General features: G+C 44.3%; 1 protein-coding gene and 1 long non-coding RNA gene across 3 annotated transcripts; one reads left to right on the top strand and one right to left on the bottom strand.

Annotated features, from left to right (window-relative positions):
* Positions 1–18,550: 18,550 nt before the first annotated feature.
* On the bottom strand, positions 18,551–19,215 carry LOC124007146. Its single transcript, XR_006833879.1, has 3 exons — positions 19,104–19,215; positions 18,872–18,979; positions 18,551–18,596 (listed from the first exon to the last, which is right to left on the bottom strand). It is a non-coding gene; the product is annotated as an uncharacterized LOC124007146 (long non-coding RNA).
* A 112,101-nt stretch (positions 19,216–131,316) lies between these two features.
* Positions 131,317–282,095, top strand: LOC124006840 (splicing factor, suppressor of white-apricot homolog). 2 transcript variants are annotated; one of them, XM_046317029.1, is made up of 18 exons: positions 131,317–131,706; positions 133,321–133,484; positions 138,264–138,395; positions 140,163–140,236; positions 144,829–145,048; positions 145,270–145,364; positions 151,177–151,342; positions 170,577–170,913; positions 171,045–171,212; positions 171,351–171,444; positions 202,333–202,438; positions 202,936–203,169; positions 229,092–229,285; positions 263,432–263,736; positions 266,860–267,000; positions 267,493–267,639; positions 269,597–269,669; positions 281,236–282,095. In XM_046317029.1, the coding sequence occupies exons 1-18, from the start codon at positions 131,507–131,509 to the stop codon at positions 281,299–281,301; spliced, it is 2,916 nt and encodes a 971-aa protein (XP_046172985.1). In that variant the 5' UTR covers positions 131,317–131,506; the 3' UTR covers positions 281,302–282,095. The 2 variants fall into 2 exon arrangements, with proteins under 2 accessions (XP_046172985.1, XP_046172984.1); XM_046317028.1 differs by having other exon boundaries at positions 140,160–140,236.
* Positions 282,096–288,358: the final 6,263 nt, after the last annotated feature.

Genomic DNA, 288,358 nt, shown 5'->3' with positions numbered 1-288,358 from the left:
GATGGCCTTGTGGAGCGCTTCAACAAAACGCTTGGACAGCAGCTGGCCATCGTCTCTTCCAAACACCAGCGTGACTGGGACAAGCACCTGCCTATGGTCCTCATGGCATGCCGCTCCGCTGTCCAAGACTCCACTTCCTGCACGCCTGCCCTCCTCATGCTGGGGAGAGAGATCCGCACCCCTGCGGAGATGGCGTTTGGTCGGCCCCTGGATAGCCCTCATGTTCCTCCGGGGCCGGAGTATGCCCGGAGACTCCAGGACCGCCTGGAGACAGCCCACACCTTCGCCAGAGAGCAGCTGGTGAATGCAGGTGTGAGGCAGAAAAGGAACTATGACGTGCACACCCGGGGAAGGCACTTTGTGGCTGGGGAGCTGGTCTGGGTCTACAGCCCCCTAAGGAAAAAAGGCAGATGCCCCAAGTTGGACAGTCACTGGGTGGGACCCTGCAGTGTCCTGGAGAGGGTAGGGGAGGTTGTGTACCGGGTGCAGCTTCCTCCCAGGGGGAGAAAGGTGGCACTGCACCGGGACAGGTTAGCCCCATACAGAGGGGCCTCTTCTCCCCAAACCCCAGGAACCCCCACAATTCCCCTCTCTGGCAATGACATTCTCCAGGCACCCACCCTCAGGTGCCGCAGACAAGGCTCCAGACAGCCCACTCCCCCTGTCTCCCCCCCTGTGTCACCGCGTGGTTCCCCAGAGCCACGGACTGTATTACCCGTTCCCGCTTCCTTGTCACCCATATCCCTGCCTTCATCCCCTGGGTCCCAGAGGGGCACTCTGCGACCATCACGACCACGCAGGCAAAGGAGACCTCCGGGTCGCTTCAGAGACTTTGTTTGTTCCCTCGGGGACGAGGGACTTTGTGGTGGGGGGGCTGTGTAGCGACCCGCACAGACAGCTGTGTGTTATGTGTTAGGCTAGGAGGTGGTTGTGTTGTACTGACCAGTACCCGGTGTTCGCGGGGTCCAACCTGTCAATCAACCTGCTATCTGCCAATCACGGGAATGCCTGGAATGTTCTGATGCCGGGCATCCTGGTGGTTGGTGGAGTGGCGTGGAGGGGGGTTGGGCAGGGGGGTGGAGCATTGGAAGTTAAGACCAGGTTCAGCTTTTGTTCTCTCTCTCTTACGTCTGGGCTTCACAAGAGAAGGTCACGATTGGCTTGTGTCATCTATTTGGCGTGTGCTACGGCCCAAACAGTAGCCTGTGTAAAGTTGGTGTAATAAACCGTCAATTCGTGAACTCAAGCCTCTGTCTGGACAATTGTTCCTTTATGATCCTTGTTTCTTAGGCTACATATGTTGAACTTTTCTAGGATGCTTGATTGTTTTTACTGCGTTACTGGGAAGCTTATCAGAAGTAGACATACTCATGTTATTTATATTTGACATGAAAGTGCAGGGTGAGCTGCAGACAGTGGACTTCCTACTAGGGCACATCGCCTCAGTGGTAACACTACAACTCTGGTTCATAGACACATGGTGTCTGCATACAATAGCTCTAGGATCAACAGAGGCATTCAGGGCAGTAAAATAAGTTACTTACATTGTGTCTGCCAACACCCCTGGGATAATGTACATTTGCTGCAGCATTATGATAACTCAGAGACACAATGGTGGGGATTAACTGAGCTTGTCTTGGGCCATTGATAAGCCATTGTCTCGGGGTCCAGGAACCAAGATGATTTGGATGGACTCGTCATTCCTGTAGAGCATCTTCTGTTTCCAGAAGGTGTCAAAGTTATCTATAAAAGTGATTCCAGCAGAGCTACAGTAATCTTTTAGCCAGGTGAGTAATGCCAGTAGACTGCTGAATCTTTCACACCGGCAGCCTAACGGTGGTAACGGACCTGAAATAATTGGAAGCTTTTTGGAATCTTTCAGACCCTATGATCTGTGAACTGTACATTATATAGACAATGTCTTTGTTTATGAGCAATGAAAAGTGAAAACAACTGGCCCGAATGAGAGAACTATTGGCCCTGACCAAGATCACAGGAAAGCACGCAGAATTTCCATTGTGGGTGATTTCATGTTACCCTTGCAGTCTGAGCAAGTACCTTTTATTATAGCCAACCTTACTGTAATATTCCCCCCCCTCACAATTATCATATACAATGGGCCAAAAAAGTATTTAGTCAGCCACCAATTGTGCAAGTTCTCCCACTTACATAGATGAGAGAGGCCTGTAATTTTCATCATAGGTACACTTCAACTATGACAGACAAAATTAGATTTTTTTTAAATCCAGAAATCACATTGTAGGATTTTTTATGAATTTATTTGCAAATTATGCTGAAAATAAGTATTTGCTCAATAACAAAAGTTCATCTCAATACTTGGTTATATACCCTTTGTTGTCAAAGAAAGAGGCCAAAAGTCTTCACAAGGTTTTCACACACTGTTGCTGGTATTTTGGCCCATTCCTCCATGCAAATCTCCTCTAAAGCAGTGATGTTTTGGGGCTGTTGCTGGGCAACACGGATTTTCAACTCCCTCCAAAGATTGTCTACGGGGTTGAGATCTGGAGACTGGCTAGGCCACTCCAGGACCTTGAAATGCTTCTTACGAAGCCACTCCTTCGTTGCTTGGGCAGTGTGTTTGGGATCATTGTCATGCTGAAAGACCCAGCCACGTTTCATCTTCAATGCCCTTGCTGATGGAAGGAGGTTTTCACTCAATCTCACGATACATGGCCCCATTCATTCTTTCCTTTACATGGATCAGTCGTCCTGGTCCCTTTGCAGAAAAACAGCCCCAAAGCATGATGTTTCCACCCCCATGCTTCACAGTAGGTATGTTGTTCTTTGGATGCAACTCAGCATTCTTTGTCCTCCAAACACAACGAGTTGAGTTTTTACCAAAAATATTTATTTTGGTTTCATCTAACCATATGACATTCTCCCAATCTTCTTCTGGATCATCCAAATGCTCTCTAGCAAACTTCAGACGGGCCTGCACATGTACTGGCTTAAGCAGGGGGACACGTCTGGCATTGCAGGATTTGAGTCCCTGGCGGCGTAGTGTGTTACTGATGGTAGGCTTTGTTACTTTGGTCCCAGCTCTCTGCAGGTCATTCACTAGGTCCCCCGTGTGGTTCTGGGATTTCTGCTCACCGTTCTTGTGATCATTTTGACCCCACGGGTGAGATCGAGGGAGCTTATCAGTGGTCTTGTATGTCTTCCATTTCCTAATAATTGCTCCCACAGTTGATTTCTTCAAACCAAGCTGCTTACCTATTGCAGATTCAGTCTTCCCAGCCTGGTGGAGGTCTACAATTATGTTTCTGGTGTCCTTTGACAGCTCTTTGGTCTTGACCATAGTGGAGCTTGGAGTGTGACTGTTTGAGGTTGTGGACAGGTGTCTTTTATACTGATAACAAGTTCAAACAGGTGCCATTAATACAGGTAACGAGTGGAGGACAGAGGAGCCTCTTAAAGAAGAAGGTCTGTGAGAGCCAGAGATCTTGCTTGTTTGTAGATGACCAAATACTTATTTTCCACCATAATTTGCAAATAAATTCATTAGTAATCCTACAATGTGATTTTCTGGATTTTTTTTCTCATTTTGTCTATCATAGTTGAAGTGTACCTATGATGAAAATTACAGGCCTCTCATCTTTTTAACTGGGAGAACTTGCACAATTGGTGGCTGACTAAATACTTTTTTGCCCCACTGTAGATGTCACTCGGAGCGGAACAGGTGAACCCAAGAGCAGACTCAGATGAGGAGACTGGGATGAGGTAACCAAGGTATTTATTGAAACACAGGGGTACGATTGAGTGCAGGCCAGGGGAAGCTCGGGCGGGGCTGCCAGAAACCAGGTGTGGAGGCTGAGGCTGGAGACAGAGGTGTTGGGACAGGGTAAGCAGGTCTGGAGGGGAATCCAAGGGAGCATAGAGTGGGGAATCCAGGACAGAGTAGCAGGACTGACGAGAAGTCAGACTGGAGACAGGGACCAGAGTGGGCAGAACTGTAGCGTAGAGGAAAACAGCATCAGGCAAGAGAAAACAGGCACAACAGGAACAAACGGCCAGAAACATGGACCGACTGAGCAAAGATTATGATCTGCCAGTGTGGAAGTGGCCCGGACTAAGTATTTGTAGAGGTCTTGATTATGGAACAGGTTGCAGCTGGTGGGGATCTGCTCTGACTCCAGCACACCTGTCTCCACCCACACAATCACACACACACACTGAGAGAGAGGGAGAGAGCACTGGGGGAGTGGTGGCAGGTCAAGGAGATACAGGATGAGCACTAGAGGGCGTGGCAGGAGCAGATGTGACAATAGAGCCTATTTTAAACGGTTTTAAATGTAATATTCCCCTACAGAAATGAGCCCAATAATCTTGTTGCTTGTTTAATGTCCTAAAAAAAACTTCCACTGGCACTAATAAAATCATGCGATTTTTACAGTATTTATAAATACAGTGTAATTGTGTGAATTCTACAGTGAATATAAGCCTACCGTTCATGCATTCAAATGGCCAACGAGCTTCCCACAGTTACTTTTTCTATTGTCATGTCAGACATTCAAGATTGTAAAACACTGCGAAATGTGCAAAAATTGGAGTGGAGAAATATATCATACAGCACTGAAAAGCTGGGACCCAGTTCTTTTCAATAATTGCCATCAACACTGTTGTATTTTCCTGAGATTACATTTAGGAATGTTGCAGTGTGACTGGGCATATTAGAACACATGTATTTCTGCATAGCAATCAGCTGTGTGAGGAGTTGTGTTCTCTCTCAACCTGACAGTTGATATTCAGCTGATAAATAAACAACATAGCTCATTAACAGCTTCTGGAATTATACTGGCTTTTCATCAATTATATAGGTCTAGACTACGGAATAGCATTATTACAATATATTTGTTTTATTTGTGACCCATTTCAGTAAGTCACTACTTCACAGGAGAGGCATTTGAAGGTAAAACATTTTATTTTATCAAAATGGGTTTTTGGCAGAAATACTTTCTGGAACATGGGAACTTTCTTGTGCCTTAATAACAAACTTGTATGCCATCTGTAAATACAATTGTTCAATTACGAGCCTGGTTGGTTTAGCCACGGAAAACGTCATGAACCTTCCCGCTAGCCATGATAGGCTGAGATAATAGATTGGCTGGACATAATGAGAGATGAATTCTGATTGGTCTGCCATGTAGCATGCTTCTGTCTATAACGAGCTGCTCTGTATGTGTCACAGCTTTTTTTAAAGATATAACGTTGACCATGGAGAACTGCAAAAGTGTTGCTACTCCTCTCAATAACATTGCTGCCCTGAATTTAGCAGGCGCTATCGACAAAGATTAGTGGGAAAAAGTTGTGATGGACTAGTTTCTGCACAGGGTCCATGTAAATCGGAGTGAGTTGACACAATGGGCCAAACAAGCATTCATTCATGTGTCCAGGTAAGAGTCTAGCTACATTTTCAGATATTATACTTTACTAATTTGTCAGTAAGTCGTTTACATTGCAAGTTAAAGCATACTGTTCGCTAGCTAGCGAACATTAGCTTGCTTGCTCGCTAGCTAATGTTACATGTATGATCTGTGTGGTAATATTATTTGTATCTCAGGAAGCCATTTGCATTTATGTTATAGCCTAATGTTAGCTAGCTACTTAACATTTAACCTGATTGGTTAGCTTTAGCTAACTATAGATTCACAATACAGCATGTCATGCATGGTGGCTAGCTATGGCAATCTGTTTGTACTGTATTTTGGGGGATTATGGTTCATTGTTTAGCTAGCTAGCTACATGTCTAAACAAAAGACTCCACATCGCCAGATGATTACATGAACCATCAAGTTATCCAGGTGTGTCTGGGGTTGATTACGGCTATCTATTGTATTTCATGAACTTGTGTACATGTCTTGACAATAGTGACCCATCCACTTAGCTAGATGTGGCTGGGGGTGGTTATAGAATTGATTTCACATGACCCATCAATTTAGACAAGTGTGTCTGGGTAAGCATCACATAAAAATAACTTTTGCGGTTAAATTCCCATGTACCGAATAAAAAAAGACAAGTTAAATGGGTTTCCGTTGCATTTTCAGCTCTTCTGATGGTTTTCTCACATTGTTTTTCCTTATATGGCAAAATGTTGCATTTATATAGCATGTGTTCCCACTTCATTCTAAAATATTATACAATATTTTTATCTGGACGCTTTCTACTTTTTTAATATTGGTACCTTGGAAATATGCAAGTAGCCATTTCACTGTACTGTTTACAACTTCTGTATCCTGTGATAAATAAACATTGATTTTATTTTATATAGTATGTGTTTACTAGAGATAATGTGATAATGTGACGAACAACATGACCTGCACCAAAATCAGATTAGGATATAGGACTAGATCAAGTGTATTTTTACTACAACTCTTTTCTACTACTTTCACCACTTTTAGTCTTGCAATCTTTTGTTGTTTACTGCACTACCTTACTCACGCTGCTTAGCACATGGCCTCACATGTCAATACTTAAATAGATGGGGCTAAGGCTTAAGAGGGTGTGAACAATGCTGAATGGGTGTAGACATAGAAGAGCTCTCCAATAGGAGTACCAAAACATGCAAGGGCCATTTGCTCAAAAGTGGGGTGACAAGTTTAACAACTTTCTAAGCAGAATTTCTTTCCCATTGTTCTTCAACTCCAGTTGATATACCATTTTTAGCTCCGAGTCTATAATTGTATCCATCGTTAAAGACACAATTTTATATATTGCTACATAGACCAAATTGAGGTGGTGGGTCACATTGATCCAACAAGGGATTTGTGTAAATAACGTTCATGTCTTGACAAGCAAGCAGCTCCATAGTGTAGGACTACATAAATAGTGTAGGACTACCTTTCTTTATGAATAATGACATCACTGTATATGATATGATGTGAAAAAAAGACTGAAAAGCAGGTGGAGGACTTTTGAATGTGTGTGCCGATATTCAACTCTGAGTTGATGAGCGTCTCACCTCTGCTGAGATCGGTATGGTGTGAGTACTCCTTGTGAAGGATTAAATACAAATATTATTATAATTTTTGTGTTTAGAGTTTGAAAATCTACTGGCCTAAGCGGACCGTATGAAAGCTTGATTAACTTGCCCGGTGAGCTCGGCAGATGTTGCTGGGCCAGCGGGCAGCCCTGAATGTGGAGCCCTGCAGTCTCTTTAGCTAATCCCCTCCTTGTACTCCTGTGTCATGTGCCAAAAAAAAACGGCACCTGCTGGAGAAGACAGATTTAGGGCCCAGTTTGCCCTCTCGCTGTGCCTCTTCCTCTCTGGTGTGACTCACAAATTTCAGTTAATTACAATAGCTCCCGCCCTTGGGCCAATCAGTGTAATTTTGTAAATTCCGGATCAGCAAGACGCATAATTTACCCAAGTGAAAATTGGGCCAGTGCTGTCTGAGAGAGCGCATCCGACTAACATACAGTACATACAAACACATGGATGGACAAAGACCGATCCAAAGTCGCCTCCCTGATTTTATCGTGGGAGACAAATAGGGACACAAAGGAATAAATACACAGTGAATAACGAATAATAATAACGAGTAAAAATAACATGGCTACATACAGGGAGTACCAGTACCGAGTCGATGTGCAGGGGTACGAGGTAATTAAGGTGACTATGTACATATAGGTAAAGTGACTAGGCAACAGGATAGATAATAGACTGAGCTCTAGCAGCAGTGTATGCACAGCAGTAGTAGCAGAAATGTGGTGAAAAGTGTGTGTGTGTGTGTGTGTGTGTGTGTGTGTGTGTGTGTGTGTGTGTGTGTGTGTGTGTGTGTGTGTGTGTGTGTGTGTGTGTGTGTGTGTGTGTGTGTGTGTGTGTGTGTGTGTGTGTGATGTCAGTATGCATACATTTGTGCCAGTGGTGGAAAAAGTACCCATTTGTCCTATTTGAGTAAACGTACAGATACCTTAATAATAATTAAAAGTGAAAGTCACCCAGTAAAATACAACTTGAGTAAAAATATAAAAGTATTTGGTTTTAAATATACTTAAATATCTAAATGAAATTTAATTGTTAAAATATACTTAAGTAAATCATTTAAAATTCCTTATATTAAGCAAACCAGACGGCCACATTTTGTAGTTTAAAAAAAATGTACAGATAGCCATGGGCTCAATCCAACACTGAAATCCTTAAGAAACAAAGCATGTGTTTAGTGAGACCGCCAGATCAGAGGAAGTAGGGATGACCAGGGATGTTCTGTTGAGTGTGTGAATTAGACCATTTTCCTGTCCTGCTAAGCATTCAAAATGTAACAACTTATTTTTTGGGTGTCAGGGAAAATGTATGGAGTAAAAAGTACATAATTTTCTTTAGGAATGTAATGAAGTAAAAGTAAAAGTTGTAAAAAATATAAATAGTAAAGTAAAATACAGATACCCCCAAAAAACACTTAAGTAGAACTTGAAAGTAGTTTTACCTAAGTACTTTACACCCCTGATGTTGTGTGTGTGTGTGTGTGTGTGTGTGTGTGTGTGTGTGTGTGTGTGTGTGTGTGTGTGTGTGTGTGTGTGTGTGTGTGTGTGTGTGTGTGTGTGTGTGTGTGTGTGTGTGTGTGTGTGTGTGTGTGTGTGTGTGTGTGTGTGTGTGTGTGTTGGGGTGTCAGTGTAAGTACAATGCCTTCAGAGAGTAATTCTAGACTTATTCCACATTTTGTTGTGTTACAGCCTGAATTCAAAATTGACAAAATATTCCACCCATCTACACATAATACCCCATAATGACAAAGTGAAAACATATTTTTAGAAAGGTTTGCAAATGTATAAAAAATGTCATACAGAAATATTTTATTTACATAATATTCGCATCCATGAGTCAATACATCTTAGAATCACCTTGGCAGCGATTACAGCTGTGAGTCATTCTGGGTAAATCACTAAGAGCTTTGCACACCTGGATTAGACAATATTTGCACATTATTATTTTTGAATTATTCAAGCTCTGTGAAGTTGGTTGTTGATCATTGCTAAACACCCATTTTAAAGTCTTTCCATACATTTTCAAGCTGATTTAAGTCAAAACTGTAACTAGGCCACTCAAGAACATTCAATGTAATCTTGGTAAGCAACTCCAGTGTATATTTGTCCTTGTGTTTTAGGTGATTGTCCTGCTGAAAGGTGAATTTGTCTCCCAGTGTCTTTTGGAAGGCAGACTGAACAATGTTTTCCCCTATGATTTGGCCTGTGCTTAGCTCTATTACATTTATTTTTATCCTGAAAACTCTCAATTCCCATAACATGATGCAGCCACCACCATGCTTGACAATATAAAGAGTAGTACTCAGTGATGTGCTGTGTTGATTTTGCCCCAAACATTTTGCCCCAAACATAAGTCTTGCAGAATTTTTGGCAAGATGATGCATGCTTTGAACTATTTGAATTCTGTACATGCTTCCTTCTTTTCACTTTGTCATTTAGGTTTGTATTGTGGAGTAACTAAACTAAACTCTTCATTGTAAAAGTGTTTAAACACTGTTTCCCATGCTTAAACAATAAACGATTAATAAACAATTAATGACCATGCACCTGTGGAACAGGTGACACTATAACAGCTTACAGACGGTAGGCAATTAAGGTCACAGTTATGAAAACTTAGGACACTAAAAAGGTCTTTCTACTGACTCTGAAAAACACCAAAAGAAAGATGCCCAGGTCCCTGCTCATCTGCGTGAACGTGTCTTAGGCATGCTGCAAGGAGGCATGAGGACTGCAGATGTGGTCAGGGCAAGAAATTGCAATGTCCATACTGTGAGACACCTAAGACAGTGCTGCAGGGAGACAAGACGGACAGCTGATCATCCTCGCATTGGCAGACCATGTGTAACAACACCTGCACAGGATCGAACATCCGAACATCACATCTGCGGGACAGGTACAGGATGGCAACAACAACAGCCCGAGTTACACCAGGAACCCACAATCCCTCCATCAGTGCTCAGACTGTCCGCAATAGGCTGAGAGAGGCTGGACTGAGGGCTTGTAGGTCTGTTGTAAGGCAGGTCCTCACCAAACATCACCGGCAACAACGTCGCCTATGGGCACAAAAAGTGCTCTTCACAGACGAGTCGCGGTTTTGTCACACCAGGGGTGATGGTCGGATTCGGGTTTATCGTCGAAGGAATGAGCGTTACACCGAGGCCTGTACTCTGGAGCGGGATCGATTTGGAGGTGGAGGGTCCGTCATGGTCTGGGGCGGTGTGTCATAGCATCATCAGACTGAGCTTGTGGTCATTGCAGGCAATCTCAGGGAAGACATCCTCCTCCCTCAAGTGGTACCCTTCCTGCAGGCTCATCCTGACATGACCCTCCAGCATGACAATGCCACCAGCCATACTTCTTGTTCTGTGCGTGATTTTCTGCAGACAGGAATGTCAGTGTTCTGCCATGGCCAACGAAGAGCCTGGATCTCAATCCCATTGAGCACATCTGGGACCTGTTGGATCTGTTGGGTGAGGGCTAGGGCTATTCCCCCCAGAAATATCCGGGAACTTTCAGGTTCCTTGGTAGAAGAGTGGGGTACCATCTCACAGCAAGATCTGGCAAATCTGGTGCAGTCTATGAGGAGGAAATGCAGTACTTAATTTAGCTGGTAGCCACACCAGATACTGACTGCTACTTTTGATTTTGACCCCTTTCCCCCCCCCCACACACACACACACACACACACACTTTGTTAAAGGACACATTATTCCATTTCAGTTATTCGAATGTCTGTGGAAATTGTTCAGTTTGTCTCACTTGTTAAATCTTATGTCCATACAAATATTTCCACACGTTAAGTTTAAGTTCGCTGAAAATAAACACAGTTGACAGTGAGAGGACGTTTATTTTCAGTTTACAACGAGTAATGATAACTTGGCTATATACACAGGGTACCAGTACCGAGTCGATGTGCAGGGGTACGAGGTAATTGAGATAGATATGTACATATAGGTAGGGATAAAGTGACTAGGAAACATTGTAGATAAACAGTAACAGCAGAGTCAATGTGGATAGTCCGGGTAGCTATTGGTTATCTATTTAACTAACTAATTATTAGTCTTATGGCTTAAGCTTAAGGCTTAAGCTGTTTAGGGTCCTCTATGTTCCAGACTGGTGCATCGGTACAACTTGCTGTGTGGTAGCAGAGAGAACAGTCTATGACTTGGGTGGCTGGAGTCTGACAATTTTTAGGGCTTTCCTCTTATACTGCCTGCTATCGAGGTCCTGGATGGTAGGGAACTCGGCCCCAGTGATGTATTGAGTCACCAACTTCAAACATCAGCTATCCGAGCAGCTAACCGATCGCTGCAGCTGTACATAGTCTATTGGTAAATAGCCCACCCATTTTCACCTACCTCATTCCCATACTGTTTTTATACTGTTTTTTATTTATTTACTTTTCTGCTCTTTTGCACACCAATATCTCTACCTGTACATGACCATCTGATCATTTATCACTCCAGTGTTAATCTGCAAAATTGTATTATTCGCCTACCTCCTCATGCCTTTTGCGCACATTGTATATAGACTGCCCATTTTTTTCTACTGTGTTATTGACTTGTTAATTGTTTACTCCATGTGTAACTCTGTTCACACTGCTATGCTTTATTTTGGCCAGGTCGCAGTTGCAAATGAGAACTTGTTCTCAACTAGCCTACCTGGTTAAATAAAGGTGAAATAAATAACTAAAAAAATGAAATGAAAACATTAATTTGAACTACATTTGGATATGATAACATTGCATCATGAAATCCATGTCTTAAACATTGCTACGTTTCGGAACTGTCAAAGAAAATGTGTAATCTGCTTGACACGTTGTAGTTACTTACCTGAAAGATCACAAAGTCAGATCATTTCCACTAAATTCATATGCAAAGCCGTTTGATTCATACACTGGATTGTGTGGCTGTCATGCTATTTTAACCTAACCTACACTGAATTTTTGATAATGCATCAACTTTTATATTTTTGAGATACAGGTGTCATTCATTTTCACAGATAATTTTTTACGGCAGTCACATGACAGAAATACTTAGTAATTATTGTGTCTGGAATAGAGAGGTGGGTGTTGTGTAGATGGGAGGTTCTGCCTGTCACTTGTTCACAGCCAGCATCGTAAGGGGGACTTGAAGAGGGACACTGCGAAGTCCAGGCACTGCTGCTCTCTGTGCTGAGTGTTTGCAATGCTAATGTTTAGTTAATCTGTGTATCTCACATATTATGTGCCCAGTATGATTTGTCTAGCAAACTTTATTAGCAGATAATGACAATAGCAGTAGCCTTAGATGATGTAATGAGTTGGAGGAAGGGATGGGATGAGTGGGCAATCAGACTTCACTTGCTGACAAATTTTGTCTGCAGGGAGAGAAAGAGTTAAAGGTTGAGGAGAGAGGAAAACGGTAGAATCAAGAGACCGGTGCTGCGACTAGTTCTTCCTGACTAGTTCTTCCTGTCATTTGTCCTCGACAGGTATCCAGTCTCAGTCAAGGATTCAATAACATGGGCCTGGTTTAGTTGGAAGCCTTCTCACCACATTAAGGTAATGGCCGAGAGAAGGTCTTTAATTTATTACCCAGTTTAATTAAGGCCTTTAATCCCCCACGCCATCTTTGTGTTTTGGCATGATAGGTGTAGCAATATGGTGATGACTCAACCCTGTTTTGTAATGGACTCCGGGACATTTCTGCAATATTACGGATGTCACGAATATTACCGAAGGTGACTCCCCTTCTTGTTCGGGTGGCGCTCGGCGGTCGTCGTCGCCGGTCTACTAGCTATCGCCGATCCGTTGTTCTGTGTTCGTTTAGTTTTGTCTAATTGGTAGCACCTGTTTCTAGTTTGGTTGTTAGGATAGGGTATATATAGTCTGTTTAGCCCGCTTCTGTTTCGTGCGGGCTTGTTCGTCTGTTTTGTTGGTTGAGTGTATTTTGTTTTATTTTTGGGTTACACGCTGTCCGGTTATATTTCTGTTCATTTGTGTTTTCACTTTGTACATGTTGTGTTTCGGGACATTAAAGCGTGTTGTTTTTCCCACATCTTTGCTCTCTGCGCCTAACTCCACACCTCTTCACTCATAATTGTGACAGAAGCCCGCACCACGATATGGAGTCAGCAGGAGCAGCGACCACTCCTCTTCCCACTATGGAGGAGAGAGTCCAACATCACACATCCATCCTCCATCGCCTAGGATCAGCGATGGAACGGATGATGGAGAGGATGGATCGTTGGGAGAGGAATGGTTTCCCTACTACTCCACCGACCCTCCCACCAGCAACTCTACCATCTGCCCCATCTGGATCCGGTTCCAGCGCTCTGCTCATGACGCCTCCGAGGAAATACGATGGAACAGCGACAGGGTGCCAGGGATTCCTGCTGCAATTAGACCTCTACCTGTCCACCGTTCGACCGGCCCCCTCAGAGGAGGAGAGAGTAGGGGTCCTCATCACCTGCCTGTCTGGTAGAGCACTGGAGTGGGCTAATGCGGTCTGGAACGGGCTCGACTCGGCAAGAGACAACTACTCAGAGTTCATCCGCCGTTTCAGGGCCGTGTTCGATCACCCTCCAGAGGGTCGTGCGGCAGGTGAGAGATTGTTCCATCTGAGACAGGGGAAGAGGAGCGCGCAGGACTTTGCGCTGGAGTTCCGGACCTTGGCTGCGGGAGCAGGGTGGAACGACAGGGCCCTGATAGACCATTACAGGTGTAGCCTGAGAGAGGACGTCCGTAGGGAGCTGGCCTGTCGTGATACTACACTTGGCCTGGATGGACTGATAGACCTGTCGATCCGGTTGGACCATCTGCTAGCTGCTCGTGGACGTTCTGAAAGGGTCTTGTCAGTTCTACCTCCTGATCCTCCTGCCCCTATTCCGATGGAGTTAGGAGGTACCGCATCAAGGGAGATCGGAGGAGGAAGCTCCTCCTGTACCAGTTGTGGCCGGAGAGGGCACATGTCTGGTCGGTGCTGGAGGAATTCATCTGGGAATCATGAGGGCAGGCAGAATACTCATCGGTCACCCCAGGTGAGTAAGCACCACACTCTCCCAGAGTTTCCTGTTGGTCACAGGTTTCTATTAATTTGTTTCCTAAATTATTCTCCTTCTCTCCAGCATAAGGCACTGGTAGATTCAGGCGCAGCTGGAAACTTTATAGATCGCGGACTCGCTCAGAGGTTGAGGATTCCGTTAGTTAAAGTAAACCCCCCTTTTCCCGTGCACTCTTTAGATAGTCGACCATTAGGGTCAGGGCTGGTGAAGAAAGCCACAATTTCGTTGGAGATGATTACGCAGGGGAATCACAAGGAGCGAATTAGTTTGTTCCTTATCGATTCACCTGCGTTTCCAGTTGTTCTGGGGATTCCCTGGTTGGCTATTCATAATCCTACGATTTCGTGGAAACAGGGAACTCTACAGGGGTGGTCTGATGAGTGTTCAGGCAGGTGTGTAGGGGTTTCCATCGGTGCTACAACGGTGGAGAGTCCAGACCAGGTTTCCACCGTGCGCATTCCAGCTGAGTATGATGATTTGGCTATCGTTTTCAGTAAAAAGAAAGCAACCCAATTACCACCCCATAGGCAGGGGGATTGCGTGATAAATCTCCAGGTTAACGCTGCACTTCCCAGGAGTCATGTGTATCCTTTGTCTCAGGAGGAGAAGGTGGCTATGGAAAATTATATCACCGAGGCTCTGGGACAGGGGTACATTTGGCCCTCCATGTCACCTGTCTCTTCGAGTTTCTTTTTTTGTGAAGAAAAAGATGGTGGTTTGCGTCCGTGTATTGATTATAGAGGTCTAAATTCCATCACAGTGGGTTTTAGTTACCCACTACCTCTCATTGCTACGGTAGTGGAATCATTTCACGGAGCGCAGTTCTTCACTAAACTGGATCTCAGGAGTGCTTATAATTTGGTGCGTATTCGGAAGGGAGATGAGTGGAAAACTGCATTTAGCACTACGTCGGGCCATTATGAGTATCGCGTCATGCCATACGGTTTAAAGAATGCTCCAGCTATATTTCAATCCTTCGTGGATGAAATGCTCAGAGACCTGCACGGACAGGGTGTAGTGGTTTATATTGACGATATTTTGATCTACGCCGCTACACGCACTGCGCATGTATCTCTTGTGCGTAAAGTTCTTAGACGACTGCTGGAGCATGACCTGTATGTGAAGGCGGAGAAATGTGAGTTTTTCAAACAATCAGTTTCCTTCCTGGGTTATCGTATTTCTAGCTCTGGTTTGGTAATGGAGGGTGATCACATTAAGGCCGTGCGTAATTGGCCGACTCCGACCACGGTAAAGGAGGTGCAGCGGTTCTTGGGATTTGCCAATTACTACCGGAGGTTTATCCGGTGTTTTGGTCAGATAGCTGCCCCTATTACCTCACTGCTGAAGGGGGGACCGGTGCGTTTACAGTGGTCAGCAGAGGCGAACGGAGCTTTTCATAAATTGAAGGCGATGTTTACTAAGGCGCCGGTGTTGGCACATCCGGACCCTTCTTTGGCGTTTATAGTAGAGGTGGACGCATCCGAGGCTGGGGTTGGAGCTGTGCTCTCACAGCGTTCGGGTGTGCCACCGAAGCTCCGCCCCTGTGCCTTTTTTTCTAAGAAACTCGGGCCAGCGGAGCGGAATTATGATGTGGGGGATAGGGAGTTGTTGGCTATGGTTAAGGCCCTGAAGGTGTGGAGACACTGGCTTGAGGGGGCTAAGCACCCTTTCCTTATCTGGACTGACCATCGTAACCTGGAGTATATCCGATCAGCTAGGAGAATGAATCCTCGTCAGGCAAGGTTGGCCATGTTTTTCACCAGATTTCATTTCACTGTCTCATATAGACCAGGTTCCCTCAACACTAAGGCTGACGCGCTGTCAAGACTCTATGACACTGAAGACAGGTCCATCGATCCTACTCCCATCATTCCGGCAGCTAAGCTGTTGGCACCGGTAGTATGGGATGTGGACGCGGACATCGAGCGGGCACTAAGGGGGGAACCTAAGCCTCCAGTGTCCGGAGGGTCGTAGGTACGTGCCGCTGGCTGTTCGTGATCAATTGATTCGATGGGCTCATTGTCTACCCTCGTCGGGTCACCCAGGTGTTTATAGGACCGTGAGAGGTCTTGAGAGGAAGTACTGGTGGCCCACTTTGAGGAGGGATGTGCGATTCTATGTTTCCTCCTGTTCGGTGTGCGCCCAGAGTAAGGCTCCTAGACACCTGCCAAGAGGTAAATTACAACCTCTTCCCGTTCCACAACGGCCGTGGACCCATCTTTCGGTGGATTTTCTTACTGACCTTCGCCCCTCTCAGGGTAACACTACTATCCTGGTCGTTGTGGATCGGTTCTCTAAGTCCTGCCATCTTATCCCATTGCCCGGTCTCCCTACGGCCCTACAGACTGCGGAAGCTCTTTTCACCCATGTCTTCCGGCACTACAGGGTGCCCGAGGATATAGTTTCTGATCGGGGCCCCCAATTTATCTCCCGTGTTTGGAGAGCGTTTATGGAACGTCTGGGGGTCTCGGTTAGCCTTACCTCAGGGTATCACCCGGAGAGTAATGGTCAGGTGGAGAGAGTTAACCAGGAGGTGGGTAGGTTTCTGCGGTTGTATTGCCAGGACCGGCCAGGCAAGTGGGCGAGATATATTCCCTGGGCAGAAATAGCCCAGAATTCACTAAGCCACTCTTCTACCAACATGTCACCATTTGAGTGCGTGTTGGGGTACCAGCCGGTCTTGGCACCTTGGCATCAGAGCCAGACTGAGGCTCCTGCGGTGGAGTAGTGGGTATAGCGCTCTAAGGAGACCTGGAGGGCAGTCCAGGAGTCATTACGCCAAGCTAGTATAAGGCAGAAGAAGAGCGCTGACCGTCACCACAGTGAGGCCCCCGTGTTTGCACCTGGGGACAGGGTCTGGCTCTCGACCCGTAACCTGCCTCTCCACTTGCCCTGCCGGAAGCTGGGTCCGCAGTGTATAGGGCCATTTAAAGTCCTGAGGAGAATAAATTAGGTTTGTTATCGATTATCACTTCCTTCGTATTATCGTATTAACCCCTCATTTCATGTGTCTCTTCTCAGGCCGGTGGTAGCTGGTCCCATGCAGGAGAATGAGGTACCGGAGGTTCCTCCACCCCCTCTGGACATCGAGGGGTCCCCGTCGTACAAGATACGAGCTATTCTGGACTCGAGACGCCGGGTGAGAGGCTTGCAGTACCTCGTCGACTGGAGGGGTACGGTCCGGAGGAGAGGTGCTGGGTTCCGGCGAGGGATATTCTAGACCCATCCATGTTGAGTGAATTTCATCGCCTCCGCCCGGATCGCCCAGCGCCTCGGCCTCCGGGTCGTCCGAGGCCGACGTCGGCGCGCTGCGGGAGCTGCGCGTCAGGAGGGGGGTACTGTCACGAATATTACCGAAGGTGACTCCCCTTCTTGTTCGGGTGGCGCTCGGCGGTCGTCGTCGCCGGTCTACTAGCTATCGCCGATCCGTTGTTCTGTGTTCGTTTAGTTTAGTCTAATTGGTAGCACCTGTTTCTAGTTTGGTTGTTAGGATAGGGTATATATAGTCTGTTTAGCCCGCTTCTGTTTCGTGCGGGCTTGTTCGTCTGTTTTGTTGGTTGAGTGTATTTTGTTGTATTTTTGGGTTACACGCTGTCCGGTTATATTTCTGTTCATTTGTGTTTTCACTTTGTACATGTTGTGTTTCGGGACATTAAAGCGTGTTGTTTTTCCCACATCTTTGCTCTCTGCGCCTGACTCCACACCTCTTCACTCATAATTGTGACAACGGACACAAATCTAGAACCTTCAGATATGCAAACACCAACTAGAAACGCATGTCTAATTCCATACCAACACTGGCCTAAAATTTTATTTGGAATTGGGCACAGAAGAATGGCAACTGAACAGATCATTTCAGTCAATTGAATGTTTTACTTGCAATGAAGACATTTACAGGCAATTCAAGCAAAGTTTCAAATATTTTTACCAGCAAACATATGGAAAAATACACAAACATTTACATGATTGGAAACATTAATTGGAATACAAGACAGATAGATGTGCTATATACACTGCAACCAACTTCACAGCCAATGTCTGCAAGAAAACACATCTCTATACAAAAAAAAATTACAACAGGTTATTAACAATAACATAACATTTACAACAAGATACAATGTTGTAAAATATCTACCGTCTTGAGGTTGGGAGCCGGCGAAGCAGTGAAAACAAGGGTGGGGAAAACAGATGGACGATGGACAGACAAATTCACGCACAATGACGACAAGAGACAAACTAGACACATGAAAATGCTTTCCACATCTCCTGCACCGGGCCACCTTACCTTCTCTCACGTATTTCTGACAGAAGCAGTGGACACTGACCTCTGATATGTAGGGTGTGGACACATTGGGAGGCCTGGAATTGGGACTGGGAAATGGTGCCAAGTGCCCAGCGTGGAAACAAGAGAAAATATGTGTTTCTGATGGTATCGTGCCATAGAGGGTTCCTCACCTCTGCAGAGTGTAAGGCTGTTTGCATTAGCAAACAGCCCACAATCTGTGGCCCCTTTCTGCTGCTGGACTGCCGGCCACTCCAGTCAGAGGTCCCTGGAAAAGATTGAGGTGAGTTGTGAGAGAAACTCTGGGGTGGTGCCATGGCCACTGGAGTCAGACATCTTAACCTTAACCCAGTGGTTAGCCTTAAGATTGACTATCTGGACAAACCCCTGGGCCAGTGTTGTTACTGCTGCCACCCACCTTGCTGCATTCTGCATCTACAAAAGAGCTTGAGCATGATCAATTGTAAAATTGTCTAACCAGGAGTGTGATGGAAGAATGAGCCCCCCCCCCCCCCGAAGGTCCTCCAAAAACTAAATTTTTACCTGGTAAAAAACCTCCACGTCCTTCTCAGCCCGTGCCTGAAGGTGGTCCTTGAAGGCATTCTGATCTGGTTCGACAACTTCCACCACATCAGGTGGAGTTTCAGTGATCTGAAAGTATGTCATTCAAAAATAGCAAAATAAAAACAATAACACATTAAGTCAATCACAAATTTTAATGACTGCATTATATGCAATCGTTTGATATAATTGTATATACAATTGCATTGTTTACCTCAGTAAACAGCTGCGGCTCCCGTCCGTACAGCAGGCGATAGGGCAAGTAATTGGTGGAGGCCTGTTGTGTGCAAAGAGAATTACTTTCAGGTTGTCCTCCCACCATTCCTGGTACCCGTCAAGATACTTGCCCATAGCAGCCTTGAGGATCTGGTTGGTCCGTTCATCCAAACCTGGAGAAGGGGTTAGGAAAGGGATATCTATTGACAATATAAGATATATTGAAATATGTTTGATTATGTACCATGGAAAAACAATAAAAACTCATTGTAATGTAACAAAAACAAACCGTTGGTGTGTGGATGATATGGAAAAGAGACCCAGTGCTTCCCCCCCAGTCCTCGAACATCAGTAAACAAACTTGGCTATTTAGATAGTTGACAGAATATAGCCTATAATGTTATTACCTTGTTCCAGAGTTCACGACCTTGGTCACTCAAGATGACCTCAGGAACGCCGTGGGTGTTGAAGATGTCCATCATCGCCTTGGAGGTGACCTCGCCAGTCTTGTCCTTGATGGGTATCATACAACATTTAAGTTTTAAAAAATGGTTCCAAGCACCCTTTTTAATGGGTTACAGAAGGGAATTTAGAGTTAAGCACATTCTCTTCCTTTACTGACCTTAATGGGTATTGCCTCCGCCCATTTGGTGAAGTAATCGGTCGCCGTCAGACACCAACGGTTGCCATTCCTGGATTTCGTGAAGGGTCCGATGAGGTCCACCCCTAACATTTAAAATGTTAGAGAGAATATGACTTTATTCTTACCCGTATCTGTGTTATACAGTAAGCAGTTTTCATATTTGTAAGGATATTGACACAAACATTTGATAATATTGAACTCATTTCCTAAAAAGGTCCATATAGCATGCACAATCAATTTTGTATTTCCACTCGTTCAATTTGCAAAGAAAGGAATCTGTGAAAATCTCACCCTAAACGTTGTTTCAACGAGTCAAATCACTTCATATCTATTCCTCAGATCCTAAAAGGTAACAAGACTTCACTATTTCATTAGGGGTGTAGTATATCCTGTAGGACACCATATTTGGTCAGAGAGCGACACCTTCATGGCACGCCGACAGCTTGTCTATTGAAATGTTGGTTATTTGGTTATTAAATTATTGCATCTATAAATTATTGCAAAAATCATTTTGCGCGAAGTGAGCGTGCGATTCTGAGGTGAAATAGAACTAGAACTGCCGGCGTCCTCCTTCCTTTGCGACATCTACGAGGTAAAATAAAGCCAAGCAACCCAGCATAGCAACGGAAGCTTTGGTTCATTATGTAATCCGGTCAGAATTTTGCAAGTTCTAGCGAAAGCCCTAGCAACAGGAGCTTGAAATCATCGAATCCCATTGTGACGTAGAGGGGGACACTATTTGGCCAGGAACACCGCTTGGCATGACAGGTCTGTGCCATATCCTTTCAGCCTCCTGAGGGGGAAGAGGCATTGCCGTGCCCTCTTCATGACTGTGTTGGTGTGTGTGGGCCATGATAATTCATTAGTGATGTGGACATCGAGGAACTTGAAGCACTCTGCCTGCTCCACTACAGCCTTGTCGATATGGATGGATTTTATGTGTGGTATGATTGTTAGCTAACCTATTGCAGATCTGGACAAACAATCCACCTTCCACTATTGTCACTATGGATAGAGGGCAGAATAGAGTTGACTCTATAGCAGCGTTTCCCAAACTTAGTCCTCGAGGCCCCATGTTTTTTTTTACCCTAACTGCTGACTCAAATTTTCAAAGCTTGATGATTAGTTGATTATTTGAATAAGCTGTGTAGTGCTAGAGCAAAAACCAAAATGTGCACCCCATGGGCTCCCGAGGACCGAGTTTGGGAAATCCTGCTGCATAGTAAGCTGCAGAAAAGCGTATGGCTATATGGAAGAAATTATATTGTAAAACCTGCAAAATGGGAAATGTAAACCACCAAAAAAATGCACTACCCTCACCTCTGCCCAATAAAAAAATCACACAACCCTCCACAAGACAAAAAAACTTACACAACCCCTGTTTTTAACCCCCCCAAACTAGTAAATAGCGAACTGTCCCTTAAAATGCTTATCAAGGCAAGTTACCAAAATGAAACGACTCAGGTATACGGGTACATGTAAAATGTTTAAATATGTCTGAAATCCTCCAATGGATCAGTGGTTGTTGGTGTGAAGGAAAATGTGGGTTAACAACCTTAATACCATCACACACAGTATCATTCAGCAGAACACTGCAGTGCTTTCTGAATGCATGTTAATCACCATAACATCCCATAATCACTCAGTGTCAATGAAGCTCACTTACCAGTGTTTGAGCTGTAGTGTATTCCTATGGTAGACAAACTTCTGTATTTATGAGAAAATTCACCAGTCAACTCCAACCATAAATGCTATTGATCAAACCACAGTACTGGGGTGACGTGAGAGAGACAGAGCATTTCCGGGTGTTTGGTCTCAGTGTGAATCAGTCACCTTCACAGCGTCTTCCCATGTCTCCTCTTTTAGCCCATGTTAATGTTCAATACGGCCCTGACAAATATGGGAGGACTCGCACTGCTTCACAGTAAGCATCTGGAGCCTCTTTTACAGTCTTTGACTCCACGGTGAGGCAGGAATCAAAGGCCTTTTAAAGGAATACATGAGATGTCTTTGTGGGCCCAAAATCCTCTGACTGGAGCCTATAGCTGTGCATCACCCCTGGTATGTGTCCCTCTCTTTCTCTCACTGTTATGAAGAGAAAATGTTTTCAGTGTTCACTGTGGAGGTTGTAAGCCAGAGATAAATTTATGCATTGTGTCAATTAGGTCCACCCCCATGTGGCTCATGGGAATTCTTACCATTCATATAGTCATGTTAGGTACATTTTATTGATGGGCTGCCTCCTCAAAAATGTGTTAACCGTAAAATCGTACATAGATATCTAAACAGCGGTTACTACTGCCCATTTAGTTCCATTTTCTACAGTAAATAAGAATAGTGTCTCTCTCATCAGCTAGTTGCATTATCTATTATGTGCATTTCCTATTTAAAATGAAATTGCTAGACCTTTGCTAGACATGAGGGAACTGAACTGTAAATTCACGGTCTTCTTTTCCCCCCCATGGTGAACAGTTTTCTGAGAGGATTAGACTATCTTTTAGATAGATTTGCCTCCAGAGGGAATTATATAAATCCTAGGAGTCCTAGAGGTGCTATCTTTAACCTTTATTTGTATCCTGCTGATTTGACTTCTATACTGCAACTTGAGTGAAAATGCAAATCTCTCCCATTTATCCTGTTTGTTTAGGCTTGTCATGGATGGGACAACATGCTAGATTTCATTTCTTATAACAGAGGAGATTGATTGCCAGCAGTGGCTTTGTTACAGTGCCTTAATAAAAAAATGAAAAATACATTTGCCTTTAGACAGATACGTAAGATGGGTGTATTTGTCCTTTGAATATTTTACTTATGTACCACATCTATATTCATGCACCTAGACAGCTTGACTCGGGTCTATCTATCTGGCTGTCAGAAATATCTGAATATTTACCACAAGTCCTGCTACCCAAACTGCACCATTGCACACACACAAGTGAGGCGGACTCCTCCCTTTCTAATTCTCAGACAAAAACAGACATGGTCCATCCACTCCCAGTCACAGGAGCCTTGTCCACACAACAGATTATCTTGGATAATTGGCAGCTTGTGTAGGATAGGAGGGGGGGGAAAGGACAAATGCTCTAGAGCTCCGGCTGACATTGATGTTTGAAGATGAGACGTGTCAGTTTGAATGTGCGTGTGAGATGAGTGGATTTATCCAAATTATTCATTGGCATAATGTGCTTCTTGGGAACATCTGGTGTTTGGGTTATAGATAAGATGTGCCCTGGCAATTAGGATATCAGGGCCTGCATAAAGCAATTTGAAGCAAAGCCTCAGTAGAGTAAAGACTTAGGTTGAGCTCCATATGCTAACGGTTCAAGAGATTCAAGATTACGGAGGTGAAAACTATAGTTGAAGCTTTAGCTGGAGGAAACTGATGTATGGCCCCTGTTCATTTTATAGCCTCCACCCCAGTGTGACTCTGTTAATTTTTAAAACCTTTCTAGCGCTAGCGGAACCCCTCGACAACATTCCGCTGAAAAGGCAGCGCGCAAAATTCAAAAATATTTTGAAATATGTAACTTTCAAGTCCAATACAGCAAATGAAAGATAATCTTCTTGTTAATTTACCCATCATGTCCGATTTCAAAAAGGATTTACAGCGAAAGCACAACATATGATTATGTTAAGTCAGAGCCAAGTCACAAAGCCAAAGATAGGAGTCACAAAAAGCAGAAATATAGCTAAAATTAATCACTAAGCTTTGATGATCTTCATCAGATGACACTCATAGGACATCATGTTACACAATACATTATATCCAAAAATCTCTGTTTACACTGGCGCGTTACGTGCAGTAATATTTTGATTCCAAAACATCCACTGATTTTGCATATAGCCACATCAAATCCCAGAAATCCCACTCATAATAAACATTGACAAAAGATACAAGTGTTATTCACAGAATTAAAGATAGACTTGTCCTTAATGAAACCTCTGTGTCAGATTTTTTTTTTACTTTACGAAAAAAGCATAATCTGAGTAGGGCACTCAGAGCCCAATCCAGCCAAAGAAATATCTACCATGTTGGAGTCAACAGAGGTTAGAAATAACATTATAAATATTCACTTACCTTTGATGATCTTCATCATAATCACTCCCAGGAATCCCAGTTCGACAATAAATGACTTATTCATGAGGCGCGAACACTACCTCCAGACAAAAACTTGAAAAGTTCCATTACAGGTCGTAGAAACATGTCAAACGATCTATGGAATCAATCTTTAGGATGTTTTTAACATAAAACTTCAATAATGTTCCAACCGGGGAATTCCATTGCCTGTAGAAAAGCACTGGAACGAGAGCTAACTCTGTCGGGACCGCGCATCATGAGCCTGAGCCTCTCTGCCAGACCACTGACTCATTCAGCTCCCATTCTCCCCTCCTTTATAGCAGAAGCCTGAAACAAGTTTCTAAAGACGGTTGACATCTAGTGGAAGCCTTAGGAAGTGCAACTTGACCCCATAGACATTGTGTATTCGGTAGGCCATGCTTTGAAAAACTACAAACCTCAGATTTCCCACTTCCTGGTTGGATTTTTCTCAGGTTTTCGCCTGCCATACGAGTTCTGTTATACTCACAGACATCATTCAAACAGTTTTAGAAACGTCAGCATGTTTTCTATCCAATACTGGGGATGAAGGATTTGGTTAAGGCACATCTGATGAATTGTTCTAATCATTTATGAACTGAACAGTAGTGAAGAACCTTGGTAAAACTGAGTCTGATGCACTTTTTTTTGTTTATTTCATATAAGCAGGATAGTGAAAGCAATGGTTGAAACCGGTTCAGGGAACATAACAGAAAACATTGAAATTATTTGAGGAGCAGAACCTGAAACAAACGTGATCTACACTGTTCTGGAACAGAACCGTTATTTTAAAAGCATGGGAACAGGTTAATAACGTTATTTTACGTTCCGGCATTTTTTTCCCAGTCCCACAAAAATCATAACAAAGCGCCTATGCAAAGCCTTCACTTTGTCATTCAGAAATGTATTTCTGGAAATTGGAAATCTTTGCCAGTGTCACATGGAATGGTGCTGGACGCTGGAGAGACAAAGCAGGTACTGGGAGTAAAATGGTTAATAAATAACAGACATGGAATGAGACAGGAACAGCGTCAGCATACAAGAAAACAAAGACAAAAAAAACATCAATGCAGCAGTGGGGAACAGAGCAGGGATCTGACAAATATAGTGGCGGAAATAAACAGGTGATGAATGAGTCCAGTTGAGTCCAATATCCCTGATGTGCATGACGAAGGTAGGCGGGTGTGCATAATATATGATAGGAATGAGTGATGCAGGGCAGCCTGGCGCCCTCAAGCACCAGGGGGGAGAGCAGGAGCAGACGTGACAGTACTCCCCCCCCCCCTCTTGGGGCGCCACCCGACGTCCCACCTGGGCGAACCGGCCGAGACATGGGCTCTGGGCAAGCCGTTTTGGGCAAGGAAGCCCGATAAACTGGCAGGAGCGTGAGAGTCTGGTGAGCCGGCTGACTCATGGGAGCCTGACGATCCGGCAGAGGCAAGACCTCTGATGATCCGGCTGAGGCAAGATACCTGTCGATCCCGCTGCAGAGAGGGAGCCTGATGATCCAGTGGAGAGTGACATGGGATGGGAAGCCGCCGAGCCAACCGAGGCAAGGAAACCTCTTGAGCCAGCCATGGCGTGGAAGCCCGACAGGCTGGCTTAGGCACCCCCGTGTTCCATTGGCGACGGAATCCACCCCGACGTCACCAACAAAACAAACAAGACAAAAACTCCTGGACCGGCTGGGCGAACAAGAACTGATGACCCAGCTGAGGCCCGATGTCGGATGGGCACCACCTGAGCAAGGAAAGGCGTGGCTAAGGCGTGGAAGCCCGACGAGCTGGCCTAGGCAACCCCGGTTCCATCGGTGGCGACCCAGAGCCGATGCCACCATACCAACCGGAACGCCACTACTCCCCGAAGCTTTGTATGTTGGCTGCTGCATTCTGTCACATGGAATGACGCTGGAGAGACGAAGCAGGTACAGGGAGTAAAACATTTAATAAATAACGGACATGGAACGAGACAGGAACAGCGTCAGCATATAAGAAAATAAAGACAAAACTAAATTGGGGAACAGAGCAAGGGAACTGACAAATATAGGAGAGGAAATAAATAGGTGATGAATGAGTCCAGTTGAGTCCAATAACGCTGATGCGCGTGATGAGAGAAGGCAGGTGTGCGTAATAGATGATAGGAGTGAGTGGTGCAGGGCAGCCTGGAGCCCTCAAGCGCGGGGGGTGGGGGTGGGGGGGGAGTGGTTGCAGACGTGGCAGTCAGTGGGAGTGGATGTATGTGTAGGCTGCCAGCTCCTCCCCTCTGAATCATAGGTTACTGTAGTCTACTGATGACGTTACAAGCATGGTTCAGAAATTAGGGAGAGATGTTTAAAATAATGAATAAAGGAATAGATAGAAATGTACAGAATGGGTACCTGGAGGAAAATGGGGGAGGGTCATGCTTTTTCAATTTCAGTCAAAGGGAGGGTTTACTATTTTTTTCCAGGGGAGGATAATTTAATTTGTAATTGAGTGTTCGAATTAGTTGCTTATTAGGGTATATATTGATGTGTGCCCTTTATCTCTAATTCTCTGCTAGGCTCACACTATCATTGGTTTGTTCATTGTTCCTCTCTAATCAGGGACTGATTTAGACCTGCGACATCAGGTGGGTTCAATTAATTATCAGGTCGAACAGAAAAGCAGCAGGCTCCGGACCTCGTAGGGTAAGAGTTGAATACCCCTGCTATGGGCTATTGGATACTGGCATTATTGGAATGCAGTTATATTTCTAAGATAGCTGCTGGGATGGTGTAAATAAAACTAGGCTACATTACACACTGCAATGGATATTCCAACCCTGAGCCCCGGGCCTGCTCTGCTCTTGCTGATCAACAAAAAAAATGTGCTGCCTATCCAATGTCTGTGCTGTGTAGGCCTGCAGTGGCAGTTCAGGAGAGTCAAAGGATTCTTCCAAAAACCTTTTTTGATGAGGCCTAGTCCAAAAAATGCAATATATTGCGTGTGGACTAGCCTATAGCCTATGTTCTGTTCAGTTTGAGAAGGAAGGTGTGAAGATGAGAAGGAGGACTGCTGAAAGTAGGCAAATTCCAGTAGGCATAATTCCTTTCAGCATCTTCATTTGAATTAGACTTTATTAACAACAACAGGGCTTTGTGTTGGAGACTATTTCTTCCTATTTAAGAAATAAGAGGTAGACCTACCTGTTTGAAAGACGAAATTAGGCTACAGGCTGCTATATACAGTTGAAGCCGGAAGTTTACATACACTTAAGTTGGAGTCATTAAAACTAGTTTTTCAACCACTCCACAAATTTCTTGTTAACAAACTATAGTTTTCGCAAGTTGGTTAGGACATCTACTTTTAGCATGACACAAGTCATTTTCCAACAATTGTTTACAGACAGATTATTTCACTTATAATTCACAATATCACATTTCCAGCTTACATGCACTAAATTGACTGTGTCTTGAAACAGCTTGGGAAAATCCAGAAAATTACATCATGGCTTAAGAAGCTTCTGATAGGCCAATTGAGTTCATTTGAGTCAATTGGAGGTGTACCTGTGGATGTATTTCAAGGCTTACCTTCAAACTCAGTGCATCTTTGCTTGACATCATGGGAAAATCAAAAGAAATCAAGACCTCAGAAAAAAAATTGTAGACCTCCACAAGTCTGGTTCATCCTTGGGAGCAATTTACAAGAGCCTGAAGGTACCACGTTCATCTGTAAAAACAATAGTATACAAGTATAGACACCATGGGACCCTGAAGCCATCATACCGCCCAGGAAGGAGATGCATTCTGTCTCCTAGAGATGAACGCACTTTGGTGCAAAAAGTGCAAATCAATCCCAGAACAAAAGCAAAGGACCTTGTGAAGACGCTGGAGGAAACAGGTACAAAAGTATCTATATCCACAGTAAAATGAGTCCTGTATTTACATAACCTGAAAGGCCATTCAGCAAGGAAGAAGCCACTGCTCCAAAACCGCCACAAAAAAAAGCCAGTCTATGGTTTGCAACTGCACATGGGGACAAAGATCATACTTTTTGGAGAAATGTCCTTTGGTCTGATGAAACAAAGTATAACTGTTTGGCCATAATGACCATCGTTATGTTTGGAGGAAAAAGGGGGAGGCTTGCAAGCCGAAGAACACCATACCAACCGTGAAGCACAGGGGTGATAGCATCATGTTGTGGGGGTGCTTTGCTGCAGGAGGGACTGGTGCACTTCACAAAATAGATGCCATCATGAGGAATTAAAATGATTTTGATATATTGAAGCAACACCTCAAGACACCAGTTACAAGTTAAAGCTTAGTCGCAAATGGGTCTTCCAAATGGACAATGACCCCAAGCATACTTCCAAAGTTGTGGCAAAATGGTTTAAGGACAACAGTCAAGGTATTGGAGTGGCCATCACAAAGCCCTGACCTCAATCCTATAGAAGATTTGTGGACATAACTAAAAAAGCATGTGCGAGCAAGGAGGCCTACAAACCTGACTCAGTTACACCAACTCTGTCAGAAGGAATGGGCCAAAATTCACCCAACTTATTGTGGGAAGCTTGTGGAAGGCAACATTTGACCCAAGTTAAACAATTTAAAAGCAATGCTACCAAATACTAATTGAGTGTATGTAAACTTTTGACCCACTGGGAATGTGATGAAAGAAATAAAAGCTGAAAGAAATCATTCTCTACTATTATTCTGACATTTCACATTCTTAAAATAAAGTGGTGATCCTAACTGACCTAAGTTTAAATGTAAGGTGTATGTAAACTTCCGACTTCAACTGTACATAGATTTTTCACCCAATTCCTCCACCCACCATGCACTCTTTAACCTCTTCGAGATAGGGGCGCTCTTTTAATTTTTGGATAAAAAACGTTCCCGTTTTAAACAAGATATTTTGTCACGAAAAGATGCTAGACTATGCATGGAATTGACAGCCTTGGGAAGACAATACTCTGACGTTTCCAAAACTGCAAAGATATCATCTGTGAGTGCCCCAGAACTAATGCTACAGTCGAAACCAAGCTTTCTGTAGTTTCCCCCCCATTGTCTGCAGCATTGTGACGTATTTGTAGGCATATCATTGGAAGATTGACCATAAGAGACTACATTTAGTCCCGCCCGGTGTCCTGTGTTGAAATTATTGCGTAATCTGTAGGTCCATGCGCGTTCCATTTCTTCAGAAGAGAAAGTCAACTGCCACGATGCATTTTATCGTCGATAGATATGTGAAAAACACCTTGAGGATTGATTCTAAACATCGGTTTGCCATGTTTCTGTCGATATTATAGAGTTCATTTGGAAAAAAGTTTGTTTTAATGACTTTCCCAAACGTGATGAACAAAACGGAGCAATTAGTCGACACAAAGAATATTTTTTGTAAAAACGGAACATTTGCTATCTAACAGAGTCTACTCATTGAAAACATCTGAAGTTCTTCAAAGGTAAATGATTTTATTTGAATTCTTTTCCGGATTTGTGGAAAATGTTGCATGGTGAAAGAGAGGCATAATACTATGCTAGGCTATCAATACTGTTACACAAATGCTTGTTTAGCTGTGGTTCAAAAGCATATTTTGAAAATCTGAGATGACAGTGCTGTTAACAAAAGGCTAAGCTTGAGAGCAAATAGATTAATTTCATTTCATTTGCGATTTTCATGAATAGTTAACGTTGTGTTATGCTAATGAGCTTGCGGATAGATTTACACAATCCTGGATACAGGTTTTTTTTCGTAGCTAAATGTGACGCAGAAAACGGAGCGATTGAGCGAGTCTCATCATTGAAAACATCTGAAGTTCTTCAAAGGTAAATTATTTTACTTGAATGTTTTTCTGGTTTTTGTGGAAAATGTTGCATGGTGAAAGAGAGGCATGCTAGGCTATCAATACTGTGTGGCAAACCTCTTCAAGGTTAGGAGCGTTTGTCACAAACTAAGTGGTAAACTGTCACCAAATCACCCAAGAATGAGAGTTCTTTCGAACAGGACAGTACCTGTGTGTTTGTTTCTCTGTCCTGGTCCACCCAGGCCTTAGGCGAGGTCAAGGATAGCAGGGTTCGGTACACGAATCGGGTTCTCGGTAGGTCCAGGTCCAAACGCCAACAGGTAAGTCCAAACAATCCAGCTCATACACGGTAAATCCAGCCAATCTCTATAGTCTCTTTCTCTATTGTTCATAGCTCCTTCCAGCCCTCTCTCTTCCTCTTCCTGGTTTCTCTTGACCCTTTATCTGTGAGTCGGCTCCACCTTCTGAGGGTTCCCCTTGCTTCTGGGACTTGTAGTTTTGGCGGTCGGCCATTTTGTGATCTGTAGTTCTGACAGGGGTGGCCATTTTAGTGATCGGGCAGAGCCCGTTTACTAGCTCTGCTCTCACATATCTGCCACTTATCACTCGACCCCCTTCTTTGTCACAACTGTTACACAAATGCTTGTTTAGCTATGGTTCAAAAGCATATTTTGAAAATCTGAGATGACAGTGTTAACAAAAGGCTAAACTTGAGAGCAAATAGATTAATTTCATTTCATTTGCGATTTTCATGAATAGTTAACGTTGTGTTATGCTAATGAGCTTGCGGATAGATTTACATAATCCTGGATACAGGTTTTTTTTCGTAGCTAAACGTGACGCAGAAAACGGAGCGATTTGTCCTAAAAAAATCATCTTTCAGGAAAAACTGAACATTTGCTATCTGAGAGTCTCATTGAAAACATCTGAAGTTCTTCAAAGGTAAATGATTTTATCTGAATGCTTTTCTGGTTTTTGTGAAAATGTTGCCTGCTGAAGGCTAACGCTAAATGCTACGTTAGCTATAAATACTGTTACACAAATGCTTGTTTTGCAATGGTTGAGAAGCATATTTTGAAAATCTGAGATGACAGTATTGTTAACAAAAGGCTAAGCTTGAGAGCAAATAGATTAATTTGATTTCATTTGCGATTTTCATGAATAGTTAACGTTGCGTTATGGTAATGAGCTTGAGGCTGTAGTCACGATACCGGATCCGGGATGGCTCGACGCAAGAAGTTAAATAGCCTGCCTCAGTGTTAGTGAATAGCTGTTACCCATGACAGGGAATGGTATACAAATGAGCGGGTATGCCATAGGCCTACCTGTTATTAAAGAAAATGTCAAAAATAATAGGTCTGCCCTTTGTTAGCTTAAGATTTTGATGAAAATAAAACAGATCTGATTACATCAAGTTTGTTTGGTCCATGATGCTTTAAGCTAGAAACAACCTGTAATATAATCGGGAAAGACATGACTCAAAAATTGAGCTACAACTTTCTCTTGCCAATGACACAAAAATGTACTTTGCTTCGGAAGTAATCTAATTCTGTTGCTATCAATTGATTACGATCTTCACTTCCATTACAATAGAAAATATTCAAAACTAGACAGCTTTTAGGGAAAAACTTGTGACCTTCTCTTGTTGGGTTAAGCCACGGAAGAAGATTAAAGTTAAAGCTTACATTTTTCTGCGTCGGTAGGCCTACTGTCTGGGGTGGGCCTAACATTTGAGAGTACAATGTTCAGATTCCTAATGACGTCTTAGATTTCATTATTTGCAAACAGCGACTGTTTCATGCAAACAAGACACCTTTGGCATTGGAGAAATATGAGTAGAACTAGGGTTGCACATTTTGGGGAATATTCAGAGGTGGAAACTTTTCGTGGGAATTAACAGGAATAAATTAGATTTAACAGAAATATATGCAAATTAATATTAATACCATGTAGATACTTTTTGCGTTGGATATATTTACCATATCATATGGAGACAGAAACATAAACATTTTACCTTATCATAAGTAGACATAATTGCAAATGATTAAATCCTTCCAATATAACTTTTTTTAACTATTTAGTTATGAATTGAACTTTAATTTAAATGTGTTGACTCTTCACATGGGATGATTTCACTGAACAACAAAATAAAGGGAATATTGAATGAACCCCAATGATCCATCGCATCTCCCAAAAATATTTTCAACATATATCTGTGAAATGATAGTCTAGAAACTAAAACTTTGGTTGTCTTCCTCTCAGGCTTCCATGTCTTCTCCCTGGACCTCTTCAATGTCCACCTCTTGAACATCAGACGCTGAGGCCTCATCTTCAATGTCAGTTTCCAACCCTGTTGAGGGTGGCTCATTGTCAGGCTCAAAAAGCCTCAAATTTGCTCAGATGACCACCAATATTTTAACCATTGTATTGGTCAGCCTGCTGCATGCTTTGGTGTGTGTGTTACCAAACAAGGACCATTTGAGCACTGAGGTGGCTGATGTTGGTGGGATTTGGAGGATGATGGAGGCAACAAGGGAAAGAGCCACAAAGTCCCTTCCACCAGGTGGCTTATGTTGGCACGACTGCCATGTTGCATCTCCATCCCGAAGCCCTTGCTTGGAACTATACTTCGCCAGACTGCCAAGAACCTTGCCCTCATTCAGGCCAAGGTGGTGAGACACGGTGTGATGACAGCATAGGCTTTGTTGATCTCTGTACCAGACAAGCATACTTGGTGTCCAACCATATGCGGCGTGTATGGGCTTCATGCAAAAGTCTTCATGCTTTTTGATGTATTTCAGAACTGCAGTTTCCTCTTCTTTGAGCAACAGTGAAGTAGGCAGGGCAGTACGGATTTCTTCTCTTACATCTGCAAGCAAAGTCTGAACATCAGACAGGGTGGCATTGTCTCCCTCAATCCATGCAATGGCTACTGCTATAGGTTTCAGGAATTTCAGGCTGCTTACCACTCTCTCAAAAAATCATAATCCAGGAGGATCCTCTTGATGGGCAGATGGATTCAATGCATGAACAGCACAGCCAATGGGTGCGATTGTGAGGGTAGGACTCCTCCACTTTAGACCAAGCAGCCATCATGTTCGCAGCATTGTTTGTCACCAGTTCAAATACCTTCTGTGGCCCAAGGTCATTGATGACTTCCATCAGCTCATCTGCAATGTAGAGACCGGTGTGTCTGTTGTCCCTTGTGTCTGTGCTCAAGTAGAATACTGGTTGAGGGGTGGAGATGATGTAGTTAATTATTCCTTTCCCATGCAACTTTGACCACCCATCAGAGATGATTACAATGCAGTCTACTTTCTCTATGATTTGCTTGACCTTTGAACTCTGTTGAACTCTGCATCCAGAAAATGATTAGATAAATCACGTCTCGTTCGAGGGGTGTATGCTGGGTGAAGAACATTCAGAAATCTCTTCCAATACACATTGCCTGTGAGCATCAGAGGTGAACCAGTTGCATACACAGCTCGAGCAAGATATTCATCAGTATTTCTCTAACTACATTCCTCTATTGAGCTGTTGTTATTGATAAGGTGTAGGCACTTTGATGTAGGCTACTATTTACTAGTTAACAAAAATAAAATTATGTCATATAAAATATATTCACCCCATCCAGTATTGTAATCAAAATTTACCAGAAAGCGTGTAATCCTTGGCTCAGACAGTGTAGTATTGTGAGCTCAATAGCATCTCATTAGTGTGCAAGATCTTGAGAATCAGCTGTACATGTGATGGAAGAGTGCACTGCACATGTGATAGAAGAATGCACTGTGAATGCAGAGGGTTGCAATTCCATTGAATTCGGGATAGTTTAACCAAAATATGCCACAAGACCTAGACATTCCTTATTTGCATCCCACAAAAAAAGGTTCACAGCCAACTTTTTTGATGAATTTAAGCAAAATTCCCCAAATCCCCGGGCTTAATCCCATGGAAAATGACTGGAAAAATTGTGGAAGTTTCCAACCCTTTGCAACCCTAAGTAGAACACATAGGCCTATCACTCTGTCCCTTCTTAGCCTGTAATTTTGCTAATTTGTATGGTATTAAAAAAAGACCACTAATATATAAAATGACGTAGAATAGCATGACATTTTTATAAATGGGAATTTTTTAGCGCACCTAAAAATACGATGATAGATTCATGCATTCACTCTGGTCAGTGAACCCACAACCTTCTGGCCCGCAGCCCTGTGCACTATCAAAATTCCTGTGTTATCGTGTAATGCTTACAGGACGAAGAACAATTTCTAAAATCCCATATCTACAGCTCTGGACTGTCCAAGAAATTATGGTAAAACAGTAAATTCTCTTCTATATTTTCATTGTTATTTTGGGTATAAGGGAGGGTCTTTTTTGTCATCAAGGATCTCTCTGTACTTTGCTCCGTTCATCTTTCTCTTGATCCTGACTAGTCTCCCAGTTGCTGCCGCTGAAAAACATCCTCACAGCATGATGCTGCCACCACCATGCTTCACCGTAGGGATGGTGCCAGGTTTCCTCCAGACGTGATGCTTGGAATTCAAGCCAAAGAGTTCTATCTTGGTTTCATCAGACCAGAGAATCTTGTTTCTCATGGTCTGAGAGTTTTTAGTTGCCTTTTGGCAAACTCCAAGTGGGCTGTCATATGCCTTTTACTCCGTCTGGCCACTCTACCATAAAGGCCTGATTGATGGAGTGCTGCAGAGATGGTTGTCCTTCTGGAAGGTTCTCCTATCTCCACAGAGGAACTAGAGCTCTGTCAGAGTGACCATCATGTTATTGACCACCTCCCTAACCAAGACCCTTCTCCCCCGATTGCTCAGTTTGGTCCGGGCGGCCAGCTCTTGGAAGAGTCTTGGTGGTTCCAAACTTCTTCCATTTAAGAATGATGGAGGCCACTGTGCTCTTGGGGATCTTCAATGCTGCAGACATTTTTTTGGTACCCTTCCCCAGATCTGTGCCTCGGCACAATCCTGTTTCAGAGCTGTACGGACAATTCCTTCAACCTCGTGGCTTGGTTTTTGCTCTTACATGCACTGTCAACTGCGTGACCTTATATAGACAGGTGTGTGCCTTTTCAAATCATGTCCAATCGATTTAATTTACCACAGGTGCACTCAGTCAAGTTGTGTTGTCAAGTTGTGGAAACATCTCAAGAATGATCAATGGAAACAGGATGCACCTGAGCTCAATTTTGAGTCTCATAGCAAAGGGTCTGAATACTTATGTAAATAAGGTATTTCTGTATTTAATTTTTATACATTTGCTAAAAAAAATCAAACCTGTTTTCACTTTGTCATTATGGGGTATTGTGTGTAGATTGCTGAAGTTTTTTATTAATTTAATGCATTTTATAATAAGGCTGTAACATAACAATATTTGGGTTTTGTTTGGGTTTCTATGGGTTTTGAACACTTTCTGAAGGCACAGTATAACTACTGCTAATCATCTTAGGCTTGAAGTTACCGTTTCAATTCATAACATAGATTTTGGGGGAAAGTTTGCAGCAGGTCCCGTGGGCTGTTTGTCAGGGTTTTAACTGGACATGAGCGATCGATAGAGTGATTCATTTGTACCTCATACTGATCTGCCCTTTTCACTTTTGCTCTTATCACTACCATCAAGCTCTCAGCATCTCTTTGTAAAGCAGTTAGTGCCATTATAGCCTGACCAAGAGTTATGTCTGGGAGAAAATACATTTCTAACAAATGCACGGACTGTGAGGAAACTACCTCCCTACTCGATATCCCAAATAATGTGTTTAGAATGGGTTTCAGGGCCCAGCATGTGACAACGACGTGTGTGTCTGGCTCCTATCAAACTAATTATTCAGAACAAATTTGATTTGATATTATAGAGAAGCCATAACCAAGTAGATTGGCTGAAGGTAAATGATACAAGCAAACAGTTTCAGGAAAATATACTCAAACTTCTTTCATTTTGGCACGGCTTTCACACCAATCTAAAGGTGACAATTTTAATAATCAATACAAGTAAATTGACCTTTCCCTGTGGCCTTTTCCAGGAAGGACGCAGCATTGTGAGACGCCCAGCTATTAGCAGGATTAAATTACTGCAGAGTAAACCCTGTCTCATCCGGACCGCCTCCTCTCAGTATGCTGGCCTTGCCATGGAGCCCAGACATGACATTTCACTCTCTGAGTCGCGACTCCAATATACATGAGATCTGTGGCCACATCAGAGGGATGTGGGGGAACCGACCTGGGCGCCTGCAGCTGATACACATCTCAGATGGAGAAGAAGCTACAGCACAAGTATATATTTCAGACTTTCTAAATAAAACATGACTCTTCTGTACCGAACGAAAAAATAAGAGCTATATGTAAAGTTTGTGTTCCATGTTTCATTAGCTGAAAAAAAAGATCCCAGGAATGTTCCATTAACAGAAAAAGTTTATTTCTCGACAAATGTTGTTCAAAAATGTCTTTACATCCCTGTTAGTGAGCATTTCTCATTTGCTAAAATAATCCATCCACCTGACAGGTTTAGCATATCAAGAAGCTGATTAAACTGACTGATCATTAAACAGGTGCAACTTGTGCCGGGGACAATAAAAGGCCACTCTAAAATTATTTTGTCACACAACACAAAGCCACAGATGTCTCATGTTTTGAGGGAGTGTACAATTAGCATGGTAATGTTAATTTCTGTAACATAAGCTGCCTCCAATGTTGTTTAAGAGAATTTGGCAGTACGTTCAACAGGCCTCACAACCGCAGACCACGTGTAACCACGCCAGTCCAGGACTTCCACATTTGGCTTCTTCACCTGCGGGATCGTCTGAGATCAGCCACCCAGACAGCTGCACACACTGTCAGAGAACGTCTCAGGGAAGCTCCGTGCTTATCGTCCTTGCAAGGGTCTTGACCTGACTGCAGTTCGATGTCATAACTGACTTCAGTGGGCAAATGCACACCTTCTGGAGAAGTGTGCTTTTCACGGATGAATCCCGGTTTCAACTGTAATGGGTAGATGATAGACAGTGTGTATGGCGTCGTGTGGGCAAGAGGTTTTTTGATGTCAACGTTGTGAACAGAGTGCCCCATGGTGGCGGTGGGGTTATGGCTGGAGCAGGCATAAGCTACGGACAACAAACACAATTGCATTTTATCGATGGCAATATGAATGCACAGAGATACCGTTACGAGGCCCATTGTCGTGCAGTTCATCTGCCTGTTTCAGCATGATAATGCACAGCCCCATATCGCAAGTATCTGTACACAATTCCTGGAAGCTGAAAATGTCCCAGTTTTTCCATGTGCTGCATACTCACCAGCCATGTTACCCATAGGGCATGTTTGGGATGCTATGGGTCGATGTGTACGACAGCATGTTCCAGTTCCCACCAATATCCAGAAATGTGGCTTATTGAAGAGGAGTGGGACAACATTCCACAGACCATAGCCTGATCAACTCTATACGAGATGTGTCGCACTGCATGAGGCAAAATGGTGGTCACACCAGATACTGACTGGTTTTCTGATCCACGCCCCTACTTTTTTTCAGGTATATGTGACTGACAGATGCAAATCTGTATGAGAAATTCATAGATTAGGGCCTAATGGATTAATTTCAATTGACTGATTTCCTTATATGAACTGTAACTCAGTAAAAAAAAATGAAATTGTTGCGTTTACATTTTTGTTCCGGGTAGAAAGTCTTACTTAACTTAACGAGGGGGAGCCTCATTTAGGAGAGGGTTAAAATACCTAGGATTCCATGGGAAATTCCATGAAAAATGGCCATCCAAAAATTCCAGTTATTTTGAGAGAGAGATCAAAAGAAAGAAGAAGAAGAAGAAGAAGAAGAAGAAGAAGAAGAAGAAGAAGAAACAGAAACGTCATGGGGCACTCTCCAGGATCCTAACCTAAAATATGCTACTGGCTTTTTCAGGGGAAAGGCAATGATTGCGGTTCCATGTGCAGATGATAGATGGGGCAATTTGGTGCCGGTGGCTGAACCGCAGTTAGTGTGCAGCTAAGGGCACATTCTTTATGCTGCTGCCCCAGAACGTTGATGGAAAGCTGGCCTAAAGCTCGTCGACAGAGAGAAAGCCTGAGGCCACTGAGAGGAGCCCTGTGTAAAGTGGAGGAGAGGATTAGAAGCTGCAGGACAGGGCCTTCACCTGTGGGGACCAGTGGATTAGTGGATCTAACAGATACATCATGCAGACATTAAAACAATGATTAAGTGGCCTTTTATTTGTGTAATCGCCTCGTGTAATATCTAACCCAGTAAAAGAGATTGATATGTAATGTGCCAGGAAGGTTTAACAGCTATAAGTGCAAACACATCTGTCAATACTTGACATCTACACCACTCCTCCCCACCACTGCTCAGCCCCCCAACAGAGAATGACATTATTCTCACTACAGTCGGCCCTCATATGTGTTTCCATCAGAGTAAATGTATTCTTATTATATATCACTAGAACAAAAGCATGCGGCAGAGGTGAGAGATTTCCAATCATACAGCAACCCATGCATGAGACTTGTACCCCTAAGGGGATGAACGTGGCATACGCTTACTGTTAAATACAAATCATTTGGAATTAATCTAATGACATTTTACAAAGATGAGGATCATTACTGATAGTGGTATTACTGGCACACGCACTTATTCACACTTAAATGTACACACACATGCACTTATTAACACCTAAATGTACACACACATGCACTCACACATTCCTCATGCTGCATGTTGTCTTATCTTGCCCAAATGATCCTTTCCACTATCTCACATAATAGTTTTTGCTGTAATGACGTCAAAATACCTCTCTCTCTCTCTCTCTCTCTCTCTCTCTCTCTCTCTCTCTCTCTCTCTCTCTCTCTCTCAAACAAAAGCTTACAGAAAAGAGGTTCCTGAGATCGCACAAATTACCAGTGGTGGAAAAAGTACCCAATTGTCATACTTGAGTAAAAGTATAGACACCTTAGTAGAACGTTCAAATCAAAGTTTATTTGTCACGTCCTCCGAATACAACAGGTGTAGACCTTACAGTGAAATGCTTACTTAAAAATTTCACTGTTAGTGCTTGTAAGTAAAAAAATACGTATTAGGTAAACAACAGATAAGTAAAGAAATAAAAAATAAAAATAAAAATGACAGTGAAAATAACAGTAGCGAGGCTATATACAGGTGGTACCGGTTCAGAGTCAATGTGCAGGGACACCGGTTTGTCGGGCTAATTGAGGTAGTATGTACATGTAGGTATAGTTAAAGTGACTATGCATAGATGATAAACAGAGAGTAGCAGCAGCGTAAAATAAGTTACTCAAGTAAAAGTGAGTCAGCCAGTAAAATACTACTTGAGTAAATGTTAAATCAAAATTAAAAGTAAAAGTATAAATCATTTAAAATTCCTTATATTAATCTAATTGAATAAAATCAGCACAGACTAGAATATGTTCCGGGATTTATCCAATGGCATTGAGGAGTATACCACCTCAGTCATCGGCCTCAGTCATCGGTCGTCCCCACAGTGATACGTACATATCCCAACAGAAGCCATGGATTACAGGCAACATCCGCATCGAGCTAAAGGCTAGAGCTGACACTTTCAAGGAGTGGGACACTAATCCGGACGCTTACAAGAAATGCCCTCAGACAAACCATCAAACAAGCAAAGCACCATTACAGGATTAAGATTGAATCCTACTACACCGGCTCTGACGCTCGTTGGATGTGGCAGGGCTTGAAATCTATTACGGACTACAAAACAAAACCCAGATGCGAGCTGCCCAGTGAAGTGAGCCTACCAGACGAGCTAAATGCCTTTTATGCTCGCTTCGAGACAAGAAACACTGAAGCATGCACGAGAGTACCAGCTGTTCTGGATGACTGTGCGATGCTGTGTGATGCTTTTGGTAGCCGATGTGAGCAAGAGCTTTAAACAGGTCAATATTCACAAAGCCGCGGGGCCAGATGGAATACCAGGACGTGTACTCAAAGCATGTGCGGACCAACTGGCAAGTATCTTCACTGACATTTTCAACCTCTCCCTAACCGAGTCTGTAATACCAACATGTTTCAAGCAGACCACCATTGTCCCTGTGCCCAAGGAAAAGAAGGTAACCTGCCTAAATGATTACTGCCCCATAGCACTCACGTCGGTAGACATGAAGTGCTTTGAAAGGCTAGTCATGGCTCACATCAACATCATCCTCTCGGATATTCTAGACCCACTCCAACTCGCATACTGCCACAACAGATCCACAGATGACGCAATCTCAATCGCACTTCACACTGCCCTTTCCCACCTGGACAAAATGCTGTTCATTGACTACAGCTCAGTGTTCAACACCATAGTGCCCACGTAGTTCATCATCAAGAAAAGGACCCTGGGACTAAACACTCCCCTCTGCAACTGGATCCTGGACTTCCTTACGGGCCGCTCCCAGGTGGTAAGAATAGGCAACAACTCGTCTGCCACGCTGATCCTCAACACTGGGGCCCCTCAGGAGTCTGTACTTAGTCCCCTCCTGTACTCCCTGTTAACCCAGGACTGCATGGCCAAACACGACTCCAACACCATCATTAAGTTTGCTGACGACACAACAGTGGTAGGCCTGATCACCTGCAACGATGAGACAGCCTATAGGGAGGTGGTGCCAAGACAACAACCTCTCCCTTAATGTGAGCAAGACAAAGGAGATGATCGTGGACTACAGGAAAAGGCGGGCCGAACAGGCCCCCATTAACATCGACGGGGCTGTAGTGGAGTGGGTCTAGAGTTTCACGGACTGTTTTCTCTGCTACCGCACGGCAAGCGGTACCGGAGCGCCAAGTCTAGGACCAAAAGACTCCTTAACATCCACCCCCATCCATAAGACTCCTGAACAATTGATCAAATGGCCACCGGACTATTTACATCCCCCCCTCACCTTTGTTTTGTACACTGCTGCTACTCGCTGTTATTATGTTTTACTTTAGTTTATTTGGTAAATATTTTCTTATCTCTTCTTGAGCTGCACTGTTGATTAAGGGCTTGTAAGTAAGCATTTCACGGTAAGGTCTACACTTGTTGTATTCGGCGCATGTGACAAATAAAGTTTGATTTGATTTGAAATCAAAATGTATTTGTCGCATGCGCCAAATAACACAGGTACCGTGAAATGCTTACTGTTAAATAAGAACAATAGAGTTATGAAAATATTTACTAAATAAACTAAAGTAAAAAAATCATAATAATAATGAGTCTACAATATATACAAGGGGTACGGGTACCGAGTCAATGTGCGGGGGTACAGGTTAGGTAATTTAGGTAATATGTACATGTAGGAAGGTGAAAAGCAGACAGCTTTGTTTTTTAAATGTATGGATTGTCAGGCACACTCAAACACTCAGACATTATTTACAAAAGATGCATTTGTGTTTAGTGAGTCCACCAGAGGCAGTAGGGATGACCATGTGCTCTCTTGATAAGTGCATGAATTTGACCATTCTCCTGTCCTGCTAAGCATTCAAAATACATCGAGTACTTTTGCCGGGCCAGGAAAATGTATTAAGTAAAAGTACAATATTTTCTTTAGGAATGTAGTGAAGTAAAAGTAAAAGTTGTCAAAAATATAAATAGTAAAGTACTGATACCCCAAGAAAAGCATTGCCCTTAATTGAACCTTTATTTAAGCAGGGAATCATGCTGAGACCATGGTCTCTTTTACAGATGAGCCCTGTATGTATACACCAATAAAAAAAATCATATCTATTTTACAATACATTAGAACCAAACACAAAACACAAAAAGCAAAACACAATAATAAGAAACAAACATTCTTCAGTAAAAAGGCCCTCTACCCTCTGCCTGTATTGCCCTGGAGGCACCAACTCCACCAGTTTTAAGGACTTTTGGAGATCATTCAACCTGAAAGCCGTAAAGTCCGGGTCTGGTACATTCACTACATTCCCTACATTCACATACACGTCTGAAGGTTAATAATAAGGTATGGCAGAAGTTAATGCAAGAGGGCTTCATAGACACAAATAGTGCAATGCATTAATCTATGGGACAATAAGGAGGGTCAGCTTACTTTCTGATACAACATGCAATGAATGCGCTATGATATACTGAGTCCAATTGTCAGGACCCGGTTACGAACCCGGGTCTCCGGAGTGAGAAACAGTCACTTAACCTCTTAAGACTCTAGGGGCAGTATTGCATTTTTGGATAAAAAGACGTGCCCGTTTTAAGCGCGATATTTTGTCACGAAAAGATGCTCGACTATGCATGGAATTGATAGCTTTGGAAAGAAAACACTCTGACGTTTCCAGAACTGCAAAGATTTTCACTGTGAGTGCCCTAGAACACAAACTTTAGGCAAAACCAAGATGTTACTGCAACCAGGAAAGCTACGTTTTGCATTGTCTCCTTATATGGCTGTGAATGCCCCAGGAATGAGCCTACCCTTTCTATCGTTTCCCCAAGGGGTCTGCAGCATTGTGACGTATTTGCAGGCATATCATTGGAAGATTGACCATAAGAGACTACATTTGCCAAGTGTCCGCCCGGTGTCCTGCGTGGAAATTGGTGCGCAAAACTCAGCTGCTGGTATTTTTCCATGGGATTCAGAGAAAAACCATGCTTCCACGAACGGCATATCAATGAAAAGATATTTGACAAAACACCTTGAGGATTGATTCAAACAACGTTTGCCATTGTTTCGGTCGATATTATGGCGTTAATTTGGAAAAAAAGTTCGACGTGCAGGTGACCGAATTTTCGGTTCGTTTCGGTAGCCAAATGTGATGTACAAAACAGAGCGATTTGTCCTACACAAAGAATCTTTCAGGAAAAACTGGACATCTGCTATGTAACTGAGAGTCTCCACATTGAAACATCTGAAGTTCTTCAAAGGTAAATTATTTTATTTGATTGCTTTGCTGGTTTTTGTGAATATGTTGCGTGCTAAATGCTACGCTAAATGCTAAGCTAGCTATCAACACTCTTACACAAATTATTGATTTTCTATGGTTCAAAAGCATATTTTGAAAATCTGAGAAGACAGTGTTGTTAAGAAAAGGCTAAGCTTGAGAACAGGCACTTCATTTATTTCATTTCATTTGCGATTTTCAGAAATCGTTAACGTTGCGTTATGGTAATAAGCTTGAGCAGTAGTCACGATACCGGATCCGGGATGGGTCGGACTATGAGGTTAACCAACTGAGCCACGAATAGTCGGCAGAACCCAGAAGATGAGGCAGACACAGCAGTACTTGAGACGGTGTATTTAATGAAGTAAAAAGTGAAGTTCTTCAGGAAAACATGTAACTCCACAACCTCAAAAGGAATTCCACAAGAACAAAGGTAATCCTCCAAGACAAAAAGGTAAATCCACAAGGTGGAAGGTAAAGCACAAAAAGCCTCAAAAGATACTCAAAAACAAACAAACAAACAAGAACAAAAAACAGAATTCCACAAGAGAGTCCACCGGGATCAACAAGAGTTCACAGAGTACTAGGGCTGGGTGCTAACATACAAACACAGAGCAAAGAACTGAGGAAAACAAAGGGTTTAAATACAATCAGGGGAAACGAGGCACAGGTGCAAATAATAATGGGGATCAAGGGAAAACAAAAGGTCAAAAGGCACAATGGAGGCATCTAGTGACCAAAAACCAGAACAACCCTGGCCAAATCCTGACACCAATGGCTTCAATACAGTGGCAGCTACATTCACATAGACAATACATTCACATAGACGATACTGCTATAGTCAATAACCAAAATGAATGTTGACTGAATTATTTATTTTCTGCTCTTTAATGAAAGACAGGACCTGTTCTAAGAGAAGAAGCCTATTTGAATTCTTAATTTCTTAACTAACTCATCAACCTCATGGAAAATGATTTATCTCTGAGCCATTTTCACACTATTGGTGTGGCTTGGATCGTTTATACGAAGCAGTCGGTGAAGTACAAGGGGACTCAAACATCTGCTGCAGCTGAAAGGGATATTTTGCATCAGAATTTATCTATTTCCCTTTGGCTTCATCTGACAGGCATAAACACTTGTTTCCCACCAGACTTTAGTTAAACTGCTATACCTTATAAGAATGATTGCATACAGTACCGTGTATTTATGGATGTCAGGCTTCCCCCCCAAAGATTACAAGAAAAACATAAAAATACAAATAAATAATGCATCTTTCGCCTCTGTGTTTCATAATTTCCCCTAAATTCTCAAGAGGCTGAATGTTCTCACCGGGGAAAGCATCCAAGCAAACGAAACAGCACCCCACTGTCACTGTATGTGTAGCCCATCTATCTGATGCTGTCTGGTCAAAAAGAGTATGACTTTGTTGCAAGGGAAGCCAGCGTGCATTTTGCCTCCCTTGATAATATAATTTTTTTTAAATAACCAATTAACATTGAGCTAAACTGAGTGAGCTCAACTGTGAATGATCCTGGCTCACCAAGTAAAAGGGCCAAGGGAAGCCAAATTGGATTTGGCTTCACACCAATCACATCATATCAAAAGCTAAACGTCATTGACAAAAGAAAATTTAATTGCTGGGTCACTTTGTGTCGTTGTCCTCTGGTAGCTAGATAGATAGCAAAAAATGTGCCCTTTTCTAAATTAGTCATGGATGGGGATAGGGATTGGGACTGGTTTTACTTAATTTCCTGTACTGGTCAATGATTATAACAGCAATTCCAATCCAACCATAAATTCATACATTGTAACCCTGGCCTGAGAGGATGGAAGTTAAATATGTAGCTAGATGTAGAAGACTAATGTTAACATGTTTTTCTAATTGCACGCACGCACACACACAAACACAAACAGAAATCAGTACCATGGATAGCCACATCATATTTAGCTTATATTGATTGAATGAAATAGTTTGTCACTATATTAGACTAATATAGGTGATTTGCTGAAGTTGAAATGGTGCTGGAAAAATGGAGGCAGCTCCTATTTTCTTTTGGACTTGCGGTAACTCTCCGTGGTTCTTAATCAATAGTACAAAAATGCCGGAAACATGAACTTGCTTGACCATGCTGTAGGTCATGTAACTGTTTTTTCTCATGCAATATTCTTTGTGGACTTCACTGGACAGATGTCGCTCTCTGGTTTTATGATGAGACAAAGATGTAGTTGAATTTATTCTGCCACTGTCTCTTCTTATTGTCTCAGCATTTACATGCTGACCAGACCGGACACGTCGCAAAATACATTTAGAAATCCATGTTATTGAATTATGGCACCCACACTGCTCGCGCGCGCCAACGACCGTCTGCGTTGCCAAGGGCTAAAATAGAACTCCCTTCTATTTCTGACGCAGATCGCGCTGCAAGTCCTGCTTCTCCAATCTCCTCATTGGTTTATAGAGGCAGGTACCCATGTGCCAACTACTCATTGGTTATACCCACATGGGTGATTGAAAGACGATCCGGTTGACCGTTTTATGTGTGGATTAATTGTCAGAGTAGAGAACATTGTGCATTTCAGGTACAATAGCAACTCAATGTTTATATCCCAAGACAAATTAGATAGCAACAGCAAGCTATCTAAATAGAACAAATTAGCTAGCAAGTGCACGCTAACTAGCTAAATTGCCATACATGTTTAATGCTTTTTGACCTGTCTCCAAATTAATGTCATTGGTTCAGAGGTTGTTTTGATATTTTAACCTGCGTGTCGTGATCACGTTTGGTGTAGGGGGACAAAATACATTTATGCACGATAGCGCACGATGGCGCACACGCGCAGCCGGTTTGGGTTCCGTGTTAGGCCTATATATCACAATGGCTAGGCATATGAACTAACAGGTTATAGAGCAAACAACACAATTACAACCACACATACTAGGTTGTAATGTGGCTTTTTCCCCCTGGTTTGGCTTCCCCAGTGATTTCCCCCATGCACCACTACTGATTGCATATGAGTTGAAATGAGAACCTATCAATAGACAGCAATTATGCTGTTTTGAAAGGTGAGCATTCTGTTAAGATGGATTGACAAATGTCAATGAGTCAGAGACTTCCAATAGATCTCGAGCTGAGCTTCTCTGGCAACAAAGGTGAGCGGACACCCAACTCCTGCCCTCAGGGTAGATAACACTTGAGTATAAGCAAAAACTTGTGAAATTGTAGTGGTCCCCATAAAGTTAAGCGAGAAGATTTTCCTCCCACTGGTATCTCTTCTCTTTGTTCTCCTTCTGCTTAGCAGATTGTAACCTGGCCTCTGGATAATTTGTTATTTGACAGAAGCTTCTTTCCACGTTGCGTTGAGTTACCCAATCTGTTTTGCAAACACACGTTGTCATACAAAATAATGTCACCGACTGTTTCTTGTAATTTGTTTGTTTCTCCTCCAGTTTTTCAAAATGCGTTATGCACATGAACTCCCCCTCGTATCCTACTCCTGACGAGGACAGATGTGAAATATATGCACGGGTTTAGTTTTAACCCCCCCCCCCTTTCTGCTTACAAGGTTGGTAAGAATGATGACTTCTGTGAATTGTTGTGGCGTATGGAGGGAGCAGCAGCTTGGCTCTGTACCCACAAGCCAATAAAGAGCATATGATGTGGGCCGCAGGGCCACAGAAAGGAGAGCAGGAGATGATGGAGCGGATTGTGTGGAGCTCCACTCTCCCAGCCTCCCAAGGGCCTGTCTGGATCCACAGGCAGAAGGTGGAGCATCTAGAGAGAGAGAGAGAGAGAGAGAGAGAGAGAGAGAGAGAGAGAGAGAGAGAGAGAGAGAGAGAGAGAGAGAGAGAGAGAGAGAGAGAGAGAGAGAGAGAGAGAGAGAGAGAGAGAGAGAGAGAGAGAGAGAGAGAGAGAGAGGGGCAACAATTTCAAGGATTTTACTGAGTTACAGTTCATATAAGGAAATCAGTCAATTGAAATAAATGAATTAGGCCTTAATCTATGGATTTCTTGTGACTGGGCAGGGGTGCAGCCATGGGTGGGCCTGGGAGGGCATGGGCCCACCTACTTGAGTGCCAGGCCAGCTAATCAGAATGAGGCCTTTATTAGACAGAATTACTCCTCAGCATCCCCCTCAGATAATCATGCAGGCGAAGAAGCCTGATGTGGAGGTCCTGGGCTGGCGTGGTTACACGTGGTCTGCGGTTGGACGTGCTGCCAAATTCACTAAAATTACATTGTAGTCAGATTTTGGTAGAGAAATCAACATTACATTCTCTGTCAACAGCTCTGGTGGACATTCCTGCATTTTACTGGTCAAAAAATTTGCTTTTCTTTCAAAAAGGAGGACATTTCTAAGTGACCCCAAACTTTTGAACGGTAGTGTATGTGAATGGTATGTATGGACAGTATGTGAATAGAAAAGGTGTGTATAGCAGTAGTTATATAGGATGAGCCATGACTAGAATACAGTATATACATATACAGTGGGTAAAACAGTATGTAAATATTATTTTCCCTTTGACACATGCGAACACACAGGTTTAATCATTCTACAGTGGTCCCTGCAGCGCACAACATTTGAGAAAAAATATGCTTTTTGTGCATATGGAACATTTTGTATCTTTTATTTCAGCTCATGCAACATGGGACCAACACTTTAGTTGTTGCGTCTATATTTTTGTTCAGTATAGTTCGTCAGAAGCTTCATGAAAAGCGTTTCCATGGCCGAGCAATCTGGGGCTGTTTTCCATGGTTCGGGCTAGGCCGCTTAGTTCCAGTGAAGATAAATCTTAATGCTATCAATCAATCGAATGTATTTATAAAGCCCTTCTTACATCAGCTGATGTCACAAAGTTCTGTACAGAAACCCAGCCTAAAACCCCAAACAGCAAGCAATGCAGGTGTAGAAGCACGGTGGCTAGGAAAAACTCCCTAGAAAGGCCAGAACCTAGGAAGAAACCTAGAGAGGAACCAGGCTATGAGGGGTGGCCAGTCCTCTTCTGGCTGTGCCAGGTGGAGATTATAACAGAACATGGCCAAGATATTCAAATGTTCATAAATGACCAGCATGGTCAAATAATAATAATCACAGTGGTTGTTGAGGGTGCAACAGGTCGGCACCTCAGGAGTAAATGTCAGTTGGCTTTTCATAGCCGATCATTCAGAGTATCTCTACTGCTCCTGCTGTCTCTGGAGAGTTGAAAGCAACAGGTCTGGGACAGGTAGCAATGCTACAGCATACAATGATATTCTAGATAATTCTGTACTTACAACTTTGTGGCCACAGTTTTGAAAAGGCCCTTTCCTGTTTCAGCATGACAATGCCCCCGTGCACAAAAACTTTTTTGAGATCGTTGTGGAAGAACTTGACTGGCCTGAGCAGAGCCCTGACGTCAAGCCCAGTGAACACCTTTGGGATGAATTGGAACGCTGACTGCGAGCCAGGGCTTTTCGCCCAACATCAGTGCCCGACATCACTAATGCTCTTGTGGCTGAATGGAAGCAAGTCCCCGCAGCAATTTTCCAACATCTAGTGGAAAGCCTTCCAGTGGGTGGACCAGGAGTGGAGGGGGGGACCAACTCCATATTAATGCCCATGATTTTGGAATGAGATGTTCGACGAGCAGGTGTCCACATACATTTGGTCATGTAGTGTAGATAGATCTATAGCTCGATCGATAGATAGATAGAAAGAAAATAGTGTGTGTGTGTGGGGGGGGGGGTATGGTTGTGTGTGAGAGAAAGGGAAAGAGAGATAAATAAGAGTGATAGATAGGAAGTGTGTGAGAGAAGGGGAAAGAGAAGGTCCTGTATCCTGTCCCAAATAAGTTATTTTAAATCCCCGGACTCTATAAATGTCTGTAACAGATCTAAAGTATATAGACAAAGAGAATTTACATGCACACCCATCTACATTTTTTGTCATTTAAACAGCCATCTGACTTTCTATCTACAACATACATCTTCTTTCAGTCTGTGTAAAACCTGGCAGTGCGCACTTGTAATTCCATTCCATTCCTAGCCACCATGATGAACTGGATTGATATGGCATGCGTCACATGATAGAGTGAACAAAGAGAAAATCAGAAATACTTCAGATTACTTCCGCCCACAATGAGTCAATCAGTCACCATGTCCAGAACACAAATAAATAGCAGCGGCTGAATGAATCACCTGGAGTAAACTAGAGGCTGTATTTCTGCCTCCATTGCTCAAGATGACATCCAGGAAAACAGCCTGACTCTGATGATAAAGCACACTTGATTTGACACTTAGTAAGTCTGTGGGATCGATGGCATGGCGAGAGGGCAGACTGGTCACAGAGAGAAACTACTTTGTGCCATATTTTCAGTTCCTTTAATAACCGTTTCCTGCTGGCGGAGTCCAACCCAATGAGCCCTCTGGCTGATCATAGGAAGCAGGAGAAAGGATAGCATGGCTGTCTCTTGCACAGTTCACAAATGATGTGCAAACAAAGCTGTTTTTCGGCTGCTTGTACTTGTCTATGTTGTCTCTGCTATTGTCTCCATTCTGCTGTGCACAGATGTAACTTATTATCTGGCCTCTCAGTAGATATAGCTGCCCAGTCGGGCCTTGATTTATGACTTCATTCAGCCCCCCTGTTATCACTGACACATTCTTCAAAAGTTCACCTCTCATTATGTGGGAATGGGAGACTGAATTTGAATTACATTTGATGGTGGATGGTGTAATTAACTCACTGATTGGTTTGCAAATTGCAAAATGTTAATATTCACGAAGGAATGTGATACGAAGCCGCACTCTGACCAATTAGTGTCCATCGCTGTGTAGCTAGCTCTCTCTTTCCCCTGGCCATGGAGCATTATTTTCTAACTTCTATTATAGAACACACACTCTTTCTCGCGCTCTCTCTCGCACACACCCAAACACAAACACACACACAAGCCCTCTACTTAAATCACATTTGAGCTGAGGTATAGGAAGTTTAGGGCAGCAAATCGATTGAGACCGAGACACGAAACAGAGCATTCAAGACGTAATCAGACACCCACTTTCTTCTTTATTTGTCTCTTAAGGTTCATGTCACAGTGCTCAATGTAGCAACAGTGATCAAAATTGTTAAAAGGCTTAAAAAAATAATTATATGCAACAGTGGACAAATAACTTCTCAACATTATGCACATTAATCCTCTTTACAAGGGATGTAGAGTCTAACTGGCATACATAAGCAGCGTGTGAGTTTCAAGTTTGGGGAAGATCATTTTCACCATAAAAACAGCACTTTTATAATAAAATCATTACATGCATAATCTCATTTGCAGTCACTTTTGATAATGGTGTTTTCCCACTAATGGAACATTCAAGCTTATAGCCTACTGCAGTGTGCACATTACGGTGCTTATAATGTGAATAAATAGCCTAATAGTTTATCAACATTTACAGCTAAATGTTCTGTTCTGTTGCGTCAGCCACATTGCATAACAACGTTTTTGGGATGATAGTGGTTGTATTAATTTGAGATCCATCACATCCCACAACTGTCCCAGACTGTTTGGAAAATGTATTTCTCGCACAGAATAGAATAGGTCAAATTTTGTACTATGGAGGATAGTAGATTGACACTAAAGGCTAGTGCTTTTGCTATTTGTTCGGCGCTACTCATTTTGTTGGCCGACAAAAAGTAAATGTTGACAGTTCTTACAAAATCGTCAATATGCACCTCGGAATTGGATAAGGACGTACGCAGTTGCGTCCTGGATGTGTTTAAGCCTGTGAGAAAGACCTGATCACGTGATGAAGAGCCATGTGAGTGAGAGGTGCTTCAGACGGTGCAGCACTCATGGAGTAGGGCACAATAGTAGCATTCTGGTTCAACTGGCCCCAAAAGGCATGAATATTTTTAGGGAGCATTACAGCCACTCAAAGGGGGGTGCCGCAGAGAAATTCTAGGCATTATCAAGTGCCTGTAAAATTGTGAATGAGAGACTGATAGTGTACAGCCTGCGCAAAACACTAAGCAGAGCTCATCCCTTTCAAGTTAATTCTTTCAAATCATCATTAGAGTCGCATCATGCATTCCTACAATGTATTCAAAATCAAAACATATAGCCTATCATTTGTGGAACAACTAAAGTTACATTAATAACTCTAAATTAAGCATGTTGGAGTACCTATTTCTTAGTTAACCTCTCAACGCAGAATAGCGTTGAGAGGAATGTGCGCACTCCTTCAAATCGTTTGGAGAAAAAATGCTTTCTGATTTATTCAGCTTTGTTCAATTGTATTCTTCGTACTATAAAATATGTGCCCTTTGGCATAGCCAGATCAGGACATAACATAAGGACAACTCAGAGTATACTATTCTGTTCTTCTGAAATATACTAAATTTTCTTCACATCAATGTTTCTTTAGACCTGTCTAAAATAATCATAGATTTATTGTGAAGGTGTAGGCTATATTACATGGATGTATTAGACTTTTTAAAATGTAGATGTGTGGAAGCTAGGAGATACTAAATGTGTTTATGTTAATTATCGTCAGTTACCACTGACATTCACCTACTGACAAAATTTAATGAACGCCACAGCCCTACGCCTGGCACCTACTACCATACCCTGTTCAAAGGCACTTAAAACTTTTATCTTGCCCATTCACCTTCTCAATGACACACATACAGAAGCCATGTCTCAATTGTCTCAAGGCTTAAAAATCCTTCTTTAACCTGTCTCCTCCCTTTCATCGACACAGATTGAAGTGGATTTAACTAGTGTAAGGATCATAGCTTTCACCTGGATTCACCTGGTCAGTCTGTCGTGGAAAGAGCAGGTGTTCTTAATGTATTGTATACTTGGTGTACACTGGGTATACTAGCATACTTTAATAAATGTATATAAAGGGATGGAACAGACTGCAATTGATTAATACAAATTATTATTGAATGATCAATGGACACAGCTTTGTAGAAACAGAACATACAGCCTGCCTCTGCTCAACAAGCTCAAACTCTAGAACGAATCGTATGGGGGGCTGCTGCAGGCAGTGTTGCCAACTTAGTGACTTTGTTGCTATATTTAGCGAGTATTCAGACCCCTCTAGCAAAACATTTTCAAAAAAGCGACTAGTGACAAATCTAGCAACTTTTTCTGGTGTTATTGGAGACTTTTGGAGACTCTGACATGAAAGCACATATCGTTCTTACTCTTCTCAACGAGTAGCGGGTGCTGCCGTGGGCCCCACCCCTGTCCCAAAGCAATCAAAGGTAGCTCAGTCCTCGCGCAGTAGTCACTCCCAGCTGCAGTCAGAGCAGGAGATGTTCACCTCTCCCTGTCCAGGCTGCAAATGAATCATGCCCTTGCTTACATAAACTTTTTTTTTTACCTGAATTAGGGCCAGGCTGGATACCATGATTTTCTCACACGGCCATGACAGTTTTTCTATTGTCTCTTTTTGGTCCATACATTTACATTTACATTTAAGTCATTTAGCAGACGCTCTTATCCAGAGCGACTTACAAATTGGTGCATTCACCTTATGACATCCAGTGGAACAGTCACTTTACAATAGTGCATCTAAATCTTAAAGGGGGGGGGGGAATACTTATCCTATCCTAGGTATTCCTTAAAGAGGTGGGGTTTCAGGTGTCTCCGGAAGGTGGTGATTGACTCCGCTGTCCTGGCGTCGTGAGGGAGTTTGTTCCACCATTGGGGGGGCCAGAGCAGCGAACAGTTTTGACTGGGCTGAGCGGGAGCTGTACTTCCTCAGTGGTAGGGAGGCGAGCAGGCCAGAGGTGGATGAACGCAGTGCCCTTGTTTGGGTGTAGGGCCTGATCAGAGCCTGGAGGTACTGAGGTGCCGTTCCCCTCAAAGCTCCGTAGGCAAGCACCGTGGTCTTGTAGCGGATGCGAGCTTCAACTGGAAGCCAGTGGAGAGAACGGAGGAGCGGGGTGACGTGAGAGAACTTGGGAAGGTTGAACACCAGACGGGCTGCGGCGTTCTGGATGAGTTGAAGGGGTTTAATGGCACAGGCAGGGAGCCCAGCCAACAGCGAGTTGCAGTAATCCAGACGGGAGATGACAAGTGCCTGGATTAGGACCTGCGCCGCTTCCTGTGTGAGGCAGGGTCGTACTCTGCGGATGTTGTAGAGCATTAACCTACAGGAACGGGCCACCGCCTTGATGTTGGTTGAGAACGACAGGGTGTTGTCCAGGATCACACCAAGGTTCTTAGCGCTCTGGGAGGAGGACACAATGGAGTTGTCAACCGTGATGGCGAGATCATGGAACGGGCAGTCCTTCCCCGGGAGGAAGAGCAGCTCCGTCTTGCCGAGGTTCAGCTTGAGGTGGTGATCCGTCATCCACACTGATATGTCTGCCAGACATGCAGAGATGCGATTCGCCACCTGGTCATCAGAAGGGGGAAAGGAGAAGATTAGTTGTGTGTCGTCTGCATAGCAATGATAGGAGAGACCATGTGAGGTTATGACAGAGCCAAGTGACTTGGTGTATAGCGAGAATAGGAGAGGGCCTAGAACAGAGCCCTGGGGGACACCAGTGGTGAGAGCGCGTGGTGAGGAGACAGATTCTCGCCACGCCACCTGGTAGGAGCGACCTGTCAGGTAGGACGCAATCCAAGCGTGGGCCGCGCCGGAGATGCCCAACTCGGAGAGGGTGGAGAGGAGGATCTGATGGTTCAGATGGTCCATTTAGATTGTATACAAAAAAATGATGGTTACTGTGACTTGTTGTAGGCTCCTAAGTGGACCAAAAACCAAGCCAAATTAAGGAAGCTAAACAAAAAAAACAAAAAATAAAAATAAAACTAAGTAACTCTGCCAGTGTCTCTTTTGGGTCACTTTTTCCGGTCCCAAGCCCGGATAAAGGAGGAGAGTTAGAATTATGACATTTAAAAAAACAAGAATCGACAGAAGAAAGTTCATTTGTAGTTCTAAACATATTTAGGGTGTTTTTTACTCACTTTTTGTCTCTCCCATGACGTTATTCCTCTCTCCTACAGCATCCATCACAATTACGTTCACATGGCCAATTATGCGAATGAGGTGATGCAGTCATTTAGCGACTTTTACGACAGCCAATAACTACTTTCCTTACTGAGGAGTTGGCAACACTGGTGCAGGTCGAGAGCCGTATTGTGCTTATCCCTCGCGGGAAGTCAAGCAATTGCTTTCCTCCATGAGTCGTTCACAATCTAGTCCGGTTGCTGCCTCAACTAGACCTCATTTCAAAGGTATCAATAAATAATCGTATTTGTATGCCTAGCAATCACAAATGTACATTGTTTGAAGGACGCTTTTAGAAGTCTCTAAGCAACCTATGATGAACGAGATGGTTGTCGACTTATGATTCTTTACCGTTTTTAGGTCATCGTCCAGCGTTAGGGGTTCCCAGCCTGCTCTGGGCACCACTGCATCAAATGAATGGAATTAGTCAAAATATTAGTTATTTTGACTGAATGAGTTAAAAGAGATCAGTCAGTAAAAAGATCCAAACTTCCCATCACTAGTCGAGACCGTGTATTAAATCACAGACCAAGCGTTAGCGTTCCTATTGATGCAACAGAAAGCCAATGTATATCATTGAGCCCATTTCAGCCTTTGCCAGTGTTTATTTGACAGGTCATTACAAACGTTTCCATAATAGGATACAGCAACAGGAAAAAAATGCATGATTACAAGCAAGGGTGAGAAAGAGTAGCCAGTGTAAAATGAAAGCAATCAAACCAGATTTGAGTAACAACTAGATTTTACGCCCATCAAACTTTGGAAATCGATGGCTGAATAGGAGGATTTGCATATTGCTTGCATAATGGAGTTCATTTAAGCACACCTGAATAACAAATGAATCTATAAAACATGATATGGTTGTTTGTTTTGAATCAGACTTTTATATGATAAAAAAGTGAACTGTGCTGAAATGGTCCTGCACCTTTCTGTGCAATATGCTATGTACCTTGGTATCATCTGTGGTGGTGTGTTGTTGAACATAAGTATTTGAGGGCTGGATCCACATAGACATGTTTGTCCCAAAACCATGCTGCTGCTTAAGTTTCTCTCAAGCTGGGTTCTCACTATGATAGAAGTCTGGTCACATTAGCTAAGAGTGTAGGCATCCTTCCACACAACCAGTCCGAAGGCTCACACACACATGCGCACACAGAGCATGGCACTGCACGGCATGACACACACACACACACACACAAACATACACACAGTTACAATCACCAGCCTAGCCTATACATACACCACCTCTGGCCCTTAGCTCTACAAACACAGTCCTGCCACAGACACACATATCCCAAATCCAATCCAGAAGAAGGCAACACAATCCAAAGCGCTCAAGGGATGACAGATCCCCACTGCTCCTGTGGCGTGACGAGTCGTGAGCAGGCTGCTGCTGCTTGAAACTCTTTCAGGAAGAGTCAGATTGGCCATCCTCCTCTCTCCCTGCTGGCAGGAAGATGGCCGCCCTATCTCACTAGATCCACTCTCCAGAGGTGTTATGGTGAGATGTGAAATGTCCATTCCACACGCATGTGGCAGAGATAAGAGAGAGGCTAAAAAAATATTTCTGCCCAAGCATGTTTCAGACAACACAACAACACATCAGTCAAAAATGGTCAATCTTATCCTCATTATCGTGTGCTTTCTCTCCCATGCCCAGCCAATTTAGTCATGGGTAAAAAAAAGAAGCATGGTTTACTTTGCAGTGCTCATGGGTGTTAGAAATAATTCATTATCAGAAGATAGATAGGAGTTACATAGTTCGGAATACAAAAGTTCAAGCCCACACAAAATTACCGTTATTTGTTTTTTTGTTTTGTACGTTATCTTTCATTAACAAGCTATAAGTGAATTATTGATGACCAGAGCTGGAAACACATCAGATGGCTTCCACAACAGGTGAACAATATCAGAAAAAATTGAATTGATAGACAGAACAACTAGAAATGGGCTGATGTTTTAGTAAAAGGTGTCAGATGTGGTCACATGACAATTCCAAGTGTCCCTAAATCTCTCCAATGTGGCATATGTCTGTAAATTAGATAATTCCAGTGCTATTACATATTTGCAATCACTAAATGCTATGTGTTCTGTCATGCAGGTGAAAGAGGACCCAAAAGCGACTTGGCGAAAACAGAGTCTTTAATCCAGTAAAGTAAATACAATCAAAAAACACAACTTTCACTCGAAATGACGAGGACAAACTGGAGACTCGATCTTGAACAGCAGGTGAACAGCAGGTTGCCTCGGGAAGGCACTTGAACCAAACAGACTCAGACACCTGCTCACCACGCAGCATCTGAGGAAAACACGACACGACAGGGCGATACACAAACACAGCACGGTGAATTCTAGACAAGGAACCGACAGGGCAGAAACGAATAACAAGGAGAGAAATAGGGACTCTAATCAGGGAAAAGGATCGGGAACAGGTGTGGGAAGGCTAAATGATGATTAGGGGAATAGGAACAGCTGGGAGCAGGAACGGAACGACAGAGAGAAGAGAGAGCGAGAGAGTGAGAGAGGGAGGGGAGAGAGAGGGATAGAAAGAGGGAAAGAACCCAACAAGACCAGCAGAGGGAAACGAATAGAATGGGGAGCACAGGGACAAGACATGATAATAAATGACAAAACATGACAGTACCCCCCCACTCACCGAGCGCCTCCTGGCGCACTCGAGGAGGAATCCTGGCGGCAACGGAGGAAATCATCAATGAGTGAACGGTCCAGCACGTCCCGAGACGGAACCCAACTCCTCTCCTCAGGACCGTAACCCTCCCAATCCACTAAGTATTGGTGACCCCGTCCCCGAGAACGCATGTCCATGATCTTATGTACCTTGTAAATAGGTGCGCTCTCGACAAGGACGGGAGGGGGGAGGGAAGACGAACGGGGTGCGAAGAAAGGGCTTAACACAGGAGACATGGAACACAGGATGGACGCGACGAAGATGTCGCGGAAGAAGCAGTCGCACAGCGACAGGATTGACGACCTGGGAGACACGGAACGGACCAATGAACCGCGGAGTCAACTTACGAGAAGCTGTCGTAAGAGGAAGGTTGCGAGTGGAAAGCCACACTCTCTGGCCGCAACAATACCTTGGACTCTTAATCCTGCGTTTATTGGCGGCTCTCACAGTCTGTGCCCTGTAACGGCAAAGTGCAGACCTCACCCTCCTCCAGGTGCGCTCACAACGTTGGACAAACGCTTGAGCGGAGGGAACGCTGGACTCGGCAAGCTGGGATGAGAACAGAGGAGGCTGGTAACCCAGACTACTCTGAAACGGAGATAACCCGGTAGCAGACGAAGGAAGCGAATTGTGAGCGTATTCTGCCCAGGGGAGCTGTTCTGCCCAAGACGCAGGGTTTCTGAAAGAAAGGCTGCGTAGTATGCGACCAATCGTCTGATTGGCCCTCTCTGCTTGACCGTTAGACTGGGGATGAAACCCGGAAGAGAGACTGACGGACGCACCAATCAAACGACAGAACTCCCTCCAAAACTGTGACGTGAATTGCGGGCCTCTGTCTGAAACGGCGTCTAACGGGAGGCCATGAATTCTGAATACATTCTCGATAATGATTTGTGCCGTCTCCTTAGCGGAAGGAAGTTTAGCGAGGGAATGAAATGTGCCGCCTTAGAGAACCTATCGACAACCGTAAGAATCACAGTCTTCCCCGCAGACAAAGGCAGACCGGTAATGAAGTCTAGGGCGATGTGAGACCATGGTCGAGAAGGAATGGGGAGCGGTCTGAGACGACCGGCAGGAGGAGAGTTACCCGACTTAGTCTGCGCGCAGTCCGAACAAGCAGCCACGAAACGGCGCGTGTCACGCTCCTGAGTCGGCCACCAAAAGCGCTGGCGAATAGACGCAAGAGTGCCTCGAACACCGGGATGACCAGCTAACTTGGCAGAGTGAGCCCACTGAAGAACAGCCAGACGAGTGGAAACAGGAACGAAAAGGAGGTTACTAGGACAAGCGCGCGCGACGCAGTGTGCGTGAGTGCTTGCTTAACCTGTCTTTCAATTCCCAGACTGTTAACCCGACAACACGCCCATCAGGAAGAATCCCCTCGGGATCAGTAGAAACCACAGAAGAACTAAACAGACGGGATAAGGCATCAGGCTTGGTGTTCTTGCTACCCGGACGGTAAGAAATCACAAACTCGAAACGAGCGAAAAACAACGCCCAACGAGCTTGACGGGCATTAAGTCGTTTGGCAGAACGGATGTACTCAAGGTTCTTATGGTCTGTCCAAACGACAAAGGAACGGTCGCCCCCTCCAACCACTGTCGCCATTCGCCTAGGGCTAAGCGGATGGCGAGCAGTTCACGGTTACCCACATCATAGTTGCGCTCAGATGGCGACAGGCGATGAGAAAAATAAGCGCAAGGATGAACCTTATCGTCAGACTGGAAGCGCTGGGATAGAATGGCTCCCACGCCTACCTCTGAAGCGTCAACCTCGACAATGAATTGTCTAGTGACGTCAGGAGTAACGAGGATAGGAGCGGACGTAAAACGTTCTTTTAGAAGATCAAAAGCTCCCTGGGCGGAACCGGACCACTTAAAACACGTCTTGACAGAAGTAAGAGCTGTGAGAGGGGCAGCAACTTGACCGAAATTACGAATGAAACGCCGATAGAAATTAGCGAAACCTAAAAAGCGCTGCAACTCGACACGTGACCTTGGAACGGGCCACTCACTGACAGCTTGGACCTTAGCGGAATCCATCTGAATGCCTTCAGCGGAAATAACGGAACCGAGAAAAGTAACGGAGGAGACATGAAAAGAGCACTTCTCAGCCTTTACGTAGAGACAATTCTCTAAAAGGCGCTGTAGAACACGTCGAACGTGCTGAACATGAATCTCGAGTGACGGAGAAAAAATCAGGATATCGTCAAGATAGACAAAAACAAAGATGTTCAGCATGTCTCTCAGAACATCATTAACTAATGCCTGAAAAACAGCTGGCGCATTGGCGAGACCAAACGGCAGAACCCGGTACTCAAAATGCCCTAACGGAGTGTTAAACGCCGTTTTCCACTCGTCCCCCTCTCTGATGCGCACGAGATGGTAAGCGTTACGAAGGTCCAACTTAGTAAAGCACCTGGCTCCCTGCAGAATCTCGAAGGCTGATGACATAAGGGGAAGCGGATAACGATTCTTAACCGTTATGTCATTCAGCCCTCGATAATCCACGCAGGGGCGCAGAGTACCGTCCTTCTTCTTAACAAAAAGAACCCCGCCCCGGCCGGAGAGGAAGAAGGCACTATGGTACCGGCGTCAAGAGACACAGACAAATAATCCTCGAGAGCCTTACGTTCGGGAGCCGACAGAGAGTATAGTCTACCCCGAGGAGGAGTGGTCCCCGGAAGGAGATCAATACTACAATCATACGACCGGTGAGGAGGAAGGGAGTTGGCTCGGGACCGACTGAAGACCGTGCGCAGATCATGATATTCCTCCGGCACTCCTGTCAAATCGCCAGGTTCCTCCTGAGAAGTAGGGACAGAAGAAACGGGAGGGATGGCAGACATTAAACACTTCACATGACAAGAAACGTTCCAGGATAGGATAGAATTACTAGACCAATTAATAGAAGGATTATGACATACTAGCCAGGGATGACCCAAAACAACAGGTGTAAACGGTGAACGAAAAATCAAAAAAGAAATAGTCTCACTGTGGTTACCAGATACTGTGAGGGTTAAAGGTAGTGTCTCAAATCTGATACTGGGAAGATGACTACCATCTAAGGCGAACATGGGCGTAGGCTTCTCTAACTCTCTGAAAGGAATGTCATGTTTCCGAACCCATGCTTCGTCCATGAAACAACCCTCAGCCCCAGAGTCTATCAAGGCACTACATGTAGCACCCGAACCGGTCCAGCGTAGATGGACCGACAAAGTAGTACAGGACTTTGATGGAGAGACTTGAGTAGTTGCGCTCACCTGTAGCCCTCCGCTTACAGATGAGCTCTGGCTTTTACTGGACATGAATTAACAAAATGTCCAGCAACTCCGCAATAGAGGCACAGGCGGTTGGTGATCCTCCGTTCCCTCTCCTTAGTCGAGATGCGAATCCCTCCCAGCTGCATGGGCTCAGTCTCTGAGCCAGAGGAGGGAGATGGTTGCGATGCGGAGCAGGGAAACACCGTTGATGCGAGCTCTCTTCCACGAGCCCGGTGACGAAGATCTACCCGTCGTTCTATGCGGATGGCGAGAGCAATCAAAGAGTCCACATCTGAAGGAACCTCCCGGGAGAGAATCTCATCCTTAACCACTGCGTGGAGTCCCTCCAGAAAACGAGCGAGCAGCGCCGGCTCGTTCCACTCACTAGAGGCAACAAAAGTGCGAAACTCAATAGAATAATCCGTTATGGACCGTTCACCTTGGCATAGGGAAGCCAGGGCCCTAGAAGCCTCCCTACCAAAAACTGAACGGTCAAAAACCCGAATCATCTCCTCTTTAAAGTTCTGGTACTTGTTAGAGCAATCAGCCCTTGCCTCCCAGATAGCTGTGCCCCATTCTCGAGCCCGGCCAGTAAGGAGTGAAATGACGTAAGCAACCCGAGCTCTCTCTCTAGAGTATGTGTTGGGTTGGAGAGAGAACACAATCTCACACTGCGTGAGAAAGGAGCGGCACTCAGTGGGCTGCCCGGAGTAGCAAGGTGGGTTATTAACCCTAGGTTCTGGAGGCTCGGCAGGCCAGGAAGTAACAGGTGGCACGAGACGAAGACTCTGGAACTGTCCAGAGAGGTCGGAAACCTGAGCGGCCAGGTTCTCCACGGCATGGCGAGCAGCAGACAATTCCTGCTCGTGTCTGCCGAGCATGGCTCCTTGGATCTCGACGGCAGTGTAACGAGCGTCTGAAGTCGCTGGGTCCATTCCTTGGTCGGTTCCTTCTGTCATGCAGGTGAAAGAGGACCCAAAAGCGACTTGGCGAAAACAGAGTCTTTAATCCAGTAAAGTAAATACAATCAAAAAACACAACTTTCACTCGAAATGACGAGGACAAACTTGCACTGATTTTGCACACTGGATGTGCCTAAAAGTAATTTTTCCATACAAAAACGAGATTTCTACAAAACCAACCTCTCTCAAACATTGTGGTGGTGTCGTGGGTCATACAGGGGATATCCAAGTGTTTTTTCATCCTCTCCAAAGTGCCTGAATGTTTAGCCTAGGCCTATCCAATGTATAAAAACAATATAAAAGCAACAGATATACACTATCGTTCAAACGTTTGGGGTCGTAGAAATTTAGAAATGTCCTTGGTTTTTAAAGAAAATGACATTTTTTGTCCATCAAAATAACATAAAATTGATCAGAAATACAGTGTAGACATTGTTAATGTTGTAAATTTATTTCTGTTGACTCCAACATGACGGAGAAATATATTTACGTCTGAGCGCCGTCTCAGATTATGGCATGGTATGCTTTTTCCGTATTTAAAAAAAAAATCCGACACAGCGGTTGCATTAACCTCTTAGGTCGACCCGACACGCAGGCGTCCCATCTAGACATCTGGAAATGCAAATGTGCTACGCTAAATGCTAATCGCACTCGTTAAAACTCAAACGTTCATTAAAACACACATGCAGGGTACTGAATTAAAGCTACACTCATTGTGAATCCAGCCAAAAAGTCAGATTTTTAAAATGCTTTTTGGCAAAAGCATGAGAAGCTATTATCTGATAGCATGCAACACCCCGAAATACCCACAGGGGACGTAAACAAAATAAGTAGCATAGTCAGCGCTACACAGAATGCAGAAAATGCAGAAATAAAATATAAAACATTCATTACCTTTGACGATTTTCTTTGTTGGCACTCCTAGATGTCCCATAAACATCACTATTGGTCTCTAAATCGGTCCATATATAGCCTAGATATCGATCTATGAAGACTGTGTGATCAAGGAAAAAAACAGCGTTTTATAACGCAACGTCATTTTTTTAAATTAAAAAAGTTGACTATAAACTTTCACAAAACACTTTGAAATACTTTTGTAATGCAACTTTAGGTATTAGTAAACGTTAATAATCGATCAAATTGATCACGGGGCGATGTATATTCTATAGCTCTACGTCTTGAAATAATGTCCGGATAAATCTCAACCAAAATATTCCAGTCGGAGACCGGAAGAAATGGGCTGTCTCTTGTTCGTTTGACCAAGAAACAAAGCCTAGGCAATTGACAAGACTGGTGACATCGTGTGGAAGCTGTAGGAATTGCAATCTCGGCTCCAGGTAATGTGGTTTCCATTCAACAATACATTCAAGTGGCGCATTGATATATTTTCCAATTTTCAGTGATCAGATTTTCCTGCGCTTTTCGATGAAACGCACGTTCTGTTATAGTCATAGCCGTGATTTAACCAGTTTTTGTCACGCCTTGGTCATTGTATCTTGTGTTTTTGTTATATGTTTGGGTAGGCCAGGGTGTGACATGGGTTTATATGTTGTATTTCGTATTGGGGTTTGTATTAATTAGGAGTGTGTATTAGTAGGGGTGTGTCTAGTTAGGCTTGGCTGCCTGAGGCGATTCCTAATTGGAGTCAGCTGATTCTAGTTGTTTCGGATTGGGAACCGTATTTAGGCAGCCTGAGTGCGCGTTGTATTTCGTGGGCGATTGTACCTGTCTTTGTGTTAGTCACCAGATAGGCTGTAATTTGTTTCACTTGTTTGTTGTTTTTGTATTTTCAATTATTTCATGTACCGCTTTATCTTTATTAAAGGTCATGAGTAACCTACACGCTGCATTTCGGTCTGCCTCTCTTCTAACAACAGACGAAGATCATTACAGAATCACCCACCACGATTCACAGACCGAGCAGCGTGTGAACTGGCAGGAGCTAAAGGAGGACGATATGGACGGCAGAAGCAGGGATTATACGACGTGGGAAGAAATCGACAGGTGGACAGCCGACCCAGAGCGAGTGCAAGAGCCCGCCTGGGATTCCCTACAGCACATATGTCAGAGTCAAGGCCCGCGGGCCACATCCGGCCCGCGAGAAGGTTTTTTACGGCCCCTGGGATGATCTTGATTTATTATTAGAACCGGCCCGCAGACCGCAGCAAGCCGGCAGCCCGCAGATCTTTTACACGCACCAATACTACATTTCCCACAATGCAACGGTGACGCACCGAGCAGTAGGCTGCTTCATTTCAATATTTATTGGCACAGCAGTTGTCAGCATCACAGTAAAATTAACATTCAGATACCCATCAAAAATGGCAAAACGGAAGGTGGACACTGAGAACCGGGGGTTTCAAACAAGGTGGGAGTCGGAGTATTTGTTCACGGAGGTAGCTGGAAAACCTGTGTGTCTTCTGTGTGGAGAAAGTGTGGCGGTACTGAAAGAGTATAATCTGAGACGACATTATGAAACGAAACACGCGGACAAAAACAAGAATATGGACATGGAACAAAGGCTACAAAAGGCAGAGGAATTAAAACGAGGCCTCAAATCTCGACAGGCTCTGTTCAAAAAAGCCAAATCACAAGGCCAGGCTGCTGTCAAGGCCAGTTTTATTTTGGCAGAAGAGATCGCTAAATCAGCCCGGCCATTTACGGAGGGGGATTTCATCAAAAACTGCATGATTAAAGTTTGTGACGAAGTTTGCCCAGAAAAAAGGCAACTCTTTTTAAATGTGAGTCTGAGCAGAAACACCATTGCCGAGAGAGTAGACCAGTTGTCCATCAATCTAAAAGAGCAGCTTGTGAAAAAGGGAAAAGATTTCATTGCATATTCCTTGGCTGTGGATGAGAGCACCGACATTTCTGACATTGCCCAGTTGTCAATTTTCATCCGCGGAGTGGACTCCAGCCTAAGCGTGACAGAGGAGTTTTTGGCTTTACGTCCTATGCATGGCACAACTACGGGGCATGATTTGTATGAAGAGGTGTCAAGATGTGTAAATGAGATGGAGCTGCCTTGGGAAAAACTTGTGGGTTTTACAACCGACGGAGCACCTGCGATGTGTGGACACAGGAGCGGACTGGTGGAGAAGATACGGGAAAAGTTGCAAGAGGAAAACGCGACAGGTGAGCTGACAGCTTATCATTGTATCATACACCAGGAAGCGTTGTGCGGTAAAGCCTTGAAAATGGAGCATGTAATGAGCATCATCACGCGCACAGTTAACTTTATCAGAGCCAAAGGTTTGAATCACCGCCAGTTCAAGGCATTTCTGACGGAGTTAGAAACGGAGCATGGTGATTTGCCTTATCACACAGAGGTGCGATGGCTAAGCCAGGGAAAGGTGCTTCAAAGATGTTTCGAGCTTCGTGAGGAGATTTGTCTGTTCTTGGACAGCAAAGGGAAAGACACAACACAACTCCGAGACGAAATGTTTCTGTGTGAAATGGCTTTTCTGTGTGACATTACGAGTCATCTGAATGCAATGAACTTGCAGCTGCAGGGTCGGGATCGTGTCATCTCTGATATGTACAGTACAGTGAAGGCATTTAAAACCAAACTGACTCTGTGGGAGACGCGGATGCGGAAAGAAAATTTGAGCCACTTTCCCAGCTGCCAGACCATGAAAGAGAAGCTCTCTACCAGTGCGTTCCCGAGCGCACAGTTGGCTGATAAAATAGGTATGCTTGCCGCTGACTTTCGACGCCGATTTGCTGACTTTGAAGCACAAAAAAGCAGGTTGGAACTGCTCGGTAACCCATTTGCTGTTGACGTGGAAAGCTCACCACCAAACCTCCAAATGGAGTTGATTGACCTCCAATGCAATGATGCACTGAGGGCAAAATATGCGGCAGTGGGTGCTGCGGAATTCGCCCATTTCCTCCCCGACACAATGCCCCAGCTGCGCATCCAGGCTGCTCAAACGTTATCTATGTTTGGCAGCACATACCTGTGTGAACAACTGTTTTCTTTGATGAACTTGAACAAAACATCACACAGAAGTCGACTTACTGCTGAACACCTCCACTCAATTCTGAGGATTTCCTCAGCTCAGAGCCTTACCCCGAACATTGATGAACTTGTGGAAAAGATGGGACACCACCAAGTATCACCCTCAACCTCAAACAAGTGAACATTACTGTGCAATCACATATTTAGAGTTTTTACTCAGTTCAAGTTTAAAAGTTAAAGTTTAATATTTGTTTTCACTGCATGTTACTTCTCCTTAAACAAAGTGTTGTTTTTGATTAATAGATTTTTGCACTTTATTTTATTGTATTTCAATCCAATTATATTTTAAAAATATTTCAGTTGAGTGGATGATAGAAAATTGCTATTATTGTTTTTTTCTTTGAAGTAAATTTAGCCCACTTTTGCTAAAATAGAAAATATAGGCTACTGATGGTGCCTTGAATACCGGTTTCTTTCATTTAATGTTCATGTTATGGGGATTTTTATATAAAGGAAATTTGTCTTTTGTGTCTGTTGAAAATTAAAGATTACTGACAGAGCCATAAGAAAATATTGCTTTATTTATCTGATCATATTGGAATATATTTGTTAGGTTTTCAGTAGGTTCAATTAGGTTCACTAGACTATATGCGTCATTTAAAAAATTTTCAATGAACATTCGAACAGTCCGGCCCTCGGCTTGTAGCTAAATTTTTTATTTGGCCCTCCGTCCATTTGACTTTGACACCCCTGCCCTACAGCAATGCGAAGAGGGCTATACACGGATGGAATCGAGAAGGAAAGCATTGCTATACAGAGCGAAAACTGAAGGTAACAGGGGAAAGCGCAGAGAGAGAGTGGCTGAGTCAGGAAACAGACCTGAGCCTACTCTCCCTGTTAATCGTGAAGAGCAGTTGCAATGGGAGAGAATGCATCATTTGGAGATTTGGACATGGGAGGAGGAATTAGACGGTCAAGGACCCTGGGAGCAGCCGGGAGAATATCGCTGTCCCAAGGAGGAAATAGAGGCAGCTAAAGCGGAGAGGCGTATGTATGAGGAGGCAGCACGGCGATGCGGTTGGAAACCGGAAAGTCACCCCCAAAAAAATATTGAGGGGGGCTAAAAGGGAGAATAGTTATGCCAGGTAGGAAACCTGCGCATACTCCCTGTGCTCACCGTTGGGCTAGAGAGACCGGGCAGGCACCTTGTTATGCTATGGAGCGCACGGTGTTTCCAGTGCGGGTGCAGAGCCAGCTGCGACTCATACCAGCCCTTCCTATTGGCCGGGCTAGAGTGGGCATCGAGCCAGGTAAGCTTGGGCAGGCTCGGTGCTCAAGAGCTCCAGTGCGCCTGCACGGTCCGGTCTATCCAGAGCCACCTCTACACACCAGTCCTCCGGTAGCAGCTCCCCGCACCAGGCTTCCTGTGCGTGTCCTCGCGCCAGTACCACCAGTTCCAGCACCACGCACCAGGCCTCCAGTGCGCCTCGCCTGTTCAGCGCAGCCAGTGCTTTTCTCCCCTCCTGCGCTGCCGGAGTCTCCCGCCTGTTCAGCTCAGCCAGAGCTTTTCTCCTCTCCTGCGCTGCCGGAGTCTCCTGTCTGTCCAGCGCCACCAGTGCTCCCAGTCGGCCCAGCGCGTCCAGTGCGCATCGCCTGTTCAGCACAGCCAGTGCTTTTCTCCCCTCCTGCGCTATCGGAGTCTCCCGCTTGTTTAGTGCAAACAGAGCTGTTCTCCTCTCCTGCGCTGCCGGAGTCTCCTGTCTGTCCAGCGCCACCAGTGCTCCCAGTCGGCCCAGCGCGTCCAGTGCGCCTCGCCTGTTCAGCGCAGCCAGAGCCTTTCTCCTCTCCTGCGCTGCCGGAGTCTCCTGTCTGCCCAGCGCCGCCAGTTGGCCCAGCGTCACCAGTCTGCCAGGATCCGCCAGAAGTGCCAGTCTGCCAGGATCCGCCAGAAGTGCCAGTCTACCAAGATCTTCTAGATTGGCCAGACAACCTTAATCATCCAGGTCCACCAGCCAGCCAGGATTTAACGGAGCCTACTACCTGCCTGAGCTTCCTCTCAGTACTGAGCTTCCTCTCAGTACTAGGCTCCCTCTCTGTACTGGGCTCCCTCTCAGTACCGGGCTCCCTCTCAGTACCGGGCTTCCCCTCAGTACCGGGCTTCCCCTCAGTACCGGGCTTCCCCTCAGTACCGGGCTGCTTCGGTCCCGGGCTGCCCCTCTGTCCCGGGCTGCCCCTCTGTCCCGGGCTGCCCCTCTGTCCCGGGCTGCCCCGCTGTCCCGAGTTGCCCCTCTATCCTGAGTTGCCCCACTATCCTGAGTTGCCCCTCTATCCTGAGTTGCCCCTCTATCCTGAGTTGCCCCTCTATCCTGAGTTGCCCCTCTGTCCCGAGCTGCCCCTCTGTCCCGAGCTGCCCCTCTGTCCCGAGCTGCCCCTCTGTCCCAAGCTGCCCCTCTGTCCCGAGCTGCCCCTCGGTCCCGAGCTGCCCCTCAGTTATGTGGGGATCAGGGTGAGGACTATTAGGCCATGGTCGGCGGAGAAAGTGGATTATCCTAGGACGCGAAGGGGAGGAACTAGGACATTGATGGAATGGGGTCCACGTCCCGAGCCAGAACCGCCACCATGGACAGACGCCCACCCGGACCCTCCCTATGCTCTTGAGGTGCGTCCCGGAGTCCGCACCTTAGGGGGGGGGGTTCTGTCACGCCTTGGTCATTGTATCTTGTGTTTTTGTTATATGTTTGGGTAGGCCAGGGTGTGACATGGGTTTATATGTTGTATTTCGTATTGGGGTTTGTATTAATTAGGAGTGTGTATTAGTAGGGGTGTGTCTAGTTAGGCTTGGCTGCCTGAGGCGATTCCTAATTGGAGTCAGCTGATTCTAGTTGTTTCGGATTGGGAACAGTATTTAGGCAGCCTGAGTGCGCGTTGTATTTCGTGGGCGATTGTACCTGTCTTTGTGTTAGTCACCAGATAGGCTGTAATTAGTTTCACTCGTTTGTTGTTTTCGTATTTTCCGTTATTTCATGTACCGTATTCTTCATTAAATGTCATGAGTAACCTACACGCTGCATTTCGGTCTGAATCTCTTCAAACAACAGACGAAGTTCATTACAGTTTTAGAAACGTCTGAGTGTTTTCTATCCACATACTAATCATATGCATATACTATATTCTTGGCATGAGTAGCAGGGCGCTGAAATGTTGCGCGATTTTTAACAGAATGTTAGAAAAAGTAAGGGGTAGGATCAACAGGTTAAGAACCAGTGTATCTTTAATTATACGTAAAACATGTATCTTTCGTCAAAGTTTATGGTGAGTATTTCTGTTATCTGACGTAGCTCTCTGTAATTATTCTGGATATTTTGGAGGCATTTCTGAACATGGCGTCAATGTAAACCGAGATTTGTGGATATAAATATGCATATTTTCGAACAAAAATAAATGTATTGTGTAACATGATGTCATATGAGTGTCATCTGATGAAGATTATCAAAGGTTAGTGATTTTTTTATTCTATTCTAATTCTGCATATGTGACTCAATATTTGTCTGGGAAAAATGGCTGTGTGTTTTTTTGGATTTGGTAGTGATCTAACATAAATATAAGTTGTGTTTTCGCTGTAAAACATTTCAAAAATCGGACATGATGGGTAGATTAACAAGATGTTTATCTTCCATTTGCTGTATTGGACTTGTTAATGTGTGAAAGTTAAATATTTCCCCAAAATGTTTTTGAATTTCCCGCGCTACCTTTTCAGCAGAATGTTGGGGGGGGATTCTGTTAGCAGAACCTGTCTCCTAGACAGGTTAATAACTTAAAAACAGCTCCAAAACCATGACAATAATCAAAACAAAGTGGGTACGAGGACCAGTCACGCACCAATCCAAACAACACGACAAATGAACAACACACAATCTCTGACAAGGACATGTGGGGAAATAGAGGGTTAAATACACAGCAGGTAATGAATGGGATTGGAACCAGGTGTGTAGGAAGACAAGACAAAACAAATGGAGAATGAACAATGGATCAATGATGGCTAGAAGACCGGTGACTTCGACCGGCGAGCACCGCCCAAACAAGGAGACACTACACTGTATTTCTGATCAATTTGATGTTATTTTAATGACCAAAATGTTTTACTTTTCTTTCAAAAACAAGGACATTTCTATGTGACCCCAAACTTTTGAACAGTAGCGTAAAGTAATGATGGTCTGTCATTTGTCTTTGCTTATTTGAGCTAGTTTTAGAAATTGCAGCCCAAATAACTGCTTCACGGAGTTCAAGTAACAGACACATCTCAACATCAACTGTTCAGAGGAGACTGTGTGAATCAGACCTTCATGGTCAAATTGCTGCCAAGAAACCACTACTAAAGGACTCCAATAAGAAGAAGAGACTTTCTTAGACCGGTGGAAATCTGTCAATTGGTGTGATGAGTCCAAATTTGAGATTTCTGGTTCCAACCGCCATGTCTTTGTGAGACGCAAGTAGGAACGGATGATCTCCGCATGTGTAGTTCCCAGCGTGAAGAATGTAGAAGGAGGTGTGATGGTGTGTGGTTGCTTTACTGGTGACACTGTCTGTGATTTATTTCGAATCCAAGGTACACTTAAACAACATGGCTACCACAGCATTCTGCAGCGATACACCATTACATCCGATTTGCACTTACTGGGAATATAATTTGTGGGACTGTCATTTGCCTGTGTTAGGGCTATTTGACCAATAATGATGGAGTGCTGCATCTGATGACCTGGCCTCCACAACCACCTAACCTCAACCCAATTGAGATGGTTTGGGATGAGTTGGACCACGGAGTGAAGGAAAAGCAACCAACAAGCATATGTTGGAACGCCTTCAAGACTGTTGGAAAAGCATTCCAGGTGAAGCTGGTTGAGTGAATGCCACGAGTGTGCCCTGCTGTCATCAAGGTGGCTACTTTGAAGATTCTCAAATATAAAATAGATATTGATTTGTTTAACATTACTTTGGTTACTATACATGATTCCATATGTTTTATTTAATTGTAACGGCCGTTGGTGGATGAAGGTGAGGACCAAGGTGCAGCGTGGTACGTGCTCATATTGTTTAATAGGAATAGAATACTGAAAATAAAAAACAAAGTGAACGAATGAAACAGTTCTGTCTGGTGCAGAAGGAGGGAGGCTCTGGCAGCTCCGGACTGGAGGGAGGCTCTGGCAGCTCCGGACTGGAGGGAAGCTCTGGCAGATCCGGACTGGAGGGAGGCTCTGGCAGATCCGGACTGGATGGAGGCTCTGGCAGATCAGGACTGGAGGGAGACTTGGTTTTGGGAACAGACATACAGGCGGCCTCTTCCTTGGCCGAGGCACCGGATACAAAGGGCCGTGGAGGCGCACTGGCGGTCTCGACCGCATAGCTGCCCCCCCCCCGTTCTGGCTGGATGCCAGCTTCCACCCGGCAAATGCGGGAGGCTGGCACCGAGCACACCGGCCTGTGAATACTCGGCCGAGACACAGTGCGCATCACCCCATAGCACCGGGCCTGACCTGTCACCTGCTTGTCCCAGTAAGCACGGGGAGTGGGCTCAGGTCTCCAAATAAAACATTTTGCCTCTCGGGCTCCCTTGCCAGCGGTGTTCCCTCGTACCGCTGGTTCTCTTCTCCTGCTGCCTCCACCTGTTCCCATGGGAGGCGATCCCTTCCAACCAGGATCTCCTCCCATGTCCATTCCTCCTTTTTACCACACTGCTTGGTCCTTTGGTGGTGGGTAGTTCAGTAACGGCCATTGGTGGAAAAGGTGAGGACCAAGGTGCAGTGTGGTACGTGTTCATATTGTTTAATAGGAATAGAACACTGAAAATACACCAAAAAAACAAAGTGAACGAACAAAACCGAAACAGTTCTGTCTGGTGCAGATACAAACGTTCAACAGAAAACAACTTCCCACAAAACCCATGTGGGCAAGAGCTACCTAAGTATGGTTCTCAATCAGAGACAACGATAGACAGCTGTCCCTGATTGAGAACCATACCCGGCCAAAAACAAAGAAATACAAAAACATAGAAAAAGGAACATAGAATGCCCACCCTAGTCACACCATGGCTTAACCAAAATAGAGAATAAAAGCCTCTCTATGGCCAGGGCGTGACATTAATAGTTCTGATGTCTTCACTATTATTCTACAATGTAGAAAATAGTCAAAAATAAGAAAAACCCTTGAATGAGTTTGTGTATCCAAACTTTTGATTGGTAGTGTATATTTCCAATATCACACACTGAGCAAGTGTTCACCATTTTAACCATATGTGTATAATAACATGCTTCTTATCTCTCAAACACTACAGAGAGGATTAGGGCTCAATGCACTTCTTGGATGGAGGATGGTCTATTATGGAAAAGCCTTTCAAAGGAAAGGGTTAGACATAACCATAGGATTGCTCTCCCCAGGCTTGTGCATGGAGAACATGTCTGGCAATGGATTAAATAAATACAAATCCTCAGCAATCTACACACAATACCCCATAAGCAAAAATATATATGTATATATTTCTCATTATGGGGTATTGTGTAGATTGATGAGGGGGAAAAATTATTTCATCAATTTTAGAATAAGGCACTGTACACTGTAGGCTAGAGATGTGTCAGAGTTTGAGTGACTTGACCCTGAATTATGTTTCCACTGGTGTGTGTGTGTGTGTGTGTGTGTGTGTGTGTGTGTGTGTGTGTGTGTGTGTGTGTGTGTGTGTGTGTGTGTGTGTGTGTGTGTGTGTGTGTGTGTGTGTGTGTGTGTGTGTGTGTGTGTGTGTGTGTGTGTGTGTGTGTGTGTGTGTGTTGAATGGTAATCTGTTTCCATAGTAACAGAGCTGGCAAAGCTTATGACATTTCAGTACTGCCACTCTCTATGTTGTAGTTGCTTGGACTTGGTTTTATTTATGTAACACCAATATTCACATTGACATTCACTGACATTCCACTGCCTGATACAGCCAATTCTGATTAGCTTGCAGAAACACATATTTCCCTGCAAAGATTAAGCTCATATTGCCAGACTGTGTGATCGTAGCAAAGATGCACTTCAGCAATGTGTCATTACACCATGAATGATAATAAAGCTGTTTATCAACCTTTTTCAGCTGTGAAAAACTAAATTGTTCACAGGCGTGTTTGTGAGTCTCTGTACGCGCCATCCTGAACCCCTGAAGTGATGTGATTCTCTATGGGACTGAGCTGGTCCCAGACTAAGCCTGCATCCCAGGTACCAAACAAGACCTCAGTCCTGCTCCTCTGCAGCTCCTTCGATCCCTCCATGCTCCCTCTTTAACAGGGAGCACAAAAACACAGGGAGCCAGCATGAGCAGATGCCTCAGTGTTATGGCTGCTGCTGGTGAAAAGTACCAAGTCCCTCCGATCTCCTATGTGTGTGATCTCAGAGCTGTCTGAAAGCCATGTGAGCTAATTAGCACTGCTGGATCTTTCCTGTGTCGGCCCCCACACAACCACAAATGTCAAACAGACTAGGGACCCCATTTTAGAGGTCCCAGAGGAGGGTAAATCACAGTCAAACACGGGCTAAAGCAAACACACACACACACACATGCCACAAAAAAAACACAATGAAGAGATTCCATAGCGTTGGGCTCTTGACAGCAACTTTCCCCAAAGACTTAAATGTTTTATTGGTACCCACTGGACGACATTTTAATTCTGCATTTACCAGGCCAGACTCCAATGTGAAATCTACCCTCTTTCTATTACATCTGGGGCTGTTCTGGGAAAACAGGTTTTCCTGAATCCCTTTATCTTCCTCTCCATGTAGGATCCATCACTGTGTTTCTTAATGCTCCTTATACTTACAACAGGAGCAAGTCAGCCCACCCTTTCCTTGCCTTGACAGAGGGAACATCTATTGCTTTAACTTGTACAGGATTGTCAAAGCATGCTATTGACCGCTAATAAGTATAATAAGGCCATGACTTTGAATGATCAGAGGGTTTGATATTCTATACAACACCTTGTGTGCATAGCAATTGTCCATTTTTGCACAGAAAAGTGTCGTACCCAACTAGGTGTTGAACCTGAGGTGTTAGCCAGACCATGTTAGCCTGCTGAGCTAAAGCCAAGGTGCTTCCTCTGGGAGAAATCACACGACTTCAGGTCTCAAACGAGACCTGGTTTTCACTTGCTTTAATGTGTGATCAGATAGAAGGTGGTTAAAGATCTATTTACTGGGTGGTTACTAGAATGAAAGATTGTGTGTAATGCAGTTTGGCAGCAAGACATGCATGGTTTAATGGTTAGTTCAGGGGCTTGAGTAGCCCTTTTACTGTTGAGTCTAATTTAAGAGCACAGGTCTAGTGCTCAAATTTGGAATAAACACTAAAAGCCTGGCACCAATGAAAAGAGTGATAGAAAATGGAACTTAATGTGATGACACATGATACAGGAGATTCAGCTTTCATTAGGAAATAAATGAAAGCTTGGCCCACAAGTACATGGATTCAAAGAGTGAAAAGAAAAGGAGTCTGTCAAAAAGTTACCATTCACTCCATATAAGCAAAGTCTTCAGAGATATATAGCTCCTTCTTACATTATAGGTGAGCCAGCTTCTTCCCTCCTTAATTTAAACAGAATTTCTAAGAACCTCTGACTTGTTCGGTCTTGTCTTATATGAAAAATCCCTGCAGATCAGGGCGCAGTTCCACCCACCGATGCCTCTCCAACCAGGTGCTCACAGACATGCCGATAAAATATGATTATCTCCGGCATCAAGATTCTACCACCCCTCCCCTCCCCTCCAACCCCCTCACCCCTGCCAATTTACACCAGGCAGATTTGTTTCAAGTGAAATCGGCACCTTACACAGAAAAGGCAAGGGGGATCTAGAGAACGGGGTGAGAGACACAGCTAGGGCACTGGACCTGAAAGGTTCTACATCCCAGAAAGCTCTGAAAACAAATGAAACATCAACTTAATATGAAATGATATTGGGACAACGTCCCCACTGAGTCAAGCATGGTGAGCAACAGCCCCCAGTGAGAAAGCTTTGTGAGCCATAAGCCCACAGCGCAGAGTAATTAGAGTTAGAGCACATGTGTACAGGGACGCAAATGACACTTTATGTAGGAACTGTGCATCATTTGTTGCAACATAATTTTACTGGATAAACAATGCATTATGCCAAGAGAGTTGTTATCAATCCCATTAAACTTGAGAGATGAAGGACAAATAATGGACTGAGATGTCATTAAAGTATGCCATGTCTCCAAGTGTCTTTTTATGTTGATGTCAAGTGTACTATATAATAATAACTGAAAAGAACATTATTCAGTTCAATGTGAGCCCCCATCAGAATTCACTCAGTCTCAGCTAGTCACTTACAGATGTTCATGTAAACAACCCTTAAAAAGATTCATGAATATGTATATCTGTGGAGTCTCAAGGCTCAAACAGCCATTGCGTTATTCTCAAGGCGAAGAATAATTTTTAATTGTCACATTAGACATTCATCCTCATCCACATAGAGATTCAGGCGCTGACAAATATAATAACCCTACGAAATGAGTAATACCCTCACTTGTACGTCCTCCAAAATTCTCAACAAACAGCCAACTCAGAAATGTCTCAGAGAAGACAAGCAGGTCGCTGCATTGTTTACTTTCAGAGTTTTCTCCAACGCAAATAAACAACACCTCCTTCAAAGCTATAACAATGTATAACAGTGGCCATTGTTCTCATTTCATAAAACTTTCCTAAATTGCACAATTACTACGCCCCCGGTCCACCTGCTGTCAGTCAGAGAGGTGCATCTCAGGGTCTCTGAACTCCCACGGTATCACGACACTCACAACGACAACGAACACATCTTCCTCCCGGCTGTCACAGCTGCCAGGCGACAGCGAGGAGATGGCCACGATGACGTCTGGAGGAGGGCCATCAAACAGGTGATTGGCACAAGCTCCAGTGTACAGAGGAACGGGAAGAAGCTGTGCACCAGGAGTTGTATAGACTCAAAACACTGCATGTAGGTGTTATAGGCGATAGGGGACATGAGGGTTTTGAATGCAGAAACATGTTGGCGGCACTGGTCAATATGTAATATTTTATTGCACTGCTAAATCGATGCGCTTTGTAAAAGTTATGTGCATAGATATCAATTAGAGACAGTTTTAAAGCATACCTCACATTGTGATGTACAGTGTAGTGTTAGTCTTGTTGGAATATAGGATGTGTGCTATGATTTCCACACAGAAAAAAATTACTCTCATTGCCATCTGTCAGTGGTCAGTGAGTTGTTTGTGTGTTTGATCCAGACTATTGATCTGATCTCTCTCTCTCTCCCAGTGGGGGTGTAAGTGCCTTAGGATGAAAATGGTGACTGTATCAGCATTCAAACCCTGTCTGACTGCTCTTTGTGGACTATTTAAAAGAAGACTCTTCTCCAAAGCATTGCGGGCCACTCTGCAAGGCATGGAAGTCAATAGTTATTTTAGAAAAAGTTCAAAGAAGTTCAACTTTTAGTTGAAAAAATATCAACTTCATCAAAAATACATGGCAGGTATTTGGTTTAAATCAATGCTGTGAATCTTAATGCTTGAACTCATTCAACTCTCAAATGATTCCTGTGGAAAGTTGAGAGTAACTAACACCTAGAAGGGAGTAACAAAAAAATCCCTTCCTTTGGTCATATTCTTGTAGAATTAATTGGGGAAGTTTTGGCCTGGCGCAGACTTGTCTGATAGTAGATGTTCATTTTCCTCTCTACTGCTCCACTGCTTCCTCATTCTCCCCTGATATTGTACCTGTCCTTATATGGTCAGACAGACCTTTGTTTCCAGGATAGACTCTTGGAATGCCATCAACAGCAACAATACCAGCAGCAGAAAAAACAACACATGGCCACAATAATCAGCAGGCATTTGTCTATCACACCTACCTACAGTATGTCATTATCAGTGCTATATTTTGTATTTTTTAATAACCTGGAGAGTATAGGAATAAAAGATTTATGTACAACCTATTATGGAAACTAGATCAAAGGAGTCCTTCAAACATGGTCAATAGCATGCCTACGTGTTACGCAACACAACTGTCATGACTGTCCTCTGAGGATCCAAATATATTAGATCAGGTTTGCAATGAATAACTTCAACCAGACCCCCTCACACCCCCAGAGAGGGGGAGGAGGGAACTGGTGGGCGTTAACAACTCACGTCCTGTTGTAAATCAAGGACAGAACATTAAGCTCTCCCTCTCCAATGTTCACCAGAGAAATGTCTTTTGTGTCCCCGCCAAAATTCGAACAGGTTCTAAAGTGAATACTGGAACAATATTTCTAACATAGAACGTGGGGAATGGTCAGAGGCGATCTATAGAACACTAATGTCATTTTGTTTGTTATTTTGTGATGTCATGAAAAATGTTATAAAGGAAATACTCTAACTTGGAAAGTATACCCACTACATGTGTCCATCCTATGCATTGTGCATGAAATATGAAAAATGATGAAAGTGTTTTTGTTAAGAGAGGGACATGATTTTAGGAGCCATAACAGATAATTGTGTTACATAAACTTTGCACAGTGACAAAGAGTGTAAACCTGACGGATTCACCCTTTTGAACAAACTGTATAAAATGATGGGTAAATAATTAACATGTCAGACCAGTTTAAAGTGGTTTGAAGTCACCTCCCGGACAATCACTTGTATGACTGATTAGCTGTCCTGAGTAAAGTATCTTCAAAGAGGCAGTTTCAGGAGCGAATGGAAGGCGGCTCAACTCTGTAGTTCTGTTCAGGACTACACGAGAAGTCACCGGATAACTACAGAGAAGAACACAACAGTAGAACCATTTTGGAACCATTTTTGAACATCAGAGACTTACAAGCGCACTGCGAAAAGGGCCAACCCCTTTTCCAAGGTGGCCCGGTTCCCCAAAGAGATACACGATGAACCAAGGCATTTCACGTAAATACAATCATGAATTCTTACTCCAAGAGGGCAGCAGTTCGTGTGCACAAAGTATTGGAGTACTATAAGTGAGTGTCACGTCTGCTCCCGCTTCCCCTCTCTGCCCTTCATTATGCACACCGTCACCATCATTATGGGCATCAGCGCTCATTGGACTCACCTGGACTCCTTTACGTTGTTGATTGCCCCCTCTATATCTGTTTGTTCCTCAGTTTTGTTCCCCGTGTCAGCATTATTGCCATCATGTCGTTTTGTTCCCCCTGTACAGATGCTGTTCTTGTTTTATTTGATGTCCATTTACCATTAAATGGTCACTCCCTGTACTTGCTTCTTGTCTAAAGCGTCGGTCCTTACAGAATGCTGCCACCACTATTTTGAAACATCAGGGAGTTTTTTTTTTTGGTGGTGACGTCAGGTCCGGGTGCCGCAGACGATGGACCCAAGGGTGCCTCAGCTGGCTTGTCTGGCTTCCATGTCTTGGCTGGCTCGAGAGGTTTCCTTGCCTTGGTTGGCTCTGCAGGCTCCTATCCCACGCCTCAGCCGTAGTTATGCTCCTACACCTCAGCCAGTTCATCAGGCTCAGCCAGTTCATCAAAAAAAGGAACTTTGAACATCCCACTAAGCACCATTAAAACCATTGTTAAAAAATCCCACGTCATGCCTCAGCCGGCCCATTTGGCTCCCACTCCTTAGCGGGATCTTCAGGCTTTCACGCCTCAGCCCCTCGTCGGGCTTCTATACCTCAGCTGGCCATTCCGGCGCCCATGCCCCGGACAGCCCATCAGGCTCACCCAGGTGGGAGACCGGGTGGCGCCCTAAAGTGGGGAGGTACTGTCACGCCTGCTCCCGCTTCCCATCTTTGGCGCTCGAGGGCGACAAGCTGCCCTTCATTACGCACACCTGCTACCATCATTACAGTGCCTTGCAAAAGTATTCATCGCCCTTGGCATTTTTCCTATTACAACCTGATTTTTATTTGGATTTCATGTAATGGACATACAGAAATTAGTCCAAATTGGTGAAGTGAAATTTTTTTAATTACTTGTTAAGACTAGGGCTGCCCCCTTTGGAGGAAGTGCGTGCCCATAGTAAACTGAAAATATTTTTTCCCAAAATTGCTAATATATGCATATAATAATTATTCTTGAATAGAAAACACTCTAAAGTTTATAAAAACCGTTTAAATTATGTCTGTATGTAAAGCAGAACTCTCAGGGCAGCCTTTCTCCCAAACTCTCTCTTGTCAAGAGAAAAGTTGGGTCAACTTTGACATCATCGCCCCCACCCTTCCCAGGCAGCTACCGATCTGGGAACAGTATGTATTTGTTCAGCGCGATGTCTGCTTTCAAATGGCGCGTTCATTGTGAGAATCTCGCGAGCCCTCGTCCTTTGGCGGGCTAAAATGTTCGGGTCACTCTCAAATACATGCACTCTATTGCGCGCGGCCGATTTGGGGCACTTTCTTTTCCAAGAAACACCAATTGAAGGCGGTTTGTCTGTTCGCGCTGATCATTGTTTTACATGTTAAAAACATCATAAAGCTTGATTCTGCACATAGTTTGACCAGTTTAGTCGAAATATATTATATGTAATTTTGAAGTTTTGATGCGCAAGAGTGCGGGACCAGAAGTCATTTTGGGTGCATTTCAGCTGAAGCTGTTAGCATATGCTAATACAGAGACACACAACTTGAAACCAAACGATGTATTGGGTAAGTATGACTCCTTCTACGTCTTCTGATTGAAGAACATCAAAGGTAAGGGAATATTTATGTGGTTATTTTGGGTTTCTGTGGACTCCAAACGTAGAGGAGTCATACTGCTAATATCTGAGTGCCGTCTCATTGTATAGCCCAGTGAACGAATTCTGTAACGTTAAAAATAAATGTAATACAGCGGTTGCAATTAAGAAGAAGTGTATCTTTGTAACTATATGTAGAACATGTATATTTAGTCATGTTTATTGCTTGTTATCTGACGTTATCTGTCGGAGCTATCATCATTTCTCCGGACATTTGAGTAGCATTTTTTGAAATGTCGTCATTGTAAACAGAGATTTATGGATATAAATGGCATATTATTGAAAAAAACATAAATGTACTGTGTAACATGTCATATTACTGTCATAAGGTGAATGCACCAATTTGTAAGTCGCTCTGGATAAGAACGTCTGCTAAATGACTTAAATGTAAATGTAAATGATCTGATGAAGATTTTCAAAAGGTTAGTGAATTATTTATTTTTTAATCCTACTTTTAAATTTTATATTTTCTGGGACAAAATGGCTGCCTCTTGTCTTTTGTTTCGGTGGTGATCTAATATAAATATGTGCTATGTTTTCGCCGTAAAACATTTTAGAAATCTGACTTGCTGGGTAGATGAACAAGGTGTTTATCTTTCATTTGAGCTATTGGACTTGTTAATGTGTGGAGGTTAAATATTTCTAAGAATATTTTTTTGCATTTTGCGTTATGGTAATGAGCTTGAGCCGTAGTCACGATCCTGGATCCGGGATGGGTCGCATCAAGAGGTTAAAAAATAATTACAAAAAAAATATGGAAAAGTGGTGCGTGCATATGTATTCACCCCCTTTGCTTCACCCATAAATAAGATCTGGTGCAACCAATTACCTTCAGAAGTCACATAATTAGTTAAATAAAGCCCGCCTGTGCGCAATCTAAGTGTCACATGACCTTAGTATATATATACACCTGTTCTGAAATGCCTCAGAGTCTGTAACACCACTAAGCAAGGGGCACCACCAAGCAAGCGGCACCAACAAGGAGCTCTCCAAACAGGTCAGGGACAAAGTTGTGCAGAAGTACAGATCAGGGTTGGGTTATAAAAAAAATAAACTTTGAACATCCCACTGAGCACCATTACAACCATTTTTTTAATTGAAAGAATATGGCACCACAACAAACCTGACAAGAGAGGGCCTCCCACTAAAACTCATGGACCAGGCAAGAAGGGCATTAATCAGAGAGGCAACAAAGACACACACCACTTCAATCCGTACACTCCACAGAGCTGAGCTTTATGGAAGAGTGTCCTCAGTTGGTAGAGCATGGCGCTTGTAACGCCAGGGTAGTGGGTTCGATTCCCGGGACCACCCATACGTAGAATGTATGCACACATGACTGTAAGTCGCTTTGGATAAAAGCGTCTGCTAAATGGCATATATTATTATATATATTATTTATATTAAAACGCCATTGCTTAATTATTAAAGAAAAAAATAAGCATACACATTTGCTGTTCTCTAAAAGGTGTGTGGGAGACTCCCCAAACATATGTAAGAAGGTACTCTGGTCAGATGACACTAAAATGTAGCTTTTTGGTATTCATGGAAACGCTATGTCTGGTGCTAACCCAACACCTTTCATCACCCCGAGAACATCATCAGGCAGCATCATGCTGTGGGGATGTTTTTCATCGGCAGGGACTGGGAAACTGGTCAGAATTGAAGGAATGATGGATGGTGCTAAATACAGGGAAATTCTTGAGGGAAACCTGTTTCAGTCCTCCGGAGATTTGAGACTTTGACAGAGATTCACATTCCAGCAGGACAATTACCCTAAGCATACTGCTAAAGCAATACTTGAGTGGTTTAAGGGAAAACATGTAAATGCCTTGGAATTGCCTAGTCAAAGCCCAGACCTCAATCCAATTTAGAATCTGTGGTATGACTTAAGATTGCTGTACACCAGCGGAACTCATCCAACTTGAAGGAGCTGGAGCAATTTTGCCTTGAAGAATTGGAAAAAATCCCAGTGGTTAGGTGGGCCAAGCTTATAGAGACATACCCCAAGAGACAGCAAGCTGTAATTGCTGTAAAAGGTGGCTCTACAAAGTATTGACTTTGGGGGGTAGAATAGTTACTTTGTCTTATTTCTTTATCTTATTTTTGATTTATTTAACCTTTATTTAATCAGGAAAACCCCATTGAGACCCAGAATATCTTTTTCAAGGGAGACCTGGCCAAGAATGTAGCAACAATCAATATATTACATATTAAAACATACAACAATACAATACAACACAACTTGATCCACCCTAAAAGAAAGCATTTTACACTCCTCCTTAACAGAGTCTCCAATCAATATTTTAAATTCATTCGGTGGCACTAACATATATACTGTAGATGGATTGTAGACTATTCCATGCCTCTGGTGCACAAGAAGAGAAGGCAGTCTTGCCTAATATTGTGAATGTCCTGGGGATTTCAAGTAGCAACCACCTAGCAGACCGGGTATGGTAACTGCTGGTGGTGAAGGAGACCAGACTACAGAGATAAAGAGGGAATTTACCTAAAAGGGCTTTGTAGATGAATACATACAAATGTATCTGTCATGCAGGTGATAGAGGACCCAAAAGCGACTTAACAGAAACAGAGTTTATTCAAGTCCAAACAGGGAATAACAGAAATCCTCTAGTCTGTAGAGGGGAATAACAAGAGAAGCGGCCACAGACTGCAGGTCGCTTCGGGTAGGCGCAGGCCGTAGTAGACAGAGACACCTGCTCACACGCAGCATCTGATGAAGGCAAAAAACACGACAGGACAGGGCGAAACACAATCACAGCATGGTGAATACAAAACAAGGAACCGACGGGACAGGAACGGAACACAAAGGAATAAATAGGGACTCCAATCAGGGGAAAGGATCGGGAACAGGTGTGGGAAGACTAAATGATGATTAGGGGAATAGGAACAGCTGGGAGCAGGAACGGAACGATAGAGAGAAGAGAGAGCGAGAGAGTGAGAGAGGGAGGGGGAGAGAGAGGGATAGAAGGAGGGAAAGAACCAAATAAGACCAGCAGAGGGAAACGAATAGAATGGGGAGCACAGGGACAAGACATGATAATAAATGACAAACATGACAGTACCCCCACTCACCGAGCGCCTCCTGGCGCACTCGAGGAGGAATCCTGGCGGCAACGGAGGAAATCATCGATGAGTGAACGGTCCAGCACGTCCCGAGACGGAACCCAACTCCTCTCCTCAGGACCGTAACCCTCCCAATCCACTAAGTATTGGTGACCCCGTCCCCGAGAACGCATGTCCATGATCTTATGTACCTTGTAAATAGGTGCGCTCTCGACAAGGACGGGAGGGGGAGGGAAGACGAACGGGGTGCGAAGAAAGGGCTTAACACAGGAGACATGGAAGACAGGATGGACGCGACGAAGATGTCGCGGAAGAAGCAGTCGCACAGCGACAGGATTGACGACCTGGGAGACACGGAACGGACCAATGAACCGCGGAGTCAACTTACGAGAAGCTGTCGTAAGAGGAAGGTTGCGAGTGGAAAGCCACACTCTCTGGCCGCAACAATACCTTGGACTCTTAATCCTGCGTTTATTGGCGGCTCTCACCGTCTGTGCCCTGTAACGGCAAAGTGCAGACCTCACCCTCCTCCAGGTGCGCTCACAACGTTGGACAAACGCTTGAGCGGAGGGAACGCTGGACTCGGCAAGCTGGGATGAGAACAGAGGAGGCTGGTAACCCAGACTACTCTGAAACGGAGATAACCCGGTAGCAGACGAAGGAAGCGAATTGTGAGCGTATTCTGCCCAGGGGAGCTGTTCTGCCCAAGACGCAGGGTTTCTGAAAGAAAGGCTGCGTAGTATGCGACCAATCGTCTGATTGGCCCTCTCTGCTTGACCGTTAGACTGGGGATGAAACCCGGAAGAGAGACTGACGGACGCACCAATCAAACGACAGAACTCCCTCCAAAACTGTGACGTGAATTGCGGGCCTCTGTCTGAAACGGCGTCTAACGGGAGGCCATGAATTCTGAATACATTCTCAATAATGATTTGTGCCGTCTCCTTAGCGGAAGGAAGTTTAGCGAGGGGAATGAAATGTGCCGCCTTAGAGAACCTATCGACAACCGTCAGAATCACAGTCTTCCCCGCAGACAAAGGCAGACCGGTAATGAAGTCTAAGGCAATGTGAGACCATGGTCGAGAAGGAATGGGGAGCGGTCTGAGACGACCGGCAGGAGGAGAGTTACCCGACTTAGTCTGCGCGCAGTCCGAACAAGCAGCCACGAAACGGCGCGTGTCACGCTCCTGAGTCGGCCACCAAAAGCGCTGGCGAATAGACGCAAGAGTGCCTCGAACACCGGGATGACCAGCTAACTTGGCAGAGTGAGCCCACTGAAGAACAGCCAGACGAGTGGAAACAGGAACGAAAAGGAGGTTACTAGGACAAGCGCGCGGCGACGCAGTGTGCGTGAGTGCTTGCTTAACCTGTCTTTCAATTCCCCAGACTGTTAACCCGACAACACGCCCATAAGGAAGAATCCCCTCGGGATCAGTAGAAGCCACAGAAGAACTAAACAGACGGGATAAGGCATCAGGCTTGGTGTTCTTGCTACCCGGACGGTAAGAAATCACAAACTCGAAACGAGCGAAAAACAACGCCCAACGAGCTTGACGGGCATTAAGTCGTTTGGCAGAACGGATGTACTCAAGGTTCTTATGGTCTGTCCAAACGACAAAAGGAACGGTCGCCCCCTCCAACCACTGTCGCCATTCGCCTAGGGCTAAGCGGATGGCGAGCAGTTCACGGTTACCCACATCATAGTTGCGCTCAGATGGCGACAGGCGATGAGAAAAATAAGCGCAAGGATGAACCTTATCGTCAGACTGGAAGCGCTGGGATAGAATGGCTCCCACGCCTACCTCTGAAGCGTCAACCTCGACAATGAATTGTCTAGTGACGTCAGGAGTAACGAGGATAGGAGCGGACGTAAAACGTTCTTTAAGAAGATCAAAAGCTCCCTGGGCGGAACCGGACCACTTAAAACACGTCTTGACAGAAGTAAGAGCTGTGAGAGGGGCAGCAACTTGACCGAAATTACGAATGAAACGCCGATAGAAATTAGCGAAACCTAAAAAGCGCTGCAACTCGACACGTGACCTTGGAACGGGCCAATCACTGACAGCTTGGACCTTAGCGGAATCCATCTGAATGCCTTCAGCGGAAATAACGGAACCGAGAAAAGTAACGGAGGAGACATGAAAAGAGCACTTCTCAGCCTTTACGTAGAGACAATTCTCTAAAAGGCGCTGTAGAACACGTCGAACGTGCTGAACATGAATCTCGAGTGACGGAGAAAAAATCAGGATATCGTCAAGATAGACAAAAACAAAGATGTTCAGCATGTCTCTCAGAACATCATTAACTAATGCCTGAAAAACAGCTGGCGCATTGGCGAGACCGAACGGCAGAACCCGGTACTCAAAATGCCCTAACGGAGTGTTAAACGCCGTTTTCCACTCGTCCCCCTCTCTGATGCGCACGAGATGGTAAGCGTTACGAAGGTCCAACTTAGTAAAGCACCTGGCTCCCTGCAGAATCTCGAAGGCTGATGACATAAGGGGAAGCGGATAACGATTCTTAACCGTTATGTCATTCAGCCCTCGATAATCCACGCAGGGGCGCAGAGTACCGTCCTTCTTCTTAACAAAAAGAACCCCGCCCCGGCCGGAGAAGAAGAAGGCACTATGGTACCGGCGTCAAGAGACACAGACAAATAATCCTCGAGAGCCTTACGTTCGGGAGCCGACAGAGAGTATAGTCTACCTCGAGGAGGAGTGGTCCCCGGAAGGAGATCAATACTACAATCATACGACCGGTGAGGAGGAAGGGAGTTGGCTCGGGACCGACTGAAGACCGTGCGCAGATCATGATATTCCTCCGGCACTCCTGTCAAATCGCCAGGTTCCTCCTGAGAAGTAGGGACAGAAGAAACGGGAGGGATGGCAGACATTAAACACTTCACATGACAAGAAACGTTCCAGGATAGGATAGAATTACTAGACCAATTAATAGAAGGATTATGACATACTAGCCAGGGATGACCCAAAACAACAGGTGTAAACGGTGAACGGAAAATCAAAAAGAAATAGTCTCACTGTGGTTACCAGATACTGTGAGAGTTAAAGGTAGTGTCTCAAATTTGATACTGGGAAGATGACTACCATCTAAGGCAAACATGGGCGTAGGCCTGTCTAACGGTCTGAAAGGAATGTTATGTTTCCGAACCCATGCTTCGTCCATGAAACAACCCTCAGCCCCAGAGTCAATCAAGGCACTGCATGTAGCACCCGAACCGGTCCAGCGTAGATGGACCGACATAGTAGTACAAGATCTAGATGAAGGGACCTGAGTAGTAGCGCTCACCAGTAGCCCTCCGCTTACTGATGGGCTCTGGCCTCTTACTGGACATGAATTAACAAAATGTCCAGCAACTCCGCAATAGAGGCACAGGCGGTTGGTGATCCTCCGTTCCCTCTCCTTAGTCGAGATGCGAATCCCTCCCAGCTGCATGGGCTCAGTCTCAAAGCCAGAGGAGGGAGATGGTTGCGATGCGGAGCAGGGAAACACCGTTGATGCGAGCTCTCTTCCACGAGCCCGGTGACGAAGATCTACCCGTCGTTCTATGCGGATGGCGAGAGCAATCAAAGAGTCCACATCTGATGGAACCTCCCGGGAGAGAATCTCATCCTTAACCACTGCGTGGAGTCCCTCCAGAAAACGAGCGAGCAGCGCCGGCTCGTTCCACTCACTAGAGGCAGCAAGAGTGCGAAACTCAATAGAATAATCCGTTATGGACCGTTCACCTTGGCATAAGGAAGCCAGGGCCCTAGAAGCCTCCCTACCAAAAACTGAACGGTCAAAAACCCGAATCATCTCCTCTTTAAAGTTCTGGAACTTGTTAGAGCAATCAGCCCTTGCCTCCCAGATAGCTGTGCCCCATTCTCGAGCCCGGCCAGTAAGGAGTGAAATGACGTAAGCAACCCGAGCTCTCTCTCTAGAGTATGTGTTGGGTTGGAGAGAGAACACAATCTCACACTGCGTGAGAAAGGAGCGGCACTCAGTGGGCTGCCCGGAGTAGCAAGGTGGGTTATTAACCCTAGGTTCTGGAGGCTCGGCAGGCCAGGAAGTAACAGGTGGCACGAGACGTAGACTCTGGAACTGTCCAGAGAGGTCGGAAACCTGAGCGGCCAGGTTCTCCACGGCATGGCGAGCAGCAGACAATTCCTGCTCGTGTCTGCCGAGCATGGCTCCTTGGATCTCGACGGCAGTGTAACGAGCGTCTGAAGTCGCTGGGTCCATTCCTTGGTCGGTTCCTTCTGTCATGCAGGTGATAGAGGACCCAAAAGCGACTTAACAGAAACAGAGTTTATTCAAGTCCAAACAGGGAATAACAGAAATCCTCTAGTCTGTAGAGGGAATAACAAGAGAAGCGGCCACAGACTGCAGGTCGCTTCGGGTAGGCGCAGGCCGTAGTAGACAGAGACACCTGCTCACACGCAGCATCTGATGAAGGCAAAAAACACGACAGGACAGGGCGAAACACAATCACAGCATGGTGAATACAAAACAAGGAACCGACGGGACAGGAACGGAACACAAAGGAATAAATAGGGACTCCAATCAGGGGAAAGGATCGGGAACAGGTGTGGGAAGACTAAATGATGATTAGGGGAATAGGAACAGCTGGGAGCAGGAACGGAACGATAGAGAGAAGAGAGAGCGAGAGAGTGAGAGAGGGAGGGGGAGAGAGAGGGATAGAAGGAGGGAAAGAACCAAATAAGACCAGCAGAGGGAAACGAATAGAATGGGGAGCACAGGGACAAGACATGATAATAAATGACAAACATGACAGTATCTTTCTGCGCATATAAAGTGAGGTCCAACCTACCATTTGGTACAAGGTGCAATGGTGGGTGAGTGACTTGGAATTTGTAATAAAGCGCAAGGATGCATGATAAATAGAGTCCAGACTCTGTAAGACAGAGGAGGCTGCATGCATAATCAATTACAGAGAGAAAAGTGACCTGAACAAGCTTCTTTCTAGCCATAAGCGGGAAGCAAGCCTTATTACGAAAATAAAAACTCAATTTCAGTGTAATTTTTGTCAGAAGACTATCCACATGAGCTTTAAAGGACAACTTGTCATCCAACCAAATACCTAGGTATTTGTAGGATGACACTTTTTCAATGTATAAGCCACCAGATGTGACAATGCTAACCTTCTCTGGCAGAGTTCTAGCTCTGGTAAAGGTGATGAATTTAGTTTTTTGTACATTCAAGACCAGTTTGAGACCATAAAGGGAGGCCTGCAGTGTCTGAAAAGCAGTCTCGAGCTCTTCAACGGCCTGAACCAGAGAAGGAGCACATGAATATATTACTTTATCATCTGCATATAGATGTAACTTTGCTGGTTGCATCCCATTTCCCAAATCATTAATACAAATTGAGAACACCACTGGAGCTAAAATGGAACCCTGGGGCACACCTATATTAACAGAGCAGCACAATGTTGCTTTTTATAAAGTGCATTAATGATGTCATTTGTCACTGCCATAGCTGCAGTTGTGCTGCTGTGCCCCGATTTAAAGCCAGACTGAACCCCATTTTTTAACCCTGAGTTCACTAGAGATTCATAGACTTTGGCCAGAATAGGGAGTTTGGAGATAGGATGAGAGATCTCCACCCTTTAGCAGTGGGAGGACAAGCTGATTTCCAAATGCTGGGTATGGAATTGGTCAAGAGATTCAAGTTGAAAATGTGAGCCACAGGTTCAGTAATAATAGCAGCTGCTATCTGGGGTAGGGGTCCAGGTTGTCTGGACCTGCAGACTTTTTAGTGTCTTTCTGTTTAGTGTTTATAGACATCAGTATAAGAAACAGGCTCAAAGTTTAAATGGTTCACATGAGGGCCTACATCATTGTTGACTGTAACAGGGCTTACATTAGAGGCCTGGGCCCTACCATTATTAAAAACTGAACCAACAGATATAAAGTGCTTGTGAAATATGAAGTGTTTGTTTCACAATAAAAAATATGTTGCATCTTCAGTGTTAGGCATTTCAATTCCAGGTTGTAAGAAAACAAAATAGGTCAAATGCCATGGGGGTGAATACTTTCGCAAGGCACTGTACGCACATCAGCGCTCATTGGACTCACCTGGACTCCTTCACGTTGTTGATTGCTTCTTCTATATCGGTTTGTTCCTCAGTTTTGTTGGACAGTTTTATCCATTAAATGTTCACTCCCTGTACTTGCTTCTTGTCTCCAGCGCCGGTCCGTACAGTGAAAGAAGTTTCTAAATGTACCAATGTTAAGTGTCTTCTCTTGCCCTCTCCATTTAGGGTTCCAGAGTGGCACTCCATTTAGGGTTCTGGTCTATGGCACTGCATCTCAATGCAAGAGATATCACTACAGTCCCTGGTTAAAATTCAGGCTGCATCACATCTGTCATTCGGGTTTGGCTGGGGTAGGTTGTCATTGTAAATAATAATTTGCTCTTAACTGACTTACCTAGTTAAATAAAGTTTTGTTTAAATAAAACATATTTGATGTATTTTGTAACAAGCAGCAATATTTGTAACGGTCTGAGTGTAGTGGGTGAGGAGTCAGGCGCAGGAAGCAGAGAGTTCAGGGGAGTGCTATTTTAATGCACTGAGAAACGCTGAACATAAGCCAACCCTCACAAAAACACAGGGCGTACTGAACGAACAAATGCCCCAAACAGAGGGGCTAAACTGTCCAGGAAGAACCCACAAAATGGGGAAACACAAAACCCATAGACATGCACACAAGTACACCAAACAGACGATCACAATAATTAATCCCGCACAAGGAACCCTGCGGGCCGGCTGACTAATAAAGCCTTACTACCTAACTCAAAACAGGTGCACTCAATCAACACATAAGGAGGGGGAGGAAATAATCAGTAGCAGCTAGTAGGCCGGCGACGACAACCGCCAAGCGCCACCCGAACGGGAAGGGGAGTGTCCTTCGGTCGGAGTCGTGACAATATTGTTGTCTGTCCGCTAGGGACCTGTTTTAACGTATTGTGTATGTTTATCCTGTGTTACCATTTAATTAGCTAGTAAATGAATAATTAAACCAATTTGTGTAGTACTGAATCATAAGTAAGGTTGTGGTTTTTGCAGCTACAAGGAGGTTACAACTGTTCAGAATGATGATATGATACGAGGTTATGGTTAATAAGTTGACTGTTTATATATGTGATAGGTAAAGACCCTTAGAGTTTCATTCGGGAGATAGTACATCTTTAAAGAACTGCTCTTGTGGTGCCCCAGATCCAAATGAGTTAATTGTTACCTGATTACAGTGTTTTTCAATTGATCACATGCATTGGTCAAGACTGAAGTTTCATTGACAATTCTCTTCACACAGTCAGCAAAACAGAAGCGTATGTGGACCAAACTGTGAATCATTTTTCAATGCATTCTCTGAAATCCATGAACTCTTTCCCCATTCATACTCCACCACCTGCAAAACTATATATTTGCAGCACATGTTTTCAAATGCTAACACACTGTTTCCAAAACTGTTAAAAACACATTCAAAACAGAATGATGGCAAATGTCGTGCATTTCTGCAGTAACCAGATTGAAACATAAAAAATCTCAGCAGAATATTTTGTCATTCCAAAGACAGCTGGTTGCAATTTCAGCTGAAAGTCTACCCAAGTGTCCTGTTTTTAGTCTCGTTACCAATCATACAAAAGAGAACGGCTTCAGAATGATTTAGTTTGGAAACATCAAGGAAGAAAGGTTGGTGGGGAAAGAAGACTGGCAGGGAAAGGGAGAATGCCTGAGACAAACTAGAGGAAGACCAAGAGCGGTGGTCTCTGATGAGATAAAGGGGCACAATTATTGACCATGTTGTAAACCATGGTCTCTCTTTGAGAGAGGCCAGTTTAAGGGTGCAACCATATCTACAGCGTTCAACAGTTGCATCAATTGTAATGGATGTCGTTTGGAGATAGAGAGGAGGACCAAAGCGCAGCGTGGTAAGTGTTCATGATGATTTTAATTAAAGAAAGCACTGAACACTGAATAAAGTGAATTTATAAAACCAAAACAGTACCGTGTGGCCCAAACACTCACATGGAAACAAACACCCACAAACCAAAAGTGAAACCCAGGCTACCTAAGTATGATTCTCAATCAGAGACAACTAACGACACCTACCTCTGATTGAGAACCATACTAGGCCGAACACAAAAACCAACATAGAAAAACAAACATAGACTGCCCACCCCAACTCACGCCCTGACCTTACTAAAACAAAGAATAAAATAACAGAATTATGGTCAGAACGTGACATCAATAGTAAGAATTTTCCTTCTATTGATCAAGGGGGGGATGTGTATCCTTCAATTGTGTTTTTCAGTAGGATCCAAAGGTTATCTCCCACAGGAGGGAGAGGCAGAATATTATCAGATGCGCAGGAAATTGCTGACATGGTAATTGGCAACAATGCAATAAAACTGCAGGAAATTCAGGACAGAGTGCTGGCAGACAATATCACTGTTGGGAATGTGAATACGGTCAGCACAACGACAATTGCCAGAGTCCTAGAGAAACATTAAATAAGCATTAAACAGTTGTACACTGTACCGTTCAAAGAAACAGTGAACGTGTGAAAGAACTCTGGTATCAATATGTCCAGGTAAGATGTCTGTTCAGTAACCAAACAGGGTAACTACACAGCTATGCATGATGTAAAGTACTGTAAAACTGTGGATGTACTGTATTTTAGAGAGTAATGGAGATGGAAGCAAGGCAAACTGCACATACATTCATCTTTGTGGATGAAACTGGATTCAACCTGGCAAAAACACGCCGCGGGGGAAGAAATGTGATTGGACAGAGAGCAACCGTGGATGTCCCAGCCCAGAGAGGAGCTAACATCGCAATGTGTGCAGCACTGTCCAATGATGGTTTACTGTTACACAAACCACTAATTTGGCCCCTTTGCTGCTCATCCCATGATGTCAGTAGTATTCCTGCCTCCATACTCCCCCTTCCTAAACCCCATAGAGGAGTTTGTCTCTGCATGGAGGTGGAAGGTTTATGACCACCATCCACATGACCAGATGTCCTTACTGGATGCCATGAATGCAGGGTGTGGAAACACTGCAGGAAGACTGTCCGTGTTGGATTAGACATTCCAGTAATACTTTCCAAGATGCATCGCCAGAGAAGACATAAGATGTGATTCTGATGAGAACTTGTGGCCAACTGCAGGACGGAGAACTAGAACCCTCACGGTACTGCACAGTAATGGTGATTATACTATACATGTTGATGAGAACTAGAACCCTGTCACGACTTCTACCGAAGTCGTTGCCTCTCCTTGTTCGGGCGGTGCTCGGCGTTCGACGTCACCGGTCTTCTAGCCATCATTGATCCTTTTTTCATTTTCCATTGGTTTTGTCTTGTCTTCCCACACACCTGTTTTCAATCCCATTCATTACCTGTTGTGTATTTAACCCTCTGTTTCCCCTCATGTCTTTGTCAGAGATTGATTTGTTGTCAGTGTAGTGTAATTGTTTGTATAGGTGCGCGTCGGGTCTTCGTACCCATGTTTTGTTTGTACATTTATTGTTATGGAGCATACTCGTGGAACTTTATTAAAAGACTCCATATTTAAACTCTATTTGACTCTCCTGTGCCTGACTTCCCTGCCACCTATTACACCTATGCCTGACAGAATCTCTGAACCAATATATATGAAGTCAGCAGGAGAAGACACTATACCCATGGACCTGGAGGAACGCGTTCAGGAACAAGCGAGGGAGCTTAACTCTATCAGCTCCGTCATGGAGCACATTGTCCAGAAAATGGATCGCTGGGAGAGACAGGGAGTTTCTCCAGCGCCTGTCATGTTTTGTCTTATATTGTCTTGTCATTTTGCTTTTCCTTCTGTTCGTTTTCCCCCTGCTGGTCTTTTTAGGTTCGTTCCCCTTTTTCTCTCTCCCTCCCTCTCTCTCTTCTCTCTATCGTTCCGTTCCTGCTCCCAGCTGTTCCTATTCCCCTAATCAATCATTTAGTCTTCCCACACCTGTTCCCTATCTTTTCCCCTGATTAGAGTCCCTATTTCTCCCCTTGTTTTCCGTTTCTGCCCTGTCGGATCCTTGTATATTGTTCACCGTGCTGTGTCTTTGTATCGCCCTGTCGTGTCGTGTTTCCCTCAGATGCTGCGTGGTGAGCAGGTGTCTGAGTCTGCTACGGTCAAGTGCCTTCCCGAGGCAACCTGCAGTTTATTATCGAGTCTCCAGTCAGTTCTCGTGATTACGAGTGGAATTGTTTTTTATGCTTTATTTACCGCTCCGATTTGTCTAGGAGTATTGCTATTTCCTTTAACTGGATTAAAGACTCTGTTTTCGCCAAGTCGCTTTTGGGTCCTCATTCACCTGCATAACAGAAGGATCCGACCAAAGAATGGACCCAGCGACTACAGACGCTCGTAACACTGCCGTCGAGATCCAAGGAGCCATGCTCGGCAGACACGAGCAGGAATTGTCTGCTGCTCGTCATGCCATGGAGAACCTGGCCGCTCAGGTTTCCGACCTCTCTGGACAGTTCCAGAGTCTTCGTCTCGTGCCACCTGTTACTTCCTGGTCTGCCGAGCCTCCGGAACCTAGGGTTAATAACCCACCTTGCTACTCCGGGCAGCCCAAGGAGTGCCGCTCCTTTCTCACCCAGTGTGATATTGTGTTCTCTCTCCAACCCAACACATACTCTAGAGAGAGAGCTCGGGTTGCTTACGTCATTTCACTCCTTACTGGCCGGGCTCGAGAGTGGGGCACAGCTATCTGGGAGGCAAGGGCTGATTGTTCAAACAATTACCAGAACTTTAAAGAGGAGATGATTCGGGTTTTTGACCGTTCAGTTTTTGGTAGGGAGGCTTCTAGGGCCCTGGCTTCCCTATGCCAAGGTGATCGATCCATAACGGATTACTCTATAGAGTTTCGCACTCTTGCTGTCTCTAGTGACTGGAACGAGCCGGCGCTGCTCGCTCGTTTTCTGGAGGGACTCCACGCAGTGGTTAAAGATGAGATTCTCTCCCGGGAGGTTCCTTCCAGTGTGGACTCTTTGATTGCTCTCGCCATCCGCATAGAACGACGGGTAGATCTTCGTCACCAAGCTCGTGGAAGAGAGCTCGCGTCAACGGTGTTTCCCTGCTCCGCATCGCAACCATCTCCCTCCTCTGGCTCAGAGACTGAGCCCATGCAGCTGGGAGGTATTCGCATCTCGACTAAGGAGAGGGAACGGAGGATCACCAACCGCCTGTGCCTCTATTGCGGATTTGATGGACATTTTGTCAATTCATGTCCAGTAAAAGCCAGAGCTCATCAGTAAGCGGAGGGCTACTGGTGAGCGCTACAACTCAGGTCTCTCCATCTAGATCCTGTACTACTATGTCGGTCCATCTACGCTGGACCGGTTCGGGTGCTACATGCAGTGCCTTGATAGACTCTGGGGCTGAGGGTTGTTTCATGGACGAAGCATGGGCTCGGAAACATGACATTCCTTTCAGACAGTTAGACAAGCCTACGCCCATGTTCGCCTTAGATGGTAGTCATCTTCCCTGTATCAGATTTGAGACACTACCTTTAACCCTCACAGTATCTGGTAACCACAGTGAGACTATTTCTTTTTGATTTTCCGTTCACCTTTTACACCTGTTGTTTTGGGTCATCCCTGGCTAGTATGTCATAATCCTTCTATTAATTGGTCTAGTAATTCTATCCTATCCTGGAACGTTTCTTGTCATGTGAAGTGTTTAATGTCTGCCATCCCTCCCATTTCTTCTGTCCCCACTTCCCAGGAGGAACCTGGCGATTTGACAGGAGTGCCGGAGGAATATCATGATCTGCGCACGGTCTTCAGTCGGTCCCGAGCCAACTCCCTTCCTCCTCACCGGTCGTATGATTGTAGTATTGATCTCCTTCCGGGGACCACTCCTCCTCGGGGTAGACTATACTCTCTGTCGGCTCCCGAACGTAAGGCTCTCGAGGATTATTTGTCTGTGTCTCTTGACGCCGGTACCATAGTGCCTTCTTCCTCTCCGGCCGGGGCGGGGTTTTTTTTGTTAAGAAAAAGGACGGTACTCTGCGCCCCTGCGTGGATTATCGAGGGCTGAATGACATAACGGTTAAGAATCGTTATCCGCTTCCCCTTATGTCATCAGCCTTCGAGATTCTGCAGGGAGCCAGGTGCTTTACTAAGTTGGACCTTCGTAACGCTTACCATCTCGTGCGCATCAGAGAGGGGGACGAGTGGAAAACGGCGTTTAACACTCCGTTAGGGCATTTTGAGTACCGGGTTCTGCCGTTTGGTCTCGCCAATGCGCCAGCTGTTTTTCAGGCATTAGTTAATGATGTTCTGAGAGACATGCTGAACATCTTTGTTTTTGTCTACCTTGACGATATCCTGATTTTTTCACCGTCACTCGAGATTCATGTTCAGCACGTTCGACGTGTTCTCCAGCGCCTTTTAGAGAATTGTCTCTACGTGAAGGCTGAGAAGTGCTCTTTTCATGTCTCCTCCGTTACTTTTCTCGGTTCCGTTATTTCCGCTGAAGGCATTCAGATGGATTCCGCTAAGGTCCAAGCTGTCAGTGAGTGGCCCGTTCCAAGGTCACGTGTCGAGTTGCAGCGCTTTCTAGGTTTCGCTAATTTCTATCGGCGTTTCATTCGTAATTTCGGTCAAGTTGCTGCCCCTCTCACAGCTCTTACTTCTGTCAAGACGTGTTTTAAGTGGTCCGGTTCCGCCCAGGGAGCTTTTGATCTTCTAAAAGAACGTTTTACGTCCGCTCCTATCCTCGTTACTCCTGACGTCACTAGACAATTCATTGTCGAGGTTGACGCTTCAGAGGTAGGCGTGGGAGCCATTCTATCCCAGCGCTTCCAGTCTGACGATAAGGTTCATCCTTGCGCTTATTTTTCTCATCGCCTGTCGCCATCTGAACGCAACTATGATGTGGGTAACCGCAAACTGCTCGCCATCCGCTTAGCCCTAGGCGAATGGCGACAGTGGTTGGAGGGGGCGACCGTTCCTTTGTCGTTTGGACAGACCATAAGAACCTTGAGTACATCCGTTCTGCCAAACGACTTAATGCTCGTCAAGCTCGTTGGGCGTTGTTTTTCGCTCGTTTCGAGTTTGTGATTTCTTACCGTCCGGGTAGCAAGAACACCAAGCCTGATGCCTTATCCCGTCTTTTTAGTTCTTCTGTGGCTTCTACTGATCCCGAGGGGATTCTTCCTTATGGGCGTGTTGTCGGGTTGACAGTCTGGGGAATTGAAAGACAGGTTAAGCAAGCACTCACGCACACTGCGTCGCCGCGCGCTTGTCCTAGTAACCTTCTTTTCGTTCCTGTTTCCACTCGTCTGGCTGTTCTTCAGTGGGCTCACTCTGCCAAGTTAGCTGGTCATCCCGGTGTTCGAGGCACTCTTGCTTCTATTCGCCAGCGCTTTTGGTGGCCGACTCAGGAGCGTGACACGCGCCGTTTCGTGGCTGCTTGCCTTTCTTTCAGAAACCCTGCGTCTTGGGCAGAACAGCTCCCCTGGGCAGAATACGCTCACAACTCGCTTCCTTCGTCTGCTACCGGGTTATCTCCGTTTCAGAGTAGTCTGGGTTACCAGCCTCCTCTGTTCTCATCCCAGCTTGCCGAGTCCAGCGTTCCCTCCGCTCAAGCGTTTGTCCAACGTTGTGAGCGCACCTGGAGGAGGGTGAGGTCTGCACTTTGCCGTTACAGGGCACAGACTGTGAGAGCCGCCAATAAACGTAGGATTAAGAGTCCAAGGTATTGTTGCGGCCAGAGAGTGTGGCTTTCCACTCGCAACCTTCCTCTTACGACAGCTTCTCGTAAGTTGACTCCGCGGTTCATTGGTCCGTTCCGTGTCTCCCAGGTCGTCAATCCTGTCGCTGTGCGACTGCTTCTTCCGCGACATCTTCGTCGCGTCCATCCTGTCTTCCATGTCTCCTGTGTCAAGCCCTTTCTTCGCACCCCGTTCGTCTTCCCTCCCCCTCCCGTCCTTGTCGAGAGCGCACCTATTTACAAGGTACGTAGGATCATGGACATGCGTTCTCGGGGACGGGGTCACCAATACTTAGTGGATTGGGAGGGTTACGGTCCTGAGGAGAGGAGTTGGGTTCCGTCTCGGGACGTGCTGGACCGTTCACTGATTGATGATTTCCTCCGTTGCCGCCAGGATTCCTCCTCGAGTGCGCCAGGAGGCGCTCGGTGAGTGGGGGTACTGTCATGTTTTGTCTTATATTGTCTTGTCATTTTGCTTTTCCTTCTGTTCGTTTTCCCCCTGCTGGTCTTTTTAGGTTCGTTCCCCTTTTTCTCTCTCCCTCCCTCTCTCTCTTCTCTCTATCGTTCCGTTCCTGCTCCCAGCTGTTCCTATTCCCCTAATCAATCATTTAGTCTTCCCACACCTGTTCCCTATCTTTTCCCCTGATTAGAGTCCCTATTTCTCCCCTTGTTTTCCATTTCTGCCCTGTCGGATCCTTGTATATTGTTCACCGTGCTGTGTCTTTGTATCGCCCTGTCGTGTCGTGTTTCCCTCAGATGCTGCGTGGTGAGCAGGTGTCTGAGTCTGCTACGGTCAAGTGCCTTCCCGAGGCAACCTGCAGTTTATTATCGAGTCTCCAGTCAGTTCTCGTGATTACGAGTGGAATTGTTTTTTATGCTTTATTTACCGCTCCGATTTGTCTAGGAGTATTGCTATTTCCTTTAACTGGATTAAAGACTCTGTTTTCGCCAAGTCGCTTTTGGGTCCTCATTCACCTGCATAACAGCGCCACCACCACCACAACCGGAATCTCCCGTGAACGTTTTTTCCTCTCCGGAATCGAGGATCCATTTATCCCTACCCACGGGATACAACGGAGATACTGCCGGCTGCCAGGGTTTCCTCCTCAAGCTAAACTTATATCTAGCCACGGCCTCCCCAGTACCATCTGACCGTGAGAAGAGTTACGCCCTCGTCTCATGCCTCACCGGGAGAGCCCTGGAATGGGCCAGCGCTGTGTGTAGAAGGGAGGATGCGGCGTTGGACCATTTTGAGGAGTTCACCTGCCAATTCCGGCTAGTATTCGATCACCCACCCGAAGGCAAAGCAGCGGGTGAGCTTCTCTATCATCTGAGGCAGGAGACGAAGAGTGCACAGGATTTTGCTTTGGAGTTTTAGGACCTTGGCTGCCGGCGCTGGATGGAGCGACAGAGCCCTGATCGACCATTACCGTTGTAGTCTACGCGAGGACGTCCGTCGAGAGCTGGCCTGTAGAGACACCACCCTCACCTTCGACCAGCTGGTGGACATGTCCATCAAGCTGGACAACATGCTGGCTACTCGTGGACGTCTAGATCAGGGTCTGGTTGTTCCATCCTCGCGCACCCTCTCTCCCAACGCTATGGAATTGGTGCGCAGGGAGACCGGAGGGGGTTCCCACTTGAGCACCATTCATGGTCGCAGAGGGCACACTGCTGGTCGGTGCCGGGTTGGTTCCTCTGGGAATAGAGAGGGCAGGCAGGGCATTCTGGCGTCACCCCAGGTGAGTAGGCACCATTCTCATCCAGAGCCCTCTGCTGCACTAATGTTTGTCTCTGTCTTTTTTCCTGATTTTTCACTGCATTCCCAGTATAAGGCACTAGTTGATTCAGGTGCGGCTGGGAATTTCATTAATAAAAATCTAGCTCATAGTTTAGGGATCCCTATTGTTCCTGTGGATATGCCTATCCCTATTCATGCCTTAGATAGTCGACCATTAGGGTCAGGGTTTATCAGGGAGGTTACCGCACCTTTGTGTATGATAACGCAGGAGGGTCACAAGGAGAAGATTAGTCTTTTCCTTATTGATTCTCCTGCGTATTCTGTGGTGCTAGGCCTACCCTGGTTAGTTTATCATAACCCCACTGTTTCTTGGCCACAGAGGGCTCTCACGGGGTGGTCGCAAGAATGCTCAGGTAGGTGTTTAGGGGTTTCCGTTGGTGCTACTACGGTGGAAAGTCCAGACCAGGTCTCCACCGTGCGCATTCCCCCCGAATATGCCGATTTGGCTCTCGCCTTCTGTAAAAAGAAGGCGACTCAATTACCACCCCATCGATGGGGGGATTGTGCGATAGATCTCCTGGTAGACGCTGCATATCCCAAGAGTCACGTGTATCCCCTGTCGCAAGCGGAGACAGAGGCTATGGAGACATATGTCTCTGAATCCCTGCATCAGGGGTTCATTCAGCCATCCATTTCACCCGTCTCCTCGAGTTTCTTTTTTGTGAAGAAAAAGGATGGCGGTTTACGCCCGTGCATTGATTATCGAGGTCTTAATAAAATCACAGTGAAATATAGCTACCCGCTACCTCTGATCAATACGGTTATTGAATTAATGCACGGGGCACGTTTTTTCACAAAATTGGATCTCAGGAGTGCGTACAATCTGGTGCGTATTAAGAAGGGTGATGAGTGGAAGACGGCATTTAGCACTACCTCAGGTCATTATGAGTACCTGGTCATCCCATATGGGTTGATGAATGCTCCATCAGTTTTCCAATCATTTGTAGATGAGATCTTCAGGGACCTGCACGGGCAGGGTGTAGTGGTGTATATTGATGATATTCTGATATACTCTGCTACACGCGCCGAGCATGTGTCCCTGGTGCGCAGGGTGCTTGGTCGCCTGTTGGAGCATGATCTATATGTCAAGGCTGAGAAATGCTTGTTTTTCCAACAATCCATCTCCTTCCTAGGGCATCGGATTTCTACTTCAGGAGTGGAGATGGAGAGCGACAGCATTACAGCCGTGCGTAATTGGCCGACTCCATCCACGGTAAAGGAGTTGCAGCGTTTTTTGGGGTTTTCCAATTACTACCGGAGGTTTATCCGGGGTTTTGGTCAGGTGGCAGCTCCCATTACCTCACTGCTAAAGGGGGGCCCGGTGCGCTTGCAGTGGTCGGCTGAGGCGAACAGGGCTTTTGAGCACCTGAAGACTCTGTTTACCTCGGTGCCTGTGCTGGCTCATCCGGATCCCTCTTTGCCATTCATAGTGGAGGTGGACGCATCCGAAGCTGGGATAGGAGCAGTGCTATCTCAGTGTTCGGGTACACCACTGAAGCTTCGCCCCTGTGCTTTCTTTTCGAAGAAGCTCAGCCCAGCGGAGTGAAACTATGATGTGGGGAACCGAGAGCTGTTAGCTGTCGTAGAAGCCTTGAAGGTGTGGAGGCATTGGCTTGATGGGGCTAAACACCCTTTTCTCATCTGGACTGACCACCGCAATCTGGAGTACATCCGGCAGGCGAAGAGATTGAATCCTCGCCAGGCAAGGTGGGCTATGTTTTTCACTCGTTTTGTGTTTACTCTTTCTTACAGACCAGGCTCCCAGAACGTTAAGGCAGACGCATTGTCTCGGCTGTATGACACAGAGGAGCGGTCCATTGATCCCACTCCCATACTCCCAGCTTCGTGTCTGGTGGCGCCGGTAGTGTGGGAGCTGGACGCGGACATTGAGCGGGCGTCACGTGCAGAGTCTTCTCCCCCTGAGTGTCCAGCTGGTCGTCTGTACGTTCCGTCTGCTGTGCCTGAGGATATAGTGTCTGATCGGGGTCCCCAGTTCACATCAAGGGTCTGGAAGGCGTTTATGGAGCGTCTGGGGATCTCGGTTAGTCTTACCTCAGGTTTTCACCCCGAGAGTAATGGGCAGGTGGAGAGAGTTAACCAGGATGTGGGTAGGTTTCTGCGGTCTTATTGCCATGATTGGCCGGGAGAGTGGGCGAAGTTCGTGCCCTGGGCAGAGATGGCTCAGAACTCGCTACGTCACTTCTCCACTAACCTTACTCCCTTTCAATGTGTATTAGGGTATCAGCCGGTTCTGGCTCCTTGGCATCAGAGCCAGACCGAGGCCCCTGCGGTGGACAATTGGTTTCAGCACGCTGAGGAAACCTGGGAGGCAGCCCACGTCCACCTTCAGCGCCAGAAAATTGGCGCAGACCGTCGCCGCAGTGAGGCCCCAGTGTTCGCACCAGGGGACAAGGTCTGGCTCTCGACCCGAAACCTGCCCCTTCGCCTGCTCTGCCGGAAGCTGGGTCCGCGGTTTGTGGTGCCGTTTAAAGTCCTGAGGAGAGTGAACGAGGTATGTTATAGGTTACAACTACCCACTCATTACCGTATTAATCCCTCGTTCCATGTGTCTCTCCTCAGGCCGATGGTGGCTGGCCCGCTCCAGGAGGCTGAAGTGCGTGATGTTCCTCCGCCTCCTCTAGACATCGAGAGGGTTCCGGCGTACTCTGTTCGATCCATTTTGGATTCGAGACGTCGGGCGAGGGGCCTTCAGTACCTCGTGGACTGGGAGGGGTACAGGCCGGAGGACGTGTTAGATCCTTCCATGTTATCAGAATTCCACCGTCTCCGTCCGGATCGCCCTGCACCTCGCCCTCCGGGTCGTCCCTGAGGCCGGTGTCGACGCGCAGCTGGAGCCGCGCGTCAGGGGGGGGTACTGTCACGACTTCTGCCGAAGTCGTTGCCTCTCCTTGTTCGGGCGGTCCTCGGCGTTCGACGTCACCAGTCTTCTAGCCATCATTGATCCTTTTTTCATTTTCCATTGGTTTTGTCTTGTCTTCCCACACACCTGTTTTCAATCCCATTCATTACCTGTTGTGTATTTAACCCTCTGTTTCCCCTCATGTCTTTGTCAGAGATTTATTTGTTGTCAGTGTAGTGTAATTGTTTGTATAGGTGCGCGTCGGGTCTTCGTACCCATGTTTTGTTTGTACATTTATTGTTATGGAGCATACTCGTGGAACTTTATTAAAAGACTCCATATTTAAACTCCATTTGACTCTCCTGCGCCTGACATCCCTGCCACCTATTACACCTATGCCTGACAAACCCTCACAGTACTGTACAGTATGAGTGTTATACTATATATGTTGTTTCCCCCTTCTGATGACCAGGTGGCGAATCGCATCTCTGCATGTCTGGCAGACATATCAGTGTGGATGACGGATCACCACCTCAAGCTGAACTTCGGCAAGACGGAGCTGCTCTTCCTCCCGGGGAAGGACTGCCCGTTCCATGATCTCGCCATCACGGTTGACAACTCCATTGTGTCCTCCTCCCAGAGCGCTAAGAACCTTGGCGTGATCCTGGACAACACCCTGTCGTTCTCAACTAACATCAAGGCGGTGGCCCGTTCCTGTAGGTTCATGCTCTACAACATCCGCAGAGTACGACCCTGCCTCACACAGGAAGCGGCGCAGGTCCTAATCCAGGCACTTGTCATCTCCCGTCTGGATTACTGCAACTCGCTGTTGGCTGGGCTCCCTACCTGTGCCATTAAACCCCTACAACTCATCCAGAACGCCGCAGCCCGTCTAGTGTTCAACCTTCCCAAGTTCTCTCACGTCACCCCGCTCCTCCGCTCTCTCCACTGGCTTCCAGTTGAAGCTCGCATCCGCTACAAGACCATGGTGCTTGCCTACGGAGCTGTGAGGGGAACGGCACCTCAGTACCTCCAGGCTCTGATCAGGCCCTACACCCAAATAAGGGCACTGCGTTCATCCACCTCTGGCCTGCTCGCCTCCCTACCACTGAGGAAGTACAGTTCCCGCTCAGCCCAGTCAAAACTGTTCGCTGCTCTGGCTCCCCAATGGTGGAACAAACTCCCTCACGACGCCAGGACAGCGGAGTCAATCACCACCTTCCGGAGACACCTGAAACCCCACCTCTTTAAGGAATACCTAGGATAGGATAAAGTAATCATTCTCACCCCCCCCTCCCCCCTTAAAATATTTAGATGCACTATTGTAAAGTGGCTGTTCCACTGGATGTCATAAGGTGAATGCACCAATTTGTAAGTCGCTCTGGATAAGAGCGTCTGCTAAATGACTTAAATGTAAATGTAACAGTACTCTACAGTAATGGTGATTATACTATACATGTAGATGAGAACTAGAACTCTCACAGTACTGTACAGTATGAGTGATTATACTATACATGTTGATGAGAACTAGAACCCTCACAGTACTTTACAGTAATGGTGATTATACTATACATGTTGATGAGAACTAGAACCCTCACAGTACTGTACAGTAATGGTGATTATACTATACATGTTGATGAGAACTAGAACCCTCACAGTACTCTACAGTATGAGTGATTATACTATACATATTGATGAGAACTAGAACCCTCACAGTACTGTACAGTATGAGTAATTATACTATACATGTTGATGAGAACTAGAACCCTCACAATACTCTACAGTATGAGTGATTATACTATACATGTTGATGAGAACTAGAACCCTCACAGTACTGTACAGTAATGGTGATTATACTATACATGTTGATGAGAACTAGAACTCTCACAGTACTTTACAGTAATGGTGATTATACTATACATGTTGATGAGAACTATAACCCTCACAGTACTGTATAGTAATGGTGATTATATTATACATGTTGATGAGAACTAGAACCCTCACAGTACTGTACAGTAATGGTGATTATATTATACATGTTGATGAGAACTAGAACTCTCACAGTACTTTACAGTAATGGTGATTATACTATACATGTTGATGAGAACTAGAACCCTCACAGTACTGTACAGTAATGGTGATTATATTATACATGTTGATGAGAACTAGAACCCTCACAGTACTGTACAGTAATGGTGATTATATTATACATGTTGATGAGAACTAGAACCCTCACAGTACTGTACAGTAATGGTGATTATACTATACATGTTGATGAGAACTAGAACCCTCACAGTACTGTACAGTAATGGTGATTATACTATACATGTTGATGAGAACTAGAACTCTCACAGTACTTTACAGTAATGGTGATTATACTATACATGTTGATGAGAACTATAACCCTCACAGTACTGTATAGTAATGGTGATTATATTATACATGTTGATGAGAACTAGAATCCTCACAGTACTGTACAGTAATGGTGATTATATTATACATGTTGATGAGAACTAGAACTCTCACAGTACTTTACAGTAATGGTGATTATACTATACATGTTGATGAGAACTAGAACCCTCACAGTACTGTACAGTAATGGTGATTATATTATACATGTTGATGAGAACTAGAACCCTCACAGTACTGTACAGTAATGGTGATTATATTATACATGTTGATGAGAACTAGAACCCTCACAGTACTGTACAGTAATGGTGATTATACTATACATGTTGATGAGAACTAGAACCCTCACAGTACTGTACAGTAATGGTGATTATACTATACATGTTGATGAGAACTAGAACTCTCACAGTACTTTACAGTAATGGTGATTATACTATACATGTTGATGAGAACTATAACCCTCACAGTACTGTATAGTAATGGTGATTATATTATACATGTTGATGAGAACTAGAATCCTCACAGTACTGTACAGTAATGGTGATTATATTATACATGTTGATGAGAACTAGAACTCTCACAGTACTTTACAGTAATGGTGATTATACTATACATGTTGATGAGAACTATAACCCTCACAGTACTGTATAGTAATGGTGATTATATTATACATGTTGATGAGAACTAGAATCCTCACAGTACTGTACAGTAATGGTGATTATATTATACATGTTGATGAGAACTAGAACTCTCACAGTACTTTACAGTAATGGTGATTATACTATACATGTTGATGAGAACTAGAACCCTCACAGTACTGTACAGTAATGGTGATTATATTATACATGTTGATGAGAACTAGAACCCTCACAGTACTGTACAGTAATGGTGATTATATTATACATGTTGATGAGAACTAGAACCCTCACAGTACTGTACAGTAATGGTGATTATACTATACATGTTGATGAGAACTAGAACCCTCACAGTACTGTACAGTAATGGTGATTATACTATACATGTTGATGAGAACTAGAACCCTCACAGTACTCTACAGTATGAGTGATTATACTTTACATGTTGATGAGAGCTAGAACCCTCACAGTACTCTACAGTATGAGTGATTATACTTTACATGTTGATGAGAACTAGAACCCTCACAGTACTGTAGAGTAATGGTGATTATATTATACATGTTGATGTTTTTGTAATTCATTTTGCAGCCATGGAATTTCAGGAATGTGTTTTTTGTTTAAACTTTTTATTCTTCAAGTAAATTACTATATGCAAAGATATAGAAAAAAATACTATTGAATAACATTTCTGCATTTCTGATTAATTCTTGTTATATATACTTCAGTACAGTCAAAATTAGTAGGTGTTATTCTATAATGAAATACTGATTTATGTGAAGAATTTTTCAAACTTCAAAGAGAAGTTCATAATTTATGTAATGCTCCCTGTTTGTGTGTTTTAGGTCAGTGTGTTATGAATGACAATGTATGCTTTCTGAGTGAAAATTGGTGCCAGTGTTATAGTCGAACAAGCTTATTTTGAGACATCTTTGAAGTGTTTTGGTGGTTTGAGTGAGTTTTGGAGGTGAGATTAACTGTTTGGTCTTATTAAATTTTTCAGCTTTTATCTCGCTTGCTCAATCTGTCTCTGTCTGTCTCTGTCTGTGATATTAACTAACATCATAGAGAAGAAGTGTTGGGGGGTGATTAACTGTAACTCATATGGTAGCTGAGTCTAACCTGCTGCATCAGTCCAGCGCCTCCACGGTCATGATTCATCTGTGGCTCACTACTGGGTCTGAGTAAACATTGAGCAATGACATTAAAGATATAATCCGTGGTTGCTACATACATTTTTTTTAAACTTTTAATGATTCATGATATATACCCATTGATTCTTGACTAATATAACGTATAAATGCCTCTTGAGCTTAGGTCAGCTGTTCTACCCCATCAGCACACAACATATTAGTAAACGATGTCAAAGTTAACACACTGTACAGCCTCAAAACACAATAATTTTGATATCATGGATGGTCAGTCCTTTCATCCATAGCTCTGTCTATAAATTTGAGAGTAGTTACATTTCACTAGACCCATCTCTCAGCTTTTTACTCAAACTGGGGCAGGTGACCGCTTTGTTATTGTTTCAATTAAGGATTCTTGCTTTAAGACGAGAGCATTCTCTACCTGCCTTCCCCTGGGAACATGACGTCAAAGGTATTACAGGCACACAGAGGAGAATACATTGTACAGCCGCTCATGCAGCCGGCAGCCACATCATCATCACATTGTATAAAAGAGCTTTGACTTATTTGATTTATTTCCTATTCCACGGCGTTTTGACTTGCAGGTAACATTTCAAAAGGCTATTAGAAAAGTTTACCTGGCAAGACTGCCAAATGAAAGTAAAGCGCAATTTCAGAGTCTGTATGATCCCCCCCCCCCTCCCAGCTCTCTGATTGTTGCTTATCACTGACTGAGCCTTTGGAACAGGGTTTAGAAAGAGCCTCTCATGAAACCTAGTTTACATCAACTGGGAACCCTGCTCCTTTCTCGTCTTTGGTTTTTCTTTCACAGTTTTACTTCCTTTTTTGGTGTCTGGCAAAAGCCTCTCTACTTTATTTTATGTAATTCAACAATGACACTTCCTGAGCTTTGAAAGGTTGTAAGGCTACACAGTTTAGTTTCACATCTGATTTGGTCATGGACTGTGTTTTTTTTCCCTGATCAAGGCCTTACGCTTCAAGCACTCCTTTAATAAACACTTGAAAAGAAAGAAAATCGAATGAGCCAATAGAAGGGATGAATGAGTGTGTAGTGAGGGATTTTTGATGGGACTGGGAGGAAAAAGAGGAGAGACATAGTCCAGATGTGAGTACTTGAAGAAGTGGAGGAGAAGAGGAGTATCCAAGGCTATCTGTTTCCATGTGAGAATCAGAAGGCGGCACTTGAAGGTGGTACATCATGGTGGTGCATCTTGAATCCATGCATCTTGAATCCATGCACCACCATGGACAACCTTTGCTAGTGTTATGGAAGAATGAGTTGATTTGAGACATGTTGTCATGTTTGTCATTTATTATCATGTCTTGTCCCTGTGCTCCCCATTCTGTTCGTTTCCCTCTGCTGGTCTTATTGGGTTCTTTCCCTCTTTCTATCCCTCTCTCTCCCCCTCTCCCCCTCTCACTCTCTCGCTCTCTCTTCTCTCTATCGTTCCGTTCCTGCTCCCAGCTGTTCCTATTCCCCTAATCATCATTTAGTCTTCCCACACCTGTTCCCGATCCTTTCCCCTGATTAGAGTCCCTATTTATTCCTTTGTGTTCCGTTCCTGTCCCGTCGGTTCCTTGTTTAGTATTCACCATGCTGTGATTGCGTTTCGCCCTGTCCTGTCGTGTTTTTGCTGTGATTGTGTATCGCCCTGTCCTGTCGTGTTTTTTGCCTTCATCAGATGCTGCGTGTGAGCAGGTGTCTCTGTCTACTACGGCCTGCGCCTACCCGAAGCGACCTGCAGTCTGTGGCCGCTTCTCCAGTTATTCCCCTCTACAGACTAGAGGATTTCTGTTATTCCCTGTTTGGACTTAAATAAACTCTGTTTCTGTTAAGTCGCTTTTGGGTCCTCTTTCACCTGCATGACAGAAGGAACCGACCAAGGAATGGACCCAGCGACTTCAGACGCTCGTTACACTGCCGTCGAGATCCAAGGAGCCATGCTCGGCAGACACGAGCAGGAATTGTCTGCTGCTCGCCATGCCGTGGAGAACCTGGCCGCTCAGGTTTCCGACCTCTCTGGACAGTTCCAGAGTCTACGTCTCGTGCCACCTGTTACTTCCTGGCCTGCCGAGCCTCCAGAACCTAGGGTTAATAACCCACCTTGCTACTCCGGGCAGCCCACTGAGTGCCGCTCCTTTCTCACGCAGTGTGAGATTGTGTTCTCTCTCCAACCCAACACATACTCTAGAGAGAGAGCTCGGGTTGCTTACGTCATTTCACTCCTTACTGGCCGGGCTCGAGAATGGGGCACAGCTATCTGGGAGGCAAGGGCTGATTGCTCTAACAAATTCCAGAACTTTAAAGAGGAGATGATTCGGGTTTTTGACCGTTCAGTTTTTGGTGGGGAGGCTTCTAGGGCCCTGGCTTCCTTATGCCAAGGTGAACGGTCCATAACGGATTATTCTATTGAGTTTCGCACTCTTGCTGCCTCTAGTGAGTGGAACGAGCCGGCGCTGCTCGCTCGTTTTCTGGAGGGACTCCACGCAGTGGTTAAGGATGAGATTCTCTCCCGGGAGGTTCCTTCAGATGTGGACTCTTTGATTGCTCTCGCCATCCGCATAGAACGACGGGTAACCGTGAACTGCTCGCCATCCGCTTAGCCCTAGGCGAATGGCGACAGTGGTTGGAGGGGGCGACCGTTCCTTTTGTCGTTTGGACAGACCATAAGAACCTTGAGTACATCCGTTCTGCCAAACGACTTAATGCCCGTCAAGCTCGTTGGGCGTTGTTTTTCGCTCGTTTCGAGTTTGTGATTTCTTACCGTCCGGGTAGCAAGAACACCAAGCCTGATGCCTTATCCCGTCTGTTTAGTTCTTCTGTGGCTTCTACTGATCCCGAGGGGATTCTTCCTTATGGGCGTGTTGTCGGGTTAACAGTCTGGGGAATTGAAAGACAGGTTAAGCAAGCACTCACGCACACTGCGTCGCCGCGCGCTTGTCCTAGTAACCTCCTTTTCGTTCCTGTTTCCACTCGTCTGGCTGTTCTTCAGTGGGCTCACTCTGCCAAGTTAGCTGGTCATCCCGGTGTTCGAGGCACTCTTGCGTCTATTCGCCAGCGCTTTTGGTGGCCGACTCAGGAGCGTGACACGCGCCGTTTCGTGGCTGCTTGTTCGGACTGCGCGCAGACTAAGTCGGGTAACTCTCCTCCTGCCGGTCGTCTCAGACCGCTCCCCATTCCTTCTCGACCATGGTCTCACATTGCCTTAGACTTCATTACCGGTCTGCCTTTGTCTGCGGGGAAGACTGTGATTCTGACGGTTGTCGATAGGTTCTCTAAGGCGGCACATTTCATTCCCCTCGCTAAACTTCCTTCCGCTAAGGAGACGGCACAAATCATTATTGAGAATGTATTCAGAATTCATGGCCTCCCGTTAGACGCCGTTTCAGACAGAGGCCCGCAATTCACGTCACAGTTTTGGAGGGAGTTCTGTCGTTTGATTGGTGCGTCCGTCAGTCTCTCTTCCGGGTTTCATCCCCAGTCTAACGGTCAAGCAGAGAGGGCCAATCAGACGATTGTCGCATACTACGCAGCCTTTCTTTCAGAAACCCTGCGTCTTGGGCAGAACAGCTCCCCTGGGCAGAATACGCTCACAATTCGCTTCCTTCGTCTGCTACCGGGTTATCTCCGTTTCAGAGTAGTCTGGGTTACCAGCCTCCTCTGTTCTCATCCCAGCTTGCCGAGTCCAGCGTTCCCTCCGCTCAAGCGTTTGTCCAACGTTGTGAGCGCACCTGGAGGAGGGTGAGGTCTGCACTTTGCCGTTACAGGGCACAGACGGTGAGAGCCGCCAATAAACGCAGGATTAAGAGTCCAAGGTATTGTTGCGGCCAGAGAGTGTGGCTTTCCACTCGCAACCTTCCTCTTACGACAGCTTCTCATAAGTTGACTCCGCGGTTCATTGGTCCGTTCCGTGTCTCCCAGGTCGTCAATCCTGTCGCTGTGCGACTGCTTCTTCCGCGACATCTTCGTCGCGTCCATCCTGTCTTCCATGTCTCCTGTGTTAAGCCCTTTCTTCGCACCCCGTTCGTCTTCCCTCCCCCCTCCCGTCCTTGTCGAGAGCGCACCTATTTACAAGGTACATAAGATCATGGACATGCGTTCTCGGGGACGGGGTCACCAATACTTAGTGGATTGGGAGGGTTACGGTCCTGAGGAGAGGAGTTGGGTTCCGTCTCGGGACGTGCTGGACCGTTCACTCATCGATGATTTCCTCCGTTGCCGCCAGGATTCCTCCTCGAGTGCGCCAGGAGGCGCTCGGTGAGTGGGGGGTACTGTCATGTTTGTCATTTATTATCATGTCTTGTCCCTGTGCTCCCCATTCTGTTCGTTTCCCTCTGCTGGTCTTATTGGGTTCTTTCCCTCTTTCTATCCCTCTCTCTCCCCTCCCCCTCTCACTCTCTCGCTCTCTCTTCTCTCTATCGTTCCGTTCCTGCTCCCAGCTGTTCCTATTCCCCTAATCATCATTTAGTCTTCCCACACCTGTTCCCGATCCTTTCCCCTGATTAGAGTCCCTATTTATTCCTTTGTGTTCCGTTCCTGTCCCGTCGGTTCCTTGTTTAGTATTCACCATGCTGTGATTGCGTTTCGCCCTGTCCTGTCGTGTTTTTGCTGTGATTGTGTATCGCCCTGTCCTGTCGTGTTTTTTGCCTTCATCAGATGCTGCATGTGAGCAGGTGTCTCTGTCTACTACGGCCTGCGCCTACCCGAAGCGACCTGCAGTCTGTGGCCGCTTCTCCAGTTATTCCCCTCTACAGACTAGAGGATTTCTGTTATTCCCTGTTTGGACTTAAATAAACTCTGTTTCTGTTAAGTCGCTTTTGGGTCCTCTTTCACCTGCATGACACATGTACCATGTCTCAAGTTGATGAGTTGATCTTGAATCCATGCACCACCATGGCACTGTCTGTCTGTCACCATGGGAAATGTCTGTCTGTGGCATTAGCCACAGACAGACAGTGCCATGGTGGTGCATGGATTCAAGATGCATGGATTCAAGATGCACCACCATGGCACTGTCTGTCTGTGGCATTATCCTGTATTGCATTAAAATAATAATATCTCTATGGTGGAGCCTGCATTCTGCATTCTTCACCTTTGAACTCTATAATGGAAGAGAAAGGCTGTCACACATATGGAACACTGATTTATAAAGAGAATGAGGGGGTGATTGAGTTTGTGTCTACTTGTGTGGAGAGAGGGGGAGTTAGTTTCCGGCATCTGTGTATTTATGCCATAACGGTATTTTATGAGCTGTTCAGACAAAAAAACATCTTAATTAAAACAGAAACCATTGTATTATTTGGCGAATTTACAACAAAAATCTAAATTACAATCTTTTTACAATTGCGAGGACCCATTTCTCAATACTTTCAAAACTCTTCACACAGTTCTCCTAACCAACTTTCAGCTTGGCACAGCAGTTAATTTCACATCCAAAATGCACTAAAACTACCAAAATACTTTATACATGTCTCAAATCAACTCATTCTTCCATAACACTAGCAAAGGTTGTCACCCAACAAGCACACGTTGTCACTCATAAGACAATGACCTAAAAAACACAACAAGTAGCGTTACACAATGTTGTCTTTTGTAAAATGTTAAAAAAACAAGAATGACACCTCTCTACTGTTTAGAATTCACTGCAGTATATGTTACAGGAATGAATTAGACATGATGCAATACGCTTCAATATGTTTTCTGTCATTTTTTGGCTTTGAGTGATTCTAAAATAAAATCATTTGTTTATACGCCATCTACCGATACAGATACAGTAGCAATTGCTAGTCAACCCTGTTTTCTGCATTTGGCCACAGGTTCTCATCTACATCACATCTTAAGTCATCTTGGGCAATACACCTAGGAAAAAGTATTTTGGCATGCCTGGTCAGTCCCTGGCAATCTTCTGCAGATTTGTCCAGGCATCCAGCATTCATTGCATCTAGGAGGGACATTTGATCATAAACCTTCCACCTCCATGAGGAAAATAATTCCTCTATAGGGTTGAGGAATGTAGAGTAAGGTGGGAGGAAAATGACACCATCCTGGGATGGGCTGCAAACCACTCTATGGCTGCACGGGAGTGAGGAAATGGCACATTTCGCCTCACTGCAACCCTTTCCTCACCTGGCACAGCCCTTCCATAGAGGTCATCCAGGAATTAAATGAGACGCTCTGTGTTGTACGGCCCAATTAGCGGTTTGTGTAACAGCAATCCATCAGAGGATATTGCTGCACACATTGTGATGTTGGCACCCCTCTGGCCCGGGATATCTACTGTGGCTCTTTTCCCAATCACATTCCTTCCTCGCCGCCGTGTTTTGGCTAAGTTGAAACCAGCCTCATCCACAAAGATGAATATGTGGGGTGTTTGCCTGGCTTCAATCTCCATGACTCTCTAAAATAAATCCACAAGGCAACATAAGAGTTAGGCTATTACAAGAGTTTACATTATAACTAAAAACAGGCCATTGTGTGCCTCTGCTCTGCTTGGTTTTGTTCAAAACCAGTTCTGTATTTTATAGTCATCTTACCTGACATATTGGTTTCTGAGTTGCTTGACTCATTCAGAGTTCCTCTCAAAGGGGACAGTGTACAACTGCTTCATCCTGACTTGATGTTTTTTCAGGACTCTAGAAATAGTTATGCTTACATTGTGAATATTTCCAAATGTAATGTTGTCTGCCAACACTCTGCTGTTTCCTGCACAGCAGTGAAAATCCTACCTCTCCCGCCTGTGGGAGGTAACCATCGGGTCCTAAGCAGAAATCCCAAAACAATTACACACAAGTGGGTTTGGAGGCTTTGCTCAATTTACTTCTGTAATGTGCAGTTCAGTCAGATGCCCTTGCAGAATGCACATCTTACCTGTTGTTTTGCCGGAAATGTCTTACAATAGATGCCACTGTTAAGCGTTGCGGATTTGGTTGCACTCTCAGACCAGCCTCTCTTATTGATAGACCATGATTTATTTTGATCAATTATAGTAGCCCTAATCTCATCTGAGACTACAGTTTTTGATCTTCCTCTCAGTATTCTTCCACCACGCATACGTACTGCTCTCAGACTCCCAGAATAACACCTGGGTAGGTGTTCAGCTACAATGGGAAAGAGCTGTGGTTGGTCTAATTGTTTTGACAGTATTTCATTTTTTAGATTTGAAATATATTTCATTACGGTATTACTGTAGAAACGTAGCAAATTGCTGTCTTATTCAATTTTGTGTTAAATTAGGTTTTGAACTTAAGTTTAACAGTTTTGAAAAGAGTATGTAAACATGTGCAAATTGACCTGTAGGTACATAGAGTTTTGCTGGTGGTTGTGTCTGTTTGAGAAAATAATTCATGACATTTGAAAGATGTAGTCGTTGAATGCATTTTGTGCCAAAGCAATGAAAAATGGTCCACGGTTTGGCCCACATAGACTGCTGTTGTGCTCACTGTGTGAAGAGTTTTGAAAAAGTGACCTAAGAATTGAGAAATGGGTCCTAGCAATTGTAAAAAACGATAATGTGCAAATTCTGAGCAGCGATGGGAGTAGCAGGCATGGTGGCATAATCAGTTTCACTGTGCAGCGACAGGGAAAGAAGAGAGAGAGAGAAAGAGAGACAGAGAGAGAGAGAGAGAGAGAGAGAGAGAGAGAGAGAGAGAGAGAGAGAGAGAGAGAGAGAGAGAGAGAGAGAGAGAGAGAGAATGAGAGAATGAGAGAATGAGAGAAAGAGAGAAAGAAAGAGTGAAAAGGAGTGAGAAAGAGATAGAAGATGGGTGTGTGTTGCTGTGTGTGTGTAAGTTAGCAAGGATGTGTAGAGTGTGTGTCAAGTATATGTTTTAGCCGAGGGACAGGGAGACCTGCCTGCCTCTAGAACACCCCAGGCATGGGTTTCAGTGAGCGGTTTCAGTGAGCGGTTCCAGAGAACGGCTGAAGTGAGCGATTATTTATCATCCCAGCACCCAGGCCTTATCGTTCGTATCTTGGACGGCTTAATCTGGTTTCCAGTCACAGCATTTAACGCCCTTGGGAGGTAAGAGCATGTCACCTGTCAGGAATCATTGTTCCAGCAACCAAGAGGAAGAGAAGCCAGACTCACAGAGGTGCAGAGGGGTCAGGGTCGGATGGGCCCTGGCAACAATCAAAATCAAAATAATAAAATAGGAAAATAACAAATAATTAAAGAGCAACAATAAAATAACAGTAGTGAGGCTGTATACAGGGGGTACCGGTACAGAGTCAATGTGCGGGGGGCACAGGTTAGTCGAGGTAATTAAGGTAATATCTACATGTAGGTAGAGTGACTATGCATAGATAATAAACAGAGAGTAGCAGCAGCATAAAAATGGGTGTTGGAGGCCATTGCAAATAGTACGGGTAGCCATTTTGATTAGATGTTCAGGAATCTTATGGCTTGGGGGTAGAAGCTGTTAACAAGTCTTTTGGACCTAGACTTGGTTGGCGCTCCGGCAGTGCTTGCCGTATGTTAGTAGAGAGAACAGCCTATGACTAGGGTGGCTGGAGTCTTTGGCAATTTTTAGGGCCTTCCTCTGACACCACCTGGTATAGAGGTCATGGTTGCAGGAAGCTTGGCCCCAATAAAGTACTGGCCTGTACGCACTACCCTCTGTAGTGCCTTGCAGTTGGAGGCCGAGCTGTTGCCATACCAGGCAATGATGCAACCAGCCAGGATGCTCTCGATGGTGCAGCTGTAGAACCTTTTGAGGATCTGAGGACCCATGCCAAATCTTTTCAGTCTCCTGAGGGGGAATAGGCGTTGTCGTGCCCTCTATTCACGACTGTCTTGGTGTCTTTAGACCATGATAGTTCGTTGGTGATGTGGACACCAAGGAACTTGAAGCTCTTAACCTGCTCCTGCTCCCTGTCGATGAGAATGGGGGCATGCTCGGCCCTCCTTTTCCTATAGTCCACGATAATCTCCTCTGTCTTAATCACGTTGAGGGAGAGGTTATTATCCTGGCACCGCACTAAATAGAAAGGAGTGTGTGTGAGAGGAAGGTAAAGAGAGAGATAAGATTGATAGATAGGAAGTGTGCGGGAGAAGGTGAAAGAGAACGATGAAGAAAGTGAATTGTGAGAATGACGATGCAATAAATTGGCATTGTGTGTGTGTTTGTATGCATACATAAACCTGTGTGTGTGCTTGTACTGTATGCATTGCTTACATGTGAGTGTGCTTTAATGTGTATGTGTTAGTACTTCTATGCATGTATAACCATGTGTGTGTGTGAGTGATGGTGCGTGTGCGTGTGTGTGAGCGAGAGAGAGAGAGAGAGAGAGAGAGAGAGAGAGAGAGAGAGAGAGAGAGAGAGAGAGAGAGAGAGAGAGAGAGAGAGAGAGAGAGAGAGAGACGGTGGAGACAATTAAAGACTAATAAGAAAGGGGGAATGATGAAGATGAAGATGTGATTGGGCAGATATCAATTGAAATAGAATAGAGGAATATCAACAAGACAAAAGGTAGGGGGGTGAAAGTAGGGGTTGAAAATAATGAGCTGAATGAGAAAAGAAAAAGTGTACCTGGATATGAAGCTGGATCAGACAGGCCCCTGAGGGCTGCTGGTAGGCTCAATGTGATGCTAGCTTCCATAACTAACCTCTGACAGATTAGCATTTACTGTATTTCTGCCCAGCTGACACCGCTGTTGTAAATCAGTGGAAATCAAGCCCCACAAGGTAGTAATGTTTCATTGGTTTTTGTCGGGTGAGGTTTATCATCTACCCCACTCTCTCTGTTCCCTCAAGGGGATCATTGTGTTTTCCTTGATAAACACCATAAGGTAAATTGGCCTGCCGGAGAGAAAGAGCGATCCCAGTGGTCCACTCTCTCTCCCTACTGTTGAAAACTTTGTTCCAAACTTCAAATTAAGCCTCCTTCCATTTAAGGAGTTGGCAATGTTGGGTTAGTTTGCAGAACATGCTGTAATCGTTATTATATATACACCTCCTTCTAACAGTAGGACATGTACAGTTCAAGTCAAAAGTTTGGACACACATTAAAGGTTTTTTATTTATTCTTACTATTTTCTACATAGTATATATTGTAAATATTGTAAATATTAAATAACACACATGGAATCATGAAGTAACCAAAAAAGTGTTTAACAAATCAAAATATATTTTATATTTGAGATACTTCAAAGTAGCCACCCTTTGCATTGACGACAGCTTTGCACACTCTTGGCATTTCTCTCAACCAGCTTCGTGAGGTAGTCACCTGGAATGGATTTCAATTAACAGGTGTGCCATGTTAAAAGTTAATTTGTGGAATTTCTTACCTTAATGCATTTGTGTGAGGATTGACGCTGGAGACGAGAAGCAGGCACAGGGCGAACATTTAATGAACAACGGACATGAAACAGAACAGGAACAGCGTCTGGACAGGGGAAAAATAACAACATCAATGCTGACACGGGGAACAAACTGAGGTGCAGACAGATATAGAGGGGATCATCAACAAATTAATGGAGTCTAGGTGAGTCCAAAATTGCGCAGCTGTGCAAAATGGTGACAGTTGTGTGTAATGAAAGGCAGCCTAGCGCACTCAAGCACCAGAGAGGGAGAACGGGAGCAGATGTGACAGTATCCCCCCCCTCAATGGCACCACCAGGCGTCCCACCTGGGTGAGCCTGACGGGCCAATCAAGGCATGGGCGCTGGACAAGCAGGTTGGGACATAGAAGCCCGGCGAGCCAACTGAGGTTTGGGAGCCTAACGATCCAGACAATCCCATTGAGGCGTGGGAGCCCGACGAGCTGGCTGAGACGTGGGAGACTGATGGGCCTGCTGAGGCATGACGTGGGATGGGAGCCGGATGAGCCAGCTGAGGAGTAGGAGCATGACGAGCAGCGGAGGCATGATGTGGGATGGGAGCCTGCGGACCCAACCAGGGTAAGGAAACGTCTCGAGCCAGGTAAGGCTTGAAAGCCCATGGAGCCAGCTGAGGCACCCCCGGTTCCATCGGCGGCAGCACCTGGACCCGATGTTACCAACAAAACAAAAAACAAAAACCTCCCTTATGCTTCATATAGTGGTGTTAGCATTCTGTAAGGCTTGACGCTGGAGACGAGGAGCAGGTACAGGGAGAAAATTCAATGAACAACGGAGAGCAACATCGTCTGGATGGGGGAAAATAATGACATCCATGACACAGGGAACAAGCTGAGGAGCAGACAGATATAGAGGGGGTAATCAACAAAGTAATGGAGTCCAGGTTAGTCCAATATTGTGCAGCTACACGTAATGATGATGACAAGTGTGCGTAATTAAAGTCAGCCTGGCTCCCTCGAACGCCAGAGAGGGAGTGCGGAAGCAGACGTGATGGTTTGAGCCAATCAGTTGTGTTGTGACAAGGTACGGGTGGTATACAGAAGATAGTCCTATTTGGTAAAAGACCAAGCTCATATTATGGCAAAACAACTCAAATAAGCAAAGAGAAAAGACAGTCCATCATTTCTTGAAGACATGAAGGCCAGTCAATCTCAAAAAAATATTTGCCCTAACCACGCTGGGCCAATTGTGCGTCGCCCTATGGGACTCCCAATCACGCCTTAGACCACTGCGCCACTCGGGAGCCCCAAGTGTTATGATAAAACTGGCTCTCATGAGGACCGCCACACGAAAGGAAGACCCAGAGTTACCTCTACTGCAGAGGATAAGTTCCTGGGTGAGGACCGGAAGAGGAGATGAGAGAGGGTACGATGAGAAATTAATGGAGGAGACGAGGGCCTACTTAAAGACATCAACCTCTACTAAAGGACACCAATGAGAAAAAGAGACTTGCTTCGCCCAAGAAACACGAGCAATGGAAATCAGACCGGTGGAAATCTGTCCTTTGGTCTGATGAGTCCAAATTTTTGATTTTGGATTCCAACCGCTGTGTCTTTGTGAGACGCAGAGTAGGTGGATGGATGATCTCTGCATGTGTGGTTCCCACCGTGAAGCATAGAGGAGGAGGTGTGATGGTGTGGTTTGTGCTTTGCTGGTGACACTGTCAGTGATTTATTTAAAATTCAATACACACTTAACCAGCATGGCTACCACAGCATTCTGCAGCAATACACCATCCCATCTGGTTTGCGCTTAGTGGGACTATCATTTGTTTTTCAACAGGACAATGACCCAACACACCTCCAGGCTGTGTAAGGGCTATTTGACGAAGAAGGAGAGTGATGGAGTGCTGCATCAGATGACCTGGCCTCCACAATCATCTGACCTCAACCCAATTGAGATGGTTTGGGTTGAGTTGGACCGCAGAGTGAAGGAAAAGCAACCAACAGGTGCTCAGCATATGCGGGAAATCCTTCAAGACTGTTGAAAAAGCATTCCAGGTGATGCTGGTTGCCAAGAGTGAGCAAAGTCGTCATCAAGGCAAAGGGCGATTACTTGTCATGTTTTGTCTTAGATTGTCTTGTCATTTTGGCTTTTTCCCTCTGTTCATTTTCCCCCTGCTGGTCTTTTTAGGTTCGTTCCCCTTTTTCTCTCTCCCTTCCTCTCTCTCTTCTCTCTATCGTTCCGTTCCTGCTCCCAGCTGTTCCTATTCCCCTAATCAATCATTTAGTCTTCCCACACCTGTTCCCTATTCTTTTCCCTGATTAGAGTCCCTATTTCTCTCCTTGTTTTCCGTTCCTGCCCTGTCGGATCCTTGTCTATTGTTCACCGTGCTGTGTCTATGTATTGCCCTGTCGTGTCGTGTTTCCCTCAGATGCTGCGTGGTGAGCAGGTGTCTGAGTCTGCTACGTTCAAGTGCCTTCCCGAGGCAACCTGCAGTTCTTGATCAAGTCTCCAGTCTGTTCTCGTCATTACGAGTAGTATTATGCCTTTTGTTTGTAAAGTAACTTTACTGGATTAAAAACTCTGTTTTCGCCAAGTCGCTTTTGGGTCCTCATTCACCTGCATAACAGAAGGATCCGACCAAGGAATGGACCCAGCGACTACAGATGCTCGTAACACTGCCGTCGAGATCCAAGGAGCCATGCTCGGCAGACACGAGCAGGAATTGTCTGCTGCTCGCCATGCCGTGGAGAACCTGGCCGCTCAGGTTTCCGACCTCTCTGGACAGTTCCAGAGTCTTCGTCTCGTGCCACCTGTTACTTCCTGGCCTGCCGAGCCTCCGGAACCTAGGGTTAATAACCCACCTTGCTAGTCCGGGCAGCCCACGGAGTGCCGCTCCTTTCTCACCCAGTGTGATATTGTGTTCTCTCTCCAACCCAACACATACTCTAGCGAGAGAGCTCGGGTTGCTTACGTCATTTCACTCCTTACTGGCCGGGCTCGAGAGTGGGGCACAGCTATCTGGGAGGCAAGGGCTGATTGTTCTAACAATTACCAGAACTTTAAAGAGGAGATGATTCGGGTTTTTGACCGTTCAGTTTTTGGTAGGGAGGCTTCTAGGGCCCTGGCTTCCCTATGCCAAGGTGATCGATCCATAACGGATTACTCTATAGAGTTTCGCACTCTTGCTGCCTCTAGTGACTGGAACGAGCCGGCGCTGCTCGCTCGTTTTCTGGAGGGACTCCACGCAGTGGTCAAAGATGAGATTCTCTCTCGGGAGGTTCCTTCCAGTGTGGACTCTTTGATTGCTCTCGCCATCCGCATAGAACGACGGGTAGATCTTCGTCACCAAGCTCGTGGAAGAGAGCTCGCGTCAACGGTGTTTCCCTGCTCCGCATCGCAACCATCTCCCTCCTCTGGCTCAGAGACTGAGCCCATGCAGCTGGGAGGTATTCGCATCTCGACCAAGGAGAGGGAACGGAGGATCACCAACCGCCTGTGCCTCTATTGCGGATTTGATGGACATTTTGTCAATTCATGTCCAGTAAAGGCCAGAGCTCATCAGTAAGCGGAGGGCTACTGGTGAGCGCTACTACTCAGGTCTCTTCATCTAGATCCTGTACTACTATGTCGGTCCATCTACGCTGGACCGGTTCGGGTGCTACATGCAGTGCCTTGATTGACTCTGGGGCTGAGGGTTGTTTCATGGACGAAGCATGGGTTCGGAAACATGACATTCCTTTCAGACAGTTAGACAAGCCTACGCCCATGTTTGCCTTAGATGGTAGTCATCTTCCCAGTATCAGATTTGAGACACTACCTTTAACTCTCACAGTATCTGGTAACCACAGTGAGACTATTTCTTTTTTGATTTTTCGTTCACCTTTTACACCTGTTGTTTTGGGTCATCCCTGGCTAGTATGTCATAATCCTTCTATTAATTGGTCTAGTAATTCTATCCTATCCTGGAACGTTTCTTGTCATGTGAAGTGTTTAATGTCTGCCATCCCTCCCATTTCTTCTGTCCCTACTTCTCAGGAGGAACCTGGCGATTTGACAGGAGTGCCGGAGGAATATCATGATCTGCGCACGGTCTTCAGTCGGTCCCGAGCCAACTCCCTTCCTCCTCACCGGTCGTATGATTGTAGTATTGATCTCCTTCCGGGGTCCACTCCTCCTCGGGGTAGACTATACTCTCTGTCGGCTCCCGAACGTAAGGCTCTCGAGGATTATTTATCTGTGTCTCTTGACGCCGGTACCATAGTGCCTTCTTCCTCTCCGGCCGGGGCGGGGTTCTTTTTTGTTAAGAAGAAGGACGGTACTCTGCGCCCCTGCGTGGATTATCGAGGGCTGAATGACATAACGGTTAAGAATCGTTATCCGCTTCCCCTTATGTCATCAGCCTTCGAGATTCTGCAGGGAGCCAGGTGCTTTACTAAGTTGGACCTTCGTAACGCTTACCATCTCGTGCGCATCAGAGAGGGGGGACGAGTGGAAAACGGCGTTTAACACTCCGTTAGGGCATTTTGAGTACCGGGTTCTGCCGTTTGGTCTCGCCAATGCGCCAGCTGTTTTTCAGGCATTAGTTAATGATGTTCTGAGAGACATGCTGAACATCTTTGTTTTTGTCTATCTTGACGATATCCTGATTTTTTCACCGTCACTCGAGATTCATGTTCAGCACGTTCGACGTGTTCTACAACGCCTTTTAGAGAATTGTCTCTACGTAAAGGCTGAGAAGTGCTCTTTTCATGTCTCCTCCGTTACTTTTCTCGGTTCCGTTATTTCCGCTGAAGGCATTCAGATGGATTCCGCTAAGGTCCAAGCTGTCAGTGATTGGCCCGTTCCAAGGTCACGTGTCGAGTTGCAGCGCTTTTTAGGTTTCGCTAATTTCTATCGGCGTTTCATTCGTAATTTCGGTCAAGTTGCTGCCCCTCTCACAGCTCTTACTTCTGTCAAGACGTGTTTTAAGTGGTCCGGTTCCGCCCAGGGAGCTTTTGATCTTCTAAAAGAACGTTTTACGTCCGCTCCTATCCTCGTTACTCCTGACGTCACTAGACAATTCATTGTTGAGGTTGACGCTTCAGAGGTAGGCGTGGGAGCCATTCTATCCCAGCGCTTCCAGTCTGACGATAAGGTTCATCCTTGCGCTTATTTTTCTCATCGCCTGTCGCCATCTGAGCGCAACTATGATGTGGGTAACCGTGAACTGCTCGCCATCCGCTTAGCCCTAGGCGAATGGCGACAGTGGTTGGAGGGGGCGACCGTTCCTTTTGTCGTTTGGACAGACCATAAGAACCTTGAGTACATCCGTTCTGCCAAACGACTTAATGCCCGTCAAGCTCGTTGGGCGTTGTTTTTCGCTCGTTTCGAGTTTGTGATTTCTTACCGTCCGGGTAGCAAAAACACCAAGCCTGATGCCTTATCCCGTCTGTTTAGTTCTTCTGTGGCTTCTACTGATCCCGAGGGATTCTTCCTTATGGGCGTGTTGTCGGGTTGACAGTCTGGGGAATTGAAAGACAGGTTAAGCAAGCACTCACGCACACTGCGTCGCTGCGCGCTTGTCCTAGTAACCTCCTTTTCGTTCCTGTTTCCACTCGTCTGGCTGTTCTTCAGTGGGCTCACTCTGCCAAGTTAGCTGGTCATCCCGGTGTTCGAGGCACTCTTGCGTCTATTCGCCAGCGCTTTTGGTGGCCGACTCAGGAGCGTGACACGCGCCGTTTCGTGGCTGCTTGTTCGGACTGCGCGCAGACTAAGTCGGGTAACTCTCCTCCTGCCGGTCGTCTCAGACCGCTCCCCATTCCTTCTCGACCATGGTCTCACATCGCCCTAGACTTCATTACCGGTCTGCCTTTGTCTGCGGGGAAGACTGTGATTCTTACGGTTGTCGATAGGTTCTCTAAGGCGGCACATTTCATTCCCCTCGCTAAACTTCCTTCCGCTAAGGAGACGGCACAAATCATCATCGAGAATGTGTTCAGAATTCATGGCCTCCCGTTAGACGCCGTTTCAGACAGAGGCCCGCAAATTCACGTCACAGTTTTGGAGGGAGTTCTGTCGTTTGATTGGTGCGTCCGTCAGTCTCTCTTCCGGGTTTCATCCCCAGTCTAACGGTCAAGCAGAAAGGGCCAAAGACGATTGGTCGCATACTACGCAGCCTTTCTTTCAGAAACCCTGCGTCTTGGGCAGAACAGCTCCCCTGGGCAGAATACGCTCACAACTCGCTTCCTTCGTCTGCTACCGGGTTATCTCCGTTTCAGAGTAGTCTGGGTTACCAGCCTCCTCTGTTCTCATCCCAGCTTGCCGAGTCCAGCGTTCCCTCCGCTCAAGCGTTTGTCCAACGTTGTGAGCGCACCTGGAGGAGGGTGAGGTCTGCACTTTGCCGTTACAGGGCACAGACTGTGAGAGCCGCCAATAAACGCAGGATTAAGAGTCCAAGGTATTGTTGCGGCCAGAGAGTGTGGCTTTCCACTCGCAACCTTCCTCTTACGACAGCTTCTCGTAAGTTGACTCCGCGGTTCATTGGTCCGTTCCGTGTCTCCCAGGTCGTCAATCCTGTCGCTGTGCGACTGCTTCTTCCGCGACATCTTCGTCGCGTCCATCCTGTCTTCCATGTCTCCTGTGTCAAGCCCTTTCTTCGCACCCCGTTCGTCTTCCCTCCCCCTCCCGTCCTTGTCGAGAGCGCACCTATTTACAAGGTACGTAAAATCATGGACATGCGTTCTCGGGGACGGGGTCACCAATACTTAGTGGATTGGGAGGGTTACGGTCCTGAGGAGAGGAGTTGGGTTCCGTCTCGGGACGTGCTGGACCGTTCACTCATTGATGATTTCCTCCGTTGCCGCCAGGATTCCTCCTCGAGTGCGCCAGGAGGCGCTCGGTGAGTGGGGGGGTACTGTCATGTTTTGTCTTAGATTGTCTTGTCATTTTGGCTTTTTCCCTCTGTTCATTTTCCCCTGCTGGTCTTTTTAGGTTCGTTCCCCTTTTTCTCTCTCCCTTCCTCTCTCTTCTCTCTATCGTTCCGTTCCTGCTCCCAGCTGTTCCTATTCCCCTAATCAATCATTTAGTCTTCCCACACCTGTTCCCTATTCTTTTCCCTGATTAGAGTCCCTATTTCTCTCCTTGTTTTCCGTTCCTGCCCTGTCGGATCCTTGTCTATTGTTCACCGTGCTGTGTCTATGTATTGCCCTGTCGTGTCGTGTTTCCCTCAGATGCTGCGTGGTGAGCAGGTGTCTGAGTCTGCTACGTTCAAGTGCCTTCCCGAGGCAACCTGCAGTTCTTGATCAAGTCTCCAGTCTGTTCTCGTCATTACGAGTTGTATTATGCCTTTTGTTTGTAAAGTAACTTTACTGGATTAAAAACTCTGTTTTCGCCAAGTCGCTTTTGGGTCCTCATTCACCTGCATAACATTACTTTGAAGAATATAACATTTTAAATTTATTTAGATTTGTTCAGCACTTTTTTGTTTACTACATGATTCCATATGTGTTATTTCATAGTTTTAATGTCTTCACTACAATTCTACAATATAGTAAATAGTAAAATAAAGAAAAACCCTTGAATAACCCCTAAATAAAGAAAAACCCTGTCCAATCTTTTGACTGGTACTCTAAATTTACAAACAGGAATTAACTGAACCTCAAGAGGAAAATGATTTAGCCTTGAACTCAATAACAGGTATATTTGGGATTATAAATAACCCAACTCAAAATCACTCAAACAAAAATTATCGCTGATGAAACACTATAGTGGTCACAAAGACAACACACGATTGCATATTTAGGCACATTATCTCAGACTTACATTGTGACACTAAAGAGGCCAATTGGGTCCCTTTACTCAGTCTGTCTTACTGTAATGTGCACCGGGTGTTTTTGCTGCTATGTTATAAGTCATGGTGATAGTATTTACAATATACAGAGGGAAGTGGATCTACACCTTTGCAAGTGAGACAGTTCTCCATGTCCCCTTAGAGGTGCAGTTTGTGTTTGTGTATGTGTGTGTGAGCGTGCATGTGTGTGTGTGCGTTCGTGCTTGGTGGCGACTTCATGTGAGATTGCTCCCCCTCTATAACAATATCTTGTCTACCTCTGTTTTAGAATGACCAGACCTACAGCAGGTTGCAGAGTGATGGGGATAAAACTGACATTAAGTATAACACATACTGTATGACACAATGATGAGCTTGCGTAATGAAATAAATTTGCCCAATGCTGGGGCAAGGAGGAGTGTGTAGATTTAATTTCCTTTCTAAGCAAGAAACTACATTTCACTTGACATTTCCTATTGCATCCTCAGCAGTCTGTCATTTTGACCTTTCTGTCCAATTGTCACACATAATTCTAATCCGACGAAGTGGAAAGACAGCAATATAACTATGTCAGAAATGCCAAGCAGATGTATTTTTTAACGCTGGGCTGAAGTGCATTTGGGTGTACCTTTTTTTCCAGTTGTATTAATAATTTTACATGCTGGCAGATCCCAATGAAAATGTTCTATAGAAGACCCAAGCTACGCATGGACAGAATACCAACAGTTTCATGGGAGAACATCTCAAACTGACTGTCCTTAAATGGATGTAGCCCACAGGAGGTTGTTGGCAAATTATTTGGGGCGGACAGGCACGTGTTAATGGCTGGAGTGGAATCAGTGGAAAGGTAGTATTGTCATGTCCTGACCTTAGTTCCTTTTTTATGTCTCTATTTTAGTTTGGTCAGGGTGTGAGTTGGGGTGGGCATTCTATGTTTTGTTCTGTGTGCTATATTTCTATGTGTTTGGCCTGGTATGGTTCCCAATCAGAGGCAGCTGTCAATTGTTGTCTGATTGAGAACCATACTTAGGTAGCCTGTTTTCCCACTTTTGTTTGTGGGTGGTTATTTTCTGTTTAGTGTGTGTTGCACCTGATGGAGCTGTTTCGGTTGTTCTCTTTTGTTACTTTGTATTTAGTGTTCAGTTTATTAAAATTATGAACAAATTACCACGCTGCACCTTGGTCCTCACCTTCTTCTCCCGACATCAGCCGTTACAGGTATCAACAACATCAAACACATGCATTATGCATAGGCTACATCAGCAGCCTCCACTGATATAGCCTATGCATAATGCACATCCCTTCCTGAAATCATTCACATTTTATTTACTGAAATGAAAGTTAGTTATCCTCCCACAGTGACAAGTTGTGTATCATTATATTTAATTTAAATTATTACAAGATTAAGGGTATACTGGGCAACTTTCATAGGTCTGGTCTTACATAAGGTCTATAACCCCATAGCACTCACTTCTGTAATAATGAAGTGCTTTGGCAGACCAGTCAAAGATCATATCACCTCCACCTTATCTGTCACCCTAGACCCACTTAAATTTGCGTACAGCCCCAATAGGTCCACAGACGATGCAATCGCCATCACACTGCACAATCCCATCTGAACAAGAAGAATACCTATTTAAGAATGCTGTTCATTGACTACAGCTCAGCATTCAACACCATAGTACCCTCCAAGCTCATATATATGCCATTTAGCAGACGCTTTTATCCAAAGCGACTTACAGTCATGTGTGCATACATTCTACGTATGGGTGGTCCCGGGAATCGAACCCACTACCCTGGCGTTACAAGCGCCATGCTCTACCAACTGAGCTACAGAAGGACCACTAAGCTTGAGGCCCTGGGTCTCAACCCCACCCTGTGCAATTGGGTCCTCCTCCCTATGTTTGTTTTATTCACTGCTTTAGCACACTCTGTCAACCCGGATGTTCTAGCTGTGTCTGAATCCTGGCTTAGGAAGACCACCAAAAATTCTGAGATTTTCATCCCAAACTACATTTTCAGACAAGATAGAACTGCCAAAGGGGGCGGTGTTGCAATCTACTGCAAAGATAGCCTGCAGAGTTCTGTCCTACTATCCAGGTCTGTACCCAAACAATTTGAACTTCTACTTTTAAAAATCCACCTCTCTAAAAACAAGTCTCTCACCGTTGCCACCTGCTATAGACCACCCTCTGCCCCCAGCTGTGCTCTGGACACCATATGTGAACTGATTGCCCCCCCATCTATCTTCAGAGCTCGTGCTGCTAGGCGACCTAAACTGGAACATGCTTAACACCCCAGCCATCCTATAATCTAAGCTTGATGCCCTCAATCTCTGTAACGTGTTTTTTTTTTAGTTGAAGGAGAGGCGGACCCAAATGCAACGGGGTTACTTGTATACATCTTTAATAAAGATGAAAACACAAACAGTATACAAAGAAAATAAACCTTAAAAAAAAACCTAAACAGCCTATCTGGTGCAAACAAACACAGAGGCAGGAACAATCACCCACAAAACCCAAAACCAAACAGGCTAACTAAATATGTTTCCCAATCAGAGACAATGACTAACACCTGCCTCTGATTGAGAACCATATCAGGCCAAACATAGAAATAGACAAACTAGACATGTAACATAGAATGCCCACGCAGATCACACCCTGACCAAACTAAACATAGAAACATACAAAGCAAACTATGGGTGTGACAATCTCACACAAATTATCAATGAACCTACCAGGTACCTCCCCAAAGCCTTAAACACGGGCACCCTCATAGATATCATCCTAACCAACTTGCCCTCTAAATACACCTCTGCTGTCTTCAACCAAGATCTCAGCGATCACTGCCTCATTGCCTGCATCCGTAATGGGTCAGCAGTCAAACGACCTCCACTCATCACTGTCAAATGCTCTTTTAAACACTTCAGCGAGCAGGCCTTTCTAATCGACCTGGCCGGGGTATCCTGGAAGGATATTGATCTCATCCCGTCAGTAGAGGATACCTGGTTATTTTTTTTAAAGGCCTTCCTAACCATCTTAAATAAGCATGCCCCATTCAATAAATTTAGAACAAGGAACAGATATAGCCCTTGGTTCTCCCCAGACCTGACGCCCTTAACCAACACAAAAACATCCTATGTTCTGCATTAGGATCGAACAGCCCCCGTGATATGCAGCTGTTCAGGGAAGCTAGAAACCATTACACACAGGCAGTTAGAAAAGCCAAGGCTAGCTTTTTCAAGCAGAAATTTGCTTCCTGCAACACTAACTCAAAAAAGTTCTGGGACACTGTAAAGTCCATGGAGAATAAAAACACCTCCTCCCAGCTGCCCTCTGCACTGAAGATAGGAAACACTGTCACCACTGATAAATCCACTATTATTGAGAATTTCAATAAGCATTTTTCTACGGCTGACCATGCTTTCCACCTGGCTACTCCTACCCCGGTCAACAGCACTGCACCCCCCACATGAACTCGCCCAAGCCTTCCCCATTTCTCCTTCTCCCAAAGCTGATGTCCTGAAAGAGCTGAAAAATCTGGACCCCTACAAATCAGTCGGGTTAGACAATCTGGACCCTTTCTTTCTAAAATTATCTGCCGAAATTGTTGCCACCCTTATTACTAGCTTGTTCAACCTCTCTTTTTTGTCATCTGAGATTCCCAAAGATTGGAAAGTAGCTTCGATCATCCCCCGCTTCAAAGGGGGGGACACTCTTGACCGAAACTGCTACAGACCTATATCTATCCTACCTTGCCTTTCTAAGGTCTTCGAAAGCCAAGTCAACAAACAGATTACCGACCATTTTGAATCTCACCATACCTTCTCTGCTATGCAATCTGGTTTCAGAGCTGGTCATGGGTGCACCTCAGCCACGCTCAAGGTCCTAAACGATATCTTAACCGCCATCGATAAGAAACATTACTGTGCAGCCGTATTCATTGATCTGGCCAAGGCTTTCGACTCTGTCAATCACCACATCCTCATCGGCAGACTCGACAGCCTTGGTTTCTCAAATGATTGCCTCACCTGGTTCACCAACTACTTCTATGATATAGTTCAGTGTGTCAAATCAGAGGGTCTGCTGTCCGAACCTCTGGCAGTCTCTATTGGGGTGCCACAGGTTTAAATTCTTGGACCGACTCTCTTCTCTGTATACATCAATGATGTCGCTCTTGCTGCTGGTGAGTCTCTGATCCACCTCTACGCAGACGACACCGTTCTGTATACTTCTGGCCCTTCTTTGGACACTGTGTTAACAACCCTCCAGGCAAGCTTCAATACCATACAACTCTCCTTCCGTGGCCTCCAATTGCTCTTAAATACAAGTAAAACTAAATGCATGCTCTTAAACCGATCGCTGCCTGCACCTGCCCGCCTGTCCAACATCACTACTCTGGACGGCTCTGACTTAGAATACGTGGACAACTACAAATACCTAGGTGTCTGGTTAGACTGTAAACTCTCCTTCCAGACCCACATCAAACATCTCAAATCCAAAGATAAATCTAGAATTGGCTTCCTATTTCGCAACAAAGCATCCTTCACTCATGCTGTCAAACATACCCTTGTAAAACTGACCATCCTACCAATCCTCGACTTCGGCGATGTCATTTACAAAATAGCCTCCAATACCCTACTCAACAAACTGGATGCAGTCTATCACAGTGCAATCCGTTTTGTCACCAAAGCCCCATATACTACCCACCATTGCGACCTGTATGCTCTCGTTGGCTGGCCAAACCCACTGGGTCCATGTCATCTACAAGACCCTGCTAGGTAAAGTCCCCCCTTATCTCAGCTCGCTGGTCATCATAGCATCACCCACCTGTAGCACGCGCTCCAGCAGGTATATCTCTCTGGTCACCCCCAAAACCTGCTGCCAATGACTGGAACGAACTACAAAAATATCTGAAACTGGAAACACTTATCTCCCTCACTAGCTTTAAGCACCAACTGTCAGAGCAGCTCACAGATTGCTGCACCTGTACATAGCCCACCTATAATTTAGCCCAAACAATTACCTCTTACTCTACTGTATTTATTTGATTTATTTATTTATTTATGCTCCTTTGTACCCCATTATTTTTATTTCTACTGTGTTGTTGTATGTCGAACTTCTTTGCTTTATCTTGGCCAGGTCGCAATTGTAAATGATAACTTGTTCTCAACTTGCCTACCTGGTTAAATAAAGCTTAAATAAATCAAATAACACCCGATGTCACAGAAAGGTCAAAAAGATCATCAAGGACAACAACCACCAGAGCCACTGCCTGTTCACCCCGCTTACCATCCAGAAGGCGAAGTCAGTACAGGTGCATCAAAGTTGGGACCGACTGAAAAATTGCTTCTATGTCAAGGCCATCAGTTAAACAGCCATCACTAACAGAGAGGCTGATACCTACATACAGACTTGAAATAATTGGCCACTTCAATAAATGGATCACAAGTCAATCAATCAATCAAATGTATTTATAAAGCTCTTCTTATCAGCTTATGTCAGAAAGTGCTGTACAGAAACCTAGCCTAAAACCCCAAACAGCAAGCAATACAGGTGTAGAAGCACGGTGGCTAGGAAAAACTCCCTAGAAAGGCCAGAACCTAGGAAGAAACCTAGAGAGGATCCAGGCTAGGAGGGGTGGCCAGTCCTCTTCTGGCTGTGCCGGGTGGAGATTATAACAGAACATGGCCAAGATGTTCAAATGTTCATAAATGACCAGCATGGTCAAATAATAGTAAGGCAGAACAGTTGAAACTGGAGCAGCAGCATGGACAGGTGGACTGGGGACAGCAAGGAGTCATCATGTCAGGTAGTCCTGGGGCATGGTCCTAGGGCTCAGGTCAGTTGAAACTGGAGCAGCAGCATGGCCAATTGAGTGTATGTAAAGTGGTGATCCTAACTGACCGAAGACAGGGATTTTTTACTTGGATTAAATGTCAGGAATTGTGGAAGACTGAGGTTAAATGTATTTGGCAAAGGGGTATGTAATTCTTCCGACTTCAACTGTATATATTCTTATTCCATTCCTTTACGTAGATTTGTGTGTATTCGGTAGTTGTGGAATTGTTCCATTAGTTGTTAGATATTGCTGCACTGTCAGAACTAGAAGCACAAGCATTTTGCTACACTCGCAATAACATCTGCTAACCATTTGTATGTGATAAATAAAATGTAATTGGATTTGATTTACAGTGAAATACTTACTTACAAGCCATTAACCAACAATTAATTCCGTTTTAAGAAAAAGTGTTAAGTAAAAAATAGATAAGTTAAAAGTAACAAATTATTAAAGAGCATGCAGTAAAATAACAGTTGAGTTAAAGCGACTATGCATAGAAAATAAACAGAGAGTAGCAGCAGCTTAACAGAGTGTGCATGTGTGGGGGTATAGAGGTTTAGAGGTCCTGGATGGCAGGACGCTTGGCCCCAGTGATGTACTGGGCCATACACACTACCCTCTTTAGTGCCTTGCGGTCAGAGGCCGAGCAGTTTCCATACGCTCTCGATGGTGCATCTACAGAACTTTTTGAGGATCTGAGGACTCACGCCAAATATTTTCCGTCTCCTGGGGGGGAATAGGCTTTGTCATGCCCTCTTCACTACTGTCTTGGTGTGTTTGGACCATGATAGGTGTGTTTGGACCATGATAGTTTGTTGGTGATGTGGACACCATGGAACTTGAAGATCTCAACCTTCTCCAACGCAGCCCCGTCGATGAAAATGAGTGAGTGCTCGGTCCTCCTTTTCCTGTAGTCTACATCATCTCCTTTGTCTTGATCACGTTGAGGGAGAGGTTATTATCCTGCCACCACACTGCCAGGTCTCTAATCTGCTCCCCTATAGGATGCCTCATCGTTGTCGGAGATCAGGCCTACCTCTGTTGTGTTCTCGGCAAACATAATGATGGTGTTGGAGTCGTGCCTGGCCATGCAGTCATGGATGAACAGAGAGTACAGCAGGGGACTGAGCATGCACCCCTGAAGGGCCCCCTTGTTGAGGATCATTGTGGCAGATGTGTTGTTACCTACCCTTACCACCTGGGGGTGGCCCGTCAGAAAGTCCAGGATCCAGTTGCAGAGGGAGGTGTTTAGTTCCAGGGTCCTTAGTTTAGATGAGCTTTGATGGCACTATGGTGTTGAACGCTGAGCTGTAGTCAATGAATAACATTCTCATGTAGGTGTTCCTTTTGTCCAGGTGGGAATGGGCAGTGTGGAGTGTAATAGAGGTTGCATCATCTGTGGATCTGTTGGGGCGGTATGAAAATTGGAGTGGGTCTAGGGTTTCTGGGATAATGGTGTTGATGTGAGCCACGACCAGCCTTTCAAAGCACTCCATTAATACAGACGAGAGTGCTACAGGGCAGTACATTTACATTTAAGTCATTTAGCAGGGCAGATTACCTTAGGGTTCTTGGGCACAGGGACTATGGTGGTCTGCTTGAAACATGTTGGTATCACAGACCCAGTCCGGGACAGGATGAAAATGTGATGAAACTGGCTCTCATGAGGACTGCCACAGGAAAGGCAGACACAGAGTGACCTCTGCTGCAGAGGACAAGTTCATTAGAGTTACCAAATAAATGCTGCACAGAGTTCGAGTGACAGACACACCTCAACATCAACTGTTCAGAGTAGACCTGCATCAGTCCTTCACGTCGAATTGCTGCAAAGAAACCAGTACTGTAGGACACCAAATAGAAAAAGAGACTTGCTTGGGATAATAAACACAAGCAATGGATATTAGACTGGTGGAAATCTGTCCTTTGGTCTGATGAGTCCAAATGTTTTTGATTTTTGATTCCAACTGCCTTGTCTTTGTGAGACGCAGAGTAGATGAATAGAAGATCTTTGCATGTGTGGTTCCCACCATTAAGCATTGAGGAGGTATTATGGTGTGGGGGTACATTGGTGGTGACACTGTCTGTGATTTATTCAAGGCACACTTAACCAGCATTTCTACCACAGCATTCTGCAGCGACAGGACCAAGCTGTCATCAAGGCAATTTTTATTTTTTATATTTTTTTGAGAACAAGTTCTCATTTACAACTGCGACCTGGCCAAGTTAAAGCATAGCAGTGCGACACAAACAACAGCACAACACACATGGAATCAACAAACGTACAGTCAATAACACAATAGAAATTAAATCTATATACAGTGTGTTCAAATGAGGTAAGATTAGGGAGGTAAGGCAATAAATAGGCCGTAGTTGCGAAGTAAATACAATTTAGCAATTAAACACTGGAGTGATAGATGTGCAGAAGATGAATGTGCAAGTAGTGATACTGGGGTGCAAACAAAGGAGCAAAATTAAAATAAAACAATATGGGGGTTGAGGTAGTTGGATGGCTATTTACAAAGGGTGGCTATTTGAAGAATTTCAAATATAAAATATATTTTGATTTGTTTAACACTTTTTTGGTTTCTACATGATTCCATATGTGTTATGTCATCATTTTGAAGTCTTCACAATTATTCTACTATGTAGAAAATAGTAAAAATAAAGACCCTTGAATGAGTAGGCATTCTAAAACTTTTGACCGGTAGTGTAAATAATTACATTTGAATAGTAATAATAATACTACTAAATATATATTGTATTATTATTCAAATGTAACTGACAATACAAAAACAGAGAATATCAACACAAAATATTTTCAAAATGTAAACGTGAAATAAATAAATAAAATAAAACTAAATAGATAAATAATAATCACTACACATGAGTACTTGAAGATGTCAGAAACATTATACATGTATTTTGATAAAAATGTAAAAGGATAAGGGGTTACATTTGTTTAAAATTGTTATAATGTTGTAAGAATATATTGTTCATCTTGTCATTGACTAATTCTAGATATTTTAATAAATATTGCATTTTAGGCACAGATGTCAAATAGGCTATTTGTGTTTGTGTATGAATAATTTACCAGATGGTACAAAGAGCAAACAATTAACTCAGTAGCTATGTTGTCATTCGAAAAAATAACATATTACATCCTTCACTGTAAATATATGGGCCTTATCAATGAAATAAAACACGCAATTACTTAGCTGCTGGCTCTAAAATAACTTCACAAGATAAACAGAGATAAACAGAGGAGAAAACTCAGGCTGGACGAGGGGTTCTGAAGTATACATGTCTCTGTCGAAAGTTATTTCACAATCACATGGTAGCGCAATCAACATACAAAAAGAGAACGTAGTAGCTAATAAAATGACAGATTATGTGTTATTTATTATCAACATCAATAAATAATTAATCCAGTTTTTTCTCATCAGAATATCGGGGGAATGAAAGATTTGATTTACGTGTGGTGTTTTCCATCTTGAAGTTGAATGAACGAATCTGCAGACATGAACCATAAAGCATATTTACTAACTTTTCCAACATGGCTGCACATGTTAGATCTGTTTTTTGTGAGTATGTTTATTGTGGCATTTCGCACCTCTTTTTTTAAAGAAGAAAGAAAGACTTTGTAGTACGACAATAATTAAACAGTAGTGATATATCCTATCTAACGTTAGTTATCGCACTAGCTTTCTTTTTCGTGTTTTCACGTGCTAATTTGGAATGTATCGGCGCGGCGGGGGCAAGAGGGACCACAACAACAAGACGGTGAAGAAGAATGAGAGTGACAGCAAAAAATATGCCGAGCTTTTGGTGTTCGGCTATGCCTGCAAGCTGTTCCGGGACGACGAGAGGGCTCACTTCCACGAGCAGGGCAAACAGCTCATACCATGGATGGGGGACAAGAACATCCTGATTGATAGGTCGGTTGAACAAACCTAGACGGAATTGTTATCCTAACCAACTTTCCTAATCAGATCTGTCTTTCGAAGGGACCGATCGGATTATTGTTTTGCTGAAGGCGTAGTTTTCCAAATATAACTGTCACATGAAAGTACAATTGTGTGTAAACCATTTTATCTAGCTTCCTTGATAAATGTCAGTTTTGGCCTCATGAAAACGAAGACACATTAGCTATTAACAAAAGGAAGCAGAGGCTTCCTCCACTATTTGGGTCATATTTCAACAGTGAACAAGCTCTACATGAGACTGAAAGATGTCTAAAATTGCCCCTTATAAAATTGCCTCATATTTACGGATACATCAATGTACTTGTTTACAGGGTTTTGGACTATAGATCGTCTACATGTTATATTGTATTCAACTTTGTATTACTTAACTGCCCATTGCCCTTTTTAAGGGAGGCTTATGCGTCTTGGTGTATTTGTATTTGCTCTGGTAGCTTCAACATGAGAATATTAAGTTAAGTATGGTATTCAGTTCAGTTAATTCCAAGACAATTTGGATGTTAACAACCTAACATATCTAAATGCCTTTCACTAAAACTGAATTCAAATGAAAACTTCAAACATTACCAACAAGTCACCAAGAAATCGAATTGGTTGATAATACCACGGCAAATTCAACCCAAACTACTACTGTATGTCAAATATGTGAATTAAGGTGGTTCACAGTAATTAATGTCAAAATGTAGGGTCTTATACTGTTGACTAATGCCTGCCAAGTATCCCAGCTCAGTTGTTTCCCTTTTGCTTTCAGTTGTTCATTTCTAATAACATTTTCTTGCAGGCTGTAGAGCATGTTGGCAATGATGACCTGTAAAAGTAGTTGTTTGTTTATTTGGAAATAAACCCACTTGAACCATGAAGGGGGGGACATTATGTTGGCCCTTCATGGTCTCGTTGAGCCACCTTAATCTTTTTGGGCCTGTCTCTTGTTTCCAATGTATGTGTGTGTCTCTATCACATAACCAGCCCTTATTTCCCCAGCTAGTAGCCTAAGGCTAAGGGGTCCTGCCTGACCCCCCAATGCCAACCCCAGTGCCCACTTCTCTCTTTCGACGAAGGAACTCTGGAGAGGTGGAAGAGGGGAGCGAACGCAGGAAAATATCGTCCGTTTGGGTTCTTACGGATAGGTATTTATGTGCTCGGGTTTGTGTGGATGTACCTTTTTTACAGATATAGGAGGATTGGTGAGTGTTATAGGGGGGAAACTTGAACCTTGTAAGGTAAGAGGCGAGTTGTTTTCTTTTGGTTTGTTTCTGTGTTCGTGCAGGGATGTTGCTCCGTAGCAATTTGTTGAGAGAGGAATGAGATTCACAGAGTAAGTTTGCCAGAAAACTGCACTAGAGAGCCTATGTCGGGAGTTGTTCAGGTTATTGTGTCTGTATTGTGACGAGATTGCTCAGTTCCAGTACCATACACTCCCTCATGAAAGACTTGTGACTGAGGTAGTACTTTTTGTTGTTAAAAACTCTTTGTTTTAGGGTCCAACCTGTGTTGGTAAGTAGGTCAATGTGTTGTCTTTTCTCTCAATTGGCTTGCTCCATGTCTCTAACCCCTCTCTTCACCCTACAGGTATGATGGGCGTGGTCACTTACATGACCTCTCGGAGTACGACGCGGGCTCGTGGAACAGAGACTACCAACTGTCTGAGGAGGAGGCCAGGATCGAGGCCCTGTGTGATGAAGAGCGGTACCTGGCCATGCACACAGACCTGCTGGAGGAAGAAGCCAGACAAGGTAAGCCTATCAGATTCACAGCTGGGGGCATCATACTCTGTCTGTGGTGTCTGAACTGCTGTGCAATGCCTCGGCTCATCTGGATAAGCTGTGGAAGACAGTGGTGAATTCATTATTTCACGAAGTGCTCATGCATTTCAATAGCACATTTGTGGGGACATTCAGCCTCTGCATTTGGCATCAGTTTCAGATGACTGGAAGTTCTAACTGAAAGGAAAACAAAAACACTATGCAACAATTAGGTTCTACATAAGGTGCCAAAGTGAATAATGGAAGGAATCCCCTTATGTTCACCGGGCAGAATGAGCTTTCAAAAGGCTGTAGTTTCAGTGATGTATTCTGCAACACCTCCATCAACAGAATGTTTTCAGGCACTGGAAGGTTGTTCTGATTACAGTATGCTAATGTGCCCTTCTCTCTGTACTGGCAACAGAAAGGCCATGTTATCCTAGGTAATAACCTCCATTCAATTTCCACATTCTGATCTGATTCCTATTTGGATGGCAAAGAAAAGTATGGTAGTGAAGCTATGTCAAAGATGATGAGAGAGTTTGAGAGGGTAGATTCTATGTAGCCTAAAGTACGGGGGTCATTTCAGTGCATGCAGACCCTCTAGTAAGTAGGTTTGTATGGTCCATGATAGGGCTGGGCGATATGGCCAAAATGTCATATGGTATTTGATGTTTTTGATTAATAAAAGTTCTAAATTTGCTTTGAGTAGTGTGTAACCCTAGGGTGGAAACATATATTCTAAATGATTTCAATGGGTCTTTCTCCATTCGTATCGTTTTATACTGTTCAATTCAACTTCAACCTAAAATAATTTCCTGCATATTCATACATTTCTGCTTTTCCTGCACTCATTTGAGATCATTTCCACACTGCCTTGATATGGGCAAAATACCAGGCCTTATTTTTAACCAAATCTTGCAATTGCGATTTCGATCAAAACACTTGGGTGAACTTTTGCAATCATGGACATAGAATATTTATTATAATTCTATAGTTATAAGTAATAGTGGGAACTTTGAATACAGTTTTGTTTGACATGACAACGAATGAAAATACCATTGATGGGTTATTGGGACAGTGAAGGAACCAAATTGATGGTCCGTGTTTCCTAGGGGACCCTATAATCTTTGGCTACATTAAATCTTTATTCGTATAGCCAACATATTCATGCTTTGCCTATTCCTCTTTGATTTAGAAGACACTGTTGCACAAATAACATGCTGATTTAAGCCTCCACCAGCACTGGTATCAGGCTGTATTGGCTACCCACGTCTGCTCTGAGTCAGTACTTTTATTAGCTAGCCAGCTAACTAGCGGTTAGCATTAGTGGCTAACACGATTTAGCATAACATGCTAAGATAATACAAACTAGCTGTTCGCAGATGTAGAAACATAAACTAATATTGTAATCATAGAACGCTTGTGGATTTATATTAAGATACAATTGGAAACATTGTTGCATGTGCAGGGAAGGCAAGTAGCCTAGTGGTTAGAGCGTTGGACTTGTAACCGAAAGTTTTCTCGATCGAATCCCCGAGCTGACAGGGTAAAATGACGGCCTCGTTAACCCACTAGGCCGTCATTCCAAATAAGAATATGACTTGCCTAGTTAAGTGAAGGTTAAATAAAAAAATGTGCTGCATTGACCATGCAGACTGAACAAAAGTGTCTTGTGGTCAAGCAACAACAAATGCGCTCCTTGAGTGACAGGGGGTGGGACTGGGTCTGTGTGAAGATTAGTAGCGGAGTAAACTATAAAAATGGACGTTACGTTAGGAATACCTAGGATAGGATAAAGTAATCCTTCTCACCCCCCCCCCCTTAAAATATTTAGATGCACTATTGTAAAGTGGTTGTTCCACTGGATGTCATAAGGTGAATGCACCAATTTGTAAGTCGCTCTGGATAAGAGCGTCTGCTAAATGACTTAAATGTAAATGTTACACACGCCTACTCACATTCAACAAACCAAACATTCAAATACCATTATAGAAGGTCGATATATAATATATCATAAAATACGGTGTACCGCCCAGCCTGGACAAGGGCTATGGTCCCCGACAGCCGCTGTCTGGTTGAATGACTGATTATAGACTATTGTTGAGACTGACTATGTCATGTAATTTTCGATAATCGGCATCAGTTGTACTGCCTTGTTATGAACATGCAGTCAAGTTGAACTTTTTAAATGAACTTTTAACAACCCTTTGTGTCGTTGTCTGATTTTCATACAGAAGTACCCCTCCTGTCCAAAGATGTATATTTTATTGCATTGAGTTTTAACACATTGAGTTTTAACACATTACATTTACATTTACATTTAAGTCATTTAGCAGACGCTCTTATCCAGAGCGACTTACAAATTGGTGCATTCACCTTATGACATCCAGTGGAACAGTCACTTTACAATAGTGCATCTAAATCTTAAAGGGGGGGGTGAGAAGGATTACTTATCCTATCCTAGGTATTCCTTAAAGAGGTGGGGTTTCAGGTGTCTCCGGAAGGTGGTGATTGACTCCGCTGTCCTGGCGTCGTGAGGGAGTTTGTTCCACCATTGGGGGGCCAGAGCAGCGAACAGTTTTGACTGGGCTGAGCGGGAACTGTACTTCCTCAGTGGTAGGGAGGCGAGCAGGCCAGAGGTGGATGAACGCAGTGCCCTTGTTTGGGTGTAGGGCCTGATCAGAGCCTGGAGGTACTGAGGTGCCGTTCCCCTCACAGCTCCGTAGGCAAGCACCATGGTCTTGTAGCGGATGCGAGCTTCAACTGGAAGCCAGTGGAGAGAGCGGAGGAGCGGGGTGACGTGAGAGAACTTGGGAAGGTTGAACACCAGACGGGCTGCGGCGTTCTGGATGAGTTGTAGGGGTTTAATGGCACAGGCAGGGAGCCCAGCCAACAGCGAGTTGCAGTAATCCAGACGGGAGATGACAAGTGCCTGGAGTAGGACCTGCGCCGCTTCCTGTGTGAGGCAGGGTCGTACTCTGCGGATGTTGTAGAGCATGAACCTACAGGAACGGGCCACCGCCTTGATGTTAGTTGAGAACGACAGGGTGTTGTCCAGGATCACGCCAAGGTTCTTAGCGCTCTGGGAGGAGGACACAATGGAGTTGTCAACCGTGATGGCGAGATCATGGAACGGGCAGTCCTTCCCCGGGAGGAAGAGCATTATAACACTACATCCACTGGGCATCGAAAGACAACCCCCCCCCCCCCCCCTTCAAGCTAATGAGCTTGACACACGTTGACGTACCTGTGTTTGGTTGTAGTGCGTAATAGTGTCCGGTTTTCTCTTGATTGTGTCCTGTTGTCATTTTTCAGCACCGTTGTGGAGTACAACGCCTGTGCAGGTGCCTTACTTTGTTCAGGGGGGGGGGAATTCCCGTCTCACTTTGTTCATGGTGTCGGCCAGACTTGTTTTCTTTGTATGCATCTTGTTCACCAATGACAATGAGGTAAAGAGATTGTCCATGGTGACATTGCACTCATTGCCAACATAAGGTTCCACAAGCCGCATCACTTTCTCTGACACTCACGCCTGCTGCTCGATGTGGATATTTTCCCAGAGCTCGAAATCAGTTCGTCATGTACAATTACGCACACGCTCGCTGTTTAGCCTACTCAAAGTAGGCCAGAGTAGACTGGATTTGGTGAACTGATATTGGGTACATACCATTTTAAAATTAGGCATATAATTAGAATGGATCATTACAGTAGAATGGCCCACCATGTTCTTCATTCACCACTGGTGATTATATCATTATGCTTCTTTCGTTTCCCCTCGCTCATCAACTCACCCATTCTCCTCATCATACTAATTGATTTAATCTGTTATATGTGTGAAATTAGTATCGGTATAGTAGGTTCAGTTTCGAGGCAATTATCAGGGTGAGTATCAGCTATGCATTGCACTTTCAACTGTCGGAAAGAAGGAGCGGAGCAGGCCCTACTGTTGGGTGGAGGAGGAGCAGCAGGAGAACCATTTAAAAAGCAATTACACAACCAGTTTTATGAGGGCAACTCCAGTTTTGTTTGTGATATAAGATTCAAACAACAGCAGTGTGTTATATATACTTATTTAGGAAAAGTCAAGGATGGAAGGGGGCATGAGTAAATAAATGGGAGAGTAAAAAAATGGCAGAGTAATAAAAAATAAATAAGTCCTGATCGGTCAAACTGGCTGCTTTAGCAGTTGAAGTGTTAAGCTACAAACACAGACTAGCCTAAGGTTATTTTAGCAATGCTGCAAACTTTATAACAAGGAGTTTGTCACTTATAATGAAATGGCACTGACGATTAGATAAGTGACTGTTTAAGGGAAATATGGTGTTTAATTCCCAAACTGACAGGATTGCATGAGTCATCATGTAATTTGTGTTACTTTTGTCCCCTCATGCTGTTTGCCCTTGGGTAGTGGGGCTTAAGCAATTATCCATCTGTCCACTGTGGGAACACGAGACACATAAAAAATATTGATCATGTTAGATGTGATTTTGTCTTTCATTCCTCACCGTCCTTTACTATGAGATGAATTGCAACAGAAAAGGGGTAAGACAAAATTCCATCTGGTTTAGTTTCTGTTATCTCAACTCACGACACTGTTCACATCCTTGAAACTAGCTAGGATGGATGGAATGATAATTTTGAATCAATCCACTTCTTTTGTCTCATGCTAGAGGCAATCCGTACAGTAGCCTTCTATGACTGTGCTTTCCAATAAATTAACCGTACCATTCTCATGACTCTTTTAATGTGTATGTTTGTCCCACACAGAGGAAGAATACAAGCGTTTGAGTGAAGCTCTGGCAGATGAAGGCACCTATAACTCTGTGGGCTTCCGCTACAGTGCAGACTACTACGACCCTTCTCAACCCACTGAGGAAGAGGAGGCCAACAGGGAGACTGGTGAACACACACAATGATTTATTTAATCCCAAATCGCATTACAGTCCAAAAGGATTTAAGCACTTCACGCACACATATTCACAGTTCCTCACCACATTCAACCACTGAACATTTCTCCTCTGACCTGCCCATAGAGGATGAGAGGAGAAAGCGAGAAAGCATCTGAACTTTTACACACACACACACACACACACACACACACACACACACACACACACACACACACACACACACACACACACACACACACACACACACACACACACACACACACACACACGACAAATCAATCCGCTGGTGGAGAGGCTCACACATTAGCTTCAATGAAAATCCTATGATACATTTTTTATCATGGCAGGCTCCCCGGAGACCCAAACCACTATTTGAAGCCCTGGAGCTATAAAAAAGAAAGCTTTTCAAGATTCAGCTCTGAATGTGAAATAGTCTTACTGGCTTGCAACTGTACTGACTGTTAATCACCTGTGAGGTCCAGTACTGGGCTCCAACCCCTCCACTAGGCTCTGTTTTGGCCCACTCTAACCACATGAATACTAAAGCCCGGATCCTGTTTGGTATCCCAGAGACAGCCTGCACTAGCCAGTCCAAGTATCCACACATATTGAGGGTAAACCGATTCCAAAATGTGGACATTGTCTCAAAGCCTGAGGCACTTAGCTAGAAAGTCTGTTATCTCATTGGCGCTAAAGTATCTTTGCTTTGGACTTGACAGTCAATGTCAAGTCGTGACGGTCAGTCCAACATCTTGACTGACAACCTAACACTGGGGGAGGGAGTGTTAATGATGAGAGTGTCTGTCAGGACACTCTACTTCACGCCGGGCCTGGCTCTATCCTCTAATTAGACAGTCGTTCATAACACAGCTAACAGCAAACTGTTCTGCAGCTTGAAGTCTGTTGACAAAAGCCTAAATACCAGGCTTATTTATCAGCCAGGCCACTGCTATTATCAAGACCTAATGTCTCTGACAGCCCAACCATGCTAGCCCACACATTGTCAACGTGGAAATGAACCGTGTACCTATATCCTTAAATAAGAGATGTAGGGAAAGCTGTCAGCACTTGTGCGCCTCCCTTCCCCCTCTAGCCAGCACCCAGGTGCCCCTTCCTCAGTAGATGGTACAGTACTATTGCTATGTATCTGAGTGCTGTCAACAGTATCGTGTAACCTGGCCTAGCGCTGCCTGGGATTACTCAGCAGTATAAAACCCTGTGTGTGTGTGTGTGTGTGGGGGAGGGGGGATTTGATTTAGTCAGGGATGGAGTTCTCAGCATGAACCAATCATTTGGCTCTGTTGTGGTGCCGGCGCCGGGGCACACCTCGGGCGTTTGGCGGAGTGCTTGATTAAATCTGCACAGTGGCGTCCATTAACCGTAGAAAGGTCTAGGCTGGGCTCCTTGGCTGCCATTTTTGGCATTAAATGTGCTTACCGCTACATCCATCTGCAGCCTCCCCACAGTGAACCAAAGCATAAAATTGTAATCTAATTTCCAGCTGACTTGTCCTCCTATTATTTCACACTGGGGGGGATGGGGTTGGATGTTGTAAATAATTGTGACAGAGACCGCGCCCTCCCAGAAAGTTAAGATTAAGTAAAGCTGTAACTTTGAGTGCCTCGGGCAATGTGGCCGGATGAGAGTGGGTAGAGGAAGGAGAGGAGGAAACGTTGAGTGGCTGTGTTTCACAGTGAATTCTAATCTATTTTCCTCTCTTCTCTCTCTGACCTTATGGGTTGTTCCCCATCAGAAGAAGCAGAGCCGCAGGAGAGCGAGGAACCCTACGTGGCACCCCCGGGCCTGGCAATCCCCCCCGATGTTGAGCTGGTGAGTGCCCTACACAATGTCCCACTGCTTCATGCTTAAATCTACAGGACGGACCATAGGGGTGCAGAATGGGTTTTGGGCAGATCAGAGTCATAACTTCATTTTAAAATGGTGGGTCAGGTGGTCAACGGTTCCTTTTCTACAACAATTCCTATTATGGAGCCACAGAGAGAGAATAGGAAGGGAACAGAGCAGAGATACCAGCAGAACTTAGTCCCAGCTGGTGAGGACTGTGTGTGAGGTAGTATTGATGTTGTGAGGCCCATCAGACTGCCAACAGACAGGGGGTGAGGCCAGAGACTAGGCGAACGATAAGGTGTCTGATCTAGAGGTTATTGAGGTCATCACTCACATCCTGCAGCCTGGGAGGAGTCTGAGAAGAGGAGTCTGTGCTGCCTTGGTTTGCATCAGCCAGTATCAGGGGGCCTGCATCCTGACTGTCTCTCTCCATCTCAGTCCACCAGGACAGGCTGTCCACTCTTCTTCTGCTGCTGCTTCCCCCATTGACTGCTGCTCGCCTTTCATCTGCAGGCTTCTTTTTATTGTAGACTGGGAGGCTTTCATCTCAGCATGGCCTTGATTCACACACACACACACACACACACACACACACACACACACACACACACACACACACACACACACACACACACACACACACACACACACACACACACACACACACACACACACACACACACACACACACACACACACACACACTCTACCCAACTTCAGACTTACGCAAACACACACACACACACGAAGTGATTCAATAAAATGCATGTGACAGATAGTTCTCCCTCGCTCTGGCTGTCAAAGCATCCTCTGTGATGTCCAGAGTAGACACACACTGAGACAATGGGCCCACCCACGCCACAGAATCCTTACCTGCTGATTTCTTTCTACGTGTCCTTGTAATGAGATTTCGATTGGGGACCCAGCAAAGCCCTTCCAATTGCTCTGCCTTGAAACGGTCAATTAGTCAAAGCCAGCACCATTCTCAGAATATATGATCTGAATTATTAATCTGTGGATGTGGCTGTATTTCCCCCACATTATCACAAGTCTGAGTGCTCAGGCAGCACGAGCAGACGGTCTGACATCCTGGGGGTTGGGGAGAAGGAATCAGCTCTCGCTCTGCCTCTCTGTATCATGACTCCATAAGAAGTTCCTTGTTCCTCATTTATCTTCATAATTGCAAGGTTATTTGCCGCTACGGAGCTTTCTACTCTCGCAAGCGCTCTGAGGCTCTGAATGCATTAGGAGTTTATGTGTAGAGGGACGCTCCTACAGAGTGCAGGCCTAAGCGTCTCCTCTCCAAAGGTCTTCATTTATTATTCATTATTTTAGATTAATGAGAAATTTTATTTTCACGATTTGTCGCTCTCTTTTTTTGGTACTCTGAGGGTACCTAACGAAAATGATTCACTGAAAGTACACAGCCTCAGTGATATTTAATAATGTATCACATCAAATCCAAATGATTTCTATTTTATAAATGTATGTTAAAGTCAAGAAGCCATGGGATAGCCCCTTTTTTCAATTTTCGTCTAAAATTACATACCGAATATAACTGCCTGTAGCTCAGGCCCTGAAGCAAGGATATGCATATTCTTGGTACCATTTGAAAGGAAACACTTTGAAGTTTGGACTTTGAATGTAGGAGAATATAACACAATAGATCTGGTAGAAGAAAATACAAAGAAAAAAACATTATTTTTTTCTACAAATATCTTTGAAATGCAATAGAAAGGTCCCAGTTCTAGCCACCACTCTGGTTGTAATTGCGATGGTGTCCACAAGATGGCAGCAGTGTATGTGCAAAGTTTTAGTAAGGATAACTTAAAGTATGAGCGTTCTCCATGACATTTATTGTGAAGTCAACCAGAACCATTTGGAAAAATCGTGAAGGAGACAGTTGCATTCATATACAATTTTTTATGCAAGAATATCATCAAATCTGTATACTTGGACTTTGATTTACTTTTACAGTATTAGTAGCCATATTACAAGTTCAACATTTGCAAAACAACCAGTTTTCATAACTTCATAACTTATAATTTTTGTCCAAAAGGAAAAGGCATACTGTCGCAAAAGGTTAGCCCCTACATTTTGCAACAGACACAGGATTTCGGGATACTCCCGTAAAGCCCAGCTCATTGGCTATTTAGCTAGCTTTGTTTGACCCCGATTGGTGCTTATTTGACAAAGATACAGTCGTTCAAGTGAAGACATCCTGCATCATCGGCGTGCCATGAAGGTGTCGCTCTCTGACCAATTATGGTGTCCTATAGGATATACTACACCCCTAATATATAGTGAAGTCTTGTTACGTTCTAGGATCTCTGAGGAATGCGTACAAATGTGATTTGGCAATGTTTATGGTGAGATTTTCAGATTCCTTTCTTTGCAAATTGGAAGTGGAAATACAAAATCGATCGTGCATGCTATATGGAGCTTTTATAGTAGAGGCCGACCGACTAATCGGAATGGCTGATTAATTAGGGCCGATTTCAAGTTTTCATAACAATCGGTATTCTGCATTTTTAGACACTGATTGTGGCCAAATACATTGCACTCCACGAAGAGCCTGCATGGCTGACTAACTGTTAAGTGAGTGCAGCAAGAAGCCAAGGTAAGGTGCTAGCTAGCATTAAACTTATCTTATAAAAACAATCAATCTTAACATAATCACTAGTTAACTACACATGGTTGATGATATTACTAGATTATCTAGCTTGTCCTCCGTTGCATATAATTTTTGTGGTGCCTGTTAATTTCTCATTGAATCACAGCCTACTTCGCCAAACGGGTGATGATTTAACAAGCGGATTTGCGAAATAAGCACTGTCGTTGCACCAATGTGTACCTAACTATAAACATCAATGCCTTTCTTTAAAATCATTACACAAGTATATATTTTTAAACCTGCATATTTAGTTAATATTGCCTTCTAACATGAATTTCTTTTTAACAAAGAAAATTGTGTCACTTCTCTTGCGTTCCGTGCAAGCAGTCAGGGTATATGCAGCAGTTTGGGCCGCCTGGCTCGTTACGAACTGTGTGAAGACCATTTACTCATAACAAAGACCGTAATTAATTTGCCAGAATTGTACATAATTATGACATAACATTGAAGGTTGTTCAATGTAACAGCAACATTTAGACTTAGGGATGCCACCCGTTAGATAAAATACGGAACGGTTCCGTATTTCACTGAGAGAAATGTTTTGTTTTCGAAATGATAGTTTCTGGATTTGACCATATTAATGACCTAAGGCTTGTATTTCTGTGTGTTATTATGTTATAATTAAGTTTATGATTTGATAGAGCAGTCTGACTGAGCGGTGGTAGGCAGCAGCAGGCTTGTAAGCATTAATTCAAACAGCACTTTCATGCGTTTGCCTGCAGCTCTTCGCTGTGCTTCAAGCATTGAGCTGTTTATGACTTCAAGCCTATCAACACCCGAGATTAGGCTGGTGTAACCGATTTGAAATGGCTTAGCGGGGTGCGCGCTACTAGCGTTTCAATCGGTGATGTCACTCACTCTGAGACCGTGAAGTAGTTGTTCCCCTCTACAAGGGCGGCGGCTTTTGTGGAGTGATGGGTAACGATGCTTCGAGGGTGGCTATTGTCGATGTGTTCCTGGTTCGAACCCAAGTAGGGGCGAGAAGAGGGACGGAAGCTATACTGTTACACTGTCAATACTAAAGTGCCTATAAGAACATCCAATAGTCAAAAGGTATATGAAATACAAATGGTATAGATAGAAATAGTCCTAGAATTCCTATAATAACTACAACCTAAAACTTCTTACCTGGGAATATTGAAGACTCATGTTAAAAGGAACCACCAGCTTTCATATGTTCTGAGCAAGGAACTTAAATGTTAGCTTTTTTTTTTTACATGGCAAATATTGCACTTTTACTTTCTTCTCCAACACTTTGTTTTTGCATTATTTAATCCAAATTGAACATGTTTCATTATTTATTTGAGGCTAATTGAAATCAATTGATTGTATTGATGTATTATGTTAAGTATTCATTCAGTTGTTGTAATTGTCATTATTACAAATATATAAATAAAATCGGCCAATTTAATCGGTATCAGCTTTTTTTGGTCCTCCATTAATCGGTATTGTCGTTGAAAAATCATAATCATAACCTCTACTTTATAGGATATGAAAAACGACACTTCATGATAAATCAGAACAAGATTTCAGAATTTAAGTACATATTTCACCTTCAGAGGTGAATTTATTAAACCTATTGCAGTGATAAGTGTTTTGTTGTTAGGAGCTCTCCTGAAACAATAGCATGGAATTTATTCACAGTAATAGCTACTGTAATTTTTCAGTTTTTGATTTGTTAAAAAAAGTTTGAAATATCCAATAAATGTCGTTCCACTTCATGATTGTGTCCCACTTGTTGTTGATTCTTCACAAAAAAATACAGTTTTATATCTTTATGTTTGAAGCCTGAAATGTGGCAAAAGGTCGCAAAGTTCAAGGGGGCCGAATACTTTCGCAAGGCACTGTAACTTTCCTGTCTGCTAACTTAGTGCGTGTGCTCTTCCGTTCTCCTCTCCAGCCAGCGACCACCAAAACCCATGCCATCATTGAGAGGACCGCCAACTTTGTGTGCCAGCAGGGGGCCCAGTTTGAGATTGTTTTGAAAGCCAAACAGTCTGGCAACTCCCAATTTGACTTCCTGAACTTCGAACACTACCTGAACCCCTACTACAAACACATCCTGAAGGCCATGAAGGAGGGCCGCTACACCCCTGCATCCGACAAGCAGGACTCACAGGGTAAGCCACGGGGGTCAAAGAGGTTAACAAAAAGAGTTCATATAGAAAGTGTTGGAAATAATGTATGGGATACATAGTTTTATACTATAATGCATGTGAAATCTTTGAGAACGGGGGCAGAAAATGTATGTTAAAAACACAATACATAAACCGAATTCAGAATGCAAGTACTTGAGACATGAACCATTATTCTTTATTCATACTTTAATGTCTTTTTATAGACTCTGATGATTCTGACGATGATGGGGATGGGAACTACCTCCACCCCAGCCTGTTTGCTCCTAAGAAGAGTTCTCGCCTTGAGGAGCTGATGAAGGTAAGGACCAGATCTGTGACTGTCATGGAACTTTGGATCACAGTTATTGGTCAGCCAAATGACTGCGGTCAATGTAATAACCATTCGAATAGCAAAAATATATAATAATAATAATATTTTTAAGACAAACATTTTATCCTCTCCTCCACTCCTGACCGCATGTGCTGCCATAGAAATAGAATGAATAGAACGGGTTCCCTATTCAAGTCAATGATGGCGTAATAGGTGGATTGGTGCCCATAAGAGCAAAGCAAGAAGGAAAAGCAGGAAGTGTAACCATCAATATGTGCTGTTATTTGTTCATTCAACTGACATGACAAAAAATACATTCCATTGCATGAGCCATTTTAGTTAAACCCCCTAGAGTCGATGTCCGCTTCCCCACAAAAATCAAATTAGCATAATACAAAAAGCCCCATCAAAATCCATCTGTTTAAGCTAGAGATATCTTTTTTGTTGTTGTTGCATGGGCTGCGTCTCAATCCACGTTCGTAAGTGTCTCACCTTTCCATAGTGGGGTCATATTAGCTACGGATGTTTTACTTGAGAAGACCATTTTTGGGTTGTCTCATGGTCTGACAAACAACCCTTTAGCTTGGCCACCTTCCAACGCATAAGTAAAAGGCCGCCATTGGCGGTACAATGCTTTCGGGAAGTATTCTGACCCTTTACTTTTTCCACATTTAATTATGTTACAGCCTTATTCTAGAATGGATGAAATAGTTTTTCCCCCTCGTCAATCTACACACAATACCCCATAATGACAAAGCAAAAAAAAGAACGGGCCTCCCGAGTGGCGCGCTGGTCTAAGTCACTGCATTGCAGTGCTAGATGTGCTGTCGCACTGGGCGTGACCGGGAGACCCATGGGGCAGCGCACAATTTGGCTCAGCGTTGTCCGGGTTAGGGGAGGGTTTGGCTGGCTTGGATGTTCTTGTCCCATCGTACACTAGCCACTCCTGTGGCGGCCCGGGCGCAATGCACGATGACACGGTCGCCAGGTATGCCGTGTTTCCTCCGACACATTGGTGCGGCTGGCCTCCGGGCCTAGTAGGCGTTGTGTCAAGAAGCCGTGCGGGTTGGGTTTCGGAGGCCGCACTTCGCCTCCCCGAGTCTCTATGGGAGTTGCAGTGATGGGACAAGACTGTAACTTCCAATTGGATACCACTAAATTGGGGAGAAAAAGGTGTTCAATCTTGGTCCTCAGACTGGGGCGAAGGTTCACCTTCCAATGACATGAAACATACAGCCAAGACAACGCAGGAGTGGCTTTGGGACAAATCTCTGAATGTCCTTGATTGGCCCAGCCTGAGGCTGGACATGAACCTGATCGAACATTTCTGGAGAGACTTTGGATGGGGAGCGTCGCTGCACAGCTATTTTCAATCTGACAGAGTTTGAGAGAATCTGCAGGGAAGAATGGGAGAAACTACCAAATACAGGTATGCCAAGCTTGTAGCGTCATACCCAAGAAGACCCGAGGCTATAATCACTGCCAAGGGTGCTTCAACAAAGTACTGAGTATAGGATCTAAATACTTATGTAAATGTGATATTTACGTGTTTTTATTAAAATACATTTTCAAAAATTAACTGTTTTTGCTTTGTCAGTATGGGGTATTGTGTGTAGATTGAAGATAAAAAAAAAGTCTAAAATTGATTAAATACAAACGTAACAAAATGTGGAAATAGTCAAGGGAACTGAATATTTTACAAATGCACTGTATATTAGACAAGATAGTTAAGGAGTGTCCAACTATAAAATATAAAAATTCCCCTCTCTCTCTTGTTGATAGGCTAAGAATATGATTGGGCTTTCATCATTTTATGCTTGCATGGCTTTCTCCTGATCAAACAATTAATTAAACTAATGAGTTCCATCTCAAAAAGTAGTTTGAATAACCCTAAAACGTATGGTAGCCAGGGGACTAATAATTATAGATTAAAAAATGTCAATAGCCAATAGAAAAATCTAATGACAAGTTTAAGCTTATTAAGAAAGAAATTATCCCTCCATGCGATACGGAAAACCAAATGTCCAAGTTAAAGCTATGAACCGTAGCCTATTTCCCAAATATTCCAATAGCCTAAAGGTGTTGCTGCTTTCAAAAAGAACAAGAATGAAAGTCTGGAGTTTATAGGCATAGGCTATTCTCAATCACAGCCTTATAAATGATTGAACAAACAATATTAAGAGAGGACGATGAGGCAATTATTAGTTAGTTCTGAAAACGGTGGTTAAAAAATAATACAAAAATGTGTTTCACGTTTTATGAGTAAATAATCACGGTTGGACAGGCCTGGGCAAAGGCCGGCCCTGGGGCCGCATGCGGCTCGGGACCTGATTCAATACGGCCCGCGGAATCATGCTCAGATTACATAAAGAATTTGCTATAGTAAAGTTTTGAAAAACGTATTTGTTTTTCAAATTAAAAGCCCAATGAATACTCGCCTTTGTATAATGATTTAACTAACTCCCACCGCTTTTGGGACATTTATTTTGAAGGCACATATAAATAACATCTGCACGAGGACAGACCGTGACTGACAGGCTGACACACGTCACAGTTACAAATAGTAGCTAGCTAGAAATTGCGCAAAAATGTGTTTTTCAAAGAAAAGGAAATTAGACCATGAAAGTAGGGTGTTCGAGCAAGAGTGGACATCGAAATATTTATTGAGGTATCAGGGAAAGCTTAGTGTGCAAAAAGAGGGCATCTCTGTCTTTGACTACAACTTGTCCCGACACGTCCAGACGAAGCGTGCAGAGAAATATAGGAATGTATTCTAAAGCAGAGGGCCAATGCATCGAAAGAATTGCTTTCTCAGTTGCAAAAGCAGCAAGGACTTTACACAAAACTGCATTCAGCAAACGACAGAATTACGAGAGCTAGCTATGTACTGTCCCTCAAAATTGCTAAACATAGCAAGCCATTCGCTGAAGGGTGAATTCATTAAATAATGTTTTTTAAATCTTACTAGGCAAGTCCGTTACGAACAAATTCTTATTTACGATGACGGCCTAGGAACAGTGGGTTAACTGCCTTGTTCAGGGGCAGAACGACAGATTTTTACCTTGTCAGCTCGGGATTCGATCGAGCAACATTGCGGTTACAAGTCCAACGCTCTAACCACTAGGCTACCTGCCGCCCCAGTTTAATTGACTCTGCAGTAATACCTTGCCCCGTCAAGAAAGAACTGTTTGAAAATGTTTCCCTGTCAAGACGAACAGTGACACGGCGTGTTGAAGCCATCGTAATGAATATGGAACAACAGTTGAAAGACATATGATAAAGGATTTCACCTATTTCTCGTTGGCCCTGGATGAGAGCAGTTTTGGACGTGTCGCGGCGCAGTTGTTGATATTCTTACGAGGCATACCCCCAGACACTGAAATTATGGAGGAGCTTGCATCAGTGCAGTCGATGAAGAGCACAACCACAGGGAAATATTTATTGGAGGTTAATAAGTGTGTGGCAAAGCTGGGACTGAGTTTTGAAAAGTTAACCAGTGTGACCACTGATGGGTGACCAAACTTGGCAGGAAAAAATGTTGGCCTTTTGGAAAGGATGCAAGATCAAGTAGCTGAGCTGAACCCAGATCAGAATTATTTTCCTGCATTGCATTATTCATCAGGAGGTGCTCTGTAATTTTGTTCTGAAAATGAGCCATGTTGTGGATATAGTCACTAAAGTGGTAAACTTCATAAGATAAATTTTTTTAAACCACAGGTAGTTTGTCTCACTGTTGGAAGAGACCGAGTCAGGTCATGCAGATCTCCCCTACCACACAAACGTGAGATGGCTGAGGTTGGGGAATGTGCTTAAAAGGGTGTGGGACCTGAAATCGGAGATTGCTGAGTTTTTGCAAATTAAAGGAAAATGTGTATTTCCCTCAACTGCAAGATAACGAATTGTTGACTGATTTTTGCCTTCACCGTGGACATCATGGCACTCATGAATTAACTGAATTCCAGTCTGATGCAGTGATTGGAGAACTATTCAAAACAATGTCACCGACGAGGTTTTAAGCATCTCTCGATGAACAAAACTTTCCAAAGATTAGGAGTCGTGCTCAGATGTTTACTGTTTGGGTCAACGTATGTATGTGAACAGGCATTTTCAGTGATGAAATATAGCAAGTCAAGGCACAGATCATCTCTTACTGACTCACCTCTCAGCAATTCTGTGCATTGCGACTATACTATACCAGACTACACTGATGTAGTCAATGCCCATCAGAGGCTTCACTCCTCACACTGATTGAGTTGTTTAAATGTAATGTTGAGCACTCTCTCTTTCATGTGTTTTTGTGCATACCTGTTGACAAGAGTTCTGTCCGTGGTGCTGAATGCACAGTGTTCTTTGCCCTCTGTGTAGTTCATTGCATGTTGAATAATGAAAATACCTACCAAAAGGAGAACATGGATGTGGTTTATTTCTGTTCATGTTAAAATTTTTAAATAAGTAGCATATCTGGATGTGATTTACAGTAGATATCTGTCAACACAGTCATACACATGATGTATAATCCTGTAATATGATTCCAGCCTGCAATGGCAAAAATATATTCTAATATGGCCCACCATGAAAATAATTGCCCAGGCCTGCGATAGGACAAAGGTTGACATCCCCCAGCCTTAGCTGAGATAATTGGATATGAGAAAGCATTATTGTGAAAAGCACTCTAAGTCCCCACCATATTGCTTTGGTCTGTCTTATTTAGACATAGTTATCTTGGCTTTGAAGGGAATAAAGAAACCATAAAACTATGGAATTAGTTCATCTCAGGGCCTTTCTAGAGCAATTATCTCCCATCCATACGGGCTTTGACCGTTCAAGCCAGCCCACAATTTGTCTAATGGCTTATACTGTATTTTTTTATTTATAGGGTTTAACCATTAGCTAATTAACCCATTGGTTAGGTTTTTAATGTTCAAAAGCCCATAGACTTTTGAATTAATCACACATTACTGTTAAGTTGTTGTATTCAACAGCGTAATTGGGCCTGATTTCAAAGTGTGTCTCACTTCAAAGTGCTTAGATTTTTGTGGTTGAGGATGAGCTACCATCAAGTATTTTTCTCCTCATCTCTTGATTTAATATTCTGTAGGTTTAATCACTGTCACTTGTTGTAATTCCGAGTGAATTGCGCTAAGTAAATGACGAGATAAAAGGCTCTTAAATAAACCAATGTGATCAGATTTTCGGCCCAAATTTAAAAAGGTCTCAATCCTTTAAACGTACATTTGATTTTCTTTCCCAATTTACTTGAATATCAAGAGTCCCATCTTTCCTTTAGATCCTTTAGTCTGTTCTTTTAAAGGGTTTTGATAACTTGTATGTCAACTCTTATTGCACACACAAGGCTAGAAAAACCTGTATAAATCACCAGTGTACATGTTTACATATTATTCAATTAGTATATTAGTCCAAACTTCATGCTAAATGAGTTGTAATAAGTAGGTCATAACATGACACATGTATCAGCTAGTTAGAACCATTACTCTGTCTTGCGTTGTTTGTCCTCTCCATCAGCCAGAGTAGTCTTAGTTTCACCGCTATAGCTTCCTATTGTCGGGACCGGTTACCTAGTGGTTCAGAGCGTTGGCCCGGTAACTGGAAGGTCAATGGTTCAACTCCCCAAGCCAACTAGGTGAAAAATCTGTCTATGTACCCTTGAGCAAGGCACTTAACCCTAATTGCTACTATAAGTTGCTCTGTATAAGAGCATCTGCTAAATGACTCAAATGTAATTGTTGGGGGTAATGCTGAGTAGTTCTAAGCCTTTTAACCAAATCTATTTGTGTTGTAGCCCCTCCAAGTCATGGACCCAGACCATCCACTGGCAGCGCTGATCCGGAAAACCCAGCAGGAACGTAACGGAGCCGCTGCTGCTGCCGCCATCATGGCAACCAAGCCAGAGGAAGTACCCGCAGAGCCAGCTGTCCCCGCCACACCTGCAGAGTACATCGCTGACCGTGAGTACAGTTTCTCATTTCTGAGAGTCCAACTGGGAAACTGTGAAATCCAATATCTGATGAGCATTCATATTAGCGCCGAGGGAGCCTCTTCATTTCAATTTAGTCCTGGTCCACTTAATTTCTCTCCCCATTTTTTATATATATTTTTTATTTCCCCCTCAGTGCAAGCTCAGTCTCTCAGACAGGCAGAGTGGCACTAAATTGTTTAGTATTGAGCAATGAACTCCTCAAAAAGAACAGTCCACTCGTTATGATTCTCAATGTTTAACAAACGTTGGTGTTCATATCCGATGAGAATCTCGAGGAGGAAAGGTACATTGAATTAGCCCAGCAGTAAACATATTTGTCGGACACAGGCTCATGTTCCAGCTGTAGCCATGGAGGTGACCTTGCAGCTCATAATGGAAAAGCTCATTAACATGGTCTCCTATAGACCCATGACACTGCTGAAACGTCCTCTTCCAGGAGGTCAATTCCAGAAAGCATTTACATTTACGGCATTTAGCATACATTCTTATCCAGAGCGATTTACAGGAGCAATTAGGATTAAGTGCTTTTCTCACGGGCACATCGACAGATTTTTCATCTTGTTGACTCAGGGATTCGATCCACCGCTAGGCTACCTACCGCCCTTCAGTCTTTGAGGACTGTTCAGCACAGACTGAATCCAGGAGTGATTTAATTTCACCACATGACCCTCAGGGATTGTAAGTACTTAAAGGTTCTTGAGTTTTCAAGTCTCTAAGAATTTTTATTTTTTATTTTTTACACGTTTCTTGTCCTTGAATTTGTGCCTAGTTCATTTTCGGATCTGCAGTGAGCAGTTGGTTTGGACGCGCTGACAAACTGTGTTCCCCTTGCTCTTCATTGACGGCAGGGTTGCTGTTTGTTTTGCCCTGAACGCCGGTGGATAGAATCCAAAGTTGCTTTTCTGGCAGCGCCCACAGATGTTTGCTTCCTCTAAATGCAGACATCATTTCCGCTTTTCTGACACACACACCAACCACTCTGCCAGCCTAGAAAAGAGCAGCTGCATAAAACGACCAGCTCTCTCTCGCTTGACCCAAACACTTCTCGAGGCATCCGATGCTACAGAATCTCCAGAATCTCTTTCTTGGCTTCTTTAAACCTTAGCAATTTTCTCTCTACTGTCTGCATTAGTTCTAGGTGATTGATGGTGAAGGTGGTGGGCGTGATATGGAGTGCCAGGCTAACTCTAAACGTCCTTGAGAGATGTTCCTCGCAATTTGACTCCTCTTATTTCCCAGGGTCAACCCTGTCTTCCCTCTGTCTGGTGCTTGGGAGAGACTGCTCAAGCTGAGTGAGCTGATTTGTCTTAATTAGCGGGACTGGAAGAGCTCCACAGCAGCACAGACATGGATTTTTAATGCGTTGGCTTACGGCGACAAGATTTGAGAGATTTTGCTCCCGTAGATCCGACTTTTATTTCTGTGCATGGCGCTGGGTCTCTGAGAGAATCCCTGTAAACAGACTGGAGAGGATCAAAGGCACCAGAGGAATATCCTCCTGTTTCTGCCAATGACTGGCGTATTGAATGGGAATTAGGCAAGAGGGGTTTAGAAGCGTGCAGCATTGCAGCTCCTTCAATTCATTATAACTTTGCTAGCTCTTCAAGTGCCTAGTTTCTATTGGGCCTAATGTTTTGTGGTGTCACCTGATCTCAAACGACCACTTATTCCCTTCTATTCTACTGGTCTATGGATTCTCTGTTGTAATACAAGCACATTCTAATAGAGTGAATGTGGAGCATATTAGATCATTTGCATCATCACTGAAGACGACTCTTCCTAGAAATGTAGAGAAGCTGTCAAGACTGCAGTAGGGGACTGGGCTTTTCTATCTTGAGACTGGGCTATTCTTTCTGTCCTGTTGGGTGACATACATCCCATTCTCTCTTGACCTCAGAGGCCCAGATGAGGCAATGTAGCCTACTGTTACACTGTTAGTTTAACAGTCCATAGACAAGCATCTCACAATACACTGCACTTTACATCCATCCACAATGACTCACCAACACTCCTCCGCGAAGCAGTCTATCCACTTATCGGTTTCACCCACCTCGCCTGTGCTCATTGGCCACTACAATCCGTGTGTGTTTGACACTTACAAATTCATTAATGGAATTTATCCTATAGACCGTTATGGAGGGGGACCTTTTGAACTGTGCTTGTGTAGTAGAGGTCGACCGATTATGATTTTTCAACGCCTATACCGATTTATTGGAGGACCAAAAAAGGCTGATACCGATTAATCTGACAATTTTTTTGTAATAATGACAATTACAACAATTCTGAATGAACACTTATTTTAACTTAATATAATACATCACTAAAATCCATTTAGCCTCAAATAAATAATGAAACATGTTCAGTTTGGTTTAAATAATGCAAAAACAAAGTGTTGGAGAAGAAAGTAAAAGTGAAATATGTGCCATGTAAGAACGCTAACGTTTAAGTTCCTTGCTCAGAACATGAAAATATATGAAAGCTGGTGGTTCCTTTTAACATGAATCTTCAATATTCCCAGGTAAGAAGTTTTAGGTTGAAGTTATTATAGGAATTCTAGGACTATTTCTCTCTATACCATTTTGTATTTCATTAACCTTTGACTATTGGATGTTCTTATAGGCACTTTAGTATTGACAGTGTAACAGTATAGCTTCAGTCTCTCTACCTCGCTCCTACCTTGGCTTGAACCAGGAACACATCGACACCAGCCACCCTTGAAGCAGCGTTAGCCATGCAGAACAAGGGGAATAACTACTCCAAGTCTCAAAGCAAGTAACGTTTGAAACGCTATTAGCGCGCACCCCGCTACTAGCTAGCCATTTCACATCGGTTACACCAGCCTAATCTTGGGAGTTGATAGGCTTGAAGTCATACACAGCAGAGCTGCTGGTAAACGCACGAAAGTGCTGTTTGAATGAACGCTTACGAGTCTGCTGGTGCCTACCATCGCTCAGTCAGACTGCTCTATCAGATCATAGACTTAATTATAACATAATAACACACAGAAATACAAGCTTTAGGTCATTAATATGGTCGAATCCGGAAACTATCAGCTCGAAAACAAGACGTTTATTCTTTCAGTGAAATACGGAACCGTTCCGTATTTTATATAACGGGTGGCATCCATAAGTCTAAATATTGCTCTTGCATTGCATAACCTTCAATGTTATGTTCTGTCATAAATTCTGGCAAATTAGGCGGCCCAAACTGTTGCATATACACTGACTCTGCGTGCAATGAACACAAGAGAAGTGACACAATTTCACTTTGTTAATATTGCCTACTAACCTGGATTTATTTTAGCTAAATATGCAGGTTTAAAAATATATACTTCTGTGTATTGATTTTAAGAAAGGCATTGATGTTTATGGTTAGGTACACATTGGAGCAACGATACGCACCGCATTGATTATATGCAATGCAGGACACGCTAGATAACTACACATGTTTGATGATATTACTAGTTTAACTAGTTTCCCGTAGTAAACGGGATACTTTGTCAGGACAAGATGCATATAATTGACAGCTTAGGATAGAAAACACAAGTTTCCAAAACTGTAAAAATATTGTCTGTGAGTATAACAGAACTGATGTTGCAGGCGAAAGCCTGAGAAAAATCCAATCCGGAAGTGCCTCATGTTTTGAAAGCGCTGCGTTCCAATGCGTCCCTATTGAGCACAATGAATGGGCTATCAACCAGATTACGCTTTCTCCGTATTCCCGAAGGTGTCTACAGCATTGTGTCGTAGTTTTACGCATTAATGTTGAAGAATACCCATAAGCGGCTAAATTACGCAAGTGGTCACCTGATGGCTCCCATAGTGACTCTCGCGTAAAATACAGAGGTAGCCATTATTCCAATCGGTCCTACTGAAAAACGAATTGTCCCGACAGATATATTATTGAATAGATATTTGAAAAACACCTTGAGGTTTGATTATAAACAACGTTTGCCATGTTTCTGTCAATATTATGGAGCTAATTTGGAATATCTTTCGGCGTTGTCGTGACCGCAATTTCCGGTCGATTTCTCAGCCAAATGTGAAGAACAAACGGAGCTATTTCGCCCACAAAAATAAACATTTTGGGAAAAAAGGAACATTGGCTATCTAACTGGGAGACTCGTGAGTGAAAACATCCGAAGCTCATCAAAGGTAAACGATTTAATTTGATTGCTTTTCTGATTTCCGTGACCAAGCTACCTGCTGCTAGCTGGACAAAATGCTATGCTAGGCTAACGATAAACTTACACAAATGCTTGTCTAGCTTTGGCTGTAAAGCATATTTAGAAAATCTGAGATGACAGGGTGATTAACAAAAGGCTAATCTGTCTCGATATATTTCATTTGTGATTTTCATGAATAGGAATATTTTCTAGGAATATTTATGTCCGTTGCGTTATGCTAATTAGTGTCAGATGTTGACAACGGTCCCGTTCATGGGATGGGGTGTCACTAGAGGTTAACTGACTTGCCTAGTTAAATAAATATTAAATAAAAGTGTAAAAAAAATCTGCCAAATCGGTTTCCAAAAATACCGATTTGCGATTGTTATGAAAACTTGAAATCGGCCCTAATTAATCAGCCAACCTCTATTGTGTAGCACAGGGAAGCTGACTGCTACCAATGAATGTTTTTCCTGCTGAGCAACCCTTCTGGTCATGGATCGTTATGCATTCATAAAGTGGACTGTTTTATTAGCCAGCAGAAGCTCTCCCTTGTTGTCTGGCCGACCTTTAGTTTTGCCCTAGAGACCAGCATATAGCACGGGAATGGAGTTAAAGTTATTCTATTCTATTCTATCACCCCGTGTTTGGATTGCAATCCCAGGTTCAGACCTCCCCAGACACTTAGCCCCCCTGATGGGTATTGATTGAGGACTGGCTTCTTGAACCCCAGCTATCTGGAGGAGAGGTGTTTCTGCTCAAGATGCTCCCTATTAAAATTATTAGCTTTTGAAGTGGCTGGCGAAGGAGCAGAACTTTAATGTCTTCTAAGGTTCCAAAGCAATTTTTTTTTATATATATATATTTTTAACTGACTGAGTCAGAAACACAAAGCTTGATAGAATGCTGTAGGGTTGAGGTGGCGGGAGGCAGAGGTGCTGTCTTGGCTCTCAGTGGTGTTGAGGTTAGTGGTTAGAGAAATCATGCTCTCAAACACTCCAGTCAAATCCTATAGCACATATATGGCCCTCTCCAGTCCTCCTCCCCTGTCTTTGACTCTCTGTGGTGTGTGTGTGTCAGGGTTTCTGTTTGCCGGTAAATATATATATATATATATATATATATATATATATATATATATATATATAACTAATTGGCACTGGCCAATTGTCCAGGAGAAGGAAAAAAATCTCATTGTGAAATAATACAGTTTGACCAGTCATGCTTATCAGTCTATGGGTTAATTTGCATAATTGGCCTGTGTGTATATTTGTTATGTATGTTATTTAGATACAGAGCCTTTGAGCTGAAAATCTTTCACTGTGATTTTATAAGCCCAATCATTGCACAACAATTCTAAATGCAAATCGTGTGTTAAAAATCGTTTTTTTGGCCATGATAAAAAGAGCTGCTATTTTTATTTCTCAGCTGGTAATTGAAGCGCCCTTCCCATTCGCCATTTTAAATGCATGGGCAACGGAAGGTAGGCTTCATCAGCACGTCACACACCACTTTGCAATGAGCTGGAGGCAGTATGCATTTTGAAAACATATAGCTACTTAATTGTTTGAAACCTGAATGTCTTACTACATATTATGAGGCAAGTTTTACCTTGCTTCAAAGCTGCCTAGGCAAAATCCGACTATATCCGTGAAGGCAATTATTTTATAAAGACTTCCATATGCCAATGAAGCCAGTAGCCTATTTCTCTTGTTTTTTAATGGTTTTCAACTTTCTTTCATTGCCCGGTAGCCAAATGTTAATTTGTGCGTAGACTACTGCATTGTAAGCATTGCTGCACTAATAATGTTAAAAAGTAATAGTTTGTCAAAATGTTAAGGTGAATGTTCTGATATGTAGAATAGGTCAACTTTTCTACTATGGGGATAGTAGATTGACATTGGCTCGTAGGTGGCGTGTCCATAAGGCTAGGGTAGCTTTCCCTAAGTAAATGTAATTAAAATGCCAAATTTAAATAGCCTAATTAATTATTACTGTATCTCTGTTTTTTTCTCACCTTTATTTAACCAGGTAGGCCAGTTGAGAACAAGTTCTCATTTACAATTTCGACCTGGCCAAGATAAAGCAAAGCAGTTCGACACATACAACGACACAGAGTTACACATGGAGTAAAACAAACATACAGTCAATAATACAGTATAAACAAGTCTATATACGATGTGAACAAATGAGGTGAGATAAGGGAGGTAAAGGCAAAAAAAGTCCATGGTGGCAAAGTAAATACAATATAGCAAGTAAAACACTGGAATGGTAGATTTGCAATGGAAGAATGTGCAAAGTATAAATAAAATAATGGGGTGCAAAGGAGCTAAATAAATAAATTAAATACAGTAGGGAAAGAGGTAGTTGTTTGGGCTAAATTATAGGTGGGCTATGTACAGGTGCAGTAATCTGTGAGCTGCTCTGACAGTTGGTGCTTAAAGCTAGTGGGGGAGATAAGTGTTTCCAGTTTCAGAGATTTTTGTAGTTCGTTCCAGTCATTGGCAGCAGAGAACTGGAAGGAGAGGCGGCCAAAGGAAGAATTGGTTTTGGGGGTGACCTGCTGGAGCGTGTGCTACAGGTGGGAGATGCTATGGTGACCAGCGAGCTGAGATAAGGGGGGACTTTACCTAGCAGGGTCTTGTAGATGCCAGTGGGTTTGGCGACGAGTATGAAGCGAGGGCCAGCCAACGAGAGCGTACAGGTCGCAATGGTGGGTAGTATATGGGGCTTTGGTGACAAAACGGATTGCACTGTGATAGACTGCATCCAATTTGTTGGGTTGGGTATTGGAGACTATTTTGTAAATGACATCGCCAAAGTCGAGGATTGGTAGTTTTACAAGGGTATGTTTGGCAGCATGAGTGAAGGATGCTTTGTTGCGAAATAGGAAGCCAATTCTAGATTTAACTTTGGATTGGAGATGTTTGATATGGGTCTGGAAGGAGAGTTTACAGTCTAACCAGACACCTAAGTATTTGTAGTTGTCCACGTATTCAGAGCCGTCCAGAGTAGTGATGTTGGACAGGCGGGTAGGTGCAGGTAGCGATCGGTTGAAGAGCATGCATTTAGTTTTACATGTATTTAAGAGCAATGTATTTAAGAGGCCACGGAAGGAGAGTTGTAATGGCATTGAAGCTTGCCTGAAGGGTTGTTAACACAGTGTCCAAAGAAGGGCCAGAAGTATACAGAATGGTGTTGTCTGCGTAGAGGTGGATCAGAGACTCACCAGCAGCAAGAGCGACCTCATTGATGTATACAGAGAAGAGAGTCGGTCCAAGAATTGAACCCTGTGGCACCCCCATAGAGACTGCCAGAGGTCCGGACAGCAGACCCTCCGATTTGACACACTGAACTATATCAGAGAAGTAGTTGGTGAACCAGGCGAGGCAATCATTTGAGAAACCAAGGCTGTCGAGTCTGCCGATGAGGATGTGGTGATTGACAGAGTCGAAAGCCTTGGCCAGATCAATGAATACGGCTGCACAGTAATGTTTCTTATCGATGGCGGTTAAGATATCGTTTAGGACCTTGAGCGTGGCTGAGGTGCACCCATGACCAGCTCTGAAACCAGATTGCATAGCAGAGAAGGTATGGTGAGATTCAAAATGGTCGGTAATCTGTTTGTTGATTTGGCTTCCGAAGTCCTTAGAAAGGCATGGTAGGATAGATATAGGTCTGTAGCAGTTTGGGTCAAGAGTGCCCCCCCCCCTTTGAAGAGGGGGATGACCGCAGCTGCTTTCCAATCTTTGGGAATCTCAGACGACACGAAAGAGAGGTTGAACAGGCTAGTAATAAGGGTGGAAACAATTTCGACAGACAATTTTTAGAAAGAAAGGGTCCAGATTGTCTAGCCCGGCTGATTTGTAGGGGTCCTGATTTTGCAGTTCTTTCAGAACATCAGCTGAACGGATTTGGGAGAAGGAGAAATGCTTGGGCGAGTTGCTGTGGGGGGTGCAGTGCTGTTGAATGATGGAGTCCATCCAAATCATCCTGGCTCCTGGACCCTGTCTGTGCATTTCAAGGCTACCTTGAGACAATGACTTATCAGTGACCCGAGCCATGCTCAGATAACCCCTACCATTATGTTGCTTAGTTGTCGTAGTGCTTTTGCAGATTTACATTGTCCCAGAAGTGTTGGCAGTCATAATGTAAGTAATCACATTTTTGTCCCTTTAAGTCCTCTGAATGCTTCTGTCAATCCTAGAGCTATTATGTGCAGTAATCATGCACCTATGAGTTTTACTGAGTCGGTTTGCCCAAGTAGGAAGTCCACTTAGTGCAGGGTGAGCTGCACAATCTGCGCAAACATAAATATCACTGTCATGTCTACCTTTTTGATATGCCTCACTGTAAAGCAATAAAAACAGTCAAGAATCCCAGAAAAGGGGAAAAAAAATGTCCACATTAAAAACATGTAGCCTAAGAAACAAGGTTCATTAAATCGATAACTTGCTCGTAACAGAACATTAATATACTGGCTATCTTTGAAACTCACTTAGATAAAACCTTTGACACAGTGGTGGCAATACATGGTTTCAACATCTTCAGAAGAGACAAATGCCAATGGTGGATGTTTTGCAGTTGATGTTCAGTCATATTTCTGCTAAGCTTAGAAAGGATGTGATGTCAAATGCTGTTGCAGTAATATGGCTACAGGCTCATCTGCCTCACCTAAAGGCCATTCTGTTGAGAAGCTGCTATAGACCACCTAGTGCTAACAGTCAGTGTCTGGATAATATGTGTGAAATGCTTGACAATGTATGTGATGTCAACAGAGGTATATATTCTGGGTGACCTAAATATTGACTGGCTTTCATCAAACTGGCCACTCAAGAAAAACCTTCAAGCTCGAAACAGTGCCTGCAACCCGGTTCAGGTTATGAGTCAACCTACCAGGTTATTTCCAAACAGCACAGGAATGAAATCACCATGTATTGATCACATCTTTACCAATGCTGCCGAAATCTGCTCTAAAGCAAAATCCAAATCTATCAGATGTGGTGATCATATTAGTGGCCATATCTAGGAAAACCAAAGTTCCAAAGGCTGGGCCTAATATAGTGTATAACAGGTCATACAATATGTTTTGGAGTGAATCCTATGTTGAAGATGTAAAGAATATTTGCTGGTCTGTGGTGTGTAATGAGGAGAAACCAAATGCTGCACTTGACACATTTATGAAATCGTTTATTCCAGTTACTAATAAGCATACACCCATTAAGGATGAGGCAAAGGGGATGGCAAATAAGTTTGGCTGCACAGCCGATTGTCAAACATACTGGAAATTGAGAAATCATGTGACTAAACTGAACAAAAGTAAGACACTGTACTATGAAACCAAGACAAATTATATAAAGGATCTTATATATATATATATATATATATATGCTTTGGAGCACCTTCAATGAAATTTTGGACAAAAAGGCGAACTCCACTCCATCATTCATTCAGATGGCTCATTCATCACAAAACCCACTGATATTGCCAACTGCACTAATTTTTTTTTTCACTGGCATGATTAGCACATTTAGACATAACATGCCAACAACAGATTCTGAACCTACACATCCATGCAAAACTGACCAAATTATGAAATCCAAGCATTGTCTTTTTTTTTATTCCGTAAAGTGAGTGTGGAAGCGGTAAAAAAACAAAATATTGTTGTCTATCAACAATGACAAGCCACCTGTGTCTGACAACTTGGATGGAAAATTACTGAGGATGATAGTGGATGAGATTGCCACTCATATTTGCCATCTCTTTAATCTAAGGCAGCAGGAAAGTGTGTGCCCTCAGACCTGGAGGGAAGCAAAAGTAATTTTTCTTCCCAAGAATAGCTCAAACAGCTGCCCAATCAGCCTGTTACCAACCCTTAGTAAACTTTTGGGAAAAATTGTGTTTTACCAGATACAATGCTATTTCACAAACTAACAACTTATTCTCAGCACACTTATAGGGAAGGGCATTTAACATGTATGGCACTTACACAAATGACTGATTGGTGAGAGAAATGTATAATACAAATATTGTGGGAGCTGTTTTGTTAGACTTCCGTGTATCTTTTTACATTGTCAATCATATTCTGCTGCTGGAAAAGCATATGTGTTATAACTTTATATCCCCTGCTATGCATCGAGAGCTAACTGTCTAACAGAACACAGAGGGTGTTCTTTAATGGAAGCCTCCAACACAACCCAGGCAGTCAGGCATTCAGGGTAGCTGTCTAGGCCCCTTACTTTTTTCAATCTTTACTAATGACCTGCCACTTGCTCTGAGTAAAGCCTGTGTGTCTATGTATTCTGATGACTCAACACTATACATGTCAGCTACCACCGCAAGTGAAATCACTGCAACACTTAATAAAGAGTTGCAGTCAGTTTAATAATGGGTGGCAAGAAATAAGTTAGTCCTACATTTTTCAAAAACGAAAAGCATTGTGTTTGGGGCAAATCCTTCACTAAACACTAAAACTAAATCTTGCAATGAATAGTGTAGAAGTTGAGAAGACTAAACTTTTTTGAGTAACACTGGATTGTTAACTGTCGTGGTCAAAACATAATGATGGGGAGCTAAAATAGGGAGAGGCCTGTCCATAATAAAGCGTTGCGCTGCTTTCTTAACATCGCTGTCAACAAAGCACGTCCAACTGGCCCTAGTTGTGTCGCACCTGGACTACTGTCTAGCCGTGTGGTCAGATTCCACAATGATTGACTTAGTAAAATTACAATTTGGCCAGAACAGGGAAGCACGGCTTCCCTCTAGACCCACTGGCCCTTAAATGTACATGGAGAGCCAACATTAATAATATTGTACCAGTCAAAAGTTTGGACAGCTACTCACTCAAGGGTTTTTCTTTTATTTTTACTATGTTCTATATTGTAGAATAATAGTGAATACATCAAAACTATGAAATAACACACATGGAATCATGTTAAACAAAAGTGTTAAAGAAATCAGAATATGTTTTAGATCCTTCAAAGTAGCCACCCTTTGCCTGGATGACAGCTTTGCACACTCTTGGCATTCTCTCAACCAGCATCACCTGGAATGCTTTCCCAATAGTCTTGGAGTTCCCACATATGCTGAGCACTTGATGCCTGCTTTTCCTTTACTCTGCGGTCCAACTCATCCCAAATCATCTCAATTAGGATTAGGCCAGGTGATTTGTGAGGCAAGGTCTGAAGGAGCACTCCATCACTCTCTTTCTTCGTCAAATAGCCCTTACACAGCCTGGAGGTGTGTTGGGTCATTGTCCTGTTGAAAAGCAAATGATAGTCCCATGAAACGCAAACCATATGGGATGGCGTAGCGCTGCAGAATGCTGTGGTAGCCATGCTGGTTAAGTAGGCCTTGCATTCTAAAAAAATCCCAGACAGTGTCACCAGCAAAGCACTATCACACCACCACCTCCATGCTTCATGGTGGGAACTACACATGCGGAGATGATCCGTTCACCTACTACGCGTTTCACAAAGACACAGCGATTGGAAACAAAAATCTCAAACTTGGTGTAATCAGACCAAAGGACAGATTTCCACCAGTTTAATGTCCATTGCTTGTGTTTCATGGCCCAAGCAAGCCTCTTCTTCTTATTTTCCTTTTAGTAGTGGTTTCTTTGCAGCAATTCGACCATGAAGGCCTGATTCATGCAGTCTCCTCTGAACATTTGATGTTGAGATGTCTGTTACTTGAACTCAAACATTTATTTGGGCTGCAATTTCTGAGGCTTGTAACTCTAATGAACTTGTCCTCTGGGTATTCCTTTCCTGTTGCGTTTCTCATGATGAGAGCCTGTTTCATCATAGCGCTTGATGGTTTTTGTGACTGCACTTGAAGAAACTTTCAAAGTTCTTGAAATGTTCCGCATTGATTGACCTTCATGTCTGAAAGTAATGATTTGACTGTCGTTTCTCTTTGCTTATTTGAGATGTTTTTGCCATAATATGTAATTGGTCTTTTACCAAATAGGGCTATGTTCTGTATACCGCCCCTACCTTGTCACAACACAACTGATTGGTTCAAATGCATTAAGAAGGAAAGAAATTCCACAAATGAACTTTTAACTAGGCACACCTGTTAATTGAAATGCATTCCATGTGACTAAATCATGAAGCTGGTTGAGAGAATGCCAAGAATGTGCAAAGCTGTCATCAAGGCAAAGGGTGGTTGAATAATCTCTAACACTTTTTTTGCTTACTTACTATATGATTCCATATGTGTTATTTCATAGTTTTGTTGTCTTCACTGTTATTCTACAGTGTAGAAATTAGTGCAAATAAAGAAAAACCCTTGAATGAGTAGGTGTGTCCAAAGTTTTGACTTCAACTGTATGCATGTCAATCTCTCCTGCCTCAAAGTAGAAGAGATATTGACTTCAGCACTACTTGTAATTGTGAGAATGATTGACATATTGAATGCACTGAGCTGTCTTTTTAAACTAATAGCACACAGTTCAGATATCCATGCATACCCCCAAGACATGCCACCAGAGGTCTCTTGATGGTCCCCAAGTCCAGAACAGACTATGGGAGGCGCACAGTACTACATAAAGCCATGACTACATGGAACTCAATTCCACATCAAGTAACTCATGCAAGCAGTAAAATCAGATAAAAAAAACAAACAAAAAAAACGATAAAATACACCTTATGGAACAGCGTGAAAGAGACAAGCAGGCACACACACATGATAGCATACGCACTATACACACACGTACTCACAGATTTTGTGATGTAGGGTAGTGGCACACAGCTAATGTGTTGTGAAATCGTTTTTAATTATACAGTGCGTTTGGAAAGTATTCAGACCCCTTCCCTTTTTCCACATTTTGTTACGTTACAGCCTTATTCTAAAATGTATTAAGTAAAACATTTCCCTCATCAATCTACACACAATAACAAAGCGAAAACATTTTTTTTTTTTATGTTAGCAAATTTATTAAAATAAAAAAACAGAGGGGCCTCCCGAGTGGCGCAGCGGTCTAAGGCACTACATCACTACAGACCCTGGTTCGATCCCGGGCTGTTTCACATCCGGCTGTGATCAGGAGTCCCATAGGGCAGCCCACAATTAGCCAAGCATCATCTGGATTAGGGTCGGGTTTGCCTGGGAGAGCTTTACTTGGCTCATCGCGCTATAGCGATTCCTTTTGGCGGGCCAGGTGCCTGCAGGCTGTCCTCAGTCGTCAGTTGAATGGTGTTTCCTCTGACACATTGGTGCAGCTGGCTTCCAGGTTAAGCGGGCTGGTGTTAAGAAGTGCGGTTAGGCAGGTCATGTTTTGGTGGACCCATTAATCGACTTTCGCCCCCCGAGCCTGTTGGGGAGTTGCAGCAATGAGCTGCTCCAGTTTCAACTGTTCTGCCTTATTATTATTTGACCATGCTGGTCATTTATGAACATTTGAACATCTTGGTCATGTTCTGTTATAATCTCTACCCGGCACAGCCAGAAGAGGACTGGCCACCCCACATAGCCCGGTTCCTCTCTAGGTTTCTTCCTAGGTTTTGGCCTTTCTAGGGAGTTTTTCCTAGCCACCGTGCTTTTACACCTGCATTGTTTGCTGTTTGGGGTTTTAGGCTGGGTTTCTGTACAGCACTTTGAGATATCAGCTGATGTACGAAGGGCTATATAAATAAATTTGATTTGATTTGATCAAAATTCAGGATAAAAAAAGGGGTAAAATACAAAATATTTGACCAAATAAATACATTCATAATTAAATACAAAACAGACAACGTATTTACATATTGAAGTATTATATACATATTTAAGTATTCAGACCCTTTGATATGACACTAGAAATTGACCTTCAGTGCATCCTGTTTCCATTGATCATCCTTGAGATGTTTCTACAACTTCATTGGAGTACACCTGTGTTCAATTCAATTGATTGGACATGATTTGGAAAGGCACATACTTGTCTATGTAAGGTCACACAGTTGACAGTGCATGTCAGAGCAGAAATCAAGCCATGAGGTCGAAGGAATTGTCCGTAGAGCGCCGAGACGACAGGATTGTGTCGAGCACAGATTTGGGGAAGGGTACCAAAATACTTCTGCAGCATTGAAGGTCCCCAAGAACACAGTGGCCTCCATCATTCTGAAAAGGAAGAAGTTTGGAAACAGCAAGCCCCTTCCTAGAGCTGACCACCCGGCATAACTGAGCAATCGGGGGAGAAGGGCCTTGGTCAGGGAGGTGATCAATAACCCGATGGTCACTCTGAAAGACCTCCAGAGTTCATCTGTGGAGATGGGAGAACCTTCCAGAAGGACAATCATCTCTGCAGCACTCCATCAATCAGGCCTATATGGTAGTGTGACAAGACGGAAGCCACTCTTTAGTAAAAGGCAAATGATAGCCCACTTAGGGTTTGCCAAAAGGCACCTAAAGGACTCAGACCATTAGAAACAAGATTCTTTGTTCTGATGAAACCAAGGTTGAACTCTTTGGCCTGAATGACAAGCGTCACGTCTGGAGAAACCTGGCACCATCTCAACGATGAAGCATAGTGGTGGCAGCATCAGGCTGTGGGGATGTTTTTTAGCGGCAGGGACTGAGAGAATAGTCAGGATCCAGGAAAAGATGAATGGAGCAAAGTACAGAGATCCTTGAGGAAAATCTGCTCCAGAGCGCTCAGGGTCTCAGACTGGGGCGAAGGTTCATTTTCCAACAGGACAATGACCCTAAGCACACAGCCAAGACGACTCATGAGTGGCTTCGGGACAAGACTCAATGTCCTTGAGTGGCCTAGCCAGAGCTTCAACCCGATCGAACATCTCTGGAGAGACATGAAAATAGCTATGCAGTGATGCTCCCCATGCGCCCTGACAGAGTTGAGAGGATCTGCAGAGAAGAATGGGATAAACTCTCAAAATACCAGTGTGCTAAGCTTTTAGATTCCTACCCATACAATTTAATCCTTTTTAGAATAAGGCTGTAATCTAACAAAATATGGAAAAAGTCAAGCAGTCTGAATACTTTTCAAATGCACTGTAATTGCTTTCATTTTACTGGACCCCAGGAAGAGGCAGCAGCTAATGGGGATCCATAATAATTACAAATACTCATCACATTACGAATAGTAGGCTCTCTTACATAAGTCTGCAAATGCGAGGATGCGTGTGATGATGCATGTTCATGATTTATTGTAAAGGTGCAATTTTATGGTGAAAATGTGCCTCCCCAAATGTGAAAATCACACTCCGCCTATGCATAGGCTCTTGATTTTGCTGTTTCGTACTCATCTTGTTGGCTGAGAAAGTAAATATGGACAGTTATTCTAACATCTTCAAAGTGTGCTGTAAGGATACACGTCATTGCATCCTCAACTGGCATGTTCTGTAAAAGATGATTGACCATCATCTAAATGTGATTGTTTTTTTTTGTCATTCTGAGCAGCATGGGTGTACACCCTAATCAAGCTACGCACCCTATGCATATGTTTCCAGTAAATTTAAATGCTGCCGGTCAAATTTCCCGTGCCTCATTTTCATAACGGAATCCCTGGTGTGTGTTTCTCTCTCTTTGCTAATAAGATAGCGCCGTGCTGGATGCGAGCTCCGACCCAACATTGCTATTTTGTGATTCTTTTGGTGTTTATCTTTTTACTTTATTTTCACAAACTTCATCCTCTATAATTTCTTATAACTGATAAGAACATTTGGAAATCAGGTCGGCAGTTACTTACCCCAATTTTGGCTTCAACTTTGACTCATCTGTCCTGGGCTCTTTCTCTAATTCTGATCCAATTTTCGGGGTCTGCAGAAGGTAATGCCGGCATTAGAGTCCGGAGAGGGGGAGTCCTGGCAAGATAAAGGCCAAGGTAAAACCGGCCACCTCTTCCCTCCATTCACTTGACAATCTAGGAATAAGGTGGAATCGTACTCCACAGGCTTCGACACCCATCACATGTGGCAGGAGATCATTACAGATTTAAAAAGAGACCCACCCTCTCTTCCAGACAAACACAATGCATTTTATGCACGCTTAGACAACAACACCGTACCATACATGAACCCAGAGGACTGGGTGATCTCGCGCTCCGAGGCCGACGTGAGTAAGGTCTTTAATCAGGTCAAAATTTGCATGGCCGTGGGGCCGGATGGCATTCCAGGTTGCGTTCTCAGAGCATGCGCAGATCAGATGGCAGTCATATTCACTGTAATGTTCAACCTCTAGTTGTCCCAGTCTGTAATCCCCATGTCTTAAGATGACTACCATCATTCCTGTTACCAAGAACTCAAAAACGTCATGCTACACTGACTACCACCCTGTAGCACTCACATCTGTATTTATGAAGTGCTTTGAAAGGCTGCAGGTAGGAGGTCAGTGACCTGTCAGTGTGATGTCAGGACAACAACCTCTCCCTCAACGTCCGTAAGACCAAAGAGCTGTTTGTGAACTACAGGAAGCAGTGGAGCGGGTCGAGAGCTTCAAGTTCATCGGTGTCCAAATCACTAAGGACTTTCAAATGGTCCACTCACAAGTACACAGTCATGAAGAAGGCGTGGAAGTCCAGTATATCACTGGGGCCGATCTCACTGCAATACAGGATATCTATATCAGGCGATGTGAAAGGAAGGTCTGGAAAATCTTTAGAGTCCAGGCACTCAAGCTATAGACTGTACTCTGTTTCTGCACGCAAGTTGTACCGGTGCATCAAGTCTGAAAACAACGGGCTCCTAAACGGCTTTTATCCCCAAGCCATAAGACTTCTAAATTACTAACAGAATGGCTACACGGACTATCTAAGTAAACCGTTGTATTTACTATTTTTGCACTGTCTCTATGCACACTCACAGGACTCCAGACACGAATGCCTAGATTTCCACAGCTGGATTGTGCAACATTTTCCCATTATTATTTTCCAAATTCTTCAAGCTCTGTCAAATTGATTGTTGATCATTGATAGACAACTATTTTCAGGTCTTGCCATATATTTTCAATTAGATTTAAGTCAACTGGAATATTCACTGTCTTCTTGGCAAGCAACTCCAGTGTAGATTGTGTTTTAGGTTATTGTCCAGTGTTTGGTGGAAAGCAGACTGAATCAGGTTTATCTCTAGGATTTAGCTTGTGCTTAGCTCCATTCCGTTTCTTTTTTTATCCGGAAAAACTCCACAGTCTTTAACGATTACAAGCACACCCATAACATGATGCAGCCACCACTTCCTTCCTCTCCGACACCTGAGTTAGGAAGGATGCCTTTATCTTTGTGGTAACTGGGTGTATTGATACACCATCCAAAGTGTAATTAATAACTTCACCATGCTCTTACCCATCTACAAATAGAAACCCTTCTTTGAGAGGCATTTTAAAACCTCCCTGGTCTTTGTGTTTGAAATTCACTGCTCGGCTGTGGGACCTTACAATTACCGGTATGTGTGGACTACGGAGATGAGGTAGTCATTAAAAAATATATTTTTAACACCATTATTGCACACAGAGTCCATGCAACTTATTTGACTTGTTAAGCACATTTTTACTCCTGAACTTATTTATGCTTGCCATAACTAAGGGGTTGAATACTTATTGACTGAAGACATTTCGGCCTTTCATTTTGAATTAGATGGAACAAATATATATGGAGCATGTGAATGATGGCTCTCCTACAGGTTTCCAGCCTTGTGCATTTTGGATGGGTCTTCGTAACAGTCCACCAGACTAACGAGTTAATATCCAGTTTCAGGTTTGACAAAATAAGCCTCTTATTCCCCCTCTATCGTTCACCTTTCCTCTCTGTCTTTCTCCGTTCTCTACACTCAATCAGGGATGGAAACCACTGCCACAGTAAAAGACCTTGGAGAGTTAATAATGCACCAAGACACACAGCTACATGCTGAACCGAACGCCCTCATCCTCCCACTCCCAATCCTACTCTTAAGTGGTTATTGATGTGATGGCTAACCGTATCAAACGGAATGTGAAAACTCAACTTAATACAATTACAGTCGATCTCGTTATGGTTTTGAGTCTGAGCTGCCATGGAATAAGTCTCAGTGAGCGGACAACTTAAGATGGATGTGACATTTTGAGCGACCTCAGATTGACCCCCACCACACCCACAAATTATGACAAACACCTGCCCTCCCCTCTCCCCCTCCTGCTGCTGTTGGCAGTGAGCTGGCAGAATCTGTTTATACAGTCTGGTAACGGTAGCTGATGTGAGCGCAAATTTTCCAGCTCAGTTGTCAGAGCGAATCTGTGTAGCACCTCACAGGAATCAATTATTATACTTAAAAATGTCAAATTGTCATCGCAAACAAAGTCAGTTTGACACTCACACAGAATTTGCATTTCCCAATTTCCCATCCACAGTAACGGTATGAGTCGAATTTTCACAGGAACTCTGACTTGCACCATTGTACAGTGACATACCACACCTTTATGGAGCCTGTTTATTTCTTCCCCTTTGAACACTATGAGTGAATCTGTCAGTTATTCATAACCTCACTCTGTTAACCCTGGTTGTTGTGCCAGTATTATTTTCTTATTCCTGCTGTAAATTACTTTCCCTGACCTGTTGATGCACTTGATAGAGTCCGAAATGGGTAGTGTGATTGTAATGAGAGGCTTTGGAAATGATCGGTTGCATATTGTTTTTGATATCCGCTTTTAAACACATTATGATTTCCAACAAGCTGATCCTAATTATTCTTGTTGGGCCATTCTCCCTTTTGTTCCCCTTTTTTCCTCCAGTCTTCTGCTGACAAAGTACATTTTAATTAAGTAGACAGTGATCCAGACATAGATTATTAAAATGTTTCATTTGTATCAGCGTGTAGTTTGCTTTATTCTCTCTGCCTCCTCTGTGAGGCTAAGATCCGATTAGCGATGAGGCCAGACTTAAATGTATATGTTAGTCCGCTCGGCACCACAGCCTACCCACACACACTAACACTCAGTGAGCAGACCTATCTCATCCAATGCTGACTTACACTTTTGCTCAGTGACAGGGAAGTTATGCAAAACCACATGCAATTGAAGTATTCGCATGATTACCTATTTTGATAATTTCCTCTCTCTGACCTTACAGCTAACGTGGCAGCAATGTACTATGGGTACTGCATGCTTCCTGATGGGACCTACTGCCTAGCCCCACCCCCCCCTGGGATTGATGCCAACGGCTACTACAGCTCCCTGCCCTCTGGCAGAATGTTGGCTCCACCCTCTTACTCTGGAACCCCGCCTCCTCCAGGGACCACGCCCCCTGCACCTCCTGAGCCATCGACACGGATCATCTACTCAGCACCTCCGACTACATTTCCCATCATCCCACCACCAACTCCAGTTCCCAGCCAGGTCCCAGTCTGCCTCTCAACCCCTTCTCCTCCTGCCCCTGTTATTCCTGCTGCTGTCATACCAGAGACCAGGTATGTGGACACTTATTGGACAGAAGTGGAGATATTTTATCACTCCCCATACTATCTAGTTCCCCCACATAATGTGATGCATTGCTAAATATCTTTATTTCGTCTCCACTCATCTTTCCCTCATCTATCAGTTCGCGGCCCCAGGCTCCCGTTGCCGTGGTGGCCCCGGTTGCCGTGGCAGCGCCAGCCATCATCCCCCGGCCCCCTGACATCCAACCAGTTATTGACAAGCTGGCTGAGTACGTGGCCAGGAACGGTGTCAAGTTTGAGACAAGCGTCCGCGTCAAGAATGACCCGCGGTAAGCAGCTAGAGAAAAGGCCATTCCTGCTTTTTCTGTGCTGAATAATGGAAAACGGCTCAAGTTTCTGTTCAATCTAGTGGCTTTACATCTTATGTGGCTGTACATCTTGTGTATGTGTGTCTGTTTCCAACACAGGTTTGACTTCTTGCAGTCCTGGAACCAGTACAACACCTATTATGAGTTCAAGAAGAATTACTTCATGCAGAAAGAGGGAATCAGCCTGCCACAGGTGTGTGTCATCTGTCCTTTTCTTCCTCCTTGAGCACAGTGTGTGTTTTTTGATGCCATTTTGTTTGAAAGGATGATATACCCTCTGGTTCTTTTAGTAAATATTTCCTTTCATTCAGCAGTGTGCTCTCCAGGTTGCTTTTTAAAATGCTCTGGGGCATTAGGTGGCGTGGCTCTCAGGCTTTCACGCTTGAGATCAGGGATCAGTCAGTTTTTGTGTGTAGGGCCTTTCATGCTTTCCAGATATCAAAATGCCTGCCTGCCCTTGACTCGTGTCTACGCTCCGGGGTTACTGGGGGAGAAGGAGGCGGTTTTAGCAGTCAGCTTATCATAAATCAAGCTGATTCTCCTTTAATAAAGAAATTCTCTGGTACTTTTGTATACTTTTTAGGCAGTAGTTCTGAAAGTAGCACTCCCGACTATTGCGTTGCTCTCTCTCTCTGCTGTGTCCACCCACTCTGTAACCTCATTGGACAATGCTGGGCAGGCCTCTTGCTAGCTGTCACTCAAATGCGTCGGGCTGAAGCGCTCTCTATCTGTCTCTCTCACTCTTTCTGATTTTAATGAGAGGACCTTGTTTTTTAAGTATAACAAACCTAAGCCTGTGAATAACCCAGGGCCAAGCAAAGCATTTAGCCATGTAGCCGTGTTTCGTTTTCCTGATCGAGCCCCTGGTTTTAACACACCTATCACACAATGGATTAATGTCAGGTTATTCATCAAAGATAAAGTAATTTTCATGTTTTTTTTTTCACTTTCTCCTGGGACCTACTCTCACTGGTCCTTAGTGATCACAAATCTAACTGCCTAGTCACGACCCAACACATTAACAGGGCAGCGATAAGTGTATAAAGTGTTAAAAGCTACTTGAAACTGTTGACCTTTTACATGGCTTTTCTCTCAGTGGACATTTAGTCGCTTACGTGACATTTGTAATCCATTATTTAAGGGATACTGCGACATTTTAGGATTTGGGTATTTTCTTCTACTTGCCCAGAGTCATCAACTTATGGATATCATTTTTATGTCTCTGCATGTAGTTTGAAGATTATTTAAGTAAAAAATAAAAATACTGAATAATCTCTTTAGCAGGCTCAGGTGGGAGGGAGACGTAAGTACTTTGTAAAGAGGGTGAGCTGTAACAGGCAATTGAGAAATCCATTTGCTGGCCAAAATTGCATGAAACAAACAAACTTGAAAGGCAGGTAAATTATTATTTAAAAAAAGCTCATCTGACTTTGTGTCCTTTTTGAACTTTTATTTTAAAGCACCCATGCTTTTGAAAAGATTTGGTGTTGGCTACTCGTTAAATTCATTTACTGATCCCGGACAGTTTGCCACCCAGGATTGATTTACCTTTGAGATAAGCTAGTTAATAGGGAACCCTGATCTCAATTAAAACAACAATAATGCCTGGATCGGAAACAAAACTAATGCTGTGCTTGATTGGATGTTAATTACTAGAGCATGTTTGGACTGGGAGTGTAGAATATGCGGGTGGATATGCGTGTGTGGGCTTTGACTTGGACTAAATCTCACTAAGGCTGAGATTCAAACAAACAGAGATCAGCAGCCTATAGGCTGTAATTGAAATGGGATCTCTGCTTGAGACGACATCTGAGCTGTTTACAGCCGACATGAACGTAGAGCATGTTGCCTTTTAAGTGTGTTACTGAGCAAATTGTTAATCTGTCAGATTAAGTCCCGGCCTTAGTCTTTCACAAGGATGTTAAAAGGTTTTGTCTCCTTGGTTCTCTGTGTACTCTGGTATGTGTCTGATGATATGGACTGGAAGTTGGGCTGGGTGAGGTGAGCTGAGCTGCCTTCCATCTCAGAGGTGATGAGGACCGGATGGGGAGATAATTTGGAATTGAAACCCTCTTCCAGTGTTGGCAGTAATCGAATTTCTAACCCCCTAACCACTCCCTGCGCTCTGCTTAAATCTGGCGGCATTCCGAAAGCTTCTGCTTTCGGGAATCCCTCCTCCTTCCCCTGGGGAAAACACCATTTCCTTATCAGCACCATGTCAGACAGCCGGCTGACTTTTCACCAGCGTCTCTTCTCTCTACTCCCTTCCCTATCACAGCTCCCTACACAACCCTCAGGTACTGTGGCGTACAATTGTACTGAAGCCAAAGTTCAGACATGGGAAAAATATAATCACAGGGTCGGAGACTTTGTAATCTCTCTAACCCCTAATTATCATCTCTGTAACCGCTGTGCTGCTGATATGGGACAAATATTGTGTGGGAAATAAAAGAACAACAGCCTATAGGATAGAGAGGGGAACGATGAGAAAAGACATGGCAGGACTGTTACAAAGTGAAATTGGGAGAAATGTCATGTGAGCTCCCACAGGCTCTGCTCTCTGCCCCCCCCCCCCCACACACACACACATCTAGGAATGTACCTCCCAGATATTCACACTTCCTCAGTTTAGATTAAATAGACCTTAAGGGTAGCAGGGCTTGGAATGAACTTTTCTAGCCACTTGTCGGACAGATACGTTTTTTCAAAACTTCTTTGAAAGCTTGTCACTTACATAATACATAAATGGTGACTGAAAATTGTGTTGTATGATGCGAGGAACCATATATTGTATATTCTGGCCTTCTGTAGGTACTTAACCCCTCACAAGGTAAAATACTGCACTGATGTGGTCCATCAAACATCCATCTAGAGAGTTACTGGGTGTGCAGGTTTTTGTATTTGTATTTATTATGGATCCCCATTAGCTACTCTTCCAGCAGTGTCTGTTTACAGTTTATACAATTTTAAAAACATTACAATACATTCACCGATTTCACACCACACTGTGTGCCCTCAGGCCCCTACTCCACCACTACCAAATATCTACAGTACTAAATCTGTGTTTATAGTGTGCGTGTGTGTGTGCCTATGTTTGTTGCTTCACAGTCCCCGCTGTTCCATAAGGTGTTTTTTTATGAATCTGTTAAATCTAATTTTACTGCTTTTGCTCCAACCCTGCTCAAATCCACCAGAGTCAGCTTATCAAGACCCTCTTAAGCAGCTGATTGTTTTACAATGTTGTGTGTTCGAGCAAGGCTGGAGCAAAAGCCTGCTCAACCAGTAGCTCCCATGGACTCCTGGAGGGTTGTTGGCCACCCTGCAACATTTAAAATTACAACCAAATACTTTTTATAGCTCTATAAAATAATTATCTCATTCAATGAACCAGGGATCAAATGGCTAAGTTGGGCGAGGTAGGTAACTAAGACATGGTTATCTATTTGTAAGACAAATATATTCAGTGTTCAGGGGAGATCATGACAGCATAGGAGTTACTTGTCAATTAGGGAGTGAACGTTTTTCATTATAAGGATTACATGGAGAAAATCGTACATCTCATGAATGGCCCTTCCTTCATCAAAATATATTTTACCTAAACCCTCCCTGAATGCGTGGGGAAAAAAACAATTGACCCTCCCCTATACCCAAAATAACAATTAAGTGTCCACTTCTTGGACAGCCCAGAGCCTTAGATATGCAATTTTAGAAAAGGTTCTTCGTCCTGTAAGCATTACACGACAACGCAGGAATTTTGAATTTTGTGCACAGAGCTGCGGGCCAGGAGGTTGCGGGTCCATGGGGTTGAAAGATCTCCTTTATAGTAAAAACATTGCATGACTCATCATATTTGCAGGTCTGAGGAAAAAGGCATTTTAGAAACATTTTATGTAATTTTACATATTAGCAGTATTTTTTAATACCACACAAATGTATGAAATTAGCAAAGAATGGACGGAGGGATACGCCTATATGTTCCATATCTCATTTCTCCAATACCAAATGTGTGTCTTGTTTGCAACAACTGTCCCTGTTTGCAAATATTAAATCTGACCATGATACTTTCAGAAGTTAGGCCTACCTTTCCACCCCGACGATGAAAAAGTTCAGTTTTAACTGCTGCCTACTCTTATTCTGTGGCTTAACCCAACTAGAGAAGGTCACAAGTGTTTCCCTAAAAGCTGTCTGGATTTAAACACATTGTTTTTATTGAACCTTTATTGAACTAGGCAAGTCAGTTAAGAACAATTTCTTATTTACAATGACTGCCAGGGGCAGAACGACAGATTTTTTACCTTGTCAGCTCGGGGATTCGATCTAGCAACCTTTCGGTTACTGGCCCCTCTAACCACTAGGCTACCTGCCGCTGTTCTTCTATTGTAGTGAATCGCTTCATCAAGTGATAGTGACAGAATTAGATTACTTCCCAAGCAAAGTCCATTTTTTGTCTCCTTGGCTATAGAAGGTTGTAACTCAGCCACTGAATGTCAAAGAAAGGAAACTATTATATCCCCATATGCATGCCATGTCTTTCCCAGGTATTTTACAGCTTATTTCTAGCATAAAGCATCGTGAACCAAAGTGCTGTTATAGATTACTTTATATAATTTGGATCAGTTTTACTTTCTTCAAAATCTAAAAGCTAACAAGGGTTAGGCCAGTAATTTTTGCATTTTCTTTAATAAATGGTAGGCCTATGGCATACCCCCTCAATTCGGGGCCTGGTTTTAACTTAGCCGCCTTTCACTGACACAGAGGTTGGCTTTTTAAAGAGTGCATGGTGGGCGTAGGAATTGACCAACAAATCTATGGATATAGTAGCCTATAGCCTAATTTCCTCTGTCAACAGGTAGGCCTACCTCTTATTTCTTAAATAGGAAGCAATAGGCTCCAACACAAATCCATTTTGTTGTTAGCGAAGTCTAATGGAAATTAAGACCGTTTAAAGGAATTATGCCCACTTGAATTTGCCTACTTTCAGGACCATGAGCTGTCCATTTCCGACTGATAGTGCCGCGGCTGCTGCTTCAAGTTTCATCATTATAAGTTACTTGAATCTGTCTTATTGTGAGGTCCATAACTCCGATAAATACATCACGGGCTATGGATCGTTTGATTGAGACCCTAAATAGCTTATAGGCACACTTTGAGATTGCTCACCCAGCGGAGAATGAGGGATGGCATTTGACGCGCATCGATATATAGTCAGGTCCATAAGTATTTGGGCAGTGACACAATTTGCATAATTTTGGCTCTGTACGCCACCACAATGGTTTTGAAAGGAAACAATCTAGATGTGCTTTAAGTGTAGACTTTCATATTTAAGTTAAGGATTTTGTCAAAATTATTGTATGAACTAGAAGTCGACCGATTAATCGGAATGGCCGATTTTAATTAGGGCCAATTTCAAGTTTTCATAAGAATCGGAAATCTGTATTTTTGGACACCGGTTTGGCCGTTTTTTTTTTTTCTCTTACAACTTTATTTAACTTGTAAAGTCAGTTAAGAACACATTCTTATTTACAATGACGGCCTAGGAACAGTGGGTTAACTACCTTGTTCAGGGGCAGAACGACAGATTTTTACCTTGTCAGCTCGAGGATTCAATCTTGCAACCCTTACGGTTAACTAGTCCAACGCTCTAACCACCTGCCTCTCATTGCACTCCACGAGGTGCCTGCCTGTTACGCGAATGCAGTAAGAAGCTAAGGTAAATTTAATGCTGGCTAGCAACTTATCTTATAAAAAACAATCAATCAATCATAATCACTAGTTAACTGCACATGTTTGATATTACTAGTTTAGCTAGCGTGTCCTGTGTTACATATAATCGATGTGGTGCGCATTCGCGAAAAAGGACTGTCGTTGCTCCAACGTGTACCTAACCATAAGCATCAATGCCTTTCTTAAAATCAATACACAAGTATATATTTTTAAACCTGCATATTTAGTTAGTATTGCCTGCTAACATGATTTTCTTTGTGTCACTTCTCGTGCAACAGAGTCAGGGTATATGCAGCAGTTTGGGCCGCCTGGCTCGTTGTGAACTGTGTGAAGACTATTTCTTCCTAACAAAGACAGCCAACTTCGCCAAACGGGGGATGATTTAACAAAAGTGCATTTGCGAAAAAAGCACAATCGTTGCATGACTGTACCTAACCATAAACATAAATGCCTTTCTTAAAATCAATACACAGAAGTATATATTTTTAAACCTGCATATTTAGTTAAAAGAAATCCAGGTTAGCAGGCAATATTAACCAGGTGAAATTGTGTCACTTCTCTTGCGTTCATTGCATGCAGAGTCAGGGTATATGCAACATTTTGGGCCGCCTGGCTCGTTGCGAACTAATTTGCCAGAATTTTACATAATAATGACATAACATTGAAGGTTGTGCAATGTAACAGGAATATTTAGACTTATGGATGCCACCCGTTAGATAAAATACGGAACGGATCCTTATTTCACTGAAAGAATACATGTTTTGTTTTTGAGATGATAGTTTCCGGATTCGACCATATTAATGACCTAAGGCTCGTATTTCTGTGTGTTATTATGTTATAATTAAGTCTATGATCTGATAGAGCAGACTGACTGAGCGATGGTAGGCACCAGCAGGGTCGTAAGCATTAATTCAAACAGCAATTTTGTGCGTTTTGCCAGCAGTTCTTCGCAATGCTTCAAGCATTGCGCTGTTTATGACTTCAAGCCTATCAACTCCCGAGATTAGGCTGGTGTAACCGATGTGAAATGGCTAGCTAGTTAGTGGGGTGCGCTAACTATGTTATGGGCTGAAAATGAATTGGTAAAATTGTGAGTTTTAATACTTGGTTGCAAATACTTTGCAATCAATTATTGCCTGAAGTCTGGAACCCATAGACATCACCAATATCTGGATGTATTCCCTGTTGATGCTCTGCCAGGCCTTTACTGCAGCTGTCTTCAGTTCCTGCTTGTTCTTGGCTGTTTTGCCTTCAGTTTTGCCTTCAGCAAGTGAAATGCATGCTCATTTGGATTTAGGTTAGGTGATTGAATTTGCCATTGCAGAACATTTCACTTCTTTGCCTTTGACGTGTTGGGTTGCTTTCGCAGTATGCTTCAGGTCATTGTCCATCTGCACTGTGAACCGTCCAATGAGTTTTGAAGCATTTGGCTGAATCTGAGCAGATAATATAGCTCTAAACCCTTCAGAATTCATCCTGCTGCTTTTGTCAGCAGTCACATCATCAATAAATACAAGGGAACCAGTTCCATTGGCAGCCATACGTGACCACACCACAACACTACCTCCACCATGCTTCACAGATGAGGTTAACAAGCAAAAGATTCCAAATGCAAATGCCACACTTGAAATCAACTCTCTATCTTTTACCTGCTTACTTGTAAATGAACTAATAAAGGAATAACACACACCTGGCCATGGAATAGCTGAGCAACCAACTGTCCAACTACTTTTAGTCCCTTAAAAAGGGGACGACAACATATGAAACGTGCTGTAATTACTACACCTTTCACCCGATTTGGATGAAAATACCCTCAAAGAATTCTGACACCATCAGAAAGCTAGTATTCACCTCTATTCAATACTGCCTATATAATTCTGACAAAGTAAAACAAAATATCTTAGGACAGCTTAAGGGATGGATCAAAATTTACAGAATGGTTACCTGGAAGAAAATTGCTTTTTCAATTTCAGTCAAGGGGGCAGTTTAGTATTTTAAAATCTAGTCATGTCATTTGTAATTGATTTATACTTCTATAATTCTTAATGTTTCAGAATCCGTTGATTATTAGGCTATACAGTCAGGTCCATAAATATTTGGACATTGACCAAGTTGTTGTTGTTATTATTATTATTATCACAGCATATTCTAACCCTAACCCATGCAAACCCATAGTTTCATCAGCTGGTCTCAGATAATCCCACAGGTGAAGAAGCCGAATGTGAGGGTCCTGACCGAGCGCGGTTGTGAGGCCGGTTGGACGTACTGCCAAATTCTCAATCTACTCTGGCAACAGCCCACTCACACTGGCACACATGCAGTCTGCTTCCCATCATACACTGGGAGAGAAATTCACCTTTCAGCAGGACAATAACCTAAAACAGAATGCCAAATATACACTGCTTACCAAGTCTTGGTGTGAATGTTCCTGAGTGGCCTAGTACATAAAAAAAAAAAAAAAACTTAAAATGGCTTAAATCTATGGCAAGACATGAAAATGGCTGTCAAGTTGGTGGTTGATCATACTTGACAGCCATTTTCAAGTCTTGCCATAGATTTTCAAGCCAATTTAAGTTTAAAAAAAATGTTTTAAAAAAGCTTGAAGAATTTAAAAAATAATAATGTGCAAATATTGTACAAACCATGTGTGCAAAATCGTTAGACTAACCCAGAAAGACTCACAGCTGTAATCGCTGCGAAAGGTGTTTCTAACATGTATTGACTCAGTGGGTTGGATATTTATCTAATCAAGATAATTTAGTGTTTTATTTTTCATAAATTCAAACATTTGTTAAAAATGTTTCTTCCACTTTGACATTAGAGTATTTTTGTGTAGATCATAGACAACAACAATTATAATTAAATCCATTTGTATCCACCCTTTGTAACACAACAACATGTGGGGAAAAGTCTTGGTGTGATAACTTTCCGAAGGCATTGTATATTGTTCAATATAATTAGAGCCCGGCCGATTTATCAATTGACCGATATTATCGGACGATATTTTCCTTTTTTCTGATGTTTTTGTATTTCTGTTTACATGGCTAATAAGCCTATCTTGCCTTGGCGCGCTACAGCAAGATTGGAAACAATCACCCAACGGACACCAGTCGTAGAGAAGGGTGAACTAACTGTTACTGCTTCTACGGTCAGTGTTGAGTAGATAGAAGCTTGCCAGCTCATTAACGTGCCAATACTGTGCACTGGCCATATATTGTTACGTGAAGTGACATAGCATTGGGTGTTGTGACAAACAATGGATGCTATGCCCAAATGTAAAGCAAGTTCCATGCTAAGAACATTCTCCTGTCTAGTAACTTTAACTTTACTGCCCTTTAGTGAAGCCTGTGAAATCTAGTGTGGTATTTGCTATTTGCGAATGGTAGCTACGAGCTGATATATGGGTTGTCACTTGTCAGGGATTGGTCCAAATTCACGTTTCGCCACCCTCATCTAGCCAGCTAACTAGCTGTGTGAGAGTACACTAACCCTTAACCATAACCCTTACCTAACCGGAAGCCTTACCATAACCATTTCCATTTCAATGGGGGTAGGGACTCCCAAGGGACCGTTCACTGAGGCAACGCTTGGGGCGAGAGGATGTGCAGTGAAAATCCCATATCGGCCGGGCTCTAAAAAAGAATATACTGATATTTAACTACCAATTATAATTGTAGTTAGCTATCTCCTCTATGTTCATGGTGTTTCTCAGGGGAGAAACACCCTCTCATCTAATCACTGGAATTAGACTGTATCATGATATGAGCCTTATATCATTCCAAAGCAGACAGTTTATATGTAACCACTTTGTAATGGGTGTTATATGCCACACGGAATTAAAGCGCCTATGTGCTCCTCTCGTTCTGAGTAAGATTTTTGTATTTGCAACCAACCCCCGCGCCATTATGAGAGATCTTTCTGATACTAAGCATGTAATGTGAATCACCCCAGGCCTCTAATGTCTTGTCTCTTTGAGCCGGATGTCAGAAAGGCAGTGTGAGTCAAGGGAGTGGATAGATGGAGCGGAAACGGATCTATTCTCATTCACTGTCAATGACTAAGTAACTCAGTCATCACATCTCTTAGGGCAACATGGCAGCATGTTCACACTCAGGGAGTTGGTGTCCCATTTGTCACTCAGCACTCAAATTGCACTCTGCTGCCCCTGAGTGTGAAATTAATCTAAAATGTGGATCAATGTTCTCATTATGTTGATAATGCAGCATTAGTAGGCTAGCAATTCTGTATTAGCCTATGTGCCTTATCCACAGTTGTGCAAAGAGAACTAATTTGCTCTGTTGAATTCCCCCCCCCCCCCACCCTCTCTCTCATGTTTTAAACATGTATCAACCGTGGTTGCCAGTTCACTGAGCATTATGACTTCTATTTAGGTTTGTTTTCCTCACCGGGTCTCGGCAGTGCTAACATCAGAATCATTATGTGCACGAAGGATTGCTGCATTAACCACATTGTCCTACATGCCTTTTACCTTTACAAGCATGAGTTCAAAATATCTATAACATGTGTGAGCATGCAAAGTGTGATTGTTACGCAACAGGACAATTAACCCATGTTGCCCTCAAACCAAGGCACAATGCCTGCTAATTATCTATAGGCTTCAACTTTTAACTTGTCAATTTCTAATTGTTTTCTAACAAGTTTTATTTTCTAACATCAGTTTGAATTGAGATGTGTTCCGCCTCCTCATTAATTCATAGAAGTTGTCCATTTCACTGTTGACGACAATTTACGTTTGAGGCGTTACTGAGCTAGACAAACTTCTCTCTTCGACGATAGCCCAAGCACTTCCCTAGTGTTTCTTCACATGAAGTATTCAGAAATTTGAGCGTCTCCAGTCAGCACAGAACTTCAGAACTTGCGCTAACTTCCCCCCCTGGCACATTTTATGGCTTCGCCCACATTGCCTAGGTTGCTGTTCTCCTTGCTAATGATAACTTTGGACATGTGTGTGTTTCTATCAAAGTGCCTTATTACGTTATCATAGTTTCTGTATATCGTGTTGTTGTTTCTACTATAGCACGTATGTATGGAGCATAATGTATTTACTGTTTTATTCACATATGTTCAAGTACTGGTTACATGCATTCCGAATCTTGCATAGATTGTAATGGACACATTATAATAATTTCTTGAAGGTTGTACTGATTATGATGAGCTGATGCTAAGCTAATTGCCAGCTGTGTGTGGCGCCATGTTTGTTCACATCATACAATGCATTCTGGTTGTCACGTAAATCTCTGTCAGACCAAAGATGTTATAACAAAACGAGTTGAATGGATGGTTCACTCGTCTTTCGCGTAAACGCCCGGAAGTGAATGACCGTAGACGACACACCCCCTTCAACATGCATCATGTCTTGTCTTTGAATGACTCAAAAACAAAAAAACATGGTGGTGCGCACAAGCTGCCCATTGTCAGATTACTTTCTATTTTTAGAAAGTGTCTTACTAAATGATTTGATCACTGGCAAGCTCACCCGTGACGTGATGAATTGTAAATGGTAATTGCTATTAGCTTATTCATATTTTGGTTTCTGTTAGCCAAGAGTTAGCTCAATATGACTGCTTCACCATATATAATACCATTTCATATTTTTCACAAGAGTAATAGTTAATATATGGCATTTACGCAAATCATGAATGCTCTTAAAAATATGTATATATTTATTACTTTCCAGATAAATTTCCATGGAAATACATGGGTAGCCATGAGAAAGACCCCCCCCCCCCCCCCCCTCCCATAGTGATCGACTATCGAGGATGGCTTTGGGGCGCAATCGGGCGATGTAGGCTTGTACACAATCGCCTAACCTTAACACACACACACACACACACTCTCTCTGTGTGTGGTTACAGTAGGCTAACGAATCTTGGGTGCAATGATCACTTTCCCGCACTGACTGACTGTGGAGGCTCATTGATTTAACATTACTTTAGCCTACAAGCTACACTAGTAAAGTTATAAATTATATAGCTGTCGGCTATATTAGCCACGACTTACCGTTCTTTGTGCAGCTTCAAATGTCGAACAAAGTTGGAAATTGTTGCGCCTCCGTCTGTAATTTTCTTCCCACATGTTTTGCAAGTTGCTATCCGTTTTTTTGTTGATGCTGCGTCGTCTTTATATCCGAAAATAATAATTTTTGGTATCATCTTTCTAAGGGCTCCATCTGAATTCACTCACAGACGTTCCTCTGCACTGCCACGCACAACTTTTTCTCAGCTTGGCTGCTGTCCGATTCAAACTGTAATCCGTTAAATGGCTTTTTTTTATAGCATAATTTTTTATATTTGGGCTTGGGGAGGATGTCAGGTCGAGTCAAAAGGCTCAAGTCCAAGTCAAGTCACGAGTCATTGGTGTTCAAATCAAAGTTGAGTTGCAAGTAATCATATTTGTGACTCGAGTCTGACTTGAGTCAAAGTCATGTGACTTGAGTCCACACCTCTGCTGGATACTACACAATTACACACTTCACATTAGTCTGCTTTGTAAGGTGCATAAATATTTTTTTTCCTCACAGTGCTGACTATGGAAAAAGAATATGTTCATTCTAGCAGTCGTCTCTTACAGCTGCCGAATACACACTCATTTCTCCCCAGTCTGAGCAGCCTAGTGTTTGGCACACGCTGCACATCTTTAATGTGCTCTTTTAACTTTGTCAATGAAAGCTCCCATTTTAGAACTTGAAAGCTCCCATTTTAGAACTGTTTGTTTTCTTCGCCCTTAGGTGTGGTTGCCACGTTCTCATTCAGTCCTATCCACCCGTCTGCATTCTCTCTCCCCAACTGGAAACCATGTTTCCCACCTTGCCAAGCCTGGTGCTGCCTGCCAGTAGTAATCTTCTTGAGATTCGAGGGGCTATCATCATTAAATAACATTATAGATGCAAAGCATTATTTAAATTTGAATGCACTTCTAAATTAATTTTGTCACTTTGCCCCAGAAGCATTTAACTGCAGTGCACCACCACATCATATGAAGGAATGTGCCTACCTGATTTAGGGGACACGGTGAACAGTTGGGAGTTTGGGCCAATTTAATTGTAAAAGTTTCCTTGGTGTTAAATACTGTGAACAAACTTAAAATGTAGCAGTTGATGGTTCAGATTACAAGGATGCCAAGGTTATATTATTTCATATTCCTTTCCAGGTTAAGGGTTGTTCAGATTCAATTATATCTCTGGACCATGCTTTTTAATTGGTAGCTTGGATATGAGCTTTCCAAAAGTTGTTTATATATTGTAGAGCTCAGTCCTTTTAGGAAGCCCAGATCATTTATTTAAGTCCCATTATAGGATGGTTCGGTAGTTGTCCATAGGTCAACATAGCTGACCTAAATTCTAAATCTAGAAAAAAGGAGTTTCCTGGTAATGTGTGTGTGTCTTTCAAATCTTGTAATGTTTTGAAAACCATTACTGTCCATGGTAGAGGCATGGATTCCAAATTTGGACCATTGGGGGGATGTAAAAGTCCGCCCTCTAGATCGCAAGGCATTATTGTGAAATATTGAAGTATGATCATTCTATTTTGATTCCCAGTTCCATAGTTAATTTTTTCCAATTTTGCACCCAGTAGAAATAGTTTGAGCAATAATTGGACCAACGCGTAGTTTACAGTTAAGGATATATCAGTGAAGACCACCTCTTCCAGAGCAATATGAGACACCATATTTCTCTCTAGACTCTTTTGCCCCCTGGCTGAGTAATGTCCTAACCAATTCAGAATGGTGTGAAATGCTAGAGCCTGGAAGTACAATTTAACCTTTTGTAACTAGGGGGCAGTATTTTCATTTTTGGATAAAAAACGTTCCCGTTTTAAACGGGATATTTTGTCACGACAAGATGCTCGACTATGCATATAATTGACAGCTTTGGATAGAAAACACTAACATTTCCAAAACTGCAAAGATATTGTCTGTGAGTGCAACAGAACTGATGTTACAAGCAAAACCCAGGTAAAAATCCAATCAGGAAGTGCCCCATATTTTGAAAGCGCTGCATGCCAATGACTCCTTATATGGCTGTGAATGGGCTACAAATGAGCTTACGCTTTCTACGTATTCCCCAAGGTGTCTACAGCATTGTGATGTCTTTTTACGCATTTATGTTGAAGAATAGCCGTAAGGGACCACATTAAGCAAGTGGTCACATGATGGCTCCCACAGAAAATCTTGCGTAAAGTACAGAAGTAGCCATTATTCCAATCGCTTCTAATGAGAAACCAATTGTCCCGACGGATATATTATCGAATAGATATGTGAAAAACACCTTGAGGATTGATTCTAAACAACGTTTGCCATGTTTCTGTCGATATTATGGAGCTAATTTGGAAAAAAGTTTGGCGTTGTCGTGACCGCATTTTCCGGTCGATTTGACACGCCATCTTGTCGCTCTTTTAGGAGATTCTGAAATTTGAATTTGTCAGTATTAATCATGGTGGTCAAACAAGCTCATATGTCAAATGTCTATTTTCTTGGTTAAAGAAAATAGTTGTAGATAATTGAAACCGATTCGTGAGAATGATTAATACCTGTTTGAGTAGAAAGTGTCCTCTTTTGCTTTAGGATTACGTCCTCACCAAGCATAAATTAGTTTGTAATCAAAGAGTATATGCTGGAGAGCCTTGGTTGCTTGTGGATTGTAGTTGGTCTTAACAGATTTGTCCTGCATGTCCGAAATGACATGTCTGTCCCAATAACCAGATGGAATTCAGTTCATTCTAACAATATTTTCAGAGAATCAAAAAACCTAGGATCATATCATTTTGGAGTGTACACATTAATAAAGGCAATTTTCTTTCCATTATGGATACATTTAGGGAAAGTGATTCTGCGTTCTCGGTCTTCACCTTTACCCAGCAGGGTGATTGAGAGTTTCTGACGTATCATTATGATAACTAAAGATGTATTCTTTGGGGCTGATGAAAAAGAAGCCAGTTTGTACAAATGGTTCTCTATTCTATGTGCGTCCTTTTGTAGCAGGTGTGTTTCTCGGAGCATTGCTATATCAACATGGTTTCTTGCTAGGATATCAAGACAGCTGGAACATTTTATAGGAGAGTTTAGGCCTTTCAAATTCCAAGAGAAAATAGCTAGTGTTGCCATTGTCAAAAAAATGATGTATTATTAATTGTTATCTTTACTGTTAATACGCCCATGGATGTAAAACAAAAAGCAGTACCCAGAGGGAAACCCAGCCATTGGTCGTTCCCCACCCAGTAAAACCCTCTTAAGTCATTAGCGTCATTATTATTATTATTAGCAATAACGGCTAAATTACCGTAACAACATAATATATACTACATTTTTAAAGTATGTATGTGCTTTTCTACTATGTTAAAAAAAAAAAGGGTTCACACAAGTAATGCGGTCTATAATTAATCATGACCTGTAGGTCAAGTTCTCCCTGGGAGGTAAATTCAGCACCGTGAACAGAGGAAGACAGCCATCAACAGGAAGACAAAAAGTTACTGTGTGGTAGCCCATATGGGACTGGCCGTCTATCCTACACAGTTTAGCCCATATGGATTCAATGCGCTGTAGCCCAACAAAGAAGCCACCCCAGTCTGTATGACACTTCAGTATATTGTCCATTGTTCATTAATTGGTGTGGAGTCATCAGTGTCTAAATTAGTGGTCACTATTTTTAAGGCATTCCTAGTCGTTCACCAACCATTTCTGTAAAAAAAACCTGACGATGAAGCCTTCCCGTTCCTATTTTTTTTTCATTTGTTGCTGTTGGCGGTAGGTGCACATGATTCATCAGCCCTAGCACCAGGAAGGCAAAGTGTTCCCATTTTGGACCATTTCATGTATCTGAACGAAGAATTCTGCCTACACAGCAGGGCCAGAGAGCAGATCAAGTGCACCTATCAATTAAATCAAAATCAAATGTATTGGTCACATACACATGTTTAGCAGATGTTATTGCGGGTGTAGCGCAATGCTTGTGCTTCTAGCTCTGACAGTGCAGTAGTATCTAACAAGTAATATCCAACAGTTTCACAAAATACATGTAAATCTAAGTGAGGAATGGAGTAAGCATATATACATATGTCAGAGTGGCATTGGACTAATGGCATAGTATAGAATACAGTATATACATATGATATGGGTGTAAATATTGCATCACCCAATTAAAGTCACTAAGATACCGTAGAATAGTATAGAGTACAATTTGAACATATGAGATGAGTAATGCAAGATATGTAGACATTATTAAACTGGCTAGTGTTTAATTTCCTTACAGTGGCCAGTGATTCCTAATCTGTCTATAGGCAGCAGCCTCTGATGTGCTGGAGATGGCTGTTTAACAGTCAGTGGTGTAGTATAGAATACAGTATATACATATGAGATGGGTGATGCAATATGTAAACACAATTTAAAAGTGACTAAGATACTGTAGAATAGTGTGGAGTGCAGTTTATACATATGAGATGAGTAATGCTAGATACGGAACATTATTAAAGTGGCCAGTGATTTCTAATCTATGTCTATAGGCAGCCGCCTTTGATGTGCTAGTGATGGCTGTTTAGCAGTCTGATGGCCTTGAGATAGAGTCTGAAAATAGCTTCTAAGTCCCAGCTTTGATGCATCTGTACTGACCTTGCCTTCTGGATGATAGCAGGGTGAACAGGCATTGGCTCGATGCCCTTGATGATCTTTTTGGCCTTCCTATGGTATCAGGTGCTGTAGGTGTCCAGGAGGGCTGGAAGTCCCCCCCCCCCCCCCCCCCCCCCCCCCCCGGTAATGCATTGGGCAGACTGCACCAATGGCTGGAGAGCTTTGCGGTTGTGGGCGGTACAGTTGCCGTACCAGGCGGTGATAAAGCCCAGCAGGATGCTCTCAATTTTGCCTTTGTTAAAGTTTGTGAGGGTTTTAGGTGTTAAGCCACATTTCTTTAGGTGTTAAGCCGACTGAGGCTGAAGAGGTGCTGATGCTCTTTCTTTACCACAATGTGTGTGTGGGTAGACCATTTCAGTTCGTCAGTGATGTGTACGTCGAGGAACTTGAAGCTTTCCACCTTCTCTACTGCGGTCCCATCTCTGGAGAAGGTGGAAAGCTTCAAGTTCCTCTGTGTGCTCCCTCTGCTGTGTTTTGTTGACGTTGAGTGAGAGGTTATTTTCCTGCCACCACACTCCCAGAGCTCTCACCTCTTCCCTGTAGGCGGTCTTATTGTTGTTTGTAATCAAGCCTACTGCTGTTGTGTCGTCTGCAAACTTGATGATTTAGTTGGAGGTATGCTTGGCCACGCAGTCATGGGCCTACCGCTGGCCAATAAGATGGCTCAGATCACCGTGTCTGCACAGTTTCCTCCAGCCAAAGAAAAGAGTAACCTGGAACGCACAGCAAAGTTAATACTGTGAGATTTCTCACCGCGGCTTCCTCCCTCACACTGAGGACAGCATCACAGACATCGTTTAGGCTGTGTATGTATAGCATAGCTGAATATTGAGCCAGTCAAATTGGGGTTAGCCTAGATCTATCAGCTCTTCCCCTGTGTGTTGTGCTTGATGTGCTTATCAAATAATTCTTGAATCTCCTTGGCAGTGGAGAATGTGTTTTCAGGCTATGCTCAAACCCTACACCCCAACCCGAGCATTCCGTTCTGCCACCTCTGATCTCTTGGTCCTCTCACCCTTGCATGAGGGCAGCTCCCGCTCAGCCCAGTCCACTCTTCTCTCTGTCCTGGCACCACAATGGTGGAACCTAGGACAGCAGAGTCTCTGCCCAACTTCCGAAAACATCTGAACTAACAGTCGCACGTGACTTTTTGATTTTGATTTGCTGATAGCTACTTTTTTAAATGTGTAATATCTTATGATGCTGTATGTGGTTGTCCCACCTCGCTTCAGTTAACGTCAGAAGTTTACATACACCTTAGCCAAATACATTTTTCACAATTCCTGACATTTAATCTTAGTAAAAATTCCCTCTGTTAGGTCAGTTAGGATCACCACTTTATTTTAAGAATGTGAAATGTTAGAATAATAGTAGAGAGATTTATTTAATATTTGATTTATTTCATCACATTCCCAGTGGTCAGAAGTTTACATACACTCAATTAGTATTTGGTAACATTGCTTTAAATTGTTTAACTTGGGTCAAACGTTTCGGGTAGCCTTCCACAAGCTTCCCACATAATTGTGGGAATTTTGGCCCATTCCTCCTGGTAGAGCTGGTGTAACTGAGTCAGGTTTGTAGGCCTCCTTGCTCCCACATGCTTTTTCAGTTCTGCCCACAAATTTTCTATAGGCTTGAGGTCTGGGCTTTGTGATGGCCACTCCAATACCTTGGCTTTGTTGTCCTTAAGCCATTTTGCCGCAACTTTGGAAGTAATTCCTGATTGATGCCTTGAGATGTTGCTTCAATATATCCACAGAATTTTCCTTCCTCATGATGCCATCTGTTTTGTGAAATGCACCAGTCCCTCCTGCAGCAAAGCACCCCCGTGTTTCATGGTTGTGATGGAGTTCTTTGGCTTGCAAGCCTCCCCCTTTTTCCTCCAAACATAACGATGGTAATTATGGCCAAACAGTTCTATTTTTGTTTCATTAGACCAGAGGACATTTCTCCAAAAAGTATGAGCAGTTGCAAACCGTAGTCTGGATTTTTTATGGCGGTTTTGGAGCAGTGGGTTCTTCCTTGTTGAGCGGCCTTTCAGGTTATGTCGATGTACCCGTTTCCTCCAGCATCTTCACAAGGTCCTTTGCTGTTGTTCTGGGATTGATTTGCACTTCTCGCACCAAAGTACCTTCATCTCTTGGAGACAGAACGTGTCTCCTTCCTAAGCGGTGTGAAGGCTGTGTGGTCCCATGGTGTTTATACTTGCGTACTATTGTTTGCACAGATGAACGTGGTACCTTCAGGTGTTTGGAAATTGCTCCCAAGGATGAACCAGACTTGTGGAGGACTACAAGTTTTATTTTGAGGTCTTGGCTGATTTATTTTTGTTTTCCCATGATGTCAAGCAAAGAGGCACTGAGTTTGAAGGTAGGCCTTGAAATACATCCACAGGTACACTTCCAATTGACTCAGATGAGGTCAATTAGCCTTTCAGAAGCTTCTAAAGCCATGACATCATTTTCTGGAACTTTCCAAGCTGTTTAAAAGGCACAGTCAACTTAGTGTATGTAAACTTCTCACCCACTTGAATTGTGATTAAGTGAAATATGTCTGAAAATAATTGTTGGAAAAATTACTTGTGTCATGCCCAAAGTCGATAACCGACTTGCCAAAACTATAGTTTGTTTACAAGAAGTTTGTGGAGTGGCTGAAAAACAAGTTTTAATTAGAGGTCGACCGATTAATCGGAATGGCCGATTAATTAGGGCCTATTTCAAGTTTTCATAACAATCGGAAATCGTTATTTTTGGACACCGATTTGACTTTTTTTGTGCTTTTTTTGTGTTTTTTTTACACCTTTATTGAGTCTTTATTTAACTAGGAAAGTCCATTAAGAGCACATTTTTACTTTCAATGACGGCCTAGGAACGGTGGGTTAACTGCCTCGTTCAGGGGCAGAACGACAGATTTTTACCTTGTCATCTCGGGGGATTCAATCTTGCAACCTTACAGTTAACTAGTCCAACGCTCTAACTACCTGACCACATTGCACTCCACTAGGATACTGCCTGTTACGCGAATGCAGTAAGCCAAGGTAAGTTGCTAGCTAGCATTAAACTTATCTTATAAATAACAATCAGTCAATCAATCATAATCACTCGCTCTAGGGTAGGGGACAGCATCTGGAATTTTGGATAAAAAGCATGCCCAAATTAAACTGCCTGCTCCTCGGGCCCAGCAGATATGATATGCATATAACTGGTCATTTTGGATAGAAAACGCTCTAAAGTTTCCAAAATTGTTAAAATAGTGTCTGTGAGTATTACAGAACTGATTTGGCCGGCGAAAAACGGAGAAAAATCAATTCAGGAAGTAGGATTTTTTGTTGTAGTTTTCTATTCAATGCCATTACAGTATCCATTGACTTAAGACTCAACTTGCAGTTCCTATGCCTTCCACTAGATGTCAAGAGTCTTTAGAAATTGTTTCAGGCTTGTTTTCTGAAAAATGAGTGCCTTTCTTGTTTAACTTTTATATTGACGACTTTATTGTATGGTTGAAATATTTTGATTATAGGCTAAAAACAACCTGAGGATTGAATATAAACATAGTTTGGCTTGTTTCTATGAACTTTGCAGATACAATTAGCATTTTTTTGTCTGCCTGTTTTGACTGCGTTTGAGCCTGTGAGTTACTGAAGAAAACACGCTAACAAAACTGAGGTTTTTGGATATAGAGACTTTATCGAACAAAAGGAACATTTATTGAGTTAACCCCTTAAGACTCTAGGGGCAGTATTTCATTTTTGGATAAAAAGACGTGCCCGTTTTTAGCGCAATATTTTGTCACGAAAAGATGCTCGACTATGCTTGGAATTGATCGTTTTGGAAAGAAGACACTCTGACGTTTCCAGAACTGCAAAGATTTTCACTGTGAGTGCCTTAGAACAAAACCTACAGGCAAAACCAAGATGTTTGAGCGACCAGGAAATCAACAGGATTTCTGATGGCACGTTTTCCATGATCGCCTTATATGGCTGTGAATGCGACAGGAATGAACGGACACTTCCTATCGTTTCCCCAAGGTGTCTGCAGCATTGTGACGTATTTGTATGCATATCATTGGAAGATCGACCATAAGAGACTACATTTACCAGGGGTCCCGCACGGTGTCTGTGTGGAAATTGGTGCGCAAAAGTCACCTACCAGTATTTTTCCATCCGAATCTGAGAACAATGCAGGCTTCCAGGAATGGCATTTCAATGAAGAGATATATGACAAAACACCTTGAGGATGGATTCAAACAACGTTTTCCATGTTTCAGTCGATATTATGGAGTTAATTCGGAAAAAAGTTTGACGTGTAGGTGACTGAATTTTCGGTTAGTTTCGGTAGCCAAATGCATAGTAACAAAACGGAACGTTGTGTCCTACACAAGCATCTTTCAGGAAAAACTGGACATCTGCTATGTAACTGAGAGTCTCCTCATTGAAACATCTGAAGTTCTTCAAAGGTAAATTATTTTATTTGATCCCTTTGCTGGTTTTTGTGAATATGTTGCGTGCTAAATGCTAACGCTAAATGCTAAGCTAGCTATCACCACTCTTACACAAATTATTGATTTTCTCTGGTTCTAAAGCATATTTTGAAAATCTGAGACGACAGGATTGTTAAGAAAAGGATAAGCTTGAGAACAGGCATATTTATTTCATTTCATTTGCGATTTTTAGAAATCGCTAACGTTGCGTTATGGTAATGAGCTTGAGGCTATGATTACGCGACCGAATGCGGTGTGGGTCGGCCTAAGAGGTTAATTAATGTCTTCTGAGTGCAACCATATGAAGATCATCAAAGGTAAGGGATTCATTTTATCTCTATTTCTGACTTGTGCAACTCTTCTACTTGGCTGGTTACTGTTTGTAATGATTTGTCTATTGAAATACAAATGGTATAGGGAGAGAGTCCTAGAATTCCTATAACTACAACCTAAAACTTCTTACCTGGGAATATTGAAGACTCATGTTAAATGGAACCACCTGCTTTCATATGTTCTCATGTTCTGGCAAGGAACTTAAACGTTAGCTTTCTTACATGGCACATATTGCACTCTTTGTAACGACGTTCGTCTGTTGAAAGAAGAGAGTCGGACCGAAATGCAGCGTGTAGGTTACTCATGACTTTTAATGAATGAAAATGTGGTACATGAAATAACAGAACGGAACGTGAAACTAATTACAGCCTATCTGGTGACTACAACACAAAGACAGGAACAAACACCCACAAAATACAAAGCGAACTCAGGCTACCTAAATACGGTTCCCAATCAGAGACAACGATAAGCACCTGACTCTAATTGAGAATCGCCTCAGGCAGCCAAACCTATACCACACCCCTAATCAGCCGCGATCCCAAATATTTACAAACCCCAATACGAAACACAACATATAAACCCATGTCACACCCTGGCCTACCCAAACATATAACAAAAACACAAAATACAATGACCAAGGCGTGACACTTTTACTTTCTTCTCCAACACTTTGTTTTTACATTATTTAAACCAAATTGAACATGTTTCATGATTTATTTGAGGCTAAATTGATTTTATTGATGTATTATATTAAGTTAAAATAAGTGTTCAATTCAGTATTGTTGTAGTTGTCATTATTAAAAATAAATAAATAAAATCGGACGATTAATTGGTATCAGGTTTTTTTGGTCCTCCAATTATCGGTATCGGCGTTGAAAATCATATTCGGTCGACCTCTAGTTTTAATGACTCCAACCTAAGTGTATGTAAACTTCTGACTTCGACTGAGTCTCAGTCTTAAATCATTTTCCACACACAGTCTGTGCCTGTATTTAGTTTTCATGCTAGTGAGGGCTGAGAATCCACTCTCACATCGGTACGTGGTTGCAAAGGGCATCAGTGTCTTCATTGAACAGTTTGCCCAATCCAGAAATCCGGCTGTGACTTCTGATTTAAATTAACTTCTCACAGAACCGCTTGTTACAATTTCAATGGGGTTCTTTTGCTCAGATATCTGTAAGTGAACTGGAGGCAGGGCATGAAATGGATAACGAATCTAGTTGTTTGTGTCATCCGTTTTATATTAAGCATTTTGAGGCAATTGTTACTTTTTGGGCAACCTGTCCAAATTCACATAGAAATGTGAGTTATCGATCTTTCATTCCCGTTGAAAGCAAGTCTAAGAAGTAGTAGATCTGTGTTATTTCTATGCCTTCTATTTTGAAGAGTTGTTTTTGCTTATTTTACTTTTGGTTTTGTACACCAACTTAAAACAGCTGAATATACAGTGTTTTTGATTATGAAAACAATATTTGACAGTTTAGTTGGTACCATGATTCTCTACGCAATGACTTCTTGTTTGTCACAAACTGAAATTAGGCAAACTATTAGAATTTTAGCAACAAGAAAATGGTGAATGGACCAGCAGGGAGCTATTTTTGGACTAGCTACAGTTTGCATTGCGAACCACCTTGATCTTGCGAGTTTACATGAATGGTTCGCTGCAGGAATGATTACGAGATGATGGTGGCTTGTAAGCCTAAGCAACAGTAGGCTCCATGTGTCAGGGCTGTAGAGAGAGCGGGAGAGCGATGTGGTTCTGTTGAGTATCTCTCCAGAGACAGTTTGGCTGCTGGGGCTTCAGCTGGTTCCTGCTGAAAACTATTAAAGTTATTGTGGCTTATTGTAGTTTGTCCTCAAAGCCTTGTTCTACACTGCGAAACACATTTTAGATGGGAGCATTTTAAACACACTTTCAGTCACTTTTATTGCACCTTTTTTTGTGGTTGTGCATTCCTGAATTGATGAGCAGATAGTTGGAGGGTTGATCATGTATTCTGTGTGTGTGGACTTCACTTTAAAGCTAGGGCTAACCTAAAGCATTTCAAAACACTCCTCTGGTGGGCAGAGAGATGCAGCATCTGGACACACACACACACACACACCTACCATACATCACACTCCAACACATGCCCTCCTTCACACATGATGCAGCACCAATGATGTGTGTGTGAAGGAGGGTACGTGTTGGAGTGTGATGTATGGTAAGTGTGTCCAGAAGCAGCATCTCTCTGCCCACCAGAGGAGTGTTTTTGAAATGCTTTAGGTTAGCCCTAGCTTTACATTTACATTACATTTAAGTCATTTAGCAGACGCTCTTATCCAGAGCGACTTACAAATTGGTGCATTCACCTTATGACATCCAGTGGGACAGTCCCTTAACAATAGTGCATCTAAAACTTAGGGGGGGGGGTGGGGTGAGAGGGATTACTTAACCTATCCTAGGTATTCCTTAAAGAGGTGGGGTTTCAGGTGTCTCCGGAAGGTGGTGATTGACTCCGCTGTCCTGGCGTCGTGAGGGAGTTTGTTCCACCATTGGGGGGGCCAGGGCAGCGAACAGTTTTGACTGGGCTGAGCGGGAGCTGTACTTCCTCAGTGGTAGGGAGGCGAGCAGGCCAGAGGTGGATGAACGCAGTGCCCTTGTTTGGGTGTAGGGCCTGATCAGAGCCTGGAGGTACTGAGGTGCCGTTCCCCTCACAGCTCCGTAGGCAAGCACCATGGTCTTGTAGCGGATGCGAGCTTCAACTGGAAGCCAGTGGAGAGAACGGAGGAGCGGGGTGACGTGAGAGAACTTGGGAAGGTTGAACACCAGACGGGCTGCGGCGTTCTGGATGAGTTGAAGGGGTTTAATGGCACAGGCAGGGAGCCCAGCCAACAGCGAGTTGCAGTAATCCAGACGGGAGATGACAAGTGCCTGGATTAGGACCTGCGCCGCTTCCTGTGTGAGGCAGGGTCGTACTCTGCGGATGTTGTAGAGCATGAACCTACAGGAACGGGCCACCGCCTTGATGTTAGTTGAGAACGACAGGGTGTTGTCCAGGATCACGCCAAGGTTCTTGGCGCTCTGGGAGGAGGACACAATGGAGTTGTCAACCGTGATGGCGAGATCATGGAACGGGCAGTCCTTCCCCGGGAGGAAGAGCAGCTCCGTCTTGCCGAGGTTCAGCTTGAGGTGGTGATCCGTCATCCACACTGATATGTCTGCCAGACATGCAGAGATGCGATTCGCCACCTGGTCATCAGAAGGGGGAAAGGAGAAGATTAATTGTGTGTCGTCTGCATAGCAATGATAAGAGAGACCATGTGAGGTTATGACAGAGCCAAGTGACTTGGTGTATAGCGAGAATAGGAGAGGGCCAAGAACAGAGCCCTGGGGGACACCAGTGGTGAGAGCGCGTGGTGAGGAGACAGATTCTCGCCACGCCACCTGGTAGGAGCGACCTGTCAGGTAGGACGCAATCCAAGCGTGGGCCGCGCCGGAGATGCCCAACTCGGAGAGGGTGGAGAGGAGGATCTGATGGTTCACAGTATCGAAGGCAGCCGATAGATCTAGAAGGATGAGAGCAGAGGAGAGAGAGTTAGCTTTAGCAGTGCGGAGCGCCTCCGTGATACAGAGGAGAGCAGTCTCAGTTGAATGACTAGTCTTGAAACCTGACTGATTTGGATCAAGAAGGTCATTCAGAGAGAGATAGCGGGAGAGCTGGCCAAGGACAGCACGTTCAAGAGTTTTGGAGAGAAAAGAAAGAAGGGATACTGGTCTGTAATTGTTGACATCGGAGGGATCGAGTGTAGGTTTTTTCAGAAGGGGTGCAACTCTCGCTCTCTTGAAGACGGAAGGGACGTAGCCAACGGTCAGGGATGAGTTGATGAGCGAGGTGAGGTAAGGGAGAAGGTCTCCGGAAATGGTCTGGAGAAGAGAGGAGGGGATAGGGTCAAGCGGGCAGGTTGTTGGGCGGCCGGCCGTCACAAGACGCGAGATTTCATCTGGAGAGAGAGGGGAGAAAGAGGTCAGAGCACAGGGTAGGGCAGTGTGAGCAGAACCAGCAGTGTCGTTTGACTTAGCAAACGAGGATCGGATGTCGTCGACCTTCTTTTCAAAATGGTTGACGAAGTCATCTGCAGAGGGAGGAGGGGGGGGAGGGGGCGGAGGATTCAGGAGGGAGGAGAAGGTGGCAAAGAGCTTCCTAGGGTTAGAGGCAGCAGCTTGGAATTTAGCGTGGTAGAAAGTGGCTTTAGCAGCAGAGACAGAGGAGGAAAATGTAGAGAGGAGGGAGTGAAAGGATGCCAGGTCCGCAGGGAGGCGAGTTTTCCTCCATTTCCGCTCGGCTGCCCGGAGCCCTGTTCTGTGAGCTCGCAATGAGTCATCGAGCCACGGAGCGGGAGGGGAGGACCGAGCCGGCCTGGAGGATAGGGGACATAGAGAGTCAAGGGATGCAGAGAGGGAGGAGAGGAGGGTTGAGGAGGCAGAATCAGGAGATAGGTGGGAGAAGGTTTGAGCGGAGGGAAGAGATGATAGGATGGAAGAGGAGAGAGTAGCGGGGGAGAGAGAGCGAAGGTTGGGACGGCGCGATACCATCCGAGTAGGGGCAGTGTGGGAGGTGTTGGATGAGAGCGAGAGGGAAAAGGATACAAGGCAGTGGTCGGAGACTTGGAGGGGAGTTGCAATGAGGTTAGTGGAAGAACAGCATCTAGTAAAGATGAGGTCGAGCGTATTGCCTGCCTTGTGAGTAGGGGGAAGGTGAGAGGGTGAGGTCAAAAGAGGAGAGGAGTGGAAAGAAGGAGGCAGAGAGGAAAGAGTCAAAGGTAGACGTGGGGAGGTTAAAGTCGCCCAGAACTGTGAGAGGTGAGCCGTCCTCAGGAAAGGAGCTTATCAAGGCATCAAGCTCATTGATGAACTCTCCGAGGGAACCTGGAGGGCGATAAATGATAAGGATGTTAAGCTTGAAAGGGCTAGTAACTGTGACAGCATGGAATTCAAAGGAGGCGATAGACAGATGGGTAAGGGGAGAAAGAGAGAATGACCACTTGGGAGAGATGAGGATCCCGGTGCCACCACCCCGCTGACCAGACGCTCTCGGGGTGTGCGAGAACACGTGGGCGGACGAAGAGAGAGCAGTAGGAGTAGCAGTGTTGTCTGTGGTGATCCATGTTTCCGTCAGGGCCAAGAAGTCGAGGGACTGGAGGGAGGCATAGGCTGAGATGAACTCTGCCTTGTTGACCGCAGATTGGCAGTTCCAGAGGCTACCGGAGACCTGGAACTCCACGTGGGTCGTGCGCGCTGGGACCACCAGAGTAGGGTGGCCGCGGCCACGCGGTGAGGAGCGTTTGTATGGTCTGTGCAGAGAGGAGAGAACAGGGATAAACCGACACATAGTTGACAGGCTACAGAAGAGGCTACGCTAATGCAAAGGAGATTGGAATGACAAGTGGACTACACGTCTCGAATGTTCAGAAAGTTAAGCTACGTAGCAAGAATCTTATTGACTAAAATGATTAAAATGATACAGTACTGCTGAAGTAGGCTAGCTGGCAGTGGCTGCGTTGTTGACACTACACTAATCAAGTCGTTCCGTTGAGTGTAATAGTTTCTGCAGTGTTGCTATTCGGGGGCTAGCAGGCTAGCTAGCAGTGTTGTTTACGTTACGTTGCGTTAAAAGAACGACAATAGATGGCTAGCGAACCTAGAAAATCGCTCTAGACTACACAATTATCTTTGATACAAAGACGGCTATCATGATGCAGCACCAATGATGTGTGCAGTTTTCAGGCTACTCATGCTGTGTCAATCCTGAGTCTTGGCTTTTGGCTGTAGCAGTCCCTCCCCTTTCCACCAGCTGCTGGGGATGCAGGCCTGACTTTGATTCCTCCTTTCTGGGTTGCTTGGATGTCCACTTTCTGGCAGTGGTCCTTCACCCCAGGGCCAACCACATTGCGTGGCTGCCTCTGTCCCTGCCGGTCTCTCCACACCCTCCAGCAGCTCCAGCCTCCATCAAAGGCCCCACAGTAACAGACTGGTGGGTAGAGCAGCAGCGGATTGCTGACTCCATCAATATTCAACATTTCCCCCCACTACTGTTTTGTCAAATTCTAAGGCACGTTCAAGCTGCCTTTCTGAATCGACTCTTCCAGTAAAGTGAATAGTGGCTTTACCCTCCTCCAGACTCTATCCCGCTCTTTCCTCTCCTCCACTCTACTCTTGTCCTCTTCTGCATCCTTTCATACTGTAAAGGTTATGATCCACAGCAGTGAGAATTATTCCAACTCCTTCTCTCCCTCCCTACTCTTTCCCCTTACCCCCCTGTCTCTCCTCGAGTGACGGAGGTCGATTCGTCACCTTCCTTAAGCCGTCCGCCCGCCTCACTTAAAAGCTCAGTTAGCCACCTGGCATAAGCCATTGTTCTTGATTTGTGCCTGCGGCTGTGTGACTCCGCTCCGCCGGTACCTGAGAGAGTCTTTGAAGCGCTGAGATGAGGGGGTTCACCTCCGCGTCCTTGAACGCGAGTGGTTCAGTTATTTCTCGCTTCTCTTCCTCTTTTTTGTTCCCAGTTCCTAAATTGAGTTCCTAAATTGAGGTAGTAACTCCTCCTCTTAGACACTGTGATGACGTTTCTGTTTTTAATAATAGTTTTCTCTTTTCCTCACATCAGACCCCTCTTAATAAAGTGGGGTGAGATTGAGGACATCCATTATTGAAAGAGACTGCTTTCCCTGTGTTTTGGTCTATAGCGAGGTGTGACAGGGGGAAGTTAAGACTGTACTTTACTTACATCCTCGGGAAGCATAGGCCATCAACGACTCCTCTCCATTGTACTCTGTTCTGGGTAGTCATGCTAATCTTCCATTGCTCCAGTCTTGTTTTTAGTGGCTTTCCACTCAGGACGTTGTAGTGCTTTGCGTCACTTGTTAAAACCACTGTGCTATTACAACTAACTGTATCGACAATTTCCTTCTAAAAACATCTGAAATGCTTCCTATGAGGTTTTTCCCAGCCTCTCTAGCGGCTTGCTGCACTACTTTATCCTGCTCTATCAGCAACATATTGGGATATGAGGGTCAACGAGCACTTTCGGTAGCTGTATTGCTAGCAATATCTTTTCAGTTATCTATCCATGACAGGTTGCTTTTCACTGCTAAGCAATGGACTGTTTTGACTAGGTGGAATACAGCTATGACTGGAAGTGACTTACTTGTCGCAGGTTAAGAGTATTAGGTTAAAGTTAGTGTTAGCTAAAATGCTCTCCTTACCTGCTACAAAAAAGCTAAGTCCGGTTGTGGCTGTACTCACAATCCCCTGAAGGCAACCACTCAAGTCCATCTCTTTTCTCGCCTACAAACCATCCACCCAGTGCAGTACACACACACAAAAAAATCCTCATCAATTTGCTGATAAGAATGGGAGGAACTCCCCAAATACAGGTGTGCCATTCTTGTAGCGTCATACCCAAGAACACTTGAGGCTGTAATCGCTGCCAAAGGTGTTTCAACAATGTACTAAGTAAAGGGTCTAAATTTGAGATATCCGTTTTCCCCCTTTATTTTTATACATTTACAAAAATTCCGACCCTGTTTTTGTTTTGTCATTATGGGTGTTGGGAAAAAAATGGAAAAAATATATATACATTTGAGAATAATTCTGTAACATAACAAAATGTGGAAGTGTCAAGGGGTCTGAATACGTTACGAATGCTCTGTATTTGAGAGACGGAGAAGACTGTATAAAGAGGAAACCGATGATGCCAGGGCAGTATCATGAACAGGATGCTACAGACAGAGAGAATATATAGCGTATGAAATCATACCTCAGAGGAACATATAGCAGAAGGCTTATTCGAAATGACTGCATCCATGCATGTAGAGATGGTCATATCTGTACCAACAGTCGGATGAGATATGAAACTTATTGATGCTTGAAACTGAATTGTACTGTATTAAATACAGTTGAAGTCTGAAGTTTACATACACTTAGGTTGGAGTCATTAAAACTAGTTTTTCAACCACTCCACACATTTCTTGTTAACAAACTATAGTTTTGGCAAGTCAGTTAGGACATCTACTTTGTGCAAGACACAAGTAATTTTTCCAACAATTGTTTACAGACTGATTATTTCACTTGAAATCACAATTCCAGTGTGTCAGAAGTTTAAAAGTTGACTGTGCCTTTAAACAGCTTGGAAATTTCCAGAAAATTATGTCATGGCTTTAGAAGCTTCTGATAGGCTAATTGACATTATTTGAGTCAATTGGAGGTGTACGTGTGGATGTATTTCAAGGCTTACCTTCAATGTCGGTGCCTCTTTGCTTAACATCATGGGAGAATCAAAAGAAATCAGCCAAGACCTCATAATAAAAATTGTAGACCACAAGTCTGGGTCATTCTTGGGAGCAATTTCCAAACACCTGAAGGCAACACGTTCATCTGTACAAGCAATAGTACGCAAGTATAAACACCATGGGACCACGCAGCCAAAATACTGCTCAGGATGGAGACGCGTTCTGTCTCCTGGAGATGAACGTACTTTGGTGTGAAAAGTGAAAATCAATCCCAGAAGAACAGCAAAGGACCCCGTGAAGATGCTGGAGGAAACGGATATATATATATATAACACTCCCCTACCCCGGACGTCACTGGGCCAATTGTGCCACTGCCTCATGGGTCTCCCGGCTGCAACACATCCTGGGATCGAACCTAGGTCTGTAATGACGCCACTGCGCCACTCAGGAGCTTATATTTCTGCCCAGGACCCACGTTTCATCCTCTTTCTCCCCTCATCTTCATGGAGGCAGATTCCTTAGCCAGACTAACGGTCCCCTGATCTCTCATTCCAGAGGGCCACGGCTGAAGAGTTCGCTGCCACACTTCCTTAATAGAACTGTAAAATATTGAAAAACTTCCATTAGCGACACAGAACTACCCATCTGCCTTATTTCTCGCTCTCCCTCCACCCTCTTTCTCTCTCTCTCCCTTCACTCTCCATTCACTCACACACACTTCTATCACTCTCTTCCCTTATTCTCTCCTCAGTCTGCCTTTCTCTCTCTCCCTGAGAAACCCAGGTAATTGAGGCCTAAACAGTCAGCTGCAAAGGCAGCTTTGTCAGACATGTTGCCCACCAATCATGGCATCATGCATACATACGAAGTGGGATTATGAGTCCATCCTCATGTAGGGAGAAACGAGAGGAAACTGCCCACGTGTTGTTTTCTTGTTTGTCTCTAACGGCTAGCCTGGTGTCCAGACTCTTTCTATCGTATAGCAAGCTAGTGATGACTATTTGTTAACATACAACATGGTCTCTGATCTGGTGCTCAGGCTTGTCCCTTTCCTCCTATGGCCCTACTGAGCTGGTATGGTCCATGTTCAGAGACTGCACTCAGAAAAGGAGACCTGAGGCTTGTGTTCTCCCACACGGAATTGGCCTTGTGGAAGTGGCTGTCCCCTGGTCCCTCCACCACTGCATGTTGCAATGATTAAACCTCTCTGTCAGTGTCCTATGGTGAACGGTGCACAGAGCGGACAGAGCATTCCAATGAGGGCCATGACGACAGAGGGAGAGCGGCAGAGGAGTGGAAGGCCCTCTGTACTGTGAAATGGGCTTTCCGTTACCGTTCAGCCTGCAACCAACCCTCACTGTGCCTCACTCACATCTATTTTTGACTGTTAACTTTTAAACCCAATCCCAAACAAAGCTTTGCAAATAGCATGCTGACATCACTTAGCCTAAGCACACAATACTTTCCCATGAAATAAAATAAAAAGCACTGCCCTTGTAAGTTCTAAATAATTTTCACTTCACTAATTGATGAGCTTTAAATAGCCGTGTCTGGTATGTTCTAATTTCTCATTCTCAGAACAACCCCACACACTTTGTTCTTAAAATAACTGTATTCTCTGTCCTCTCTTTAGCGTGGCTCTTCAGAGGGCCTGGGCCCAGCGGAGGGGGAGGCAGACAGTGGCGGCGTTGGTAACTGTCCCTCTGACAAACAGCTGAATGAAGGCAAGCCAATTAAAGGTAAGACTTGTACACACACCACAGCATTTAGAGGCTGACCTTGACACAGTCCCAGTCATCACAGCCCGGCCTGCCCGCTCTGATAATTAAACTGTCTGAGGATGCTTGTTTTTTTTCTTCCTGCTTAATTGTTTGTTTGTTGAGTGGGAATGCTGAGGCCTTTGTTGATGAGTAGACAGTGGAGATGGTTGGGGTGGTACGCATGTGTGTATGTGTGGTTTCCTTTAGAACTGTCAGCTAGAAAATGGACTAAATGATTAGGTGGCTGCAGGCTGCATAAAAAGCGGGGTGGCTGAGGTTCATGTCTTTGGCCCATGGTAATGACGGTTAACCCCCAACTCAATGATTCTCTCTCCCTCTCTCTCTCTCTCTCTGTCTGCCTGCCTGCCTGCTGAAGATTAATGGTTTATGGTAAAATGAGTGACTCTGACATATTTTTTTGTCTTAAACGACCTCCAGCTTTAACCAACTCCTCCCACCTCCGCCTTTCTTCCCAGTGCCCTTTGCGCCGATCTGCTTCGCCATCAAAGCCAAAGAGAACGACATGCTACCGCTGGAGAAAAACCGTGTACGGTTGGACGACGACTCAGACGATGACCCGGACAAGTTGCTGGGCGAGGAGGGTCTGGAGGCCCTGCTGGAGGGGGCGGAGATGGTGGTCAGAGCGGTCACTGCGACCCCCGAGGAGAAGAGACCCACTCTCACCCTGGAGGAGCTGGAGGCTAAACAAGGTAGCTAGCTACTGCTGCTCTCACTGGCTGCACTTCATATATTAACCTCTTGGTGTTAGGGGGCAGTGTTTTCATTTTTGGAAAAATAACGTTCCTGTTTTAAACGGGATATTTTGTCAGGAAAATATGCTAGAATATGCATATAATTGATAGCTTTGGATAGAAAACACTCTGTTTCCAAAACTGTAAAGATATGGTCTGTGAGTATAACAGAACTGATGTTGCAGGCGAAAGCCTGAGAAAAATCCAATCCGGAAGTGCCCCAGGTTTTGAAAGCGCTGCGTTCCAATGACTCCCTATTCAGCTGTGAATGTACCATCAACGAGCTTACGCTTTCTACATATTCCCCAAGGTGTCTACAGCATTGTGACGTAGTTTTACGCATTTCTGTAGTAGACTAGCCGTAGGCGGCCACATTGCGTAAGTGGTCGCATGGTGGCTCCGAGAGAGATTCTCGCGTAAAATACAGAGTAGCCATTACTCCAATCGATATTATGGAGCTAATTTGGAATATTTTTTGGCGTTGTGGTGACCGCAATTTCCGGGCGATTTCTCAGCCAAACGTGAAGAACAAACGGAGCTATTTCGCCTACAAAAATAATATTTTGGGAAAAAAATTAACTTTGGCTGTCTACCTGGGAGTCTCGTGAGTGAAAACATCCGAAGTTCATCATAGGTAAACTATTTCATTTGATTGCTTTTCTGATTTCCGTGACAAGGTTGCCTGCTGCTAGCAAGGCAAATGCTATGCTAGGCTATGATAAACTTACACAAATGCTTGTCTAGTGTTGGCTGTAAAGCATATTTTGAAAATCTGAGATGACAGGGTGATTAACAAAAGGCTAAGCTGTGTTCCAATATATTTCACTTGTGTGATTTTCATGAATAGGAATATTTTCTAGGAAGAGAGAGAGATAGAGAGAGCATACTTAAATTCACACAGTACACCGGATAAGACAGGAGAAATATTCCAGGTATAAGACTAAAACTACTGCAGCATAAATACTGGAGGCTGAGACAGGAGGGGTCAGGAGACACTGTGGCCCCATCCGATGATACCCCCGGACAGGGCCAAACAGGCAGGATATAACCCCACCCACTTTGCCAAAGCACAGCCCCCACACCATTAGAGGGATATCTTCAACCACCAACTTACCATCCTGAGGCAAGGCCGAGTAGAGCTCACAAAGATCTCCGCCACGGCACAACCCAAGGGGGGGCGCCAACCCTAAATGGCCATGTGGCTCAGTTGGAATGCCCCTAAATGGCCATGTGACTCAGTTGGAATGCCCCTTGCAACGTCAGGGTCTTGGTTTCAATTCCCGCTGGGGCCACCATACCAGAAAATTATGTATAAAACCACTACTGGAAATCACTTTGGATACAAATATCTGTAAAATGGCATATATTATTATATAATTGAAGTGAATTGATCCACCGAAGATATAAACTCAGCAAAAAAAAGAAACGTCCTCTCACTGTCAACTGTGTTTATTTTCAACAAACTTAACATGTGTAAATATTTGTATGAACATAACAAGATTCAACAACTGAGACATAAACTGAACAAGTTCCACAGACATTTGACTAACAGAAATTTTATAATGTGTCCCTGAACAAAGGGGGGGTCAAAATCAAAAGTAGCAGTCAGTATCTGGTGTGGCTACCAGCTGCATTAAGTACTGCAGTGCATCTCCAGTTATTGCTGTGAGATGTTACCCCACTCTTCCAACAAGGCATCTGCAAGTTCCTGGATATTTCTGGGTGGAATGGCCCTAGCTCTCACCCTCTGATCCAACAGGTTCCAGACATGCTCAATGGGATTGAGATCTGGGCTCTTCGCTGGCCATGGCAGAACACTGACATTCCTGTCTTGCAGGAATCATGCACAGAACGAGCATTATGGCTGGTGGCATTGTCATGCTGGAGGGTCATGTCCGGATGAGCCTGCAGGTAGGGTACCACATGAGGGAGGAGGATGTCTTCCCTGTAACGCACAGTGTTGAGATTGCCTGCAATGACACCACGCTCAGTCTGATGATGCTTTGACACACCGCCCCACACCATGATGGACCCTCCATCTCCAAATCGATCCCGCTCCAGAGTACAGGGCTCGGTGTAACGCTCATTCCTTCGACGATAAACGCGAATCCGACCATAACTCCTGGTGAGCCAAAACCGCAAACTCGTCAGTGAAGAGCACGTTTTGCCAGTCCTGTCTGATCCACCGACGGTGAGTTTGTGCCCATAGGCGACTTTGTGACCAGGTGGCGAATCGCATCTCTGCATGTCTGGCAGACATATCAGTGTGGATGACGGATCACCACCTCAAGCTGAACTTCGGCAAGACGGAGCTGCTCTTCCTCCCGGGGAAGGACTGCCCGTTCCATGATCTCGCCATCACGGTTGACAACTCCATTGTGTCCTCCTCCCAGAGCGCTAAGAACCTTGGCGTGATCCTGGACAACACCCTGTCGTTCTCAACTAACATCAAGGCGGTGGCCCGTTCCTGTAGGTTCATGCTCTACAACATCCGCAGAGTACGACCCTGCCTCACACAGGAAGCGGCACAGGTCCTAATCCAGGCACTTGTCATCTCCCGTCTGGATTACTGCAACTCGCTGTTGGCTGGGCTCCCTGCCTGTGCCATTAAACCCCTACAACTCATCCAGAACGCCGCAGCCCGTCTGGTGTTCAACCTTCCCAAGTTCTCTCACGTCACCCCACTCCTCCACTCTCTCCACTGGCTTCCAGTTGAAGCTCGCATCCGCTACAAGACCATGGTGCTTGCCTACGGAGCTGTGAGGGGAACGGCACCTCAGTACCTCCAGGCTCTGATCAGGCCCTACACCCAAATAAGGGCACTGCGTTCATCCACCTCTGGCCTGCTCGCCTCCCTACCACTGAGGAAGTACAGTTCCCGCTCAGCCCAGTCAAAACTGTTCGCTGCTCTGGCTCCCCAATGGTGGAACAAACTCCCTCACGACGCCAGGACAGCGGAATCAATCACCACCTTCCGGAGACACCTGAAACCCCACCTCTTTAAGGAATACCTAGGATAGGATAAAGTAATCCTTCTCACCCCCCTTAAAATATGTAGATGCACTATTGTAAAGTGGCTGTTCCACTGGATGTCATAAGGTGAATGCACCAATTTGTAAGTCGCTCTGGATAAGAGCGTCTGCTAAATGACTTAAATGTAAAATGTAAATGTTTCCGGTGATGTCTGGTGAGGACCTGCCTTACAACAGGCCTACAAGCCCTCAGTCCAGCCTCTCTCAGCCTATTGCGGACAGTCTGAGCACTGATGGAGGGATTTTGTGTTCCTGGTGTAACTCGGGCAGTTGTTGTTGCCATCCTGTACCTGTCCCGAAGATGTGATGTTCGGATGTACTGATTCTGTGCAGGTGTGGTCACACGTGGTCTGCCACTGCAAGGACGATCAGCTGTACGTCCTGTCTCACTGTAGCGCTGTTTTAGGCTTCTCACAGTATGGACATTGCAATTTCTTGCCCTGACCACATCTGCAGTCCTCATGCCTCCTTGCAGCATGCCTAAGGCACGTTCACGCGGATGAGCAGGGGCCCTGGGCACCTTACTTTTGGTGTTTTTCAGAGTCCTTCGAAAGGCCACTTTAATTGTCCTAAGTTTTCATAATGTGACCTTAATTGCCTACTGTCTGTAAGCTGTTAGTGTCTTAACGACCGTTCCACAGGTACATGTTCATTAATTGTTTATGGTTCATTGAACAAGCATGGGAAACAGTGTTTAAACCCTTTACAATGAAGATCTGTGAAGTTATTTGATTTTTGCGATTTTTATCTTTGAAAGAGGGCCGTTTCCTTTTTTGCTGAGATTATGTAGGCCCTTTTCAATTCTTGGTAAATATTTCCTTAGTCAGTGTGAAGGACCTGTACTAGTCTGCTGTATTGCCATCTCTCAGTAGGAAAGAAATCCAGTAAAAAGTTACTAAAAATGCTTATTTTTTTGTAAAACCAACGCTTTTCCGCCCCAAGGCTACAGCATTTCTTATCTTCTCTCACTCTCCTCCGAGAGTTGCAGAATTTCCTCTTCACTTAAGCTTGCTCCTCTATTCATGCATCTGACAGACAGCATCTTACATGGCATAGAGATTGTCCTGTTCAGGTCAGACTGGAGGCTTGGCTAGTTCACCACCCTCAACCACAGCCGGCTCTAAGTGTCTTCTGTCGTTGCCGGTCTTTTTCTCTTTCACTCTCGCTTAAGTTATATTAGCTGTCTGTTAATACAGCCGTCACTCGCTGGGAGAGCTGCGGGCGGACTAGGAATGACATTGCTCAATCAAATACACACGCATGCTCCGCCTTTGCAGGAAGTTAGACTAGCCGGAATGGAGGGAAAATGGAATGGGGAAGACGAGGCACAGCAGTAAATATGCTGAACAAAACTGGTAGAAAGTGAGAGAGGGAGAGGAAAGGATGGCTTTTTAAAGGAGTGCTTCCAGAAAGGAAGTCAGGAGAGACTGGATGCAGTAAACCACAGTTGTATTTCCCTCTTAGCTCCCCCATAATGGAGATATACAGTACCAGTCAAAAGTTTCGACACACCTACTCATTCAAGGGTTTTTCTTTATTTGTACTATTTGCTACATTGTAGAATAATAGTGAAGATGGAATCATGTAGTAAAGTAGCCACCCTTTGCATTGATGACAGTTTTGCACACTCTTGACATTTCTCTCAACCAGCTTCATGAATTAGTCACCTGGAATGTATTTCAAAACCTCTTAGAACTACCCCCCTACTTTGTGCAATTTCCGCCTGAAGACATACCCAAATCTAACAGCCTGTAGCTCAGGCACAGAACCAAGGATATGCATATTCTTGGTACCATTTGCAAGAAAATACTCTGAAGTTTGTGTAAATGTGAATTGAATGTAGGAGAATATAACACAATAGATATGGTTTAGATAATGCAATGAAATAACCCATACGTTTTATTTTGGTATTTTTGTATCATCATCTTTAAAATGATCCAGATAAAACAAACATTCAAATAGGATGATGGGGACAATTTCAGTGAAGAATATAAGAGGGCAACAGTAATTGTGCAAAGTTTCAGAATGATAACTTCCAAAATGAGTGTGCTTACATGACATTTATCATGAAGTCACCCAAGTGTCCCACACAAGTAGCCCAAATGTACCCAAGTGGCCAAATTGGTGAAGGTATACATTTTGAAATAAATAACTATATACAAAATACCAACACACACCCCCCCCCCCCAAAAAAGAGAAAAACACATTTCTAAAAAATGGGGGAAAAATAATTATTGATTTAAAAAATATATGAAAAAAATATATATACATTTACAAAATAACATGGGTAACTATTTACACACTTTCAATATTTGGAAGACCCTCAGTCCTCTATCAAATCAAATCAATTTATATAGCCCCAGCCTAAGACCCCAAACAGCAAGCATTGCAGGTGTAGAAGCACGGTGGCTAGGAAAAACTCCCTAGAAAGGCTAAAACCTAGGGAGAAACCTAGAGAGGAACCAGGCTGAGGGGTGGCCAGTCCTTTTCTGGCTGTGCCGGGTGGAGATCAGTGGTTGTAGAGGGTGCAACAGGACAGCACCTCAAGAGTAAAAATGAACAGTTTAGGGTTCCATAGCCGCAGGCAGAACAGTTGAAACTGGAACAGCAGCAAGGCCGGGTGGACTGGGGACAGCAAGGAGTCATCATGGCAGGTAGTCCTGAAGCATGTTCCAAGAGCTCAGGTCCTCCAAGAGAAAGAAGGAGAGAAAGAGAGAGCAGACTTAAATTCACACAAGACACCGGATAAGACCGGAAAAGTACTCCAGATATAACATACTGACCCTAGCCCCCACCAACTTTGCAAAACTCTAGACAATATTCTGCTGCTGATGCCAGATGCCATAGCAGTCTCCTTCTGATGTAAAGCAGAGGGTCACTGAGCATGTGGTGCATGTGATGGGACACTTCATCTTAGGCACATCCATGCCTGCACAAATATATTTGGGCAGACGAACACTTGTGGCAGGAGCAGAAGGGACAGGGCTTGGTGCAGTGGTCCTGTACCCAGCAAGCTCTTTGATGAGCTGCTCTCTGAAGGCTTTCTGTGAGAGGAAGGGCTTTCCACAGCTCTTAGCCATTTCCTTGTGTAGGATGAATGCATTCACCACAGCAATGTTGATGAAATGATAGAAGAAGGTCTTGTACCATTTCATTGTCTTATGTAGAACATTGTAATCGCCTATTAGCGCATCTGACAGGTCCACACCTGTTGTAAGTCCTTTACTGCAGTTGGAATGGGGACATTTTTGGTGGTCCATGCCCCGGCACCGCCTTCACACAACATGATCCCCAACATGATCCCCATTGAAGGACGTGTGGATTGTTGTGCACATCACCACCTCTCTGGTATCCATCCACTTTACAAAAAGCAGGCCATCTTCACGGATCCATCCCAGCTCAGCCCGCTTAGGCATGTCTTTCACCTTCGTCTTCGGAAAGCCCACCCTGTTGGTACGAATGGTGCGCAGAAGTTATCCACAAACAGTTTGTAGCCCTTCCCTAGCAGTTGAAAATCCAATAACTCCATTACAGAGTCATAGCTAAGTCCCTTACCGGTAGCAAAACTGTTCCCCTCATAGACAAAGAAATTGCATGTGTAGGCACACACAGAATCAGCCAACACAAACAGCTTGTAACCCCACTTGGTTGGTTTGTTTCTCATGTATTGTTTGAGGCCAATTCTGGCCTTTGAGGCTACCATCCTCTCATCGATTGACACGTTCTGGGCTGGCTGAAAGTACGTCTTGCAGGCCTCAACAATGCTGTGGTAGAGAGGTTTGATTTTGCACAGTCTATTAAACGTTGCTGTGCCTCTCTTCTTCTCATTCTCTTCATCAACCTTTGGGTCACTGATATGAAGCGCCTGTGAGAGAACCAGAAACCTTTTGCAGGACATAACAGTCATGGGGAAAGACAGTTGGTAGAGAGATGATGTTTTCCAGTAGTCCCTCAGGCTTTTCAGCCTCACCAGCCCCATGTAGATGACCAGTGAAAGGTAGCAGAAAAAGTCTGACATGGATATGGGCTTCCATGCTACCTTTTTGCCTGCTTGCTTCTTCTCCCCATTCTGTTACAAACAGGCAAATCTACAACAGATTGTGTGAAAAACAGCTGAAAAAGCTGTTGCGGTCGTGTTCACCTGAGGTCCTGGCTTCCTTTTAGGCCTAAAAGTTGGTTGGGGTGGCTCCACATCATCTTCTAGGACGGTGTGCCAACGCCCTTCTGTCCCTCTGTTAGCGAGTGGCACACGTCCCCTCCTCCACTTCTTTGTCAGTGCCTTCACACCTCTAGATGGCCCGGGAGGTGTGAAGCCAGAGACAGCAGGGGTGCAGCTGGATGAACCAGCTTCAGAGGGGGATGGACAAGTTGGCAATGGGGTCTCCCAGTCGGAGTCAGTGCCACTGTGAAAGAAAATGTTCAGTTAGAATAGTTTCACATATGAGCCCTGTATCAACAGGTATAATAAACATACTTATAGAGTACAGGGAGCATAAAGTGCTGTTCCATTTCACTTTGGGCCTGACTCAAATATGGCCGTGGGGTGGAGCAGTAGCTGGTAGACCATGCTCCCTCTAATGTAGACTGATTGGAGGAAGCATGCTGGCTGTGTTGAGATGTATGGGTTTGCATTCTACACATTCTACACCATACCATTTTTATATATCTATATCTATATATACACACACAGACCCGAGGCTATGGTTGTTATCATCCAAACAAATAGACCCTCACTCACAATGACTAGCTAACGTGTACTTTTCCAATTTCATTACATCATTATATATTGCAAATAAAATGTAAAAACAATCACAAATAATAGTATATCTAGTCTTAGAATTAGCTTTCTTTGAATTCGCCGTGAGCAATAAATAAACAGCTGAAGATGCAAGTCACTGAAAAACGTCTGTGCGTATTAAGCTTCGCTCCTTCACGGTTCAATTTGCAATGGCGAAAGAACAGTCCTTACGCCAGCGTTCAATGTGTTGGTTTGTCTTACAACAAAGAACCATGTGGTACTGCCTTTTACCTCTGCTCATTGGCTATCTACCCAGCTAGATTTCAAGAAGATCAGTGGTCATTGGGTTAAAATAGAGTCAATCAACGAGACAGTGGTCATATAATTGGTGCACAATGGGCTCCTCACTTGTTGTCTTCCAATCGGTTTTTCCGGGTCAATACGTCCCGCAAAATGACCAAATGATCATGTTTGGTTGTGTTACAAACAAACAGTTGATTGCAAGGAAACCAAACGTGACTGGATAAAGTCAGGGAAAGTCTGTCTATTTTACGTTGGATGTTACTTCGAAAATTTAATGACAGGAAATTCAACGAGATAAGCGTTCACAAAATGTTTTGTGTTAGGCTGTATAAAATGGATTTAACTGAACAAAAGACCATTCATTATTGCGTCAGACAACAACATTGACGAATACGCTGATTCAGTGAGCGAGTTCATTAGAACGTGCGTTGAAGATGTCGTTCCCATAGCAGCGATTAAAACATTCCCAAACCAGAATCCGTGGATTGATGGCAGCATTCGCGTGAAACTGAAAGCCCAAACCACTGCTTTTAATCGGGGCAAGGTGACCGGAAACATGACCGAATACAAACAGTGTAACTATTCCCTCCGCAAGGCAATCAAACAAGCTACGCGTCAGTATAGAGACAAAGTAGAATCTCAATTCAACGGCTCAGACACGAGGTATGTGGCAGGGTCTACAGTCAATCACGGATTACAAAAAGAAAACTAGCCTAGTCACGGACCAGGATGTCTTGCTCCCAGGCAGACTAAATAACTTTTTTGCCCGCTTTGAGGACAATACAGTGCCACTGACACGGCCCGCAACTAAAACATCTCCTTCACTGCAGCCGACGTGAGGAAAACATTTAAACGTGTCAACCCTCGCAAGGCTGCAGGCCCAGACGGCATCCCCAGCCGCGCCCTAAGAGCATGCGCAGACCAGCTGGCTGGTGTGTTTACGGACATATTCAATCAATCCCTATCCCAGTCTGTTGTTCCCACATGCTTCAAGAGGGCCACCATTGTTCCTGTTCCCAAGAAAGCTAAGGTAACTGAGCTAAACGACTACCGCCCCGTAGCACTCACTTCCGTCATCATGAAGTGCTTTGAGAGACTAGTCAAGGACGATATCACCTCCACCCTACCTGACACCCTAGACCCACTCCATTTTGCTTACCGCCCGAATAGGTCCACAGAAGATGCAATCTCAACCATAATAATAATAATAATAATAATAATATATGCCATTTAGCAGACGCTTTTATCCAAAGCGACTTACAGACATTTGTGCATACATTCTACGTATGGGTGGTCCCGGAAATCGAACCCACTACCCTGGCGTTACAAGCGCCATGCTCTACCAACTGAGCTACAGAAGGACCACTGCACACTGCCCTAACCCATCTGGACAAGAGGAATACCTATGTGAGAATGCTGTTCATCGACTACAGCTCGGCATTTAACACCATAGTGCCCTCCAAGCTCGTCATCAAGCTCGAGACCCTGGGTCTCAACCCGCCCTGTGCAACTGGGTACTGGACTTCCTGACGGGCCGCCCCCAGGTGGTGAGGGTAGGCAACAACATTTCCACCCCGCTGATCCTCAACCCTGGGGCCCCACAAGGGTGCGTTCTGAGCCCTCTCCTGTACTCCCTGTTCACCCACGACTGTGTGGCCACGCACGCCTCCAACTCAATCATAAAGTTTGCGGACGACACAACAGTGGTAGGCTTGATTACCAACAACGACGAGACGGCCTACAGGGAGGAGGTGAGGGCCCTCGGAGTGTGGTGTCAGGAAAATAACCTCACACTCAAAGTCAACAAAACTAAGGAGATGATTGTGGACTTCAGGAAACAGCAGAGGGAACACCCCCCTATCCACATTGATGGAACAGTAGTGGAGAGGGTAGTAAGTTTTAAGTTCCTCGGCGTACACATCACAGACAAACTGAATTGGTCCACCCACACAGACAGCATCGTGAAGAAGGCGCAGCAGCGCCTCTTCAACCTCAGGAGGCTGAAGAAATTTGGCTTGTCACCAAAAGCACTCACAAACTTCTACAGATGCACAATCGAGAGCATCCTGTCGGGCTGTATCACCGCCTGGTACGGCAACTGCTCCGCCCACAACCGTAAGGCTCTCCAGAGCAAACTACCTGCCCTCCAGGACACCTACACCACCCGATGTTACAGGAAGGCCATAAAGATCATCAAGGACAACAACCACCTGAGCCACTGCCTGTTCACCCCGCTATCATCCAGAAGGCGAGGTCAGTACAGGTGCATCAAAGCTGGGACCGAGAGACTGAAAAACAGCTTCTATCTCAAGGCCATCAGACTGTTAAACAGCCACCACTAACATTGAGTGGCTGCTGCCAACACACTGACTCAACTCCAGCCACTTTAATAATGGGAATTGATGGGAAATGATGTAAAATATATCACTAGCCACTATAAACAATGCTACCTAATATAATGTTTACATACCCTACATTATTCATCTCATATGTATATGTATACACTGTACTCTATCATCTACTGCATCTTTATGTAATACGTATGCATATGTATCACTAGCCACTTTAACTATGCCACTTTGTTTACATACTCCTCTCATATGTATATACTGCACTCAATACCATCTACTGTATCTTGCCTATGCCGCTCTGTACCATCACTCACTCATATCTTTATGTACATATTCTTATCCCCTTACACTTATCTATAAGTTAGTAGTTTTGGAATTGTTAGCTAGATTACTTGTTGGTTATTACTGCGTTGTCGGAACTAGAAGCACAAGCATTTCGCTACACTCGCATTAACATCTGCTAACCATGTGTATGTGCCAAATAAAATTTGATTTGATTCATTGTTTAACAATGAGCCTTGGGATTGCAACCAGAGCAAGATCTTCAAAGGTAAACAATTTATTTCAATGCCATCTTTGAATTTGTTATGCAAGTGCTGGTTAAATAAGTAGTTTGATATGGGGGTCTGTGCTCAGATAATCGCAGCGTATTCTTTCGCAATAAATCATTTTTTAATCATGACAACGCAGTTGGATTAGCAAGATTCTAGGCTTTTGAAGCATGTGAGACACTTATATTTTCAGGAATGTTTAATATGACTCTTTGTGGCGAACACCGTATGTTGTCGAATTCAAACCCGTATCCGGGATGGGTAGTTCTTAACACGTGTGTGTGCCTTATTAAAAGTTCATTTGTGAAATGTATTTCCTTCTTAATGTGTTTGAGACAATCAGTTGTGTTGTGCTAAGGGAGGGGTGGTATGCAGAATATACCCCTATTTGGTAAACGACCAAGTCCATATTATGGCAAGAACAGCTCAAATAAGCAGAGAGAAACAACAGTCCATCATTGCTTTAGGTCAGTCAATACGGAAAATTTCAATAACTAACTTTTAAAGTTTCTTCAAGTGCAGTCACAAAAACAATCTAGTGCTATGATGAAACTGGCTCTCATGAGCACCGCCACAGGAAAGGAAGTCCCAGAGTGACCTCTGCTGCGGAGGATAAGTTCATTAGCGTTACCAGCCTCAGAAATTGCAGCCCAAATAACTGCTTCACAGAGTTCAAGTAACAGACACATCTCAACATCAACTGTTCAGAGGAGACTGTGTGAATCAGACCTTCATGTTCGAATTGCTGCAAAGAAACCACTACTAAAGGACAACAATAATAAGAAGAGACTTGCTTGGGCCAATAAACACGAGCAATGGACATTAGACCAGTGGAAATCTGTGCTTTGGTCTGATGAGTTCAAATTTTAGATTTTTGTTTCCAACCTCCGTGTCTTTGTGAGACGCAGAGTAGGTGAACGAATGATCTCTGCATGTGTGGTTCCCACCGTGAAGCATGGAGGAGGAGGTGTGGGGGTGCTTTGCTGGTGACGCTGTCGGTGATTTATTTCGAATTCAAGGCACACTTAACCAGCATGGCTACCACAGCATTCTACAGTGATACGCCATCCCATCTGGTTTGCGCTTAGTGGGACTATCATTTGTTTTTCAACAGGATAAACACACATCCAGGCTGTGTAAGGGCTATTTGGCCAAGAAGGAGAGTGATTGAGTGCTGCATCAGATGACCTGGCCTCCACAATCACCTGACCTCAACCCAATTGAGATGGTTGGGATGAGTTGGACCACAAAGTGAAGGAAAAGCAGCCAATAAGTACTCAGCAGATGTGGGAACTCCTTCAAGACTGTTGTAAAAGCATTCCTCATGAAGCTAGTTGAGAGAATGCTAAGAGTGTGCAACGCTGTCTTCAAGGCAAAGGGTGGCTACTTTGAAGAATCTCAAATATAAAGTACTTTTTTGGTTACTACATGATTCCATATGTGTTATTTCATGGTGTTGATGTCTTCACTATTATCCTACAATACAGAAAATAGAAAAAATAAAGAAAACCCCTTGAATGAGAAGGTGTCAACTTTTGACTGGTACTGTATGTGCACACTCTCAGGAGTGTGATGATACAAATGTAAAGGCAGGTCTGACTAACGGGACCCATTCATAATGTTTAGTGTGCATTCAGCCTGGTCACACACACACACACACACACACACACACACACACACACACACACACACACACACACACACACACACACACACACAGACACAGACACAGACACAGACACAGACACAGACACAGACACAGACACAGACACAGACACACACCAGACACACACACACACACACACACACACCAGACACACACACACACACACACACACCAGACACACACACACACACACACACACACACACACACACACACACACACACACACACCAGACACACACACACACCAGACACACACACACACACCAGACACACACACACAGAGCCACCAAATGTTCTGGTATTTATAGGCCTAGTTTCAGGGGCTGGTTCAGGCGGACAATGCGCACACACACACCCGGCCCCAGCGGAGGTTAAGAGGAACATCTGTGTGATTATCTCAGGGTAAAGAACAGGCCTGGCAAGTGAAATGAATTGCTGTGTGGCCAGGAGGCTGTCACTCAAATGGCCTAATTCCGTAGGGGTATTGATTACAGACAGAGAAACCTAATCTGTATTGATGGTCTGTAAAGGATCACACAGGCTGCCTGTGATTACCAGTGCCGGGATTCAGCAGATAACAGACGCGTGTGTGCATTCATGTCTTTGTCAGTCTGTTTTTCTATCCAAATGAACCTTTAACACTAGAACAGCCTCCCTTCAAGCTAATGAGCAGTCATTCTGACAGCAAAATTAGAACCGTGTAATTAATACATTTCATGTATGCTATTGCGAAAGTAATAATTTTGTTGTTTATAAAGGTCTAAGGTAACATTAGAATACTATTTTATTTCATATAACACCATCGCATACACACACACACTGCTGTTCAAATGTGTTTGGTCACTTAGAAATGTCCTTGTTTTTGAAAAAAAATGTCAATTTTTAATATAACATCAAATTGATCACAAATACAGTGTAGACATTGTTAATGTTGTAAATGACTATTGTAGCTGGAAACTGCCGATTTCTTTAATGGAATATCTACATAGGTGTCCAGAGGCCCATTATCAGCAACCATCACTCCTGTGTTCCCATGGCACATTGTGTTAGCTAATCCAATTTTATCATTTTAAAAGGCTAATTGATCATTAGAAAACCCTTTTGCAATTATGCTAGCACAGCTGAAAACTGTTGTTCTGATTAAAGAAGCAATAAAACTGGCCTTCTATAGACTAGTTGAGTATCTGGAGCATCAGTATTTGTGGGTTCGATTACAGGCTCAAAATGGCTAGAAACAAAGAACTTTCTTCTGAAACTCGTCGGTCTATTCTTGTTCTGAGAAATTAAGGCTATTCCATGTGAGAAATTGCCAAGAAACTGCTGGAAGGCAGAGTCCTCTTGCTCAGTTGTGCACCAGGGCCTCCCACTCGTTCTATTCTGGTTAGAGATAGTTTGCTCTGTTCTGTGAAGGGAGTAGTACACAGTGTTGTACGAAATCTTCAGTGTCTTGGCAATTTCTCACATGGAATAGCCTTCATTTCTCAGAACAAGAACAGACTGACAAGACTCACAGGTTGCTGATAATGGGCCTCTGTTTATGGATTATCTACATAGGCTACAATAGTAATTTACAACATTAGCAATGTTTACACTGTATTTCTGATCAATTTGATGTTATTTTAAAGGATTGTGTTTTAATATTGTTTTTTCAAAAACAAGGATATTTCTGTTACCCCAAACTTTTGAACGGTAGTGTGTGTGTGTGTATTCACATGTGAATTATATATTATCATGATGCCCAAACTAAGGCAAGAAACAATTCCTTATTTCCCTGACTTTTTCTAATCATAGTCACACCTCATTTAGCCTAGCCCCATAGGCTTATATGTTTTGATAAGGTTTGTATCACAACTAAAGTGGCTAAATAACTTATTCAAATGAAGCACATTAATCCTCTTTACAAGGGATGTAGAGTCTAACTGGCATACATAAGCAGCGTGTGAGTTTCAAGTTTGGGGAAGATCATTTTCACCATAAAAATAGCACTTTTATAATAAAATCATTACATGCATAATCTCATTTGTGGTCACTTTTGATAATGGTGTTTTTCCGTTAAAATGGAACATTTGCGCTTATAGCCTACTGTAGTGTGCACATTGCTGCTCTTATAATGTGAAGAAATATCCTGATAGTTTCTCTACATTTTAAGCTAAATGTTCTGATCTGTTGCTTCAGCCTCATTTTGTTAAAAAGTTATTTTGATGCCTAGTAGTGATATTATTTTGGGATCTATCGCATCCCACAACTGTCCCAGACTGTTTGGAAAATGTATTTCTCGCACAGAATAGAATAGGTCAACTTTTGTACTATGGAGGATAGTAGATTGACTTGTGCTTAAGCTGTTTGTTAGACCTACTCATCTTGTTGGCTGACGAAAAGTAACTGCGGACAGTTCTTCCAATATCTTCAATATACACCTCAGAATTGGATAAGGACGCAGTTGCGTCCCCAATGTGTCGGTCTTCACTTGTAGCCTGTGAGTAAGACCTGATCATGTGACGGAGAGCCATGTGAGTGAGAGGTGCTATGGAGCATGCAGCACTCAGGGAAAAGGGAATTATAATTATTACATTTATCCCAAGTGCACAACGTCCAACGCCTTTCATGGAACTTTATTCAAGTCATCATTAGTCGCATTATGCAGCCATACAAGGTATTACAAATCTAAACATATGTTTGTATCACAACTAAAGTTACATGAATAACTCTACATTTAGCATATAGGAGTACCTATTTCTTTAACTGTTTAGCACAGTATAGCCACGTGTTCACTCCCTCATCGTTTGGAGAAAATATATTTTCTATATTGTTCAGTTTGTTCAATTGTATTCTTCATACTATAAAATAATGCCACATAATCCTAAGCAAATCTTGTCTGCTAAATGAACTAGTGTAGCCCACAGCCATTTGGCATAGCCAGATCAGGAACTAACATAAGGACAACTCCGTATTCTGTTCTTCTGAAATAGACTAGATTTTCTTCATATCATGTTTCTTTAGACCTGTCTAAAATAAATAATGGATTTATTGTGAAGGTGTAGGCTATATTACATGGATTTGTTAGACTTTTTCAAATGTCGATGTTTCAAAGGTCTCCATCAGTGGCTTGTGTGGAAGCCAGGAGATGCTAAATGTGTTTATTAATTGACGGTCAATTACCAGGAGACCAGGAGTTATTTGCTTGACAATCACCGGCTGACAATTTCTTGACTGCCACAGCCCTAGGCCAGAGTAGACTGACAAAACTACTTGGATTCGGTGGACTGATATAGGGTACCTACCATTTGGAGATTATAATTAGAATAAAGCAATCGAATGGTTTGCTGTAATTACTGTAACTTCTTTGTTGTATTATCCCCAACGAACGTAGTAGTTTAACCAATTAAGGATTCTAGCTTTAATGCTGTTGTGAAAAAATGCTGGTCTGTTGTCTGCCACGCCCTATATTTGAGTGTGTGCGATCTTCCAGACCACTAGGTCCATTTTGTGGAAAGCATAATGTGTGTCAGCACTCTATCATTGCCAATGAGGGACCACGTCAATAGTTCTTTACTGCCTTTAAGGCCCACAGCTGTGCTGTTATTGAGTGAGACCAGTGGCAGCTCTCATTAGTAAAGTGTGTGTCTGTCTCTCTGTGTGCGTGGGTGTGTGCGCATGTGGTTGTTTGTGTGTGTGTGTGTGTGCGCATGCCTGTGCTGTCTTAAGTCCTTTTGTCTCTAAAACATCTTTTGACTTTCAATTGCTGTGGCAATCTGCTTATACATTTACAACAAAAAATAACAAGTTGTTCCATCTTCCCCCTCCCTTAGTGCTGTTATGAAGAAGAACAATAGCAGGATTTGTTTTACTGATGGCTGGCCCAAAATGTCTTAGTTTTGAAGCAGCGCAAATGGTTTGATTGCTAAAGCACTTGAGTGGCCAAGAACCCTACTTATTGGGGGGCCTCTCTCAAACAGTCTGAACAGGCCCAAACAGATCCACAGATGATGCAATCTCTATTGCACTCCACACTGCCCTTTCCCACCTGGACAAAAGGAACACTTATGTGAGAATGCTATTCGTTGATGACTGCTCAGCATTCAACACCATAGTACCTTCAAAGCTCATCACCAAGCTAAGGATCCTGGGACAAAACACCTCCCTCTGCAACTGTTTCCTGGACTTCCTGACGGGCCGCCCCCAGGTGGTGAGGGTAGGTAGCAACACATCTGCCATGCTGATCCTCAACACTGGAGCTCCACAGGGGTGCGTGCTCAGTCCCCTCCTGTACTCCCTGTTCACCCATGACTGCATGGCCAAGCATGACTCCAACACCATCATTAAGTTTGCAGACGACACAACAGTGGTAGGCCTGATCACCGACAACGACGAGACAGACTATAGGGAGGAGGTCAGAAACCTGGCCGGGTGGTGCCAGTATAACAACCTATCCCTCAACGTAACCAAGACCAAGGAGCTGATTGTGGACTACAGGAAAAGGAGGACCGAGCACACCCCCATTCTCATCGACGGGGGTCTAGTGGAGCAGGTTGAGAGCTTCAAGTTCCTTGGTGTCCACATCAACAACAAAGTAGAATGGTCAAAACACACCAAGACAGTCGTGAGTGAAGAGGGCACGACAAAGCCTATTCCCCCTCAGGAAACTAAAAATATTTGGCATGGGTCCTGAGATCCTCAAAAGGTTCTACAGCTGCAACATCGAGAGCATCCTGGTTGCATCACTGCCTGGTACGGCAATTGCTCGGCCTCTGACCGCAAGGCACTACAGATGGTAGTGCGGACGGCCCAGTACATCACTGGGGCTAAGTTGCCTGCCATCCAGGACCTCTACACCAGGCGGTGTCAGAGGAAGGCCCTACAAAGTGTCAAAGACCCCAGCCACCCCAGTCATAGACTGTTCTCTCTACTACCGCATGGCAAGCGGTACCAGAGTGCCAAGTCTAGGACAAAAAGGCTTCTCAACAGTGTTTACCCCCAAGCCATAAGACTCCTGAAGAGGTAACCAAATGGTTACCCGGACAATTTGCATTGTGTGCCACCCCCTAACCGCTCTTTTTACGCTGCTGCTACTCTCTGTTTATCATACAGTATATGCATAGTCACTTTAACCATACATTAATGTACATACTACCTCAATCAGCCTGACTAACCGGTGTCTGTATGTAGCCTCGCTACTTCGGTAGCCTCGCTACTGTATATAGCCTGTCTTTTTACTGTTGTTTTATTTATTTACTGACCTATTGTTCACCTAACACCTTCTTTGCACTGTTGGTTTGAGCCTGTAAGTAAGCATTTCACTGTAAGGTCTACACCGCCTGTTCGGGTCACGTGACAAATAAACGTTGATTTAGGATTTAGGCCTGCCTGCCGGTCTGTATTTCTCAATTATTTTGTTTTTTTTCTCTCCAAGTCACTGTCTTCCTTCACCTTTCACTCACTCCTTTTCACTTGTTCTTTCTAAGTCACTCTTTCTCCCTCTCTCCCTCTTCACATGCTTACTCTGTCTCTCTATATTTTTTTCCCTCACTCACTCCATTAAGGAAGTGGGTCTACCTTAGGGTGGTAGTTATGTTCTGTCCCTGGTGTGTTCACACTAAGCCCCATATGATTTTCCTTGGTAGCCAGCCTATTGATAGTATAGAAAGAACTACAATGCCATGCGAAAGTATTCGGCCCCCTTGAACTTTGCGACCTTTTGCCTCATTTCAGGCTTCAAACATAAAGATATAAAACTGTATTTTTTTGTGAAGAATCAACAACAAGTGGGACACAATCATGAAGTGGAACGACATTTATGGGATATTTCAAACTTTTTGAACAAAGCAAAAACTGAAAAATTGGGCGTGCAAAATTATTCAGCCCCCTTAAGTTAATACTTTGTAGCGCCACCTTTTGCTGCGATTACAGCTGTAAGTCGCTTGGGGTATGTAAGTCTCTATCAGTTTTGTACATTGAGAGACTGAAATGTTTTCCCATTCCTCCTTACAAAACAGCTCGAGCTCAGTGAGGTTGGATGGAGAGCATTTGTGAACAGCAGTTTTCAGTTCTTTCCACAGATTCTCGATTGGATTCAGGTCTGGACTTTGACTTGGCCATTCTAACACCTGGATATGTTTATTTTTGAACCATTCCATTGTAGATTTTGCTTTATGTTTTGGATCATTGTCTTGTTGGAAGACAAATCTCCGTCCCAGTCTCAGGTCTTTTGCAGACTCCATCAGGTTTTCTTCCAGAATGGTCCTGTATTTGGCTCCATCCATCTTCCCATCAATTTTAACCATCTTCCCTGTCCCTGCTGAGGAAAAGCAGGCCCAAACCATGATGCTGCCACCGCCATGTTTGACAGTGGGGATGGTGTGTTCAGGGTGATGAGCTGTGTTGCTTTTACGCCAAACATAACGTTTTGCATTGTTGCCAAAAAGTTAAATTTAGGTTTCATCTGACCAGAGCACCTTCTTCCACATGTTTGGCGTCTCCCAGGTGGCTTGTGGCAAACTTTAAACGACACTTTTTATGGATATCTTTAAGAAATGGCTTTCTTCTTGCCACTCTTCCATAAAGGCCAGATTTGTGCAATATACAACTGATTATTGTCCTATGGACAGAGTCTCCCACCTCAGCTGTAGATCTCTGCAGTTCATCCAGAGTGATCATGGGCCTCTTGGCTGCATCTCTGATCAGTCTTCTCCTTGTATGAGCTGAAAGTTTAGAGGGATGGCCAGGTCTTGGTAGATTTGCAGTGGTCTGATACTCCTTCCATTTCAATATTATTGCTTGCACAGTGCTCCTTGGGATGTTTAAAGCTTGGGAAATCTTTTTGTATCCAAATCCGGCTTTAAACTTCTTCACAACAGTATCTCGGACCTGCCTGTTGTGTTCCTTGTTCTTCATGATGCTCTCTGCGCTTTTAACGGACCTCTGAGACTATCACAGTGCAGGTCCATTTATACGGAGACTTGATTACACACAGGTGGATTGTATTTATCATCATTAGTCATTTAGGTCAACATTGGATCATTCAGAGATCCTCACTGAACTTCTGGAGAGAGTTTGCTGCACTGAAAGTAAAGGGGCTGAATAATTTTGCACGCCCAATTTTTCAGTTTTTGATTTGTTAAAAAAGTTTGAAATATTCAATAAATGTCGTTCTACTTCATGATTGTGTCCCACTTGTTGTTGATTCTTCACAAAAAAAATACAGTTTTATATCTTTAAGTTTGAAGCCTGAAATGTGGCAAAAGGTCGCAAAGTTCAAGGGGGCCGAATACTTTCGCAAGGCACTGTATATTCACCCCCTACGGACTTGTTTTTGTGCTCTACCTGTGTGCTTCCGATGAACAGACTAGGGAAGATTGCAGATGGTTATCGCTGCCCACACACATTAAATTGAGCTATTGTATTTGGGGCTGGGCAATTTATCCCTGCACCACGTTCAATGGCCACAGTCCACGTTACATGCCCGGAGTCCACGTTAATATAGTCCTCGTGATCACTGTCGTCCTCTTCTCCCCCATGATTTGTTCCTGTCGCTCATCAGCTTTCTCTCCCCATTCTCTCATTTTCTCTGACCTCTGTCACATCCTTGTGTTCTCTCTGTCATTAAACAGCTACGTTGGGCTGTGCCTACAGAGAGGAATGTAGGCAGGCATAACGGTAATTGCAGATGATGGCAGGAGACCCAGTTAGCTAATTTTACTGTATAATTGGAATTCACACTGGAGGCCTTTTGGGACCTGGGGCTTTCCCATCCAGACCCAATATGCATAAATAAAAAATAAATAAATATAGAGACCCGTTCCAAACGGAACCGAGGACATCTAGACCCGTTCCGTATAGACCTGGTCGGATCCAGACCAGGTCCGATCTGAGTGAGGGAAGCAGCAGAAAAGTCCATTTTTAAGCTACTTTATTAACCTGAGCTAATAAAGTGCGAGGGAGAGGAGGTAGAAAGAGGTGACACACTAGCAGGGGCCGTGCTGTGTGTTTAGGCTCCTGTGAGTGTGAGCGAGTGACACAGGAACAGGGAGGAGAGGGGGAGAGATGAGACTGCAACCAACCAAGCCGACTCACGCTATAGTAGACTAATAACTGCCATAACTAGGTCATTTATCATCCAATGTGATTACGTAGTATCTGTCTTAACTACGCTAATTGAGGCTGCATGTGCTTTCTCGTCCTAAACTGTTGCAAACAACAACTCCGTTCAGAATGTGAAGTAGCAACTACCTGTTGGTCCTTCTCCTTTAACTTTTAATTCCATCTTCCATTGATTAGATATCTGTTGACTTTTGTCCCCACATGGAGGATCTATGAAAGTAGCCTATTGCCACTGATGAATTATGATTAGTCAACAACAGGGTTGCACATTTTGGGTAGTATTAAGTGGTGGAAACGTTCCATGGGAATTAACTGAAATATTTGGGAATTAATGGAAATATATGAAAATTAACATTAATACCACTTAAATGTAGATGTTTTTGCATTGGATATATTTACCATATCATATGGAGACAGAAACATGAACATTTTACCTTATCATCAGTAGACATAATTGCAAATGATTAAATCCTTCCAATAGAAAAAAAAAATGTAGTTACGAATTGAACTTTAATTAAATCTTCACATGGGATGATTTCACTGAACAACAAAATAATGATCCCCAATGATCCTTCGAATCTCCCAAAAACAGTTTCAACATGCATCTGTAAACCAAAGCTTCAGGTTCCAGACTGTCTTCCTCTAAGGCTTTCATGTCTTCTCTCTGGACCTCCTCAATGTCCACCTCTTGAACATAAGACTGAGGCCTCATCTTCACTGTCACTTTCCAACCCTGTTGAGGATGGCTCGTTGTCTGGCTCAAAAAGCCTCAAATTTGCCCGGGTGGTCACCAATTTTTCAAACTTTGTATTTGTCAACCTTTGTGTGCTTTGGTGTGTGTGTGTGTGTGTGTGTGTTCCCGAACAAGGACCAGTTACGCTCTGAGGCGGCTGATGTTGGTGGAATTTGGAGGATGATGGAGGCAACCAGGAAAGAGCCTCAGATCCACAAAGTCCCTTCTACTAGGTGGCTGATGAGATATGTTGGCACGACTGCCATATTGCATCTCCATCCCAAAGTCCTTGCTTGGAAGTGTACTTCGCCAGACTGCCAAGAACCTTGCCCTCATCCAGGCCAAGGTGGCGAGACACGGTAGTGATGACACCATAGGCCTTGTTGATCTCTGCACCAGACAGGATGCTCTTGCCAGCATCGGCAGAAGTCTTCTGCTTTACCACTCTTTCCCAAAGTACATCATCCAGGAGGATCCTCTTTTGATGGGGCTGTCCATATCAGAAGACTGTGAGAGACTCCTTCCCCTCCAAGAGACTGTCAAACATGATGACAACACCACCCCAACAGGTGTTGCTGGGCAGCTTCAATGTGGTGCTCTTATTCTTCTTACTTTGCTTGGTGAGGTAGATTGCTGCTATAACTTGATGACCCTTCACATACCTAACCATTTACTTGGCTCTCTTGTAGAGTGTATCCATTGTTTTCAGTGTCATGAGGTCCTTGAGGATAATATTTAATACACGAGCAGCACAGCCAATGGGTGTGATGTGAGAATAAGACTCCTCCACTTTAGACCAAGCAGCCTTCATGTTCGCAGCATTGTCTGTCACCAGTGCAAATACCTTCTGTGGTCCAAGGTCATTGATGACAGCCTTCAGCTCATCTGCAATGTAGAGACCGGTGTGTCTGTTGTCCCTTGTGTCTGTGCTCTTGTAGAATACTGGTTGAGGCGTGGAGATGATGTAGTTAATTATTCCTTACCCATGAAGATTCAACCTCCCATCAGAGATCATTTCAATGCAGTCTGCTTCTCTATGATTTGCTTGACCTTCACTTGAACTCTGAACTCTGCATCCAGCAAATGAGTAGATAAATCATGTCTGGTTAGGTGGGGTGGTTGCTGGGCAGAGAACATTCAGAAATCTCTTCCAATACACATTGCCTGTGAGCATCAGAGGTGAACAAGTTGGATACACATCTCGAGCAAGACATTCATCAACATTTCTCTGACTACGTTCCTCCATTGAGTCAAACAAACGTCTGATTCTAGGAGGACCATGAGCTGTTGCTATCGACAAGGTGTCTGATTCATCATTCACACCTCGAAGAGAAGTAAGAAGGACTTGTGTCAGAGGTTGCTTGTTGTGAGCGCTGAGGAAACTTTATGCACTTGGCCAGAGGATTCTGCATCTTTGTTGCATTCTTCACGTATGATTTGGCACAGTATTTTCAAATGTACACAGCTTTTCCTTCTACATCAGCTGCAGTGAAATGTCTCCACACATCAGATAGTGCCCGTGACATTTTCCTGTAAAGATTAGAAAAAAAGGAGAACCCAATACAATTCCATATTCAGATAAATAGTTAAGCAGTTATATTAAACAAGTCCTTTGTAAGATAAATGTTTTAAAATGAAATGTATGGAAACAGGTGAATTAACACTCCTCAGTTAGCAAGCTCACCAAACTAAAACCCACATAGTAGCAAAAACTAGCTACCAGAAATTGTTAACAAGTTATAAAGGATTTAAACACACGTTGTTGAAGGCTGCTATTTACTCGTTAACAAAAAAAGAGTGTATGTCATATAAAATATATTCACCCCACCCAGTATTGTAATCAAAACTTACCAGAAAGCATGTAGTCCTTGGCTCAGACAGTGTCGTAGTGTGGGCTCAATAGCATCTCATTAGTGTGAAAGATCTTGAGAATCAGCTGTACATGTGATGGAAGAGTGCACTGTGCATGCAGAGGGTTGCAATTCCATTGAATTGGGGATAGTTTAACCAAAATATGCCACACGACCTAGAATTGCCTTAAGTGTATCCCACAAAAAAAGGTTCACTGTTATAAGCTAACTTTTTTTTGATGAATTTAAGCTAATTTCTGTCATTCCCAGGCTTAACAATTTACAGAAAAATTCTGTAAATTTACTGTAGAGTTTCAGACCTTTTGCAACCCTAGTCAACAACAACAAGCTACACACGCCATTCTAGGTGAAAAGCAAAGAGCAGCAGGATAAATGATATAGTTTCTCTCTCTACTGCAGTCACGTTCAGATCTATATGGGTCCTTCCTGACTAGTCATTTAAAATTACACACACCTGTGACAATCATATCAGATCTGACCCAAACCCATGAAATCATTTGGAATTCTGGATCCAGACCCTCTTGGGTATTCGGGTACAGGTGGATCCGTGAACACCTCGAATTCAAACTACATTCACACTCTTTAGCCAATCCACAAACTTTACCTCTGAGGTGTTGTGTTTGGGAATGGTAAGCTGAAATGTGGCCATAAGCTTCAATACACTCATACATTGTCATACCCCATATATTCCTATTTCCCCCATCTTCAATACAGTGTTAATGTCTACAAAATGTACCTTAAACACTGTCTTAGACACACCTCTGCCTGCTTCCTTGTCTGCCCTCCACTGCTCCATTTGATCCTACACTGCCACTCGCTCTCCCCCGTCCTCTTCTCTTTCTCCCCCGTATTCTTTCTCTGCTCTTTTCCGATCTCCTCCCCAGCCAAGTCTCCACAGTACAGTAGCTTTTCTCTCTCACACCTTGACACAGAGGGGAATCACTCACGCTCAACACATCTTTGACCTCTTCTCTCGCTCGCTCTCTTTGAATTCTTTGTGTATCTGTAATCCGAGGGAATTATGTGTCTCTAATATGGTCATACATTTGTCAGGAGGTTAGGAAGTGCAGCTCAGATTCCACCTCGTTTTGTGGGGAGTGTGCACATAGCCTGTCTTCTCTTGAGAGCCAGGTCAGCCTACGGCGGCCTTTCTTAATAGCAAGGCTATGCTCACGGAGTCTGTACATAGTCAAAACTTTCCTTAAGTGTGTACTATCTGTTTAGGGCCAAATAGCATTCTAGTTTGCCCAGTTTCTTTGTGAATTCTTTCCAATATGTCAAGTAATCATATTTTTGTTTTCTCATGATTTGGTTCTGTCTAGTTGTGTTGCTGTCCTGGGGCTCTGTGGGGTTTGTTTGTGTTTGTGAACAGATCCCCAGGACCAGCTTGCTTAGGGGACTCTTCTCCAGGTTCATCTCTGTAGATGATGGCTTTGTAATGGAATGTTTCGGAATCGCTTCCTTTTAGGTGGATGTAGAATTTAACGGCTATATTCTGGATTTTGATAATTAGAGGGTATCGGCCTAATTATGCTCTGCAGGCATTATTTGGTGTTTTGCGTTGTACACAGAGTATATTTTTGCAGAATTCTTCATGCAAAGTCTCAATTTGGTGTTTGTCCCATTTTGTGAAATCTTGATTGGTGAGCGGACCCCAGACCTCACAACCATAAAGGGCAATTGGTTCTATAACTGATTCAAACATTTTGGATAAAATATCCTATTTGTATCACAGACCCTCATGCCAAACTGAGTCAAAAGCAGTTTTGAAATTAACAAAGCATGAGAAGACTTTGCCTTTGTTTTGTTTGTCAATTAGGGTGTGCATGCTCAGAACATTCCTTTCACTGAGAAAATGTACGAGTCTACTGTTAATGATAAGGCAGAGGATTTTCCCAAGGTTGCTGTTGACTCATATCCCACAGTAGTTATTGGGGTCAAATTTGTCTCTACTTTTGTGGATTGGGGTGATCAGTCCTTGGTTCCAAATAATGGGGAAGATGCCAGAGCCACGGATGATGTTAAAGAATTGAAGTGTAGCCAATTGGAATTTGTGGTCTGTATATTTTATCATTTCATTGAGGATACCATCAACACCACGGGCCTTTTTGGGTTGGAGGGTTTGTATTTTGTCCTGTAGTTCATTCAATTTAATTATAGAATCCAGTGGGTTCTGGTAGTCTTTAATAGTTGATTCTAAGATTTGTATTTCATCATGTATATGTTTTTGCTTGTCCGTTGGGGAAAGTAGAATAAGCTTTTTCCAATCACTCCCTTTCCTGCTGTGCTCTTAGGTTGTGCCTGTGTGTTGGTCCTCAAACAGAAGATCTAGGGCACACTGGGTGTATGGAGTTTAGAGAGGGTGGGATCTTTTTGTAAAAACATGCTGAAAAATGCTGGTGTTCATCTGCTCTCTCTCTTTATCTCTCTCGCTTACCTCCCTTCCTCCTGTAGCCATGCAGAAACTATTCTGTTTGTATGCTGCAGGAACTATACAGTCTTTATGCTGTACCTGACCTCTGTCCCTCTCCATCTAGCCAAGCAGAAGCTAGAGGACCGTCTGGCTGCAGCCGCCAGGGAGAAGCTGGCCCAGGCCTCAAAGGAGTCCAAGGAGAAGCAGCTGCAGGCGGAGAGGAAGAGAAAGGCAGCGCTGTTCCTCCAGACCCTACGTAACCCCCTTACTGGAGAGCCTGAGACCAGACGTCCTGACAAGACCACCGCCATGCCTGAGGTATGGAGGCATACACGCACACACTGTGGTAGTGAAAATCCCAGTAGCGATGAGCCAGGAATAGATGTCCTGTTCCTAATGGAGTCTCTTAATCAACCTAAGGTAGGTGCAGAGTCTAATTGACACAGCTGACAATAATGTCACTCACACACTTTCCCGAGACACCTCATCGATCGTGTCCGGAGCAACCAAGCAGGGAAATGAACATGCAAAGATACTGTCATCAGTAATATATACACACAGACTGAAAACACACACACACACACACAGACTAAAAACACACACACACACAGACACACACTGGGGTAAGTTTGAGAGATTAAGCCCAGACTTGTGCTCTGCTACGTCTGAGTAGTTGATGTGGATCGATGAGGGCTGGTGCTGTGTTGGGACTACGCTGCTGTTGCTGCTGCTTGCCTGCAGTCTGCGCTTTAATGATGGACACTGGCAGACTGGCTATCAGATTTATCCTGCTGTTCCTCAGAGTTTGAAAACACCTACACCCATTCGGTGTCCGTGAGAACCATAGGTGTGTGTGTGTGTGTGCATATGACTGTGTGATTGTGAGTACACAGAGTAACGGCGAATACATGGAAAATGTCATCGAGTCGTCGCAATCACAGTGTTTGTATCACACACCCAACTCCTTGTCTCAACGGGTGGATACCTGCACTCTGTCCGTATTAGCAAGGGCAGTGGGTTGAAATCTCTGGAATTAGACATAATTTCCCCAGCCGTTGAACGCCAGTGTGTAGGCATGGAGGTAGACCTTTCTAGTGACGATTTCTCTGGGGGAAGATGCCTATTCTATCCCCTAACAGTAGAGAAGTTTCTGTTATTTTTCAATCGTCTGTGTGAATTCCTTTGCCTGTCGGTTTCCTCCCAGTCTTAAGAAAATAGACTTACACAAGCGTTTGGGGAAATATGTACTTTTAGAGCCCTCGTTTTCATAAGTAGATATCTCTGTCCGCATCCGCAAGTTATATTGCATTTTCAATATAAATCTAGCCCTAGATCCCTGGCTCTCCCTTTAGGCATTCCACTCCATTGCTGCCTGGTTCCCCCTTCCTCTCTATGTCTAAAGCAGCTCCAGTGTTAAGAAACATATCAGCGATATTATTTTATTATATTATTTCCATCTTTAGTTTGTCCTCTCTCTCTCCTCTCGGCCCAACATGGAGGTGAGCGGCCTGGCCCACCCTAACGGCAGCAGTGAAAGATGCCCAGAGACCCACCGCCACATCTCACCCCCCCATTTGACTCACCGCCACTGATTTATGGTTCCTGTCTCCAAGGTTATTGCCACAGCAACAAAACCGGGAGCCGATGGTGCTGTTGGCATCTTGTCATTGTTCCGCTGCGACAAATAAAACCCTAATTTACTTTTCCCATCAAAGCGGCCTATCAGGGTTGACTGGCAGAGAGGCTGCGATTTATGTAGACTGGGATGTGTTCTATGTACCTGTATACTTTTACTGGCTGCTTTTATAGTGGAGATGTGGAGATGTACCTGTAACTCTTCTCAGGAGGAGTGTTCTCAAGCAGCCAATCCCCTACTGGGATTTTAACCCACTACCTTTGTGACCAGCGCACCTCCCTGACCACACTTTGACACATCTGTGAGACGTAACTCCAGTGGTACAATGGGGAGGTTAAAGATACTTTTTGTTTCGTCCGGGGTTTTTGCCAAAGCGTTGAACTTTCCAAGTTTTTCCAACTTATTCTCAGGGCTCCGCTTGCCTCTCTCCTCGCCCTTGCCCTCTTTCTGTGTTTATGTTGCAGATATATCTCTGTGTGTGTATATATGTGTGTTTACGGTGTGGAGGGAGAGATGTGCGTGTGCTGTTCAGACAGACTCCGCTGTGCGCTGCGGGACCTTGTTCACAGTGAGTTTACAGTGACTCATGGCCACTATGCGTGCAGTGAGAGTGACCGCGAGACTGAGAAGCTCAAAGGATTCTCACAAAAAAGGGTGAAGAAGTGGATGAGAACTCTTCCTCAATAGAGCTACAGTGCCATGAAAAAGCATTTGCCCCCTTTCTGATTTTCTCAATTTTTGATACCGAATGGTGTCAGATCTTCAACCAAAACCTATTAGTTAAAGGGAACCTGAGTGAAAAAATAACACAACAATTACATACTTATTTCATAAACAAAGTTATGCAAAACCCAATGCCACTGTGTGAAAAAGTAATTGCCCCCTGTCGTGTCTTGGCTTACATTAATGTGATGATGATTGTTTAATCAAATCGATTAACTATGTTTAATTATTACGATTAAATTACTCAAGTAACAATTAACTCATCAGCAATCTTGGGGCACCACGTAAAAAGTTACTGTTTTCCGAATTCAATCTTAAAGATACAAATATCTCTTACATTTCAGTCATCAGTCATTCATTAATTGTAATTTACCTTCTATCAGTCTCATTCTGAATAACGAAATCCTTGCATATCTGCACAAATGCATAATGAAGAATCGGCGATATACAAATTGGCTTAATTATTTTACTAACTAAATAATCACACAGAATTACATAAACACACAAACACTATAGTTATTGGTTACTAACACAATGCAATGAAAAGTCCCTAGTAGACTAAACCAATTTTTTTTCTCACCTTTATTTAACCAGGTAGGCAAGTTGAGAACAAGTTCTCATTTACAATTGCGACCAGGCCAAGATCAAGCAAAGCAGTTTGACACATATAACAACACAGAGTTACACATGGAGTAAAACAAACATACAGTAGAACAATAAGTCTATATACAATGTGAGCAAGGTGAGATAAGGGAGGTAAAGGCAAAAAAAGGCCATTGTGGCGAAGTAAATACAATATAGCAAGTAAAACACTGGAATGGTTGATTTGCAGTGGAAGAATGTGCAAAGCAGAGAGAAATAACAGGGTGCAAAGGAGCAAAATAAATAAATACAGTAGGGAAAGAGGTTGTTTGGGCTAAATTATAGATGGGCTATGTACAGGTGCAGTAATCTGTGAGCTGCTCTGACAGCTGGTGCTTAAAGCTAGTGAGGGAGATAAATGTTTCCCGTTTCAAAGATTTTTGTAGTTTTGTTCCAGTCATTGGCAGCAAAGAACTGGAAGGAGAGGCGGCCAAAGGAAGAATTGGTTTTGGGGGTGACCTGCTGGAGCGCGTGCTACAAGTGGGTGCTGCTATGGTGACCAGCGAGCTGAGATAAGTGGGGACTTTACCTAGCAGGGTCTTGTAGATGACCTGGAGCCAGTGGGTTTGGCGACGAGTATGAAGCGAGGGCCAGCCAACGAGAGCGTACAGGTCGCAATGGTGGGTAGTATATGGGGCTTTGGTGACAAAACGGATGGCACTGTGATAGACTGCAATCCAATTTATTGAGTAGGGTATTGGAGGCTATTTTGTAAATGACATCGCCGAAGTCTAGGATTGGTAGGATGGTCAGTTTTACAAGGGTATGTTTGGCAGCATGAGTGAAGGATGCTTTGTTGCGAAATAGGAAGCCAATTCTAGATTTAACTTTGGATTGGAGATGTTTGATGTGAGTCTGGAAGGAGAGTTTACAGTCTAACCATAAACCTAGGTATTTGTAGTTGTCCACATATTCTCTGTCCGAGCCGTCCAGAGTAAGTGATGTTGGACAGACGGGCAGTAAAACTAAATGCATGCTCTTCAACCGATCGGTTGAAGAGCATGCATTTAGTTTTACTTGTATTTAAAAGCAATTGGAAGCCACGGAAGGAGAGTTGTATGGCATTGAAGCTCGCCTGGTATAATGGCTTGTTACACCAAATGAAAAGGGATCGGGAGAAAAGACAAAGGACTTCCCTATCGTACACACAGCTGATAACTATGCTCAGTGAAATGCTAATACTTTGCACATGGATGGCCGCTCATTTGAAAATAATTTCAATGTATACTGCATATTTACGATTGTATGCCTTTGTTTGTGTCGCTGTTGAAATCGCGGTCCATCTGGGGAGTAATTTGACAGAAACTCTCCGGTTGGTCCACCAGACATCAAATTATTTTGTAGTTGTAGCTTCGGGGTGTCTGTTAGAATCGATCTTTCGTTAGAATAGAGTGGTGGGAGGAGATTGTTCTTTGTCTCGTCTTCGGTCGAGTTTACTAGACTATTTTACATATACAGCTGCAGACTGTGAATGTGTAGTCTTGTAGAGATTTTCTTCTCTGTTGAAAGTTTCAGCATTTCTAGCCATTCTGTACATTTCAGCTAATGCTGTCGGTCTCGTTGGCCTATAGAGTGGTAACCATTTCAGAGTGGGGATGCACGTTCTCTGGTCTTTAGTTTTGTAGATTTCTTAACCATTCGTGACTTCCTGTCTGCCTGCTTGGTCTAATGTGAATCTTGTCAGAAGTGGGTTTTATGCACTCTGGGGAAAAGGGGTGTTCTGTGACGCCGGCGTAATGTCTGTGCTCAAGATGATGTGGCCACTGACTTGGTTAAGACTTCATATGAAAAATAAGGCAGAGTTTCTACACAGTATTTACGACCAGTCATAAAACTGGTGGGGGGGAAGGGAGAGGGGGGGAGAGAGAGATAAAATCTAGCGCCTATGATCCTCACCCAACAGGCCAAGTCATGACACCCCTTACACTCAATAACTGGTTGTGCCACCTTTAGCTGCAATGACTGCAACCAAATGTTTCCTGTAGTTGTTGATCAGTCTCTCACAACGGAGGAATTTTGGCCCACTCTTCCATGCAGAACTGCTTTAACTGTCACAAACGCCGAATACAACAGGTGTAGACCTTACAGTGAAATGCTTACTTACAAGCCCTTAACCAACCATGCAGTTTTAAGACAGGTGTTAAGTTAAAAATAACAAAAAATTAAAGAGCAGCAGTAAAATAACAGTAGTGAGGCTATATACAGGGGGTACCGGTACAGAGTCGATGTGCAGGGGCACAGGTTAGTCGAGGTAATTTGACCTCTGTCATTGCCAACAAAGGGTATATAACAAAGTATTGAGATAAACTTTTGTTATTGGCCAAATACTTATTTTCCACCATAATTTGCAAATAAATTCATTAAAAATCCTACAATGTGATTTTCTGGATTTTTGTCCCTAATTTTGTCTGTCATAGTTGAATTGTACCTATGATGACATGTCTCTCAACTTTTTAAGTGGGAGAATTTGCACAATTGGTGGCTGACTAAATACTTTTTTGCCCCACTGTATGTACATGTAGGTAGAGTTAAAGTGACTATGCATAGATAATAAACAGAGAGTAGCAGCAGCCTAAAAGAGAGAGAGGGGGGGGGGGGGTCAATGCAAATTAGTCTGGGTAGCCATTTGATTAGCTGTTCAGGAGTATTATGACTTTGGGGCAGAAGCTGTTTAGAAGCCTCTTGGACCAAGACTTGGCGTAGCAGAGAGAACCGTCTATGACTAGGGTGGCTGGAATCTTGGGCAATTTTTAGAGCCTTCCTCTGACACCACCTGGTATAGAGGTCCTGGATGGCAGGATGCTTGGCCCCAGTGGTGTACTGGGCTGTAAGCACTACCCTCTGTCGTGCCTTGCTGTCAGAGGCCGAGCAGTTGCCATACCAGGCTTATCAGCTTCAGCTCACGGACGGATGGCCTGACATTCTCCTGTAGAATTCTCTGATACAGAGCTGAATTCATGGTTCTTTCTATTAAGGCAAGTCGTCCAGGTCCTGAGGCAGCAAAGCATCCCACTACCATCACCATGCTTGACCGTGGGTATAAGGTTCTTACTCTGGAATGCAGTGTTTGGTTTTCTTCGGGCACAAAAAGGACCCATGTCGTTCAGAAAGTTACACCTTTAACTCATCTGTCTATAGAACATTCTTCTAAGAGTCTTGGTGATCATCTAGGTGCTTCCAGGTACTTTTTGGCAAACTTGAGCGTCTGCTAAATGACTTAAATGTAAATGTAAATGTACTATCTGGACAAGCTAGGTGCCAATATGCCTACCGAAAACCAGGATTTGAAACGAGTAGTTCATGCTTGAAATCCCACAAATGTCGCTAAGTTAAAGCAGTTCTGCATGGAAAAATTCCTCCACAGCGATGTGAGAGACATGAAGCATTTGGTTGCAGTCATTGCAGCTAAAGGTGACACAACCAGTTATTTTGTGTAAGGGGGCAATTACTTTTTCACGCAGGGGAATATGGTGTTGCATAACTTACTTAATGAAATATATGTTTTTGGGGGTTGTTTGTAAACTCAGGTTCCCTTTATATAATATTAGGTTTTGGTTGAAGATCTGATAAAATTAGGTATCAAATATATGCAAAAATTGTGAAAATCAGAAAGGGGGCAAATGCTTTTTCATGGCAATGAATGTCCCCAAAAAATAGCACTCTCTGGTTAAGGAAAAGCAGTAAAAAATAAATAAATGAAAAGCCCCGTTGGGCATATTCTCCTCTGTAGGGTAACACCGTGACAAGCGACACTAGGCCACTTCAAAGTATAAATAAGATTCAAAGAAAGTGTTTGAGGTTGGGAGTGTCCTTCCACTGTAGCTCAGTTGGTAGAGCATGGCGCTTGTAACGCCAGGGTAGTGGGTTCGATCCCCGGGACCACCCATACGTAGAATGTATGCACACATGACTGTAAGTCGCTTTGGATAAAAGCGTCTGCTAAATGGCATATATTATTATTATTATATTATATTATTTATATTATATTAAATGCTGTTTGTCAGCTCTCTTATGTGTGCCCAATGGGGGACGTCCTTGCTCGGGGACGCTAACAGTCACCTGTTCAGCCAGGAGGAGTCCTGTCATGGCCGTGTCTTCTCTGTCACTCTGGCCAGCTGTGATATGGGTGTTGAAGGACGTCTTCAGTCTGGACAGGACAGAAGGGTTAGGTAGTATTGATGAGGATAAGTTGTGTTCAGGCTACAGGAGTTTGTTGAACTGCTGTTGTGCTTAATCAGGTGTCTCTGTAATGGTTTGAAACCACTGGAGAGCTTTGTCCATGTGAGGTAAAGCGATCTGAGCTTACAGTACTGTGACTCCACTAGAAGTACAAGTATTGTTTTCCTTTACGTCATAGACGTCATAGACACCACATCTCTTATAGTAGCCGTTCGAGAACAACCCTTTCTCCTCACCAGTGGAACAAATGGTGATCGTTGTTGTTTCACAGAGATGTCCTTACTGCCAGTCGCTCCTTTGTGACATTTCTCCAAAAAGTATGATCTTTGTCCCCATGTGCAGTTGCAAACTGTAGTCTGGCTTTTTTTATGGTGGTTTTGGAGCAGTGGCTTCTTCCTTGCTGAGCGGTCTTTCAGGTTATGTCGATATAGGACTCTTTTTACTGTGGATATAGATACTTTTGTAACTTTCCTCCAGCATCTTCACAGGGTCTTTTGTTCTGGAATTGATTTGCACTTTTTGCACCGAATTACGTTCATCTCTAGCAAACAAAATGCGTTTCCTTCCTGAGCGGTATGACGGCTGCATGGTTCCATGGTGTTTATACTTGCGTACTATTGTTTGTACAGATAATCCTGGTACCTTCAGGCGTTTGAAAATTACTCCCAAGGATGAACCAGACTTGTGAAGGTCTTACAATTCTTTTTCTTAGGTCTTGGCTGATTTTTTGATTTTCCCATGATGTCAAGCAAAGAGGCACTGAGTTTGAAGGTAGGGCTTGAAATACATCCACAGATACACCTCCAAATGACTCAAATGATGTCAATTAGCCTAACAGAAACTTCTAAAGCCATTACATAATTTTCTGGAGTTTTCCAAGCTGTTTAAAGGCACAGTCAACTTAGTGTATGTAAACTTCTGACCCACTGGAATTGTTGCCAAAACTATAGTTTGTTAACAATAAATTTGTGGAGTGGTTGAAAAGTTTTAATGACTCCAACCTAAGTGCATGTAAACCTCCGACTTCAACTGTGTGTGTGTATTTTATCTAGTGTGTATTGTGTCTCGTGCATGTTGTGTGTTGTGGCGGTGAAGCTGGTTTAGTATTCCATTATGAAGCCGCGTCACGGAGAGTCAACTGTCGGTAGGGTTCGGCAGAAGGAGCACTATCGGCACACAGAAAGAGATTTACATTTATTTTGTGAGGCTTGCATTTCATCTGGGGTTATGGCTGTGACAGGAGCCCATCAGGAACACAGCGAAATACTGACCGGCTTTAGCAAGGGGCTGCCAGGAAAAATAAGAGGAGGGCAGAGAAAGAGATTAGGGAAGGAGGTGAAAGAGAAACATTTGAGTCATATTTTTAGGAAGAGGTAAGGAATGCGGTTTTTAAATCATTTCACGATTCGAATAGTATCATTCATTTATCTGATAGCCTGACATTCTAAAAACGTGTTTTTTTCTCAATGTACAGTTTTAACCTGAGCACTGCTCAGGGCATTAAATTGTAATTGGTTCCCCCTCTGCTGCTATACCAGCCTCTACTCTTCTGGGCTTTCTGCGAGATGGAACATTGCTGCGGGGACTTGCTTCCATTCAGGCACAAGAGCATTAGTGAGGTCAGGCACTGATGTTGGGCGGTTAGGCCTGGCTCGCAGTCGGCGTTCCAATTCATTCCAAAGGTGTTCATTGGAGTTGAGGTCGGGGCTCTGTGCAGGCCAGTCAAGTACTTTCAAACCGATCTCGACAAACCATTTCTGTATGGACCGAAACAGGAAAGGGCCTTCCCCAAACTGTTGCCACAAAGTTGGAAACACAGAATTGTCTAGAATCTCATTGTATGCTGTAGCGTTAAGATTTCCCTTCACTGGAACAAAGGGGCCTAGCCCAAACCACGAAAAACAGTCCCAGAGCATTATTCCTCGTCCACCAAACTTTACAGTTGGCACTATGCATTGGGACAGGTAGCGTTCTCCTGGTATTCGCCAAACCCAGATTCGTCCGTTGGACTGCCAGATAGTGAAGCATGATTCATCACTCCAGAGAACATGTTTCCACCAGTCCAATGGCGGCGAGCTTTACACCACTCCGCTTGTCATTGCGTATGGGGATCTAAGGCTTGTGTGCAGCTGCTCGAACATGGAAACCCATTTCATGAAGCTCCCGCCGAGCAGTCATTGTGCTGATGTTGCTTCCAGGGGCAGTTTGGAACTCGAGGACAGACGATTATTACGCGCTACACTCTTCAGCACTCACCTGTTCTGTGAGCTTGTGTGGGTTACCACTTTGCTGCTGAGCTGTTGTTGCGCCTAAACGTTTCCACTTCACAATAACAGCACTTACAGTTGACCAGGGTAACTCTAGCAGGGCAGAGATTTTAAAAACTGCCTTGTTTGAAAGGTTGCTTCCTATGATGGTGCCAAGTTGTAAATCACGGAGCTCTTAAGGCCATTCTACTGCCAACGTTTGTCTATGGAGATTGCATGGCTGGGTGCTCAATTTTATGTGTCAGCAACGGGTGTGGCTGAAATATCCAAATTCACTAATTTTGAAGGCGTGTCCACATACTTTTGTATATGTAGTGTATGTGTCTGCCAACTGGGCTTCCTGTGCTCCCTACCATACTCTCTTCAATGACCCAATCACGTCTTTCACTTATTATTCCTCATCTATTCTTTTTACTGTTTTGAAGTAGCTCATTGGCATGATGGTAGTTTACCATTATATAAAGATATGTTAAAAGCAGAGTTAAGTTCAGACTTTCTAGCATATTACTGCATTAATGATTATCTGTCAAATGAGACAAGTGTTCCTAAAACATTAGCAAAGCTACAGTGAATCTTATGATGAATAAAAATTTGATGGATAATTGTCCTAGAACCAAACGTCTTGGTGAGTCATGTCAACTTCTGCTCCCTGTTGAGTGGCGTAAGTGGGAAGCCAGACTCTCTCTCCTGCCCCTTTCCCAGAAAACATGCTCTGTTCTTAGATAACCCAGCTTATGTCCCCCCCTTCTCTCCTCCTCCTCCTCCTCTGTGGATGGATATCCCTGTCCGTAACGTAATACCCTGTTAAAGACCAGATCCTGCTGCAAGTTTAGCACGGATTGAACAGATTACAAATTTTTTTAAGCATACCTTTAGACGCCAGTACCTAAACCCTCTATTCTCCGTCCATCCGCCTACCATCCTGCCAGCACTTCGACCAAACGAGAAATGCCAGATCCAGATGTCCAAGACTCCTAGTTTCTTATCAGGAAACTAAGAAGTTCCTGTACAGCATTAGCCAGAGACACCTAACCGAACACTTAGGGCTCCTCTTCTCTTAGGGCTCCTCTTCTCTTCATCTGAGTGTTTTATTGTACTCTGCTGTGAGAATTAGATTTAATGATTGAATAGAGCACTAATGAAAGCGTGCAGAAAGAAACCGGGAAGCAGCAGATGGAGAAAAAAACAAGAAATCTAGAGAGAAATGACACAGGCCTATTTTCTGTTTGTCGTTTTTTTGTTCTCTCTCTTGTTATCCTTTCTGCGTAACAAAATTAGAGGGAAAGTTGCAAGTAAGTGAGGGATCGATAGTGCCGCAGGAAATGAGGCTATCAAAGACTGTTTGGAGCTTTCAATCAAAACCCTGCTTCTGCTCACTTTATTTAGTTTAAAAATAAATTCAAGGCCGGAATGTTAAGAGGGCTCCCTGCTCGTAACATGACCTAAATGGAATAAATTGGACAGGGATTAGTTCTCTTGGTAGAACACTGAGTGTGACCTCAGCAAAACAGTACTCTCGCATAGGGACGATTTGCCATGGGAGGGAGGGAGGGCCCAGATGTTGGGGCCCCTCCCCCAAAAAGCTGATTTTACTGCATATGCTGAAATGTAGCTATCACTGACTTTACTCTACTCTCCATCCATATTGTGGTGTTATTAGCGTTTGAGGCTGGGGGGAAGCACCTTGCAAGCCTTGTTAGCTATTTACTCAGATGTGCTGAAGCTGCCAGACCCACAGAGGGCATCTCTCCCAAATGCTGTGGTATTTACTGAAAATGTATATTTGTTTAGGCTACATTTTATCCCAATTGAATCCCAAATTGTGACAGATCAGGCTTTTAGTCAGTCTGTTTTCTCAAATGAATTCAGATTTCGCAAACAGACCATGTGTGCTGATCAAAGTCGTAATTTCTGGTCCTACTTTTCACCTTGAATGTACTCCGTCTAATTAAGGAGTGTGTGCGTGTGCGTCCTAGCCAGCTGGCCACGGTGCGCTCTGTGCTCTCTGATGAATTGAGCCATAAATCGTTCAGCGGACGGCCACATCTCCCACTCTCCTACCCTTTGCTTGTATTGATTTATTTATAGAATCAATTCCAAGCAACAGGTTCATGAATATTGATGCCTTTCAATCTAATCTCTTAATTGATTGAGTTTGATACGTTCTAGTTCGAACACACACACACACACACTTTTGGTAAATACTGTGTGTGTCTACTTATGTGACGATGTTTCGGTAGAACTATGTGTACGCAGATGTGTACCTGCCTGTGTTCGGAAGTGTGTGTGCGTGCGTCTCTCTCCCTTTCTCTCTGCCTCTCTCCCTCCTTGCCCAGCAGCCCTAGTCACTTCTGTCAAGAGCTGCTGTGATGTGAGCTGCTGTGAGGGGTAGCTTTCTAATTGATTGGGCTCTTTCTCTCTGTGCTGACATGCTCTGTTCAAAGGAAGGGCTTCTCTCCTGGGAGCCCTGTCTCTCTCCAGCAGGTAGCTCAGCTTCTTTAAAGGGCCAGCCAGAGCCCGGCAGGGCTAATTGACGTGATTAGAGACAAAACCAGGGTGGAGAGGTGAACCGCAGATACCGCTATGCTACTCCCCCTTTATTCCTCTCACGTGCTCACTTGCTCTCCTTCTGTCTCTTTCCTTCTGTCTCTCTCTTGGTCTCGCCTTCTCTCGCTCTCTCTCCTGGCTACAACAGCTCTCTGTTGGCATGTGTGTACTCTGGCTCTATTTGGAGTGGTATGAAGGGGATCATTGGATGTTTTAAATTGATTATTTTTATTTTTTTGCCCGGTCCATAGTTCCCCACTTTCCAGGCATTCCAGGGATAAAGGGTTCTTCTTTATCAGAGCCTGTCAGGTGGACAAAAGCACCCAATCTGGTGGCTTTGTTCTGCAAAATGGCTCTCGTTTGCCCAAATAAAAGGGTTAATGATTTCCCCGCTTGGCCATATAACTTACATGTAATTGCGCATTAAAGTTTTTTGGGAAATTGTGAAAGCTTACCAGCCCGCCCGTTTCTCTTTCTAATTGGCTTTCAAGCTAAATTTTGATTATGGCTTCTGTGATTGCCCCAGCAGATAAAGGATCAATGCTTTTGTCATTTGAGGTCTGTAACCCATTAAGACAGCCCTGTATGGAGGGAGGGGGCATGAGATTGAGATGAGAGGTCAACCGATTCATCAGGTATTTCGTTTTCAAAAACTGAAAGAGTGATTTGTAACTTGAATTCAGGCCAAAACATGTATTTCTGTTTTTAGAGAGAGAGAAAAGCGGTGCCAATTGTGCGCTGCCCTATGGGACTCCCAATCATGGATGTAATACAGTTGAAGTCGGATGTTTACATACACTTAGGTTGGAGTCATTAAAACTTGTTTTTCAACCACTCCGCAAATTTCTTGTTATCTTCTTGCGTCGAGCCATCCCGGATCCGGTATCGTGACTACAGCCTCAAGCTCATTACCATAACGCAATGTTAACTATTCATGAAAATCGCAAATGAAATGAAATGAATCTATTTGCTCTCAAGCTTAGCCTTTTGTTAACAACACTGTCATCTCCGATTTTCAAAATATGCTTCTCAACCATTGCAAGACAAGCATTTGTGTAACAGTATTGATTGCTAGCGTAGCATTTAGCGTAGCATTTAGCGTTCGCATTCAGCAGGCAACATTTTTTCAGATGTTAACAAACTGTAATTTTGGCGAGTCGGTTAGGACATCTACTTTGTGCATGACGCAAGTAATTTTTCCAACAATAGTTTACAGACAGATTATTTCACTTATCATTCACTGTATCACAATTCCAGTGGGTCAGATGTTTACATACACTAAGTTGACTATGCCTTTAAACAGCTTGGAAAATTCCAGAAAATTAGGTCATGGCTTTAGAAGCTATTGATAGGCTAATTGACATTATTTGAGTCAATTGGAGGTGTACCTGTGGATGTATTTCAAGGCCTACCTTCAAACTCAGTGCCTCTTTGCTTGACATCATGGGAAAGTCAAAAGAACTCAGCCAAGATCTCAGAGGGAAAGAATGTAGACCTCCCCAAGTCTGGTTCATACTTGGGAGCAATTTCCAAGCGCCTGAAGGTACCACGTTCATCTGTACAAACAATAGTACGCAAGTTTAAACACCATGGGACCACACAGCTGTCATACCGCTTAGGAAGGAGATATGTTCTGTCTCCTAGAGATGAGCGTACTTTGTTGCAAAAAGTGCAAATCAATCCCAGAACAACAGCAAAGGACCTTGTGAAGATGCTGGTGAAACAGGCACAAAGTATCTATATCCAGAGTAAAAAGAGTCCTATATCGACATAACCTGAAAGGCCGCTCAGCAAGGAAGAAGCTACGGCTCCAAAACCACCATAAAAAAGCCAGACTACGGTTTGCAACTGCACACGGGGACATCTGCATTTTGAGAGTATTTCTATCATAATTTTGTTGAAGAAATACTCTTCTGCTATTTTGAGTTAGAAATGTAACACTTCAGAGTACTTCAAATACATTGCAGGTTCACACCTACAGTAGCCGGGCTATAAAAGAGTCTATTGTCCTGCTAATTGGGCTACAAGTGTTTGAAAACCTGTTTTCAAAATGCCACCAGCTGTCCATCACTATCAAAACATAGTGTCTTGTTTACATCTGGTTTACATTCTTTATTGTAACCACAATGTCACAAATCATTTGTATCCACCTTTCCAATTACTTTTAGTAATTTTATTTATAGTATGGTGTTTATATTCCGAGAAAAACGAAAAACCCTCTGGGTTGCCATTAGGATGGAACGGAAAATATGGCGCTGTACAGCGAGGCGTTTGGGAGTAGGCTACACAGTACTGAGCTACTTAGCTAAAGAATCCCTGTGTCATGCACGCGGGAGACCCGGATTCACTTCCCCGACTGGGAGGAAGGAGTAGGCTGTCCTTGTAAATAATAATTTGTTCTTAACTGATTTGCCTAGTTAACTTCTTGACGCTACCCATCCCTGAAGCAGGATAATTGTCATCAGCAACCGCTGAATAGCATAGTGCCACAGTCAAATAATATTACTAAAAATATTTATATTCATGAAATCACAAGTGCAATATTGCAAAACACAGCTTAGCCTTTTGTTAATCCCCCTGTCTTTGATTTTGAAATTATGCTTTACAGCGAAAGCAATCCAAGCATTTGTAAATTTAGCGATCGCATGACAAAACATTAAGTACACTTAGCATCAGGTAGCTTGGTCACGAAAATCAGAAAAGCAATGAAATTAATCGTTTACCTTTGATCTTTGGATGTTTTCACTCGCAAGACTTCCAGTTACACAACCAATGTTCCTTTTGTTCCATAAAGATTATTTTTATATCCAAAATACCTCTGTTTGTTTGGCGTGTTATGTTCAGAAATCCACAGGAAAGAGCGTTCACGACAGCAGACTAAAATTCTAAATAATAGCCGTAATGTCCACAGAAACATGTCAAACGTTTTTTATAATCAATCCTCAGGTTGTTTTTAAAATATATAATTGATAATACACTGTTCAAAAAAATAAAGGGAACACTTAAACAACACAATGTAACTCCAAGTCAATCACACTTCTGTGAAATCAAACTGTCCACTTAGGAAGCAACACTGATTGACAATAAATTTCACATGCTGTTGTGCAAATGGAATAGACAACAGGTGGAAATTATAGGCAATTAGCAAGACACCCCCAATAAATAAGTGGTTCTGCAAGTGGTGACCACAGACCACTTCTCAGTTCCTATGCTTCCTGGCTGATGTTTTGGTCACTTTTGAATGCTGGCGGTGCTTTCACTCTAGTGGTAGCATAAGACGGAGTCTACAACCCACACAAGTAGCTCAGGTAGTGCAGCTCATCCTGGATGGCACATCAATGCAAGGTGTGGCAAGAAGGTTTGCTGTGTTTGTCAGCGTAGTTTCCAGAGCATGGAGGCGCTACCAGGAGACAGGCCAGGAGACGTGGAGGAGGCCATAGGAGGGCAACAACCCAGCAGCAGGACCGCTACCTCTGCCTTTGTGCAAGGAGGAGCAGGAGGAGCACTGCCAGAGCCCTGCAAAATGAACTCCAGCAGGCCACAAATGTGCATGTGTCTGCTCAAACGGTCAGAAACAAACTCCATGAGGGTGGTATGAGGGCCCGACATCCACAGGTGCGGGTTGTGCTTACAGCCCAACACTGTGCAGGACGTTTGGCATTTGCCAGAGAACACCAAGATTGGCAAATTCGCCACTGGCGCCCTGTGCTCTTCACAGATGAAAGCAGGTTCACACTGAGCACAAAAGCATACAAACATTTTCCAACCAAGTAAAGGAATTTCAAAAGTCAGAAATGGCATTGAAATTAGTCACTTACCGTTAAAGATCTTCATAGGTTTGCAGTCACAAGAGTCCCAGCTACACAATACATGTTTGTTTTGTTCGATAAAGTCCATCTTTATATCCTAAAAACTCAAGTTTTGTTGGTGCGTTTTGTTCAGTAATCCACTGGTTCAACGGTGGTCAAAACATGCACACGAATACCTCCTAATAGTACCGGTAAAGTTCGTTGAAACATGTCAAACAATGTTTATAATTAATCCTCAGGTTGTCAATTGTCTAAATAATCTATAATATTAATCCGGACAATAGCATATTCAATAGAAAGGAAAAATGAAGGGCGCGCTCTCGGTCACGCTCAAAACCAGCACTGCATTATTCTACAGTCCACTGAGAGAAAGGTCTCATTCTTCTTAATTTTTCAGAAAAAAAAGCCTGAAATGATGTCTTACAGGCAGTTTACTTTGGGCACGCTTCTCATCCAGACGTTGAAATAATGCCCTCAAGCCATAAGAGATTAAACACTATCAGAAAGAATGTTAGTACTCATTTATTTTTATTTGAATCCTAAGCCATTAATGAGTGAGTCACTCATCTTTATGTAGGTGCCGCCATATGACTGTTAAAAAAAATAAAAAATTAAAGTGACCGATTGTAATCTGAATAAAGGCCAAAATAATATTTGTAAAAGCCAAAACATTTTATTGCTGTTTTTAGAGTGAGAGAAACGCTGGGCCAATTGTGCACCGCCTTATGGGACTCCCAATCACAGTTGGATGTGATGCATAATAATAATAATAATAATAATACTTAACCTAGAACCTAACTTAGAAATACATTTGACGATAGAATTACCCTCCTTCTAGGCAAGTCGATTGTCCAGCTACCTGCTAGAACAGTGGGAACGTTTCCCTAGGCAGTGCCGTTATTAGTGCATTGCCCCTTAGTGTTGTTTTGTGCTACCCAGTGTGGCAGGTTGGGGGTCCTTCCCATTGGCTAGGTCTGTCTTCTGTGCGTGGCTCTGCGGCCCATCTCGTGCCTTGAACCTTACGCGCTTTCAGTGGATACAGCTGGAGAACTGCAAGGCAATTCCATATTGTCCTGCTAATAACAGGGTTAATAATATATATGTGAGAATATCCAAGGGGCTTTTATATAATTCTAAATTAATAATAATAACCGCTTTGTTTTAAAAAATAACACTATTTTGGAGATGATTTTGTTTTCAAATAACGTCAAATGAGCGAGATAAAGGCCATTCTTGAACATGGGGTGAGACATTGTTACTAATTTGTAAATAAAGCCAGTTTGTTATTTAGAATTATTTCTTCGTTTTTAGAGGAAGAGAAACCAAAAACCTACAGTCATCTCACGGGTCTCCCAGTTGAGGCCGGCACTGGTATTGAACCAGCATCTGTAGCAACACCACTTGCACTGCTATGCAATGTCTACAACATGAACGGTCGGGAGTGGCCTACAGTACGACAGTAAGAGCAAAAGAATCCTAACAAAATAAAATAATAAAAACCTTAGTGTAACAGTTTTAGTAAGTAATACTGAAGTCGTTCACAATTATCAGTTTCATGTCGTCCGTTCATTGAGACACAGTAGGACACAAAAGTAATCAGTGCTCTCACTCCCCCTTGCGCTGGTCTGGAGCAATGAAGTGGTGGCACAGGGTACCATACTAAACCACAAATGACCTCTAAGTACCACAGCATAATCATATGCAGACAGAAACATATCATCAGTAGACATAATTGCAAATTATTAAATTCTTCCAATGGAAATTTAAAAAAAGCAATTTAGTTACAAGTTGAACTTTAATTAAATGAGTTGACTCTTCACATGGGATGATTTCTCTGAACAACAAAATTAAAGTGAATATTGAATATTCTGCCCTTGAGTTGCGTTCCCATGCAAAACTAGACAGATAGCTAAAAACTAAGTCTTCAATAAAACTCCCAAGGCGTGACTTTTCTTGAATGAATATATTGAAACGTTTATGTTGTGAAACTGCAAAATACAGAAAAGAATATACTTTAGTGTTCAATTCACACCGACATACTGTAGCTGTACATTAAACATTTGAAGTTGCATAATACAAAGCACGTGCTAAGGTACCATGCATCTGGCATGATGCCAAACCATATATCTAATTGTTAACCATATGGTAATTGCTCCTTTCATTACTCTAATAATGTATAACCATCTATGTAGAATAACAAAGCATATTACACTAGAAACAGTAACAAAACTACAGTATTGTATATTTTACAATTCGTTTGCATGACGCATGAGCAAAGTAATACAGCTAACGACATACACAAAAGGCATTGCAATTTGTAAGTAAATGCAACCAACATTGATATGTAAGAAACTCTATCAATAACAAGATTATCATCATTAGCTAAATGCTTGAATCGAACTTACAAACAAATATTTTTCCAAGGCTGAAGCGTGACAAGAAATAACTACATTGAAAGACCTGCACCGTAGCGTTGTCTGTAGCTGCTTCTATGCGTGCAAACCCAATTCTGAACTTCCCGTTTGCGTTGTCTTTCTAAGTACCAGAAAGCGCCACTAGGGGGCAAATAACACCATTGAACACAATGAAAATCCAATTTAACCATTGTAATAAAATAATCTGTTACCTTCTAACAGGATGGCAGCACATTCAATGATCCCCAAATCTCATCTCCCAAAAATGTTTTCAACATCTCAGGCTTCCATGTTTTCTCCCTGGACCTCCTCAATGTCCACCTCTTGAACATCAGACTGAGGTCTCATCTTCACTGTCACTTTACAACCTTGTTGAGGGAGGCTCATCATCAGGCTCAAAAAGCCTTGAAATTTGCCCGGATGGTACCAATTTCTTTAACCCTTATATTGGTCAGCCTGTTGTGTGCTTTGGTGTGTGTGTTCCCAAACAAGTACCAGTTGCACTCTGAAGTAGCTGATGTTGCTGGGATTTGGAGGATGATGGAGGCAACAGGGAAAGAGCCTCAGATCCACAGTCCCTTCTACTAGGTGGCTGATGAGATATGTTGGAACAACTGCCATATTGCATCTCCATCCCAAAGCCCTTGCTTGGAAGTGTCCTTCGCCAGACTGCCAAGAACCTTGTCCTCATCCAGGCCAAGGTGGCAAGACACAGTAGTGATGACACCATTGGCCTTGTTGATCTCTGCACCAGACAGGATGCTCTTGCCAGCATACTTGGTGTCCAACATGTATGCTGCTGTGTGTATGGTCTTTAGGCAGAGGTCTTCACACTTTTTGATATATTTTAGAACTGCAGTTTCCTCTGCTTGGAGCAACAGTGAAGTGGACAGGGGAGTATGGATTTATTCTCTTACATCTGCAAGCAGAGTCTGAACATCAGACAGGATGGCATTGTCTCCCTTAATCAGTCCAATGGCTACTGCTATAGGTTTCAGGAGTTTCAGGCTGCTTACCACTCTCTCACAAAATACGTCATTCTGGAGGGTCCTCTTGATGGGGCTGTCCATATTGGCAGATTGTGATATGGGCATTTCTTGCAGAGACTGCTTCTCCTCCAAGAGACTGTCAAACATGATGACACACCACCCCAACAGTTGTTGCTGGGCCGCATCAATGTGGTGCTCTTATTCTTCTCACTTTCCTTGGTGAGGTAGATTGCTGCTATAACTTGATGACCCTTCACATACCTAACCATTTCCTTGGCTCTCTTGTAGAGTGTATCCATTGTTTTCAGTGTCATGTTGTCCTTGAGGAGAAGATTAAATACACGAGCAGCACAGCTAATGGGTGTGATGTGAGGGTCGGACTCCTCCGCTTTAGACCAAGCAGCCTTCATGTTCGCAGCATTGTCTGTCACCAGTGTGAATAACTTCTGTGGTCCAAGGTCATTGATGACTGCCTTCAGCTCATCTGCAATGTAGAGACCGGTGTGTCTGTTGTCCCTTGTTTCTGTGCTCTTTTAGAATACTGGTTGAGGGGTGGAGATGATGTAGTTAATTATTCCTTGCTCACGAACATTCGACCACCCATCAGAGATGATTGCAATAGTCTGCTTTCTCTATGATTTGCTTGACCTTCACTTGAACTCTGTTGAACTCTGCATCCAGCAAATGAGTAGATAAATCATGTCTGGTTAGGTGGGGTGGTTGCTGGGCAGAGAACATTCAGAAATCTCTTCCAATACACATTGACTGTGAGCATCAGAGGTGAACAAGTTGGATACACATCTCAAGCAAGACATTCATCAGCATTTCTCTGACTACGTTCCTCCATTGAGACAAAAAAACATCTGATTCCATGAGGATCATGAGCTATTGCTATCGATAAGGTTTCTGATTCATAATTTTCACATCGGATAGAAGTAGAGGGACTTTTGTCAGAGGTTGCTTGTTGGGAGCGCTAAGGGAACTTGGCCAGATGATTCTGTATCTTTGGTGCATTCTTCACATATGATTTTGCACAGTTTTTGCAAAGGTTCACAGCTTTTCCTTCTACATCAGCTGCAGTGAAATGTCTCCACACATCAGCTAGTCCCCGTAGAATTTTCATGTAAAGATTAGAAAAAACATTGTATAAAAATAAATATCTAAAATACAATTCCATATACCGATAAATAGTTAAGCAGTTAGATTATTAAACAACTCCTTTGTAAGATAAATGTTTTAAAATGAAACGTATGTAAACCGGTGAATTAACACTCAGTTAGCAGGCTCAAGCAAGCTAAAGCCCACATGGTAGCAAAAACGAACTACCAGAAATTGTTAACAAGTTCTAAGTGATTTAAACACGCGGTGTTGTAGGCTACTATTTACTAGTTAACCTTTTGCAACGAGCAAACCCATATCCGGGAGCGTAATCATAGCCTCAAACGCATTAGCATAACGCAACGGACATAAATACCCCTATAAACTTTTCCTATTCATGAAAATCGCAAATGAAATGAAATAAATATATTCAAACACAAGCTTAGCCTTTTGTTAGCAACACTGTCATCTCAGATTTACAAAATATGCTTTACAGCCAACCCTAGACAAGCATTTGTGTAAGTTTATCATGGCATAATGCTATGCTAGGCTTTGCTGGCAGCAGGCAACATTTTCAAGAAAATAAGAAAAGCAACCAAATTAAATAATTTACCTTTGAAGAACTTCAGATGCTTTCACTCAGGAGACTCCCAGTTAGATAGCAAATGTTCCTTTTTTCCAAAAATATTATTTTTGTAGGCGAAATAGCTCCCGTTTGTTCATCATGCTTGGCTGAGAAATCGACCCTAAAATGCTACAACTATAACGCCAAACTTTTCCAAATTTGCTCCATAATATCGACAGAAACACGGCAAACGTTGTTTAGGATCCATCCTCAAGGTGTTTTTAACAAATATATATTCGATAATATATCCATCGAGGCAGTTGGTTTCTCATAAGAAGCGATTGGAAAAATGGCTACCTCAGTATTTTACGCAAGGTTTTCTGCGGGAGACACCATGTGACCACATGCCATATGTGGTCCCTTACAGCCATTCTTTAAGGGAAATGCCTAAAAAGGTGTCACAATGCTGTCGACACCTTGGGGAAAACGTGGAAAACGTAAGCTCATTCGTAGCTCATTCATAGCCATATACGGAGTCATTGGCATGAGGCGGTTTTTAAAAATGCGGCACTTCCTGGTTGGATTTTTATCTGGGTTTTGCCCTTAACATCAGTTCTGTTGCACTCACAGACAATATCTTTGCAGTTTTGGAAACGTCTGAGTGTCTTCTATCCAAAGCTGTCAATTATATGCATAGTCGAGCATCTTTTCGTGACAAAATATCTTGTTTAAAACGGGAATGTTTTTTATCCAAAAATTAAAATACTGCCCCCTAGTCGTAAAAGTTTTTAAGTTTATCCCTCAAAAAAGGTTTGCTGTTATAAGCTAACTTTTTGATGAATTTAAGCAAAATTCCCCAAAGTCCAGGTCTTAATTTCCCCCAAAATTCTGGAAATTTAATAGAAAGTTTCCTACCCTTTGCAAACCTTAATTGTCATACAGTAGATGCTATAATGTCCTATAGTCATCACACAGCTGTTCATATGGAGTAGAATGACTGACTGTCAGATTACACTTCATGGATTACATTACAGATGTGTTTTTTTCTACTTCCAGTCGGTAGGGGTCTCTCTCTGGCCAACCACTCATTCCCTTTTTCTCTCATATGGTCTCGCTTGTTCTCTCTCTTGCTCTCTGATAGCGAGCGCTGGCTATTACCTGACCATATGCTTGGACCGGGGGAGTTTAAAAACACAGCCTGGTTTTTAGGAGCTGGCAAATCCCCTCATCATCTGGCGACCCCAATCAATTTGCCACGTGGTGAAGGGGTGCTGATCTAAAGCCTCCTAGTCAGATTACAGCTCTGGCAGCCCCAGACCAGACCCAAACATTGCACAATCACAGGCCTCTTCTCTTGCTTCTAGCCCTCTGTCTCAGCTCCATTCACTTAGGCACGGGTGATGTCTTGTGCCCAATGCCCATAAACTATGGTCAACAGCAGGGTTTTTGTTTTTTGAGGCATTACGAGCTAACCTAAACCCTGAAGACTCAGAACTCAGTCGTTAAAGTGAACATACTGGTCACTTTAATGTTTACATACTGTTTCACTCACTTAATATCTATATACTGTATTCTAGTCATGGATCATGCTACAGTTGAAGTCGGAAGTTTACATACACTAACCGTCGCACGTGGCTTTTTGATTTGCTCATAGCTACTTAAAAAAAAAGTAATATCTTATGATACTGTATGTGGTTGTCCCACCTAGCTACAGTTGAAGTCGGAAGTTTTCATACACCTTAGCCAACTACATTTAAACTCAGTTTTACACAATTCCTGACATTTAATGCTAGTAAAAATTCCCTGTCTTAGGTCAGTTAGGATCACCACTTTATTTTAAGAATGTGAAATGTCAGAATAATATTAAAGAGAATGATTTATTTAAACTTTTATTTCTGTCATCAAATTCCCATAGGGTCAGAAGTTTAAATTGTTTAAAAAAGTTTAAATTGCCTTTAAATTGTTTCGCTTGCGTCAAACATTTTAGGTAGCCTTCCACAAGCTTCCCACAATAAATTTGGTGAATTTTGCCCATTCCTCCTGTCAGAGCTAGTGTATCTGAGTCAGGTTTGTAGGCCTCCTTGCTCTCACATGCTTTTTACATTTTACATTTAAGTCATTTAGCAGACGCTCTTATCCAGAGCGACTTACAAATTGGTGCATTCACCTTATGACATCCAGTGGAACAACCACTTTACAATAGTGCATCTAAATATTTTAAGGGGGGGTGAGAAGGATTACTTTATCCTATCCTAGGTATTCCTTAAAGAGGTGGGGTTTCAGGTGTCTCCGGAAGGTGGTGATTGACTCCGCTGTCCTGGCGTCGTGAGGGAGTTTGTTCCACCATTGGGGAGCCAGAGCAGCGAACAGTTTTGACTGAGCTGAGCGGGAACTGTACTTCCTCAGTGGTAGGGAGGCGAGCAGGCCAGAGGTGGATGAACGCAGTGCCCTTATTTGGGTGTAGGGCCTGATCAGAGCCTGGAGGTACTGAGGTGCCGTTCCCCTCACAGCTCCGTAGGCAAGCACCATGGTCTTGTAGCGGATGCGAGCTTCAACTGGAAGCCAGTGGAGAGAGCGGAGGAGCGGGGTGACGTGAGAGAACTTGGGAAGGTTGAACACTAGACGGGCTGCGGCGTTCTGGATGAGTTGTAGGGGTTTAATGGCACAGGCAGGGAGCCCAGCCAACAGCGAGTTGCAGTAATCCAGACGGGAGATGACAAGTGCCTGGATTAGGACCTGCGCCGCTTCCTGTGTGAGGCAGGGTCGTACTCTGCGGATGTTGTAGAGCATGAACCTACAGGAACGGGCCACCGCCTTGATGTTAGTTGAGAACGACAGTTTGTTGTCCAGGATCATGCCAAGGTTCTTAGCGCTCTGGGAGGAGGACACAATGGAGTTGTCAACCGTGATGGCGAGATCATGGAACGGGCAGTCCTTCCCGGGAGGAAGAGCAGCTCCGTCTTGCCGAAGTTCAGCTTGAGGTGGTGATCCGTCATCCACACTGATATGTCTGCCAGACATGCAGAGATGCGATTCGCCACCTGGTCATCAGAAGGGGGAAAGGAGAAGATTAATTGTGTGTCGTCTGCATAGCAATGATAGGAGAGACCATGTGAGGTTATGACAGAGCCAAGTGACTTGGTGTATAGCGAGAATAGGAGAGGGCCTAGAACAGAGCCCTGGGGGACACCAGTGGTGAGAGCGCGTGGTGAGGAGACAGATTCTCGCCACGCCACCTGGTAGGAGCGACCTGTCAGGTAGGACGCAATCCAAGCGTGGGCCGCGCCGGAGATGCCCAACTCGGAGAGGGTGGAGAGGAGGATCTGATGGTTCACAGTATCGAAGGCAGCCGATAGGTCTAGAAGGATGAGAGCAGAGGAGAGAGAGTTAGCTTTAGCGGTGCGGAGCGCCTCCGTGATACAGAGAAGAGCAGTCTCAGTTGAATGACTAGTCTTGAAACCTGACTGATTTGGATCAAGAAGGTCATTCTGAGAGAGATAGCGGGAGAGCTGACCAAGGACGGCACGTTCAAGAGTTTTGGAGAGAAAAGAAAGAAGGGATACTGGTCTGTAGTTGTTGACATCGGAGGGATCGAGTGTAGGTTTTTTCAGAAGGGGTGCAACTCTCTTTTTCAGTTCTGCCCACACATTTTCTATGGGGTTGAGGTCAGGGCTTTGTGATGGCCGCTCCAATACCTTGAATTTGTTGTCCTTAAGCCATTTTACCACAACTTTTAAAGTATGCTTGGGGTCATTGTCCATTTGCGACCAAGTTTTAACTTCCTGACTGATGCCTTGAGATGTTGCATCAATATATCCACATAATTTTCCTGCATCGTGATGCCATCTATTTTGTGAAGTGCACCAGTCCCTCCAGCAGCAAAGCATCCCCACAACATGATGCTGCCACCCACGTGCTTCGCTTCTCCAGCATATGCCAGTGATCATTGAAGGTGAGCATTTGCCCACTGAAGTCCGTTACGATGCCAAACAGCAGTCAGGTCAAGACCCTGGTGAGGACGAGAGCATGCAGATGACCTAGCCTGAGACGGTTTCTGACAGTTTCTGAATATATTCTTCGGTTGTGCAAACCCACAGTTTCATCAGCTGTCCGGGTGGCTGGTCTCAGATGATCCCGCAGGAAAAGAAGCCGGATGTGGAGGTCCTGGGCTGATGTGGTTACATGTTGTGAGGCTGGTTGGACATACTACCAAATTCTGTAAAATGATGTTGGAAGAGGAATATGGTAAAGAAATGAACATTAAATTATCTGGCATCAGCTCTGGTGGGCATTCCTGCAGTCACCATGTCAATTGCATGCTCCCTCAAAACTTTGACTTCTGTGGCATTGTGTTTAAAACTGCACATTGAGTGTCCTTATATTGTCTCCAGCACAGGTGCGCCTATGTAATGATAGTTCTGTTTAATAAACTTCTTGATATGCCACACGTGTCAGGTTAATGGATTCACTTGGAAAGGAGAAATGGTAACTATAACTGTCATGTTTGTCATTTATTGTCATGTCTTGTCCCTGTGCTCCCCATGCTATTCGTTTCCCTCTGCTGGTCTTGTTTGGTTCTATCCCTCTCTCTCCCCCTCCCTCTCTCACTCTCTCGCTCTCTCTTCTCTCTGTCGTTCCGTTCCTGCTCCCAGCTGTTCCTATTCCCCTAATCATCATTTAGTCTTCCCACACCTGTTCCCGATCCTTTCCCCTGATTAGAGTCCCTATTTATTCCTTTGTGATCCGTTCCTGTTCCGTCGGTTCCTTGTATTGTATTCACCATGCTGTGATTGCGTTTCGCCCTGTCCTGTCGTGTTTTTGCCGTGATTGTGTATCACCCTGTCCTGTCGTGTTTTGTGCCTTCATCAGACGCTGCGTGTGAGCAGGTGTCTCAGTCGACTACGGCCTGCGCCTACCCGGCGACCTGCAGTCTGTGGCCGCTTCTCCAGTTGTTTTCCCCTCTACAAATCTAGAGGATTTCTGTTATTCCGTTTTGGACTTTAATAAACTCTGTTTCTGTTAAGTCGCGTTTGGGTCCTCTTTCACCTGCATGACAGAAGGAACCGACCAAGGAATGGACCCAGCGACTTCAGACGCTCGTTACACTGCCGTCGAGATCCAAGGAGCCATGCTCGGCAGACACGAGCAGGAATTGTCTGCTGCTCGCCAGGCCGTGGAAAACCTGGCTGCTCAGGTTTCCGACCTCTCTGGACAGTTCCAGAGTCTACGTCTCGTGCCACCTGTTACTTCCTGGCCTGCCGAGCCTCCAGAACCTAGGGTTAATAACCCACCTTGCTACTCCGGGCAGCCCACTGAGTGCCGCTCCTTTCTCACGCAGTGTGAGATTGTGTTCTCTCTCCAACCCAACACATACTCTAGAGAGAGAGCTCGGGTTGCTTACGTCATTTCACTCCTTACTGGCCGGGCTCGAGAATGGGGCACAGCTATCTGGGAGGCAAGGGCTGTTTGCTCTAACGATTTCCAGAACTTTAAAGAGGAGATGATTCGGGTTTTTGACCGTTCAGTTTTTGGTGGGGAGGCTTCTAGGGCCCTGGCTTCCTTATGCCAAGGTGAACGGTCCATAACGGATTATTCCATTGAGTTTCGCACTCTTGCTGCCTCTAGTGAGTGGAACGAGCCGGCGCTGCTCGCTCGTTTTCTGGAGGGACTCCACGCTGTGGTTAAGGATGAGATTCTCTCCCGGGAGGTTCCTTCAGATGTGGACTCTTTGATTGCTCTCGCCATCCGCATAGAACGACGGGTAGATCTTCGTCACCGGGCTCGTGGAAGAGAGCTCGCATCAACGGTGTTTCCCTGCTCCGCATCGCAACCATCTCCCCCTCTGGCTTTGAGACTGAGCCCATGCAGCTGGGAGGGATTCGCATCTCGAATAAGGAGAGGGAACGGAGGATCACCAACCGCCTGTGCCTCTATTGTGGAGTTGCTGGACATTTTGTTAATTCATGTCCAGTAAAAGCCAGAGCTCATCTGTAAGCGGAGGGCTACAGGTGAGCGCAACTACTCAAGTCTCTCCATCAAAGTCCTGTACTACTTTGTCGGTCCACCTACGCTGGACCGGTTCGGGTGCTACATGTAGTGCCTTGATAGACTCTGGGGCTGAGGGTTGTTTCATGGACGAAGCATGGGTTCGGAAACATGACATTCCTTTCAGAGAGTTAGATAAGCCTACGCCCATGTTCGCCTTAGATGGTAGTCATCTTCCCAGTATCAGATTTGAGACACTACCTTTAACCCTCACAGTATCTGGTAACCACAGTGAGACTATTTCTTTTTTGATTTTCCGTTCACCGTTTACACCTGTTGTTTTGGGTCATCCCTGGCTAGTATGTCATAATCCTTCTATTAATTGGTCTAGTAATTCTATCCTATCCTGGAACGTTTCTTGTCATGTGAAGTGTTTAATGTCTGCCATCCCTCCCGTTTCTTCTGTCCCTACTTCTCAGGAGGAACCTGGCGATTTGACAGGAGTGCCGGAGGAATATCATGATCTGCGCACGGTCTTCAGTCGGTCCCGAGCCAACTCCCTTCCTCCTCACCGGTCGTATGATTGTAGTATTGATCTCCTTCCGGGGACCACTCCTCCTCGAGGTAGACTATACTCTCTGTCGGCTCCCGAACGTAAGGCTCTCGAGGATTATTTGTCTGTGTCTCTTGACGCCGGTACCATAGTGCCTTCTTCCTCTCCGGCCGGGGCGGGGTTCTTTTTGTTAAGAAGAAGGACGGTACTCTGCGCCCCTGCGTGGATTATCGAGGGCTGAATGACATAACGGTTAAGAATCGTTATCCGCTTCCCCTTATGTCATCAGCCTTCGAGATTCTGCAGGGAGCCAGGTGCTTTACTAAGTTGGACCTTCGTAACGCTTACCATCTCGTGCGCATCAGAGAGGGGGACGAGTGGAAAACGGCGTTTAATACTCCGTTAGGGCATTTTGAGTACCGGGTTCTGCCGTTCGGTCTCGCCAATGCGCCAGCTGTTTTTCAGGCATTAGTTAATGATGTTCTGAGAGACATGCTGAACATTTTTGTTTTTGTCTATCTTGACGATATCCTGATTTTTTCTCCGTCACTCGAGATTCATGTTCAGCACGTTCGACGTGTTCTACAGCGCCTTTTAGAGAATTGTCTCTACGTAAAGGCTGAGAAGTGCTCTTTTCATGTCTCCTCCGTTACTTTTCTCGGTTCCGTTATTTCCGCTGAAGGCATTCAGATGGATTCCGCTAAGGTCCAAGCTGTCAGTGATTGGCCCGTTCCAAGGTCACGTGTCGAGTTGCAGCGCTTTTTAGGTTTCGCTAATTTCTATCGGCGTTTCATTCGTAATTTCGGTCAAGTTGCTGCCCCTCTCACAGCTCTTACTTCTGTCAAGACGTGTTTTAAGTGGTCCGGTTCCGCCCAGGGAGCTTTTGATCTTCTAAAAGAACGTTTTACGTCCGCTCCTATCCTCGTTACTCCTGACGTCACTAGACAATTCATTGTCGAGGTTGACGCTTCAGAGGTAGGCGTGGGAGCCATTCTATCCCAGCGCTTCCAGTCTGACGATAAGGTTCATCCTTGCGCTTATTTTTCTCATCGCCTGTCGCCATCTGAGCGCAACTATGATGTGGGTAACCGTGAACTGCTCGCCATCCGCTTAGCCCTAGGCGAATGGCGACAGTGGTTGGAGGGGGCGACCGTTCCTTTTGTCGTTTGGACAGACCATAAGAACCTTGAGTACATCCGTTCTGCCAAACGACTTAATGCCCGTCAAGCTCGTTGGGCGTTGTTTTTCGCTCGTTTCGAGTTTGTGATTTCTTACCGTCCGGGTAGCAAGAACACCAAGCCTGATGCCTTATCCCGTCTGTTTAGTTCTTCTGTGGCTTCTACTGATCCCGAGGGGATTCTTCCTTATGGGCGTGTTGTCGGGTTAACAGTCTGGGGAATTGAAAGACAGGTTAAGCAAGCACTCACGCACACTGCGTCGCCGCGCGCTTGTCCTAGTAACCTCCTTTTCGTTCCTGTTTCCACTCGTCTGGCTGTTCTTCAGTGGGCTCACTCTGCCAAGTTAGCGGGTCATCCCGGTGTTCGAGGCACTCTTGCGTCTATTCGCCAGCGCTTTTGGTGGCCGACTCAGGAGCGTGACACGCGCCGTTTCGTGGCTGCTTGTTCGGACTGCGCGCAGACTAAGTCGGGTAACTCTCCTCCTGCCGGTCGTCTCAGACCGCTCCCCATTCCTTCTCGACCATGGTCTCACATTGCCTTAGACTTCATTACCGGTCTGCCTTTGTCTGCGGGGAAGACTGTGATTCTGACGGTTGTCGATAGGTTCTCTAAGGCGGCACATTTCATTCCCCTCGCTAAACTTCCTTCCGCTAAGGAGACGGCACAAATCATTATTGAGAATGTATTCAGAATTCATGGCCTCCCGTTAGACGCCGTTTCAGACAGAGGTCCGCAATTCACGTCACAGTTTTGGAGGGAGTTCTGTCGTTTGATTGGTGCGTCCGTCAGTCTCTCTTCCGGGTTTCATCCCCAGTCTAACGGTCAAGCAGAGAGGGCCAATCAGACGATTGGTCGCATACTACGCAGCCTTTCTTTCAGAAACCCTGCGTCTTGGGCAGAACAGCTCCCCTGGGCAGAATACGCTCACAATTCGCTTCCTTCGTCTGCTACCGGGTTATCTCCGTTTCAGAGTAGTCTGGGTTACCAGCCTCCTCTGTTCTCATCCCAGCTTGCCGAGTCCAGCGTTCCCTCCGCTCAAGCGTTTGTCCAACGTTGTGAGCGCACCTGGAGGAGGGTGAGGTCTGCACTTTGCCGTTACAGGGCACAGACGGTGAGAGCCGCCAATAAACGCAGGATTAAGAGTCCAAGGTATTGTTGCGGCCAGAGAGTGTGGCTTTCCACTCGCAACCTTCCTCTTACGACAGCTTCTCGTAAGTTGACTCCGCGGTTCATTGGTCCGTTCCGTGTCTCCCAGGTCGTCAATCCTGTCGCTGTGCGACTGCTTCTTCCGCGACATCTTCGTCGCGTCCATCCTGTCTTCCATGTCTCCTGTGTTAAGCCCTTTCTTCGCACCCCCGTTCGTCTTCCCTCCCCCTCCCGTCCTTGTCGAGAGCGCACCTATTTACAAGGTACATAAAATTATGGACATGCGTTCTCGGGACGGGGTCACCAATACCTAGTGGATTGGGAGGGTTACGGTCCTGAGGAGAGGAGTTGGGTTCCGTCTCGGGACGTGCTGGACCGTTCGCTCATCGATGATTTCCTCCGTTGCCGCCAGGATTCCTCCTCGAGTGCGCCAGGAGGCGCTCGGTGAATGGGGGGTACTGTCATGTTTGTCATTTATTGTCATGTCTTGTCCCTGTGCTCCCCATGCTATTCGTTTCCCTCTGCTGGTCTTGTTTGGTTCTATCCCTCTCTCTCCCCCTCCCTCTCTCACTCTCTCGCTCTCTCTTCTCTCTGTCGTTCCGTTCCTGCTCCCAGCTGTTCCTATTCCCCTAATCATCATTTAGTCTTCCCACACCTGTTCCCGATCCTTTCCCCTGATTAGAGTCCCTATTTATTCCTTTGTGATCCGTTCCTGTTCCGTCGGTTCCTTGTATTGTATTCACCATGCTGTGATTGCGTTTCGCCCTGTCCTGTCGTGTTTTTGCCGTGATTGTGTATCACCCTGTCCTGTCGTGTTTTGTGCCTTCATCAGACGCTGCGTGTGAGCAGGTGTCTCAGTCGACTACGGCCTGCGCCTACCCGAAGCGACCTGCAGTCTGTGGCCGCTTCTCCAGTTGTTTTCCCCTCTACAAATCTAGAGGATTTCTGTTATTCCGTTTTGGACTTTAATAAACTCTGTTTCTGTTAAGTCGCGTTTGGGTCCTCTTTCACCTGCATGACAATAACAGGGATGTAAACAAATTTGTGCGCAATATATTTTTTGTGCGTATGGAACATTTCTGGGATCTTTTATTTCAGCTCTTGAACCATGGGACCAACACTTTACATTTTGCGTTTCTATTTTTGTTCAGTATAATTACCTGTTGGAGGGCTGTTGAAATAGATTTTTCCCAGTCGGTTGTGGTAAATCCCCACTTCCATCTTGGTAACGAACGCACCAGTATACTGCCTCCTTCAGTGCCAGATACGCATTTGTAATTGTCATGAAGAGGGCATGTTTATAGCACCGTTCACCTCCCATTCCGGGGTAATGTGTTGAGGTGCCACTGTTAAGTATGCGCAACAAAGGGTGCATTTGCCAATTTATTGAAATTCATTTGGCTTTTGCTTGCTTATTTTTAGCAGGTACTACATGTTTGCTGAAATAGATACAAGAGGAAAGTTAGTTACATGGCTTAAGCACTTTCACAAGGTGCTGCCTGAAACCCCCTATTCTCAATCACAGATACACATATCTGCGGCTATAAACCAAAGACTATTCCAAAAACAGCCGACCTATCTGTTTCTTTGCGTTTCCGTCTTGCTCCGTTATACTGAGGTGATTTACGGCCTAAATGTGTCAACGTATTTGAGGTGTTGGCAGCTGCGTAGTCTATTATCCACAAGTCGTTGTCCATCTCTGTCGTAATCTACTGGGAAGCCAAAATGTCCCCAAACTGTAAATTGAAACTGAGATTAGAATTTTTATTAACGTTAATGTTTTAGTCACACAGCATATGCATAGCCTATAGACCTTCTGTTTTCATTTTGTACATGTCTTTTTTTATGTATTCATTGTAGTTCACAGTGCGGACCAAACCGAGGTGCCCTTACCAAATGGTTCGATATGAATACATGTACCATTACACCCCTACCATTCCGGCTTTAAATGCTCCCACAACGCCTGTGTCGCTCTCTCTCAGAACCTGGAATAAAGTCAAAAGTCATATTTTTTTTTTTACTTTCAACGAGCATTTCTTATTTGTTCAGTCTGGGCGTGTTAGGATATACTTTCATCCTGTTATAAACTTAACTTTATTTGTAGTTTTGTAGTCACCTTGATTCTTTTGGCCATCCTTTGTAAACTGTCTACTACAGCATCGGATACAGCGCTGTGTGTGTGGACGGCGGTTTGCTCGCCTTGTTTTCCCTGGCTGTCAAGTTTGTGTTTATAGAGTTGTGTATCCATACTATCCTCCTCTCACATTCCACAGGGACGCTCCCAAACACACACACACAACTCTGAAACACCAGGAGAGGCGCAGCGTCGAGCTAATAATTGCTTCAGCCAATGTCTTGCTGTTGTAACGGAAGCCGTCCCAGAGTTGGCCACAAGTGTGAATTATTGATTGATTACAGGACCAGAGCTTCAGATTTAGTTCCATTTCCTTGTAAACATATTGAGTCTGTCAAAGCCAGTTAATTGAAGCCTGTGAAGAGTAGATGGCAGAGCTTGAGCCGTTACTGGGTGGGATGTGTTGCAAACAAGTGCAGGCAAAGTTTTTTGGTGCTTCAGAGTTATTGACGTGGCCCATATTACAGTATGACAACAGACAAGGTGACCTGGAGCAGTTTGTTTGCACACCGAGAGTTGTAGATTCTGGCTACACTCTCTTTCTCTCTCTCATCGCCCTCTCTCTCTCTCTCTCTCTCTCTCTCATCGCTCTCTCTCTCATCGCCCTCTCTCTCTCTCTCATCGCCCTCTCTCTCTCTCATCGCCCTCTCTCTCTCTCTCTCTCTCTCATCATCCTCTCCCTTTCATCGACCTTCTCATTCGCCCTCTGTCCATTTCGTTCTCTTGTCCGCCCTCGCTCAAATGTTTTGCTCAATATCTGTCCCTCTGACACCCCCTCTCGCTCATGATTGACTGCGTTCCTCTTCCTCTCCATCCATCTCTCTCTTCTACTATCCCTCTCTCAAACACACTCTATCCATCTTCCTCCTCTTTCCGTGTCCTCTTCTCCCATACACTACATGTCTCTCCAGTGTGGAGGTGTGCTTCACAGAGGTCAGGTTACACACTCTTCTCTCCCCATGGCTCTGGGGGATAAGCCTGCCTAAATGTCATTCTATTTTTAACCCAAAACCTCCTTGAAATATCCTCGCAGCCATCCTCCTCACTATCTGCCTTGAGCCACCGCAGCGTACCGCATCACACCGCAAAATACTGATACCCGAAAACTTTATCAAAGCCAATAACGCAGATCCCTCTTCTCCTCTCTGCCCCTCTTCTCTGCCTCTCCTCTTATCCTCCTCTACCTCTCTCCTCTCCTCCCCTGCCGTGCGCTTGAGCTGTCTAGAGCAGGTTGGGGGGGGGGGGGACGTGGCTCTCTCGCTCGCTCCACGTGAGGGAAGAAGGAAGAAGAGGAAAATAAGTAGTCCTGTTTCACTATTAATTGGGACAGGGTAGGTTATAAATATGCTGTTAAGAGAAGACATTGTGTCCCGGTTAAGTCGAGGCTCCTGAGAGCTCATTTGACCCACTGTCGCCGGAGCTGTCTCTGCAGATACTGCGGCAAACTCTGACACACACTTATTTTTTTCTTTCTCTCTCTAACACACACATACACACTTTTTTGTTCCACATATGAACACTTCCATACCCAAAGTCTCCACTATTGCACACTCCCAACCCACTGTCTCCTCACGATGGCAAAGTGGAAGTTCAATGGCGTGTGACGCTACATTGATTGATTGAGGCCCAGTTGTGATGTTGGATCCAGTGGCAGGCAGAAGACCTAATTTAACCAGACAGACACATACTGAAGTAATTAGAGGCACTTTCGTGCTGACAGTGGAGAAGGGCCAATTATGTTTTGTAAGCCAGGCAGGCAGGGCAGGGCGCTAGCTATCAGGCTGCATTGTGTAACCAGCACCTTTTAATTAACAACGGAGTAAGTCTGAGGGAAGAACCACAACCAGAACCAGCTCACGGCGAGCAGTTATCATGACCCGAGGACAGAGCTAGGAGTGCACGGCCCCAGAACTATGACTTAACCCTTTACCTGGGTCGGTCGAGTTCACACGCAAGCACAAAATCATACAGGCACGCACACACATACGCGCTCAACATTGATTGGAGACGCAGGCTGAATTTAGATAATGTCTCCCAGATCACCTTAAGCCTGTGGCTGCTCCTATTGATCCGTCGGCAGATGCACAAACACAGGAGGCGGCAGTTGTGAATCCTTCCCTCTCGCTCTCTCTCCTTCCCTCTCGCTCTCTCTCCTTCCCTCTCGCTCTCTCCTTCCCTCTCTCTCTCCTTCCCTCTCTCTCACTCTCTCTCCTTCCCTCCCTCTCGCTCTCTCTCCTCAGCCCCCTCTGTCAGAGGGAAGAGTTCTGATTGGTTTGCATGTGGTCCTTCTGTAGCTCAGTTGGTAGAGCATGGCGCTTGTAACGCCAGGGTAGTGGGTTCGATCCCCGGGACCACCCATACGTAGAATGTATGCACACATGACTGTAAGTCGCTTTGGATAAAAGTGTCTGCTAAATGGCATGTATTATTATTATTATTATTATTATTATTATTATAAAATCAATAAGTTTGGTTTTTCTTGGACTGTTAAACTAGAAAATGCCCCAAGGTGCAGATGTATGTTTGTCATTAATGTGCCCCCTCCCCCCTCTTCTTTATTTCGCTAATCCCTCTTTCTCTCTCCTTCTCTCTACCCCAGCCACAGCTGCCAGAGGTCCCAGTGGCCCCCGTTGTCTCATCCCCCCCTCTGGCTTCTAGAGCACATGTGTACCCAGCTGATCAAAGACCACCTGACGTCAGCACCTTCAAAAGCAAAGAGCCCCCCTCCTCCTCTTCCACCCTCCTGCTACCCTCTTCCTCCTCCACCTCCAGACGACCGGAGAAGAACCGGGACAGAGAGAAGAAGAAGAAGAAACGCAAGAAGCGGTCACGGTCGAGATCGCGATCCCGGCCTAAAACCAAGCACGCCCTGCCAAGCGCGTACAGAATGGTCCGCAGGTCTAGGTGAGTGGTCCAACCCGTATTCCTCACAACAACCCGGTCCTATGGCTCTCTCATCACAACCATGGCCTTTACAGTTGAATAGGTGTTGTCTTTACACATTGGCAATAGAAGATGGCCTAAAGCTCAGCTTTTTTAATATAATTCATCAAAGATAAAGGTGCTCTATTTATGAACCTACAGTAGCTGGTGCCTACTGCCTAATGAAGCAAGTAGCTTTCTGTCTGGCTAGCAGTATCAACTAGATGACTTTGTTGTGAAACTGAGAGTTTCATCCGTCTTCACTGCAATCTGTCGGCTTCCTCTCTCTGTAGTTTCCCGACGCCTCCACACGCTCTCCAAGTTTTCATCTTGAATTTTTTCATCTCTCTTTTTGGAAATCACGGCCAATTGGCATTATCAGCTGCTGGAGTTGCAGTAATTACGCCGGTCTCATGGTGTCATCCTGACGAGCCTTAATGTAATTTCACTGAGATTTAATCGTTTCTGCCCGAGGTTTTAAATCACTTACAGTATGTGAATTAAAGGGCCTAGATTGAGAAGGGGGCATCCGCTGAGCCTTGTGTCAGAGATTGCAATCCTGTAATGTGCAAGCACGCCAAATTTCCTCCATTTTCTTTCGTATTTTTTTGCAGAGCAAGTCAAATGAAGAAAGAAAAAAATCCGGTCTGCGGCAAAATTTGAAGGGAAGAGTGAAATGGATCCCTGATAATGACCAGTCACAGAATCAGTCAGCGGTTTTTTTTGTGTGTTGGGAGGCTGGAAGAGACAGTGAGCTCCTACTCATTTTTTTACAGCGTTGATGAAGATTCAGACTGCATCCCAAATCGATCCTATTCCCTACACAGTGCAATACTTTTAACCAGAGCCCTATGGGTGTACTACATAGGGAATAGGGTGACGTTTGGGACACAAGTGACGTTTTTTAGAATGGGGAGCATCTGAAAGGTTTAATCTGGTTCTACAGAGGGGAACCTCTGAGGGTTGTGCAGACATCAGCCCTGCCAATCACTCCCCATTTCAATCCCCAGCCTTTTAAAGGTCTCCCTTACTAACCTTGAGAAAGAGGTAATGGAGCCTTCCTGCAGGTGGCTGGCTGACTGCCTGCTTGTCTGTATTAGTGCATCCCAAATCGCTCCCTATTCCCTATGGCCGCTAGACAAAAGTAGTGCACTATATAGGGAATAGAGTGCCATTTGAGACGCAGTCTCAATCTGTCTAGGTCTGACGACGGAATTAAATTGGCAGCTTACTCTGCTCGTGTCCCGGCTCCTCCTCACCAGTCTCTAGCAGCTCAATGGACACTCTCTCTCTCTCTCTCTCTCTCTCTCTCTCTCTCTCTCTCTCTCTCTATCTCTATCTCTCTCTCTCTCTCTCTCTCTCTCTCTCTCTCTCTCTCTGTGTCTCTCTGTGTCTCTCTCTCTGTCTCTGTCTGTGTGTGTGTGTGTCAGGGGAGGTTCCCCCTTGTTAACACATCAGCAGGACTGCTGCTCTCCATTAACTCAAGAGGTACTACTTTCCCACCTGTCTTTTTCTGTCTTTCTCATCCCCTTCTCTCTGTCCATCATTTGCATCCTGTCTCACAGTATCAGGGTCAGCCCTCTGACATTGTCTGTAGTCATTGACAGGCCTGTCATGCCCCCATCCTTAGCCCCTGCCCCCCTGTTCCACCCCTGGGTGTTTAATTGGGGCCCTTGGCCCCAGGGGCCAGTGTGAGATCTTTACCAGCAGAGTTTAGAGGCCCCTGTGGACCCATGAAGGGTCAACAACATCCATACAGGAAAGATAATGAGGGGGGGTGCAGGGAATGTCTACCTCGAATGTACAGTTGCCCTCAAATTGCACCCTTCCTCTGACAACTTCCCTTTTCCTGTCATTTCTTCAGCCCCCTATAGTCAAGAATGACCCGTCTGTTTGTGTTTATCCTTGAGCAAATTTGGCTTTTGTCCAACGGTCCACTGTGTCCCCAGCTGCAAAGTACTTTTTAAACGGCTCCATTAGATATAATTTTCATCGATGTGTGGCCAGTTTGTGCGTGTGCATTAAATGTGTGTAACTGTGCGAGAGTGTTTCCAGACGTGCACGTACGCTAGTGTTCTCAAATAAACACTCATTTGTAGCTGGTGGGGGGGTGACATTTTAAATCAGGAGAAATTCAATTTAGTTTTTGTCACTTATTATTGCGAGAGTCATTTGGTGTCGTTATTGCCCTTGGCAGTGGGATGTGAAACGACTGAATCACCATGGTAATGGCTGTCCTATATTATATAGAGCTATGGCCCGGGGAGGACAGACAGACAGGGGGATGAAGAGAGAGCGGAGGAGTGTGAGGGATGGGCCCGGTCTGTACACAGTTACATCTCGTTCATCTATCAGGGCTAATGTGGCGAGTATTGACCAGACCGGGGCAATGACTGCCACCCCAGTGAGTTAAACCCCTCTGCAGACACTGACATTTACATAGTGGCCTTTACTACACAGATAATGACCCTGGCTCTACCCCTCCTTACTTGTAGGATAAAAAGAAAAGGAGTGAGCATAGCTGGCGCGACGGATGGGTAACATTATAAACCACTTTTGAAGTGAAAAGTGCTCAACTCTACTTTATAAGTGGATAACTCTATTTCGCATCTCTTTCCTCTGCCCTCTATCTCACTACGTTCACTAAGAGCAGCCCCGTGAACAGTACTCGGATTGGTAATGAAACTGAGAGGTGGCCGCAGAGCACAGTAGTGGTCAGAGGGCTGGGGTGCATGGGACGTGGGAGGACGGGTCAGCCCCAGAGACCAGCTGCTGGTTTAAAGGAGTGTAAAAAGTTGGCCATTTCCCCTATGCTTGAGTATTTCACACCCTCACTGATTATTAGTTTCTCCTCAGTGCTCACCGCTAGAGAAAAGACAGACTTTTGCCCCAGGCACTGCGGAATATACTGCATATTTAATTTCCTTGTGTTGTTTAGAGTTTTCCTCTCTGTCCTTCCTCTCTCTCTCTGTGTCCTCTCTTCCCACCTCTCTCCTTCCTTCTCTTTGTGTCCCCTCTTCTCACCACTCTCTCTCTCTCTCTCTCGTGCTCTCTCTCCCATCTCTGTGTTCATATCCGTCTCTCACGCCCTGTGTCTGTCTGCAGGTCTCGCTCCAAGTCCCCTGGGAGGAGGGACCGAAGGGCTCACTCGTCCGAGAGGAGACGTGAGGAGAGGGAGCGCTACGGCACTGCCGCCTATCGCGTTGGCATCAGCCCCGCTCTGCCCAGGAGGCACTCCAGATCCAGGTAGGGCTGCTGGGATCCGTGGAAAAGCGTGTAACGGTGAAACCATGGAAACAGTGGGTCAATGCTGTGAGGGAATGGCTTTTCTGTATTCACTGTAGCAGTTTGAGCCACAGCAGCCCTGTGAATGCATTATAGGCCTCCTCACTCACTGTCTCTCTGTATCACTCAATCCATTACTTCCTGAAAGGGTTCGGGGCAATTTCACCATGTACCATGAGCTCCAAATGTATTGTGACAGTGACACTGATATTTGTGCGTAATGTAATGATATTTGTGCCTCTTAACCTTTCTCACACGTCGTCATACAAGAAGTGCTATAATTTCTAAATGGTTCAGCCAATATGGATGAAAATACCCTCAAATTAAAGCTGACCGTCTGCACTTTAAGCTCATGGTCATTGTATCATTTCAAATCTAAAGTACTAGAGTACAGATCCAAAATACTCCCTGTATCTCTATCCATCCCTGTCTCCCTCCCTCCCTGTCTCCCAGGTCCCCTCATGAGAAGAGGAAGAAGAAGAGTTCTAAGGGCAAGTTCCCAACCAAGGGCTCTTCCTGTTCCCCCTCCTCGTACCCCAGAGGAGCCAAGAAGTCCCCCAGCGCCTCCCCTCCCACCAGCCCCACTTCCAGCCTCTCCAGGTAAAGCACCCCACCTCAACAGGCTCTGTTTATGTACTACCTCTGGGAAGGAAGGAAGGACACGGCGTGCTACACTGAAGTGCTTTGGTTGAACATGTGTTACTCGACAGTTGCACCTGACCAGGAATCCTTCATATCATTCAGTGCAGGCCATGCTAATGGAGGCTACCTATTAATGTATGTATATTGTCAAGTCTTTTGTCTGTAATGTTGGAACCCAGTAAGGCTAGCTGTCTCCTTTGGCGAATCAAATGAAGTACCTGACCGAGCATATAATGCTGTGAATCAATGGCACTGTTGAGTTTGCCAGATGGCAAATATTATACTTTCTACAGACAAACAAGGCTATCAAACTGTCCCATAAGAAATAATAGGATTTATCAAAGCTGATTAACCAGAATTATATATTTTTTAAACTCTTGAGTTTTCACAAGTGTTTTGCAGTCGTGTTCCTTGCCTTATCTGCGTCGCAAATGGCACCCTATTCCGTGTTTAGTGCACTTCTGTTGACCGGGGCCTGTAAAGCTCTGGTCTAAAGTAGTGCACTAAACAGAGAATAGTGTGCCATTTGGGATGTATATTAGGGTAAAGTAGTGCACTATGTAGGGAATAGGGTGCCATTTGGGATGTATTGCTAGGGTAAAGTAGTGCACTATGTAGGGTATAGGGTGCCATTTGGGATGTATATTATGGTAAAGTAGTGCACTATGTAGGGAACTGGGGCCATTTGGAACATAACCAGAGCGTTCTGAAGCTGACCTCTCTGAAGCTGAAGGATGGATTGGTTTGGCCAACATGACTGACCTGTTGAATGGAACATGAAATGTGTGGAAGCACAGAATCACGTCTGCTCAGATTGGGGGGGATCTTTTGTATCCTAAATTATTTTCATTTGAATATGAATAAAACTTCTCTGAGGGGATATTGTAAAAACTTTTTTTGGTATGGTCATTCTATTGGAAGTTGCAAGGAGCTCCCGCTGCTTTTGTGATTTATTTATTCGTTTTTCGGCTGTTCTTGTCATGTGTGTTCCGACGAGTGGAACTTTGATGAGCAACTTATGTTTCTTGAGAAAGGGTCTCTCTCTCCCTCCTCTCTCTCTCTCACTCTTTCTACTTGTCTGTCCAGTTTTACAACACTCAGCAGGCAGTCCCCATGAATATTGTATAAAGACCTTTCATATACACATCCTCTCTTTCATCCATCTCTCCCTCTCTCTCCCCCACCTTATCTTTCTCTCTCCCACTCTCTCCCCCACCTTCTCTTTCTCTCTCGATCTCTTCCCCACATTTTCTTTCTCTCTCCACCCACCTTCTCTTTCTCTCTCCACCCACCTTCTCTTTCTCTCTCTCCATCTCACCCTATCTCTCTCTCTCTTCCCCCACCTTCTCTTTCTCTCTCCATCTCTCTCCATCTCTCCCTATCTCTCTCCCCCATCTTATCTTTCTCTCTCCATCTCTCCCCCACCTTCTCTTGCTCTCTCCATCTCTCCCTATCTCTCTCCCCCCCACCTTCTCTTTCTCTCTCCATCTCTCCCTATCTCTCTCTCCACTCACCTTCTTTCTCTCTCCATCTCTCCCTATCTCTCTCCCCCACCTTCTTTTTCTCTCTCTCTCTCTCTCCTCCACCTTCTTTTTTTCTCTCTCTCTCTCTCTCCTCCACCTTCTCTTTCTCTCTCCATCTCTCCCTATTACTCTCTCCCACCTTCTCTCTCTCTCCATCTCTCCCTATCTCTCTCTCCCACCTTTTCTTTCTCTCTCCATCTCTCCCTATTACTCTCTCCCACCTTCTCTCTCTCTCCATCTCTCCCTATCTCTCTCTCCCACCTTTTCTTTCTCTCTCCATCTCTCCCTATCTCTCTCTCCTCCACCTCTTCTTTCTCTCTCTCTCTTTGCCCCTCTCTCTCCCTCTCTCTTTGCCCCGTTCTTTGTCTCTCTCTCTCTCTCTCTCTTTTCAGGGACGGCTCGCAGGAGAAAGAGAAACAAGTGTCCACAGCCATCGTCTCCTCCATGCAGTCCAAAATCACTCAGGTATCTACATTTACATTTACATTTAAGTCATTTAGCAGACGCTCTTATCCAGAGCGACTTACAAATTGGTGCATTCACCTTATGACATCCAGTGGAACAGTCACTTTACAATAGTGCATCTAAATCTTAAAGGGGGGGGGGTGAGAGGGAATACTTATCCTATCCTAGGTATTCCTTAAAGAGGTGGGGTTTCAGGTGTCTCCGGAAGGTGGTGATTGACTCCGCTGTCCTGGCGTCGTGAGGGAGTTTGTTCCACCATTGGGGGGCCAGAGCAGCGAACAGTTTTGACTGGGCTGAGCGGGAGCTATACTTCCTCAGTGGTAGGGAGGCGAGCAGGCCAGAGGTGGATGAACGCAGTGCCCTTGTTTGGGTGTAGGGCCTGATCAGAGCCTGGAGGTACTGAGGTGCCGTTCCCCTCACAGCTCCGTAGGCAAGCACCATGGTCTTGTAGCGGATGCGAGCTTCAACTGGAAGCCAGTGGAGAGAACGGAGGAGCGGGGTGACGTGAGAGAACTTGGGAAGGTTGAACACCAGACGGGCTGCGGCGTTCTGGATGAGTTGAAGGGGTTTAATGGCACAGGCAGGGAGCCCAGCCAACAGCGAGTTGCAGTAATCCAGACGGGAGATGACAAGTGCCTGGATTAGGACCTGCGCCGCTTCCTGTGTGAGGCAGGGTCGTACTCTGCGGATGTTGTAGAGCATGAACCTACAGGAACGGGCCACCGCCTTGATGTTGGTTGAGAACGACAGGGTGTTGTCCAGGATCACACCAAGGTTCTTAGCGCTCTGGGAGGAGGACACAATGGAGTTGTCAACCGTGATGGAGAGATCATGGAACGGGCAGTCCTTCCCCGGGAGGAAGAGCAGCTCCGTCTTGCCGAGGTTCAGCTTGAGGTGGTGATCCGTCATCCACACTGATATGTCTGCCAGACATGCAGAGATGCGATTCGCCACCTGGTCATCAGAAGGGGGAAAGGAGAAGATTAGTTGTGTGTCGTCTGCATAGCAATGATAGGAGAGACCATGTGAGGTTATGACAGAGCCAAGTGACTTGGTGTATAGCGAGAATAGGAGAGGGCCTAGAACAGAGCCCTGGGGGACACCAGTGGTGAGAGCGCGTGGTGAGGAGACAGATTCTCGCCACGCCACCTGGTAGGAGCGACCTGTCAGGTAGGACGCAATCCAAGCGTGGGCCGCGCCGGAGATGCCCAACTCGGAGAGGGTGGAGAGGAGGATCTGATGGTTCACAGTATCGAAGGCAGCCGATAGATCTAGAAGGATGAGAGCAGAGGAGAGAGAGTTAGCTTTAGCAGTGCGGAGCGCCTCCGTGATACAGAGGAGAGCAGTCTCAGTTGAATGACTAGTCTTGAAACCTGACTGATTTGGATCAAGAAGGTCATTCAGAGAGAGATAGCGGGAGAGCTGGCCAAGGACGGCACGTTCAAGAGTTTTGGAGAGAAAAGAAAGAAGGGATACTGGTCTGTAATTGTTGACATCGGAGGGATCGAGTGTAGGTTTTTTCAGAAGGGGTGCAACTCTCGCTCTCTTGAAGACGGAAGGGACGTAGCCAGCGGTCAGGGATGAGTTGATGAGCGAGGTGAGGTAAGGGAGAAGGTCTCCGGAAATGGTCTGGAGAAGAGAGGAGGGGATAGGGTCAAGCGGGCAGGTTGTTGGGCGGCCGGCCGTCACAAGACGCGAGATTTCATCTGGAGAGAGAGAGGGGAGAAAGAGGTCAGAGCACAGGGTAGGGCAGTGTGAGCAGAACCAGCGGTGTCGTTTGACTTAGCAAACGAGGATCGGATGTCGTCGACCTTCTTTTCAAAATGGTTGACGAAGTCGTCTGCAGAGAGGGAGGAGGGGGGGGGATTCAGGAGGGAGAAGGTGGCAAAGAGCTTCCTAGGGTTAGAGGCAGATGCTTGGAATTTAGCGTGGTAGAAAGTGGCTTTAGCAGCAGAGACAGAGGAGGAAAATGTAGAGAGGAGGGAGTGAAAGGATGCCAGGTCCGCAGGGAGGCGAGTTTTCCTCCATTTCCGCTCGGCTGCCCGGAGCCCTGTTCTGTGAGCTCGCAATGAGTCATCGAGCCACGGAGCGGGAGGGGAGGACCGAGCCGGCCTGGAGGATAGGGGACATAGAGAGTCAAAGGATGCAGAGAGGGAGGAGAGGAGGGTTGAGGAGGCAGAATCAGGAGATAGGTTGGAGAAGGTTTGAGCGGAGGGAAGAGATGATAGGATGGAAGAGGAGAGAGTAGCGGAGGAGAGAGAGCGAAGGTTGGGACGGCGCGATACCATCCGAGTAGGGGCAGTGTGGGAGGTGTTGGATGAGAGGGAAAAGGATACAAGGTAGTGGTCGGAGACTTGGAGGGGAGTTGCAATGAGGTTAGTGGAAGAACAGCATCTAGTAAAGATGAGGTCGAGCGTATTGCCTGCCTTGTGAGTAGGGGGGGAAGGTGAGAGGGTGAGGTCAAAAGAGGAGAGGAGTGGAAAGAAGGAGGCAGAGAGGAATGAGTCAAAGGTAGACGTGGGGAGGTTAAAGTCGCCCAGAACTGTGAGAGGTGAGCCGTCCTCAGGAAAGGATCTTATCAAGGCATCAAGCTCATTGATGAACTCTCCGAGGGAACCTGGAGGGCGATAAATGATAAGGATGTTAAGCTTGAAAGGGCTGGTAACTGTGACAGCATGGAATTCAAAGGAGGCGATAGACAGATGGGTAAGGGGAGAAAGAGAGAATTGGGAGAGATGAGGATCCCGGTGCCACCACCCCGCTGACCAGAAGCTCTCGGGGTGTGCGAGAACACGTGGGCGGACGAAGAGAGAGCAGTAGGAGTAGCAGTGTTGTCTGTGGTGATCCATGTTTCCGTTAGTGCCAAGAAGTCGAGGGACTGGAGGGAGGCATAGGCTGAGATGAACTCTGCCTTGTTGACCGCAGATCGGCAGTTCCAGAGGCTACCGGAGACCTGGAACTCCACGTGGGTCGTGCGCGCTGGGACCACCAGATTAGGGTGGCCGCGGCCACGCGGTGTGGAGCGTTTGTATGGTCTGTGCAGAGAGGAGAGAACAGGGATAAACAGACACATAGTTGACAGGCTACAGAAGAGGCTACGCTAATGCAAAGGAGATTGGAATGACAAGTGGACGACTACACGTCTCGAATGTTCAGAAAGTTAAGCTACGTAGCAAGAATCTTATTGACTAAAATGATTAAAATGATACAGTACTGCTGAAGTAGGCTAGCTGGCAGTGGGGTGCGTTGTTGACACTACACTAATCAAGTCGTTCCGTTGAGTGTAATAGTTTCTGCAGTGCTGCTATTCGGGGGCTAGCTGGCTAGCTAGTAGTGTTGTTTACGTTACGTTGCGTTAAAAGAACGACAATAGCTGGCTAGCTAACCTAGAAAATCGCTCTAGACTACACAATTATCTTTGATACAAAGACGGCTATGTAGCTAGCTACGTAGCTAGCTACGATCAAACAAATCAAACCGTTGTACTGTAATGAAATTAAATGAAAATGTGATACTACCTGTGAATGCGACCGGGTTGTGAGTCTATTCGGTAGACGTTGTCTAGCTGTTGGCTAGCTAGCAGAGTCTCCTACGTTAAGGACGACAAATAGCTGGCTAGCTAACCTCGGTAAATTAAGATAATCACTCTAAGACTACACACTCTAAACCTAAACAACACAATTATCTTGGGAGAGGGGTCCTGTCTCTGGGTAGGATCACACTTTCTGTTCAGCAACTGGGCTATGAGTCAGAAACAGGTAGTGTTGGTATTGGTAGTCTACGGGCGAAACCATACTGTAAAGGAGACCATTAGAGAGATTTATCTATTGGGAGTTTTATCAGCGTAGGTTTGAAATCACTTAAAAGCTTAAATACCAGCAGGGGGGTGTGCAGACCCATGTGTTTCAACTTCATGTTGAAACGGTGCTTCAACTTCATGTTGAAACGGTGCTTCCTTCGGTGGGATCTTTTAACCACCTCACACCTGTTGTACCACTTAATAAACACGCTGATCAATCCATATGGAATCCTCACGTTTGCTCTCTGGTTTATTCCATGTCTTACTTTCAGGCTGTGAGAGCATTCCTACTCCAATTGCATGAATGTCTGTCTTGGCGCATATCACAAAGCCATGCCTTCGCAGAACCCCTTTAAAGGTTTGAGTCCCTGTCATCTCCATCTGATGTTATGCATCAGTCCTGACTCATTGAGGACCCTGTTGGGTCTGATAGATAGAGAGACCACCTCACAGCCTTCTGATTAGAACCAACCCTGTCAACCGGGGAGAATGCTGCGTTCATGCCCTGTCTGGATCAGCACTCGTGAGTGCTCATAAGAATTTGAGCCTCTACTTGGTGCCAGGCTCAGCTAGGAGTGTGCTTTGGGGACCGCGTGTGTGCTTGCGTGTGTTTCCTGTGTTGATTTTCTCTACCTGTGTGTTTTCCTGTGAGGATATTTTTATTTATTTTTTATTTCACCTTTATTTAATGAGGTAGGCTAGTTGAGAACAAGTTCTCATTTACAACTGTGACCTGGCCAAGATAAAGCATAGCAGTGTGAACAGACAACAACACAGAGTTACACATGGAGTAATCAATAAACAAGTCAATAACACAGTGGAAAGAAAAAAATAGTCTATATACATTGTGTGCAAAAGGCATGAGAAGTTAGGTAGATAATTACAATTTTGCAGATTAACACTGGAGTGATAAATGATCAGATGGTCATGTGCAGGTAGAGATACTGGTGTGCAAAAGAGCAGAAAAGTAAATAAATAAAAAACGTATGGGGATGAGGTAGGTAAATTGGGTGGGCTATTTACCGATGGACTATGTATAGCTGCAGCAATCGGTTAGCTGTTCAGATAGTAGATGTTTCAAGTTGGTGAGGGAGATAAGTCTCCAACTTCAGTCACAGGCAGCAGAGAACTGGAAGGTGGCCAAATGAGGTGTTGGCTTTAGGGATGATCAGGGAGATACCTGCTGGAGCGCGTACTACGGGTGGGTGTTGCCATCGTGACCAGTGAACTGAGATAAGGCGGAGCTTTACCCAGCATGGACTTGTAGATGACCTGGAGCCAGTGGGTCTGGTGAAGAATATGTAGTGAGGGCCAGCCGACTAGAGCATACAGATCGCAGTGGTTGGTAGTATAAGGTGCTTTAGTAACAAAACGGATGGCACTGTGATAAACTGCATCCAGTTTGCTGAGTAGAGTATTGGAAGCTATTTTGTAGATGACATCGCCGAAGTCTGATCGGTAGGATAGTCAGTTTTACTAGGGTAAGTTTGGTGGAGTGAGTGAAGGAGGCTTTGTTGCGGAATAGAAAGCCGACTCTAGATTTGATTTTTAGATATTCTCTTCCTGTGTGTTTTCCTGTGTGGATTTTCTCTTCCTGTGTGTTTTCCTGTGTGGATTTCCCCTCCCTGTATGTTTTCCTTCGCATGTTTGAGTCGACGGTCACTAATCACTCCATCCCCAAAACACCCCCGGTTAATTCTGATGCGTCTGCTAAATGGCATATATATTATTATATTATTATTATATATTATTATATTATTATCCCTGACCGCTGGCTACGTCCCTTCCGTCTTCAAGAGAGCGAGAGTTGCACCCCTTCTGAAAAAACCTACACTCGATCCCTCCGATGTCAACAACTACAGACCAGTATCCCTTCTTTCTTTTCTCTCCAAAACTCTTGAACGTGCCGTCCTTGGTCAGCTCTCCCGCTATCTCTCTCAGAATGACCTTCTTGATCCAAATCAGTCAGGTTTCAAGACTAGTCATTCAACTGAGACTGCTCTTCTCTGTATCACGGAGGCGCTCCGCACCGCTAAAGCTAACTCTCTCTCCTCTGCTCTCATCCTTCTAGACCTATCGGCTGCCTTCGATACTGTGAACCATCAGATCCTCCTCTCCACCCTCTCCGAGTTGGGCATCTCCGGCGTGGCCCACGCTTGGATTGCGTCCTACCTGACAGGTCGCTCCTACCAGGTGGCGTGGCGAGAATCTGTCTCCTCACCATGCGCTCTCACCACTGGTGTCCCCCAGGGCTCTGTTCTAGGCCCTCTCCTATTCTCGCTATACACCAAGTCACTTGGCTCTGTCATAACCTCACATGGTCTCTCCTATCATTGCTATGCAGACGACACACAATTAATCTTCTCCTTTCCCCCTTCTGATGACCAGGTGGCGAATCGCATCTCTGCATGTCTGGCAGACATATCAGTGTGGATGACGGATCACCACCTCAAGCTGAACTTCGGCAAGACGGAGCTGCTCTTCCTCCCGGGGAAGGACTGCCCGTTCCATGATCTCGCCATCACGGTTGACAACTCCATTGTGTCCTCCTCCCAGAGCGCTAAGAACCTTGGCGTGATCCTGGACAACACCCTGTCGTTCTCAACTAACATCAAGGCGGTGGCCCGTTCCTGTAGGTTCATGCTCTACAACATCCGCAGAGTACGACCCTGCCTCACACAGGAAGCGGCACAGGTCCTAATCCAGGCACTTGTCATCTCCCGTCTGGATTACTGCAACTCGCTGTTGGCTGGGCTCCCTGCCTGTGCCATTAAACCCCTACAACTCATCCAGAACGCCGCAGCCCGTCTGGTGTTCAACCTTCCCAAGTTCTCTCACGTCACCCCGCTCCTCCACTCTCTCCACTGGCTTCCAGTTGAAGCTCGCATCCGCTACAAGACCATGGTGCTTGCCTACGGAGCTGTGAGGGGAACGGCACCTCAGTACCTCCAGGCTCTGATCAGGCCCTACACCCAAATAAGGGCACTGCGTTCATCCACCTCTGGCCTGCTCGCCTCCCTACCACTGAGGAAGTACAGTTCCCGCTCAGCCCAGTCAAAACTGTTCGCTGCTCTGGCTCCCCAATGGTGGAACAAACTCCCTCACGACGCCAGGACAGCGGAATCAATCACCACCTTCCGGAGACACCTGAAACCCCACCTCTTTAAGGAATACCTAGGATAGGATAAAGTAATCCTTCTCACCCCCCTTAAAATATGTAGATGCACTATTGTAAAGTGGCTGTTCCACTGGATGTCATAAGGTGAATGCACCAATTTGTAAGTCGCTCTGGATAAGAGCGTCTGCTAAATGACTTAAATGTAAATGTAAATTATATATTATTATATTATATTATATTATTATGATGTGGTGTGTAAAGAAGTGTGATGTCTTTGTGTGTGTGTTTAAGGTGATGTATGAGCTGAGCGACATGTCAGCGGTGTGATTTACGTGGGGGGAGCTGATGGCTAGCCAGGACCAGGACAGAGTAGGGTAGAGTAGGACTTTATCGAGACGAAGCCCTTCTCTCTCTACTGATGACCGGATCACGCCTCTAGGTCGACTCTAGGCTGTCACCAACACCTCATCGAGCCAGCCAGATGGCCCAGGAGGAGCACCTCCATAGGGAGTCAGAGAGGGATTAGCCTTACCTGGAGCGCAGCCCTCATGGAGTCAGAGTGGCCTGTGTATTGTGGACAGAGAGAGCGAAACGCATAGGTCATATGAGTGGGATAGGGGAGGGGGGAGGAAAAAGAGGTCATGGGAGAGAGTGGTTGAAACCTCTCCCTGGACCTGCTCTATATGAGGAAGTTTTCTGGAGGAGGATCTGAGGCACACAGTGAAAGTAAAGCTGACATCACCCAGCCATCTCTGAATGAAAATACCAGAGTAGCAGCACTGCTGTTTGGAACACCCACATTAGTTTTGACTGGCTGGTGGAGGCAGCCTGACTTGACTGGCTGGTGGAGGCAGCCTGACTTGACTGGCTGGTGGAGGCAGCCTGACTTGACTGGCTGGTGGAGGCAGCCTGACTTGACTGGCTGGTGGAGGCAGCCTGACTTGACTGGCTGGTGGAGGCAGCCTGACTTGACTGGCTGGTGGAGGCAGCCTGACTTGACTGGCTGGTGGAGGCAGCCTGACTTGACTGGCTGGTGGAGGCAGCCTGACTTGACTGGCTGGTGGAGGCAGCCTGACTTGACTGGCTGGTGGAGGCAGCCAGTCGTTGAGATCGATAAACGTATTGACAGAGATGGACACAGAGTTAGAAGAGACTAACATACAGGCTTGTAGAGATTCAAATAATGGAACGGTAGAGAGAATGGGACATGGACCAAGGATAGATAACGACCCTTGACATGTAAAAATCAATACAGTGACCGTGGCAAAGAATAGAGACCACTGAAGCTGTAGAAAACACCACAGTAACTCACCTCCATAGTGGACCTTGATGTGTAGAATTAATGCACCTTAATGTGTAGAATTCAGTCCAAAGAGAATGACTGTAGGGTGTAGGAGTATCTCCAAATGGACTGACGGTAGTGAATGAGGGAATCTGATGGTGTAAATGGAGTGAGTGGGTTTTGGCTGCAGCGGAGGCAGAGGGGTCCTGCCTGCAGCTATAGCCCATCTCTGTGAACAGCCTACAGTTGCCAGTGAGTGAGCTGGGATTTGGAGCGGAGCCACTCTGCTGTCTGGCCACGGGCCCCGATGTATGTAAGAGGAGCTGTTCCTCATTACAAACTGACCAGATGGACCTCTCGCTGCCGCACACACTTTTTACCCCTGGCACACAATCTGTGATCCCTCTATCACATACAATATCCCTCACCGCTCCCATACTCACTCCCCTTACACTTCACACTGATTAAAGTGTCAGTGTCCCTTCCTCTCTCTTTCGTTCACAAGGCTCTGGAAGCCAGTCCACTCGTCCCCCTCTCGTCCTTGATACTGTAATGTGAGCTCTTGTGCTCTGCCTCCCCTCGTCTCCTTCTCTTCTTTTCATTCTCCTCCGAGGGCTTGCCTGCTCTGCCAGCTCTGTCTGCTTTCTCTGCCACTCCTGAGGGATCCTCCTCTCTCTGCCTCCTCTCACTCATCTCCAGGCTCGTGATGAACCTTTCTCCCTCTCTCTGCTCATGGAGCCCATTCATTCTCCTAGCACTGCTGGAGGTGAGAGGTGGTTGGTGTGAGGCTGAGCTCTCCTTCTGGGGACTGTGCCGGTTGGTGATACGGTCCTCTACAGAGAAGGGTTTCTCTATGCTCCTTTTAGACCTTGTCTGCATCCGAAATCTCAGTGCCAGGCTCAGCTATGGGTGACCGTTGTGTGTGCTTCTGTTTTCCTGTGTGTATTTTGTCTTCGTGTGTTTACTTTGCATGTGTGAGTCGGCGTTCACGAACCACTCCATCCCCAAAACACATATGTTAATTCCGACGTGATCTTGTGGGTGCGCGTGCACATGACATGTTGTGACAGCAGCTTGTCAGCGGTGTGATTAGGGCTGTTAATTACAGTACGCTGACAGAAGAGCTGATGACTAGCCAGTAGCAGGGTAGTATAGGGCAGAGTAGGACATTATCCAGGCTTAGCAGGACTTGATCCACGCTTAGCCCTCCTCTTTTTCCTGATGCCAAAGATCAAGGTGCTCCTAGTCGGAAACATCCCCCTGGAGGACTCTATGTACCCCTTCCAACAACATTGCCAGGCTCCCTCTTTCCTGCTGTCTTTTACACACCCTTTACTCGTTCTCTCAGACTCTCACGTTTGTCTTTTACACTTTCCCGCCTTCTCTTACACTCACACATACTTAAAACACAGCTCTCTCATCAGTACGCTGAGTCAGGTGCTAGACGTCCCTCAGAGAGAGACACTTAGAGGCTTCAGGACCAGCCCTGTCTAAAGCCCCACTCTCACATAATTTACCTCCGACATTAACCTCTTCAGTCGACCCTCTACTTTTCCGAACATTCTGTTAAAAATCGCGCAACATTTCAGCACCCTGCTACTCATGCCAGGAATATAGTATATGCATATGATTAGTATGTGTGGATAGAAAACACTCAGACGTTTATAAAACTGGTTAAATCACGGCTGTGACTATAACAGAACGTGCGTTTCATTGAAAAGTGCAGGAAAATCTGATCACTGAAAGTGGAAAAATATATCCATCAGCCGCTTCAACCCATTGTTATGGGCGAAAGACATTAAATAGGGCTGAGGTTGCAGTACCTACAGCTTCCACACGATGTCAACAGTCTTGTCATTTGCCAATTCTTTGTTTCTTGGTCAAACGAACAAGAGACAGGCTTTTTCTTCAGGTCTCCGACCGGATATTTTGGTTGAGAAATACACGGACAGTATTTCAAGACGGACCCCTATAGAAAACACTTCGTCTCGTGATTAATTTGATTGCTTATTAACGTTTACTAGTACCTAAAGTTGCATTACAAAAGTATTTCAAAGTGTTTTGTGAAAGTTTATCATCGACTTTTTGAATTTAAAAAAATGACGTTACGTTATGAAACGCTATTTTTTTCCGTTTATAACACAGTCTTCATAGATCGATATCTAGGCCGATTTAATTTTAAAAAAGACCCAATAGTGATTATGGGACATCTAGGAGTGCCAACAAAGAACATGGTCAAAGGTAATGAATGTTTTATATTTTTTTTGTGCGGTTTGTGTAGCGCCGACTATGCTAATTATTTTGTTTACGTCCCCTGCGGGTCTTTTGGGGTGTTACATGCTATCAGATAATAGCTTCTCATGCTTTCGCCGAAAAGCATTTTAAAAATCTGACTTGTTGCCTGGATTCACAACGAGTATAGCTTTAATTCAATACCCTGCATGTGTATTTTAATGAACGTTTGAGTTTTAACTAATACTATTAGCATTTAGCGTAGCGCATTTGCATTTCCAGAGCTCTAGATGGGACGCCTGCGTGCCAGGTAGGAGCAAGAGGTTAACTCCATTATTCATAATGCCTTTTTGTTTGTCCCTCTGTCTCAAATTCCTGCACCTCCTTCCCGCTGTTTTAACAGTGGCTGGCCAGGTTGTACTCCCCTCAACTACCCAGACCACCACCACTGCTTTCACTCTGATGTGTCCCTCCGTCTCTGTGCGTGTGCTCTTGCTTGTTAACTCGGGAGTTTGTTTTACGACTGATATGGAGCAGGGCTTTATTTGACTTTGTGGCTCAATATCTCCGTCAGCCACAGGAGAGGGAGGAGGGAGAGAACAACCGGAGAAGAGGAGGAGACATAGCGTTAGACAATACATGCCCCATGTCACCCCTGAGCAAGGAGAAGCATCTATGACAAGTGGCCTGTTCAGCGGCTTGATTATCTCCCCTATTTGATGTGTATTCTCCGGGTTGGATTGTGTTCACGTTGGGACTGCTTACCTAATAAGTGGATCTGAGGGCCTTCTGTTGCAGGGAGGAGAGAAGCCGTCCCACAGCCCACTGTCATAAATAGTCAGGAATACATTAAGCTGTCCTAGTTGAAAAATAACCCCAGGGAGAGGCAGGGAGGAAGATTTGTGTTTGTGTTGAATTGTGATGGTGGGGGAAGGCTCTCTGAGAGAGTAGACAATTTTGCATGCATCAGTATTTGATCCAGATTATATGACTGTAGGCTTTTTAATCAAGACGTTTCCTCTGGTCCTCATTATTGGTCTTTTATATGGCACTCTCACTCACTCTTTCCCCTCCCTCTCCTTGTGTGTCTGTTTCTCTCTCTCCTCTCATCCCCCTCTCCCCTTCTCCTTTTCAGGATCTGATGGCCAAAGTACGTGCCATGCTGGCTTCCTCGAAGACCTCCCAGCCCAACACTCCCTGAAGAGGCGTGGCTTTCTAGCAGCTGGTTGGAAAAGGGGTGGAGCTTTACCACGTCTGCCTCTCCATGACGACAGCCTCCAGCTAAAGGCCCTCGGCCAATCAGCAGGCAGAGTCTTTGCGCGGAACCGCGTTTTGCCTATTCAGCTTTTATCTTCCTCTAATTTTTTTTATTTGACTTTGATACTTAATTGGTTGAGTTTATCTACAGTGTATGGCAGTAGATGTAAACGGCAGTAGATGTAAAGGATTTTCTGCAACTGAGAGCAGTGTAGATTAGCTCCTAAAACAACTAAATGGGTCTGTTCTACCTGTCGAGAGAGAGCCTGCATCACAGCAATGGTCACGTAGCCTGAGAAAGTTTGGACACCTCTGTTCCCGACATCTGTTATTCACACGAATAAAGACAACAGAGCATCAAAGTGCGGAAATAATTCATGCAGAACCTTGCATCTTACAACAACAAAAATATATAATTTTCTGGAAAGTGATGGAGATCTTTGCGACATAATTGCTCAGCTGCCAGAGGGCCTAAAGCATATCCTTCTGTGAAGGATTGTTACGTTTCTTTCTTTCTCACACTTTCTCTCTCCATCTCCTTTTGTTTTCCTCTTTCTCTCCATCGCTCTTTCTCTTACTTTGCCAGGTCAGTTTTAAGGCTGGGGTCTTTGGTTGTCAGTCCCTGTTGTCACTCAGTTCCAGTGTGTGGTCTTCAATTTGTGTTTCTAAGTTTGTACAGGGCTGATTGGGAGTCTGCTTTCTAACACAAACTATCAATAAAGTGTGAAGGATGATGTAGCACGGTGTTGTGTTCTTCATGGTTGGAGACTGGCTGGTACAGAAAGGCCAGGGGTCAGCTTCCCACTCACTTTAAATCAATTCATCTCAATAATAAATTATTGGTCATAAATGAATGAGCATATACTGCCATAACATAAATAGATGAAATAAATACACTCAAATGCTCCCTCTTTTAAGGACAAAGCAGACCATGCAGACGAACGGTTAACAGCGGAGCCAGCGGGGAGCCATCTTATCGCCTCTGATCACAGAACATCAAGCGTTACCTTCTGTTTATTTCCTGACGATTAAATGTTGAATTGCCACATTCGTCGCCACCCTGCATGTTAGCTACTGCGCATGGCCGATGTTCGGTATGGTGTCTTTTCCTTTAGTACCTTTTTAAGCTAAAGCCCACGGTTTAGACTGTCGGTGGCTGAAGAACGGTTTAGACTGTCGGTGGCTGAAGAACGGTTTAGACCAGACATGGGCAAACTACGGCCCGCTGGCCACATACGGCCCGTTAGGCTTTTTAATCCGGCCCGCCGAACTTGTCCAAATTATAGTAAAAACCTCCTTTTTCCCCCTTTCCCTGCAATACCCACGTTTCCCCAATAGATGGCGCACTCAAAACACATTGACCGTTGTTGGAGTGGCGCGTATTTCTCTTTATTTCACTTTAATTTTCACTTCGTTTCACGTCACCATTAAGCTCTTCTGTGAAAATGAGCGGACCAAAGAGAAGGAAAGTGGACAGCGAATGCCGAGTGTTTAATAAGGAGTGGACAACAAAATACTTCTTCACTGAAGTCCGATCAACGGCTGTATGTCTGATATGCCAAGAAGCTGTTGCGGTTTTCAAAGAGTACAATGTCAGCCGTCACTTTGCCACGAAGCATGCAAACTATGCTAGCAAGCAGTCAACACAAGAACGGGCGGCTACTGCTCAGAGGTTGGCAGCTAATTTACAGAGTCAACAGAACGTTTTTCACCGACAAACTGCAATTCAAGAGTCAAGTACCAAGGCAAGTTATTTGCTGGCATTCAAATTAGCAAAGGCTAATTTTCAGCTGCAGGTAGGATATTTAATACAGCCTATATCTGTGTGCTTGGCAACGATACACGTGTACTGTTTGCGCGTGAAGGCGAGGGCGTCCGTGGCGAGTTTGTAGAGCGCGCGGTCAGGACAATCCATCCATGATTTTGCGGAGTTTAACACAAGTAGATATTATTGAGCTTGAGTATTTCGTTGTGTAATATGTTTTGAATGTTGAAAGTGATTGCATTTTTCAATAAATGTTGATTTCTTTAACTTTGCACCTTCGATTGAAACTTATTAAAAACAGACGCAATCTTGATAAATCACAGTGCGTATGTTATTTTAATCTATTTACATTTCCTCCTCCCAGTATCTGCGAAATAGTATGTAAATGCCATATCTTGCATATTCCTTGAGACAAATTTATTAACTGATAAGGGCTATTTTTCACATTTGAAAGACAGTTAATAAATTGGGTTGTAGTGTTCTTACTGTGCTATGAGGTTTGCTCACACTACATTTAATGCTTTAGTATATCCGGCCCAAACACTCCCTCCAAATGCTTCTGGCCCGGCCCCTCTGTCAAATTTTAGAACCCATTGTGGCCCGCGAATCAAAAAGTTTGCCCACCTCTGGTTTAGACTGTCGGTGGCTGAAGAACGGTTTAGACTGTCGGTGGCTGAAGAACGGTTTAGACTGTCGGTGGCTGAAGAACGGTTTAGACTGTCGGTGGCTGAAGAACGGTTTAGACTGTCGGTGGCTGAAGAACGGGTTAGACTGTCGGTGGCTGAAGAACGGTTTAGACTGTCGGTGGCTGAAGAACGGTTAGACTGTCGGTGGCTGAAGAACGGTTAGACTGTCGGTGGCTGAAGAACGGTTAGACTGTCGATGGCTGAAGAACGGTTGAGACTGTCGGTGGTTGAAGAACGGGTTAGACTGTCGGTGGCTGAGAACGGGTAAGACTGTCGGTGGCTGAAGAATGGGTTAGACTGTCGGTGGCTGAAGAACGGTTAGACTGTCGGTGGCTGAAGAACGGGTTAGACTGTCGGTGGCTGAAGAACGGGTTAGACTGTCGGTGGCTGAAGAACGGGTTAGACTGTCGGTGGCTGAAGAACGGGTTAGACTGTCGGTGGCTGAAGAACGGGTTAGACTGTCGGTGGCTGAAGAACGGGTTAGACTGTCGGTGGCTGAAGAACGGGTTAGACTGTCGGTGGCTGAAGAACGGTTAGACTGTCAGTGGCTGAAGAACGGGTTAGACTGTCGGTGGCTGAAGAACGGGTTACTGTCGGTGGCTGAAGAACGGGTCAGACTGTCCAGTTAGTCGGGTATACAGTGGTTACCAGGGCATAAATAATAAGGGAGCAGTCTCATGTTCAGAGCACAGGGACACTCCTTTCTGTCTCTCTCTCACACACACAGGCATCTGAGCAGGTTTATCGTGCCAGCCCTGGGATGACGGACCAGATCTGTGTGTCCAAGCAGGGGACAGAGCTGGGGGCCGTGTCTGTCACGCTCTACTGTGTCATCATCCCACTGAGGCCCTGGCCCAGCCTCACACACAGCAGCAACAGTATATACGTACACTATTTATCCACTGTCATTCTAACTATACACACTGTATTCATCCACTGTCATTCTGACTATACGCACTGTATTCATCCACTGTCATTCTGACTATACGCACTCACTGTATTCATCCACTGTCATTCTGACTATACGCACTGTATTCATCCACAGTCATTCTGACTATACGCACTGTATTCATCCACTGTCATTCTGACTATACGCACTGTATTCATCCACTGTCATTCTGACTATACGCTCTGTATTCATCCACTGTCATTCTGACTATACGCACTGTATTCATCCACTGTCATTCTGACTATACGCTCTGTATTCATCCACTGTCATTCTGACTATACGCTCTGTATTCATCCACTGTCATTCTGACTATACGCACTGTATTCATACACTGTCATTCTGACTATACGCACTGTATTCATCCACTGTCATTCTGACTGTACGCACTGTATTCATCCACTGTCATTCTGACTGTACGCACTGTCATTCTGACTATACGCACTGTATTCCTTCCACTGTCATTCTGACTATACGCACTGTATTCATCCACTGTCATTCTGACTATACGCACGGTATTTGTCCACTGTCATTCTGACTATACGCACTGTATTCGTCCACTGTCATTCTGACTATACGCACTGTATTCGTCCACTGTCATTCTGACTATACGCACTGTATTCGTTCACTGTCATTCTGACTATACGCACTGTATTCATCCACTCTGTCTTTTGTTCACTTACTCCTTGAAATTGCATGTCCCCTTAGTTTTCCTTGGCGTCATTATTTGAATTGAGGGGGAAATATTGCTGACCTTTAACAAAAAGCTTTAGCAGTTTAATACTGCTGGAAGCAAACAATGTTTTGCAGCCGGTCTGCTTTATTCCCAGTACAATGGGGCTTTGTGGCGTATGGCATATACTGAGAGGTTTTTATCGATGATTTGCCTTTTCAGCACAGCTAATTATTAATTTTACTCTATTTTCTGTACTCTTACCGACTAATGCACAATGGTCTAATTACAACAGTTAAGACATTCTCCGCCAAACATTTTTCCTAGTGGAAATCGAAGGCGGTTATAAAATAACAGGTTGTCTGCCAATGATTGCATCAATCACTGAAATAAAGGTGTATTACTATATACAGAATGTATGAGCTGACTAAACAGGATTTTGGGTGCTCATTATATGCATCTGCTTGTGGTTTTCTCTTACTGCGTGACTCAGGAGCTTGGGAATACTGTAGCTTGCATTGCCAAGTCTGTGTGTTGAAAATAGACCTTATTTGATTATTATTCCTTTCTGTCCATATGGACAGCTGCACTGGCTTTGGCAATACAGAGGAGCGGCGCTCTAGACATCTTTCACTGGATAATTGTCCCGGACCGACCTCTGAGAAAAAGATAAGTATGCTTGGCGCTAATAGAATGGATGATTTTTCTAGAATGCTTTTCTGAACGATGAGTCCACTAGCTTCATTCCCAATGCGCTAATTATTTTGTGCACTCCAAGCCCGTCTAAAGTTTGTCTAAGACCCCACTCTGGCCAATCCCCGATGTCAGGGAGCAGCCGAGTCAGGCCTATAAAGCACAGTGTTTGCTCTTCTAGCTTCCCCCATTACTGTCTTCATTACCCCAATCCTTTCCTTCTGACAGGTTAAACATTATTTCTGTCGATGACTGATTGCATATTGTAGGAATTGTACTTATGCCAGCTCTTGAGAAATAATGGCTCGCTAAAAGTGTGGCTGAGGAAAATGCACAAGGCTAAATCCATATAGATTTAATGGACTAATGACGTCAAACAAGCCTGTATGATTATGGAGGAATTAATAGAAATGCCCACATAGTCTTAGGAGACTGCGATTTTGTCATTAGCCCCCTTGGCTCAGGTGAGGATTGGATGGGGTGGTGACTGTCTGGTGAATGGGTCTCAGGAGCCCCCCCCCCCCCCTCTGGGGACCGCTGGCCCCCCCTGCAACTAGGTGCACTCTGGGTGATGATGATCCCGTACGTTGGGGGTAAATGTCTCTTTAGAATAAACCATTACTTCTTGCCTGCTCAGAACTCCACCAATGGCCCCTGCAATATCCATGACGTCCCAGTGATGCATTAAATCAGGCCTTTATATCTAAACAAACGGGCCCTCATAACATCTGCACTGATTCTGGTCCAAATGGGTGCCCGGCACACTACATTTAATTTCCTCATTGTGTGTGTGTTTGTGTGTGTGTGTGTGTGCGCATGTGTGTAAAGGCGTGGTGGGGGGTGTGTGTCGGGCTCAGGAATGTAATAAGTCAGGAGCAGTGGCAACATGGGAGTGAAAGCTCTTCACCTCCTCATTTAACCTCTTAGGGATAGGGCTGTCTACTGCCCCCGCTGGAGTAATTGCGTGCCCATGGTAAACATAATTATTTTTTGTCAAAAGTTGCTAATATATGCAAATAAAAATAGAAAACACTCTAAAGCTTTTAAAACCGTTTAAATTGTGTCTCTGTGTAAAGCATAACTCTCAAAATATGCATTCTCCCAAACTATCTCTTCTCATCAGAAAACTTATGCCACCTTGACGTCATCACAGACACCCTCCACAAACAGTTACCGCTCCCAGAACAGTCTCCACGTGTTCAGCATGATCTCAGCTTTCAATGGGGCTTGTCATTGTGAGAATCGCCCGATCACAGAGAGTTTGAGCACGCGGTATGCTCCCAGTCAATCAAAAACAGCTGTCACTTTTCTCTGCTCATTGGTAAAGTGCTCTCTTTCTTCCAAGTTCGATTGAACGGTGCCTGTGTTTCTGTTTGTTCTCAAAATTGCTGTACACCTTTATAACATGGTAAAGCTTGATTATGAAGTTAGTTTGACAAGTTAACTAGACATATAATATATAATTTCAACGTTTTGGTGCGCAACTACATCAATTTTGCGTAAATTTCGACCGAAATGTGCGTATTTTGAGAACCGAAAGATGTAGACTTGAAAACTAAATGCTGGTTTGGTAAGTATAATCCCTTCCAGGTCGTTTGATGGAAGAACAACAAAGGTAAGGGAATATTTAATGTATTAATTTTGGGTTTCTGTCGACTCCAAGATAAAGGAGTCATGATGCTACTGATGGAGCGCCGATTCCATATTATAGTCTAGTGAATCCAAAATGTAACGTTAAAATTAAATGTAACAATGCAATTGCATTTAGAAGTGTATCTTGCTATACATATGTAAAACATGCATATTTAGTCAAAGTTTATGATGTGTATTCCTTGTTAGCTGACGTTATCTGCCGGGGCTATTGTCATTTCTCAGGACATTTGGGTAGCATTTTTTGAACGATGCATCATTGTAAACAGAGATTTATGGATATATATAGCATATTATTGAAAAAAAAATGAATGTACTGTGTAACATGTTATATTACTGTCATCTGATGAAGATTTCAAAAGGTTAGTGAAATGATTTTTCTTTTAATCCTGCGTTTGTTGATTGCATATTTTTTCCTACTTGGCTATGCTAATGAGCTATGTCTGCGGTGGTGGTTTGACATAAATATGTGCTATGTTTTCGCTGTAAAACATTTTAGAAATCTGACTTGCTGGCTAGATAAACAACGTGTTTATCTTTCATTTGAGCTATTTTACTTGTTAATGTGTGGAGGTTAAATATTTTTAG

The sequence above is a fragment of the Oncorhynchus gorbuscha genome, linkage group LG20 (assembly GCF_021184085.1).
Source record: "Oncorhynchus gorbuscha isolate QuinsamMale2020 ecotype Even-year linkage group LG20, OgorEven_v1.0, whole genome shotgun sequence".
Taxonomy (NCBI): Eukaryota; Metazoa; Chordata; class Actinopteri; order Salmoniformes; family Salmonidae; genus Oncorhynchus; species Oncorhynchus gorbuscha.
The sequence above is the reverse complement of the archived record's forward strand: the minus strand, read 5'-3'. Positions and strand labels throughout refer to the sequence as shown.

Excerpts from the sequence above, each read along its gene's own strand:
- LOC124006840 (XM_046317028.1), top strand. The coding sequence starts at position 131,507 with ATGTATCGGCGCGGCGGGGGCAAGAGGGACCACAACAACAAGACGGTG. Across the intron at positions 170,914-171,044 it reads GCTGTCATACCAGAGACCAG|TTCGCGGCCCCAGGCTCCCG; the intron begins GTATGTGGACAC and ends CTCATCTATCAG. Across the intron at positions 171,445-202,332 it reads AGGGAATCAGCCTGCCACAG|CGTGGCTCTTCAGAGGGCCT; the intron begins GTGTGTGTCATC and ends TCCTCTCTTTAG.